Source organism: Schistocerca nitens, chromosome 5 (genome assembly GCF_023898315.1).
Source record: "Schistocerca nitens isolate TAMUIC-IGC-003100 chromosome 5, iqSchNite1.1, whole genome shotgun sequence".
Lineage (NCBI taxonomy): Eukaryota > Metazoa > Arthropoda > Insecta > Orthoptera > Acrididae > Schistocerca > Schistocerca nitens.
The window spans coordinates 614,395,946-614,661,750 of record NC_064618.1 but is presented as its reverse complement, the minus strand read 5'-3'; the positions used below and the strand labels follow the sequence as shown (position 1 = coordinate 614,661,750).

Sequence of the window (265,805 nt, the reverse complement as noted above, 5' to 3'; positions counted from 1 at the left end):
TGTATCCATGCTGACCAGCATAGAGTACGCAACGCTGTACCTGCAACGTACCACGAACATCCGACGGCCGACGAAGGCTCCTACCAGCTGGCGACTGTCGACCAGCAGCAGCGTCATACAACTGTCAAATTATCTAAACAGAGAAAGATGGATAGTCTGTTTTGCTCCGTCCAGGTTTTCTGCGGTTTCCCTTAGGGCCCTCGGTCGAAGGGAGAGCGATAATAAGTAAACGTCCTCAGCTTCAGTTAATAAGACTCTCTCTGATAAAATATATGAATATGAACCAAAGATGTTGAAATTTTGTAACCTTATTGAACGATGTAAAGTGTATTGATGTGAAATCAAGGTATCAGTCATAGAAATCTGACTGGAATTATGTTAAATATTGCAATGCGAAGTGAAAACTTTAGTGAAAGTGCTTCATGTGATGTAACGTGGAATGCCATGCCCGGACATCAGAATATGTGACCATGGCATTCCAGGGGCCTTATGACGTCCCTTGCCCCAGATTAGGTAAACTATATATCCTTAAATATTTTTTCATGATATTGAGCAATTATATTTGTCATATGTAAAAGAAACTATACTGAAATTCAAGGAATAATGCGATTACAAAGATAAACTATTATCTGTAACGTAAGTATTATCTTTTTTGTTGGTATCGACGTGAAACAAAAAGCGCCACACACTCTTGCTTCTTCTTGTTCGTATAGGACGCCATTGTGCGCAATCTCAATGAGGTGTGTACTTATTTTATTATTTGAGCAGTGAGCTCCAATATACACATAAAATATTGCACCACATATTCCGTTTGTTCGTTCCATCGTTTTTAAAAGAATTTCAGAGGTCGCGCCAGCAGCAAATTGAACATCACTGGACGGCGACAATTGGCAGCCATTAAGAGGCAGTTTCAATTTATCGTAATTATCTCGTTCTTTCCACAAGCGACGCTAGAGATCGGCGATTTTATTTCGTTCATGATATATAGGAAACTGACACATCGGAGTACTTATTGAATAATTCAGACTATTTTTGTTACGTTCAGTAGGACACAGATAGGCCTGCACTAAGACTTAGATAAATCACAAGTAGGTCCATATGTATTGAAAATGGTGAAATACACACAAAAAAGTATATAGCCTATAATTAACTGTTTTTGGGCATGGATTTGTCAAAGTAATTTCAATAATTGTACAGGATCCAACGCTACATTTTTGTCAGTAAAATCTAAGAACAATCCGTGCCTTGCATATCTTTGCAGTGGAACTAAAATCAAATTAATAATAAAATATAAATTAAATCACAATAATAAAACATACATTAATAGGTTATATAGATACGCTACAAGAGCTCTCTGATTTGGAGTGGGAAGTAGCATAGCCCACTACACAGTGTGGGGTGAAACTCGTATAAGGACTTCCGGTAACACAACGTTGATTTGCTGCCAGGCCACTTGGCAGTGCAAGTTTAGCAATCAATCATCTCGCTTTCTTATTGGCTGAGTTTTCAGCCTTGGCCCGCATCTCGTGGTCGTGCGGTAGCGTTCTCGCTTCCCACGCCCGGGTTCCCGGGTTCGATTCCCGGCGGGGTCAGGGATTTTCTCTGCCTCGTGATGGCTGGGTGTTGTGTGCTGTCCTTAGGTTAGTTAGGTTTAAGTAGTTCTAAGTTCTAGGAGACTTATGACCACAGCAGTTGAGTCCCATAGTGCTCAGAGCCATTTGAACCATTTTTTTCAGCCTTGAATGTTTGTTTTCTCTCGTAGTTAACGTTGGTGCTATCACACTGTGCTTCCGATTATTTCTCGTATATATTTCACCCTTTAAATTGTGTTGTATAGGCGTTGTTCGTATTCTGGTTGTTCTGCTCACATATGTAATATTGGGTGGGGTAAATAATTCCATATTTGCTTTTTCCCCCATATAAAACAGAAGCTGCTTTCATTGTGTGGTGTTCTGTGGACTTACGTATATTTGTTGTTGCTTACGAATGTGTCTGTGAACTGCTCAGTGTAAACGCATTGAAAATATATTGCCTTTATTCTACTTTATTTTTGTATGCACCTGTTTTCCATAGTTCTTCGCATTTAAGGGAGAATTGCACATCAGCAGGTTTTGTCAGTATTGCTATTCTATCTGATTACCTCTTTTCATGGAATGAGTATTGTAACGTCTATTAGCAAAAGACATATTATGTAATAAAGAGAAAACATTGTGTATCATGTTTTGGTATTGTATGGAATTATGTACTCTTTTTTTATTATTTATTTTAGATAATATCTGTGTCGGCGAGTACTGAAACCGCCACAGACGATAAATATCAAACAAAGATGAGAATATGCAACTAGTATAAATAATACAGAACGAACATTAATTTCTCTGTCTTCTTCTTGGAGTTAAGCGAGTAGGATAGCCAGTGACGTTGTGTTGTACGCTATCGTAGCCTTCTTTTGTCAAGACTGAGAGATGTACGCCATTACGTACTCATTTTAAAGGTGTGTAATAGTTAACATATTTAAATGTTTTGAATAGTTATTTAATGGAACCTTGCATTATTATTTGTAGTAGCTTGCTAGGCATATTATCCCATCCTTTTGAGACATTTTTCAGTTATTTAAATATTATCCGTGGTGCAGAGCTGCTCTACGAACGAACGAGCCGCTGCCGCGGCGTATTCAAACTGCATTAAATGAAATCTATCATACCGCAAAGAAGCGGGAAGGTAATAGTGAAATAAAATTATTTCTTTCAGCTTCCGGACTTGCAGAGCAGAGCAGCAGATTTTATGATGTGTTTTGCAGGTTGACGCGGGCTGCTGATAATATATTACTAACAGTACAAAAAAGATAATTTACCTTCGTAATATAATAGGAATCTTGCTGTGCTTAGTTCTGGTCTGGCAAACCTTATAGTAAAAACGTATTTTTCTCCTATGATAGTCTCATGTTCTTGTGCTAGTCGTGGTGCTTATTGGTGTTTTACTGATAACAAAAAATCCACTGCAAAATTTTGATGTTGAACAATCATTTCGACCTGTAACATCAGTATTCATAACAAAGGAATTTTCATTAACCTTTCAATAACTATAAGTGGGGAAGATATGTTGAATTTTATAGTGAGTTACAGTAACGAAAAATGTTCCTTTAAGAGAAAGCCAGATACAGAACAATAACAATACGATACATTCTGTTTTGTTGAAAATTAATGATTATAAAGAAATTCACGACACAGCATTAATAAAAGGTATTTCGCGGCTCTTTTCGTATATGCGTTGTTACGCAAGTAATAATAATAATAATAATAATAAAACAAAATAAATAATAGAAAAGAGCTTACGAAGCGAAAGTATGTAATTCTGCTTTGAATAGTATTGCATCTTCCCACAGGCTTGGAGTACCATGCATTTGACAGTGGCTCGCAGAGTATGGATGTAGATCAGGAATCGAGCATAAAGATCTAAATGAGTATGCTTTGTACTTTTGGTGACTACAGTATTCTACCTTGCAATCCACCTGCGGGTCTGGGGTAAGAATAGGCCCGAGGTATTCCTGCCTGTCGTAAGAGGCGACTAAAAGGAGTTCCAACCATTTCGGCCTTCAATGTGATGGTCCCCATTGGGGTTTGACCTCCAATTTTCAAAATTTTACAGAAGTAAGAGACTTTTGGGGAAGGACACCTTACATGGTGTATCACCGGTCCTCAGTGCACTAAGACCTTGGCACTTATCGTAACGGCGTCGTAACTGCACCCACTGTTCATCAATTTGGGCCTAAACACCTGATGGGTTGCACAAGTTACACCCATAGTACGTCCCCACCTGCACCTACGATCGTGATGGACTTTCCATGGCACCCGGAATCCAGCACGGTAGCCAGCCCATTGTGGTGGAGTCGTCATGTACCCTCTAGGTTGTAGCCCCCTGGAAACACAGGGATTGTACTGCCGATACCTGAGCTGCACCCTCCCCATGTCAGCCAAGGAGTAGATGCCAGTCTACCTGGGGCATCAGGACTCCTGGCAACGGTCATCCTGCCAGGTGGCCCTTGCTGAGGCTGGGTGGCGCCCGTGGGGAGAGCCCCTGGTCGGAGTGGGTAGTATCGGGGCGGACGTTTCGCAGATGAAACAACAACATGCATCAGGTCACTCTGCGGCCTCGTCTTCTAAGAGGAAAGGTTCTGTCTCTGTCTGTGATTCTGGTACTTCTGCCTTTTCCCCCTTGGCCACTCCCTGGGAGGAACAACAGGCCCGCCGGCTTGGGGCGAAATACTTCCCCTGCTATTTAGTCTGTCCTCGGACCGATGGGGGGACGTTCGCCACCTCCAAGCCCATGTTCTTTGTACAGCATATCAAAGATATCTTCTGAGAAATCGAGGCTCTTGATAAAATGGGTCCAGGGTCCATTCTCATAAAGACCACCTCCACTACACAGTCGGCGGCGCTCCAGGCATGCGACCGACTAGGGGACATCCCAGTGTCCATTGTGCCTAATCTGCCGCTCAATAGGACGCAGTGGATTATTTTCCATCGGGACCTCCTGCTGCAATCTAATGAGGAGCTCAGGGCCAACCTGGAGCGCCATGGCGTGCATTTCGTCCGGCAAGTCCAGCGCGGCCCCAAAGACTGTCACGTCGACACTGGGGCCTTTATCCTCGCCTTCGAGGGGGATGTTCTCCCGGAGAAGGTAAAGGTGATGTGCTACCGGTGCGACATGCGACCTTACGTCCCATCTCCTATGCGATGCTTTCGATGTTTGCGCTTTGGGCACATGTCATCATGGTGTGAACCTGAGCCCCTTTGTGGCGATTGTGGACGTCCTCTTCGTGAGGGACATACATGAACCCCACCACCTCAGTGCGTCATTTGTCCTGGCCTCCACTCGCCTAGATCTTTCGACGGCCCCGCATATCAGAAGGAGAAGATACAAGAATTGAAAACCTTGGCCCTTCTGTCTTATTCTGAGGTCAGGAAGAAATATGACTGCCTCCATTCCGTGATGTTGACAACGTCGTTTGCTTCGGTTGTGTCCACTGCTTCCGCAGTATCCTCACCCCTATACTGTCCCCTCTCCACCTCCTCACCCCATCCGGGGTCTATGCCTCCGCCTCTCAAATCCCTCCCTTCCAAATCCTCCTCCCTCACGGCCCCTGTCCCCCTCTGCCCCAGGGGCCACTCCTCCTCCGCCGCTGCCGCCGAGAAGCGATCCTCTTCTCAGGCATCCATCGGGGAAACATTATGGACCCTGGCGTTCCAAAAACGACCCCGAGCGTGAGGACATTCTTAGAGTCCAGCCCCCACAGCCCACCATTCCTGTGACTCATCGGTCTACCAAGAAGGCCACAAAGAAGAAGTCTTTATCCTCCTCTCCACCCCGGCGCGTTTCGTCTGATGCTCCATCCGACAGTCGCTGCTCACGGCCGTCCTCAGTTTCGCCGGGACGCTCTGCTGCCAGGCGCTCAGCTGGCCTGTCGTCGTCGGACGATGCTGCCCCTCCTGCACAACCCAGGAATGTGGCCGCAGCTGGCGACGACTCGATGGAACAGGATCCGCCTCCCGACGGTTGTAGCGATGTTCCCTTGAAACCTGGCCCTCTGCGGCCGTCGAGGTGACCAGCTCTTCACCCGTTTCGTTCCCCCTTTCTCTGATTCGCGATGGCTCTGTTACAGTGGAACATAAGAGGTATTCGATCTAATCGGGAGGAATTACAACTGCTCCTCCGCCTGCACTGTCTGCTCGTCATTCGTCTCCAGGAAACGAAGTTACGCCCAACTGACCGTATTGCTTTTACCCACTATACCTCCAAACGATCTGATCTAACCCCTGTGGACGGTATTCCAGGTCATGGTGGGGTCATGTTGCTCGTTCGGGACGATGTCTATTACCATCCCATCCCAATTCTCACCCCACTCCAAGCAAAAGCTGTCCATATTACTCTTTCTGCCTTTACTTTTTCTGTTTGTACTGTCTACACTCCATCATCCGCAGTTAGTTGGGCTGACATGATGCACCTCATTGCTCAGCTTCCTCCGCCGTTTTTATTGTTTGGCGACTTCAATGCCCATCATCCCCTTTGGGGTTCTCCTGCATCCTGTCAGAGAGGCTGCCTCTTGGTGTATGTTTTCAACCATCTCTATCTTGTCTGCCTCAATACTGGCGCCCTGACTTTCCTCTTTGGACTCTACTCATACCTACTCCCACTTGGACCTCTCGATCTGTTCTACCACTCTTGCCCGTCAGTTCGAGTGGTATGTCCTTTTTGACACCTATTTGAGCGACCATTTCCCCTGTGTCATTCGTCTCCCGCACCACACCCCATCCCCATGTCCCTCGAGCTGAAACATACCGAAAGCTGACTGGGGACTTTACTCCTCCCTGGCGACCTTTCCGAACGAAGATTTTCTCAGCTGTAACAGTCAGGTCGAATACCTGACGTCTGTTATCATCAATGCTGCCGAACGTTCCATTCCTCGTACTACCTCTTCTTCGCGTCTCGTTTCAGTCCCCTGGTGGCTCTGAGCACTATGGGACTTAACGTCTATGGTCATCAGTCCCCTAGAACTTAGAACTACTTAAACCTAACTAACCTAAGGACATCACACAACACCAAGTCATCACGAGGCAGAGAAAATCCCTGACCCCGCCGGGAATTGAACCCGGGAACCCAGGCGTGGGAAGCGAGAACGCTACCGCATGACCACGAGCTGCGGACAGTCCCGTGGTGGAATGAGACTTGCACGCTATTCGTGCTCGACGACATGCTTTGCGCACCTTTCGCCGCCATCCTACGCTGGCGAATTGTATTGATTACAAACGACTCCGAGCGCAATGTCGTCGAGTCATCAAAGACAGCAAAAAAGCTTGTTGGGCCTCTTCCACAAGCTGGTTTAACAGTTTCACTCCCTCTTCTGTCGTCTGGGGTGGCCTGCGCCGGCTGTCGGGCATTAAGGCCCACTCCTCGATACCTGGCCTAACTTCAGGTAATGAGGTACTTGTGGACCCTGCGGATGTCTCCAACGCCTCGGCCGCTTTTTCACGGAGGTTTCAAGCTCTACCCATTACCACCCTGCCTTCTTTCCCAGAAAAGAAGCAGAAGAGGCTCAGCGACCTTACCTTCCACTCGCTGAATCTGGAGGATTATAATGCCCCCTTTACCATGTGGGAACTCGAACGTGCACTTGCACTGTCCCGGTCCTCTGCTCCGAGGCCAGATGCTGACACGCCTTTCTCCGGCAGGCAAATGCTTTCTTCTCCATACCTATAATCGCGTCTGGACCGAAGTTCAGGTCCCCATGTGTTGGCGTGGGGCCTTTGTTGTTCCCATACCCAAACCCGGGAAGGATAGACACCTTCCCCCTATTTACTGCCCCCTTTTCTCTTACAAGCTGTGTCTGTAAGGTGATGGAGTGCTTGGTTAACGCTCGGTTGGTTTGGATTCTTGAATCTCGACGGCTACTTACCAATGTTCAATGCGGCTTTCGTCGACGCCGCTCCGCTGTTGACGACCTTGTGACCTTGTCGACGTTCATCATGAACAACTTTTTGCGAAAGCGCCAAACGGTAGCTGTGTTCGTCGATTTGCAGAAGGTTTAAGATACCTGTTGGAGAGGAGGTATCCTCCGCAGTATGCACAGGTGGGGCCTACGTGGTCGCCTGACCCTTTTTATTGATTCATTTTTAAAAGATCGAATGTTTAGGGTACTTGTGGGTTCCGTATTGTCAGACGTCTTCCTCCAGGAGAACGGGGTGCCTCAGGGCTCCGTTTTGAGCGTAGCCCTTTTTGCCATAGCGATCAATCCAATTATGGATTGCATTCCACCTAACGTCTCAGGCTCTCTTTTCGTCGATGGCTTCGCGATCTACTGCAGTGCCCAGAGAACATGCCTCCTGGAGCGCTGCCTTCAGCGTTGTCTTGACTGCCTATACTCATGGAGTGTGGCTAATGGCTTCTGGTTCTCTGAAGAGAAGACGATTTGCATCAACTTTTGGCGATATAAAGCACTCCTTCCACCATCCTTACATCCTGGTCCCATTGTTCTCCCATTCGTGGAGACAACGAAGTTTTTAGGGCTCACACTGGAAAGGAAACTTTGTTGGCCTCCACATGTCTCTTATTTGGCTGCCCATTGTACATGTTCCCTTAATGTCCTCCATGTTCTTAGGGGTTCATCTTGGGGAGCGGATCGCACTGTCCTGCTTTGCTTATATCGGTCCATAGTCCGATAAAAGCTGGATTATGGGAGCCTCATCTGCTCGTCTGCTCAGCAATCCCTCTTACGCCATCTCAACTCCATCCATCATCGGGGGTTATGTCTTGCAACCGGAGCATTCTATACTAGTCCCGTCGAGAGCCTTTATGCTGAAGCTGCCGAATGACCACTGACCTACCGGCGTGACATACTGCTTTTTCGGTATGCCTGCTTGCTGTTGTCAATGCCCGACCACCCCTCTTATCAGTCCTTCGCCGATTCTCTCGATCGTCAGTATGGGTTGTGTTTCTGCCCTGCTGCCCCCTGGAGTCCGCTTTCGTCGCCTGCTTCGACAATTGGATTTTGACCTCCCTACCACTATCATAGAGGGTGAGAGCCCGACACCACCTTGGCTCCAGGCTCTGGTTCACATTCATCTTGACCTCAGCTCACTCCCGAAGGAGGGTACTCCGGATGCAGTGTATTGCTCACGGTTTGTGGAACTTCGTGCGCGACTCGCCAGTAACACCTTTATTTACACTGATGGCTCCAAAACTGACGATGGTGTCAGCTGTGCCTTTGTCGTTGTTCCAGCTTTACGTCCTAGCTTTTTGCTCTCCATCAGGCCGTTCAGTATGTCCGCCGCCACCGCCATTCTCCGTAGGTACTCTGCTCTGATTCACTCAGTGCTCTTCAGAGCCTTGGAGCTCCATATACGTCCATCCCTTGGTACAACGGATCCAGCAATCCCTCCATTCTCTTGCTGATGATGGCTCTCCTGTTAACTTCATGTGGGTTCTAGGCCATGTAGGAGTGCCTGGGAATGAGGCTGCCGATGCTGCAGCCAAGGCTGCAGTCCTCCTGCCTCGGCCAGCCTCCATTTGTGTCCCATCGTCTGACATTAGTGGGGTTGTTTGTAAGAGGCTTGTCATTATGGTGGGATACTTGGTCGTCACTTCAAGAAAAAGGCTCCTGGCTATAAAACCGTTCTTAACAGCTTGGACAACTTACTCCCCACCATCTCGGCGAGAAGAGGTCCTTTTGGTGAGGTTGCGGATTGGGCATTGCCGGTTTAGCCACCGCTACCTGCTATCCGGTGACCCTGCCCTGCAGTGCCCTTGTGGACATGCATTGACAGTGCGCCATGTTTTATTGTCGTGTTCCCGTTTTAATCAATCTCGTGTTGTCCTGTCTCTGCCATCTACTTTACAGGAAATTTTAGCTGATGACACTCGAGCAGCTGCTTGTTTTCTTCGTTTTATTACTTTGATGGACTTGTCCAAATACATCTAACTCTTTTAATTATTTTATCTGCGTCTTTGTAAGAACTTCCTGGCGTCCCCCCCCCCCTTGCGTTTTACCAAATTGAATGTGCACTTACATTTGTGACTGGGCGCTAATGACCTCAGTAGTTGAGGCCCTCAAACCCCAAAAAATAAATCTTCCTTGCAAATGCTAAAAAGACAGGAGTAGTTATGCAAATGTTTCCACACTTTATTAATAGGTACTACAAACAGTACGTTTTAGTAGAACTCAATGAAAAGTTTGGTTGCCTCCATTAAATGTGAGAGTAAGAAAAATGGATAGGAACAAAAGTAATGAAGAATATGAGCAATATACTTACAATGCAATTAAACATAGCATCTTGCACACAAATTGGTAACCAGTAACAGACATGAATCCACTGAATACCATGTGATGAAACCAGCTTCTGTTTCATAAGAAAAAAAAACAAATATGGAATCATCTACCCCACCCAATATTATGAATGAGAGCGACAATTCAGCAGAATATGAGCAATATATTTGCAAAAAAATTCAAAGAGTGTAATATACATAATAAGGTAATAACAGCCATATGGCTGAAATTGTAATATTGGGTTTCACAAATAAATAAACTTCATCAGACCACCCATAAACAATAAATGAAAAATATAATCCTCTAGTACCCATTTTGCACCATATTTTTCCAAATTTGAAGTTCACTGCCATGCCACTTGAAGCACCAATATTGCTCTGTTTTCATAGCGTAACATGAGACTTGCACTTGTATTATTTTGGTATTCTGTGTTACACACGCTGGAGTCATGAGATCTGGTACTTTTGTTAAACTACTTCTCTTGAATCCAAAGGTCACTAGCCTGTCTATAAATGTGAGTTTTCTGACTATGTTTTTATAGAAATGAAATGTAAATATTATGTAGAGTGTGAAGCCCTATGGTCAACTTGGTAGTGAAGAGTATTACAATTAATTTAATGACTTTTTTTCTCAAATGCCAGACAAGTTTTGTGTCCCAGGATGCTCAGACAGTTACCTTTCCAGTGGTGGTAAAAGCTACATCATGGTGTTCTAGTTCCCAGCAGATACTGATACACACCATAAATCATGAATGGTTGAGAGCCACCCCAAGAAAAGACTGCTCACCTTCAAGAAATATGTCATCAGTGATAAGCCTTTCAAAGAAGAGGATGTAGAGGCCTTGCATGATGCTATATGTAGCAAATTAATCAATCACATTACTGTACTACAATAACTTTATTATCTCTCTCAATAATATACAATTGTCAGAGTTGAACAAACAAAGAATAACCTCAGCTCCTAGGAGCTAACATAATGTAAAAACAGTCTCTGTTCCAAAACAAAAAAATCACTTCACAGATTACTTTTTGGTGGCAATTCCAACACAGCCACCTATGGTAGAACAGAGCTCCCAGAATGCCTAGGCATTTGAAACACACCCATTGCCATGCTCTGAAGTGAGTTAGTAGAGTCTTTGATGCTATCCGTTGGCTTGTCTGGAGCAGTGGTAGCTGTGTTACCACTGTTTGCTACTCTTCTTCAGCCTGTGGGCATAGTAGTGCTGGTTCTGTCTGGTCCTCTTGAACTATTTCATTGTCTCATGTTGGGATAAAAACAGGTTTTACTCATTCGATGGATACCATCTGCTGCTTGCCATTACGTTGTATGCACATGGTTTTTTTCATTCTGTTGTAACACTTTGTATGGTCCAGTGTACAGTGCTTGCAAAGGGGGACGTTATCACTTTGGCCCTTGACATTTTGTGTGAGCATGTTCAAGGTCTTGCGTATGAAAATATTGTGATCGCCATACCATCATGCTGGAGTTGGTCATAGCTTCACAACTCCCAACTGCTGAAGCAGTCTGGGTCATGCCAAATAGCTCTTATGGTAGGCATAAAGTGTGTCCATATACCACTTGTGCTATGAAAACCCTGATGTCTGGTTTGTAGATGGTTCAGAGGCCCAATAAAACCAACAGTATACTTCCAGGTCCAACTGTTTAAATGGCACATGAACATGGCCTCTAATGTTCTGTCCCAACACTTCACCATCCTTTTACATGATGGGTGGTAGCTAGTGGTATGCTGGGGTCGAAACCTGCACAGATTGGCAACTCAGGGAATGAGACTGAGACAAAATGCCAGCCTTGATCTGTGACGCTGAACGATGGGCAGTCGAACTATGCTATCAAAGTTGACAAAAAGGTTATTGTTGCTATTTCCGCTGATATGTCTGCAATCGGAGATGCCCCATCGAGTATGTCTGTTGGTGGCAGTTATTACAATATAAAAACTAAACAGTAACTCATACGACTCCATTAAAAAGCAACAGAAGATAACGTATATAAAAACAAGGAGAAAACGTAAGTCACTGATTGTACCAAAGGTAATAATTAAAAATGGTTCTAAGTTGCAAATAGCATTACACAACACATGACACTGCACTTCACCGCTACCCACTTATTGTCACATTATTTTCTGTTGAATCGGACTTGTCATGTGGACCAGGTACCAATGGATTGTGCACAGGCTGCTGATGACACATTGACACATTATAGGTTGCCTCCGATTTCGATTGTGGGCTTATCCGTAATCGGCAGCAGAATGGCTGGAGCATTTTTCGAGTTCTTGGTGTATGAAGGTGAGTCATACCAATATAGGGTGTGCAGAAAGCTGGTTTAAGCCAGTCGACAGTGAAGGTGATTAGCATATCCATCACATCAACTTTGAATGTCTCATCTTCCCTATTGATGGCACAGGAAGGTCAATCGTAGGATGGCTGCAGTGGCTTGCATATTGTGTCATGCCATATGAAGAAATGATGGTACTTCAATAGCTCATCAAAAATAAAACGGCAATGAGTCTACTGCTCACTTGGAGCAATGGCGCATGGTTACCGGATTTGTGATCATAACTTTTGCACAAAATCTGATGGGTCTGGCACATTGGCAAAGAACTTGTCAGGTAATCATATTGGCGGGCCATAAACAAATTCTGAAGTCATAGCTTTCAGGTCTTCTATCAGTGACACACAGACTCATCATGAGGCCGATGGGCAATGTGTCTGTCCACTGCTCCGAGTCGTGACATCAAAGCAACACTTCCAGTTGGAAGTGCATGCGTTCAACTAAATCATTCGCTGTCACGTGGTAAGCTGTAGTTATAATCCGCCTTGTGCGTACTATGATGGTGAGTGCTTTGAACAAATACGACTCACATTGTCTTTGCAGGTTCCTGGAAGAACGCAGTCACAACAGTTTCGGAGGTAATGTCTCCAATAGGGAACACCTCGTGCCAGCGTGTAAAATGATAATATGGCTATAAGGCGGTAGGTGTATCCTTCTGTTGGTGAGAGGTCGTACGGGGTCTAGGTGGACATGTTGAAATAGATGGTTTGGAGGAAGAAACATGCCAAGAGTGACCTAATGTGCCAGCTGCATTTATTTCGATGACAGGCCACACAGTGTCGCACGTATTGCTTGCAGTCTTTGCCCATGTGTAGCCAAACAAAAGCTCACTTAACCGTGTTGGTAGTGGTTCACACTCCTTGATGCGACATGTTGGCGAAAGTCACATTGTCGAAGTTTGTTAGTGGCAATATCACAATGCAGCAGTGTGGTTGACGTTGGCAGCGTAATAGAACGGAGTTGTAGGTTTGATGGTCGGGCTAACAAATCTCATCAACTCACTATCTGATTGTTGCTCCGTGGCGAGAACTTCAAACTCGACTGCACCAGTGATCGCTTCAATCAAAGAGAGAGCGTCAGTTGGCACATTTAGTTATCTAATAACGTGAACATTATGGGTAGTGAACTGTCTGATATAGTCGAGATGTCACATCTGACGAAGTGAAGCTTTCTTAGGATGCTGGCAGAAAGCATATGGTAGTGGCTTGTGATCTGTAGTCAGAGTGAATTGCTGTCCCTCCAACATGTGACGAAATTTCTTGATATCAGCATAGCAGCATGTTGTTCACAATCATATGTGGACTACTTCTGTTGAGATGGCAATAACATTTTACTGAAAAAGGCTAAGGGATGCCAGTGCTCATCTATTTGCTGTTGCAGTGCAGCACCAATTGCAGTGACAGACGCATCATCAATCTGGGCGAGATGTGCCTGTGGAACTGCGTGTGCTAACAGAGCAGCTGTTGCGATGGCAGTTTATAGCTTGGTAAATGCCATCTCGGCCTCGTTATTCCACTGGAGTTTGTCCTTTGGCTTTGATGAACGATACAAGAATTTATTCATTGGTGCATCTAGGAGGACATTATTGCGAACAAACGGACGGTAAAAATTAGTTACACCAAGAAATCGTCGTAATTCTTTAACTGTCATAAGCTGTGGAAATTAGTTATAGCTTCTATTTTCTATTGCGGTGGTTGTATTCCTTGCACATTCATAGTGTAGCCTAGGAATTGTACTTCAGCTGTCCCAAAGACACACTTCCATATGATGCTGAGCAGGTGAAATGCACATAGACGAGTGAATATCTGTTGTAAGTCTGACATGATTTGCCTCTGAGTTTGACATGATCAGGACGTTGTCGATATACACATAACAAATATCTAAGATAGATCTGACTTCATCCATGAACGTTGAAATGTTTGGGCAACATTACTAAGTCCGGAAGGTATTCTTGTAAACTCAAATAGTTTGAGCAGAGTGCAGATGGCGATTTTACCAACGACGTCCGGTGCCACAGGTATCTGGTAGTATGCACAAACTAAGTCCAACATAAAAAAGATATGCTTGCCATGGACATTGGACACAGAATCTTCGATAAGTGGTGCTGGATATTGATCTGGAATGGTTCTAGCATTGAGCTGTCTATAACCGCCACATGCACCCAATCCACTGTTCTTTTATGCGACCACGTGAAGTGAAGATGACCAACTACTGCTTGATGGCCAACAGATCCCTTGTGTAAGCATTGACGAGAATTCCTGTTTGACTGTCTTCAGTTTCTGGGTGTCAAGCGGCACGCTCGAGCATAAGGTGGTGGTCCAGGTGTAGTCAACATATATTGCACCGTCTGCCACACAGGTTCCAGTTTGGGAGTCTGGCATGTGATCTCCAGTCACTGTCTGAAAGCATCTATGACTGGAGAATCACCAATAATCATCTGTACAGCTGTGTGTTCCATACAACACTACCTTGGCTAAATAGGTTGGTAGTAGTGTCGAGAAGTCAGTGACGGAGGTGTAGCAGGAGTCCACTGAATGATAAAAAGTCCACTCCAAGTATGGTGTGCGTCACATCTGCTGCAACTAACTGTCGTTCAAACTTACTAAATGGTTCAAATGGCTCTGAGCACTATGGGACTCAACTGCTGAGGTCATTAGTCCCCTAGAACTTAGAACTAGTTAAACCTAACTAACCTAAGGACAGCACACACATCCATGCCCGAGGCAGGATTCGAACCTGCGACTGTAGCGGTCTCGCGGTTCCAGACTGCAGCGCCAGAACCGCGCGGCCACTTCGGCCGGCCTCAAACTTACTCCATGGGCCTAAGTTCAACACTAATCTGACACAACCCTGTGTTGCGATTGTAGAACCATTGGCGGTGAAAAGGCGGCAATCATCACAGCTGCGACGTGGTAGACAGTACTTTTAAGTTCCGGAATTTTGTATGTTTTGTTTTTCACTGTAACATAACCTTTGATTCTGGACCACACTAATTCGGTGGCGTTTAATTCACAGTGGTAAGGAGGAATTCTGAGAACAGTTTTCTTTGCATTCTTCGCAATTTCATCTATTGCGTATTCGCTGTGCGCTGTTCTGTGATTTTTTTACTGTATCTAAAAGTTCTTTCTTCAACATACCGTCTTCGAAATCGATGTTTTTAGATTTTAGCCACTCTGATATTTCGTGCTTATTGGAATTCGCAATGGGAACTATTTCTTTTCTCCGAGAATGCTGCGGCGCGTTATCAAGAACAATAACTGCATTTTCCTGAAGCCGAGAAAGAACATCTTGAAACCACTTCTCGAAGGTTTCGGCGCACATCTCCTCACGATAATCTCCACTTTTCTTGGATTCGAAAGTCCACAAATATCCTTCAATGAACCCTGCTTTGCTGCTAATGTGTGCAATGATCAGACGTTTCCCTTTACCTGATGGGCCCTTGATTCCGGTGGATAATCCGGACAGAAACGCTTGTTTTGAGGAATTTATAGTGTCATCTACCCAGACGTAACTTCAGGTATGTCCTGTGTTCACCCACGTCTCGTCCAAATAGTAAATGGGTCTGCCTTCATCTCTCAACCATTTAATGGTTCGAAGATAACGCTGCCTCCATAAAAGTCATCCCTGTCTATTAGCATGCTATCGCGCCCACGCCGGACATATATGAAATTCATTTCTTTCAATAACTTATAAAATGTAGTTCTCCGAAAACCGCCCAGATCTGCATCTTCATTCACGACTGTAAGCACTTTGTCAATTGTTGGCAATTCGATACGAAAAAAAATTCGTGTACTTTCCTTCGTATCGCATTTCTCTCGTAGTCATCAATACTTTCAGAAAGTTTGTCGTAATTTTTCTTTCTTGGGAGACTTCAAAGAGTGTGTGGCCTTGTACTCACTTACCACACGATACACTGAAGAACGTCTAACACCTGTAGCTGTAGCTGTTTTCGAAACAATGTCACTCATCGACTGCTCTGGATGTAACAGTTCCGTTTTATACATATTAAGCACCATGTGCTTCTCAGAAGAACTTAATGATTTCTTCTTTGCTCCCTTCTTTGGTGGACTCAGAACTGACACGTCGACCTCGCTCGCTGAATCCGTGGATGACATAATGAGGACAGCCGTATGTGATGCTAATGAAATAAGTGAATATATAAAATAAGAAACCATGCGATGCTATTGGATGCGCATATAAACAGTGAATGCTCAGCGTGACTACAAACACATATACTTACTCAAATAATCAACAACTAGTCTTTCAAGCGTCTTTACAGATGAACTTAAGATATCCTGAAATCGCCGCTATACAACACCCACTAACGAGCTCACACCTGCAACTGAGACGGCCACACTGCCTGAGCGCCGCGCCTGCGAACCGCACAATGCATCGCTCATAATGGACAAACGGTTGCACCCATCGCATTCGAACAAACTACAAAATTAAATTGAAACCTTTCTGAAACTTTTCTCGCTTACACGCCCACAAAAAAATTTTAAGGGGAAACATTTGTCTCTACTATATTTCGGATGATGATTTGGTAAAAGTTCTGCATCAGACGTGAGATTTTAATTTATTACTTCACTATTATGACTCTATTGGGCAGAAAATTTGCAGGCGTCAACGAAATATAGTACTGTAGGCAATTATAAAATTATTTTGCTGTGTGACACACAGTTTAGGAGATATGGCGTGATAAATATAGAGTAACGCGAAAAAACTTTTCCTGAAAGCTTAAACATTTCTCTTTTTCAGTGACAACAAATTTTAATGGAATGGAAAAAAAAGGTGTTGGAAGGTAGTTCACGGATCACTTTATCATGTTCAGGTGCCAAATTATAAAAAACATGACTTTCATTTTTTAATTTCTGACGCCCTTGCCTTGTACACCCCTCGACGGTAGAACTGTGGTCACGCGCCTTGCCGTGTTTACAGTACGTCTCTTGTTTCGGTGAGTGGAATATAGATCGCAGGCCCACACTGTCAATATCTTCCGCACATCGGGCGGCAGGCGCAGTAACCAAATATTCCGCAGAATGTCGTCATTGATTGTCTTACTCGCTAGCGTTCACAGTTGGCGTAATGTCTGAGATGGGGTGCAATCGCGTAGCTCTTTAGTCCGAAGTAGTTTCTCAAATCTCTTCGCCCTAGACGGCGAGAGCTGGATAACCAGGACGTTCTCGATGGTTAAGTAACGATCACTGCTCGGTGGTGGCGGCAGAAGGTCTTGCACATATGTGACCATATTGTCATTGAGCTCAGCAACTACATAACTGTACTGTGCTAGCACAAACTGACGTTCTAGTTGCGCAAACTGCAGTAAGGGATTCTTTTGCCAAAACAGTGGTGGATTTACTGTCACGTGATTAATAACTGCACCAGTAGACATGTGTACAGTTGGTAGTGGGTCTGACATAGTCGAGTTACGGTGAACTTGGCGGCAGAAGATGAGCGACGTGGGTGACGCAGATGTGGCAGGATGCGAAGCATTAGTGATTATCGAATCTCACGTCAGTGGCCGTCAGAGAACGGGTCACCAACTATTGCAGAAATGGTAATTAGCTTTATTGCAACATAAAAACTAAACCATAACTCATGTGACTCGTTAAAAAGCACACTCAACAACTGAACACGTACCAAACCAAGAGAAAATGTTAATCAATGACCACATCAAAAATGATCATTAAAAAATGATCACTACTCATGCATCGCATTACACAGAACATAGCGATGCCATTAAGATCCAAATGAAAGAAAACGAAAGCGATATCAAGATCTTGGTAAAAGAAATGGAGAGTGGCGTACAGAAGATTTTATTAAAAGTTTTACAGATTTGTGTGAAAACGAAATGTGTGAAGTGACATGTGGCGGTACACTGTAATCAACAATTTTCTGTGTTTCTATAGGATATTAGTGGAAGGCATTCCGAAAATTCAAGGTAGTGTAAAGATTGACAGTTATATGTGGTTGAAGTATGTGTTGGCAATAATATTGTTAAATACCCATAATATGCAATGGATAGAGCCTCTCAACTTGAAAATAACTCTGTTGTCACATCTAGAGAACATTCTGCAATGGAAGTTGTGCATTATTGTGTCACAAAACTAAAAATCTGTGTTGAATATTTGGAGGAAAATTTTACTGAATACAATGGAAATAGCACTTGTGTCAGTCTCTTGAATGAACAGATTCTGTTATGTAGAATGAAAAAAGAAAAGGTATTTCATGAATATGTTGCTATATTTTTTCTTAATATTTCAACAGTACAGTGCAGAATACACTGCTCTTCGTTCAAAGTGTCTTCTATATGTACCACAACCAAAGGAAATACAGAAACTTATTGCTTCCTTAAACATTTCAGTACAAAATAAGTCAAGTAAATGTCATTGTATTAATACTGTGGTAGCCACATTGTCTTAAGAGGAAAGAATATGTATTTTACACTAAGATGAGGTTTGTATTAATTCAAAATTTCAGTTCAAAGGAAGTGTTGGCGAGAATTCATTAAGAACTTAAGCCACAGCAGTTATAGCTTTTTCATATCATCTGTATTTGTCAGCCATGTAGGAAATTGTTTCATTACATCCAATGAAAAACATCCTGTTGCAGGAATTACATGAAAAAACACTTTAAGTTTTACAACTTACAATGTCTTGTGGACTTAAAGCCATAACTATAATTTGTGACAATCTTACAGTAAATAGAAACTTGTTTATAAAATTGACAGAAAACTGTGAAAGCAGTGATTACTTCTATTTTTCATGTAAAGGTAAAGATAATGTATATTCATGCATGACACTGTGCATCTGTTTAAGAATGTAAGAAACAATTGGATAAACTTAGCAGATGCAGACAAGACATTTATATTCCCTTCATTTGATAGGAATTGTGATCAGGTTTTAGAAACTGTTTTGTGATGTGGTGAAATTATACAGGGCAGAATGTAGATACACCCCTATTATAAAAGGAGCTCCCAAGCTCAATTACAAAAGTGTATATCCCATTGTCATTCAGCATCAAAATGTAAACTTGTCAAACAATGTTCTTCATAACAGCTGTTCCTGATCTGATATGTTTCAAAGTGCACTGTGAGATACATCTCAGCTTGTACAAATAATTACATGTTGGAGGAAGACAGTGAATTTGAGAAAAACAGTTCACACATCTGTTTGTAATGATTCTAGGCTACAGTTTTTGGAAAGTTCTAAATGTTTGTTAAACAGGTCGCAGTTTTTAAATGTAAAGAGTTATCCCATTTAAGAGAAATACACAAAGTTTTGTACAAACAGACCCCTCATGCAGCACATAAGCCATGCCAGCACACCAGCTGACACAGCTACAATAATGCAGTACACATAGTCGATATTGTAAAGTACACCTTAGCTCTAGCAGATTAGGGACTCTCAATGGTGTCTTCTTGTTCAGCCCTGGTCACGATTCATTTGATCCATAGACTTCTATGACAATTTTAATTTCATAATGCACATTTATTGTTGATTAGGAAGAGTAAACTCTAACATGAATGAGCAGTAAGAAAACCATTAGGTCACTCCATTCCTGTTCCCTTGCTTTAAAAACATTTGTCATCCAATTAAATTCACTTTTGTTCTTTAATAATAATTCTTCTGTATATTTATCATCAATCAGCAGTGCCACTGAAACTTGTTCAATGCACCCCTTTTTTGTTTGTTCAAAATAAATGAAATTCATTAAATATAGTACCTTTCCTTCAAGTAACTAATGCCAGCCATAATTTATATCTGTATGTGATTCTTAAGGGTGAGAGAGTCATTAATTCAATTTCATGTAATTATTTTGGTCAGTTGCATAATTTTTTAGTAAGTTTGAAGGAAGAGATTATTCATATCTCAAGATCCCCAACCGTCAGGGCTAATTTATTTCCCTTGTTACATAGTAGTGTGGTGTTTCCCATACACTCATAGAATTCGAAAAAAACTCGAATAAAGTACACTCATGGGGTCATGCATAAAAATGACGACTCAGTCAGGATTCGAAATCTCATAGATCTCCAGTAAAACTGTCTCCAAAATTAGCTTTGAATATGCATTCAGATTTGAAATATAAATCTTCAAAATTAACTTCAGTTTCACAACGTTAGTAATGGAGTAATTGCGCATTTGCTTATCTTTGTGTTCTTTTAAGCTTGGTTTAGTAGATTCTGTCCTAGATCCTCTTGTATATAATTCTTCGCTGTAAACTGTTGGTGACAAATACTTGTATAACATGTAGGATAGAAGCGATTTTGGTACAATATGAAATAGTCATAACAGTTTTTCTGTCAATGCAGAGTGAAATACTGAACAGCTATTTTTACATTTTTATGTTTGTCATAAATTGATTGTTAACTAGAAGTAAGACAAGGCTCCAGAAAGCTAAATGAGTTGATAGTTCAGAAAACGTCTTCGAACAATCGCTGGACAATGCAGAAATTTAAATGAGAGAGCAGAAATTACTTGTCCCAGTAGACCACCCAAATTCTAGGGCTTTAGAAATGGGAACATCTCATGTCAAAATGATGGAAGTTGAAAATGCGAATTGTCTGGACAGTTCTAAATCCACGAATACAATTCCACCACATGATGATGCGATAGTAACAATCCAAAATTTCAGGGGTGATGAAGATTAAAGGGTAGTCACAAAAATGTTCATAAAGGGTGACAATTATTGAACTATATGAGAAAAACATAAATTAGTTACAAACTATGGTGTGCACACACTTCATTCAACATATAAACAAATGCCACTACAGATATTTAGATTTATGTTATGAGATCTTCGATATGCCTGCCAACATTGGCGATGATGTAGCTCAGACGAATAGTGAAATTCTGCATGACACGGTGAAGTGTCAGAATGTCGATGCTGTCGATGACTTCCTGAATTGCTGTTTTCAGCTCATCAATGGTTTTGGGTTTATTGCTGTACACCTTGTCTTTGATATAGCCCCACAAAAAGGAGTCACATGTGTTCAGATGGGGAGAATATGGCGGCCAATCAAGGCTCATGTCAAACCTGCACGTGCCGTTTGGTAGTCACCGTGCCATCAAGGAATATTCCGTGACTCAACATTGCACACCGCCCAGTCACCCGTTAAGAGACTTCCCGATCGCGAAACACGGATTCTCAGTCCCCCAAAGGGCACCAATTTTTGCTTCTTGATGAACCCATTCAAACGAAAGTGGACTTCGTCGCTAAACCAAACCATAAATGTGCATACTAATTCCGATCGTGCTCTGCGGCCCAGCTTGCAGTTTGAACGTCCTAACGCAAACCGTTCGGAAGTTATGACGATTTTATTTCATATACGAGTAGTTCAATAATTGGCACCCTGTATGACCTCATATGGTTTGTCACCAGTCAAGAGGACTGGTAGTGCACTACATGAGAACAATATATTCCAAACGTTATTTGATTTCATGAAACACTCCATTAAGGACCTCAGTAAACAGAACAAATTTGTAACCAGTCAAATCGAATGCATAAACACGAAAATAGTAAAGGATCTAGGAGAGCAGATAAAAGATGTAAAGGAGAAATGCAATCAAGTTAAAGAAATTAGAGAAATGCAGGAAGGGGTGAAAAGTATTTCGATGAACAAAAAAGAAAAGCAGTAATAAATGTAGTACAAATAGTAAGATCATCAGACATTTAACCAACACGATGTCTGCAGTGGAATTACAGGCAGATTGGATTCCAGCAGTCAAGAAGGCCGGTAGTGAGTTACAGGAAGGGCAGCCATGTCACGAACAACACATTAACGCAAAGGAAAATAAAATTCACCAGACTGAAGAACACACTGAAACCAGAATATGTGAGGCAACAGAACAGTCAACATTAAACAATCGTTATATTTTGGAGCGAGAGTTTCACAAGGTGCCAGAAGGCTCAGATATCACTAATCCATTCCGGTAGTCGAAACAGTAGAAGACAAAGATCTGAGGGCATTTAAAATGTTACGGAGAGTGCATAGTAAATGACAAGAATTTATAAAATGTTTCGAGGAACGCATAGCAAACTTGCAGGCCAGGAGCCCTCAAGTGAGAGGCAAGAGTGTAGAAGAATGCATGGCAGGCAGTTGTCCACCATTGCAAAGGTCTGCTGGCGGAATATACACAGCTTTTGAATTAAATGAGTCATGGAGTTCTGATTCTGTAGTACGACTAGGCGCATATAATCAAAGACGCAGCACTGCAACGAAACAAACACGGGACTTCGACTTCAAACATTTTGTGTCAGTGCAAAACATCCAAAATTACAAAGGCTGTGGAAATGCATTGCATCCGAAGGTTTGTTATATAATGAACATACCAGGCTCAAAAAATGCCTTATTCAGATCCCCTGTTGGATTGATAGGTACAATGCTGGAAGATGTGGAAGAAAACAATTTCTTCTACCCGCGAGAGATGGGATTTGAAAACTTTATAACAGGCTCTGTTCGAGACGTAGCAAAGGAAAACCGACATCCAGTCTTATGCTCACACAAGCAAAAGTGGAATAACGGAAGTGAAGTGATGACTCAGCAATTTTTATCCTGTATGAAGAAAAATTTTATTTTGCAACAGGAATGCAGACGATTCTGTATGGGTCCTCTACCTCCATGAAGATCTGATAAACTCATATGATACATCAATTTGAGTTAGGCACATTTTGACCCACGAAAGCGTTTCTTAAAATAAAAACGTTATACCACTTTAAAAATATGTAAAGGCGCATCACGAACGTCCTTTCCATCTGCAAGACTTGCCAAAAGGCTAAACACAACAATCAAAACTATCACGGGCCTCTTTTCCGATCATCCCACGTAAATTGAAACAGCTACGAGGTCCCATTCCCAGGACAAGCAGAGGGTACAGCAATGTTCTCAAAGTTACAGAACAAACATCTAAATTCGTGACATCAACAACGTTGTGAAAAGATATAGCACTGTCAGTATCCATGCACCCTGCAAGGACTTTTTGGTGAAAGTAGAGCGCGTTGAGAGTATATTTGCTGACAATGGTCTGCAGTTCCTCTCTCAGAGATTGGTAGCTACTTTGAAGAGACCTAGGGTTAAACCTATCTTCGTTTCTTCAGTTAATCTTGCGTCGAATCCCGCAACATGGGCTATGAAGGACCTAGACAACTTACGCAGAGTGTATTGTGCAAAACAGCACTCTAACTGGGACATCTTTCTGTCTGATTTCCAGCAATCAATGAACGAGTTGTCACATGGCGCAACCAAGCTTCCACCAATTACAGTATTAAGAAATAGACCACCTAAGGATGAGATCAGGGGTGAATCACCATTCTTGACCAGAAATTCTTTAGGTATCATCTCTGCTCTTTTGCTTATATTGTCTTAATGAAATAATGTCCCTAAGCCCAAGTACTTCCTTTGATTTTGGATAGATTGGTTTGGTTGTTCGAGGGAGGAGACCAAACAGCGAGGTCATAGGTCTCATCGGATTAGGGAAGGAAGTCGGCTGTGCCCTTTCAAAGCAACCATCCCGGCATTTGCCTGGAGCGATTTACGGAAATCACGGAAGACCTAAATCAGGATGGTTGGATGCGGGATTGAACCGTCGCCCTCCCAAATGCGAGTCCAGTGTGCTAGCCACTGCGTCACCTCGCTCGGTTTTTGATAGACTAAGTGATATGCATTAGGATATTCCACAGTGTTGAAAGGACCGGAGAATATATCAAAGAAATTTTTTGGTTTACTAGATAATAGTTCTGACTTTTCATGCGATTTGATCAGTGTATACTCTCTGATTTTAAATTTTGCTGTTTTGAATTTAGTATTATGCCTCCTCTTCCTCAGTCCCCCTGTTTCTTCATCATATCTTTGACACTTGTTTCACATTCTTGTGCTAACTTTCCATAGTGGAAATTCTGCTGGTTCAGATATTAAATTTTCTGGTCTTTGGTGAAAACCAATCTCGAAAGGTGAAAACCCTGTAGGGTTGTGTTGCAGACTGTTCATCACGTCTTCAAAATTTTGTATCCTAACATGCCATGTAAGATGCTTATGACTAGAATACAGGGTGAGTCACCTAACGTTACCGCTGGATATATTTCGTAAACCACATCAAATACTGCCGAACCGATTCCACAGACCGAACGTGAGGAGAGGGGCTAGTGTAATTGGTTAATACAAACCATACAAAAATGCACGGAAGTATGTTTTTTAACACAAACCTACGTTTTTTTAAATAGAACCACGTTAGTTTTGTTAGCACATCTGAGCATATAAACAAATACGTAATCAGTGCCGTTTGTTGCATTGTAAAATGTTAATTACATCCGGAGACATTGTAACCTAAAGTTGACGCTTGAAACCTCCGACGTTCTGTTGCGTGTTGTAACAAACACGGGCCACGGTCGGCGAGCAGCATCTGCAGGGACATGTTTACGATGAGGACCGTGTTTACGAGTGTGGCTGTAGTGCACTGTTGTGGTTTGGTCTAGCTGTCGCATTGTCCGCATGTAGCGCTTGCTGCTATTGTTATTCTGCATTCATCTCCGCACGCAGACCAACTATAGTACACCGTGTTACCAGACGTCTGTGATAGTGTAGTGTTGTAGGAACTGTGACCATGCTGTATTCGAACTCTGAAAAGGCGGAGATGATACTCATCTATGGCGAGTGTCGACGAAGTTGAAGCCTGTAGGGTGTATGCAGAACGGTACCCGGACAGAGAGCATCCAACATGCCGCACATTGCAAAACATCTACCGCCAACTGTATGCAACAGGTATGGTCGTAGCACGTTAACGGGTCCGTAACAGGCCCGTCACAGGAGAAGCGGGTGCAGTTGGTGTGTTAGCTGCTGTTGTCATGAACCCACACATGAGTACATGGGACATTGCGAGAGCCGGTGGACTGACTCAAGGTGGTGTCACGCGCATACTGCATCTACTGCATCGTCACCGCTTTCACCCGTTTCATGTGTCGCTACATCAGCAATTACATGGTGACGACTTTAATCATCGAGTGCAATTCTGTCAATGGGCATTAACAGAGGATGCGTTGCAGTTCTACCTGTTTACCGATGAAGCGGGTTTCACAAACCACGGGGCAGTGAATCTACGGAACATGCATTACTGGTCCGTGGACAATCCTCGCTGGCTTAGACAGGTAGAGCGACAGCGACCGTGGACTGTAAATGTATGGTGCGGAATCATTGGCGACCACCTCATTGGTCCTCGCGTCATTGCAGGGGCCCAAACAGCTGCAACATACATCGCGTTTCTACAGAATGATCTGCCAACGTTGCTCGAAAATGTCCCACTGGAAACGCGTCGACGTATGTAGTATCGGCATGATGGTGCACCTGCACATTCCGCAATTAACACTAGGCTGACCCTTGACAGGATGTTCGACGGGCGTTTCATAGGACGTGGAGGACGCATAAATTGGCCAGCCCGTTCTCCTGATCTTACACCTCTGGACTTCTTTCTGTGGGGTACGTTAAAGGAGAATGTGTACCGTGATGTGCCTACAACCCCAGAGGATATGAAACAACGTATTGTGGCAGCCTGCGGCGACATGACACCAGATGTACTGCGGCGTGTACGACATTCATCACGCCAGAGATTGCAATTGTGTGCAGCAAATGATGGCCACCACATTGAACATCTATTGGCCTGACATGTCGGGACACACTGTATTCCACTCCGTAATTGAAAACGGAAACCATGTGTGTACGTGTACCTCACCCCTCATGGTAATGTACATGTGCGTCAGTGAAAAAGACCAATGAAAAGGTATTAGCATGTGGACGTAATGTGCTGTTCCAGTCTCTTCTGTACCTAAGGTCCATCACCGTTCCCTTTGGATCCCTACGTAATTCGGTGCTCTCCGATACACACGATCGAACAGCGGAGGAGTGGTACTCAAGCGTCAACTTTAGGTTACAATATCGCCGGATGTAATTAACATTTTACAATGCAACAAACGGCACTGATTACGTATTTGTTTATATGTTCAGATGTGCTAACAAAACTAATGGGGTTCCATTTAAAAAAACGTAGGGTGTGTTAAAAAACATATTTCCGTGCATTTTTGTATGGTTTGTATTAACCAATTACACTAGCCCCTCTCCTCACGTTCGGTCTGTGGAATCGATTCGTCAGTATTTGATGTGGTTTACGAAATATACCCAGCGGTAATGTTAGGTGACTCACTCTGTATATGTGACATAAACGACGAATTTCACGCAGTATCTTTGTGCCAGATTTGATAATGGATTGTATACAGATCTTTCTATGAATGATTTCCAGTTTTTAGACAAAAACTGTGAGCCATTGTCTGATAAGCTTTTGGTTTCCCAACATGCTTCAAATAATCCTTTTAAATTTTTGAAATAATTTCCTTACTTGTCGCTTTCCTGAGTGGATACAATTTAATCAATTATTTTTAAAGCAGTGTCCACCTCGACTTTTCGGCAAAGAACCACAAAAATCAACAGTGACCAAGTCCATAGGTTGCTCAAGAATAACGTTTTGCATTTCATCTTGATATGATCTGTTACTTACCTTGACTTTCTGACATTTATCATAGGCTGACAAATTTTTCTTACTTCCTTGGTCATATCGTAAAGATAGACATATTCCTGTAATTTAGAATGCTTTTTTGTATACAACAATGACCATAACTCTTGTGTATGTACGTGAAACGGAGCAAGTCATTTATACTTGATTTTGTTTCACTTTAAGATCATAGTCAGGTTATCGCATGCTATTATGAGATATGTTAATACAGTAATTAATTGTGCTACACCATTAAGTGCATATCTTAAACATTATCGACAATGGTTGATTTCTGGATTTGATTGTGAATGAAGATGAAATCGTTTGCTGGGGTTAGCAGTGGAACAAATATAGGTATTTTGCCTCACCAGGGCGAGAAAAGCATTTACAACCCCTAATGTCGCTACTGTAGCCAGGTTCCAGAACGCCACCGGTTGTACATTCTAAAAGCAACAGGGGTTCACTGGACAGAGTGGTGTAAGCAGGTGCTGCATCTAGCACATTATGAGGTCTGCAATAATGTGGCGCCTTTCAGGCAGGTAGTGCAATGCGAAGTTATTCTGTTGTGTTGGTCGGATTTTGTCAAACGTAGCCTGTGACACCGGTAGAGAGCCGCCAGCGAAATTTTAAGCGGTTAATACATGACGATCCGCTGCGAACGGTACTAGTCTAAGGCTGGTTCCCACTAGAGCGCGGCAGCGCGTTGTGCGGCAACGGCAGCGGCAAGCGTTTTCCGCTTTGACGCAGAGGCTCATGGAATTGGCTTTCCCATCTGGAAGCGGCAGACGCTAGCGGTAGCCAATGACGGACAGCCACAGAGGTACGGGGCGGGACCCACTGAAATGCCCAGTGCGTTTGATTAACTATATCTTACACCTACATGAAGGAAAGACTAAGTTGGGTGAAGACATACCAATTTTTCATTTTCTGTACAATGTACTGTTTCACATACTTAATTATTCACGTTTTCTCATTTCACCATAAACAGATTTCATGACAACCGTTCATGATTGTTCACTATCTCCAACCACATTGAAACAATGTACGATAAGAGAGATTATTAAGATAGTTAAGTGAGACAAAAATTTAAAATGTGGTACTGTAGCAGGTACACGCAATCAGTAAGAACACAAAGTGTGGTGTCACCGCTAGACACCACACTTGCTAGGTGGTAGATTAAATCGGCCGCGGTCCTGTAGTACATGTCGGACCCGCGTGTCGCCACTGTGTAATCGCAATCCTAGCGCCACCACATGGCAGGTCACAAGACACGGACTAGACCTCGCCCCAGTTGTACGGACGACATAGCTTGCGACCAGACGTACGAAGCTTTCCTCTCAATTGCCGAGAGACAGATCGAATAGCCTTCAGCTTAGTCCCTAGCTACTACCTAGCAAGGCGCCATTTGTATCAGTGCTTATAGCTTCCTAATATTCAAGAGAGATGTATTCCAACAAGAGAATAAAAGTTAAGTAACCAACATCTACGTACTTTTCTTCTTATTCATTAATAAGTCTCCTGTTCCAGTACTTCAAGCCCGTCTGCGTTAGTTTAGCGTGCACCTAGCTACCTCATTGTGTCTATGCTGTAGGAAATAGACACAACACAAAGACTAGGGGGAAGGGATGAAAGTGGAAGCCACCTGATAGAATTTCCCACAGAGCATAATGTAATCATCGCCAGCACCTTGCTTAAGAATCACGAAAGAATAATATATACTTGGAACAGAGTTTCCGAAACCAGATTTTAAATTATAAGATATTTCCCGGTGCAGACGCAAACCCACAATAATTTATTGGTTACGAGCTGCAGTTTACAACTGAAGAGACAGTAAATGGTAGCAAATGAAGGAGATGGAACTTGAATAAGTCTCTTCTTAAAGTTACCGTGATGCAACGACTGACTGAAACAGAGGATGGAATCCGGTAGGAAACGAATGGATATCTTTGAGAGAAGAAGTGATGAATGCAGCAGAGTATGTGAACGGGAAAAAGGTAGAGTAGAAATCGTTAGATAAAACGTGATATATTAAATTTGACAAGAGGAAAAAATATAAAAATGCAGCAAATAAAGTAGGCCATAGGAAATAGAAATGTCTAAACATGACGTTGACAGAAAGACCAAAATCGCAACGCGATTTTGCACTCGGAAAACATAGGAGAATGAAAATGAGAAAGAAGAAAGGAGACTTTGCTCAAAGGAGAAGCAACTGTCAAGAACTCATTTGGCAAGCCAGAACTAAGCAAATAAGAGAAGGCTAGAAAGTGCAAGGAATATGTAGAGAGGAGAGCGGCAGGAGTTGTACAAACTAACATAAGCACAATGATAGACTCCTATGAAATGTCTGAACACGCAAGGCAACACTGATCCTACCACTAAGCTAAGTAGACAGACTGAAGAACTGCGAAACTGTGTTTATAGCATTTGCTTGTTTAGAGAAAGGTTTTGACAACTTTAATTAAAACATTCTTTGAAGCTCTGGAGAAATCATCAATAAAACACAGGGGCACAAGATTACCTACAACTTTCACAGAAAGCAAACTGCATTTCTAAGACTTCAACGACTTGAAAGGGAAGCAGTAATTGAGAAGGCAGAAGCAGAGAGGATATAAAATGAAGACTGTCAGTAGCAAGAAAACGTTCTGAAAAAGAAAATTTGTTCACATCGAATATAAATTCTAATGGTTGGATACTATTTTACAAAGGTATTTATGTGGAGTGCAGCCTTGTATGTAAGTGAAATGTGGACGATGAACAGTTCTGTCAAGAAGACACTGGACGCTTTCAAAACGTGGTGATCAATAAGAAAGCTGAAGATTAGATTCGAGGATCGTGTGACTAGAGGTACGGAATTAAATAGAGGAGGAAGAGGAAATTACAGCAAAACTTTGACTACAAGAGGGGTTAGTTGAAGGACATATTATGAGGCGTCAGAGAGTGAGGACAAAGGGGTTGGGTGATAGTATTCTGATAATAATCATCTGTTGAAATGCTATTCTACTATTTTATCTATTAATGTAAGCAGTGAATTTACTCTTCCATGCACTTCTCTACAAAACATTTACTCCAAAACTGAAATCAGTTGAACACCAAATCTTTCCACCACTGTCTGACGACTACTGGATTCACTTTCAACTTTCTATAACTATCACTGGCTAGCCACACACACATACAGATACAAGGAGAACAAAAATAAACAAACATTAGTTTTCATCATGTAATTCTTTAGGTTGGCGACATGTACATAAACCAGACAGGAAAGGATATGAGGTGAACACACTGTAGTTACGACTTCAAATCAGAGTTTTCGGTAAAATAGCTACTGCTAGTGACAGAAGGAAAAAAGAGCGAATATGCAGATGTGCTTATGTTCCCTAATCTAAGTTTTAGTTCAACCACAGCATGTGACCAGGTGAGGGGAAACATATATGTCCGCCAAAAACTCGATTCACTGTAAGTAATCAGTTATTCACATAAAAAAATATGTGGACTGTTTTATAATCTGCAAGTATCACATATCAAAACAAAACTGAATCATTCTAGCTTCCACCGAAGATGTCTTTAAGTAAAAGGAGAAACGTGTCTTGAACCAATAAAGTACACTGGATCAAGAAAAAAACATTTGTTACTTACCAAAGGAAATAAACAATAGCTGTAGATACCTAATAGATTACATCTTATGACATACGAGCAAATTAGTTTCGGTTTAACTTCTCATTCAACATGCTATTAAATGCCGTTTAAAAAAATTCATCTATCCCTTCTGAAAAACTGTAGTTACTTTCATACCTCGGTAGATAAATAGATTTTGGATATTTATCATGCGACGAAATACATGACTTTTTACAAGTTATCGTTTGCAAAAAAAACACGTTTCGATTTCTTGAACCGTTTACGAAATTTGCGGCTGATACAACTGCATAGTTTACGACGAGCAGGACAAAGTATCGGTCGCATCGCGGGCGAGCCGCGTGCAGCCAACGTACAGCCCGACCGCCGACATATCATTCAGTATCTCGAGAACGGTGATAGCTATCGTTCTGCTCTCAGATTCAAAAACAATTTCGATATGTTGACTAAATTTCATACGCAATAATGTATTACCTAAAATGAACTGTACGCAAAGTCCACGCAATGCGTTTTTACCTCTGCACACACATTAAAATTTCGTGTAAAGGTTTACGTAAATGCGATACAGCAAGTAACCACGAAGAATAACGGAAAGAAATTCGGTCCTTTATCGAGAGAAGATATCAGGCTGTAACATGCCCAAGAATCAAATTTTTCTACCGAATCGTTTCCTTGGAATCGGATGATAAGTATTTCATAGCTGGCGTCGCGTCCGCGTCAGTCGTTCGGCGAAAGTTCGTGTGGCCCGGGGTTCCGTACCTGACGTCACACTCAGCGCGTTCTGTGATGGACGGCGCGGACCTGGAGCGCGGCACGCGGCAGCGGAAGCGGTTCGACATGCTCAAATCGCGACGCAGAGCCCGCCGCGCCGCGCCGCGCCGCGCCGCGCCGCTGACGGCGTTTCCATGGCAATCACGCCGCTGCCGCGCGGTTTTGACGCGCGGCAGTCCTAGTGGGAACCGGCCTTAAAGCGACAGCCATCTAGCGGTAGAACGGGTGAAACTACGAAAATTGGCTCTGAGCACTATGGGGCTTAACTTCTGAGGTCATCATTCCGCTAGAACTTAGAACTACTTAAACCTAACTAACCTAACATCCATGCCCGCGGCAGGAATCAAACCTGCGATCGTAGCGGTCGCGCGGTTCCATACTGTAGCGCCTAGAACAGCTCGGCCACCCCGGCCGGCGCACTACGAAAATTGGCAGAATAGAGCAGTTATAAACGGTCGTCAATCCACACATGCGCAATAGGCAGCGATAACTCGCGCATGCGCAGAAGGGTGTACTACAGTGCTTTTTGCTTGTTGTTTGGTTATTGTTAGACATTTAACCTAACCTAACCAGTGGCTTATTTCATATTTTCGTGTTGAGGATTTTTCGCGTTGGGGATCTTCTGCAATTTTTTTTTCAGTAAGCAGATTTCATAAATGCAGAAAAGAAACTTTTTTGTAGTAGACTCTTTTATACTAGCTGTTTGTGAAAGGATTTTTTTCTGTTGATAGCTTCATATTCTAGAAACGAAATGGAGCAATGAGGTGTCAAGCGTCTTAAGTCAGGCATAGAGCAAGGAAAGGCGTACATGTGACTCGCTGTATCATAATACGTTATGTCGGCAATCGTTTCTTTCTGAGTGATACGCATATAACGCCACACGGTGATTTTCAATATGTATCGTAATGCCTTAGCTTACGAAAGTTCATGTTTGTTTTGATTGCATCTCTTGTTTATTTCAGGATGCCAGAAAAGAGAAACTGGCAGTAATTGGCGTCAAAGTCTGTGCAGTTTAACCCACTGCGGAAGTGAATATACAAAACTTGGAGAAATAACACAACTACACCTTTAAGTATTGGTCCTTTCAAGTGCTGCAAATGGTAGTGCATACTTATACAACTTTTGAAATGGTGGGCTGTGCTATTCTGTGGCTAAAAGCCAGACTCTGAAAAATTTCCACATTTGCCAGGAAACGTAATGTTAACAACGAGCCTGCAACATAACAGGGCGTTTATCGGTATTTCATCAGTGATCTTGGCTGGTATGATCACAAAAAGTATTAACACACAATTCTTACTTTCGCGAAGGTTAGATAGCCTCCCTCATGACTGTGTCACACTTGCTGATTCCATCTTCTTATCATAGACAGCAGCTTCTCGAAACAGGCCATGTCCATCCTAACAAAGTTCCGAAATTCTTGCGGATCTACAGGCCTCAGTTCTTTCATTGACAGTGATTATATTCCTCTGCCTTCACCCCTTCTTTTCAGCCACAGTTGAACCCAACAACGTCCGACTTTTCGTTTTCGTCACCGTTCTGTCCTAATCCGAAGATGTACTGTCACTGCCAGGGTAATAGCTACAAAAACAAGTGGATCCTCCATGTGCAATATGCTGTGTAAATGTAAATTTCGATATACATATACCTGTGTAACCAAGTGTCGTAATACAAAATTGTTGAGTCTGTAATTCAGAGCAGTACTAACCTACCTACGAGAAAAACAGTTACTTAATAAATAATGGTAAAAAAACTATTTCTTATTAAATAGGAAACTTGAGCTCACAGAAAAAATTTGAAAGTTTCAGTATATCATACAGTCGCCCTTGAGTTGTGTACGGTAGAATGAACGACTTTACAAGACATCAGTTTTTGTTGTTGTTTTTTTTTCCGCGCGTATCGCCTGCTGCTGCGCATGTGCGATAGGTATATCCTGCGTGGGTGGTGTAATAGGTCGGAAGAGAACCAGTCTGCACGTTAGGGGCGCTGGTGCATAGGTGTACGGGCTTTATGATCTGAACACAGGGTGAACGTTCCTAAAGTGAAACGGCGACGCCACATTCTGTTCTCTTAGCTGGGCAACTGCTCACGACAAGAAACTCTGTTAAAAGAGAAGTGAGTGCAGGTTAGAGAGGTGTGAGGAGCTCTGTGGCGTCCGCCGCGCGAATTGTCGGCTAGAAGAATTTTTATGACAGTGTAGGCTCTCGCCAGCGTTCATCTCGGACTAGTCTATGTTGGAAGACTTGCTTCTGAATTGTACACTTGGGGATTTTCTGATGCTAGAACGCATGCAATTTGAGCAGAGACGCGGAACAACATTCGCATTGGTGTTCTAACATATTTTTCAGACTGCTCCACATGGAGTAATGTCGAAATTTTATGGAGCGAACCTAAAGTGAGGGGCACTTTGCGGCGAGGCGGGGTTTGTCGTCGTTACTCGGTCGTACACACTCTCTCATTCATTGTCCAACTACCTCAGTATGGCTTCCTTGACTCTGCAGTAGTAGATACTCACTAGGCCTTGTAAAGCAGCGCTGATGGAAACCACGACCTGACACCTACCACACTGAGGCCGCGTAACTCAGGTTGCGAATCAGTTCCTGTAAGTTCATTTTAACAAATTTCGGGTGGTGGGTAAATGCAGTTTACCTGCAGTAAGCCTTCGGAAATTCTAGTAAACTGGTTTTCATTCTTAAGGAAGCACATAAATTTGTTATAAAATCCGAATTTACTAGTTTTAACTGCTGTACTATTCTCATCTCACAGTCTGTACAAAATGTTCTCACACGAAAAAAAGCAGCCAGAATATCTACCAGTCCGACCCGATTAATGTTCGATCTGACAGTTACTGACCCACTACCATAGCGAGTTGAAACGTAAGTCGTATCAGTGGTCTTCAAAGTTAGAAATGCTCGCCCAAGTATTCCATAAAGTATACGGAATATGCCACGCGGAATTTCGCTAAGGCCGAAATATCACACGCTCATAAAACATCAATTAATCAATGAAATTGTCCTCACAATGTTCGTAACTTAAACTGCCTAAGTCACGACACTTCCTAACAGCAATGAACTGAACAGTTCTTCATTTTACAAGTTATTTTCTCGGCGACATTTAGCATGATGTTACACGTACGAAGATTGACTAGCGACTCTCTTGATGCCACCCCAATCTATGCCTATCTTAACTTTCTGCGCTCGGGAACAGCTTAATTCTGATTGGCTAATGGTCTGAATGACAAATCAGAATGATCCTTCTAGATCGTTCTCGCGGCAAAACTTGCCTAAGCCAATCACTAATCAGAAAATCATTTACGTCATTTACCCTTCCAATTTCTAATACAATATTTAATAAAGTAGACCGAAATGTAAAGTAATCTTTAAATTAATTTAGAAATTTATTCCACTTCCGACACCTATTCTGGCTGCTCTTACAAAAGCAAGCACACATCGACATACGTCATCAGCTTCGTGGTTGCAAATGGAAATTTGTGGAAAGGACTATGGGACCAAACTGCTGAGGTCATCGGTCCCACACTGCTTAATCTAACTTAAACTAACTTACGCTAAGGACAACACACACACCCATACACCCATGCCCGAGGGAGGACTCGAACCTCCGACGGGGGGAGCCACGCGAACCATTACGAGACGCCACAGACTGCACGGCTACCTCGCGCGGCTTTCGTAGTTGCACCACAATTTTCCCACGTTCAATTTCATAAGTTTTTACATAAAACAGTATTAAGTTTTTACGTATGTCCCCCAGACACTCTCTCATTCACTCCTATGTATACACACAACAAAATAATAAGCAAATAATAATTTTAAATGATTTTTACACTACGAAATTGCAGCGTAATTAAAATTTTGAAAAGACAATTCCAATTAAATGATTTTATACACTGAGAAATCTGTTCAGGACTTTAGATGATAATAAAAGACAAGCTGCTATTATTCCTAGCTGAGTTTTGAAACACAAGTGTCGGTTTTTGGACTAAGTAGTTCTCTCAGTCTCCGGAACTATATAAGATAAAAATCTGAAATTTTGACAGGATTCCTTTCTTAACAACAAAAGATGGTATACAAAGTTTGAGCAAAATCGGTAGATAATTACTATGGTTTATTTAGATTCGTAGGGTGCATGAATTTACGTTCCTACTAGATGGTACTTGAGACCCTTCTCACGGCTAGAAGCGTCAGCTGTGCTGTGAGTCATACCGAAGAGACAACCCTGCAGCCACCGGGTTACACGGTTGCATGCTTTACTGCAATGAACGTTATCCCATTATAACTTGCTACGTTAAAACTTCACTTGTTGACGACATGCAGTGAACATATTATGGCCATGGGAGCCGGAGAGTAAGGACTTCGCCTGTGGACGCTATAGAAAAGAAGACTTCAGCCAGTAGAGCTGCTCATCAAAGACACTGGCTATAGGAGCGTATTTTGACAAGTTCCAGAGCAGACGAGAATCCATTCAAGGCTACTTCTGAAACAACGCACTGTACATTGTATGTATCAACTACCTTACAGCTTGTGTTCGGTGCAGGTAAAAATGGTTCAAATGGCTCTGAGCACTATGGGACTTAACTTCTGAGGTCATCAGTCCCCTATAACTTAGAACTACTTAAACCTAACTAACCTAAGGACATCACACACGTCCATGCCCGAGACAGGATTCGAACCTGCGACCGTAGCGGTCGCGCGGTTCCAGACTGACGCGCCTAGAACCGGTCGGCCACCCCGTAATATCGTCACTCCGTAGGCAGAGTAATTTCACACAGGAGTTTGTTTACACATAAAGTTGAGCCGTTTTTAACAGCGAGAGTCATGGTACTTGCAAGTTTAGGGGGCCACCAACCAGTGAGGTTCAGCCATTTACTTTTGTATTGATTTGTTAGATTCCATTAATCTTTAATTTCATCAAGTGGAAAGTCGTGGATATCTTTCTTCCACTTCGCTAATCCTAATTAATTATACTCAGTGTATGCTAGTTAAGTTTATCAATCAATGTACTTATCAATATCCAAACTTGTCTTTGATTGGAAATAAACATTTTCATGGTCCTTAGTATGTTCTATAATTCAAGTAGATGATATCCTGACATCATTGTTTTTGAGATGTAATGTTACTGTGGGAAATAATTTGATTAATTTGATAATCAGACAGAGAGATGTGAAGAACTCCAATCAGTGAGCCTGGTCATATAACAATTTGCATGCACATAGATTATATGTCGTTGTTTGGTGGGTGTTTTTCTGTGCCTATGCAAATTTTGGGACAGAAATTTATGGTAGGCACTCCTCACGCCACTTCATAAACACCGCACTTCTATAAATTGACGACCCTACTACGATTTAGAGCCTTAGAATCTTTCAAGGCGACGCCAGACATTATTTTTAATCAATTCTAGAGTTTTGTGTCGCATTTCTTAACATGCGCAAATTTTTTTTCAGCTGTAGTAGAAAGTGTTTGGGTCTGTGGTTACTGTGACACTCTTGATTAATGTGTTCACTTCATTGCTAACAGCATTGATCATTTTGGTTGGGCTACTGATATTTTGTGCTGCGTTATTGATGTTTTAGAATATTTTGTGTAGATTAACAAGTTATTATTGTATGATTTTAGTTATTGCATGTATTTGAATGAATATTAACCGTAAGTGAGGCACGTTTAGAATGGGAACGGCGTGAGAATAGAGTCGTTCTCGAATAAATCATGATTCGATTAGCAAGTTTAACATGACTGACAACGAAATTAATTTCCGACGAGAACAGTCAAGGAGCCTGATTCAGAGGAAGAAGAACCAGCGAGGCAGATGGTTACGAGTACTGATGATAAGGCGCTAGCTTCCAAACATGTAGATGCTGTAGTTCACGTCAGAAATATTTCCGACGAAGACAGTGACAAGTTCCGCAACAGCAAAGATGCAGTATGCAAAGTTCTCGTGCTGGGGCACAGCTGGGGATACAATTAATAACAGAAGAATACATACAGGTTCGAAGTAGTAGTTGTTGGCTGGGGAGGAGAAAAGGGAGAAATAGGAAAAAAGGAATGCTAAATGTGAAAAAGAAAGGAAGAAATTTGAAGAATCGATAATAGAAAATATCAACAAGATTATGGATGAGATCGCAAGATGATTTCGTGCGACCCGGAAGTTGTAGTGAAAGAGGCGAGTAAAGAGGCAAGATTAGCTAGAAAGGAAGCGGTAGGTGCAATAAAGGAGGCACCTGTAGCGAAGAGGGAGGCTAAAATAGCCAGGTGTGCCGTGACACAAACGAAAAAGGTTTTAGTGACTCCATGAGCATGGAAAGAAGATCGTACTGGAAACAGAGAAAAAAAATTTCACGGAATTCAAAAAGGATAGAGCTTTTGGAAGAGGAACGGGAAAACCAGACACAATTAAAGGGAGAGCAGACGTGCACTACTGCTTAAAACTTAAGAGATTCTCAAAGATATCAGATCGCTAGAGGAACGTATCAGCAGCATTAAAATCCAATGCGGTAGACATCAGCAGGAAGAGGAAGTACAAACTAGAGGAGTATATTTGGACGTGATGGCGCCTTTAAGGACACATTTGTAAGATGGGTATTAATATATTACAAAAAACGTAGATATAAGTTGAGAATATAAATAAAGAATTACTTAAGATATTAATTAGTATAAGCGGTTTATCTATTGTGGTGTGCAACTACTGAAGCAATAGAATAATTACGAAGTTCAGTTGTCTTTCCGAGGAGACGGCACCTTTTTTTGTTCTTGTAGCGGCCCAGATCGGACGCATATCTGCCATCGCTGCAGATTATTGTTTGGCACACCGCCATTATTCTATTTTATTGAGACGCCGTCTCAATAGGCGTACTCATAGACACACACAGCAACGGAATTAATGTAAGTGTCTATGTAATTTAAATTAGTATAATATTTTGTGAATACAGTGATATTACTTAATCTTGTGTCTCATTTAAGTTGCAAGCTATTGTTCCGATTAAACGGAGTCTTGACGTGGCTAAAGGTTCCGTGTTACAAACGTATGAATGGTCCAGCACGAGCCAAAACTTTGGAATCATCCAATCTACCGATAAAGAAATATTTTCAGAGGAGCCACTCATGGTTAAATGTACAATGAACGGACATTACGCAAAAGTCCATTGGTAAGCGCCCAAAGTTTGTATTTATCTGTTGTCTGATATACACAAACCAGATCGGAAAAGCCGATAAATCAAACTGGCGACACGATAATGGAAACATGCCTGATGAGCCATTGCCATTGAATATTTGTAAAGACCAAACAAAAAGACGAACCATTGGAATTGTTGATGAAAGTTGGAATCTACACAGCATACTTGGATCCAAGGTAAGACATCGCATTTTTACATTAGCACTCTAGTCCAAACGCTTTCAGTAATTGTAGCTTGCTTCCTAGCTTTGTCAAAATTTTCCGTAACAGTAGCAGTCATTTTTGCGCAAGATCGCGTGTTACAAATTATTTTTCTCATACAGTTTATTAAAACGATAGTCATACCATTCTACAAAATGGCCGAATTGCGTCACGTGCAACGTAAAATGGCAAGCAGCCATTAATGTTAATTATTTCACCGTTAATTACAAATCTTGTTCAGTTAAGCCAATATTGTTGCCGTATGAAATGAATTTCATGAATTTATCCTCGAACAAGTTTAAAGATTAATCTTGCAATACACATTACATGTAGCATGCTGGTAACACGTAAACAATTAGCAAAAATGGAACACGACAGACAAAAAACGCAAACCGAAAAGACTTGGACATTGAACAAAACATTGACAATGACTCCAGAGTCAACTGCAATAGTAACGATCAATTAGCAGATAACATGCCTAGTGACGGAAATTTCGCAAGTAGGCCGATCACTAGTCAAATAGCTAAACCCAGCTCAGAGCCCATTCTTGTACATGACGTCTTGTCAAACGAAGTGGCGAGAGCAGAGCAGTTTTAGTTGGCAAATATTGCCAGTATATTTGACGCTATTACGAAGCAAATGACTGTAAACAAAAATCACATGACATCAATACAAAATCAGATGACTGAAAACAAAAAAGACATTGACGAACACATGACAGTTTTAAAAACGCGACATGACGAGATTAAGGACGAATTAAGACCACTAAAAACTTGTAATGACACTTTGTGTGAAAGAGTACATGAGATTAACACGAGACTGAGCGGCCAAGTGTCCAAACTTGACTCAAAATTTTCCGAATTGAACTTACAGCAGCAAAAAACCACAAAAGATGTAAAAGATATTCAAACTGAAGGCAAACATTTAAACGCCACACGCGAAGCTGTTGCCACTCAAGTCAAATATTATCCGTGAGTTCATGACTCAATAAAAACACGCATTACTGTAATTGAAGGCAAAGTTAACACAATGGATAAACAACTTACAGACAAACTGCAGTTACATACTGACAACCATTTTTCCAACGTAAGTAAAATATTTCATGGCTGGGTTGATCAGAAAATAAATTTTTTGACCAATGTATAGAGGAAAAATTACCGACGGTTATACACGACACCGTTGCCGAATTTGTCAAAAATATTTCATGACACCTCATTACAATTGTGACATTTATGAGCAGTACATATTAACTTACATGAACCAGGTGTGAACCGACAGCTGATCGAGATTACTGAAGTACGACCTCCAAACCCAACCGTAAAACACTGCATTGCTAGCTTGATACGAAATTGACTAGTTGTCACTGTGGATCCAGCTCATAACAGATTTATAGTCGTTGAGTGGATATGGTTGTAAATTTGAATATTACATAGGTTATAAGGTTTGGTCGACTAATTGCGAATCCCTTAGGTATTAAGAGAAATCATGTCACCTGATAGAGCGTATGATAATTCTGTGTCGTGATATTCGAAAGTAGACAAATGAAATTTACAAATGAGATCACTACTGTAATCGTTAAGTCACTGTTGGGATTGAAATCAGTGTACTGCTATAAACCTCATCTTAAAAAGAGCTTATTTTAGTTTGGAAGAGCTGTGTGTGGGTGAATTTCAAGTCTTGGTCATCCATTTCGCCAGAATAAGTACTGGTTATTCCAGTTTTGAGTCTCTTTCGTTGGAGTTGGTAGTGTGCACCGTATACGTACGTACGGCGCGCTATTGTGTCAGTAGTGGATCCCGTTTTTATTAGAGTAGCCCGGACGCCATAGTACGATCGTGGTGCATTTGATAGAGTCTTCGATAGTGTAGCCCCGACGATCGGATGACATTCGATTTGAGTCTTCTCTGGCATAGTCCCGACGTCATAGTACATCCATGACAAATATCAGTCAGGCTTTCGAAAGCACCATAGTACAGCAACTGCACTAATCAAAGTAACTGATGACATTAAACATGCTATGGACAGACGTGAAGCTACCATCCTAACACTGCTTGACTTTAGCAAGGCTTTTGATACAGTTGACTTTGATATATTACTAATTAAAATGAAGCAGCTGAATTTCTCAAACAGCGCAATACACTGGTTCGACAGCTACCTCAAAAACAGAAGTCAACAAGTCATTTGTGGGTCGGAAAAGTCATCATGGAAAAACGTGCGCTCTGGAGTTCCCCAAGGCTCCGTCCTTGGTCCATTACTCTTCTCACTGTACATTAATGATATTTCTTCAGTGATTCACTCCTGCAACTACCATCTATATGCCGACGACATCCAACTGTACATAAGTGCAAGCCCCAAGAACATTGCTGACGCAGTAGCGAGTATGAACGCGGATCTTTGCTCTGTTTCTCGATGGGCACAGAACCTAGGTCTGAAACTAAACCCCAAGAAATCCCAGGTCATACTTATATCTCATCCAAAGTTAATCAGTCGGCACTTTCACGAAACAGTCCCTCAAATACACCTCAATGGTACCCAACTACCATACCAAAAAACAGTAAAAGACCTTGGAATAATCTTGGATGAACACCTAAACTGGGAAGAACAAACAGTTACAGCTTGCCGGAAATCGCTCTCCTCCCTACATGCAATTCAGAAATTTAGAAAAATATTTCCAACCCATGTTAAACAAAAATTAGTCCAAACACTAGTCTTGCCTAATCTTTACCACTGTGATGTAGTTCAACACGGCACAAATAGTGAAAATTCGAGACGCCTCGAGCTAGTGATGAACGCTTGCGTTAGATACGTATGCAATATACGGTTGTATGATCATATCAGTCCTTCATACTCCCAGCTAGGTTGGATACGCCCACATAAGGCACGCGATCTCCACACGATGTGCTTACTTCATCGATTTCTTAGCCACTGGTGCCCCCAATACTTATCTTCTCACATTAAACACCTATCATCATTCCACAACCGCAATACCAGATCGGATACGTCTAGCATCTTGGCTGTACCTTTACATAACACAAAATCTTTCTCCATGTCATTCTCCATCTCAGCCATACGACTATGGAACGCGCTCCCCTGTGATCTGCGTCTTATCCGGAACCACTCAACATTCAAGAGTGAACTCAAGACTTACATACTAGGGACGGTATAGCCACCATTGTTGGGCCCCTCTCATCTCTTTCTTTCTCCTCTCCATCATAGCTTCGAATTTTACCATTCTATTTCTCTTCCTCTAACCTATCTACCTCTTCTATATCTCTTTCACCCCATTCTATCGTCTTATGTCTCTGCTTGATGAGAATAACTCACAAACTGCAAGAATATAACGAGAAAATTCCCAACTAGCAATAGGACTGACATTCATAAAAGAAAAATATGTTTACTTTCATATACATAGTCATTATTATTATTATTATTACTATTATTATTATTCTTGATTGTTATAATTAATTTCTGATTGTTATAATTATCATTGTACTACGTTTATAATCTCTATTTTTTTTTCTTAACATTAATACTGTATAACATGTAATATGTCCTTAATGTTCTGTAGAAACTGAAATTTGTTGAATCTGAGTATGCCTGGTTAGGTGTAAGAGAGGGCCTGAAGGCCCTAATCTTGCCAGGTAAAATAAATGCATAAATAAATAAAATAAATTTTGTGGCATTCAATTAGTCTTCGTTGGTGTAGCTCGAAGTCATCGGAACTGGAAGAAGCGTTCGATTTGCAATTACATTAGAAGGCTCACGTACATCGCACGCAGAGTGCACGTCGTGATCACATGGCGATCAGGTAAAGCAAAGGAGCCATTTGACCAAGCAGCAGATTTAAAAAAAAAACACATAGTTTCTCGAGATGGAAATTTATTAACATCAGGTAGAATATCACAAGGAAGTGCATAAAAAGGATCGTATACAGTTACTTTAAAGTTTACCCTTAAGTTTCAGCAAGAAGCAGACGTAAGGAAGACGATCAGTGCAGACGACCAAAATTACCAGAGGTAAGACAACCAGCCAGACAATGCGGCGACTGGGCAGCACATGTTAACTAAAGACGTAACGACCTGCGGCAGCAGTAAGATTGAAACAATATTTGAAAAGCGTCGAGCGCTAGGCCATTATTTTATAGCGTATTTTGTTTTCTCTTCGTTTTATTAAAAACAAAATGTATTTACAGGTGTTGTCATCGCTTTTCAGTAGCAGCGAGAGCCAAGCCATTCCTTTATAATTTACCTGTTTATGAGGGTGTTTTATTCAAAAAAATTTATTTACAGATATTTTCGTCCCAACCGCAGGCCGAACGAGTGTGGCTTAGGAATCGCTGTAGTTATTTTAATACCTGAATCCATTCCATGAGCGTGATTAAATATTAAAAGGTTTTATGAATCGATCAGGGTAATCATAATTGCAAAGCAGAGATAGATCATCAATGCATAAAACCTAATTTCCTTGCAGTAGTACTGAGAGGGACGTGTGTTTTATAAATACACAGTTTACTTATTCATTACTTATAGATATATGTTTACTGCTTACAATGAAATGCTCTTAAGTCTCGATGAGAGTGAAGCCCAATGATTCTATTTGTTTTTGGGTTCTGCAACAGGTATGCACCAGGACGCGGTATGTTGACAATTACATATGGACCATCGTACAGCAGACGCCACTTCGCGTTGCACCGCTTTACAGTCTGATTTAAAATAGTTGTCACTTGACGTTTGCGCTGCCTCAGCGCATCGCTACCCCGGCGATAGAAAACATCTATTCTTAATTTTAATTAGGACAAGAGCTCCGTTAATTTGTTTGAATCCATTTAAATTCTCTATTTCTCAAACAGCTTCTAACTTATCACTTCATTACTGAAAAACTATTGGTGTCACAGCAAAATATTTTTTCCATTCATTACCAAAATAATGCACTCGGCAAAGAATCCTTAAAAGTTTTCGTAGTGCATTACGTTTCGTATATAAATTTCTGAAAACAGCGTTTTTAAGCTACCCTATCAGTATTGAACTCGAAACAAGAACGACATTTAAAATCTCTATCTCCTATAAATATTATGTAAATATTTTGAAATTTACGTACAGTATCGGTCTCAGTGGTATCTACAGGTTGTTACAAAAAGGTACGGCCAAACTTTCAGGAAACATTCCTCGCACACAAAGAAAGAAAATATGTTATGTGGACATGTGTCCGGAAACGCTTACTTTCCATGTTAGAGCTCATTTTATTACTTCTCTTCAAATCACATTAATCATGGAATGGAAACACACAGGAACAGGACGTACCAGCGGGACTTCAAACACTTTCTTACAGGAAATGTTCAAAATGTCCTCCGTTAGCGAGGATACATGCATCCACCCGCTGTCGCATGGAATCCCTGATGCGCTGATGCTGCCCTGGAGAATGGCGTATTGTATCACAGCCGTCCACAATACGAGCACGAAGAGACTCTACATTTGGTATCGGGGTTGCGTAGACAACAGCTTTCAAATTCCCCCATAAATGAAAGTCAAGAGGGTTGAGGTCAGGAGAGCGTGGAGGCCATGGAATTGGTCCGCCTCTACCAATCCATCGGTCACTGAATCTGTTGTTGAGAAGCGTACAAACACTTCGACTGAAATGTGCAGGAGCTCCATCGTGTATGAACCACATATTGTGTCGTACTTGTACAGGCACATGTTCTAGCAGCACAAGTAGAGTATCCCGTATGAAATCATGATAACGTGCTCCATTGAGCGTAGGTGGACGAAACTAAAATGAGCTCTAACACGGAAATTAAGCGTGTCCGGACACATGTCCACATAACATCTTTTCTTTATTTGTGTGTGAGGAATGTTTCCTGAAAGTTTGGCCGTACCTTTTTGGAACACCCTGTATAAGCATATCAAATATCTTTTCTTAATTTTAATTAGGGCCGTTGTTACATTAACTATTGAAGTGTGAGAAATTTTCGCGTCCGGAAAAGTTTTCTTCTTTAGATTGCAAATCTCGAAAACTATTACACACATTGAATAACATCTTGGTGTATATACAAAATGAAATAGAATTAAAATTGTCTAACTTACCGTAAGGAGATGACGAGAGCCGGCAAAACAGTATTTCTTAGTCCCAAAACAAGAACAAGAATAAGAATTAATCGAAATAAATTCACAAACACACTATTTAATGGCAGTAAGTACACTACACACTAATCAGACAGTGCGAAAACACCGCTTAATTCAGAGTCAGAGTCAATGGAACTATCCGTGTCGCTGCTTGTATTGACAGATATAATCAAGTCTTCGACACTTTGTTGTAAGATACCTTCATTGTTCCATGCGTCCTGTATCACTCCTTTCACTTGATGCACTACCTTTACCAGTCTTCCGATGTCACAAATTCAACTACTTCTTCCAAAAGGCGTTCCACTTCGGTTAATATGAATTTCTTATTTTCTGCAGCAATATGCCATTTAACCTGAGCCCAAATCAGCTCTATTGCGTTGAAATGGCAATGGTAGGAGGCAATCTGAGCACTTTATGCCCTATTTTTTTGCTACTTCATCCACAATGCAAATCGGGTTCTTTGGCTTGTGTTGCGATACAAGTTTTAATAATTCTGCCCTTGTCAAATTACTGTCGAACTATACCTTATGTTTCTGTAACCAGCTAACAATGTCGTTTTTCCTCGTTGCTTTTGTGCGTGTAGTGGTGGGCAGGAAATCGCGTATCTGTTAGAAATCACAGTGACTGAGAAGTCACAGATATCACAGTAGCAACTTTGCAGAATCTAACTGCGATTTCAGTCACAGTTAGCAGTCGCAAGTAGTATTTCACATTCAAAGACATGAGCCATCTATTGGTCGAATTTAGCACTGCTTTCTGCGATTTCAGTGACAAGTCACAACTAAGAGTCGCAAGTAGCAACTAAAAAGCGCAGTTAACAGTGCCATCTGTTGGCCAAAGTTCGTACTACGTCCATCTCTGCGATACGGTATCGAGTCTAACTGCGATTTCCGTGACAAGTCGCAACTAAGAGTCGCAAGTAGCAACTAGAAAGCGCGGTTAACAGTGCCATCTGTGGGTCAAAGTTCGTACTACGCCCATCTCTGCGATACACTATTGAGTCCAACTGCTATTTCCGTGACAAGTCGCAACTAAGAGTCGCAAGTAGGAACTAAAAGGCGCAGTTAGCACTGCCACCTGTTGAGCAAAGTTCATACTACGCTATTCGCTACCGAGTCAAACTGCGATTTCTGTGACGAATCGCAACTAAGAGTCGCAAGTAGCAACTAAAAAGCGCAGTTAACATACTTTTCCTAGTGTCATCTGTTGACCGACGTACGTACTTCGTTATGAGAGCCCTGTGCCTCACGAGATCGATGTGCTGTGTGTGCATATGAAGGGCTTATTTCAATAGTGGTACAAGTCCATTTTTGTTCATTTTGAGATACAGAGTCATAAAGTTAAATGAGCGCTGAAAAATCTGCAGTTGAGATACCAGAAATATTCAAGCACATGGCTTCTTGCTAGAGATGAACCTTTATTTATGTTTGTTTGGATCACTAATTTCAGAAGCATTATAGATAGAAAAGTGGAGGTAATGGACTTGTACCACTATTGAAATAAGCCCTTCATATTATATGACGACATGCACATTCAGCATCAGTTATGGTTGGTAAAATACTGCTGTGACTCAATGTATTATATTAATAAGAAGCAACATTGCCTTTTTCTCCTGAAAATATCAAGTAACGTAACAAATGTGTTTGATTCTGCTTCCAATATGACAGTTTTGGTTAATACTCCACATGCCTACAGGACTTTGCAATGTTGACACAGAGGAACTCAGACATCTTGTATAAGTGTAGTGAAATGAAAACAGTATTATTGGGTCATATGAATGCCTCACTTTTGTTCAGACACAGTTCAAGACTCGGGATAAAAGTTTTACACCTGGTGTTCTACATGGCAACTTCACACACAAGAACTTTTTGCCGACACTACTACCACCTACATAAGTAAGCTTTTCCTGTGTTACTTTTAAGTAATGCACTTAACCTATTCCTGATTTAAATGGAAGATCTGTACTTCCCACTTTCATATCAACAGCCTCAAAATGCATATTGTAGACTTTGGGATATGTTACAGGTCAGTGTCACACCCAAGATTGTGGACACGGGGAGGGGGGGGGGGGGGCGGCATGTCACTCTCCAACTAGTGTTTACCAGTAAATAAGTGGCGGAAAATTACGGGTGGGATGGCTTAAACATGTGGAAAATGAGATTTTCATTATTCACTCACTGTATTTAACATTTATTATTCCTTTAAAATCGCACAACAACTTCAATAAAACACAGTTTAATCTCTCATCTGCACACTTATTTCACAATTATGTCACTTTCAAACTGCAAAATCTTCTATGAGCTGTCTTGAATCTTCACGAGTCTCTCTCAACAGCCTTGATGTGGATAGATACGTACAGCAACCAGTAATCAGAGTCAGAACTGTGTCTGCAAAATCACAAGGATTATTAAACAATTTTTGCTGTCACTAATTACAAGTAATATAATTGACAGAGTAGATTGCTAAAATTCGCTCTAATGAAAGCCACTCAATGGGGTATATTTCAGATTTGCAAGAACGATCTCACTGAAGTAATTAAGTCCATCGAAACACTTAGAAACTAACCTCTCATCTGACGAAAACGGTCTAAAGATGCAGTGGCAATTTCTCCAGATCTGTTGACAATGATATTTTGAGTTATCACTTTACTGAGTGACTAAAATGTAGTTCGCGTACCTGTGAACATAACAATTTGGTAGAATTCATTTTATAAACATGAACTATTACGCTACTGTATGGCTACTTACATATTAATTACACTATTAATATTTTCACAGTTGTTTCTTCAATACAAGATTAAAGCCAACGGAAGAACAAACATAAAACATACTTACCAATGACAGGTTTGTTGAGATGCAATTTTCTGTGTGGACAGATGTAACTTTTTCATACGGTGGTAAGTCGCAGAAATCGCAGGAGTCACAGAAATCGCAGAAGTAGCGGAAGTCGCGGAAGTCGCAGTGGCGGAGGGATACACGACCTAGGTTCCTTAACTGCGACTCTTAACTGCGACAAATCACAGTTAAGAATAACAGATACTGAAAAGTAGCATTCACAGAAATCACTGATATCGGAAAATCGCAGTTTAGCCCATCACTATGTGCGTGCTTTATTTTGTATTATTGAGTGATAAGGAGCGTTATCCATAACAATGAGTTTTTTGTTAAGTTCTGGAGCACACAGTCTTCAAACCATTTCACAAAAGTATTGTGGTTCATCTCTTCGTGGTAGTCGGAGGTCTTATTTGAACTGAATAGCAGCAGACAATTTGGAATGAAACCTTTTGAATTTGCGGCATGTGCTACGATTATCCTTTTTCCTCTGCCGATCGGAGCTGCCATACTGCCGCTGATGGTACCGTCTGTCCAACCATTTTTTAAACTGTGTCCTGCATTCACCCACGTTTCAACAAGCCAAACGGTATCATCAAAATTTGTTCCCACTAATTCTCTAAGCGTTCCATTAGTAACTTCCTGCCAGAGATGGATTTATAGCGGAATTCTAACATTTTCACAACTCGTAACAAAGACGATTTACTACCCTGAAACAGGTCAGCTGCCGTGAGGGTAGCATGTAGTTTTTTGAGTGTTGGATACTCCTTCCTCGAATAAAATGCGTATATTTGACGACGAATGGCATCTCCCTGAAAAGAGTCAAGTTTTGTGACCCTCTTCTGTAGTCGCCTCTTTTTCCCAGGTGTCTCCAATTTAGATGATTCACTTGAGCCTTCATTCGTGAATTTCTCCTTGCAGATTCTTATTACTGATCGTTCGCTAACTTGCAGAGCAGCTGCAGTTCGCTCCACCACCTTATCCAAAGGAACGAGAGGCCCTCCTGAACCCCCCCCCCTCTCTCTCTCTCTCTCTCTCTCTCTCTCTCTCTCTCTCTCCCTCTCCCCCCCTCTCTCAAAATACTCCCTTAAGGAACACACGTATTCACGCGCGTGACTACGTATAACGACGCCATATCCGCCACTTTTTGGAGGTTTCCGAGGAGTGTGCAGCCTTGGCCTCCCTCTCTTGCGACTCCTTTCATCAGACATTGTAAACACTCGAAGCTACAAGTCACTCAAATCTCTCACCCGCACGTCTACAACGGCTCGCTGAGGACTGGCTGGCACAATGCCTTGGTCAGCTCAGCAGAGCGAAGTGGCAACGCAGTGGCAGCCGACAGCGCCGGCTGCCATTGGTTTATTGGTGGCGGGAGCCCTGCAGCCCGTTGCCTGTCAAGTGACAACTAGTTTAAATAATAGTAATAGTGCAAAAGATTTGTGGTGAGTACGCAAAAGTACTTGCATGCCTACCTTGAATTCCTACTTTCCCTTAATAGTATTAGAGTAGTATCTGTTTCTTGCATTAGCATACTGCATCAGCATGATTAGTACTTCTCTTACTTTTTCATTATTCGACAGCTGCTAAGATAAAATCTTTGGCAACGGATCACTCCACTCATTTGATTCTTTGCAGTCGAACATTAGCTGATTAGGTGTATAGGATGTCATATATATTCGTTTAGTAGAATTAGATTACGGGCTAAACTTCGAGGGAAAGATGTTCTTAATGCTATTGTCCTTTAAGAATTTACGCCATTTGTACCCTGTGTAGTTTGTGGCGTTGTCAGATGTGAGTTGGGTTTTCCCATGTGAGGAATGTAGTTGCGTGTGAATCGTCTGGTGATTGCGTTAGCAATTGCAGATTTTATGGCGTACAGCTTAACATATTTAGAAAATGTGTCATAAAAAGCTAAAATATACTTCACACCACCACTACTTGTTGGATTTGAACCACTAGTGTCCGTATTTACAGTCTCCAGAGGTTTGCTGGGTAGTACGGAATGTAGATCTGTCTTTGAAAATAGGTTCTGAGGTTTAGATTTCTGACAAGAGATGCATGTTTTAAGTACATTGTGAATCTTTCGTCTCATATTAGCAAAATAATAATATGTTCTAAGTTTTCCAAGGCGCTTCTTCGTTCCATAATGTCCCCAAACTAAGTGTGTGTGCCAGATTAAGTTGTGTCCATAGTCCTTGGGAATACATACACACCAGTTAGAGCCATCAGGATGACACGATAGGATAACACATCCTTATATATCAGATAACGGCTAGATAGTGGATAGTCAGGTTGATGTATGACTAAAGTTGTTACCTTGCTCCAGTGCATATCAGATTTTTGTAAAGCTGCCATATTTCTACATCAATAGATGTAATATTGTTTATCCTGAACAAACATGCATGTTAACAAAAATGTCAGAGCTTGGTGATCTGTAAAAATTTTCGTGTGGTTACCATACAAATAATACACATATCAAAAAACGTTTTGCATCACCCTCGTTCTCAGACCTCCTGAAGAGAGAGATTGACTGTGGATATTGTATCACAGACGCAGTCCCTTTGATTGTTCAGAGATGTCACTAAACCCACCCAAAGATTTAAGCAACCATGTATGAGCAGCGCCTATTAGACGGAGGGGGTCCGACAGCCAGTCAGTTCCAGTCATTCCACCAGGAAGGAGATACATTGGTCGTGTTGTCTGTAGTTCAACCATGCCTAGACGGTCAATACCGCAGTTCGATCGTGTCCGCATTTTTACTTTGTGCCAGGAAGGGCTCTCAACAAGGGTAGTGTACAGGCGTCGTGGAGTGAACCAAAGTGATGTTGTTTGGAACGGAGGAGATACAGAGAGAGACAGGAACTGTCGATGACATGCGTTCCTCATGCCGCCCAAGAGATAGTACTGCAGTTGGTGACCGCTACCTACGGATTATGGCTCGCAGGGACCCTGATAGCAACGCCACCATGTTGAATAATGCTTTTCGTACAGCCACAGATGGACCCAACAACATGCGCGTGGACTTTGACTCCGCCGCCGCGTCGGCGGTCAGCCAGCTCGGCAGCGTGCACGGCCCTTAAAATTACTAGGGCCGTGCCGCGGAGTTAACACAGGCCGTTTAACATGGGAGCTGATAAGGAAGCACGCTGCGCGTCTCCACTGCCGCGGAGTTTGCAGTGGAACGTCGTTACGTAAGTGAGCGATAAGCGCTGTGCGCGTCATTCGCGCTGCTGCTGTCGCACAGGCAACTGCATTGAAATTGAACGCTGCCGAGATGAGATATAGAAGGCTACGACGTCGCGCAAGACAAATGGCTCTGAGCACTATGCGACTTAACTTCTGAGGTCATCAGTCGCCTAGAACTTAGAACTAATTAAACCTAAGGACATCACACACATCCATGCCCGAGGCAGGATTCGAACCTGCGACCGTAGCGGTCACGCGGTTCCAGACTGAAGCGCCTTTAACCGCACGGCCACACCGGCCGGCCGCGCAAGACAGACAATATATAAGACCATTGAAGATGTGGAAATGACTACATCAGCTGCAGACAAGAAGAAGAATACAGTAAAATCCGTTGCTGCACACTCACTTCTAGATGGACCCGCTGTTTTTTGTGGATGTAAACTCAACTTTAGTATTGACATTAGCGATACATTTACGCATGGTAATGGATGGTTGACAGTTGCTATTGTACGAGGTGGTACCGGTGTTCCAAACGTGTCTGGATTGGAGAGCTTCGTTGACACACGTGTATACACCAAGACATTTATCAGCAACTGTCAACCATCCATTACCATGCGTAAATGTATCGTTAATGTCAATACTAAAGTTGAGTTTACGTCCACAAAAAACAGCGGGTCCATCTAGAAGTGAGTGTGCAGCAACGGATTTTACTGTATTCTTCTTCTTGTCTGCAGCTGATGTAGTCATTTCCACATCTTCAATGGTCTTATATATTGTCTGTGCTCTTCACTGATGAGTGCTGCATATGTCTTCAACCAGACATGTGTTTGGAGGCAACCCAGTCAGGCTGCACGCCTTAGACACACTGTCCATCCAGCGAGTGCAGCAAGGTGGAGGTTCCCTGCTGTTTTGGGGTGGCATTATGTGGGGCCTCGTAAACCACTGGTGGTCACTGAAGGCGCTCTGACGGCTGTATGATTCGTGAATGCCATCCTTCGACCGATAGTGCAACCATATCAGCAGCATATTGGCGAGGCATTCATCCTTATGGACGTCAATTCGCGCCCCCGTAGTGCACATCTTGTGAATGACTTCCTTCAGGATAACGACATCGCTCGACTAGAGGGCCCAGCATGTTCTCCGGACATGAAAACTATCGAGCATGCCTGGGATACATTGAAAACGGCTGTTTATGGACGACGTGACTCACCAACCACTCTGATGGATCTACGCTGAATCGCAGTTGAGGAGTGGGACAATCTGGACCAACAGTGCCTTGATGAACTTGTGGATAATATGCCATGACAAATACAAGCATGCAGTAATGCAAGAGGACGTGCTACTGGGTATTAGGGGTACTGGTGTGTACAGCAATCTGGACCACCACTTCTGAAAGTTTCTTTGTATGGTGGTACAACATGCTATGTGTGGTTTTCATGAGCAGTAAAAAGGGCGGAAATGATGTTTATCTTGAACTCTGTTCTAATTTTCGGCACAGATTCCGGAACTCTCGGAACCGAGGTGATGCAAAACTTTTTGGGTGTGTCTAATTAAACTTTTTGAAAGCCCAGACAATAGAAACAGTTTTAAGTTCAGTGGTTGAATAAGTGCATTCACTTAAAGTACAGCTTGCAAATCCAATGATTTTTACCTGTTCCTCTTCTCCGTTCTTAACTACTTGAAATAGGCAACAACCCAAGCCACTGCTTGACGAGTCACACATCATACAAATGTCTAAGCTAAAGTCTGGATGGTCTAAAATGTTTGCATTCACCAATGTGTGCTTAATGTTATCAAAATCTTGCTGGCACTGCTCAGACTAGATCCGTACTTCATTCTTCTTAAGTAAATCTAGGAGATGCTTACTGCTCAATAGTTTTTGGTGACAGGAAACGTCGATAGAAAGAACAGAGTCCTTGAAATGACTTCAGTTGTTTTTTAGTCTGAGGAAAAGGAAAATTCCTAATAGCGTCCCACTTGCCTGGATCATGGCGTATACCTTGTACATTAACTGTGTGGCCAAGATACCTAATCTTAGTACAAGAAAATTTTGACTTCCTTAGGTTAGCTGCTAGCCCAGATTGTGAAAATTTACCCAGAATCTTTTCAAGGGTGTCAAGATGTTCATTCCAAGTCTTAGTGGCTATCAAAAGATCATTGACTTAATATGTAACAGTCTCAACTAACTTGTCACCAAGTACAGTATCCAAACCAGTAATAAATACACTTGAATTGACGCTCAGTTCGGAAGGAATAACGCACTATTGATGAGTTGGCCCCCCAAATATGAAATATTCTCTAGAATCAGTAGTCACTGCCACTTGCCAAAATGAATTTGTCAAGTCGGTCGTACCTAGCATCTAAAAATTTCTGTAATTGTTCCTCTAAATTTTCTGGTTTAGTGCGTCCAACACCACTCTAATATTTCTGTTAGGTTTCTTGACAACAAGTAATGGACTACAGTAGTGAAATGTGGAAGGTTCGATGATCTTCCACTGTAACATATGGTTAAGCTCTTGCCACACTGCAAATCGTTGAGATAGTCGTACATTATAGGTTTTGTGATTTAAGTTTGGTGAGGCTTGAACCTAGTTTTATAAACATATGTCTTAATAACATTTGGTCGTTTATTAAAGACCTGCATACACTTAGATAGTACTTGATAAAGCTCGTTGCATTCATCACCAGTAATAGCAGTAGTTTCACCTACTTATGGATAATTTACCTTTTCAAATCATCATATTTTCTTGTGGTGCGAGTGTCTGTGTTTTTCCTCGCTCTCTTGCAAAAATTGAATTTTGTAGCCAGTTCAATACTTGTCATGTTTGAGAGTCCTGGTATCCAAGTCAATCGTGATTTCACTGCCCTGATGTCTAAGGAAACATTTACATTTCGAGAAGTCAGTAATACTCTCCTTCTTACATAACATATCTAAACTTATAATGCAATTAGTAACTAGATTCTGGACCACGAGGAATGGCCATTGTAGCCGGCCAGAGTGGCCGAGCGGTTCTAGACGCTACAGTCTGGAACCGCGCGACTGCTTCGGTCGCAGGTTCGAATCCTGCCTCGGGCATGGATGTGTGTGATGTCCTTAGGTTAGTTAGGTTTAAGTAGTTCTAAGTTCTAGGAGACTGATGACCTCAGAAGTTAAGTCCCATAGTGCTCAGAGCCATTTGAACCATTTGAATGGCCATTGTATTGTTCCATTGCCTATCTTAATGGTCGCAAAACCTGTTTCGTAACTCTAGTAGACTTATTACCTATGGCAGTTAAAATCTTATACTTTTGGACAGGAAACTCTGGTGCAGGTTTAATTTGGTCACTTTCTTACAGAAATTATACGACAAAACACTAACAGTCACTCCTGTGTCCAAACCAATACTGGTTGGAATACCTCCTACAGCAGCAATAGTTGTAGCTAACGCTATTTCATTGCTAGATGAACGAAAATGTGTATTTGCCTGCAATAGTTCATTAAGTAAGCTCTCATCACGATTGTAGCGTATAAATAACAGTAGCTGCTGCTTAAAACTATTAGCTACATAATCATTGTATTGTTTATCAGTGGGTGTATGAAAGAGTGATTTGTTATTGAAGTCGCCCCACGAACCTCCTTCAGCCACGACCTTGGGCATGCTAGTGTCTGTCTTTAGTATGACATCGCTTTAATTGGTACAGGTGTTGACACAGGCGGAGGCGGAGTTTCACTTGACACTTCTAATATGTTTACATTAGGGTATTGTGTATTCCACTCTCCAATACGTTGTGGCTTTTGTGGTTGAGCACCTAGATTTACCTGCTGATTGGTGGGTAAAGTCCAATTGTGATTTTGTACAAGCTGTGGCGGCATTTGCCTCGGACCTGTGCTGATGCTGTACCGAGGTGGTGGACCAGTATTTTGGTACGCAGTACCGTAGTTATTGTTCCAGTTTTGCTGTTGATTTTGTACTGGCTGATAATTGTTCCTGTTTTTGTTCCAGTTCTAGTTGTTTCTGTTTCTGTTATTTTCATTATTGTTGTTGCGGCGCTTCTTGTGTGGGTTTCTGCGTGTTTTGTATGATATGTTATGATTATTATTCATACTGGGGTGTGTCTGTTAATTTTGGTACGTGTATTGGTTCGCCGAAGGAGGCTATTGATTCTGCTGCACTTTGTAACCCACAGCACAGCGGCCTGCGCGCCAGGATTAAGTTGGCTAGCCTGCACGTTTTGCATGCCACTGACGTAAACATTGTGGCAGCTGTTTTGCCGCGTGGAACATTGATCCTCATATAACATATCAACAGAATCAAGCACAGTCAGAAAATATTCTGCATCACTGTCTGGAATGTATAGTAACTTCCTTTAATATTAAAAGGCAACCTGGCTTTCAGTGCGCAGAGTATATCGCGCTTTGCTACAGGTTCGTCAAGAAAGTCTCCCATACCAGTATTCAAATTTTTCTCAGAATATCGGCGCAAATTGTCATGTTTAGCACTGAAAGGTTCTGGTCCACAACTTGTTTCCTAAAAAGTCTTTGTACTGACTGCGAACAAAATTTGTCCACAAAAGCTCTTTCAAATTGCTCATATGTCACGCACCTGTCGACTTCATTGTATGCCCAGACAGCTGCGTCACCCTGGATGTAACCTACAATATACGAAATTCTCTTCCGGTCACTCCGTGCTCTTGGGAACGCATTTCTAAACGCTTTCAGAAAAATCACAGGATGTACAGTACGTTTTTCTGGGACGAAAGGTTGAAACTGCCGTCGTTTAATCAGACTTCCTTCTTCTTTGGCACTGTAATGTCGATTGCTTTCACTGTAATTATTGTAGTGATCGGCTGGTGAATGGAAAGGAAAGTATTGCCCAAAATGGCACGATTGTAATGAGGTGTCATGTGTATGCGTGTGTAGTGTTGTTGTGAGATGCGTGTTGTGTATTGAGGATACGCGTCATGAATGTATCTGTTTTCATTACCAAAGCGAGCATTTTGATTATTAGCATTACTACACTTCAGTCGTATGCCATTGTTTATGTTGTGCTGTGTTGGATTGAGCTGCCTCAATTGTGACACGTTTATTATTTTTGACAAATTTGGCTACGGTGTCGTGCGTAACCGTCGGTATGTTTTCCTCTATACATTGGTCAAAAAATTTTTTTTTTCTGATGAACCCTGTAAGTTGTTTATCGATAGTGTTAACTTTGCCTTCAATTACAGTAATGCCTGTTTTTATTGAGTCATGAACTGACAGATAAGATTTGACTTGAGTGGCAAAAGTTTCGCGTGTGGCGTTTAAATGTTTGCCTTCAGTTTGAATATCTTTTACATCTTTTGTGGTTTTTTCCTGCTGTAAGTTCAATTTGGAAAATTTTGAGTCAAGTCTGGACACTTGGCCGCTGAGTCTCGCGTTAATCTCGTCTACTCTTTCACACAAAGTGTCATTACAAGTTTTTAGTGCTCTTAATTCATCCTTAATTTCGTCATCTCGCGTTTTTGAAACTGTCATGTGTTCGTCAATGTCTTTTTTGTTTTCAGTCATCTGAATATGTATTGATGTCATGTGATTTTTGTTTTCAGTCGTCTGATTTTGTAGTGATGACATGTGATTTTTCTTTTCAGTCATCTGATTTTTGTACTGATGTCATGTAATTTTTGTTTTCAGTCATTTGCTTCATAACAGCGTCAAATATACTGGCAGTATTTGCCAACTGCTCTGCCTCTGCCACGTCGTTGGACATGACATCATGAACAAGAATAGGCTGTGAGCTGGATTTAGCTATTTGACTAGTGATCAGCCTATTTACGAAATTTCCGTCACTAGGCATGTTAACTGCTGACTGACCGTTACTATTGGAGTCAACTCTGGAGTCGGTGTCAATGTTTTGTTCAATGTCCAAGTCAGATTCGGTTTGCATTTGTTGTCTGTCATGGTCCATTTGTTTACGTGTTACCACCATGCTACATGTAATGTGTATTGTAAGAAAATTCTTTAAATTTGTCTGAGAATGAATTCATGAAATTGATGTTGGCTTAACTGAGCAAGAATTGCAATTACTGGTGAAATAATTAACATTAATGGCTGCTTGCCAGTTTACGTTGCACATGACGCAATTTGGCCATTTTGTGGAATGGTATGACTGTAGGTGTAATAAACTGTATGATATAAACAATTTGGAACATGCGATCTTGCGCAAAAATGACTGCTACAGTTACGGAAAATTTTGACAAAGCTAGGAAGCAAGCTAAAATTACAGAAAGCGCTTGGACAAGCGTACTAATGTAAAAATGCGATGTCTTACCTTGGATCCAAGTATGCTGTGTAGATTCCAGCTTTCATCAACAATTCCAATGGTTCGTCTTTTTGTTTGGTCTTTACAAATATTCAATGGCAATGGCTCATCAGACATGATCCCATTGTCCGTGCAACAAAGAAAAACAATGTAGGAAACAAAATAAAAGGTACAGACATGAAGTCGCCAGTTTGATTTATCGGCTTTTCCGATCTGGTCTGAGTATATCAGACAACAAACAAATAATAATAAACAATTATAATAGTATGTGATCAGAGTATCGATTTTTGATGGTGGGTAATACAAACTTTGGGCGCTTGACAATGGATTTTTGTGTAAGGTCTGTTCATTGCGGTCGGAGGAAGGCAATGGCAAACCACCTCCGCTAGGACCTATCCTAGTCAGTGATGCGGTTCTCCCGCATCGTTCCCAACGCTCCTCGCAGTATGGGACTCATCATCAGCTTACTAACCAGGTAGAAGAGGTTGAAAATAAGTTGGATGAGCATAGCAGTAGATTATGCCAAGTTGAAACTAACCTCAGACATGGAACTATTTGTAGCAGAATCATCTGACTTATCATATCTAACCAACAGGCAGTTTTAATGTTTTGATCCAGCAGGAAATGTAGATCCAAAAGGATTTTGGTGTGACTCTGAAGGTGTTCTACCTATTTAGTGATCAGACAGACAAAAACTAGGGTTTATTATGTTATAACAGTACAGCCTCCCCCAAGATTCATATGTAATGTGTGATACCACCTTTTTTTATGCATCCGAATAGTTATCAGACAATTCAGTGCTTCCTAAGGCCTTGTATGTGTGTCTTTATATATGTCATTCTGTCCAATTTGCTAAAACACTTGATATTCATTGTGAAAGCATATAGAATATTCTGGAAGGATGTGCGTTTTTGTGATTGTCAATAGATTTTTGTCATTAATAAAATTATGTACATAAGCTAAATTAAATATCTGATCAAGAAATTGAAGTAATATTCAACAACAGATAATAAGAGACTGTGGAAATGTTGGCATAAATAACTAACGCCTCTGATTACCATAATTGGAATTGAGTAACGAGTAAACACAGAAAACCTCATTATCTTGAGAAACAGCTTATAAGTTATTACCAAATGATGTATTTTCATTCGTTATCTATTTTTAGGTCCTCCTCTGTAATTCATATTCTTTGTAATTACATTTCTAATTAACTCTCCAACTGTTTACATCACACAACTTTCCGATTTCCAGAATTTGAGATCTTTTTTGTAAATTTTATGTATGTAATTGGATAAAGCTCGAGTTTTGTACTACCATTGAATGTTAGTAACCAAATCCAAACTGTAATTAATTATGTAACTAAAATAATACAAGAGACTTTATTGTAACTAAAGTTCAGATTGATTTTCTTATGGAAAACTAAAGATATTACTACAAAAGATTACATTGTATTTTATACCTTATTTGGCTGTAACATCAGTTTCTTTACGTTTTATAAATTTCATTTGTAACATAGAAATTGTACAAAATTAATAATGGGTTATTTTGAAATTTATTGTTAAAATCCTATATAAAGCAACACAGCGATTCTGCAAAGAGTCAGTTTTGAAGTTAGTTTTGGAAGTCAAAGAGATCAGTGAAGAGTGAAGTCTGTCTGTGTTTTGTTTTGGTGACGAGTGTGCACTCGGTTGTCAATTAATGTAAATAAATTTTGTGAATCATGAAAATTTCGTATTCATTCACCAATGGACCAGGCAGAAAAAATTTAAGTTAAGTGTAACGATCGAAGAAGAACGTTACAGCGTCTAAATTCGAAGGAGAGGCTAGAATTTGGTGGTTTATTGTTACTGAGCAGTATGACCCTGCAGATAAATTTTAAGAGGCGTTTTTAAAGAATATTGGGGCAAGCACAAACAGATAGTTGCCAAATAGCTTCTGGAAGGCTAGAATTTGGTGGTTTATTGTTACTGAGCAGTATGACCCTGCAGATAAATTTTAAGAGGCATTTTTAAAGAATATTGGGGCAAGCACAAACAGATAGTTGCCAAATAGCTTCTGGAATGGGGAAAAGTTTAAACCCAGAAAGGAAAGAGTAAGAAAGTTTGCATGAAAGTGGATAACAAATATGTCATATTTAAACAATAAAGTTGAGCCAGAACAAATTGTTATGGGCGTGGAATATAAACTTCCCATGAAACGGCGAAACAAAATTATTGCAGCTCCGAGGGATGATGTTCATAAATTCATTAGTTATTTGGAGAGAGTTGGGGAGTTCTTGCATGGGGAGGAGCATGCGAATTGTAATGTTAGAACACCAAAGAATGCAGAACCGTGCAGAATTTAAACATTAACAGAATTGGTGTGTACCTTGGAAACAGCAGGAGTAGAGGTGCCGGGAGGTGAAGCTATCCAACCAATGACAGGTGAAATAGTGGCGAGCAGGTACACAATTCAGTCGTATTCTCTGGTGTGAGAGGATGATGTTGCGCCAAGGCGACAGCCAATGGGGGCAAATGTAATAAATGGTACAGAATCCATTGAACTAAATGCCATCTCCGAAAGGGCTAGCGTTTACAAGACGGGAAGTAGTAATTTGAAACCACTAGCAAAATCCTTCGTACGCATTATAACTAAACAGACAGGGATTATAAGTGAGGAGCAGAAGAAGGTAGTAACAACAGACAAAACAAGCCTCATAAAAATCTGTACATTTAATAGAGGTTTAGGGGAGTTTATGGACAGACATAAACAAAATAAGCACTATATTGCAGACATAATGGGTGATGTATTAGCAGAAAATGTGACAAGAATCTGATTGCCAAAAAGTCTTTAGCAACCAAGTTTAAGTGGAGTTACGTTCTGGGGAAGGAGAAAGTACAGACGCTGCAGATGACATTTGTGGGGTTATAAGGGAGAGACAGAAAAATGGTGACCAAAATTGGGGTCAGCCAACTAATTGTGGAAAAAAGGAAGAGAGAGAGGAAAGGGAGAATGGCGAAATGACAGAAAAAAATTTTGAGTTGTCATTAGTGGACAGAACAGTTAGTATGGGGAAGAAAAGTGATGAGGGTAATTCTGCAAAAATCTGTGTAATTTCTGGAAACATGAAAGGTTTCGATAGAAGAGAGGTTGTGAAAAATTGTTGGAGGAGGGTTCTGACACTAGCAATGAAAGGAAGGTGTTGAGTCTGCCAGTAATTAGTCTGCAAGTGTGTAACGAAGAAGTACAGTGTTTAGCAGATAGTGGCAGTGATTTATGTGCTGTGAGTATAAGTTGCTTAGAATCATTGCCAAATAGAAATGAACTTGTAATAATGCTAGCAATGGGGGGCCATATGATTGTAGCTACAGGAAAAGTTAGAAAACCTGTTAAACACAAAGTTCTGTAGCCAGTGAAAATAAATGGTGTGAAAGTACCCCATAACTTACTTATATTCCCTGATGTATGTATTCTAATTGGTGTAGATTTCTTTAACCACTACAAAGGGTTTAATGAAAATGTGGTAATTATAGAAATAAATGGGAAAGTTATGATTGTATCACTTTTTTGAAAAAATAATTTGACCTAAGAAGAAGTAGCCAGTATACTAATTACATTGTAGAAGGATGGAAGATTTATGAGTATGGGGATGGTGTGGGGATGGACCCTTAGGAAATGAAGGTGGTACAAGAAATTGTAGAGAGGCCTCAGAGGACTTGCAAGCTATGCAGTGCTAGGTGTTTCACGAACACCAGGTGCTCAAGCTATTGACAATCCTATTTAAATTTCATTTCGAATTGTCAATGTTCCTCTTCTGTCATTCTGAACTGAATCTATGATCTTTAATTTTCCCCTCTATCAGTGAAGGTAAAGTGTTTGAGAGCATCAGAGGGCGTTATGGTGCCTTAGGATGAATAAGTTTTACGGTGAGAGAAATGGGGCTCAAATTGTAATGAAGTGAAGTGACGATATAAGTATGTTAATGTAGGGAAATGAAAGTAACTGGATGTGACAAGTGCAGTTAATAAAGGAAATTTTGATGATGAACACTAAAGTGTAGTGGTCACGAAAAGGTGTGTTGTACTGATGAAAAGGGATATACAGTGGTCAAATAGGTAAAGAACTTTAACAAATATGACGAAAAATATACTTGGATAAAGCCGAAGAACATTTATTATGAAGGGAATATGAATAAATGTGGAGATATTGTAAATAAAAATTTTTTATTTCTGTTCGATAGTGGTAAAAAAATATGAAGAAGAAGTCATGCAAAGAGACACTACGTAAAATTAGTAACTATTTATTATAAAATGTTTGTAAATAATTGCTTGGTGTGAAATGTGGTTTCTGCAATTAAATTTTCTCCAGTTGAGTTAAAGTAAAGAAAAAGTTTAAGTTTTGCTTTCAACAGAAAAAAAAGAAAAGAAAAGAAAAAAAAACTTCGTTATGTCTTGTAAAGGAAATAAATTCTTGAAAAAAATTTCTAGTAGATTTGGTATTGCTAATTAAAAAGAAACAATACTCTGTTAATTTACTTTCGTTTGAAATCAAGGTTGACGAAATATAATATTTGTAAATAATTTCTTGTAATAACAAGCGATTGTGTGTTAAGATATATGTAAAGAAAGTATGGTTTCAGGGACAATGTTGTGACGACTACAGTAATGTGCTTGTGCTATGGTAGGATAAAATACTATTATTAAATGGAAGGACACAGATCACAATGCCTTTAAATAAAAAAGCAAAAAAATGGTAACTTCAAAAGACTTTCATGAAAAAGTTATTATAATGTTGAAAATTTGTATCATTTTTTTAGTAAGAAATTATTTTTCATCAAGAAATTGAAAGAATAGGCTAGGTTAGTTGTAGACTGCCAAGTCTGGAGTCAGAAATTTGTAATTTTAGTCTATAAGAATGATAATTTTTTGAAAGATTTAAAATTTGAAGCCAGGATCGATAATTTTGTATAATTCTAAAATTTTTGGAAAAAAACTGTGTAACTGTAGGGGATGCCTTTACATCACTCCTGTCTGGAGGCTGTATATCAGGAGAATGACTCATGCATGCACAGTGACAGATGGTCTGAAGCTCCATCCACCAGATGTACAGTAGCAGACAGACATTCAAGAAACAGGTCAAAAGAAAGTTTTTGTGAATTGTTCTGTTTATTTGTTGAAGGCTTTCTTGTTTATTTATGTTTGTACAGTTTTGTATATGTTTTTAGTAGTATGAATGATGTGTGAATGTGGTCTGAAGTAAATACGTAGATCATTGTTATAATTACAAATGCCGTACGAACTAGTTTGAGAAATTTTTAAAACAGTGTGAATGCAGACGACAGGGATTTTGTATCATAATATGTTAAGCATGTTTATGGTAAAAGGAAAGCTAATTTGAGTACAAATGAAAATAGTTAATAATGTAAAGAATAAATAAAATAGAACGTTAAATATTTATTTCGGGAAAAAGTACAATTGAAAAGTGTGTTATTTGTTGATTGGTTAGTCATGAAAAGTGCGGACTAGCGCAGCAGAATAATATGTTTCTATTGGCCGTAAAGAAAACTGACCAATTAGAACGGAGTATTCTTCGCACGTCTTTTCTCTTGGAGATAGAGAGTGCTTATAGTTGTCTAAAAGAGCTGGAGCCCAGCCTTTCGATGGTACGGTCATGTGTAGTATGAGCTCCAGAGGAAATTACAGTTTGCCGGTTTTGGTTGTGCTACATGCCTCAGAGGCGCTTTAAAATATAGGCATATTTATTCCAGTGTTTTTTTAGAAAGTACGGATTTTTAAGTAATTTTGTTTATGAGAGAAGGCAGTACTTCTGCGTGGCATAGTGAGCAGACCCATGAGTGCATTGGACACCGATAAACTTAGTAGTGTAGCGAGGATTTTCATTTAAGAACAATCCATGTTTAGTAGCTGTTCAGATTTCAGGAAGTACGTTACCATGAACTTGCTAACATGAATGAAATGGTTTTTGTATCACTGTGTTAGGATTAGCATGGGCTTGGTAGTGAACATGTAGTTCTCAACTTCAGAATATACCAAAATTTTGCCAGTATTTTCTCCTTTCATTCAAAATTAAGACCTTTACCCAATTTTTAGAATAGTTACGTTGTATGCAGCATGGTGGGAGTCGCAGTATGGTAGGTTTCTACTCGACTTTCCAACAGGCGATCTGTTGGGACTAGTTCCCAGGCAGGTGCTGGTTGAAACCCAAAAAGGAACTGTGCCACAGCAACATTCTTGCAGGTTTTTCCACTTAGAGGGTAAACGTCCTGTGGGGAGACCGAGGCGTAGATGGGAGGACAATGTGAAGGCTGATTTGAGGAGCCTAGGTATTGAAGGTGAAAGGAAGGAAATAGCCCAAGACAGGGACGGATGGCAAAAATACGTTGCTGCGGTAATGGACTCTCGAGTCCGGTATGACCAGTGAGTGAGTGAGTGTACAGCTAGATCCTTAGCAGAAAATAAGGAAATGGACAAGACGCAGTGTTTTATACATCATAGTTTATCGTACATGCAGGAGGTTGGCAGAAGCTGGGTATCGTCTGTCAGAATGGACAATTTTGGTTTAAAGGAAGTAGAGTTATCACAGGGCGCACTGATGGTCAACCTAGATATACTGGAGGAAGAACAGTTAGCCAGGATTTCAATATAGAATACTCCAAGCAAGGACAGTCTATCAATTTAGTAGCACTGTGGATAAAAGCATCATATTTGCAAAGAAGCCATATGAAGGGGATGGAAAAGTTGTTAAAGGAATGTGCAGAATTTTTTGAACCACCTGGCACACCAACAGCTACGCTAGTAATGCAGCATAGGTTCCACATTGGAAATGAACTGCCATTATACAGAAAATCAAAGTGAGTTCCATGTCACCTCCAACAAGCGATGAATTAACAGCTCCATGGTGGGATTATAAAGAAGAGTACCAACCCCTGCGGGGCAAGGGGGGGGGGGGGGGGGGGAAGAGAGAGTGAGTCCCAGTAGTAGGAATAATGCTTATAATTGTTATGATTATTGGAATTCAGATCAATGTTTGGCCATGGATGTGCACCCATTGCCAAATGTCACAGAAACTTTACATAATTTGAGGCAATGCCTTTGTTTTACAACCATTTTGTTTCAAAGTCGGTACCATCAGTTAGAGGTAGTGCCAAAGGATTGAGCCAAGACAATATTTACGGCTATATCTGGTCATTGCCAATACAGCCCAATGCCATTGTGATCGAAGAATGTGCCAGCAATGTATGAACACCTCCTAGACAGAGTGCTAGAGGGTCTAAAACCAAACCAATGTATGGTACACCTGGATAAGACTATAATGTCTTCTAATGGCACCCCAGAGAATGTGTATGTTTAAATGACGTCTTTAACTGATTATGAGCGCACAGCTGACGCAAAGTTTGGAACGTGTCATTTTGTCTTATTTTAAGTTTGCTACTTGGGCCATATTATCTGACTGGATGGTGTGTGATCATACCACCAGCTCATACAAGCCACGTAGTAATTTCTCATTTCCAGTACAGAAAACGAGTTGCAGTCCGTTTTAGGTTTGGCTAATTATTACAGGAAGTTTGTTCCAAAATTTGCATAAGATGTGAGGTCTTTCATACGTTGTTCGAGAAGGAATAAAGTTTCACTGGACCCTGCACTGAGAAGAAGCCTTTGTGGCGTTAAAGGACTTATTGACCATTAGTTCCACCCTCACTTTCCTGGACTATCAGAAATAATTTAGATTATCTCACGATACCAACAGTCATGTCTAAGGATGTGTATTAAATCAGGAACTAGACTGAGCAGAGCACCCTGTAGCCTACACTTCCAGAGGACTAAATAAGGTAGAGAATTACACAACCACAAAAAGGAGATGTTTAGCCTGATTTACAATACCACATATTTTCGTTGTTACTTTTACAACAGGTGCTTTAAAGTTATAATGGATCACATGTCATTAAATGGCTTATGATTCTTATAAATCTAATTAGCCATTGACCTAATGTGTTTTATGGCTTAGTGAATCTGACTTTGAAGTCATTCACCACCCCAGGAAATGCACAGTAATGTCAACGGCCCAAGTCGTAAGGTGCTATTGATGGAACATGTTGGCACTCCTACAGATGAATGCTGCTGACCAAGACTGTGAGAAATTTGTAAGAAGCTCAGTTCTTTGATGACAATGGGATTTTGTATGAGGGTCATTCAGAAAGTAAAGAACTTTTTTTACTACAAATTTTTTTATTTGATAACTATATTTTACATACAATTTGATACCCAAGCTACTTTTCTACATAGTCACTGTTCAAATTTAGGCACTTGTTTTACCGTTTTACCAGCTTTGCTATGCCTTCAGCATACTCAGTCACCATCAAGTTATTGAACCACTGATTAACAGCTCCTTTAAGTTTGTCATCACTTCTGCAGAGTTGTCCACTCAAAAAACAAAAAAAAAAAATCAATTTGTTGTAATAAGTGATAATCACTTGGAGCTAAGACTGCACTGTATGGTGGTTATTGAAACATTTTCTACTGAAACTGCTCCAACAAGTCTTGTGTCGAGCCCACTGCTTGTAGCATGTGTTATCATGTAGGAAGAGGACTCCACTGGTTAGCATTCCATGTTGCTTGTTTGTAATGGTGCAGTGAAGTCATTGAGGCATCTGACAATAGGCTGCTGCATTTATTGTCTCACTTCCATGCATATTATCTATAAGCAGGATACCCTTATCAGACGTGCCAACTCTCCCGATTTTTCCTTCTTCCTCCCGATCTCCCGACAGTGAAGACCGATCTCCCGATTTTCAGAGCAGTTTCAGTACTTTCCTTTCTATTTGAAAATCCTGCTACTTGTCTATGTTAACTTGGTAGATTGGTGCGGTGGCTGTCGGGAGCGGCAGTAGGCGTAGCTCGCGCTTCGTATCTACAAGGAAGTAAGGAACTTATCGTTGGCAGCGTTCGGAGACAAATGAATATCTTTCAGCTAGTACCAATTTCCTCCGCTTCTGGTAGCACCAGCGCAATCGTAAAGTTATCGTGGACAAGGAGTAGTCGATAGTTGTTCCAAGCGAAGTGATTAGCATTGTTGTGTCTAAAAGGCAGTGTTGCCAAGTTAGGGGATTTCCCCGAAATTTAGTAATGCGAAATGTGAGAGAGTTTTTAGCACAGTTAAAAAGACCAAAACTCAGTTCAGGTCCATGCTTTCAGAAACGTCTTTGGAGAAATTTTTGATTTTAAAATCAGTTCAAAAAGGCAAGTGCTTTGAGCAGAAATTTAGTTCAGAGTTTTTGAAGAAGGCTAAGTCAGCTACAGGTGTGCTGAATAAGTAACTACCGTAATCAGACAAATTCAGACTGATAAACTATTCAGATTATTTGCTAAGCCTAACATGTACATCCTGTATAAAATTGATTTAAATTTGGGAAAGATGTCTTACGGATGTAAGATGCCTTGCAAATATGAGTTGCATTATGAAATGAAAACATGTAATCATTTAACAGTGATTTATTCATGCAAAAACTGTGCTAATGTCAAAACAGAAATCTAATACACATTAATTTGTTTCCTCGGATCATAATTTTGAACTGTAGTTCTCTCGAGAGTGCTTCATTTGAATGTGTGTGAATCCAAAGAAACCTGCAGAGCTCATCATTCATATTGTTCAGCATGTTGAATGATAAATTATACAGTGCAAAGGCTCAGGTATGTCCATTATTTAGTATTTACATGTAAATAATAAAGCAATTGTAATTGAATTGTTACAGTTATTGAATTATTGCAATTTTAATCGTCAGGGATGTGTTGTAATTCACAATAGTACACCGCTGAAATTCTCCTGATTTTTCACTTTTGAAAGTTGGGCATGTCTGCCTTATGATCAAAAAATAGTAATCATTTTTCTGTTGCTCAAAATTTGTTTTGCTTTATTCATTTTTGTTGGGGATTGTGAATGATGCCATTCCACTGAGTGGCACTTTGTGTCTGGTGTGAAACATGATATCCATGTCTCATCACTAGTAACAATGTGATTCAAAAATTCATCACCATCGTAGCGACTGAGAAAAGCCAATCCAGCTACCATTCATTTGGTTTTGTGTTCATCTGACAAAATGCAAGAAACCCACCTGGGACACACTTTTTTTATAGGCCAGATCTGCACTATTAATTTCATACAACACAGTTCTTGAAATGTCTGGAAAGAATAAGTGCAGTCCATTAATGTGAAACACCTGTCTTCTTGGATTTTTGTTTTAGTCTTTGTTCTGAGTCCATCAACTACCACTGAGGGCCAGCCCGAGCGATCTTCATTGTGTATATTCTTCCAACTGCTATTAAACATGATACCCCACCTCCCAACTGATACTTTGTTCACCACATAACCATAATCCTGAGTTATCTGTCTATAAATTTCAATGGGTCAGACGTTTCACATATTTAAAAAATGGATTACCCTGCGCACCTCACACTTAGTGGGACTGTCAGTTTTGTCACACATTTTAAAGTTGCACAGCTAAGCAGTAAACAGCAGTATTGGATTGTATCTGCCATCAAACTGAAGCGGATGAGTACCAAGGTCAATGGTTGGTCAGTAGTGGTGGTGGTGGTGGTGGGGGGGGGGGGGATGCAGTCATGTGTCAAAACGACATTTTCTTCATTTTCCAAATGACCCTCATATAAACAAACAAAGTGTGGCTGGCATATAGTCATGCCAGCAATGATGAGGTGTTGAAGCAGGCCCAAGATTCTACCTTACCAGGGCATGGATGTCGTTGAATTACTGAGCAACACACCGCAGAAAATTATTAGTGGAAATCACTCAACCAGGACAAGGAACAAACAGCATACCCTGTTTACTAAGAGTAGAGCTTAGTCATCAGTGAATTCCTTTGCAGAGATTCCACAGACCAATAGACCATTCCAAATGGTTAGTACAGATATTCTTACAACCTTTAGACATACATTGGTGGAGAATCAATATATTCTGACCATAACTGTTTACTTTTGCATTATTTATCTATGATTGATGTGCCCAGTCAGCAAGCAAAAATAGTAGATCAGGCAATGGTTAACCATTTGGTGTAGAAGATCGGGATATCTGGTGTCATGATAACTGACCAGAATAACAATATCACGCCTGAGCTGATGAAGCTGTTATGTCGATACTTATGGATTCAAAAGTTCCAGAAAGGTGCACTCCGTCTGCAAGCAAATAGGAGGACAGTTTGAGTGCATAGGACCATAGGAGAAATGTTGTTAAGTAAATAGTCACCATAGTGACTAGGGACACTACTACCAAATGTGGTAGCAGCATACAACTCAAAGGTGCATCAGAGCACAGGATTATCACCATGTGTGGTAGTTTGTGGGCAGATGATGCTTTTGAATTATACAGACTAACCAACAGGGAGCATGTGTCTGCCATCCATAATTTTGCTAAAAGGGTAAGCGGTATATTGTGCTAGACATAGAAGATAAATATGAAAGCCCTAGAATGACAATAACGCACACACACAGAGCAAGGGCAATGTGCCCAGTTACCTCACTTGGCAGTGGCAGATGTTGACCAACTCGTATGCTCCAAAAGAGAAGACAAAGAGATTCATTACACAATACCGGGAGATCTATCAAGTGATTGAAGTGGCATCCCCAATCAATGTTAAATCACAGTTCCCAACTCGAAGCACTGTGACGGAAATATGGTGAGTTCATCCATTTATGAGTGCTCCTGAAGTCCTGCCTCAATTACTGGCAGCTTGCTCAATAGAAGGAAGGAAAATTGTAGAGGGAAGAGATAAAGCCCAAAGAAATGGGCAAATTATCCCTGCAGTTACTCATATCTCTTCGTATGCACTGTCACAGGGTGACCTAGCAAACTGACTGAAGGTTACGTCTTCCTCTAGAGTATGGGCCAGACACAACGCAGGCCAAGAATGATAGATGGCAGCACCACTTGAGGAAAGGGGATTTGGGAGACCAAGAGGCATTAACATAGTGACAGTGATGGGGGGCCTTAAGGTACATCACATGTACATTGGTTAGCAGTGTACTGCTCATCCAGCTTTCAGATGTTCTGGCTGTAGAGAAGCATTATCACACGCGCTTGTTCAGAGAAGCTGTAGAAATACAAAAACACGCGAACAGTTTGAACAAGAAAGAGGAAAGCCTTAAGGTAAACGGATCCTGGCTCCCCGTACTGTAGCTAACGACCATCGCAGGTAGCAAGAGGATAACCGCACCGGAAATGACCGCAGAGAAGCCCTTGGACGTTGCCGCGCCAGGTACATATAGTCTGCGCCCGCGAGCTCGGCTCCAGTTCACCACCGGCAATGGAGGGTGAAGCTTTGACAATGCCAGCCACTCGTGTTGGCGAAACATCAGAAAAATCATTAGATGAACGTCGGCCGAAGAACCCGAGACAGAAGCCAATAGGCAGTTTGTGATCATTACTAGGCTCCTTAGAACACTCACAAATAGAACCACTGGTGCTCACATTGAGGCTGCTTCAATGCAGGAAGCACTCAGTCAAGCTACCTGTCAGCACCTAACCCCAGCACTCTTACCACTGGGATGGTTTCTCAAGGGACTATAGAGAGTTCAGAAAGGGTTACTGGCACCTCTGGAATGGTTAGCAATACTAGTGGATTCCTTACCCTTGTATTACCATACTTCTGATATTGACATAACCCAGGGTGCAGCCCCATCACATGTTCCAATATAAATACTGTTGACTTGTAAAGTACTTTGTAATCCATTCCTACCCAGTGGCATGAGGAACTCTACGGAAGTTCATATGATTGAAAGTGCATGACATACCACTAATTACACCTGACAGCAGCTCCCACGCACTACTTTCTGCATCAGATTTACAACAGTGTTGGGCCAACCAGTCACATTATGTCCCACAAGGCTAATACATACTGTTCCAGGATTTCGTGACCTCACCCTGTTCCATACTGAAAAGCCCATGTATGGGTGTCCTCAGGAAGTGATACTGCTACATTCAGAGGGTGAGTTCATGCTGGTTCTTTTTGGTGGAAGAACTTGTAATTATCATCCGCAAGTTATGAGCAGGGTCGCTTAAGTAACGCACAAGCTACAGGGTCAAGGTATGATAATCAACAGCACTCGTTATAACACATCTCATCCCTCTTTTTGGTTATCTGCAATTATTACTGTAATTACATGTCTGCACACTGTATATTCACTACTCTATCTACCTGACCTCCATTTCGAAATTCTTCACAAAGAAACTCTGACCTATATGAATGTTACCTCAGACATGAGATTTCTCATCCCACTTGACCAAATGCTAACCAACCAGAATGGTCGGATTTCAATGGAGCCTCTAAGGCAGTGCCATAAAGAACACCAGAAAATGCTAATGATATCAGGAACATTTGTGTCAGTCAAATTCCCAATTCTGATCATTGTTGTCTTAAGGGTAAAAGTCACACAGATCCAAAACCTACCATTCTTCCACCTGCAGACTTATACCAATAGTGCCAGTGCTCATGAGGAAGCAGCTTAGCTACTGAGAAGTTGCAAGTGAAAGCCTGTAAATAGTATGAGCCAAAGGCTCAGTAGGACATGTACTTTACAAACTAAGTAAAAGGTTACTGGTTCGACCACAGCAAGAAATTTGGAGAGCAGATTATTCTAAGAGGGGAAGAGTGCAGCAGTGCGAGCTGAGGCACAGGCTCATTTCCATAATCACATTGCTTACCTAACCAGCTGGTGCGGCATTTCTCCATCCCGCCTATCTCAGTACAACTGTTCAGTCAATGACCAGTGGTGTTACCGTAAATGGGATACTTTAGCAGTGTTGTGGCAAGTGGTGCACATGACACTTGGGGTGCCCACTCAACAAGAAGCCCATTCTTGTACGTATGAATACTGGCTGCCTAGCCAGGATGGGGCATCAAATCGGTAAGTCACCAAGTCAATGTCAACTGTAGTGTGGTGGACTTAACACCAATGTTGCACGACCCTCATTCTGACATGACAAACTGCTTGAGCATCCAGCTGCACCACTTATGAGTCAAGGGTCAAACTGAAATCCTTCCAGCCATTGGTTCACCGGGTGTCTACCATACACTGGGACAGTCTGCCAGTCTGCATTGCCTACATCCAGCCAGGCTGAGCTGCCTCACCAGCAGCTGACCCAGCACAGCATCGCTGCCCAGGAATGCTAGCCATGCAAAGTTGCCTCACTGTTAGGCTGAGCTGATTTTAGTGTCAGCTGGTCACACCTCATCTACATATCAAGGACTGTTGATTTGACATTCAGCCCTCACCTGATGTGAACATGAGTCTTCTGTAATACTCTGTTAGGAAATAAATAAAGGCTTCAACTGAATTCAAGCTGTCTGTGCCTTGTGCTACCCACCTACCTCTACCAGAGACCCCAGCACCAACACACATCAACGACAAACCTGTCATTGTCAGTTGAATAAACTATTTACTTTTGGTGCACTGATGCAGAAGATAATCACTGTCTGCTTTCTGATGTGAAAGTAAAGTTTCCTCACATATAATAGGAAAGCAATTACTGCACTAACACTGTAGTTTGCCAAGTAGGATTTTTTGGCATACATAATCCAAGGCTTTCACATAGTCATAAAATACACCAACAGGACATTTTTTAATTGCTTAGCTCTGTCAGGATTTTATTTGTAAGATCTTGTACTGCTTTCTATGTGGTAAACTGTTTATCAAAACCAAACTGAGGGACAGTTAATAAGACATCCTATTTAGTTAAGTAAGTCAGTAACTATGCTATCACTTTCTCAAACAAGAAGGCTAACAGGAGTGGAATAGGTCTGTAAGTAGAGGCTGTTTGCTTACGTTCAGTTTTATAAATGGGCATTGCTGTGGTCTTCAACCCTAAGAATGGTTTCATGCAACTCTCCACACTTGTTTATCCTGTGCAACCATCATCTCTGTATAACAATTGCAATATAAATCTGCTTAAACTTGCTTATTGCAGTCAAATCTCAGTCTCCATCTACAATTATTCCTCCTACTGCTCACCCCCCCCCCCCCCCTGCCCCATGCACACACATGCACATGTACCATCATCACCAAATTGAGTTTTTCTTGATTTCTCGCTGTGCAATAAAACACTTTTCTCCCTAATTTGATTCAGTAACTATTCATTAGTTATTCAATACATCCATCAAACTTTCAGCACTTTCCTATACAACTTCAATTAAAATATTTCTATTTTCATCTTATCTATAATGCTTATCATCCACATTTCATTTACAAGTAAGGCTACACTCAAAGCTAAGACTATCAGAAAAGCCTAACTAAGACTTAAATTTTTTATTAGATTTTATCAAACTTTTTGTTTCTTAATACTGGTCGACTGCATTTTTAACCATTCTACTTTGTACATCTTCAGTTATCATGCTGCCCAAGAAGCAAAACTCATCTACTGCTTCAGTGACTGATTTCATAAAGTCCATCAGCATCAGTTGACAATTCAGACAACCTCCATTACTCTTGTTTTATTTTTTTTTATTTTTTTGTGGATGTTCATTTCATAACCTCTTTTCAAGATATTTACCTTTTCTGTTGATGTTCAAACTCCTTGATTGATACCAACAGAATTCCTAAGACACCAGGTAATCATTTACATCTACACTCAATAAGCCACATTACAATTTGCGGCTGAGGATATTTTGTGTACCACTGTCATTCTCCCCCTTTCCTGTTTCAGTCATGGATGTTCTGCAGGTAAAACAACTGTTGTAAGCCCCTTTCTCAGCTCTAATCTCTCCAGTTTTCCCTTCATGACATATACACAAGAGGAAGCAATATATCCATTGACTCTCTATAAACATACATTCACAGAATTTCAACAGTAAACTACACATCAGTGAATGATACTTCTCTTATAACTTCTGCGACTAGAGCTAAGTACCTCCTTGATACTTTCATTCGTTCTAAATGAACTGGTAACATACAGTGATGGTACTTTCTGCCTTAAGATTTTTATTTTTTCTCCCTGACTAGCTCCCTCTCCAACTTTCTCCTTGGTTTTATTTAATGCCTGCTCATTGTACAGACCAAACAACACTAGGGATGGCTACAACTTTGTCTCACACCCTACTCAACCTAGGTTTTTCTTTAGTGACCTTTAATTCATACAACTGCAGTCTGGTATCTGCACAAGTGGTAGATACCTCTTTGCTTCCTACATTTTATCCCTTCTACCTGCAAAATTTCAATGAGTGTATTCCAGTCAAGATTGTCAAAAATTTCAAAAATTCCAGTCCCTCCACCAGTCATCAACCCTCTACAGTGCTAGACTTCTGACATTACAGTTTTCCTATAGCGAACACCATTGTCCATGAACAACCTCACAGAGCATCAGGTATGACCCACAACATCAGTTGTATATATTGTAAACTGTAACTGCACCATAGCACTCCCAAAGCCACTATAGCATATATGCATTTCATGCCGTTGAGTTCTATTTGCGAGGAATTCCTAAATCCAATCACAAGTCTGGTCCGATAAATTTGATTTTGTATTTGGTTCACTGCATAACAGTGTGGAACTGCACTGAATGCCTTCATAAGGTTTGTAGGTAAACTGAAAATGGCAACCACATCCTATCAATGCCTTACCTCAACCATCAAAGCAGCAGAATTCTACAAAGAAAAGCTGGAAACTAGCAATAGCTTTGCCACAACAGTACAAGAGGTTGATTGCCCACTAAATGATTACGAGATGCACATATTTGATACTGAGTGTAGAGATATAAATTAGTGAAAATAGCACCAAATATTTTTCTGGGACTTACTTGAGCAAAAAACCTACGTGCAAAGGTAATAATATAGCAACATACTAATTTTTGAAACTTTTCAACACAATTTAATGTTGATTAAGTAATAAGAGATCACATTTACCTGCAGCATGAAGTTCGGAAATTAACCCTAGTGTTGTACACCTCTGAAATGGTTATGCAAACTGTGTAAGAGGATCACAGTGACCCTCAATTATTTTCTGGAGAAATTTCCTGAATATAGACTATTCTGTAATGAAATTGGATTCCCATATACTAAATTCATTTTTTCACCTCTGTCATGTACTTTCTCAAACAATATTATTATTAATACATCTGAAATTCGAGACTAAGTAAAAACAGCCATGGAAGCTTATCAGTGATGCAACTTCATAGTGATTTGGATTTAAAGACTTTATTTGCAGGTTAATTGGATGAAGATGCTATTCATTTAATAAAATGCATATATTACATAAGTGCTTTGTGGTGTTCTCCATTATTCTAAATCAATTCATTCATTATTTTCACACACTTAGAATATGGACTACAATGTTGTAGGAACTGTAGGTCTATTCTATTAGGGGACAATGGTGTTCCACGATGACCATTCTTACCTTGGACAATTGTATTTTGTTCATCACTGTCTGAAATTTGGCAGGCTGACCAGTTTTGCCATTGTTCATAACTGCTGCCAGAGCATCAGCTTCAGAACCACTCTTATAACCAAAGTCACTTATGTCACTTCCACAATTGACAATGTAGGAAAAAATGGATTGCTACTTACCACAAAGAAGACACTTTAAGTCACAGACAGTCAGAATTAAAAGGCACTTGCATAAAGCATCTGACCACAGCCTTCATAAAAAAAGAGGCCCACACCATGCATACACACAAGCAAGAACACCTCATTCACAAATGACTGCCAACTCCAGCATCTCGGATCGGAATGTCGCTGCGTCTTCCGGCAGTGAGCATCTTACCGGTCAGCCATCACTCCAGGGTGAATGGCGGACAGTGGTGGGCTCGCGCGTGCCTGGCCGAAAGGCGAAGGTGGGATCTGGCCGCGTGGCAGCTGCCTTACCCCTTTCCAACAGGTACGGGGTGCTTCCTAGTGGTGATGACATCGTTTCCGAGCCACCACAGGATGCCTCGCCTGTTGGGCCAGTGGCCGATTCTCCGGCAAGGTCCCGACAGTCACAGAGGGCGGGCCTATTAGTTATAGGGAGCTCCAACGTTAGGCGGGTTATGGAGCCCCTCAGGAAAATAGCGGGTAGGTCGGGGAAGAATGCCAGTGTGCACTCGGTGTGCTTGCCGGGGGGTCTCGTCCGTAATGTGGAGGAGGCCCTTCCGGCAGCTATTGAACGCACTGGGTGTGACCGGCTGCAGATAGTAGCACATGTCGGAACGAATGACGCCTGCCGCTTGGGTTCTGAGGTCATCCTTGGTTCCTTCCGGCGGCTGGCTGATTTGGTGAAGACAACCAGCATCGCACGTGGAGTGCAAGCTGAGCTTAATATCTGCAGCATAGTGCCCAGAGTCGATCGCGGTCCTCTGGTTTGGAGCCGTGTGGAGGGTCTAAACCAGAGGCTCAGACGACTCTGCGACTATAATGGTTGCAAATTCATCGACCTCCGTTATTGGGTGGAGAACTGTAGGGCCCCCCTAGACAGGTCAGGCGTGCACTACACACCGGAAGCAGCTACTAGGGTAGCAGAGTACGTGTGGCATGCACACGGGGGTTTTTTAGGTTAGAGGGACCCCCCCTTGGGCGAAACGATAAAATACCTGACGGCTTACCAGAGAGAACATCATCATCGTTGATAAAGAACGTCCGTCCTCAGAGACCAAAAACAGGAAAAGTTAACGTAATATTGGTAAACTGCAGGAGTATCCAGGGCAAGGTTCCTGAATTAGTATCTCTTATTGAAGGAAATAGTGCGCATATAGTATTAGGAACGGAAAGTTGGTTAAAACCGGAAGTGAACAGTAACGAAATCCAAGACACAGAATGGAATATATACCGCAAGGATAGGATAAACGCCAATGGTGGAGGAGTATTTATAGCAGTAAAGAATTCAATAATATCCAGTGAAGTTATTAGCGAATGCGAATGTGAAATAATCTGGGTTAAGTTAAGTATCAAAGGTGGGTCAGATATGATAGTCGGATGCTTCTATAGACCACTTGCATCAGCAACCGTAGTAGTTGAGCGCCTCAGAGAGAACCTGCAGAACGTCGTGAAGAAGTTTCGTGATCATGCTATTGTAATAGGGGGAGACTTCAATCTACCAGGTATAGAATGGGATAGTCACACAATGAGAACTGGAGCTAAGGACAGAGACTCTTGTGACATTATCCTGACTGCCTTGTCCGAGAATTACTTCGAGCAGATAGTTAGAGAACCAACTCGTGAAGCTAACGTTTTAGACCTCATAGCAACAAATAGACCGGAACTTTTCGACTCCGTGAATGTAGAAGAGGGTATCAGTGATCATAAGTCAGTGGTTGCATCAATGACTACAAGTGTAATAAGAAATGCCAAGAAAGGAAGGAAAATATATTTGCTTAACAAGAGTGATAGGGCACAAATCGCAGAATATCTGAGTGACCACCATCAAACGTTCATTTCTGAGGAAGAGGATGTGGAACAAAAATGGAAAAAATTCAGAAACATCGTCCAGTACGCCTTAGATAAGTTCGTACCGACTAAGGTCCAAAGCGAGGGGAAAGATCCACCGTGGTATAACAATCATGTACGAAAGGTACTACGGAAACAAAGAATGCTTCATCATAGGTTTAAGAGTAGTCGAATCATAGCTGATAAGGAAAAGCTGAACGAAGCGAAAAAGAGCGTAAAGAGAGCAATGAGAGAAGCATTCAACGAATTCGAACATAAAACATTGGCAAACAATCTAAACAAGAACCCTAAAAAGTTTTGGTCATATGTAAAATCGGTAAGCGGATCTAAATCCCCTATTCAGTCACTCGTTGACCACGATGGCACCGAAACAGAGGACGACCGAAGAAAGGCAGAAATACTGAATTCAGTGTTCCGAAACTGTTTCACTGCGGAGAATCGTAACACGGTCCCTGACTTCAGCCGTCGCACGGACGCCAAAATGGAAAATATTGAAATAAACGATATCGGAATTGAAAAACAACTGCTATCACTTAGTAGCGGAAAAGCATCCGGACCAGACGAGATACCCTTAAGATTCTACAGTGATTATGCTAAAGAACTTGCCCCCTTTCTATCAGCAATTTATCGTAGATCTCTGGAAGAACGTAAAGTACCTAGCGACTGGAAGAAAGCGCAGGTCGTTCCCATTTTCAAGAAGGGTCATAAATCAGATGCGAATAATTATAGGCCTATTTCGCTTACGTCAATCTGTTGTAGAATAATGGAACATGTTTTATGTTCTCGTATTATGACGTTCTTAGATAATACAAATCTCCTTCATCATAACCAACATGGATTCCGCAAACAGAGATCATGTGAAACTCAGCTCGCCCTATTTGTCCAAGAAATTCACAGTGCCGTAGACACTGGCGAGCAGATTGATGCCGTATTCCTGGACTTCAGGAAGGCATTTGATACGGTTCCGCACTTACGTTTAGTGAAAAAGATACGAGCTTACGGAATACCGGACCAGGTTTGTGATTGGATTCAGGATTTCCTAGAAGAAAGAACACAACATGTCATTCTTAACGGTTCAAAATCTGCAGATGTAGAGGTAATTTCGGGAGTACCGCAAGGAAGCGTGATAGGACCTTTATTGTTTACAATATACATAAATGACTTAGTTGACAACATCGGTAGCTCCGTGAGGCTATTTGCAGATGACACGGTTGTCTACAAGAAAGTAGCAACATCAGAACACTCGTACGTACTCCAGGAAGACCTGCAGAGGATTAATGAATGGTGCGACAGCTGGCAGCTTTCCCTAAACGTGGATAAATGTAATATAATGCGCATACATAGGGGCAGAAATCCATTCCAGTACGATTATGCCATAGGTGGTAAATCATTGGAAGCGGTAACGACCGTAAAATACTTAGGAGTTACTATCCGGAGCGATCTGAAGTGGAATGATCACATAAAACAAATAGTGGGAAAAGCAGGCGCCAGGTTGAGATTCATAGGAAGAATTCTAAGAAAATGTGACTCATCGACGAAAGAAGTAGCTTACAAAACGCTTGTTCGTCCGATTATTGAGTATTGCTCATCAGTATGGGACCCTTACCAGGTTGGATTAATAGAAGAGATAGACATGATCCAGCGAAAAGCAGCGCGATTCGTCATGGGGACATTTAGTCAGCGCGAGAGCGTTACGGAGATGCTGAACAAGCTCCAGTGGCGGACACTTCAAGAAAGGCGTTACGCAATACGGAGAGGTTTATTATCGAAATTACGAGAGAGCACATTCCGGGAAGAGATGGGCAACATATTGCTACCGCCCACATATATCTCGCGTAATGATCACAACGAAAAGATCCGAGAAATTAGAGCAAATACGGAGACTTACAAGCAGTCGTTCTTCCCACGCACAATTCGTGAATGGAACAGGGAAGGGGGGATCAGATAGTGGTACAATAAGTACCCTCCGCCACACACCGTAAGGTGGCTCGCGGAGTATAGATGTAGATGTAGATGTAGCAACTATCATGTGGGATGCAAGCAGCAATCTGGAGGGGGCAGGGAAGGGAAAGGGATAGTAGTGTACAGGTGGGGAGAGAGGGAGACAAATGCTGTTTGCTAGAATGTACAGGGACCAGAAAGCCAACAGGTGCAGCATCAGGAGATTGTCAGGCAAGGAGGTGGGGAAAAAAGGAACGAAAAAGGAGAGGAGTAGGGAAAGATTCATTGGCAGAGGATGAATATAAACAGGGTGGAAGATGAGAAAGCAGAGAAGATGATAGGCAGAAGGAACGAAAACTCTTGGGTGGAGAGTGTGGAGACATTAGTTACCACAGGTAGAAGCTGGGATAATTACAGGAGCAGAGAATGTGTTGTAAGGATAAGCTGATAGTGGAGGAAAGGACCCAGATGACTCAGGTAGTGAAGCAGCCATTGAAATCAAGTGTGTTATGTTCAGCTGTGTGTTGTGCCACAGGGTGGTCTACTTTGCTGGTGGCCACAGTTTGGCTGTGGCCGTCCATCCTGGTGGACAGCTGGTTGGTTGTCATACCAATATAAAAATCTGTGTAGTGATTGCAGCAGAGCTGGAAAATGACATGGCTGCTTTCACAGGTAACCCAGCTCCTGATGGGGTAGGATAAACCTGTAGCAGGAGTAGAATAGGAAGTGCTAGGTAGGTGGATTGGGTAGGCTTTGCACCTGGGTCTTCTGCAGGGATATGATCCTTGTGGCAAGGGTTTGGGATTGGAAGTGGCATGGAGATGGACTAGGATGTCAGTGGAGCTTGGGTGGGTGACAGAAAAACACAAGGAGCAATGGGGAGTATCTCAGCTAGGATGTCCCTCATTTCAGGGCATGATGATAGTTAATCAAAGTCCTGACAGAATGAAGATAGGGTGTCTTGGCCCTGAGTCCAGATCGTGAAGATGTTCATCAAGGAACCTGAACCAGACTATGGGTTTGGTGTTTCAGGAGGCTAGGAAGGTCTCCTCTAGATAGCCCATAAAAAGGTTGGCATAGGAGGGCAGAAGAAATAGTTGTGGGTTAGGATTATATTAGTATAAGGAATGAGGTAGTGAGTATGGAGTCTGAAGGTCATTGGGAAAGGTAGTGTTCAATAGTCATAAGAACATGGGCATGAGGGATACTGGTGTATAGGGTGATGGCGTCAACAGTGGAGAGTAGAGATCCAGGAGGTAAAGGGGTGGGGTTGGTGGAGGGTTGGTGAAGGAAGTGGTTGGTGTCTTTGATGTGGGAGGGTAGATTACAGGTAACCGATTGGAGGTGTCATTCAATGAGAGCTGAAATGCTTTCAGTGGGAGCACAATAACCAGCCACAATGGGACATACATGATTGTTAGGTTTGGAAAAATGGATTCAGGGGAGATGTTCTGGGATGGGCCTAAGACTTTAAGCATGGATTGGAGGTTGTGTTGGACTTTTGGGATGGGATCATTCTGGCAGAGTTTATAGGTTGCTGAGTCAGATAATTGACAGAGGCCTTCCACCACAAATCATAACAACAGTAGTGGAAGCTTTGTCTGCAGATAGAATTGTTAGATCAGGATTTGTTTTGAAGTTGTGTGTGGCTGTTCTTGCTTCTGCTGAAAGGTTGGTGTTCTGAGGAAGGGACCTGGGGAAGGATGATAAGGCTAAATTGAAGGTAAGGAATTCCTGAAAGGAGACCAGTGGGTGGTGAGGTGGGAGGGGAAGGGGAGAGGACCATGGTTGGATGGTGGTACAAACTGGAAGAGGCAGGATTTAATGTTGGAATTAGGGTGGTTCTGGGTGGAGGGATTTGCAGCAAAGAAATGCTTCCATTGCAGGTTGGTTGGTTAGTTGGTTGGTTGGCTGGTTTGGGGTATAAAGGGACCAAACTAAAGGGTCATCAGTCCCTTTTTCTTCAAGCAAACAACTCTCAAGGTAACACAATTAAAAACAAAGGAGTTGGGGGAAGTAAAGGTGGTAAAACTAACGGGGAACTACAACAAAACAAAAAACGAAAGAGGTGAAGCAAAGGGGGAAACATACGCTACAAGGAAAGGTAGAGGTAGGTATTAATATCATACAGCAGATGGCTTGGGCTGGCTGATCACAAAGATAAAAAAGGATGAGCCATTCACTCTGCAACATACTAAAATCGCCAGCCTAAAAGACAAGGTGAGAAAAACACACATAGGGAAAAGACGAACAACAAGGCAAACAAAATGCAAAGCAAGAGTGAGGAAGAGGTAAAAGGGAGGGAGAGCATAGGCCTGGGAGAGGCCAGACACCCAACTTTAGACGGTATGATGAAAAAAACCTCATGAATAAAACGTAAAACTAAATCAGCCATTGAGGCATTGTCTCCCAACACCATAGGTAGGGTGCTGGGAAGGTTAAAAGTCTGATGCAGAGTGGCTAAAATTGGGCAGTCCAACAGGAGGTGGTGACAGTTATATGTAAGCCACAGTGACACTGAGGTGGGTCCTTGCGACAGAGGAGGTAATCATGTGTTAGCCAAGTATGGCCAATGCAGAGCCGGCAAAGGACAACAGAGTCCCTGCCAGAGTCTCACATAGTTGACTGCTACACATTCGTTGTCACCTTGATAACACAGAGTTTGTTTGTGGTGCTGAGGATGCGCCACTCAGTATCCCAAATTGCAATAACTTTGCAGTGGAGGACCGATTGGAAATCAGTCTCTGGCAGGCCGATCTCCAGAGTTGGTTCACCTGTAGTCTGTTTGGCCAGGCTGTCAGCAAGTTCATTGCCCAACACCCTGACATATCCTTGGATCCAAATGAAGGTCACTGAACTTCCACTCTTCCCAAGGGCATAAAGAGACTCCTTGATAGTCAGTACCGAACGATGTCGAAGGAAACACTGGTTGAGAGCCTGGAGGCTGCTTACGGAGCCACAACAGATGACAAAAGGACTCACTGGCGCAAGACCAGATATGCTCAAGATCGCGGCAGATGGCTACCAACTCTGCAGTGAAAATACTGCAGCCATCAGACAAGGACTTGAGCGTAAGAGAAGCCAACAAGACTGCCAACCATTTATCCATTCACGTAGACTATTTCTGAGCCCTCAAACACGCTGAGAAGGGAAAAAAATTGCCAGAAGAGGTGGAGCAGAGCCTTTTGGGCCTTGCGATAAGTCCAGCCAAATCTGTGGTCGAGGTATGGACCATGGAGGTATACGTAAGTGGTCCCACAGGAAAGGTGGTAGAGGGGAAGCATCGAGTTCATTAAGAAGTGACCAGACACAGAGGGAAAGGGTATTCCCAGTTCTGGGCCACCGTTGTGGGAAATAGACAACTGTGTTATGGAAAAGAAGACAGTAATTTGGAAGATGAGGCAAACTATGAATGTGAACAGTATCATTTACAAGCAGTAGTTTCTGCCAGAGTTGCAGTGGAGGAATGCCAGCTTCCACAAGGAGGCTGTTCACAGGACTCGTTTGGAAGGCTCTCATTGCGAGCTGAACTCCGCAATGGTGTATAGGGTCCAGCAGACGCAGTGCGGAGGGCGATGCTGAACCGGACACTGGCTCCCATAGTTAATTCAGGACGGGCTTTGTACAGTTGCAGCAGTGTAGGATGATCAGCACCCCAGTTAGTGTGGCTCAGGCATCGAATAACATTAAGATGCTGCCAGCACTTGTCCTTAAGCTGACGAAGGTGGGCCAAGTTAAGCTGGTATCAAAGACCAGTCCCAAAAAGCGGTAAGTCTTCACTACATCTAGTAGTTGATCATCGAGGTAAAGTTCTGGACGGGGGGTGGACAGTATGATGACAACAGAAGCGCATGATGCAAGTCTTGGCAGCTAAAAACTGAAAGCCGTGAGTGAGGGTCCACAACTGCACCTTCCATATAGCTCCCTGCAGCTGGTGTTCAGCCACACCAATAGAACAGGAGCAGAAGAAAATACAAAAATCATCAGCATATACGAGGGTTGTTTTTTAAGTAAGGGCCGTTCGCGCGTATAGTCCTGTAGTTCGTGCGGACGCCGCAACAAGCCACCGTGCCACTTGCCGGCATCCTTCCCGTTCACACTGATGCAAGTTGCAGCTCTGTAGCTGACGTGTACGCATCGCTGTGCTATTTTATAATGTTTACAATTATTGAATCACCCGCCGCGTGTGAGATATGGTCAGTGATACGTTTTTTGACCGTGAGAAGCCTATCAGCTGCAGAAATTCATCGTCAGTTAACAGAAGTTTATGGATTGAATGCAATGAGTGAAGGTAAAGTGCGTCAATGGGTTAGAGAGTTTAAAAATGGCCGTCAAAACGTCCATGACGAAGAACGCTCAGCCGGCCCTCTGTGATCACTTATGATTTGGTGGCTGCAGTCGAAACAAAGATTCGTGAGGACAGAAGATTCACAATTTCCACTCTTTCTTTGGAATTTCCACAAGTTTCAAGATCGGTTTTGTACAAAATTGTCTGAAAACCTAAACTTTAAGAAACTGTGTTCTCGGTGGGTACCCAGACTCCTCACAGAGGGCCACAAAGGGAAGAGATTTGCCACTTCATTGGACTTTTTGATTCGTTATGAGGAAGAAGAGGATGACATGTTGAGTCAAATTGTCACTGGAGATGAAACATGGGTATCCCATATCACTCCCAAAAGCAAGCGACAATCGATGGAATGGCGACACACAACCTCACCCGTCAAGGTCAAAGCCAAACAGACGCTGTCAAAGCGCAAGATTATGGCAACTGTGTTCTGGGACCGGTGCGGTGTTTTGCTAGTGGACTTTATGCCACGAGGAACGACAATCAACTCAGATGCCTACTGTGCAACTCTAAAGAAGCTCCGCAGAGCAATTCAAAACAAAAGGCGCGGCATGCTGACAAAAGGAGTTTTGCTCCTACATGATAACGCTAGGCCTCACACCTCTCAAAAGACTCGGGATTTGATTGATTCTTTTGGCTGGGAAGTTTTGGACCATGCACCATACAGCCCCGATGTTGCTCCTAGTGATTTTCACCTTTTCCGGTACCTGAAACACCATCTTGGCGGGCAGCGCTTCAATGACGACGATGAAGTGAAAGCGGCCATGAACTCTTGGCTGTCGGAGCAGGCGGCCGAATTCTTTGAAGAGGGAATTAAAAACTTAGTTGTACGGTATGACAAATGCTTAAATAAACAAGGCAACTATGTAGAAAAATAGGTAAAAGTGTGTAGAATCAGAAAATAAAAGTTTTTTTTACAAAAGTATTTGTATCTTTTTTTAAAAATAAAAATGGCCCTTACTTAAAAAACAACCCTCGTAGGAGAGAAGAGACTGACAACTCTATGGCTAATGTGAGACCGTTGAGGGCAATGAAAATGTGGGACACTCAGGACAGAGCCCTGTGAGATCGCATTCTCTTGTATATGGGGTGCACTGTGGGAACCACTGACACAAACTCTGAAAGTGCGGAGCGACAAAAAATTCTGACTAAAAATAGGGAGTGGGCCCCAGAGACACCACTCATACAGAGTAGCGAGGATGTTGTGTCACCAAGTTGTATCATAGGCCTTCGTCAGGTTGAAAAAGACGACAATAAGATGTTGTCACTGGGAAAAGGCCGATCAGATGGAAGACTCCAGGTGGACCAAGTTATCAATGGTGGAGTGTCTAAGGTGAAAATAGCCCTGGGATGGAGCCAGAAGGCCACGAGACTCAAGGAGCAAACACAAATCCCTGCTCACCATATGTTCAAGCAATTTGCACAGGACGTTGATGAGGCTGATGAGACAATAGTTCTCAACATCTAGCGGGTTCTTACCAGGCCTTAGCACTGGGATGATGATACTTTCCCACCATTGTGATAGGAATTCGTCGTCACTCCAGATGATGTTGAAGACAGGAAGGAGGTGGTGCTGAGAATCCACTGACATATGTTGAATCATTTGGGAATGGATGCGGTCTGTGCCAGGGCATGTGTCAGGACAGTCGGCAATGGCACTGAGAAATTCCCACTCACTGAAGGGAGTACTGTGTGGTCCAGGTTGGTATGGAGCAAAAGAGAGGTGTTGTCATTCCACATGCTGTTTGAGGAGAGGAAATGCAGGATGGTAATTCTCAAATTCAGAGGTGTGATTCATCATAGGTTTAAGAGTAGTCGAATCATAGCTGATAAGGAAAAGCTGAACGAAGCGAAAAAGAGTGTAAAGAGAGCAATGAGAGAAGCATTCAACGAATTCGAACATAAAACATTGGCAAACAATCTAAACAAGAACCCTAAAAAGTTTTGGTCATATGTAAAATCGGTAAGCGGATCTAAATCCCCTATTCAGTCACTCGTTGACCACGATGGCACCGAAACAGAGGACGACCGAAGAAAGGCAGAAATACTGAATTCAGTGTTCCGAAACTGTTTCACTGCGGAAAATCGTAACACGGTCCCTGACTTCAGCCGTCGCACGGACGCCAAAATGGAAAATATTGAAATAAACGATATCGGAATTGAAAAACAACTGCTATCACTTAGTAGCGGAAAAGCATCCGGACCAGACGAGATACCCGTAAGATTCTACAGTGATTATGCTAAAGAACTTGCCCCCTTTCTATCAGCAATTTATCGTAGATCTCTGAAAGAACGTAAAGTACCTAGCGACTGGAAGAAAGCGCAGGTCGTTCCCATTTTCAAGAAGGGGCATAAATCAGATGCGAATAATTATAGGCCTATTTCGCTTACGTCAATCTGTTGTAGAATAATGGAACATGTTTTATGTTCTCGTATTATGACGTTCTTAGATAATACAAATCTCCTTCATCATAACCAACATGGATTCCGCAAACAGAGATCATGTGAAACTCAGCTCGCCCTATTTGTCCAAGAAATTCACAGTGCCGTAGACACTGGCGAGCAGATTGATGCCGTATTCCTGGACTTCAGGAAGGCATTTGATACGGTTCCGCACTTACGTTTAGTGAAAAAAATACGAGCTTACGGAATATCGGACCAGGTTTGTGATTGGATTCAGGATTTCCTAGAAGAAAGAACACAACATGTCATTCTTAACGGTTCAAAATCTGCAGATGTAGAGGTAATTTCGGGAGTACCGCAAGGAAGCGTGATAGGACCTTTATTGTTTACAATATACATAAATGACTTAGTTGACAACATCGGTAGCTCCGTGAGGCTATTTGCAGATGACACGGTTGTCTACAAGAAAGTAGCAACATCAGAACACTCGTACGTACTCCAGGAAGACCTGCAGAGGATTAATGAATGGTGCGACAGCTGGCAGCTTTCCCTAAACGTAGATAAATGTAATATAATGCGCATACATAGGGGCAGAAATCCATTCCAGTACGATTATGCCATAGGTGGTAAATCATTGGAAGCGGTAACGACCGTAAAATACTTAGGAGTTACTATCCGGAGCAATCTGAAGTGGAATGATCACATAAAACAAATAGTGGGAAAAGCAGGCGCCAGGTTGAGATTCATAGGAAGAATTCTAAGAAAATGTGACTCATCGACGAAAGAAGTAGCTTACAAAACGCTTGTTCGTCCGATTATTGAGTATTGCTCATCAGTATGGGACCCTTACCAGGTTGGATTAATAGAAGAGATAGACATGATCCAGCGAAAAGCAGCGCGATTCGTCATGGGGACATTTAGTCAGCGCGAGAGCGTTACGGAGATGCTGAACAAGCTCCAATGGCGGACACTTCAAGAAAGGCGTTACGCAATACGGAGAGGTTTATTATCGAAATTACGAGAGAGCACATTCCGGGAAGAGATGGGCAACATATTACTACCGCCCACATATATCTCGCGTAATGATCACAACGAAAAGATCCGAGAAATTAGAGCAAATACGGAGACTTACAAGCAGTCGTTCTTCCCACGCACAATTCGTGAATGGAACAGGGAAGGGGGGATCAGATAGTGGTACAATAAGTACCCTCCGCCACACACCGTAAGGTGGCTCGCGGAGTATAGATGTAGATGTAGATGTAGATGTAGATGTCTGGATCAGCAGATACAGCTCCATTTGTGGAAATTCCAGGTACACCTACAGGTGTCTGATAGCCATGAAGTCAGCGGAGCTTGGTCAAAATCAAGGATAGGGCGGTTCATGTTCCAGTGGTGGAGACACAGCATTCCCAACACTCCTCCTCCCATCATTTGATGAGTTGGTGAACCTAGGTATGGAGCTGTTTGAAGACAGTGAGGTTCTCCAGGGAGGGGTGGCACTTACGATGTTAGAGAGCCCGTCTGTGGTCTCTAATGGTCGCAACAATTTCCAGTGACCACCAAGGCAGTGACTCCTGCCAGGGGCAACCAGAGGTACAAAGGATTACTATTTCAGCTGCAGCAATAATGGTGTTATTGATGGTGAGGGTCACCTCATCGATGGTGGCATGCAACGGAGATTCAAAGGTGGTAGCAGAGGTGAAAGTGTCCCAGTCAGCCTTGAGAAGAGCCCACTGAGGCAAGTGTCGAGATGAGGGACGCTGGGGTAGGGACAGGAAGAGCAGGAAGTGGTCACTACCTCATGAGCTCTCCAGTGGATAGATGGGAGAAGGTGAGGACTGCAGACCAAGAGATCAATGGCTGAGTATGTGTCATGTGCCAGACTGAAATATGTGAAAGCACCTGTATTTAGGAGGCAAAGATTGGGTTGAGTTGAGTTTGTAGGTTCTTGACATCTTTGCTAAGGCCAACAACATTGGTTCCACCCCACAAAGGGTTATGGACATTAAAATCACCCAGAAGGAGAAAAGGTGGGGGGGGGGGGGGGGAGTTGCAAAATGAGTGCAGCCAATACCTGGGGCAATGCGTCACCATCTGGAGGGAGGTAGATATTGCAGGTGGTAATTTCCTGTGTTGTCCTGACAGCCACCGCTTCTAAAGATGTTTGAACCGGCACAGGTTCGCTACAGACAGAGATAAGGACAAAGATACAAACTACACCTGACGGTCTGTCACAGGCAGGACAGTTTTTATAGTACCCCGATAGCCACGAAGAGTTGGGATCTGCATTGCGGAAAACCAGGTTTCCTGAAGGACAATGTAAAATGCAGGTGTAATGCTTAAAAGTTGACATAACTCAGCCAGGTGGGAGAAAAGCACTGCAGTTCCACAGAAAATGACACTTTCTGTCATCTGGGATGGCATGAAGTGACAAAGGAAGTACATTACACCTCAGCATTACCTGCCACCACTGGTTGAGAGTTGGCATCCAGTACCATTGCATCCAAAGCATCAGCTAGATCTAGGTCCTCAGGAGTCGCCAGAATCACCACCTTATCCTCAGATGCAGGGCCGTGGGTAAGTGGTGGTCTGGGGGCCACTGGAGGCTCCTGTTCCTTAGCAGACCACTTCTTTAATGTTTTGCATAGGGGGAGGGACGTAAGTTTTGACATCACATTGGTATACCATAACCTTGATCTTTTCAGGTAATGAATCACCCTCAAAGTCCAAGAGGAAGGCACCGGTAGCAACCCTATTGTCTTTACAGTCCCTGTAAATGTGTCATATGAAATGAACACCCCACCATTCTAAATTGGCGTGTAGCTTGTTGTCAGATTGCAATATGAAGTCGCAATGAAAAATTGTTCCCCAGACCATGTTGAGGCTTTTATGGAGAGTGGCCAAAACAGGACTATCACCCAGCTTGTCACAGGTGAGTAACGCCTGGGACTCAGTTGGGGATGCTGTCTGAATCACAACCGACCCATTGCACATTTTGGACAGTGCTGTCACTTCCCCAAAATTATCCTAAAGGTACTAAACAAAAAACAGAGGCTTCATATCCAGAAAGGAGTTCCCATCAGTTCTGTTGCACACTAAGTAATGAGGCAAATACAGATGTCATCCTTCTGTAGCCCTACATTCCTCCCATTGTGCTGCTAGAAATGGGAATGATTTAGGGTCATACCTATCAGAAATATAACCAACCTTCCCTTTCTTAGAGACTGCGGGGGATATTCGGTCCCCAGCAAAAGAGGACTTGGCCCGCTTCATTGTGGGTCATCTGCCTTGATGTCATCCACTCCGACCAGGGGCTCTCCCCATGGGCACCACCCAGCTTCTGCAAAGACCACCTGGCACAATGGTCGTTGCCAGGAGTCCTAATGCCCCTAGAAGATGGGCATCTACTCCTTGGCAGATGTGGGGAGGTTGCAGCTCTGGCATCGGCAGTGCAGTCCTTGTGTTGTCAGGCGGCTACTACCAAATCGGTAAATGACGGCCTCGCCACAGTAGACTGGCAACCGTACTGGTTGTTGGGTCCCAAGGAACCCAATATTGTCTTAGGCGAAAGAGGGCAGCACAATATGGAAGTAGATGATGTACCCTGTAATGCGTCCTTGCCCAGATAACTGGATTGCAGGTGGAGGTGCAGACCCAGGACAATATCAGGTGTTAAAGATCTAACCGCACACAGGATATACAGTGCACAATGTAAGGCATCCATCCCCAAATGGCCCACACTTCAGATAGTTTTGAATGAGGTGCAGGTCAAACCCTGAAAGGGGACCATAACTGAGTTGGCCGAAAAGTGTGAGACTCCTTTTAGTCACCTCTTGTGACAGACAGGAATGCCTCGGGCATATTGTAACCCCTAACCCGCAGGGGATTTCCATTGCATGGATCGGGAGAAGGAGAATAGGTCTTTGACAAGTCCAACATGGTTAAATTTGGTTGCAGGGCTAAAGGTGAGGCTTTTAAATAGGACTGAGACTTCTGTGGAGCTGAGAGTTTAGTTGGAAAGGTTAACAACAATGTTACAGGAATGTGTTGGTTCTTGATAGGTGGAGAGTTGGTTAGGAGTTTTGGGGAATGTGGCAATTTAAAAGGCCAGATAGGCAGGGTTTAGCTGCTATGAGGGGTGGCTGAGGAGGAACACTTTGGGTGCAATAGTGTTTTCTGCTCCATTTTTTCCCCCACCTCCATGCCCCACAACCTCCTTTTGCTGCCCCTGTTGGCATTCTAGTCCCTGCACATTCCACCAGACAGTGTTCCTCTCTCTCTCCACCCATACATTACTATCTCTTCCTTGCCTTCTCCAGGTTGCTACTTGCATCCCACGTGATAGCTGCATTATGGCCTGAGATGCTGGAGTTGGCAGTCGTGTGTGCATGAAGTCCGCTTGCTTTTATGTGTGAATGGTTTGTGTGTGTCTCTTTTACTAATGACGGCTGTGGCCAGAAGCTTTATGTAAGCGTCTTTTAATTGAGCCTGTCTGCAACTTAATGTGTCTTCTTTATGGTAAGTAGCAATCTATCTTTTCCTACATTGCTGATATTTCTGCCTGGAGTTTCCATTGTTTGACTTCCACAATTGAGTTGTTCTAACAATGCTTCCCATGTAACATCTTCTGTAAGTAATCCTACATGCCATTTTCACATAAATATACTTCTCACTCAGCAACCAAATAGTTACACAAAGTGTACTCCACAGTCACAGTGACCCTTCAAAAAATATTCCTTTCAATGTCACACAATTTTGAATGTCTGTCCTCTACTAGGTCTCACTCAAGTGCTGAATTTACATTGGTGGCAGCACAATGTGTATGTGCAGTGGTGCATGCGCAGTAACAAATGAAAAACTCCAGGGTCAAACTAACGTATACTTCTAAAGTTAAGGAAATAGAAGGAATACTAAAAAGAAAATTTACCTCTTTTCCAGCAAATGTGACAAACAAACTTATCTGTCTCAAAAAAGAGGAATAAATATGTGCAGGGCCCATGATAGAAATTCACATTATTGCAGGGCATTCTGTAGAAGAAAAGAAGATTAATTTTAGTGTCTCATCCGTGATGTCATTTGAGACGAGTATCAAACTGAGCAAACATGAGGAAAGAACCTGGCCATTCAAAGGAACCATCCTGGCATTCACCTTCACTGATCTGAGAAAACTATCACTTCAAAACTGTGTCCAGTGTCTTCTACAATGAACCCCATCCCCACTTCACCCCACCCCATCCCACTCCCACTCAGTGTACGTACTTATACTAACAACAAGATAGTGAGGGATTGGAAAAATATAAATGATTTGCGTAACATAACTGATCTGTTTTATACATTTTTATCTATTTATTTTCTCTTACAGATCTCTGCTTTTCGTACATATATTTGGATGGAATTTGCATTGACAATAAAACAATTTTAGGGTTCTACAACAACAAAAACAAACAATTTTTCACGACATAATGTAATTGGAAATCCTTTGGAGCCACTGGCTCCTTCTTCTGGCAGTAGGGTTGAAGGGGAAGGAAGCGGGATGGAGGGAAAGAAATTGGAGAGGTTTAGGACAAGGATTAGAGTTTAGAAAAGTCACCCAGAACCCCAGTTCACGAGAGACTTACTGGCAAGTCTCCCCTGACCTAGGGTTCTGGGTCACTTTTCTGAACTCTATCCCTTGTCCTAAACCTCTCCAATTCCTTTCCCTTCAAGCCTCTTCCTTCCCCTTCAACCTTTTTGCCAGAAGAAGGAGCCACAGGCTGCGAAAGCTTGCTTACATAAAACCTTTTTTATAAGTGTGTTCTCCTGCCACCGCTTGGCGAGTAGATTTCTAATCTGTCCAATTACATTAAATTTTATAGTTCTGTAATAAGTGCTCTCAACGAAGATCAAAAAAGGTCAAGTAGGGGGAAAAATTTGTGTAGTAGGAAATTTTTGTACTATGGTATGAGGGAGTGTCATGAAAACCTACTCAAATCGCAACCCCCCCCCCCCCCCCCCCCATCATTGCAGTTGGGTATGAACATTGGTGTAGGTGTGTTTAAAGGTCACTTTTTAATGTTTTTCTTGAATAAATTTAGATAACAGCCTCTAGCAAAAATGACACAACTGCTGAATAGCTGTGATAATGACTTAAGTGTACATTATCTTTTCCTGATGTTTGAATAACTTTTGAATCATAATTGTTCTTAGTGTCATTCTTTCCTCAATGTGTAAATAACTTTTGTGTCATAATTGTTCTTAGCATCAATGCTGATATGAGCAACATAGCTATATCACATTTACAAGGTCTGTTCAAAAACTCCAGAACTTCATCCACAAAATTTTTCTATGCTTTCCTTTTAGTTATTGTGCATGGTCTCCTTCAAAATATGCTCACTGACGATTGATGCACTGCTCCCATCACCATTTGCAGTTCTGGAAACAATCCTGGTATGCCTCTTGCTGGATCACATGTCCACAAATTTTCCTTTACCTCACCTATCATTGAAATCTTCACCCTTTCCATGGGATTTTCAACTCTGGAAATAAAAAACAAGTCTGCTGGGGCCAAGTGAGTAGCATACTGAGGATAAGGCAGCACAGTGATTTCGTTTTTTGTGCAATTTGTTTCCTTCTCGCAGGCAATGCAACACATCCTGATAGCACCATTGACTAACAATTTGTTCCTGTGGCATGAATTCATGATGAACTAATCCTTCAAAGTCATGGAAAACTATCAGCATGGCTTTGACACTTGTCCTAACCTAGTGAGCTTTTTCGGTTGTGGAGAACCTTTCCCGACCCATTGTCAATTGTCTAGACTAAACCTTGGTCTCAACATCGTAACCGTAGACCTACATCTCATCATCAGTTATGTTTCTGTTAAGGAACATATTATTCTCATTTGTGCAATCCAAAAGCTCTTCACAGATTGTGAGGCAAAGGTCTTTCTGGTCTTGACTCGTGAGCAGTGGGATGAACTTGGCAGCAACACGATGCATTCCAGGGTGCTGTGTCGGGATTTCATGACATGATCCAACTGAAATTTTACATTCTTCTGTAATCTCTCAGTCAGTCAGTCTTCAATTGGAACACACAATTTTGTTGATGTTCCTGACATGAATGTCATTGGTAGATGTTGAAGGGCACCCTGAATGAGGGTCATCTTTAACTTTCATCTGGCCATTTTTAAACTGTGTGAACCATTTGTAAAACTGAGATGGCTTAAGCACTCATCACCGTAGGCTTGCTGCATGATTTGGTGTCTCTCTGTAAAGGTTTTCTTAAGTTTCACGCAAAATTTAGACACGTTGCTCCTCTAACTCTGTCATCTTGGAATTCGCAAACAGTGCGACACAACGTTCTACTCAATAAAACACTGAACAATCACTAACAGACATACAACAATGAAACTTCCAGTAGTTACACATTAAATGCAGGTGTGTGCAGGGATACCAACCACATTTCTCTCCAACACACCATTGGTGTGAAATTACAAATGCTCCAGAATTTTTTGAACAGATCTTGTATTTGCAGTTGTTAAGTGAGCTACTGTGTTCAAAAGTTCAACAGCTGGAACTTTCAACTGCCTGCCACACTGAAGAGCCTGTCCCCTGTGTAACATGCTGTCAACGCGTATTTGACAATGCCTATTTCATTGTCTTCACAGTCACTGCCTGCAATTTTTTTCACAGCATTAGGGGTATCAGATTTATCGCTAAATATCTGAGCTAAACATCTGAACAGGCCACAATTGCCTGGCTTTACAATATCCTGTCAATGATTGACAGCAGCAAGGTGCCACATTTACCAATACAGTCTCTTTCCCCCAACACTACAAAGGTCACTGACAACATCACACTTACAAATTATGCGCCTCTCAACACTGCTTATAGGAACATATTTTACATTAAAGTTCACTTAACAACTGCAAATAAGTACTCATTTAATATGCTGAAAATAATTCCACTATATAAACCCGAGCTTGGTGAAGCCATTTTGTCTACTCACACAAGAGAACTGAACAGGAAATGATGCAGAGGTATGGTCCATCTCCAAAATAAAACATGAGCAGTATCAAAGATACCTTTTCCAAATTGCTACAGCTCCCATACAGGATGACTGAGATTCAGTTTCCCCTCTAGCAGTGTAGAACAGTGTGCACAGATTTAAACAGTTCCTATATGTATGTGTTTCTTGTGTTAGTATAGCTATATTCCATATAGTGTTAATGCACTTTGTGGAAAGCTAACATCCCCCGGGAATGTCTGCACACTGTGTCACCAGTGGTTCATAAGGTGTACTGCAGAGGGTCAGCGTAACTTTGTGATGCACCCTGTATTTGGTCCTTCTGACATAGTAGGGTAGACAGAGTTGGGAATCACCTTCTTGCCCTTCAGTTTGCAGACTTAAAAAAGAGGGAAGCTCATGGCCAGAACCCAGTGAGCTACCTTTCCTTGTGGTTCTACCCTGCACCCCTGCCCCCTTTCACAATGCCAGAACACAATTTATCCTTTAATGTGCCTCTACTGCACCTAGATGTGGTACACTCATGTAATACTTGTATTTAACATGCTTAATTTAACAGTAAACAGTAATTTTACACCATTAAAACACTATTTCTAATAGTCTGTGATTTTTGCATCCCCTGCCACATGGAAATTGTTGGTTCAACAGAAAAAATGAATAGGACCTTTTTTGTAGGAAATTTAACGCAGTTTTATTTTGTACTGGGAGATATTTTGAGCAGAAGCCGCAGTTTTTGAGTTAAAGAAAACCATAAAAAGAAAGACCTTTAAATGCTCTCCTCACCCCACTGGTGGGAATTTTTAGTATGTTGTTCACGACACTCCTTCCTATCACTCTACAAACATTTGCAACGACACTAATTTTTTCCTTCATTCACTTGACTGCTTTATAAAATCCAGAATCATGTAGTGTACAAAACAATTACAATGAAAATCGTGCCTATGAGTATCACTGTAGGATCTCTAATAAAATAATTTGAGTTTCTGGACCCAGTTTACCACCATTTTCACTTTATAATACAACACAAGTAGTTCTATGTATCAAATTCACTTTGTCAAATTCATGGCACCAAGGCTTGACATCATCTTATCCCTGCCTACATTAGTAGCCTCTGCACCACCATATGGTGCTACTTCCTAGTGTAACTATATCACTGTTTCCTCATATTCTGTAAATGAATAGTAAGAATGGCTGTCCCCATTTTCTCATGCAAGTCCAGATTCCTCTCATTTTAATATTGCTGTCATTACTTGGCACATACACTAGTGTAAGTAATACAGACCTTGAGAAGGCAGACACCTTGAACGAGTCAACTCTGTTTTGTCTTCCACTGGAAGACATCGATCATATATAACACACACTGATTAAGCAAATATCTCGTAATGATGCAACTATTATTTGAGCCCTTAGCACCTTCTTGTTAAATGTTTTTGGTGTGGATTCCAGCCCATGGAGCATTACTCAATAACTACTAAAGTTGGAATTCAGTTGTGACCCTCCTACATTTTTTGATAATCTTGTAATAAACTGGGCTTGTCATTCGCTTTATGAAAAATTGGTTTTTTGTGGTTGTTGCACAGAAATCACCAAGGGTGGTAATGCCTCACTTTCTTTTTTGTGACTGATCAATAGCATAATCAAACACGAGAATATTTATTTATTCATCCAGGAATCACATCTCGATGATATGCAGAGGTGTGCAGAAAAATTTAGACATTCTTTGATAGTCAATATTAAAGTAACCAGATGATATACCATTACAATTCTTGCAAGGGGGGGGGGGGGGGGGAGGTTATTTTGTATGTTCAAAGTTAACAGCCAAATGATGCCAATGCTGCTGAACTATTGGCCAAACTACAGTTGTCAATGTTGCCGGTGTGATAGCCACACAGGATGCCTCAATGGTCTCTCATAGCTCGTTCAGTGTAGCTGGCTTCTGTCGACAAACTTCATTTTTCAAGGTCTGCCATAGGTAGAAGTCAAGAGGTGTAAGGTCTGGAGACTCTGGTGGGTACTCAGTACCTCCTCTTCAACCTATCCATCATCCAGGTAAATTTCCAACCAAGTAGGCTCTGACATGTCAGTGCTAGTGCAGTGGAGCATCATCTTGGTGTAGGTAAAATCTTTCATTTTCAATCATGAAATCAGGAAAAATTGATGTTTCCACCATAGGAAGTACACCTCACCAGTTGCAGTACCTTCAAAGAAGACTGAGATGATCGAACCGCATGATGACACAGCACACATTAACACCTGATAGATTAACATGTTTGTCCATGTGAAGGCAGGGATTTTCTGGAGCCCAGTATGCACACTTGAGGTGGTTTACAGTACAGTTATGTTCAAATTGCGCCTCGTCACACCAGATGACCATCCCTGCAAACTGTTCATCCTTGCAAAGCATGCCTTCAAACCACTTACAGTACTCTATCCTCCGATCCAGATCACCCTCATTCACAGCGTGCAGTGATCTCAGAACATACTCTTTCCACTTTGCGGCCTTCAGATTTCGATGCACGCTTGGCTTATCCTGCTTTCACATCTACCGTGCTTCACAGGTTTTTGAGGTGACTTAGTAACATGTTGCAACACAGCAGTGCAGGAAGCTGGAGCTACTGATGTTCTTGGTCGGTCAGATCTTTCGTTATGCACATCCTGAGAAGTACCGTCAGCTTCAAATTGATCCTGATTATGATAAATTGTTGTATGCATTGGTAGCTGAATTTAATACACATTACACCATTGCCGTTGTACCTCCATCATGTTTTTGTACTTCCAGTACCACTTCAATACAGCCTTGCATTGCTCAAATGACAATCTTACTTCGTTCATTGCTGCACTGTCATCTGCTGGAAAATGCATGCCAAGATCTTTTGAGAAAACAATGGACTACACCACTACACTACCACGTAAAATTGTGACAATATGTCATTTTGTTTCAAAGATATTGATTGTCAAAGAGCGTCTTCATTTTTCTGGACCCCTCTGGGTCACACCATTTCATATGATCATAGACCTCCCGCCCCTTGTGCTTCAGTTTCCCTGAAATTTGCCGTGGGTGTAGATCAGTTCTAAAAATGAATCCATGCAAAATTTTAAAGTAGAAGCTTAAGTATGTGAGAAACTGTGGCCTTCTATTTGATGGCTTTCGATGAATGTGGGTGAAAATGAACAAAACCAATTTTTGAAGCTCTTTTATTACAAGACAAAAGCAAGCAGGAAACTCTTACTTTAAGATCCTGGACAACTTTTGGCTGTGAATCAGATAAATACAGCGTGGCACAATTTAAAGGATTTTGTGAGCCAACATAATGCATTAAAGTGACTCAGAAAACCTGCAAATAAAAGTGCATAGACTCTATTATCACATCTTCCTGCTTAGCCAACTGTTTTCAGTTATACTCAATCACAAATATGGCATCTAATTTAAAATTACAATAAATAAGCCAAGTTCAGACATAAATATGTAAAAGTGTCATTTCAGAATTTTTTCTTTCTGGCCCCATTGTAAAGAACACAATTTTCTGCACTAGCAACATCCTGTTGGATCTTAGAGCCAGTTCACCAAAGGGACCAAATATGAGGTTGAACTTCAACAAAAGATGTGTAATATGTTACAACTGCAACACGATACAGGTCGCTGAACAAATAACTTCAAGACAACAAGAATGACAACTAGTAAATTAATGCTAGTGTTCCAATTGGCCATGAAAACTTGTTGACTCAACCAGTTCAAAACCATTAGTTGAGTCAGTTTCTGTCCAAATCCTGGTAGTGACCATGTATGATTGCAAAGGCAAGATTGGCATCATCACGTTAGCAGACATTGCTTATCCTGTTACATATAGATGACTGTGTTTGCTAACTTCATCATCAAGGTTCCAAAGCCTCAGTTGAGTTTCTAGCCTTGGTTCTGAAGCTGTGTTAGATGGTTTCTTCATCGAGGTTCCAAAGCCTCAATTGGGTTTCTTGGCATGGCTCTCAATACAATATATGGGTCTCTTCATGTTAGTTCCCAAGCCAGTGCAATTTAAAATACTTCTTCGTGGAATTAAATTTTTCTTCAATAGTTCTCAATATGGCTCATGGAAAATTATACTCTCGTCCTGTTCAACTTGCTGAAGTTGCTACAATGTTCATAATGATGTGCTGTTCAGGAATCCAACATTTATCTTCTTTTTCAGGCAAACAGAACAAACAAGCTGGACCAAAAGGGTGCATGAATTTTACCTGAGCATAATATTCTTCATGTTGCCAGTCACACATATGAGGGTTGGAACTTTAATAGTGCAACTGTTTATTTACAGTTCGTACAAAATAAATGTGTGTTTCAAAGTTTTACTGACCTTCAAAGTAGTCACCAGCATTGTGTATAACCCATTGCCAGTGATGTGGAAGTCGTAGGATACTCTTAGCAGTGCCGGTTGTGTTGACAGTTCAAGCGGTGCGGTCTATTGCCCGACAAATTTGTAGCAGTTCTGAAGCGAATGCCGTGAAGTGTTCCCTTCAGTTTAGAAACTAAGCTGAACTCAATCTGTTCATTTTTGGAACACAACCTACGACCAGCTAAGAGACAGAAGTGATGACACTTTCTGCAGGACCTAACCATCATTTTGCACGACAATGCACAAGCACATACAGTGCAAGCTATTACTGATTTGATTGACTGATGGGGCTGCTAAGTGCTATACCACCCACTGCACTTCCTTGACTTAAGCCCTCATGAGTTCAACTTGATTTCTAAACTGAAGAAAACACTTCATGGCATTCGCTTCAGAACTGCTACAATTAGTCAGGCAAGAGACCGTGGCGCTCGAAACTGTCAACACAATTGACACTGCTAACAGTATCCTACGACTTCCACATCACTGGCAACAGGTTATATACAATGCTGGTGACTACTTTGAAGCTCAGTAAAACTTTGAAACACATACCTTTTTTGTGTGAGCTGTAAATAAATAGTTGCCACTATTGAAGTTCCAACCCTTGTATGTTGCCAATCCACCAGCGACTGCAGTAGATGCAGGCTGTGTATCGTCCAGGAATAAGGCTTAAAACTGACAAAGCCACATTAATGTCAGTTTACTGATAAACAGAGGCCACCAAAGACGTTGTATCACTTGAAACCCAACCAACTTGAATGTGGTTCAAATCCATTACCAAAAATTGATGTTTTCACGAGTTCCAACTGAAGTATGGGTGTTTGAAAATCATTGTTCTTGTAGTTTTCTTTTGTCTTCTATTTCTTTACATCAGTTTACCAATCACCACTGTCACTTGACCTATCACTGTGCATTTAACAAGCTGTACAATCTTGTGATGGTATCATGCTGCACATAATTTTTGGTGAAACTCTACCATACTTTCCATCCCTTTGCTGAATCGACTCTTAAGAGACAAAAAGATGTTTCTAGTGCATAAAAGTGTGTTCTTTCCAGTGGTGCTGGAAAGGACAACTTCTGAAGCGACCTGTTTGCAATACTTGCACCTTAAGTTGGCTCACTTTCTGCAGTTTTATATTTGGCATATGATGTAGCTGATTGAGTACAATCCACAAAAGTCTAAGGCAGGAAGACATACTGAGAACAGTCTTGCCCCAGGTGCTGTTAATGTATGTGCCTAATTTTATGTCTTTTGGATTTTTTTCCTTCCAGACACATCTGACTCCAAAGAAGGCCAAAAAATTCGAATGCTTTCCTCTGCAGGTTTCTTGGGGTACTCTGAATCATGCTGGCTCAGAAAGTGTTTCACACACTGCCACACACTGTTTTTCCGATTCAGACAAAAAGTTGTGTACGATCTGAAAACAAGAAGTTCCTGTTCCTCTGTATTAAGAAAGGTTCAAACATTGGGGTTTGCTCACCTTTGCCAAAGAGCTTCCCAAATGTAGGATCACAGTTTCCAACATAGAGGGTATTACGAGCTCAAATTTTGTGTAAGTTCAGTTCTATAGTATATCTTTATCCACAGTAAATTTAAACAAAAATCAGATAGGGAAGAGTGGGAAACTTTTGAAAAATGGGATAGAATGACGCCTCTATAGAATGTGTCATCATAAAACGTTCAATGAACATAAATAGCTCGCTTCCTTAATCTACAAATACAGAGACATTTTACAATACAGTACTGTTAATGTCATCCCTCTGCACGACAGTCAAGGCACAATGATACTAGAGTTATTTACACAGTCTCTACTGCTTTACATAGCATCAGTCCAATTACTCTTCCATGGACGTAGCCCATCTCCACTGTGGACAACAATTTCTTTCTGATGCTTACGTACTTAGTTCAGCATCCTGTAAGCGAATATTTTGTAATCGACTGGCAGCGCTGGAATGATGCAAAGACTTAGCCAAAGTCAACAAAGACAGCTGTATCTACATAATTCTGGATTTTATGAAGAAATAAGAACAGTCAAGTTTTTCACTGCAATAGTCTGCAGAAGTACATTGGTACACAAATAAAAAAATGGGGAGACTCCAGAAACATCAGGTACAAGGTGTGTTGTGTAATTTTTCTACAACAAAATGTTATCAATGTGGTTTATATGCTGCAAACCCATTGTGAAAGATTTATGCAAATCTGTTATCACCTATGCTATTCTCCAGTCTTATGGAACACTGATCTATTTAGCATAATCCATAATAGTTGTCGAATTTAGCTTCTAGTGTGTAAACAAAAGTCTAACATGTCAAGGTTTCATTTCACCATATAGACTACTGTTAACTAAAAGGTTTATTCTGAAAAACTCCCTACATTGCAGCTAAGACATTCTGCAACATATCTAGGCTTTTCCAAATAAACTTACTGACTAGCTTGCACTAAACATGTCATGAGTAGCAAAAACTTAACTGGCAACGCCACAGTACAACACATAAACTAAAAGTACTGTTATGTCCAATTTGTGAACACACTCACATGAAAAAGAGTTGCACTGTCAACATGTTCAGGTAATAGATTCAAATTATACTGATGGTATCCATGTCATATAGCATTCCAGTACTGCATAAAGATGCTCTATGTAACACTGTTGCCTCCCGATCTGCTGTAAAGACAGCTCTGACAATGGAATGTCAGCAGTGTAGATCGCAAATGATGGAATCTGCTGGAAGCTATCTACTGTGAATGGGCATTGAATTAAAGGCCTATAAGAAATTGGCTTTTCTTTTAGTGCATTGCACAATACATGAATTTTGCAAGTTGTGACCAATGTCCAATTCTGCAAGTAGCACATAGGAAAGAGCACATATAACCACTGGGAAACATCTGGATTCCCAAATATTTTACTGCATACTGCTTCATGACTAAGAACCCTTCTGAAGCCATCTTTTATTTGTCAATGAAAATGAATTACCCGGCATGATATCACGGTGAATTTCAATTTTCACTTATGAGATTTAAACAAACAAAAGATAAGAACTTAATTTTAAGCATATTTTGCCACTTTTAAATTCAGTGTAGCTACTGTAATGACAATGTCAATATAGAACAAAAGCAGAATATATAATGTTATTTCCATCATACCAATTACTTTAATTCTTGGTGTGATTCTATACAAAACAAACAGAAGCAAATTTGTTAATTTGTTTTCATTTAATTGTGCCTAACTAGGTTTTATAAAGGTGATCAACCATACATGAACACTGACTTAACATTGTTTAACTAGGAGTGCCTTCAGAAAATTGAAGAGTGCAGTTACATTGTGTCGATTGTAGTAAGGAAGAAAATGTTCTTCCATGGAAGTGTTGGAGTTTCCTCTCATGGACACGACCACTGTGCTGCTGTACATAGGGGCGGAACTTGCCTGAAAAAATGACATGGTGTGCAGTGTTGTCATTTTTTCAGGCAAGTTCCGCCCCTATGTACAGCAGCACAATGGTCGTGTCCATGAGAGGAAACTCCATGGTAAAATGCTGCCCGACTGCATTTGTCATCCTCATTTCAAACCCAGCACCTGATGTGATGACATATTGTGCCACTGAGCACACAATTATCCCTTCCGCTTTGTGTATCACATAATTTGAACAGCAGCAATTACATATATGACATGTTAAGGTCAGTAAGTGTGTCCTATCTTTGAGGTCTCCCTGCCATCTTCCAACATGGTGGCCTAAGACTGAAACAGAAAGTGTTACTTTATAGGCAGCATGTTTTCCAGATCTCTCACCCATTGCAATCCTCTGAAACTTCACCACTTGCCACGAACTATGACCATCAACTCTGTCGTAGAACTGACGTCACCCAAGCTCAATTCGACAGAGTGCCAAGTTGGGTCACATCCATTGTTGCTGCCTAAGATGGCAGCTCTGAGCACTATTTCACACCCTGTATACCCCTGAAGTATCTAAGAAATTAATCACCAAGTATTGTTCCTGCTACACAGCATACATACAATAAGTAATGCTTCATTATTTGCTACCCTATCTGGTGTCACAGTTTTTAATGACCAATGGTGTACACACTAGCACAGTGAAGGTCTGTTTAACGCAAGCAGAGTCAGTGAAATTTACATACCTAAGTCTAAATATTCCGATAAACTCTCAAAGTGAATGTATTATGTTCGTTTCCACAACTGTACATATTTTATTTCGTCAACTTATCCAATACACTCTTAAAACTATACATACATACACAAAAGAACTTTCCACTATCTGCTTTCCAGGCACCAGGATTTTAGGAGGTTCTGAAACTGTCATAATGAAAGTGATGTAACTGATACAGTACTTCATTATACCAGACAATTAATCCAATGGAGTTACAGCATCAGTTTATTTCCTTTCTTGTTACCATATGCTATGGTTCTCTACATTTTTCTTACACAGTTTGTCTTTTTTTGTTTCCTCATAATCTTCATCATGAAAAACTGCAATTTTGCAAAACACAAAACCACAGCATGTGATAAAAAAAATAAACACTTGTGCTGTTACTTCAGAGACCCATGTCCAGATAAAAGAAGAAAAATTTGTTTTTCCACAAGATGCATCAAATCTAAGAGCAAATTCACTTGACAGTAAGATTATCCTAAGGCACATATTCATCACATGAAACGTCATTTTTCCATTTATTTGGTTATTCTATTATCAGAACATCCTTTTAGACTCTTTTTGGATTCTCTGTGAAGGAATAACGTGAAAAAAGTCAGCATTATGCAACAAACAATTGTGTCTATATATTTTTATTTCAGTCTCATTACATGCAACTTCTTGACACTAATATAAAGCAAAGCAGACAACTTCAAAATAAAAATCACATATACTCAAACTCACTAAAAGCTGTAAGCTGCTTATTAACAAGTATGTCCAATGAAATTTGAATAAGTATATGTTCAAGATCTATCAGCTTGTAGGCTAGGCCTACTTTAACAGCCTCATATCAAAGCCAACTTAAAGTACAGAGACCATCACACATGTTGTGGATATTTCACCTCTCCCATCCATTAACATATAGTATTGCAATTATGCTTCTCTACTTATGGAACTGTCTTCATCAGGTTGCACTGGAACAAACATGGAAACATTTTCGTGCACGCTGTATGTCGCACTCACAATCAACTTTTCGATTACACATGAAAGACAACAAGGCCTGGAATTACTTATATACCTCTACAGAAATTGCATTATCACCACACTGTTAACCGTAATTGATGTCATTTCATAAATAAAAAGACATCCCAAATAAAGCACCTGAGGTAGAAGCAATTACTGAGGTATCGGAAACAAATTTTAATTTTTGAACATCTCGATACATTGCTTGCAGCTGTGTGTGCACAAATTCGGAACTGATAACAACGAAATGTACCAAAATTCTGTTTTATTTACTTCCAGCGTTTCGTGTGTCAGGATTTTCTTCATCGTAGCTGACTCCCAGCGTTTCGTGTGTCAGGATTTTCTTCATCATAGCTGACACTTCTGATGGAGGCTTGAATATAACTGCAAACAGTCCTGTTAAGTTCCAGAAATTCTTTATATTCCCTCTTAACTCTCAATAAATTTGCATCCATTTCTTCTGTAAGAGATTTAGAAATTTTGTTACGTATCTCAAATTTGCCTACTGACACATGTTACTTTCGAAGTACTTGAGGTTACTCACCAAGCTTATCTGTTAAGGCTTTCAGTCTATTCGTTACCATTTCATCATTACCACCGATGGCGCTCATGACGAACGTGTAAATAACAGAATCGAGAAACAACTTTGAGCTAAAACGGATAAATTAATTAATTTACAAAAGAACTCCCTAAAGATAAACTTTTTATGCGACATTGTAGGCAAAAGAAAAAGAACCCTTCCTATAAACGCAGTTATACAATCGGAACCCACCTTTCAAGTTGCAGATATGCGGCACGAAACCACACTGACACTACCGAAACACAGATGTACTGAAACGCCTTCCCAGTTCCCACTTCGCTATTTCCGAAAACTATGTTCAATGATCAATCGATAACTTCGCGGTTGTTCACACATGCAGACACACAGCACACACAAATTCAACGGCAAAGACGTTAAGGTTGATTTCCATATATATATATGATCTATGAACGTGATGCAGTTGCCACATTGTAACAGGGCAGTAGTACCTATTGTCATTCTTCTGCTTATGACTTTAAAGTGATAATGTTTCTTTTTCTTTTTAATAAACATGGTCAACAGTTTTGTTGCACACGGATACACAACAGGAAGTGATACTCAATTCCACCTGTAATTTACATATGCTTTAATATATGTCAAAGGAAATAGTGTTTGGGAAATTCAGATTCTGTAAAAAGACATGTAAAATATTTTCAGTTTTCCTCACTCACGTCCAGAAATTTTAATGGATGGATTTACGCATTACGAAGGCATTACTGGACTCTGTAACCGGCGCATGTCAACAGGGTTCGCGCGCTGACTGGCAGCAGCACTGTGCGACGCTTTCTCCAGGCTGCAGCGTGCGCTCCATGAGTTAATAATTTGCTTTGACTTTTTTAGTAGTCCTGTTACTGTTTTCCTCATTTAGTTACCAAAAATTGGTAATATTCAGTGCACTGGAAATGTTTCATAATGTTTTTCCTACTGTTATGTGAGCTTAAAAAAACTTCAAGTCTAAATAAAGTGTTGAACAGAATTATACGCCCTCGCTGCGGACAAGAACACGATAACGAGAACGCAAGTACAACACACATAACTTGCGACAACATCATCGAAACGTAGCATCATTTGTAGCTCTCATTTTACAAAAGACAGCTACATGTTTCCACCAGGAGCTGATGGATGGCTGCTGAAGTATTACGCTATCCCAAGTTCATTCAGTTTTCCAGGCCATTTTCAAGTGAAATTCAATTGGAAAGGCAGTTGTTCGGAATAAACTATCCGTTTCTGAGGTAAAAACCATGTATTTAACTAGCAACAAGAGTACATCTTGCTGTTAATATATCGTTCTGAATTTGTAGCAGCTCATAATTGTTGCTGATTCTTTTAATTTTGTTTCAGGAAATGAATAAGATCCAAACGACAATTACGTTGTGTAAAACCGATGGCAATCATGAGAAGTGTGATGCAAGTATTAAGACTGATGTCTCTCATAGAACTGTGACCCTTAGAAAAAAGTGGGACATTTGCAGATGAAACTTGAGTGGCGTGAAAAGAAGGGTGGGAACAATGGCATAATTGATTACAGTGCTGAAAAAAGGAAACTGTGCAAATGACAACCGGGAAAGTGTTCTTAGAGAACGTTTTAGTGGTTTCCTTTAGACTTTACAGTTACTGAGTTGAAAAACAGTGGTGCAAAGCAGCAATCCAGGCGGTACCCTGAACTAACCAAATAATTTGCCCTCATTCTATATTTCTGTTCTCCTAGGGCATATAGATTTGTACATCCTATGTTTATTTTGCCCCTCTCCAGCATTCTTCGTGGTTTGATGTCGTCAGTAAATTATGAACCTGGTTGTCTACAAAAGGTTTTCAACTATCTCAGACATAATACCAGTGACAAACGGTATCTTAAAGTGTGTGCACTTTTGATATAATGTCTATTAGGAAACAGCTTGTGTGGGACAAGAACAAAACAATGTATGCAGGCTGTATTGATCTGGGAAACATTGTGAATACAGACGCAGAAGAACTGCCTACTGACAGATTGTGTCATATACTGAAAAGTTTAAGTGCCCAATTGAATATTGCTTTGTGAATAAACTGTCATAAGATGTAATGTATGTATGTATACATTAAACGGGGGACCTAGAAACGACGGTGAGGCTTTGTCTCACCATAGCCATCAGTGGTTCACAACCCCACAGCAGTCCACCCACCCCACTGCCGCCGCACACCAAACGCAGTGTTATTGTGCGGTTCGGCGCCCAGTCGTCCTCCCAGGAACGTCTCATACCAGACAAGTGTAGCCCCGAATGTTTATGTAGTAGATAATTATGGTGAACATGTACATGGAAATTGTGTGTGCGCAGCAATCCCCGACACAGTGCAAATGAGGCAGAATAAGGGGAACCAGCCGGCATTCACCAAGGTAGATGGATAATCATATTAAAAACCATCCTCAGGCTAGCTGGTACACCGGGCCTCGACACTAATCTGCTGGGTGGATTCGTGCCAGGAACCAGCATACCTTAACGCTCAGGAAGCAGCACATTAGACCGCACGGCTAGAGGGGCGGGCTGTCAGATGTAACGAATGAAATTGTGAGAGTTTGTATACTGAAACTGTTGTCTTTATGAGGTCAGTGACATGTGATGGTGCTGCTGTCAATATTCAGACACTGAAAAATCTTGAATACTTACTGAAGCTTGAAAATTTTGCCCTTTACTTCAATAATCTTACCAGTGACAGTAATGTTAATGCAATCCTTAATTCATGCCATATGCAGAAATTAGTTCGTAATACTTTATGTGAAAAGAAAATTATTAACTGTATAGCTGGAGATGTGAAGTGGGACTTTATTTTAAAGTTACATTACCTGCAAGAGTGAATTTTTAAAATTTGCCAATTCACTCTCTGGTTCATAAATGAATTTCTATAATAAGAAAATGAATGTCTTTTTAGCAGCCCAGACAATGAACTCCAATGCTGCTGATGCCATTGAATTTGTAGAGAGTTCCCAGCACCCAGATATTCAGGACGCCTCTGCAACTGTAGAGTTCGTCAGAATTATTGATGAACTGCAACTGTAGGAGTCTTTACGCTAAGGGCGTAAACAGCCATTGTGACCTGAAAATGTAAATTATTGGACAGAATTTCTTTCTTGTGAAGGAATCTTCCTTCAGACATTTAGGATTGATGGTGTATGTACATTAGTACATCCACAAAAACATTTGTGCTGGGATTTTTTATGTGCATACAAGGTGTTAGAAACCTCTATCAGGAGTTTCTGTTTTGGGATAACGAACTTCTAAAGTATTTTTTGAGATACAACCTCTCACAAGATCATCTAGAACTCCTTTTTTCCCTGCATCAGTTCTAGGTTTGGGAAACAATAATACCACCACATTACAGTTTCAGCCTGCACTGAGAACAATGCTGCTGAAGAACAATGTTACTGCAAGTGTCAAGAGTAATGTAGATGACAGTGAAAAAGTGAGCTTTTTCAGTGTTCTTGAAATGAAATGCCATAAGAAGGAAAATCATAAGTTCACTGATGATAGTGAAAATATTAGTTACTTTGAGGCTCTTGATTCAGCATTACTTAGTGAATACCAGGATGATATTTATTACATATCAAGATAAGTTGTGAAAAAGATTATGCAAATGTTAACATGTGCTGAGTACAAAGAACTTACTGCTTTTCCATACATGACCAAATGATCACACTTACTGCAAGTCTCTTGTGTCAGATTCACCTGCCTTTACTATGCAGGTTGACACAGGTAGTTTTCTTCACCCATCTGTGTTAACATTAAAGTTTTTTCATCCTGTTTACAGCTGAAATTAGTAACAAAGCAAAGGTTCAGCAGTTTCGTTTGCTAATGAGGTGTACAGAACTTTTCTCGTTATGTGTAGAGAAAAATGCACTTTGCGTCATATGTTGTTGTGTGGAAGTTCGCCACGTATTTGATGAAGTATTTATAAGACTTTTTTCCTGTCAATGTTTCGGTCACTTCGTATTGCTGTATAGTTTCGTTATTCAAGAAATAAAATGTGAAAAGTGACAGCAAAACATCTTTTGCAGAGAGGTAAGATTTTTGAGAAGAATAATGTATCGGCAGCTTTAGCGGCACAACAGAAATTATATATGCAAATACAGCAGAATAACTGCGAAATTGATTTTGCAGGGAAAGGTTGGAAGGTACAAGACATTAGCTAACTGTCAACTATAAACTAAACACACCCAGCATCAGTAATGTACGTAAGTGGCAATTACATTTTTCTTATGTAGCAGAACCGTTTGACACCATGCACCAGTTTAACATTGCTTTTGTTAGGTCACACCTCATTGTATTGTTTCGTGTAGTAGTCTCTCCAGTTTAGTATTGAGCTCACTGCCCTATTCTCAGCAGTAGCCAACTTTTCTGAGGGAGCGCCCTCCTGTCTCGCTGTAAAATCATAGAGCAGCAATTTTTCCTCAATGTGTAATACCATCTGGCATGAGAGTCATATCTTTGTCAAATATCTTTTATAAACGACGCTTCATAAAATTTTTGACGATGTATTGGGGTATTACCATCACACATTAAATAACATTGTCAAATCGATAATACATTGGGCGGGGATTGATATATTTTCAGTCCTAGATATATTGACGACCAGTATCTGTGGTTCCAGATATTGTCACTTTTGTCAATACATACTGAACATGTGAAGTCGAGTAGGCCCATCGACAGATGGACAATATTCAACACTAAGATACTGATAGAACTTCATGAAAGCCAAATGCTGCTAGTGTGTACTGTTTACGTTTTCAGGACTTTCATTGTGCATATCATACACTAGATTCAAGTTTCAAGTACTCTTTAAGACCAATTCACACTTCCCATCATGTCACATCAAAACATATTTCAAATGGTGAGACTCACACAGGTCGTCAACGTCACGTCACTGTTTCTTAGGAAGCCAGTTTCCACGGTGCGGTTTGTGGAGGGAATGGCATTGTCGTCTGCTAACATGGGAACTAATTTATTTTTCCTGCACTCAGTCATGGTGTGGTAGTGGATTCTATGCTTCTGTTTCTTCTTAATCTTCCATGACGATTTGAATACTTTTCCATTAAGTGTTATTCCATAAACGAGCCAGATATTTGGAAGTGAAGAATGATTTTTGTTTTACAATAACAAAACAGAGCTGATGCCTACACTGTGTGTATAAGGACACAAGTCGATGAAGCCATTTTCATTGTTTGTGACATTATTTGATATTTAGGTATAAAACGCAATGGATAAGGTAAAGAGGCTCTATATATTCCCTTAGAAATATTTTTTGATGTGTTTGATGCAAGTATTCTCCTAGCAAATAAATATCTGAAGCGTTGTTTCACTACTCAGCAATTTACCATAGAAAACTTGTGAAAACCTTTATGAAGAGTAATTTCGCCATTAATAAACTTTATCCCGGTTAGTTCCTCAATTCAGATACTACACTCCAACTTTTTATATCATGAATAAGAGCACAACATGATAGTTCATTACAATGATTAATTGAGGTTGTAGGACCGTTGACAGTGTCCATACCTACTACATTTTCTTTGCACAGGGATGACGTAGAGATCAAAGAGTTTACATATGAAATATGTAGCCACTGATTCACTATTCGCATCATTCCATCCCAAATTTCAACAGTGCTTGGGACTGAAATGTATGCAGTACCCAAAACGAGTTGTGACTTGCTGTTGTTGAAGGGATGGGCTGTGGTGCTGGACACTAGGTATGTCCAGTGTTCTCATAGAGTTACACATAGGTGGCATCTTGTTATTAGCTGTGGTGGAGGCTGCCTTCAATCTGTTGATGGATATTGTGATAGGAGGGTCATTGATATTGACATAAAATGTTTTGTTGCGGTGTGCCAGAACTGTGTATGGACTATCATATGGTGGTTGTAGACGTTTTCGAATAGCATTGTGTCAGATGAAAACCTGTTTGCACGACATTAAATCCCAGAAAACAAATGGTAGCTGGACAGAAGTTCTTGTGAAGTTGCAGACTGGGGCTCGTAGATCTGCAAGCAAAGTCGTTGCGCAAAGTCCAAGGCTTCGGTACTGTTAGAAGTGTCAGTAAAGAACTCTTCCGGCAGTTTAAGAGTCTGCCTATACACTAATTCAATTATTGTTGCACTGAGCTATTTGAAAATTGTCCACTGGCCCAACAGAACAATAGTTAGGCTATTAGTCGAATGCTCTATGGCAAGGCATCCGAGAGAGGCCTGTAACTGCCGATGAAGCCAATCAAAAGGACCATTAGCAAAAGGGTTGTAGGTGCAGGCTCGAATATGGGTCATGTTGAACAATGCTGAAAATGTTTTAAAGTGATGTGGCACGCATTGCTTGCCCTGACCAGCAATTACACGAACAGGAATGCCGAAGTGTGGGATCCACTCTTGGGATAAGGTCATGCTTACATTTTCTGGCATTATGTCTGTCATGGGATACGTTTTAGGCCAAGGAGAGAAACAGTCAGTTGGTGCAAGGCAGTAGTGGTTCCCTTCGGGTGGTGCCAAAGGACCAGTGACATCGATATGGACTTGTTCAAAGTGTTGACTCGGTGGGGCAAAGGTACCATGCAGCGCCAGTATGTGCTGAGTTACTTTGTTGTGCTGACAAGCATTGCACTGGTGAATACGTCCACTACAATCTTTCTCGATGCTTGGCGAAATAAGTGATGAAATTACTTTAAAGCAATATGACTCGAATTCCTTGTTCCCATCAGTAGTGACATGAAAAGGAATGCCAAAGAGTGGGAAGCACTCAAGGAAGGGCCTTGACTACAGCTGCTGCCATTGTGTGTTTCATGGAATAGACTCCAAGCCAATGAGAGAAACGGTCAGTTACTGCAGGCAATATTGATACCCTTTCGATGGTGCTAAAGTTCTGATGATGTTAATGCACACATGTTGAAACTGTTCACTTGGTGAGGCGAAGGTACCAAGTGGACCATTGTGTGCCGAGATACTATTTTGTGCTGACAAGCATAGCGTTCCACTGATGAACAAATGCCTTACAATCTTTCTTGATATTTTGCGAAATAAAGGCCTTCTTCACCAGTCTTACAGTAGCTCTCACTTCTGGATGAGAGATCCGGCAAAGAGATAATGTTGTTTGTTTGCAAGGGCCTGCCGTAACGAATGGTCGCGCTTGTGGAGCTGATATGTCGCATTATAGAGCTACATTCGAGCTAAGTATCCAGATGCATCGTAATTCTAACTTTAAAGATGCTTCAAGGCATATATTCATTCACTGTCTCCTTCTTAGGCAATGACAAGTGCTATGAATTCAAGGTGCTTCAATACGGCATCAGTGCAAGATAGTAAATCTGCTGCTAAATTCTATACACCTTCAACATGCTACAAGTCCATAGTAAATTGTGCAATGAGGTGCACACAGATACTGTAGCTGATGCGGTGATGCCTTGTCTGGCTTCTGGGGGAAAGCAACCTAAATTGGCTTATGATTCATGAAAATTGTAAAATGCCTGCCTTCAAACATCTGCCTGAACATTTTGATTGAGGCGCAGGTTGCATGAGGTAGCAGACATATGTTGACCAATATGCTTGTGAAGGTGATAGTTTCTTGTTGAAGAGAATTAGAGCTTTCCAGTCGTTTCACACACATTGTTGTTTCACAGCTCCTATTGCAACTTGACGCATCTACTATAACGACAAGAAGTGCATCAGGAAGATGCTGACCTAGCAAAGCAGCCTCGGCAAAAGCAGCTTTTACTTTGCCCAAGGATGCTTTCTTTTTATCAAACCACAGTAGTGTGGCTCCACCCTTTAGCTTTTAGCATTTCATTGAGAGGTGGTGCCAACAATGCAAGACGGTGCTCAAAATTGTGGTAAAAATTTGTCAAGTGCAAGTAAGGCAATTGTTATACTGTAGTGGACTGGGGAAACTGAGATAAAGCTTGAAGTGGCGGAATTCCTTGTGCATTGATACATTAGCCTAAAAATGTTACTTCTGCCACTTCAAAGTACCATGTTCTTGTAGTGTAGTGAATAGATTGTAGATGCATTAGATGTTCAGCCTCTCTACATGACATTAGAAACAGGTCATCAATTTAGATTTAACAGAAGTCTACGTCCACAGTTACTTCATCCCTTATGTGCTTTAAAGTCCGGGTGGCATTGCATAGCCCAAATGTCATTCACACAAATTCCTTAAGTCTGAATGGAATGCAAACAGCAGTTCTGGGTATAATTCCAGTGCAACTGACATATGATAAAAAGTAAGCACAATGTCGAACCTGAAGAAAATAGTCTTACAGTGAATGTGCAAGCAAAGTCTTCGACATGTGGGATGGGATGTACTGTTCTGGCAGTAATCTGAGGTTAGTCACCACTTGGGCGCTGCCCATTGTTATTTTTGTGAACTATTTGGTGTGGAAAGGCCCAGCTACTATTTGTAAGAGAGGTATGATCTTGCAATGGTGAGTGTTGGAAGCTGCTTGACAGTCATTGTAATGCTGATGCGCTAACAGTAGTTTCTCTGCAGTCATGACACACTCTGTGAGAGTGCAAAATCGTCGTCCTGCAGCTTGAATGGACAGTTGCTGTGTTAAGTAGAAATGAGGTAGACAGGGCAAATAGCCCTGGGATGTGGCGGCCCATATTTTGGTGCAGGAGTGAAGCATGTAGTATGTCTGAAGAAAGATGGAAGCAACACAGGAAGTCGATTTCTATTACCAGATCAATGATGTCTCTTATGTAAAAGGTCCATCTGAGTTGGTGATGAGGCATCAGTTGTAAGATGCATGTGATTCTTGAATTGTCAGTTAAGTGAAGTTGTAGTACTGACGTTTTGGCGAATGTCGATGTGCTGTCCAGTGATATTGAGCTAATGTCAGATCCAGTGTCTATTAAAAAGAGCTTTCTTGAATTGAGGTTGGCCTCCCATGCATGTGGTCGAGAGCGGTGGGTAGTTTGAGTCGACAACAGTGACTGTCTGTGACTTGACAGTATGATGCAAGCCAGTGCATCTATGGCAGTTCATGTCTAGAGTTTGCAATCGTGCAAGGTGCGTGACAGTTATTTGAAATGGCCCCAAAGTGACAATGCTACCAGCATAACTGCTGCCTTGAGCTGTCTGTGGTGCCTGCAGCTCCATAGCCAGGTAACACTGACATGATGCATAGGCAGCTTGTTGGTCGTTTCGGGAGAAGGGGTAGGGGGTGCGTTGTCCTCTTTATGTGTAATCATGGAAGATCAGGCGGTCAGGTCAGCCAGGGAGTTGTCCAGGGATTGTTTCATGCAGTCAGCCAGATTCATCTGTTTCTCCAGGGGTTCACGTTTGTGTGATATCACTGCCAGTAGTAGTTGTGAAAATTTAACATTCCAGAGATTCCAGAGGGCAGCATCTAGCATGAGGTTATTGTCAAGTGCAACCAAAGGTGAGGTGGCATCCTACCAGTCAATTGTTTGTCATAGATAGCTTGTTTTAGCTGTTGCTTGGGTTTCTGTGAGAACCGTTGCAACAGAGTGGATTTAGCTGCATCACACTTATTGTGGGTAGGCGTGTGTCATCGTCTGAAATGCCTAATGAACTAAATACATACTCAGGTGAATAAGACAGTCAACCAGTTGCAATAAATAGCGGTATACAATTAACTTTAACCATGGTTTCAACGGGTTTCAACCCGTTTTCTTCAGACTGAAAAAATAAAAACTTTGCATTAGCAAACAGCCAAGTAAAGCAATCTAACATCCCTACATGAAATGTGTTGGTAACGATCTGTACATACATTTGTATAGGTTTAGGCCTCTAAAATCAAGGGCTTGTCACATCAGAAAAATCCATCACATAAAAGTCAGACCGTGTTAAGTGGTACATGCTGATTCGTGATGGATGTGACGATCGTTGTTGACATATTTCATGTGGGGATGTTAGATTGCTTTACTAACTGACTGTTTGCTAATGTGAAGTTTCCGTCTTGTCCTTCTGAAGAAGATTGGTTTAAATCCGTTGGTACCATGCTTAATGTTAACTGAATACCACCATTTATTGTAACTGGCTGGCTGTCTTATTAACCTGCTATTCTGAAACAGTTGCTGGATTGCAGCCATGTTCGAAACACACACTCCACACTGGCGAACAAGAAAGTGAGTTTTTCTGGTCGAGACGGTGACAGTTTGTATTGGGAGCTTAGCCTGTAAGGTAGGTAGTGGCTGCAATGTGGCTCAGTTGTAGGATGAGACGATATCGGCAATGAGAGATGTTGCTGAGATCAGTGTGGTAGGAAACGTGGCTCCTGAGATGTCATAATACCCGACCAACTGCGTAACCACACGCAAATTGGGCAAATCTCTTTTCACATTACTTGGTACAGATGTTGTGGTTGATACATGAAGCATATCACAGTTTGAAATAAGATCTGCTTGCAGATTTTTGCACACTATTGTGAATTTGCGGTAGATTCCTGTTCAAAGTCCAACAACAAGTTGTCTGTCGGCTGCCGTTGTCGTAGCATAGTAGGAGTCATGGTGGTTGGTAATGTTGCAGTTGTAGCTATGGTAAACCTGTGTTCTATCACAGGTCGATGATCCACACAATGACTGCACTGTCGGTATACTTCACCCACATTATTACCATATGCAATGTTCCATGGAACTGGCAGAGCTGTATTCACAGCAATAGATGGCTTTATTGTTAATGCACGTTAAAACGATTCATATGAAAGCTTGCATTACGTGTTTCTTTGTTGATGTGGGATCAAAACTACAGAAGTATTTCCATACTGGATTACAGGAAACAAATAGTGGAGTTGAGATGGTTGATAGTTAACATACTTTATTACCAAAGTGTGACACTTCAGCATGTCTAGATCGTATAATGACTCAGAATGGAGCGCTGTCTTTGACTCACGCACAGGTATTCTTCTGCTCTCTGGACAGCGAAGAGTGTCACCTTCGATATCCCCAGACATCGAAGGATTAGTTAGATAACACAGAATTTGGGTTTGTCAAAAAATATAATACATGCCATATATAATAGTAATGATAATGAAAATATCTATCAGCCCATATAACACTTTCAAAACATATTTTTCATCCTTTTTTTCTTTTTCTGGAAAAACTTACTCCCACACCTAAGCCATATGTAACACTAATACCTCACCCTCATTCTGGGCTCAACAAATCACTTGTTATTGAGGAATCCTGCCTTAGTTTCCCAGGCTGGCTAATGGGGTGTTGCAGTACCCAAATATGGTCCTAACTGTTAAGAATATTTATTTAGTGAAAGGTAAATACAAATGGCTCTGTGTTTACAAAGTGAACACATTCGTGGCACAGAACTAACTGATGAACTGTTGTGCAGTAAATGTATAATATAATGATTATAAAGAATCTGCCTCGATTGCACAGATGAAATTGAGTCCTCTACGAGGTCCTTAAATTATTTAGATCTCACTTTGACTGTAGTGAACAGCCACATTGCTTTATATACGAAAAAATACATATTCTGATAACATTATTCTTGCTGACTCTGCACATCCGCAAGCCCAAAAAATGGCCTTCTTTCATTCAGGTCTACATTGTGCCATGGCTACCCCCCATTCCCCAGAGGCGCTAGAAACGGAATTAGTTACGCTGGAAACTATCGCTAAAATAGTGGTTACAATTCACACTTTGTAAGACGATTGTACAGTAAAAAAATAAATAAAAATAATAATACGGCTTCCACATTAGGTGATGCAGTAGATGACGAACCAATGGCAATTATATCTGTTCCTTTTATTGGTAAAATAAGTTACAAATTAGGACATTTACTTAAAACCTATGGATTTAGAGTAGCCTTCTCCACTAACAATAGTTTGAAAAAGAACCGAATCCACTCTTTACAATTCGCTGGCGATAAACTTTCTGTCTGGGGTTTACAAAATTACCTGTGGTGACTGTCCGAAATTGAAATATTATATCGGTCAAACAGATCGAGCTCTAGCTACTAGATATAAGGAACTTATTCCCACCAGAAGTGGTGATGGTACGCGAGGTTCCACCTTCGCTGAACATATTGTACAAATGGCTCACGCACCCCAGTCAGTACCGAGCTGCTTCATTCTGAAGTATGAAATTAGACATATTAGAAGAAATAGAGATTTTTAAACATCTGTGGTGTGACAAAGACCGCATCCTTAACAACCAACTCCAGTTAAAAAACAAAAATTTTTTCAAAGGTTTTATCCCTTGCTCAGTGCTTCACAATATACCATACAACACAGAAGATAGCTGATGCATTCATGCGGTCGCTTGGTGTCACGGATGGTCAGTTCATTCTGTCACACTCTCGGTTTCCTTAAATTTAGTTATGACGGCTGCCCTTACAAACATGGGCACACTGATACAATACACATGTTTTTTTTCTTTCATTTAATGCCTTATAATGAGTGATTCTTGTACATGTTCACAGTATTCTCACTTCTTACAAGCTCCAATATTTCTAATATGGTCCAAATAGCCATTCACACTTAGTTATAATGATCCACATTGAATATGGTGATGCAAGGATGTTTATCGTCATTCCAAGTCCGAGCTGTGGTCTTAAATTAGGAAATAAATCCTTAACCTTTTTTTAAAAACGTTGAAGTGATGTTGCACGTCTCTTCATGCCTATACACATAAGTTTGCACATCAATTTGGTAACACCTGATAGCACTGATAACTTTGACCTCTGTTGGTCAATAGATAATAAGGGCGATGAAAGCGACGTTGTACGTCCTTTCACGCACGTATATTAGGCCCATTACGTTATCTGACCTTTGACGTCAACAGCTATTAGAACATAAAGGTAGTTTGTCTGTTCCACACTATATGCGTTCACAGACCTCACTTGAATAAACTTGTTGGTTCAGTACCACAAACACCTGATTTTAAGAAACTAGTTTAGCTTTAGGTTCTTTTTACACTATTTTGGTCATATCTGATAGCACTATTGAAAATGACCTCTGTCGGTCATTAGATATTTAGGGCGATGAAGGCGACGTTGTACGTCCTTTCACGCAGTTACATTAAGCCTGTCATACTAATTTGAGCCTTTCTGGTCAATAGCGGTTAGAATTTAATATAGTAACTTTACACACTTATACAAGCGTGATCATCAAATACTATCACTGACCCCAATTAATTGAAAAATGGGTTATTCATCCCCATATTTTTAGCCTGCTTCTAGATGATGGTATTTTGACCATCCATGGAATGTGCTATCCCACATATATAGTTTCTGCCTATCCACGTTCTATTGTTCTATAAAATCTTCCTCGAGCTAGGACATTATACAAACACACGCATTAACTTCCTGTGCCTTTGAACTGGTCATCGGATTACTTTCATAACACATTTTCTGCCAATCACATGGTAGAAGACGATTTCTCAATTTGCACATGCACGTTCCTTTCCAACATTCTCACAGGCCAGCTGCTGGCGCTACCCCAGTTTACCTGAGAGCCCGCGGTCGACCGAACGTTGGCTGTGGTGAGGAAGCACGCTTCTGACGTTTGAGCTAAGTACAGCTACTAATATGGTACACACGTACCATCTATTTTACATTTTATGCGAGTCTTTTGCCGTTTTGGGCGTTCTGTATTAATGCTGGACCTTGCTTCTTTAGACAGTTTGTAGTTTTAGTGTGTTCCGAAGAAGGCGTGGTTATCCGCGCCGAAATCTAGGTCAACATCTTGTTTCTATTTCCAATTGAGGCGGATACCTTGTAATCATAAAATTATGCACGATTGCTGATGTGCTGCAGTGTTAAAAGTTCTCAAATGTATAATACTCATTGTTGGGATCACTATGGACACAGTCAATGCATCGATATAAATTTTTCCAAATTCCAATGTGCCTCCTTATACACTCCTGGAAATTGAAATAAGAACGCCGTGAATTCATTGTCCCAGGAAGGGGAAACTTTATTGACACATTCCTGGGGTCAGATACATCACATGATCACACTGACAGAACCACAGGCACATAGACACAGGCAACAGAGCATGCACAATGTCGGCACTAGTACAGTGTATATCCACCTTTCGCAGCAATGCAGGCTGCTATTCTCCCATGGAGACGATCGTAGAGATGCTGGATGTAGTCCTGTGGAACGGCTTGCCATGCCATTTCCACCTGGCGCCTCAGCTGGACCAGCGTTCGTGCTGGACGTGCAGACCGCGTGAGACGACGCTTCATCCAGTCCCAAACATGCTCAATGGGGGACAGATCCGGAGATCTTGCTGGCCAGGGTAGTTGACTTACACCTTCTAGAGCACGTTGGGTGGCACGGGATACATGCGGACGTGCATTGTCCTGTTGGAACAGCAAGTTCCCTTGCCGGTCTAGGAATGGTAGAACGATGGGTTCGATGACGGTTTGGATGTACCGTGCACTATTCAGTGTCCCCTCGACGATCACCAGTGGTGTACGGCCAGTGTAGGAGATCGCTCCCCACACCATGATGCCGGGTGTTGGCCCTGTGTGCCTCGGTCGTATGCAGTCCTGATTGTGGCGCTCACCTGCACGGCGCCAAACACGCATACGACCATCATTGGCACCAAGGCAGAAGCGACTCTCATCGCTGAAGACGACACGTCTCCATTCGTCCCTCCATTCACGCCTGTCGCGACACCACTGGAGGCGGGCTGCACGATGTTGGGGCGTGAGCGGAAGACGGCCTAACGGTGTGCGGGACCGTAGCCCAGCTTCATGGAGACGGTTGCGAATGGTCCTCGCCGATACCCCAGGAGCAACAGTGTCCCTAATTTGCTGGGAAGTGGCGGTGCGGTCCCCTACGGCACTGCGTAGGATCCTACGGTCTTGGCGTGCATCCGTGCGTCGCTGCGGTCCGGTCCCAGGTCGACGGGCACGTGCACCTTCCGCCGACCACTGGCGACAACATCGATGTACTGTGGAGACCTCACGCCCCACGTGTTGAGCAATTCGGCGGTACGTCCACCCGGCCTCCCGCATGCCCACTATACGCCCTCGCTCAAAGTCCGTCAACTGCACATACGGTTCACGTCCACGCTGTCGCGGCATGCTACCAGTGTTAAAGACTGCGATGGAGCTCCGTATGCCACGGCAAACTGGCTGACACTGACGGCGGCGGTGCACAAATGCTGCGCAGCTAGCGCCATTCGACGGCCAACGCCGCGGTTCCTGGTGTGTCCGCTGTGCCGTGCGTGTGATCATTGCTTGTACAGCCCTCTCGCAGTGTCCGGAGCAAGTATGGTGGGTCTGACACACCGGTGTCAATGTGTTCTTTTTTCCATTTCCAGGAGTGTATTTAAATCACACTCAAGTTGCATTCAACATTTACTAAAATTTTAAAAATTTATCCTTGCTCAAAGATTTGGAAAAAATGTTTGCTGCAATGCTTTCTGAATCTACTTTATGATGTCTACAATTCCATTCATATAGCATTCATTCACCAAATGGTTTCAATTTGTAGATAGGTTACAAAATCTAGCAATACTGAATTCCTCCAAGTTGTCTTGATATACTTAAAGGCTTAACAGACTTTGCATCAAAAATATTCAAAATATATTGAATTAACTGAATTTCAGTGATAGCTTTTGACAGTGCTACATACTCAGCAAGTAGAAGGTTTTGTAATGCTTCCTTAGTTCTTAGGTTTCCAAAATATTACATTTCCAAATAATCTAATTTCATGGCCTGATGTGGACTTACGATCTTCAGAATCGCCTGCACGATACATGTCCACGAAATAATCTAAAAAAATTAATATTTTCAGCCTTTTTATACATTAATTTAAAACCTTTTGTTTGATACAAATATTTCAGTACTTGCAAAGCATACTTAAAGTGAGATTCATTGTAACAGTTTTGAAATCTACTCAAATAGTTTGTACTTTAACTTGTGTATTCCTGAGCTAATGTACAGGAGAGCACCTGCTTACTTCCTGTGTTTAGTAGCATGACTCTCATCTTGTGCTATTTCTAGTTTCAAATTTGCTTCCATTGGAGTACTGTACAACACTGAATGTTCAATCTGGTATTTCTTAGCTAGGGATTCAATACAGCTTCCCTGACTCAGAATCCTTGCATTATTATAATTAACTTTTATCCCAATATAATTCTTTTCTTCACCTAAGTCTTTCATCTAAAATCGCTTGGGTTACTGATTTTTTGTGTCTTGCATTTTTCCTTTTATTTTACAGCAAATTAACAATTTTTCAACAAACACAGTTTTATAGATCATATAATTTGTAGTCATCAGTACATGTAGGCAGTAATCATACATACTTCTTTTAAAACATTGAACTTTTAAGAGATCATCCAAACTATCATACCATATTGTATGACTTTCCCTCAAGCCATATAATGCCTTAAATAACTCACAAGCTCTTTGTGTTTCAACCTTGTATCAAGGAGGATGTTTCACATAAAGTTCTGAGAAAATTTAACCATTACGAAATGCAGTACAATTAAACCCTTTTGACAACAGAATGCCAACAAAACTTTCAATGTTTCTGTTATAGCAACTTCCAAATAAATAACTATTTCTTTTTGATGAAATTACCATACAGCAAATCTTGTTTTACAGTTGTTATCTGATTTTATTATAGAAACTCACTTTACATCAAGAATATTTACATTCAGTGCTTAAGGTACAAGTTAACAGGTTTTATTTGGATTTAAACTTTCGATTTCTTTTTACTTTTTCACTTCCAAATTTCTTACTCATTACATTTCATCGCCTCCTCAAAATTTTCTAGACTTCAACACTACAGAAGTTTACATGAATGAAGTTACTCATGACATAATCAAAAACTCTCTCGAGGATTCTATGTTATCTATTGGACCTCCTCACATCTTGTTCCTGTGTTTTTTTTTGTGTTTGCTTGGACACAATTTGGTACTCCTTTCTTCCATCTGCTCATTTATTGATTCATCATCTGTGCTTTTTCGCTCAGAATCACTAAAATGGTCATTTCATGCTCCACAGTCCTCAAAACCATTACATCTGACGTCATATTCCGCAATATCAACTTGACTGAAATTATTACTTTGTTGTTAATCAATACTCTGAGTCCAACTGTACTACACCCTGTTGAAATCCCTCTTCTTTACTATCCAACTTCGACTTTCTTAGCGGTTCTGGTACAGATACAAAAATGACGGTTTCACAACCGGATGTTTCAGCTGCCGAGAATTCTCCTGGGTTGTATGGCTGTGGTACATGGAACACTTCTATCCCTGACTTTTGATCCAAAGCTACGTTGGACATCTTCATAGGTGCTCCCGGTTGTGCTGAGTCTTGCTGACTGAGGAGTCTGACGTCTAAGAGCGGCCTAAATACCGTGGAAAGTGGCGCGGTCCGGATTTCACGTGATAGCAGATGTGGACTCTGACCACAATCTATTGGTTATGAACTGTAGATTAAAACTGAAGAAACTGCAAAAAGGTGGGAATTTAAGGAGATGGGACCTGGATAAACTGACTAAACCAGAAGTTGTACAGAGTTTCAGGGAGAGCATAAGAGAACAATTGACAGGAATGAGGGAAAGAAATACAGTAGAGGAAGAATGGATAGCTTTGAGAGATGAAGTAGTGAAGGCAGCAGAGGACCTAGTAGGTAAAAAGACGAGGGCTAGTAGAAATCCTTGGGTAACAGAAGAAATACTGAATTTAATTGATGAAAAGAGAAAATATAAAAATGCAGTACATGAAGCAGGCAAAAAGGAATACAAACGTCTAAAAAATGAGATCGACAGGAAGTGCAAAATGGCTAAGCAGGGATGGCTAGAGGACAAATGTAAGGATGTAGAGGCTTATCTCACTAGGGGTAAGATAGATACTGCCTACAGGAAAATTGAAGAGACCTTTGGAGAAAAGAGAACCACTTGTATGAATATCAAGAGCTCAGATGGAAATCCAGTTCTAAGCAAAGAAGGGAAAGCAGAAAGGTGGTGGAAGCATATAGAGGGCCTATACAGGGGCAATGTACTTGAGGACAATATTATGGAAATGGAAGAGGATGTAGATGAAGATGAAATGGGAGATATGATACTCCGTGAAGAGTTTGACAGAGCACTGAAAGACCTAAGTCGAAACAAGGCCCCCGGAGTAGACAACATTCCATTAGAACTACTGACAGCCTTGGGAGAGCCAGTCCTGACAAAACTCTACCATCTGGTAACCAAAATGTATGAGACAGGCAAAATACCCTCAGACTTCAAGAAGAATATAATAATTCCAATCCCAAAGAAAGCAGGCGTTGACAGATGTGAAAATTACCGAACTATCAGTTTAATAAGTTACAGCTGCAAAATACTAATGCGAATTCTTTACAGATTAATGAAAACACTAATAGAAGCCGATCTTGGGGAAGATCAGTTTGGATTCCGTAGAAATGTAGGAACACGTGAGGCAATACTGACCCTACGACTTCTCTTAGAAGGTCGATTAGGAAAAGGCAAACCTACATTTCTAGCATTTGTAGACTTGGAGAAAGCTTTTGACAATGTTGACTGGAATACTCTCTTTCAAATTCTGAAGGTGGCAGGGGTGAAATACACGGAGCGAAAGGCTATTTACAATTTGTACAGAAAGCAAATGGCAGTTATAAGAGTCGAGGGGTATGATAGGGAAACAGTGGTTGGGAAGGGAGTGAGACAGGGTTGTAGCCCATCCCCGATGTTATTCAATCTGTATATTGAGCAAGCAGTGAAGGAAACAAAAGAAAAGTTCGGAGTAGGTATTAAAATCCATGGAGAAGAAATAAAAACTTTGAGGTTCGCCAATGACATTGTAATTCTGTCAGAGACAGCAAAGGACTTGGAAGAGCAGTTGAACGGAATGGACAGTGTCATGAAAGGAGGATATAGGACAAGAAGAGAATAGAAGCTTTCGAACTGTGGTGCTACAGAAGAATACTAAAGATTAGATTGGTAGATCATATAACTAATGAGGAGGTATGGAATAGGATTGGGGAGAAGAGAAGTTGTGGCACAACTTGACTAGAAGAAGGGATCGGTTGGTAGGACATGTTCTGAGGCATCAAGGGATCACCAATTTAGTATTGGAGTGCAGCGTGGAGGGTAAAAATCGTAGAGGGAGACCAAGAGATGAATACACTAAACAGATTCAGAAGGATGTAGGTTGCAGTAGGTACTGGGAGATGAAGAAGCTTGCACAGGATAGAGTAGCATGGAGAGCTGCATCAAACCAGTCTCAGGACTGAAGACCACAACAACAACAACAACAGACATAAACCTTGTTAAAGATAAAATGTAACTATCGATCATAAGACGTCAAAGATAAAAACTTCTCATTGATTCTGTAGCGCCACTGCCCATATATAGCTGAGTTTCATGGCTTCTTCTTTTCTGTTAAAATTATCCCCATGTTTATATATTTCGATGACTTCTCTCTATAGCTGTGGATAATAGTTCGTCATAGTACATAAAACTTCAGTTTACTACGTGATCACTCGACTGAAGGGAAAGCAGACAAGTCAGCTGTGGCGGAACATGCTCTTTAGTCGGGTGATCTCGACGATGTGCCTCATGTGTCTATGAATCTTTGCCTGTTTCTGACTGGCGACAGTCAATCTTGTGGTTTGCCACATTTGTAATGCAGCCGCTCCTGGTAGTTTGAACTACTTTTCTCTTCAGTGTGAAATCCATTGGGTTTTACGGTTTTGCATCCATCCCTGGCTTTTAAATCCATCGTCTGAAGTTTATTTTTAACATAGTCGACTGCTTGTTCGCCTTCTTTCAAAACATCGATCAAGTCCCCAATACAGTTTACGAATCCTGGTAACGTTTTCAACATGTAGTTCAGCTTCTTCTTTTCTGTCCCTCTTGAATCTGCTGATTGTAATTTATTCACTTTTTCCAAAAATAATGAAGAATGTTGCTGTGACCCTATAGTCTTTGAACCTGTTTGTCCAAGTTCTTTCTGTAAACAATTTGTAGTGCTGTTGACTCTTTGGAGTATAATTTGTCTATCTTTTTCATTACCTCAAATACAGTTTCCTTATCATCTACGAATTCTTGGGCTTTTCCGAAATTATCCCATATATATGAAGCGTCAAAATGCAAATTGCTGTAAATCCACCTTTTCTCGAAAATGAGTTTATCCCTCCATTTTTTTCTCTGTGCTGCCATCTATCGATTACGCTCTTAAAACACTAACAAAGCAGTTTTTTCTGCCCTCAAATGTACCTCGAAAACCGTCTACAGATGTAAAACTCTGTCTTTCCACTTCTAGTTGCAGAGCAATACTCAGTGAATCCATTGTATGATAAAGAAGAACTTGGTGTATCCTAAGCGTGCGCCATTATTAATAAGGTTTGAAGATGCAAAACTCGCTTTGTACACATTACGAATTTTGTCTGAATAATATAGCCTTCCGTGCTTATCACTTCATACACTTTACTTTTGAGCCTACGGGTGGCAATTTGTCAAGTTGTCCCTACTGCAAACTAATGTGAAACAAAAAACAGTAGCAAGTCATCTGTTACCTACCCATATTGGCGCGTTTTTCTTGGCTTGGCTTGTTTGTGAGTGCATGGAGAGCGTTTGTGGTATTGTTGTTGGATAAAATACGAAGAGTACTTTATCATTTCCTCCATAATCATGGATGTTACTGATGGAAGATATGTACCATCAGTTCCAAAAGGAAAAGGCCATAAAAATGGGCCAATCCTTGTGACTGGAAGAGGAACAAAGCAAAACGCATGAGGTAAGATTGAGTCCTCAACCCTAGTATTTTGTGCGATTTCACTGCATGGAAATAATAAGAACTTCATTAACAACATTTCTGTAAACAGTAAGTAAAACTGTGATGTTTTAGGTTTATGTTAATATAAATTGTGTTCATTTCATATGGCTGCAGTCAGAAACGATTTCCGTGAATGAACAGTGCATCATTGACTTTATAATCATTTGTTTAGGAAAACGTAGTACAGAATACGATTTTCTTAGTGCATTATCCTAGCTTTCTCCTTATTAGTACTGTTCTTTGGTAGATATTCCACAAGTGGGTTTCCAGTTCGTCTCAACTGCAAGCCTGCAGCTTCATTAGTATATCAGTGTGCAAGAGTATCAATGCAGGATATAAGGAGGTCACATCAGGCCTTTTATAAAGTTGGAGATAAAATTAAACAGGACTTGTTTATAATTATACACACATCTCCGAGGAGGCATCGGATTGAAGCGGCAGATTCCAGGAAAAATTTCAGATACTATTTGCCCCATCTGAAACAGGTAAACCAAACTCAGCAATTGCGTGTGGGCCAAAAGATGTTTACTAGTGTTTCTTGGCATATCAACAGCGAGAATACAAAGAGTCTGTTGATGGTACTTACAGACAGGAGAAGCTCCAATTGAAACACGAGGTGGAGACCTAATGCCGAATATTTATCAAGGAAAACGAGTGCGGTTAAGGAGTTTATTGAGAAGCTGAAACCAGTGCAATCACACTACTGCCACGGAAAAAAAACATCAGTAGACTCTTTATGTCCATTGAAAAATCGATTGCAAAGCTTTGGAAAATGTTTAATTTGGATCCAGAGAAAACTGTGGATAAAGGTACATACGAGTTCTTCAGATCTATTTTTGTATCTGATTATAATATCAGTTTCGCTTCCCCAGCAACCGACTGTTGCTCAGTGTGCATCAGTTTAGAACAACAAATAAAGCAAATAACCCGAAATACTGGAGATGAGGTGAAGAAACAAGAATTGACAACACCACTTGCTTTACACAAAGCTACAGCAAATGCTTTTTATGATGTATTGAATGTTGAAGACAATGATAAAATAACCCTGGCATTTTACTGCCAGAAAAACCCTCCATTGCCTAAACTGCAAGATCAAAGTGCTTATTATGCATGTCAAATGTACATGTATAATTTTACAATCTGTCAAGGACCATGTGGTTCACGGCAAAACAAAGAGAACACATTTATATACGCATGGAAAGATACAGGCTTTGGAAAGGGATCCAATTAAATTGTTTCTTGTGTACAGCACAGGTTACCATCTACAGACATAACTGACATCAGTACCATCCAATTGATGTCAGACAGTTGTGGAGGGCAAAACAAAAACCAGACGATGTTGGGTATGCTGTGCTATTGCTCAACGCAAGAAGCTCCTGTCAATGTGAAACGAGCAGTTGGACATTCGTTTCTACCGCCCGAGAGAATTTTTGGCCGAATAGAAAAGGTCCTCAGGTCTAAAGTCACAATTACCTCACTGAGCGTGTATAATGAAGTGTTTGAGGATCACAGGATAGTCTTGCAATTAGGAGTAGATGTCAACAATCTGTGTTGGAAGGATGCAGTTGCTGATGTCATTAAGCCACCTTGTCAATGGCACTTCAGATTTGCCCCTGTAAAACGGGTTGTGACCACCAGAAGTAAACAAAGAAACGCACTAGTAAAGCTGAACTGGCTTATAGAATGGACGCTGGTGAAGGAAGAGGGATATGCAGACGAGGCAGAGCGTACTCATCCATGGAGCCAAACGTTATCAGAATTGGAAGAGCCTTAAAGGAAGCTAAATTGAGGGATATTTATTTCCTGCTCAAAAAGCATTTCGTGCACACTTGGGAAGAAAACGAAAATCTTGCTTTCTACAAGAACATAATCCATTGTCAGACACCTGGGAACAATGCAGATGAAGATTTAGACTTTGAAATTCATCCAGAGGACAACGAGTTGCCAGTGTAATTTAGAGGGGACGGGACAGGACTTGAAAGCTTGTGGCGTATTAACTACTTTCCAACTATTGTTTAATGTCACATGATTTGTAATCACATTCAGGTTTAGTCATTAAATCTTTTGTAACTGTATTAAGGTGTCTTTTTATTTTTATATTATTTTAATATATGCACATCGATCTCTACAGCAGCATAACTCGGTAGATCCCTGGGAACAGCGGCAAAACTCGGTGAATCCAAATTATTTTAGGTAACAACTAGCAAAATAAAAGCCGAATATTTCAGGGATTGTCAGAATATACTCCTTAGGTAAGCATAAATCTATGATGAAAAAGAATTTCGAATATCTGCCATATGAATTAAGTAAGAAGTTTTTTGCGTTTCCTAAAAAAAAATGTTCTAGTGCAATCACTGCATTTTACTTCTGGACGCCTCATATAGTTGACTGCAGTAAGATTTTCTCCATCCCAAGTATCCGCTTTGTCATGTTCGTTTTCGGTGTTGAAGCCACTATATAGCATTTATTCCTTTTCAGATACGTTTCCATTCGCCTTTTCCAATTCCCAGAGTCTTCTCCATCAAAAATCGGTATGTTTATGTCAGCCACGTTCCATTTCACACTTTTCGAACAACGATCTTCCTTTTAGTTCGCAACCGATCACTATTTTCCCGAATAACATTCTCCTTTTTTAGTTTACAACAGTAGACTGCTACCATGTTAAGAATATTTATTTGGAAAAAGGTAAATACAGATACATCGGTATTTACACAGTGAACGATTCATAGCACATGCAGCTGACTGGCTAAAGTATGTACAGTAAATATATAATGCTCATTGTTGATTTCCCTATCGATATAATGTACCATATTCCAGCACTGACATCGTCAGATAGTGTGTGTAGTGCTATGAAAGAGTGTGTGTACTTTATGCTGTGTGTGCAGTGACTGGGAATTAGACATTAATGAACAGTGTAGCATTAGGCTTTCATCATTATTTAATAACTTATTTGTACCCTGGGGCAACCCTAATGAGGTAACACTGTTCTAAACGGTCTCCTTGTATTCATGAGGATGGTTGCTCCAGTCTTCATCCAGCCATCCTGATTTAGGTTTTCCACTGTTTCCCTAAATTAGTTCAGGCAAATGTCGAGATGGTTCATATTATAAGGCCACAGTGAACTACCTGTCTATCCTTATCATTCTACACCTAAACCTCTGTATATGGGAATTACTTTATGTTTGTTGTTTTTAAAGTTTAACTCCAAGACGTGTCTAATAGCCTTGTAAAGCAAACCTATGGATAAATAAAGCTACTACTAATAATACTACTGCAGTACTTTAACATGTGACAAGTCGCTTCTTTACAGTAATTCTCAGACCCATTTCCTCTTTTTCTTCTTTTGTTTTCCAGCTGTAGCTAATAAAATTTCGTTACACTTTTTCTTTTGTGTATCATTCTTAACCTTCCCAAACCACCGTGCCTTTGATGTCTACAATACTGGAAATACTATTGATGATGTGAGAGTCTCTTCAATATATCAAAGGGTTGACAGACTAGTATCACAGTCTAATAAATACAGTCACGACGCTCTCTGGTGTCAAAGTTGTTACCGTTTGATTGCTGGAGCGACACTAGCGCTTCAAGCGACTAGAGACTGGTCAGTCACATGCGTCGTAAGGATAATGTTCGTTTTTAATTATTTTCTACTTAATTAACGAAATATTTATAATAACTGTGCATTCCATGCGTTTGTAAATTACCAAGAGGCATGAATTATCGTGAAATACATGTAAAACCAGTATAATCACACTGAATCAATAACATAAAGGCCCGTCCACACGCAACGATCTGTCTGCGCAAATGTCTGCGCACATCACATCTGCGCAGACAGATCGTTGCGTGTGGACAGAAGATTTGCACCAACCTGAGGTGTGTGCAAACCTGGAAGTTGGAGTTGGAGGTTTGAGCGAAACCTCTCAAATCTGTTGGTTCAAACCACATCTGCGCAGACAAGTTGGAGCGTGTGGACAGGAGATCGTCGCAAATCTGGCGCGAAACAGCTGTTTGCTCAGTCTAGTGTTTGTATTTGTGTGCACAGGGCATTAAAATGGCTGATACTCGTCAGTGTTCTCGAGAGTTTGTAAGTGAATTCATTGAAATATACAGAAACCACCCATGTTTATGGAAGATTAAAAGTAAAGAATATAGTGACCGAGACAAAAAGACAGCAGCATACAATGCTCTAATTGAAAAATTGCGGGCAGTTGGCGCCTCGGCAAACAGAGAAACGGTAATAAAAAAATAATTTCGTTGCGAACTGGCGAAATTATTTGCGGATGGGTGTCGAAACTTATAATTATCTCTTAAAGCATGTAACCCCTCATATTATGAGAAAAAGTACTTGTATGAGAAGGGCAATTTCTCCTCATGAACGCCTGGCAGTAACATTAAGATTCCTAGCAACAGGTAGGAGCTACAATGATTTGGAATTTTCATCTGCAATATCGAAACAAGCATTCAGTGAAATAATACCCAACACATGTGAAGCTATTTACGCTTTCCTGAAGGATGAGTTCATGAAGGCAAGTCAAGTAAATTAGTCTGTCAGCGAACTGTTTACCGAAAAGAGTTATCCAAAGTTCAGAAATCTAGAACATCTGGTGTAGGAGTAGATCAAGTATACCAGCCAGCATTATGGTATTTTGATCTACTTGGCTTTCTTAGTGATCAAGAAACGCCAAGACCAAGCAGGAGTACAATTGAAGATGCGATTGGAGTGCCAATGTGCGAGGAAATGGAACACGAGGTTATGTAAAACAAAACAGGTTCGCCCTGCAACTCTCGCAGTAAATTTACGTGCCAAATTGTTTTCGCTTTAGCAGCCACTGTCTGCACCATTTTGACCGCTTTCTCTGTTTCCTGCAGTTGGTCTGCATGTTTTTTGCAACACAAGTTGCGGACACAGACCACAACAGAACTTCCTCCATTTCTATTTTTCAAAATAACTGAATTAAATTTTGACGTTTTCGGGGAGCGTAGTCGCTTGCCACTGATATTTCTTTTTTACACCGACAGATGGCGGGCGAATAGTAGATTGGGGTTTGTGTCGTGTGAACACACCACATTTGCAGCGATCTTTTGCATGTACAGACATCTGCGCCGATGTCTGCGCAGACAGATCGTTGCGTGTGGACCGGGCTTAAGCTACAACTTAATCATGAAAAAATACTTTCCAATATATGTGTATTTGCACCTTACTCCACTGAAAGCAAGAGAATATTAACATTTATTTCATTCATGTGAAGCCTATATTTCTGTTGTTGACTATTGTTATTATCACAGACGCTCTGCTTGACACTTTAAATGTATTTTGTGAATTCTAATGAGTCACCCGTTCTTACACTTCACTCGACTTTCCAATACATGAATAATTTTGTAAATGTAATTACGATGGCTATCCACAAAGTACATTACGTTTTGGAATTAAAAATAAATAAAGTATTGAAAATTGTTTTTATTATATACAGATGAAAGGCACACTTAAATACTGTTGCTGCAGGTAACAAAATCGAGAGGAGAGTCGCGACTGTTATAGTCGTGCTAGTATTGTCAAAGAACTTCTTCAGCGTGACTCTGAAATGCAAAAAGTCGTTTAACCGGCATGAATTATTTTCGAATGTGCATGCCCGCACCACTACATCCATGATAACACGCCAAAGTTGAAAGTGATAAAATATGAAATTCTCTCACTATACACATAAATCGATATCTATCGAATTACAATTATTGACATATGTTGTGGTTATAGAAAAAAAAAAGCAAAGGTGTTTGTAAACAGTGTACAGGTGATTTGTTTTAGCCGGTTTTAGCTTGAGGGTGTGTAATACAGTTGTGTGTGTGTAGCATATAATTTGGTTTATATTGTGAATGATTAGTGTTTCCTTTTTGCAGGTTTATGACTAAAAGTTGGAGAAGGGAAGGATAGTAAACCGACGAAATAATTCGTTTCTAAACACAAGGAAATGCCTCTAAGTGTCCGTGCAGCCGGTTTTGTAATTTTTAGGTACATCAGCAGTAAAATTGAGTACCTGTTACTACAGGCGTCATATGGGGAGCATCATTGGACACCTCCAAAAGGTAAGAGTGATTTTTTTTTTATCTAGCCGATAACGGTAATTTTACTACAGGTGACATGACATCACGCTCCACCTCTCTCCTCAGATAGAAATTATGTACGTATGTCGTACACGACAATGGAAAATTTAAAGGAGGAGGTCCACTTAGTAGCGTTCACACGATCATCCAGCGGTGGAAACGTGCATAGTACCCATGAAAATCGGAATAGGCAATCGTTATTAGCTATGTAGCTCTATTGTTTTGCATATTTGTCACAACGTATGGGAGAATTCGGGTCGACAGAAGCGTCCGATCCCACGCGTTGGCTTTGACCCGTGACGTAAGGGTGTTGTCGTGTGTGACGTCATGACGGCGCGGAGTTTGGTTTGAGCGTGGCTGTTTCCAGTTCTGTTTTATCTTATTTTATTTACTTTTCTGATCTATCCGTTCTATCTCGTGAGATTTTTTTTTTTTTAAATTTAAAAACACATTACGTATTTTAATTATCTGTTTCCTCCAATTTCTGTTTTAGTTTACTATATTTATCTTTCTGATCTGTTCGTTCTATCCCGTGAGATTTTTTTTAAAAAAGACAAAAAACACTAATCAGCTACTGAAGCATCTTTATCTTCTATGGGTTGCAGGGGTTACGACCCCTGGGGAGGTGGGTGGGTATTCATGCATGGCTTTCAGTTGCACGTTGTAGCTACGCAAGGCGTCTAAATTTGTTTATATTTACTTTGTCCCCCACCCAAAACACCCCATTTCCCGCGCTTGTCCCGTTAGTGTCATTAGGCTTCTTGTGGAAAGTGTGTGTGTGTGTGTGTGTGTGTGTGTGTGTGTTTGTTTGTTTTTGTTTCCGCCATATTTGTGACGTCATGGGTCAAAGCAGACGGGTGGGATCGGACGCTTCCTTATTTCCAATTCTTCACATGCTACTAGTCATTTCCTTTCCTGTGCCACTTTCAAATAGTGAAGGAAAATGACACCCTGTCAGCCTTGCTATGAGCCCTAACTTCTCCCTTATTATCTTTGCAACCGTCATGTTAAATGTTTGCTGGTGGCAGTATAATCATTTTGCAGCTGGCCTCAAATGCCGGTTCTCTAAATTTTTCTCAGCTGGACCTCGTGAAAAAATGTTCATCTTCCCTCCAGGGATTCCATTTTGAGTTCCCATAGCATCTCTATAATAATTGCTTGCAGACGGAACCAACTTCTAACACATCTAGCAGCATGCCTCTGAATTGCACAGACCTTCATCAACAGTCTGCATGGGGCACTGTGTTAAATGATTACCAGAAATCTAGGAATGTGGAATTTGCGTGTGCTCTCATTCGTGGTCCACAGGATATCATATAAGAAAATGAAATGTAATACGTTAGCATTTGAAATGTTTTCAAGGATTCTGCAACCAACCGATGTTAAGGACTGGTATGTGACTATGTGCATCCGTGCTTTTTCCTTTGTTGTGCACTGGAGTCACCTGCAGTTTTTTCCAGCTGCTTGGGACTTTGCAAAGGGCAAGAGATTTGTGATAAATGCAATCTAAGTAAGGGGTGAAAGCCGCAGAGTAATCTCTGTAACACCAAATTGGAATTCTGTCTGGACCTGGCAACTTACTTTTTTTCAACTCTTTCAGTTGCTTCTTTAACCCAGGGATGCCTATTTCTATGTCCTCTATTCAGCAGTCTGTGTGTCAGTATGTCTCTATGATTATTCTGTGTGAATAATTTCTTAAACGTGAAATTTAAAGCCTCAGCTTTCTGTTTACTGTCTTCTACTGCCACCCCAGACTGGTTGACAAATGATGGGATAGAAGCCTTTGACCTACCTAGTGATTTTACACACAAGCAAAGTTTTCACTTCTTGATAAGATCTTTTGCTAAGATTAATGGTGGAAGCTGATGTGCACTTCTTGCATTGATCTTCTTACTGATGCATGATTTTCTATTAACTTTTGCCTGTCACCATTTACACTTGCTATCAGTCTGTTGGTAGGGAGGAGGGGGGTGAAAAAAAAGGCAAACAGAAAATAGCAGCATCAAATGTTCTTATGACCTGTAATCTATGCAAGTATTGCCTGCTATCATGAATTTAAATTTAAGCATTCCTTACAGGTTTATGGGCTAACCAGAGGCAAGTGTTGCATTAATTTATTGCTGAATGCTGATAATACTTTGCTGTGTCAAAGAGTATTGTAGAAAATACTGCCTTAACCAACCTAACCATTTGTTTTAGGCACTTAATTTATACGTGATAGTGTTTGTTGTTCGTAACATAAGTTAATCTAGGGACCAATGACCTCAGCAATTTGGTCCCTTAGGAATTCACACACATTTGAACATTCTTTCATCTAATGTTGTGGTCATATAAGTGTCAGTTGGAAATGACTGAGCAATGTAGGTTGAAAACTCTTAAGCTGAAAAAGACATTTTTGGCTATAAATGTATTGGACAGCCAAAATAATCTCATCACCAATTATATAGAGAATTATAACTATTCTTTCCCCCATAAAATTACGAAATTATCGTATCTGCTGGCAGCAGGTTGAACATTACTTCAACCTCACTAATTGAAATTGTACACTCAAGACTACAGTATACTGGAATATAAATGTAAAACAAATTAAGAAACGGACAAATTCATTGTGAAATGAGATTCCCAAGGAAGAAGGGTGCCACTAATTCTTTCACCAGAAATGTTGCTAATCAGTGGAAAAAAGTCAAGCTAGATGAACGAGTAACATTTATTAGGTAATTACTTTTGAGAAAACAAACATGTCGTAGTACTGTTAAGTTGCCATTGTTAGCACTTCATTAGATATGCTACAAAAATAATGCCAGTCATTGAGGATGGAAGGCACCTGCATTGTGTCAAAATTTGTAATGGATGATACCCTGCTGCTGAGCGCACACATCAACAGCTGCTCATCTGCTGAGTTTGTGCCTCCATGTGAATACCAAAGCATCCATTACCACCAGTCAGCTTTGACCTGTGATGTCATCAAAATGGTGGGCACTGCCATTTCACACTTACACAGTGTGTCATCCAAGACATCACACACTAAGCACATGAAGAAAAACATTATTATGACATCACCTATAATCCAATTAATTCAAGGAAGAGCATCAGTCTAGCAGGACACCCACAGGAATTTGGGGTTTTGGACAGGACAAAGTGAACAACATACCTGCTAACAATACACAGAAAAAAAAGGAGCAAAAATTCACAAAAATCTGGTATCGAAAAAGTTACTTGTTCAGCTCAAACGAACCCCACAATACCATGAAAGTGAAAATCACTCCAAAGGCTGGTATCAAAAAGTTCACTTGACCTGTATCCTGTATAGCTGAACCAAAGCCCACAATGCCAACAAACCAAAACTCCCATGTCTAAACTATTATCAAAAACCCAACCTGAGCAAAATAACTGCAAAACACACCATGATACCCGCATATCAACTAATAGCTACGGACTTCAGTCAACAACTCAGCACACAATATCATAAAAATTTGCCCCAAAATCAGTTTCCACTCCAACATATCAAAGAAAATTATGCACATAAACACCCCTCCCCCTCCTCCTTCCCTCTTCAAACCACTAGATTTAACTTACAAACTTAGGGCTGTATATTTTACCAACAAATTTCAACACTGCAATTGACAATAGTTTTCAGGCAAACTCTTCCTTCAGCAGAGCTCATAAACTTGATACTCTATAGTATTAGCACCAGCCTCCATTACATAATTTTAAAATTCTGCACACTTGATTCATCACTTAATGTTGAGAACCCCTGCTCCCTAAAGAAAATTAATCTAAAATAATAGTAGAGCCCTCTACATTGTATTGCTCAATTAATCCAACCAAAACCCATTTTGTCTGCCTACCTGCCAAACTGAAAAATCACATCAGTAAATGTAGCCAGCGGGGGGGGGGGGGGGGGGGGGGGAGGATGCCGCTTACAACCAGACTCCAATAACACAACTACCACTCTACTTAGCTTTCCCAAACACAGACTTGTCAGTTTCCGCACCTAATCCTGCACCCAACACCCCTCAAAACAATCCTCTATACTTCATAAACTCAGAATGAACATCCAGACATATTGCTAAAGTCCGTCTCATGGGTACAAAACCCTGTCAAAGATAATAAGTCAGCAGAACACTATACTACTTATCCCTTGTTAGACTCAGCCACTTCAATTAATTTCATTACTTCACCCCACTGTTGATCCTTCATACATTCCACCACAAGGCCAAATAACTGCTGAGATTTAAATGTCGTATCCATGTTGTCGCCCATGGTGGCATCTTATGTACGACTGGCAAATTTTGTTGTTTAGGTACATAACTAGTAACAAATGATAAACAAAAATTAAATTTCCAACCATTAACAACACGGTAACATACCATTTCCAAAGCTAAAAACAAATCAGTAGTCAACAACATTAAAATGACTCTGACAAGCCAGCAAAAATAGACTTCTAGAATAGGGAGTAATATAACAGCACCTTAGTCTGTGAGCTTCACTAACATCACTGAAGTACAACTCCTAAAGATAGACATTCAGCAATGGTGTGCCACCACAGAAAACAAAATGCCATCTCCAAACATGATGGATTTCAGATACATGGTTTAAACATAGCATAGCTATGTCACAGAGCAGAGTCGTGCCATATTATGTTCTCCGTGCATTTACTTTTATTTAGTTATTGTATACTCTTTCTTCCTAGAATTTCTTTTTGATGATTGCTTCCTACGATCTTTGTGTCATATTTACTTCACTTGTGCTTCTCTTGTTTGTCACTTCTCAAACGCTCTTCTAAATTGTTAAATTTCCAGATATCGTGTGTTACATGCGTGTAATTGCTAACATTCAGCTCATTCTGTCTGTATATATATCCTTAGGCATGGGCTCCTGAATACCATTCCTGTGCAACCCTCTCTATATATTATGTTAAGGTGCTCAAACTTGTATTTTTTGTGTGTCTGTGAACCTACTATCATCCAGTTAACTCATTAGATTTTTATTGTATCTGTCTGCAGATAGGCAGCTGCTGCTGTTCCATTTATAAATTTTAGAAGTACATATTAGTGGTTGCAAGTGAAATGAAATTTTCTTGTTTAAATATCGTATCACTGATTCCAAATAGATAGTAAGTAATAATGGAAACAACATGTAGATAATCATATCAGAAAAGTGGATTTGGGTCACTGTCCCCATGATGTATGATGTGGATGATATCCACTAAACTTTGAAGCTAGAAATTGTTGTTGTTGTTGTGGTCTTCAGTCCAGAGACTGGTTTGATGCAGCTCTCCATGCTACTCTATCCTGTGCAAGCTTCTTCATCTCCCAGTACCTATTGCAACCTACATCCTTCTGAATCTGTTTAGTGTATTCATCTCTTGGTCTCCCTCTACGATTTTTACCCTCTACGTTGCCCTCCATTACTAAATTGGTGATCCCTTGATGCCTCAGAATATGCCCTACCAAACAACCCCTTCTTCTAGTCAAGTTGTGCCACAAATTTCTCTTCTCTCAAATTCTGTTCAATACCTCCTCATTTGTTATGTGATCTACCCAACTAATCTTCATCATTCTTCTGTAGCACCACATTTCGAAAGCTTCTATTCTCTTCTTCTCTAAACTATTTATCGTCCATGTTTCACTTCCATACATGGCTACACTCCATACAAATACTTTCAGAAATGACTTCCTGACACTTAAATCTATACTTGATGTTAACAAACTTCTCTTCTTCAGAAACACTTTCCTTGCCATTGCCAGTCTACATTTCATATCCTCTCTACTTCGACCATCATCAGTTATTTTGCTCCCCAAATAGCAAAACTCATTTACTACTTTAAGCGTCTCATTTCCTAATCTAATTCCCGCAGCATCACCCGATTTAATTCGACTACATTCCATTATCCTTGTTTTGCTTTTGTTGATGTTCATCTTGTTTCCTCCTCTCAAGACACTGTTCATTCCTTTCAGCTGCTCTTCCAGGTCCTTTGCTGTCTCTGACAGAATTACAATGTCATTGGCGAACCTCAGAGTTTTTATTTCTTCTTCATGGATTTTAATTCCTACTCTGAATTTTTCTTTTGTTTCCTTTATTGCTTGCTCAATATACAGATTGAATAACATCGGGGAGAGGCTGCAACCCTGTCTCACTCCCTTCCCAACCACTACTTCTCTTTCATGCCCCTCGACTCTTATAACTGCCATGTGGTTTCTGTACAAATTGTAAATAACCTTTCGCTCCCTGTATTTTACCCCTGCCACCTTCAGAATTTGAAACAAAGTATTCCAGTCAATATTGTCAAAAGCTTTCTCTAAGTCTACAAATGCTAGAAACATAGGTTTGCCTTTCTGTAATCTATTTTCTAAGATAAGTAGTAGGGTCAGTATTGCCTCACGTGTTCCAACATTTCTATGGAATCCAAACTGATCTTCCCCAAGGTCAGCTTCTACCAGTTTTTCCATTTGTCTGTAAAGAATTCATGTTAGTATTTTGCAGCCATGACTTATTAAACTGAAAGTTCGGTAATTTTCACATCTGTCAACACCTGCTTTCTTTGGGATTGGAATTATTATATTCTTCTTGAAGTCTGAGGGTATTTCACCTGTCTCATACATCTTGCTCACTAGATGGTAGAGTTTTGTTAGGTCTCGCTCTCCCAAGGCTGTCAGTAGTTCTAATGGAATGTTGTCTACTCCCAGGGCCTTATTTCGTCTTAGGTCTTTCAGTGCTCTGTCAGAATATTCACGCAGTGTCATATCTCCTATTTCATCTTCATCTACATTCTCTTCCATTTCTATAATATTGTCCTCAAGAACGTCGCCCTTGTATAGACCCTCTATATACTCATTCCACCTTTCCGCTTTCCCTTCTTTGCTTAATTCCTACTCTGAATTTTTCTTTTGTTTCCTTTATTGCTTGCTCAATATACAGATTGAATAACATCGGGGAGCTCTTGATATTCATGTAAGTTGTTCTCTTTTCTCCAAAGGTCTCTTTAATTTACCTGTAGGCAGTGTCTATCTTACCCCTAGTTATGTGCGCCTCTACATCCGTACATTTGTCCTCTAGCCATCCCCACTTAGCCATTTTGCACTTCCTGTCGATCTCATTTTTGAGACGTTTGTATTCCTTTTTGCCTGCTTCATTTACTGCATTTTTGTATTTTCTCCTTTCATCAATTAAATTCAATATCTCTTTTGTTACCCAAGGATTTCTATTAGCCCTCCTGTTTTTACCTACTTGATCCTCTGCTGCCTTCACTATTTCGTCTTTCCAAGCTACACATTCTCCTTCTACAGTATTTCTTTCCCCTATTCTTGTCAATCGTTCCCTAATGCTCTCCCTGAAACTCTCTACAACCTCTGGTTCTTTCAGTTTATCAGGTCCCATCTCCTCAACTTCCCACCATTTTGCAGTTTCTTCAGTTTTAATCTACAGTTCATAACCAATAGATTGTGGTCAGAGTCCACATCTGCCTCTGGAATCTCTGTCTTACCGTTATATAATATATCTGAGACCTTCCAGTATCTCCAGGCTTCTTCCATGTATACAACCTTCTTTCATGATTCTTGAACTAAGTGTTAGTTATGATTAAGTTATGCTCTGTGCAAAATTCTACCAGGCGGCTTCTTCTTTCATTCCTTACTCCCATTCCATATTCACCCACTACATTTCCTTCTCTTCATTTTCCTACCATAGAGTTCCAATCACCCATGACTATTAAATTTTTGATTCCCTTCTCTATCTGAATAATTTCTTTTATCTTATCATACATCAGTCTCTTCGTCATCTGGGAGCTAGTTGGCATTTAAACTTTTACTACTGTGGTAGGCGTGGGCTTCCTATCTATCTTGGCCACAGTAATGCGTTCACTATGCTGTTTGTAGTAGCTTACCTGCATTCCTATTTTCCTTAAACCTACTCCTGCATTACCCCTGTTTGATTTTGTATTTATAACCCTGTATTCACCCAACCAGAAGTCTTGTTCCTTCTGCCACCAAACTTCACTAATTCCCACTATATCTAACTTTAACATAACTATTTCCTTTTTAAAATTTTCTAACCTGCCTGCCCGATTAAGGGATCTGACATTCTACACTCCAGTCCGTAGAACGCCACTTTTCTTTCTCCTGATAACAACGTCCTTCCGGAGATTCGAATGGGGGACTATTTTACCTCCGGAATATTTTACCCAAGAGGACACCATCATCATTTAACCATACAATAAAGCTGCCCCTTTTCAGGATCCACATGTTTGTCTGGCCTCTCAACAGATACCCCTCCATTGTGGTTTGACCTATGGTACGGCTATCTGTATCGCTGAGACACGCAAGCCTCCCCGCCAACGGCAATGTCCATGGTTCATGGGGTATGCTGGAAATAATTATATTACGTAAGGTGTGAAAGTATTTTAAGTATTTTCTGCCTTGTTATACTTAAAAATTCTATACTACTGCAAAAAATGTTAGCTAAGAAAGGATTAGCAATATTAGTGCCATATATAAACAATAACACAATGATATTATTGCCATAATCCACAGCATTTATAATGCACTTGGTTGTAGCAAAATGTTTCCTGTCTTATAACATGACATTACTAGTTTTTGTATGTACCGCTGTGCTTGTATGAAGAAGTTATTCAGGATGCCATTATTGTCACACGTTTTGACATTTAACTGGCTGCGGGAAGTATCTGAGTGAACTCCAGTCCTTTATTATATTTTCCAGCAATTATGTTCCCGTGCCTGCTGTTATAATAACTGATAGTGTTTTCGTTTCATCAAGGGTATACATACAGACCAGAAGCCCCGAAGCCGCGTTTGCATTGAGGAGGAGGAGTAGCATTCAGATTCCCATCCTGCCTCCATGTTTATGTCTCTGGTTTCCCTAAATAGTTTAAACTGTGGCTTACCTTGAAAACAAAAACAAGTGGGTAATTAGTCTCTTGAGAGCGTCATCCAGATCTTGTCATTGATTGTCACAGTTTTCCGGTGGCTGGCAGCACTCAGGTACAATTGGTTGAGGTGGTTTTCTAAAGTATTTACAGTACCTTTTTCTGTCTAAGAACCACATTGTAACACCAAGCAAGACTGGATATAGAGGAGTGGAAATGGTGCTAGGTAGTGTTATAATTAACATATTTTTTTACTGCTGACTATCAGTGTGTGTAAAAGAGTGATCCAGACTGATATGTTCTTTTTCATGGCGAACTGTCATGGCAGCGCACCTACAGAGGTAAGTAGAGTGAATACAGCACAAATGGTTTCAAATAAACATTGAATTTGTTTTCCAACTGTGTGGACAGTTTAAAAGACCATTATAATATCACACTGGGAGCAATCCACTACCAGCTAAAGATACGCAATAAGTTTGAGGGACCGGGGTATAGTCATAGCAGACTAAGGTAATAATCGATAGCATAGGCATGGGCTACAGTCTGCTATTACCAACCGGAAGGAATACAGGTGACTGTAATGCAATCACAGTGCGTGGACACGAGGGTTTAATGAACTCGCGTAGCATGACGGCTATCTCACATTCAGACCCATTTGTTTGAACCATTAAGTCTGAGCACAAATAAATCTTCTACATCTACGTTTAAACTCCGCAAGCCACCCAACGGTGTGTGGCGGAGGGCGCTTTACATGCCACTGTCATTACCTCCCTTTCCTGTTCCAGTTGCGTATGGTTTGCGGGAAGAACGACTGCCGGAAAGCCTCCGTGCATGCTTGAATCTCTCTAATTTTACATTTGTGACCTCCTCGGGAGGTATAAGTAGGGGGAAGAACTATATTCAATACCTCATCCAGAAACGCACCCTCTCGAAACCTGGACAGCAAGCTACACCATGATGCAGAGCGCCTCTCTTGCAGAGTCTGTCACTTAAGTTTGCTAAACATCTCCGTAACGCTATCACGCTTACCAAATAACCCTGTGACAAAATACGCTGCTCTTCTTTGGATCTTCTCTATCTCCTCTGCCAACCCGACCTGGTATGGATCCCACACTGATGAGCAATACTCAACTATAGGTCGAATGAGTGATTTGTAAACCACCTCCTTTGTTGATGGACTACATTTTCTAAGGACTCTCCCAATGAATCTCAACCTGGCACCCACCTTACCAACAATTAATTTTATATGCTCATTCCACTTCAAATCGTTCCATACGCATACTCCCAGATATTTTACAGAAGTAACTGCTCCCAGTGTTTGTTCTGCTATCATATAATCATACAATAAAGGATCCTTCTTTCTATGTATTCGCAATACATTACATTTGTCTATGTCAAGGGTCAGTTGCCACTCCCTGCACCAAGTGCCTATTCGCTGCAGATCTTCCTGCATTTCGCTGCAATTTTGTAATGCTGCAACTTCTCTGTATACTATCATACTCATCTGCGAAGAGCTGCATGGAACTTCTGCCACTATCTACTAGGTCATTTATATATATTGTGAAAAGCAGTGGTCCCATAACACTCCCCTGTGGCACGCCAGAGGTTACTTTAACGTCTGTAGACGTCTCTCCATTGAGAACAACATGCTGTGTTCTGTTTGCTAAAAACTATTCAATCCAGCCACACAGCTGGTCTGATATTCCGTAGGCTCTTACTTTATCAGGCGACAGTGCGGAACTGTATCGAACGCCTTCCAGAAGTAAAGGAAAATGGCATCTACCTGGGAGCCTGCATCTAATATTTTCTGGGTCTCATGAACAAATAAAGCGAGTTGGGTCTCACATGATCGCAGTTTCCTTTGGACACAGCATTGTAACTCGGAAACCGTTAGAGTGGCATGTGTTTTCCTATCTTTACAAACAGTCAGAAAATCTTGCATCTGTCAAGTGATATACTTTCACACGGGTTCCCACATAACAGGAAAAGAATGTAACCGATAACATTCGAGCTCACAGTTTTTTCATGTGATTTGTAGTTTTACATGCACAGTAAGACTGTCATAAAGCGTAGCTGTCAAAATGTGGGTGGCAATGTAATAGTTAGACAGGTAACGTAGGGTTACTGGATAAAACGTGCGAGGGTACCATACGACAAGTGGAAGCATTAGTTAACACATGCGTGAACAAGTTGACAGGTAAGAGGGCAGGACTAAGTTTGTGCTGTAAACCCAACTGGAGAGTAGTATGTAAGATGCAGTTGAGCTGCATGGGTGTTGTAGGGAAGAATCTTTATAACTCCTGTTACCTCTGATGTAGCAGTGAGGTTGTCCATGTTCTCATCTACTGACTGTAAGTTCTGGACAATGGTGTTTTTATTAGTGAGCAGACTGTCTTCCAAATGCAGAAGGCAAATGTGTTGGTGGACGAAAGTGCTGTGATAGCTACCTTCAAGGGAAGTGGCATGATGGATAGCTGCATTCCTGTGTTTGGTATCTGCCTGGTCAGATGTTCTGAATACAGTTCTAAGTATTGATCCTCCTTCACTGAACCATGCTGTCTTGAGATGATCTGGTGGGATGACACCACAATGCCAAGTAACTATTTGTGGGCATTATTAATCATTTTGATTACGTCTCGTAAGGAACAGAGGTCTTTAGGTTGTTTCATGTTAATCGAAGTACGTTCACTTCTCTTGTCCTCCAATTACATGCTGCAGTTTAGCTTCTTCATTGTGAAACAGTGACAATTCAATTTCTGCAAGAGTTACAGCCTGGAGCAGTGTATGCAGTAGGTTGTTCACTCATTCAAATAGCACACCTGATTGAGAAGGCTGTATGTGGAATGGCAGTAGCCCAGTGATAATGGCTAGAAAAATTAACATGATGCCACAATGTATTTTGATGCATTGTGTAGAATGCGGAAATTCACATGACAGACAGTGGTAATGTAGCAGTCAACTTGGCTTGCAAGCCGACAGGCAGGTGGTGCAGCCACAATGATGTTGATAGGCACAACTACCTAGAAGACCAAATTTTGCATCTTAAGATGGAGTTGAAAATGCATATCATATAGTATGATGACAAGAACAGTGTAAGTAATTATCTGTGCTTGGTGACAGAGGTGTCAACATTTGGTGTTTAATAGACATATAGTGGAACCAACATGTAGTCGCATAGTGATCACCAGCTGTGGACTCTCGAAAGTTTAAAAAATGAGTCTTTGGTGTCCAGGGATTGTTATCTGGTATTGCTTGTGAGTGTTGACTCTTGGCTTTTTCTGTGGTGTGGCAGCTACAAGAAGGCACTTGTCTACCACAAGACTGAAATAAGGCATTGGCAACACATTCTGGATCTCGCAGGAAACCAGGATCAGCATTTGTAATCTGAGATGTTTATGGGGTAGAGTTGAGTTTCCAATTCAATATTATTGCCTGCCATGGATGGAAGGCAGCTGTCGTTGTTGTGGTCTTTAGTCCTAAGGCTGGTTTGATCCAGCTCTCCACACTACTGTACCCTGTGCAAGCTTCTTCATCTCCAAAAAACTACTGCAACGTACATCCTGAATCTGCTTACTGTTTTCATCTCTTGTCTCCCCCCCCCCCCCCTCTCCACACACACACACACACTTTCTTCCAGTACAAAAGTGGTAATCCGTTGATGTCTAGAGTGTGTCCTATCAATTGATCCCTTCTTTTGGTAAGGTTGTGCCACAAACTTCTTGTCTCCCCAATTCTATTCAGTACTGCCTCATTAGTTACATGATGTACCCATCTAATCTTCAACATTCTTCTGTAGCACACATTTCAAAAGTGTCTATTCTCTTTTTGTTTGAACTGTTTGTTGTCCATGTTTCACTTCCACACAGGCCTACACTTCAGACAGATACCTCCAGAAAAGACTTCCTAACACTTAAATCTATATTCAGTGTTAATAAATGTCTCCTCTTCAGAAATGCTTTTCTTGCCATTGCCAGCCTACATTTTGCATCCTCTCTTCTTCAGCCATCATCAGTTATTTTGCTGCCCAAATAGCAAAACTCGTCTTCAACTTTAAGTGTCTCATTTTCTGATCTAATTCCCTTAGCATCACCTGATTTAATTTGATTAGATTCCATTATCCTTGTTTTGCTTCTGTTGATGTTCATCTTATATCCTCCTTTCAAGACACTGTCCATTCTGTTCTACTGCTCTTCCAAGTCCTTTGGTGTGTCTGATGGAATTGCAACATCATCAGAAAACCTCAAGGTTTTTATTTCTCTTCCCTGAACATTATTTCCTTCTGAAATTTTTCTTTGTTTTCCTTTACTGCTTGTTCAGTGTGCAGATTGAATAACATTGGGGACAGACCACAACCCTGTCTCACTCCCATCTCAACCACTGCCTCCCTTTCATGCTCCTCGACTCATATAGCTCCCATTTGGTTTCTGTACAAGTTGTAAATAGCCTTTCACTCCTTGTATTGTACCCCTGCTACCTTCAGAATTTCAAAGAGTATTCCACTCAACATTGTCAAAAGCTTTCTCTAAGTCTGCAAATACCATAAATGTAGGTTTGCCTTTCCATAATGTATCTTCTAAGATAAGTCATAGGGTCAGTATTGCTTTATGTGTGCCTATATTTATCCAGAAACCAAACTGATTTTCCCCAAAATTGGCTTCTACCAGTTTTTCCATTCTTCTCTAAGGAATTCATGGAAGTATTTTGCAACCTTGACTTATTAAACTGATGCTGGGTAATTTTCACACCTGTCAGCAACTGCTTTCTTTGGAATTAGAATTATTACCTTCTTCTTAAAGACTGGGGGCACTTCATCTGTCTCATATATCTTGCACACCAGATGGAAGAGGTTTTCATGGCTGGCTCTCCCAAGGCTATCAGTAGTTCTGACAGAATGTTGTCTACTCCCGGACCCCTGTTTCGACTTAGGTCTTTCAGAACTCTGTCAAATTCTTCTCGCAGTCTCATATTTCCCACCTCATCTTCATCTCTGTCCACTTCCCTTTCTATAATCTTGTTTTCTAATTTATCTCCCTTGTATAGACTCCCTACACCACCTTTCACTTTCCCTTCTTTTGTTAGCATTGGTTTCCTATCTGAGTTCTTGATATTTATACTGCTGGGTCGTTCTATGTCAAGTATCCTAGTTTAGAACTTGCTCCCAGCTCAGCCAGCTTCAATTTGGATGAAATTTGTATAGTCTGTACCTGAGGGATGTGCATGAACTTCTGCGAAGTTTCAGGTTCACTTGTAACTTGGTTAAGGTACTAGAGCCATTTTTGTGAATATCAATTTTTCAGAGACTGTAAAATCACAAAGAAATCTTCAAGTTTGGCGTGCCACTGTTGCTAATCTAAAAGAGCTAGCCCCTTACTTCTGGGCATAGTGGTACAATGTTTTATGCTCAATGCATAAATGATGCCAGTAAAGATCAGAAAGTAATGCTTTGGCATAATCTCAGTTCAAAGTGGGTAACAAATCATTTTACAACTAGTAGGTAGTGAGGAAAGTGCACTTGGTTTTTTTTGCCAAACTATTGTTTGTTTGGCTTGTAGATATTTCACAAACCAGGGCCTAGCTCATGTGTTTAATTACTGTGCTACCATTCTGTAAATTTGCTAAAAACTGAATGTACCAAACTATGCCCATGTTCAAAGTCTCATATCTCAGAATGGACACCTACCACACTACATTCATTAACATGTCAGTAGAGCACAATTTCGTTCTAATACAAATATTTATTTCCATTTTGGTGTCTCTTTGGGTAATGTGCAAAAATTTTGCCTAAAATATGAAATTTTGTAGCTTAAGTATTCATTTTTTATTTTTTGATTAATGAAAATTTAAACCTCTTGTGATAGGTTCATTGCTTCATTTCACTGCAGTGAAACTGCTACATAACTCTTTTCTGAATACTAATTGCCTGCTTATTGTTTTTATTTCTTTTCTTTAGTTAGGACTCAACAATTTGATGTTAGTGCCTGAAGCTTATCAAGTTGTTGTTAAAATGGAGAAACAAGATCAAGTCAGTGCATGCAGTTATAGAAATGCTGATTCCCCATGCCAGTTAACGACGTACAGTGCCTTAGAGGGACTGAAAGCTGTAAAGGAACTTTCATTAGGACAACAAGAATTGCTTACTTGACAGAGCACTTTACACACTACTGAAAATGCTCAACTATGCTTCCATCGTGAAGCTTTACTCTTACAAAGGTTTGAATTTTTGCAAAGATGATGCCGCAACCCTTTTGGTAAGAAAAACCATACTGCACAGAAATGTTTTGTGTTCAGTCTACATGGAAGCAGCTGACCAGTTAAAAAGGATAGACGACATCTGATATTAAACCTGCCCAAAAAAATGTGCCATCCTGTAGAAAAGAATTTGATACAATGAAATATTCACAAATGGAGGTTACACCTCAGTCAGATGAAGATGACAAGACTAACGTTTACCACAATTTGAATGGAAGCTTAACAACTGTTGGAATATCACCATTAAAATTTTAATAAATTGGTGCAAGGATACAAAAGGCTATGCAAAGTGAAAAATACATCAACTTGAAGGTGGAGTTACTAAGAAAACTGCAGCAATTGTAGGATTTGATCCCAGTGAACTGGAGCAGCCATGCACAAGCAAGCAATGCTTGACTTGTTTAGATTACAGTCAGCTGATCGAAAAATTGAGAGAAAAATTAAGTACATCAAATAATAATGAGAAAATTCAAATGTCGACCTTAGTTCTCCATAGCTGGTCTATCAAAAAGACTATGGAAGGATTCAGTGTTTCAGAAAGAATGGTAAGAAAGACTAGAAAGTTAAAAGCTGAACAGGGAATACTGGCACAGTCATAAGGTAAATTTGGGGGAAAAAGCTTCCTGAGGCTGTGAAGGCAGAGTCGCAGAGTATTTTTATGATAAAGAATTTGGCCAGATATATCCAGGTAAAAAGGACTGTATTACTGTTCAGATAGATGGAGAAAATGTTTAAAAACAAAAGTATTTGTTACTGAGAAGCTTAAAAGAAGTGTTTGTTGCTTACTGCAATAAAAATGGACTGGAAACTGGAGTTTCCAAATTTTGTAAATTAAGGCCAAATTGGTGTGTGACTGTTGGTGCAGCTGGTTCACATTCAGTTTGCATCTGCACAGTACATTGGAATGTGAAACTAACATTGGCACACTGTCCAATAAAAGAAGACTGTAATATTTTCTTGAGTAAAATTGTGTGTAATTTGGAAAAGAAAGGTTGTACACTTAATCACTGTTAAGTGTGCCCAGCAACAGAAGCTCTGAAGGACTATTTGTAAAGTGTTTTCACAGAAATTGATCCTGAGGATACAATTCAGTTTAAGCAATGTTTTGACACTGACAGAAATACAACTGAAACCAGAGATATGACAGTGGAGGAATTCATTGAAGAACTAGTTACAACACTTTTGGCCCTTTGTTCTCACTACTACATTGCAAAGCATCAGGGCAAGCATTTGTAATTGACTAAAGAAGGTCTCAAACCAGGAGAATAGATTAAATTAATGGATGTTGCTGAAAATTATTCCGGTATTGTCCAGCAAACAGTTCAAGGATTTCATTGGGAAAATAGCCAAGCTATGTTACATCCATTTCTTATGTACTACAATGATAATGAAGAACTTAAAAGGATCAGCTACTGCCTAATCAAGACGTTCAGCAGCAAGAGCTATCCGCCAGCATCCAATTGAAAACCAAATCTTAGCACCAACTGATCTGTTTCAATATTGCAAAGCAAATGTGCAAGGCACTGACTTTATTTATATCAAAAAAGAAATTCTTGAAGATGCAAATATTGATCAAGAAAAGTGTTTTGAGGATGGATGTACCATTTCTGGTACAAGAGAGCATTGCCATTTTTTGCCAGTTGATGAAAAGCGACTTCAGATTTGTGAAGTATCAAATAATATGTTGTGCTTTATAGCAAATGTTGACCGAAATGCTAAGTTACTTCTAAACGCGTAGCCATTACTGAACTATAATCTAGCAAGTACAATGCTTGTATTTATGACGGAAAGTGGCAGATAAGAAATATCTGAAGTTTCATACAAGGAAAAAGATGCCTTGAGTAATTTTGTGTTTTCTCAAGGAGCTGCTCAATCATTTCATTGGCCTGCTAGAGGAGATGTATGCTGGATTCGAGAACAACAGATAATTGCAGCCATTCCAATTCCAGCCGCATCAATGATGTGGTGGTGATATCATTTGCCACAAGCAGTAGTTTCAGACATCATCAATCAATTTAAAGCATTCAACAACAAAAGACTCCCACTTTCAGGCTTGGGAACCTCCAGTAAAGAAATCCACCTGTGGCTGACCGTGCCTGTCTATAAGGGGTGGCCCCTTGGCAGTGGGGTTACCAATCACTGGGATTGGTAATGACTTAGCCACCGTGGGCCATTGCAAGGATTTTTCTCGAATTACAAAAAAATGTTAATAGTTCAGGTGAAATTTTTGCACCTTACCCAAAGACACACCAAAATGGAAGTAAGTATTTCTAATACAATGAAATGTGCTCCATTGACTGGTGTTAATGAATGTAATGTGGTAGGTGTCCATTTTGAGACACGTGATTTAGAAGGCAGGTATAATTTGGTACATTCACATTGTTTAGCAAATTTACAAGATGGTAGCACAGTAATTAAACACACAAACTAGATCCTGATTTGTGAAACATCTGACAGCCAGACAGACAGACAATAGTTTGGCAAAAGACAAGGTCCATAATGCCCTTTCCTCACTACTTATGGCTTGTTAAACTACAGAGCAAATTTGTTGCAAGATGCAAATTTGTTGCAAGATGATTTGTTGCCCACTTTGAACTGAGATTATGCCAAAAGCATTGTTTTCTGACCTTTATTAGCACCATTTATGTGTTGAGTACAAAACGTTGTACCACTGTGCACAGAAGCAAGGAACAGTGGCATGCCAAACATGAAGATTTCTTTGTGACTTTTCGGTCTCTGAAAAAATGGTATTCACAAAAATGGCTCTAGTACCTCAACCAAGTTACAGTTGAACCTGAAACTTTGCAGAAGTTCATGCAGGTCCCTCAGGTACAGACTGTATAAATTTCTTTAAAGTTGTGGATGGTCAAGCTGGGAGCCCTAGGACACCTGACCCAGCTGCTTCTTTTTTCCTCAAACGCCTCTTTAATATTCATGTAGGCAGTATGTGCCTTTCGCCTGGAGAAATATCCTTGTAAATCCTTACATTTGTCCTCTAGCCATTCCTACTTAGCCATTTTACATTTTCTGTATTCATTCCCTTTCGCCTGCTTCATTTGGTACATTTTTATGTTTTCTCTTTCCATCAAGTGAATTCAAAATCTCTTGTGTTATCTAAGGGTTTCTACTAGATCTTATCTTTTTAAATATTCGATCCTCTGCTGCCTTCACTGTTTCATCTGTTAAAGCTACCCATTCTTCTTCTACTGCAGTCCTTTCCCCTATTCTAGTCCACAATTGCTTAATGCTCAACAACCTCTGGCCATTTCAACTTAACCACACCCCATCTTTGTGATTTCCTACCTTTTTCCAATTTCTTGTTTTAATCTACAGTTCATAGCCAACAAACTGTGGTTAGAATCCACATCTGTCCCTGACATTTTAAAATCTCTGTCTTACCATTCTATAATCAATCTGAAACCTTTGAGTGTCTCCAGGACTCTTCCACATATAAAGCCTTCTTTTATGATTATTAAACCAAATGTTAGTGATGATTAAATTATGCCCTGTGCAAAATTCTACTAGGCAGCTTTCTCTTTCATTCCTTTCCCCCAAGTCTGTATTCACTTGCTATTTGCCTTCTCTTCCTTTCCCTACTGTCAAGTTCCAGTCCCACTTAATTTTTTGTCTCCATAAACTAAATTTCTTTTATCTCATCACACATTTCTTCAGTCTTGTCATAATTGGCAGAGCTAGTTGGTATGTAAACTTGTACTACAGTGGTAGGTTTGGGCTTAATGTCTATCATGGCTATGATAATGTGTTCACTATGCTGTTCATAGCCTCTTACCTGCTTTCCTATTTCCTTGTTCATTATTAAACCCATCCCTGCAGTACCCCTATTTGATTTTGTATTTATAACTGTGAATTCACCTGACCAGAGGCCCTGTTCCTCTTGTCACCAAATTTCATTAATTCCCACTGTATCTAACTTCAACCTATCCATTTCCCTTTTTAAATTTTCTAACCTACCTGCCTGATTGAGGGATCTAATATTCCATGCTCCAATCCATTAGACCACCAGTTCTGTTTCTCCAGATGACAGCCTCCCGAGTAGTACCTGCCCAGAGATCCAAATGTGGGACTATTTTACCTCAGAAATATTTTACTCAAGAGGATACCATCATCATTTAACCAGACAGTAGAGCTGCATGCCCTCAGGAAAAATTATGGCTGTAGTTTCCTTTTGCTTTCAGCAGTTGGAAGCACCAGCACAGCAAGGCCATTTTGGTTGATGTTACGAGGCCAATTCTGTCAATCATTCAGACTGTTTCCAGGCTGCTGCCCTCTTCAGGAATCATACATTTGTCTGGCCTCTCAACAGATACCCCTCAGTTGTGGTAGCACCTACAGTACGGCTATCTGCATCACTGAGGCACGCAAACCACCCCACCAACAGCGACATCCGTATTTCATGGAGGGCAGTACAATACAAAATGAGGACTGCCACATACTTGACTGGGGTTAAGCTAACAGAGTTGGCAGTATGCTTAGAACAAGGCCAGACTAGAAATTTTGACTGTGGAGGAAAGGTACAGGTAACTGAAAGGGATCATTTGCTGTATAGGATTAGGATAGAGTTTTTCCATCCAAACCACAGCTTTCCAATCAATCTACACATTGTGCACTTTGTGAAATTTTCACACCGGCATTGGATTGGAGATAGGGGTTTACAGAATAGGTTTTGGAGGTATGTATTTATGGTTTATCTATCGGCCGGGTCTGATACCCAATAGGTGGGCACTTAGTAAGGTATCAAAGCTTTCATACAGTCAGTTGAAAGCAGCAATGGCAGCCTTTAGTATTTTTCCAGGGATGAATGCACTAGACGGTAGCTGGAAAGATTGTTTTTAGAAACAAGTACATAAACTAATGATGATGACACAAGTGTGTATAGTGAAACAAATACCAGGATATTCTATTTCCATGGAAACTGTTGTGGAGGTATACAAGTGTTTAATAACAAGGCAGCTATGGGAATGCAATGCTGGAGGCGAGATAATTTTAGTCATTATGAAGATTCAGAGTCAGGTTCCAGCTCTCAGCTGATATATAGATACAGAGTGACAAGTTAAGTGTTTATATTTTTCTGTCTCTTCCTTGAGTATATTTATTAAATTTTGTGCTTGTTTCTCTGTTTGCTATGTTTACTCCTGCGTTTTTGTAAGTATACATTCATTTGGTCCTTAGAGCAATAGTTGCTCAGTGAACAGGCAGCTATGTAGCTCATTAACACTTTAGTGTCCATCAGGAGGGTAGCGAGTTGCATATCTAGAATTGTGTGCTTTTATAGTTCACTTCTTCAGTTAGTCCTGCTAGGATGACTAGGATGTGTTCAGGCTGTGTGCAGATGCAGGAGGAGCTGGCCGCAGTTCGCAAACAGCTGAATGTGGTATTGGCTACGGTCAGTCACCTTCAGGCTGCTGCCCGGGAAGTAGCGGTGGCTGATAATCTGGCACATAGCATGGGACACTTCAGGTGTCACTTATTTTGATCACAGGCTTTCGAGGCACTGCCTAGTGCACACGACACATTGGATCTGCCCTCACAGCAGGGTGAGTGGGAGGTGGTAACACCATGGTGTCGATCGAGGCAGAGGGCTAATATGTAGACTGACCACCTGGCCTCACCTCTCAGCCATTGACCCTGTGAGTGGACAGGTGGATGTTCCTCTAGGAGGGTCCAAGCAGGCACAACGGGGAGGGGAGGGGGGGCGGGTTACTAGTTATTGGGAGCTCCAATGTTAGGCATGTTATATAACCCCTTAGGAAGATAGCATTCTGTTCTGGAAAGAAAGCCAATGTGCACTGGGTATGTCTGTGGGGGGGGGGGGGGGCGGGGGGGGGGTGTCTCATCAGAGATGTGGAGGCCTTACCTGTGGCTGTCGAATGTGCAGTGTGCAGGTATCCGCATGTTGTGCTCACATCGGCACCAACGATATGATGCCTATTGCTTGGGTTCTTAGGCTATCTTCAGTTCGTACAGGCAGCTGATGGAGGTGGCTGACCTCACATGCGGGGAGCAAACAGAGCTCGCAATTTGCAGCATAGTTCCCAGAGTTGACTGGGGTCCTTTAGTTTGGACCGAGTGGATGTTCTCAACCAAAGGCTTCGTCGATTTCGTGATGCTCTTGGCTGCAGATTTCTAGACCTGCATTATCATGTGGGGATTTGTAGGACTCCCCTTAATAGGTCATTGGTGCACTACACAAAGGGAGCTGCTACTCCAGTAGCAGAGTACTTCTGGAATGCACATGAGGTTTGTTTAGGCTAGGCAGTAGTTTGAGGTGTTCTGATGAACACTCGCTGGTTGATATGCAGCAAGGGAAGTCAGACAACATTCAGAATAAAGACACTTCGACTGTCACAATTTTATAAGTAAACTGTCAAAGTATTCTTAATAAGGTTCCCAAATTTACTGCCCTTCAGGAAAGTTCTCTAGCTCAAATTATTCTTGGGACTGAGAGCTGGTTGAAATCTGAAGTGGAGAGCTCAGAGGTATTTAGTGGGTCATGTGGAATGCATATCGGAAAGACAGTTTAGAGGCCACAGGAGGGGGAGTGTTTATTGCAGTTGACAAAAATATTGTCTCTTTTGGGGTCGAAGCTGAATGTGTCAGTGAAGACACCTGAACACTTAACTTGGTTTTACGTACACCTGTTATGTTTTTACTGTCCAACTGATTTGCTGTGACAGTTCTAGAGTCATTAAAAGAGAGTCTATGTCAGTAGTGCGTAAAAACCCAGATCATACAATACTAATTGGATGTTACTTTAAACTGCGATTATAGATTGGGATGTCTATGGATTCTTTGCGGGGGATATGGGTAGACAGTCATGCGAAATACTTTTGAACTCATGTTCGGAAAATTGTCTTGAGCAGCTTGCTCAGCAGCCCACACACAATGGAAGTATCTTGGACCTTGTAGCTACATATAGGCTGGACCTTATCGACAATGTCAGTATAGCGATGGGGATTAGTGATCATGTCATTGTAGCAACTATGATTACGAAAGTTAATAAATCAGTCAAGGAAGCTAGGAGAGTGTTTCTGCTAGATACAGCAAATCATCAGTTATTAGTATCTCTCTTAGACAGTGAATTGGAATCACTTTGTTCCAGTAAGAAGGATATAGAGAAATTACGGGCAAAGTTTAAGCAGATTGTAAATCATGGTCTGGAGAGTTATGTGCCTTGTAAGTGGATAAAAGAAAGGTTAGTAGGGATTCGTGGGTCTGTCAAAAAATGTATACGCAAAGCGTACAACTACTACCACCATCACACCTTAGCAAAAAGATCTGATAGAGAACCTGAGAAATTTTTGGTATTACATAAAATCACTAAGCAGTCTAAGGCTTCCATTCAGTCCCTTGTTGACCAGTTTTGTTTGGCAGTTGAAGATAGCAAACTAAAGCCAAAGTTTTAAATTTCAGACTGAAGAAATCGTTCACATACAAGAATCATGCAAACATATCGTCCTTTGACCATCGGACAGACTCCCTTAAGGATGACATAGTAATAAGCATACCTGATGTAGAGAAACAACTGAAAGATATGAAAGCAGGTAAATCACCAGGTCCGGATGGAATCCCAATTCGATTTTACAAAGAGAGCTTTATGGCAATGGCACCTTACCTAGCTTGCATTTATTGAGAATCTCTTGCACAGCACAAAGTACCAAGCGAATGGAAAAAAGCATAGGTGACCCCAGTCTATAAGAAGGATAAAAGATCAGACCCGCAAAATTACAGACCAATATCCCTAACTTCTATTTACTGCCAAACCCTTCAATGTATTCTTACTTACAATATAATAAACTTTTTTGAGACTGAGTTTTAGAAAGCATCGCTCATGCGAAACTTAGCTTGCCATTTTCTCTCATGATATACTGAGAACTGTGGATGAAGGGCAACAGGCAGGCTCCATATTTTCAGATTTCTGGAAAGCATTTGACATGGTGCCCCATTGCAGGCTGTTACCAAAGGTACGAGGATATGGATTAAGTCCACAGATATGTGAGTGGCTTGAAGACTTCTTAAATAATAGAAAACAGTATGTAGTCCTTGATGGCGACTGTTCATCACAGATGAGTGTATTGTCAGGAGTGCCTCAGGGAAGTGTGATAGGACTGCTGTTGTTTTCTATATACATAAATGATTTGGCGAACAGGGCAGGCAGCAATCTGTGGTTGTTTGCTTATGATGCTGTGGTGTACGGTAAGGTGTCAAAGTTGAGTGACTGTAGGAAGTTGGTGAGATGAATGGCAGCTAGCCCTAAATGTGGAAAAATGTAAGTTAATGCAGATGACCAGGAACATCAAACTTGTAATGCTCGGATACAGTATTACTAGTGTCCTGCTTGACACAGTTAAGTCGTTTAAATATTTGAGCATAACATTGAAAAGTGATACGAGGTGGAACGAGCATGTGAGAACTGTGGTAGGGAAGGAAAATGGTCAACTTTGGTTTATTGGGAGAATTTATAGGAATGAGCAGCCCGTCTGTGGAGGAGACCATTTATAGAACACCGCTTCTTGAGTACTGCTCGAATGCTTAAGATCTGTATGAGGTTGGATTGAAGGAAGACATCAAAGCAATTCAGAGGTGGGCTGCTAGATTTGTTACTGGTAGGCTCGAACAACACATGAGTGTTAAAGAAATGTTTGGGAACTCAAATGGGAATCCCTGGAGGGAAGACAATGTTCTTTTTGAGATACACTTATTGAGAAAATTTAGAGAACCAGCATCTGAAGCTGACTTCCGAATGATTCTACTGCTGCCAATATACATTGTGTGCAAGAACCACAAAGATAAGATACGAGAAATTAGGTGTATAGGCAGTTGTTTTTCCCTTGCTCTATTTGCGAGTGGAACAGGAAAGGTACTGACAAGTAGTGGTATAGAGTACCCTCTGCTACTCACTGTACAGTGGCTTGCGGAATATCTATGTAGGTTCAATAGACATTGTTTAGGAGTGATCACTTTTTACACTAAGGTACTCACTTCATTGGGAGAAGGTGAAGTGTACGTATTCCAGGAACTCGTAGTAAGGCTTACACATCCAGTGGAACCACTTGTGTGTCAAATATACATATAGTCTTACCTGTCTTAAAGTTATGAAACCATTTTAGTGGAAAAGGCAGGTAGAAATAGTTGCATACGGACACCAGGAAGGACGCTCAGTCGAGTGCGGACTGGGCTAAATTCTTGTACTAGTGGAGCACTGCACTATGCTGGGCGCATGGGTGTAGAAAACAGAGGGGCAGATGAACCCTCTTGAGATACACGAGATCAGAGCCATAGATTACTAGCTAAGAACCACTGTATACACTCGTATCTGCAAACAGCAAAGAATTCCACTGCAGTATTATGGCGTGATGATACAGCCTGATTCAAGCCTGATTCATAGCATGGAGTATTCAGAAGAGGCTTTTACAGCACATGCCAGTATCACAAGAAATAAATGATCATACAGTACATACAAAATAATAAACACATCATATAATAATCATAACACTTAATTCATAAACTAGTTACCATGTAGTGCCAAGTCATTGTGGATTATATTGCCATCATCTCATAAGCATTACAGGAAGTTTGAGTAATGGTCCCTTTTGGGTACTAAAAATGGCTTGCTGACATATGCCAGCGTGTCTGTAAAAGAAATCTACGGGAAGAGATAAAGTTCATATTGCCGCACCCCCCGCCCCCCCTCCCCCAATTTCAACTATGTGAAAATTCAGTTAAGCATACTTCAGTCTGTAACCAAGGCAGTAATAGCTTTGGCCAATCAGCAGTCCACATAATTAAACGTTCCCACCGAAATGATAGACCGCAGTCCATACAAACAGAAGGTCATAAATAGTGTTTGTTTACAAGTTCAGCTACAAGAAGTGGCAACTCAGATGTGGTGGAATCAAAATGGCATTTGATTATGGTGGATAATTTTATCTATGGTTGTTCCTCATTTCACCATGAGATTATCAACATAATAATTAACAATGTGGGAAAAGACAGATTGCTGCTTACCGTAAAGAAGACACATGAGGTACACCCACACACACACACACACACACACACACACACACACACACACAGTCTGTCTGTAACTTGATGTATTTTCTTTATGGTAAGTAGCAATTGACATAATTATTGTGTGTTATATATGTAAAGTTGTCGTAATAAGATTGTGCAGGATCAAGAGTCTGCAGGGCAGTGTCAATAATTTTTCCAAGCTATGACTGTGGAGCGGTGGTAATGGCACAGTTGAGCATGCACAGCTTAGTGGGCTCAGCAGGTGACACTGTGGATTCCAAGCCGTGGCATGAAGTCCGACTGGCATGATCATCTTGGCCACAGGTGAGCATATAGAGCCCCAGTTTGTAACAGCAATTCACCGTAGGCTGGAGAGGAGGTGGCCGATGGAGATAAAAGCATACAGTGTGGTGTGTGTTATTGTAGTGTGTGTGTGTGTGTGTGTGTATCGTGTATGAGGGTGATCGATTCAATAGATGTGAGATAGGTACTAGCTGATATTAATTAAAAGCCCATAAAATGTTATAAACCTTATTGTATTGTCTGGCCACTGAACCGAGTTGCAGATCTTGTGGTTGAAGAACAAAATACACATCATGAAACCATAACGAATGATGCAGTTAGTACTGTTTAGTGTTTTATAATTTCTTGATATCTGTGTGACTATGCAAATTTATAGCATGCAAGTAAAAAACAACTGAGTTTCATGTGCAATTACTTTTTCTTCCAAATGAGCATCTGATGGAGAGGGTGGCAAGTTGGTATTGCATAGAGTAGGGGGAGTGTGTCACATTAAACATTCTTAACTTGGCCGAGATAGCTGGAACATCTTTAATACTGAGAATGAAAGTGAAAATAAGACTGAGAGGATTGAGGACACACATACTTATGACTTGCCTAAGTTTGTTAGGTATCAAGATTGCCAAGTGCTTGTACCAAAATGCAATCACTTGTGCTGGCTGTGTTGGTAAAAGAGGCATAAGAACAGTGTGCTGCAAGAAGATTCTGTTCCTCTATTTTCATACTGTCTCAGCCGTGGCTCTGTTGGCTTTTACCTGTCTAGTTATACACACCTCTGCACAGTTAATAAATTTTTACGTGGGTAGCACTTTTAATGAGTTTGTTATCAGTACAGTCCCGATGTAGATACAGCAAGGCTGTGTCAGAACCTGGCTTGATTTGTGCTGATCCAGCCAGGTGAATGCAGTATTGTCATGGCAAGGCATGCCTGCACCACTAGTGGGCCATGCAGTTGATAGTAGGGGCCAAGGTGATAACACAACCACCATCTGCTGAGAAGTGGCAGGGAGAGGGGTGATGCCTTGTGGTGACAAAGTGCAACAGGTTAATGGGCAAGGCTCCTCTTGCAGTGGCATATTGCACACTGCGCCTTTAAACAACAGGCATGTGATCTAGCTCTGACAACTAGGCTGCGATTGAGAAAGGTGAGTAACACATGCTTATCTATTGTCAGTACTCACAGCAATCCCTATCATTTGTATTATTTACCATGAACAATCCCGTTGCACAAGAATGATGCATCTGACAATGTCAGAGTTTACCAGAAGCAAATAACCCACAGTGAGGGGAATAGCCAAGTGATTTGTGCTCTGTTACTCATGCACAACCTGTTAACTAGCAACACTGTGAGAGAAACTGCAAAACACATGAAGAGATAGAAGAAGATGTATTCGACATTCTATGAGTACATGTGAGGCAGAGCTCATCCTTTAACAGACAGCATAATGTCCCAGGTCATCTGGCTACTTGTTTCAATGCCAACACCATAAAAGAGGAAGATATACTACCGATCAAAAGTTTTCGTTCGTGCATGACAATTATGGATTTGTGGTTAAAACAGGGATTTCATTTTGAATATTCTATCATAACCATGTTATGATAATAAAAGAAGTATAAATGTATAAAGACTAAGCATCTCTTTTGTTTATTTGAAGTGTTATTCGCATAGAGAGGCACTGATGAGTATCTACAACAGCACTGACATGCTTTTGCCTGAGACAGTCCCATTTGAATAGGCCTCATTCCTTCAGCTGTCTGGGTAGAATCAGTTCGCATTAGTTTACAGTACACTGTACGCATCTAGCCATTTGTTTGCATACCTGATCAGTTTCACATCTGATTACCTCCTAATGGGACAGAAACAGGCAATTGGAATTGAAAAAGTGCTGTAATTCTAGCTCTGCATCGGGATGGCTATTCTAGTAATACAATAGCCACAAAAAATGGCAAAGTCCAATCTTCAGTATAGTATATATTGCAAAGCAAATTGTTGCCAGTGCAAGTGTTTCACTGTTTGGAAGCCCTTTAACAACATCATACATGGAAGATCAGTTAATATGTGTACAGAGCAAATTTCAGAGGACACCTGAAATTCGTGAGGAAGTAAATAGTATGCAAGCAGCTTCAATCTCGTGAACAAGGTTTAAAGAGGTGCATAGCGGCTAAAAAACCTTTATTACACACATAAAATAAGGTGAACAGATTGCAATGGTCACATCAAAATAAAAACTAGAGCATGCAATTGTTAAAGATGTTGATCATGGATGAATCCAAATTTGAAGTATTTGAAAGGTATTGTCGAATATTGTTCATTTGCTTCAAGGAGAACCTTTGAAAAGTTGGTGTGTGATGCCAACGATGAAGCATAGTAGATGATCAGTCATGGTATGAGAGTGTTTTGTAGGTGATAAAGTCAGTGACTTAATGAGAATTAATGGAATATCTAACAATAAAGGGTGTCACAGGATACTGATAAACAATGCAGTTCCATCTAGCAAGAGAGTTACTCACTGTGGGTTTGCTCTGCAGCAGGAAAAGGATCCAGACATGCTTCTAAATTGTGCAGAGGCTAATGCATTTTACTGACTATAAAATGCAACCTTTTTGAAAGATTGCCTTCAAAATTCATGTGTGTCTTATACTCGAAATTAATTTAAAAATATGCAGTGTTTGATTTAAAATTCCTGCCATTCTTAAAAATGGCCATATATTTGATGCCATGGGGAATCTATCTGTCAACATTGGATTTAGCTAGCAGCAGCAGTGCACTGATGTGACAAACAAGAGTTGCGGGGATTCACAAGCTTGCTAACACTGTCTGCCTCCCTCCCCACCATCACAAACCCAGAACACTGTCAAGCCTACAATTCATCATTGCAGTCTCTGGTGCCAGTGAACTTGAATTGAAAGTTATTTATGTTATTGGTAACAGTACAGTAGTTTTGTCAGTAGCTAGTTTTGTAATAAAAAAGAATAAAAGGTGTTCATATGATGTGAGCTATAAATTGAAAGTAATAGCATGTCCAGAAGAACATGGAAACAGAGCAGCTGAACAGCATTTCAGCCCTCCACCAACAGAAAAAACCATTCACCATTGGCAGGCTAGTAAAGAAGAGCTGGAAAAAATGAGGAAGACTAAATGTTCAAATAGAGGACTGAATGCAAAGTGGCCAAAACTAGATGACAACATACTGAAATTCTTTCAAGGAAGCCATCAAAATGCATTGGAATTAATACAAAAATGATTCAAATACATGCTAGTAAGCTAGCACCACAGTGGAACTTAACGGACTTTAAGGGTAGAATTGGTTGGTGCTACAGGTCTATGAACCGCCATGGACTTTGCATGCGAAACTGAAACCAAAATATCTTAGAAAATGCCACAAGAATATGAAGAGAAAATGTTATCTTTCCATGGCTTTATTGTTCAACATCGAAAGAAAACAAGTGTGGAGCTAACCCATATAGCAAATATGGATGAAACTCCTTTGATATTTGATGTGCTGAGTAACAGAAATGTTGCCATGAAAGGTGCTAAACCTGTAACAATAAAAACAAGTGGACATAGAAAAATACACTACATATTATTGTTTCATGTTATGCTAACGGTACTAAATGTAAAAGCAATGATCATTTTTAAGCGCACAACAATGCAAAAACATTCTGAAATACAGCCAGGTGTTATTGTTCACGTACATGCCAAGGGCTAAATGGACGAGACTGGTATGAAATTATGGATTAACGAAGTGTGGTAGAGAAGGAAAAGTGCTTTACTGGAGGAGAGTTTTCTTCTTGTGGTAGATCAGTCTAGTAGTCAGTTGAAAAATACTGTGAAAGAGAAATTGAGACAGGGAAATATGGAGCTTGCTGTTGTTCTGGGAGGATTTACTTCACAGTTGCAACCTCTTGATATGTGTATGAATAAACCATTTAAGGTGAATATGATAGATGAATAGAACAAATGGATGATGGATGAAACCCAGCATGAATTTATACTGAAGGGAGCTTTAAAACAATATAAAATCAAACAAGTGTGTCAGTGGAAAAACAGTTATGGTCTAGAGCAGTATTTTCCAATCTTTTTGAATACATTACCCCTTTCCAAGTAAAAATATTCTGGCGACCCCCAGAACCATAATAAAAGTATGTCAATGATTTCAAAGTCAACATATGAAATTTTCTTTGTGTGATACTATACTGATTGAAAAGTCAAGTGCTATGTGAAAAGAGGTCGCAGTGCTCTGTGGGCAGAGATATAATTATATTCTTTGTCACGGTAGAGGCGTGGGGGTGAGAAGGGGTCAGCGGGGACACAGTCGCGCATTTTCAGACTCTACAATCAGTTGTCCAAATACTCCAGCAATTAAGGACATGATTATTGTCTTCACTCTGAGTGAGTGTAAAATGGACAAATTTCTTGCGACTGTGACCCCCTGAGCAAGGCTTTACGAACACTCAGGGGGGTCTTGACCCACAGGATAAAAAACACTGATCTAGAGTGAGAGAAGACTTTATTGTCAAATCTTTCAGGAAGTGCGGGATAAGCAATGCTCTCGATAGCAGTAAAGACCATCTTATATATGAGGAGGGCAATGATGATGAAGAAGGGGAAGAGGAAGAAGAAGAAGGGGAACAAGAAAGTTCAGACGATTTCCAGGGATTTTAAAGGTCAGTTTGGTTTTATAAACTAAGAAGTTTTTTTTATAAACTAAGACTAGAAATGGTAAAAATTTTATTTAAAAATGTTTAAAATTAAGGTGCGTCTTACAGGCTGTAATGTCTTATAATCTGTAAAATACAGCATGCCAATAGAAAAAGAAATGTGCGCAACTGACAAATATGAAACGGTGAGTCAATCACCTGACTTAAATCCTATTGAGTTCTAATAGGATGACGTCAGAAAAATGAGGTCGTCTAATGTTGCAAAATCTGTGGAATAATTTGCAGATGTATTGGATTGCAATATGTGCAAAAACACTAGAAAATCTTATTTCCAGAATTCCAAGACTTTGTGCAGTTGTTTTGAGGGTTGTGTTTGTACATTGAAATAAAATATATAGTTTTTATCATGGGTGATTGAAACATTTTGCCCAGTAGTGTATATTATCATGAACAGTGTCTCAGCTGTGACACACAGCTTGAGATGTGATTATTTTTATAAGTATCCCAAGCACTGTTAGTGTGGTCATCACCTGTGTGAAGCTGTCATAAATTTAACTTCCGCATCATAACACTTCACATAAGGAAGTACATGATCCTGGAAACTGCATGTGGATGAGAATAATTAACCTACGATCATATTGTCATAGGCCTTATATTCAGCCGGCCACTGTGGTCGAGCGGTTCTAGGCGCTTCAGTCCGGAACCGTGCTGCTGCTACGGTCACAGGTTTAAATCCTGCCTCGGGCATGGATGTGCGTGATGTCCTTAGGTTGGTTAGGTTTAAGTAGTTCTAAGTCTAGGGACTGATGACCTCAGATGTTAAGTCTCAGTGCTTAGAGCCATTTGAACCTTATACTCACTAAACACCAAAATCAAGACGAGAGTACAATGGTTTGACCCAATTGGGGTACCCTCCACTCTCACTTCCAATGTATATGCAATACCCACATGAAATTACATGAAGACTGGAACTAAAATTATACATGATCTTAAGCACTGTGTTCCACAAGTGAACAGCACGATGCAGCACAGCAGGACAAAACATTTGATTGAATAACGTTGCCCTATTCTGGGGAGGAGAAAGTCAGGAAATAGGGTCAGGAGGACATAGTTCTTGCAGCCCAACAATAAACATGTATAATTAGTAACACTTCACTAAAGCACCAGAACCACTTTAAAGGATGCACAAAGATTGTTTGTTCTGAGCCAGCTGAGGATGTTGCCCAGCTGTCAAAAATATAAACATGTATATATAGCTAATAAAACAGCTGCCACTAGAGAGTAGTGGAAAGTGATTTGCCCTACATCCTCAACAAAAAGGAAATCATTTCCCTGGAACGGAGACGTCTGAATAACCCTGCCGTTGTGTTCTGGGCTTAAGATAACACCTGCAGCAAAGCTCAAGGCATCACAGGAGAGAGTAGACAGTTTTTCAATGTCAGCATAGACCAATAAAGGCAAACTTATCAATACTTCTTTACAAATATGTTAAAGAAGTTTCACATTCTGCAGTCCATTCAAAAGTTGCTCCTTTTTTTAACAACCTGGTTAAGGGTTCAATCACACTAGCATAATCCTTTACAGCCTGAGGAAGCTTTGTAATTCCTTTACTCTGAAACTATCTATGGCTTCTGTCAGCTGCAGGTCTAACTTTATGTCATTGCAGCTAATAACGTTCCCCAAGTACTGAACTTGGAACTCTGTAAAGGAGCAGGTTTCCAACTTCAAACTTAAATGGCCATTGTGTAACCTTATCAGTACTTTTGTTAATTATTGTGTGTGCTCTTCAGTGGTTGAAGAGAACACTGTAACATCATCTAAATAGACCAAACAGGTAGTGGTTTTCAAGCCTCATAATAGCAAATCAGTGAAATGTGGCGAGTGCATTTCTTAAACCAAAAGGCATCCCCAAAAACTAGTACAAACCATGTGCTACAATGAAAGCTGCATTTGGCAAATCTTGATGAGGTGGTTAGTATCTGTGGTAGCCTGAGTGAATATCAGAAGTAGTGAAAAATGTACAGTTCTCTAATCTATCCACAATTTGTGAGTACATAGCAAGAGATAGCTTCAGGGGTCGTAACCTTGTCAGCATCTCTCTCATCTTTATGTAGGTGATAGGTCTTCCCACCATTAATTGATTTCTTTGGTACAATTACAAACGGACTTGACTGATGGTTGGCAGATGGATGAATAATTCATGCATCAAGTTGTTGCTGGATTGTTTCTTTCACAACAGACTGTAATTGATATGGATTCATTACAGTTTCTGAGCAACTGGCCTTGCATTTCTGGTAGGAATTTCATGGCATTCAAGATCAGTAGCCAGCAAGTATTGCCTCTCTCCAAATAACTGCAAAAACTCCTCTGAAGTCGAATTTAGCAAACTCTGCTCGGAGTCAATCAAATGTGACAACTTACTCTACAATTGCTGCTTAAGTGATGGCACGACTGTATACAATTCTTGTACTGGTAATAATTTCCTTCTTTTCTTAATTGTCTCTTCAGAGAAGGATTCTTCACCCTCAGTTATTTTGCGCATACTGGCCGCTATGCTTTCTCATGATGTAACTAAGTCTCTTACTCTAAAATTGTTGAAATACACCAGAATTCTTACTTTTTCTCCCACTGTTTCTGCCCTACACAGTCCCCATCCCACATGCATCTGTACTTTGTCAAAAATGTCATTTTGGTTGAGCAAATTAACCAAAGAGACAGTTCCTTTAAATTCTTCCATTTTGACTGTCACCCAGAGAATTCATCTGTTGCTGCTGTTTGCTATTACAGTGATGGCTGCCTTTCACGCCAGATATGCGGTGTATCAGAATATCCGGGCTTAGTGCCCTTCCCCAGATTTCCTCAGGTTTGTAAGATGCTGTTGCCACCAAAACGGTGAATTGCTTCATGAATTTGACAATGAGTGACCAGAAATCAGTTACACCTTGAAACTGGTGCAGAAAATCATGTCCTAGTATGACATCAAAATTAGGCCTTCCATCTCAGTCGTAAGAGGTGCCAATAATTTTTAACTTAACTGAACATGCCTCTGTGGATTTTATCACTTCAGTACCCAAACCACTAATATGGCAATTGGGCAGTTTTATCAGCCACATGTTGCCAGGAGAAAGAAAAGTGAGACATATCTGAGCAACCGTAACCACTAAAATTCACCTTCACAATCACATTCGCCACCTCCTTGAAATCTCCATAGTTTATGGGGTTGACTGATCTTATGGGGTCCTGCATTGGGTGGCCGTGTCTCCTTGCCCCTCTGCTGTTTCACTAATTCAAGCAAGTATTTCCTCAGCGACAGGAACGATTGCTGCAACCACGGGTCAACCTGTTAAGATTCCGTGGGCACTTAGTGCCCAAAATCAGGCAATTAGGGCAGTAAGAAGCCAAGCATTTATTGGCCATATGACCAGCTTGCCTACATCGTCCGCAAACTGACTCACTGGTAAACACACAGAGCAACTCACTGTTATGTGCCAGGGCAGTAACAGAGCCTGCTGCTTCTTCATGTAATAACGTCAAATGAATTTTCACATAAAGTGTGTATTTTAACCTCTCCTTCAATTTATGGGTTGATACCAAAGATAAAAACAAATTGTGTGTGCTTCTGCTTGTTCTAGAAGCATGTCGTCATGGATGGTATCACAACCAGGGGTATACCGTACTGCCCTGATAATAAGCTTCCACCACATATAAGCCACACCACTACATTTCAAGGAAGAAATAAAAAAAATTGCACAAAATAAGCTGCACACTGATTGAGAGGAGAAAAATTATATCAGTGTTCACCCCATCACTCTCACTTTCACTCGCATCATTTTCTTCATTCTCTTCCCACAGTAAGTCCTCCTCACTGCTATGCAGTGCATTCGATACACAGAATTTCTTCAACCCCCTTGATAACGGACTCTGATGATATGGAGGACCATGAAGCAAGAATACACTCTTGCTGATGGCTTCTTAACCTTACCAGATGATGTAAGAACATGGGTTTCTTCCAGGGACCAATCAAAACGCATTTTTTGGAGGTTGTCCTTGAAAGGCTTGTTACTGCCCACCCAAAAGCTTTGAAGTCATTCATCCAGGTATTGTGACAAGGTCAGTCTTTTAGTGCAGCAAGTTTAGGTTTTACTTCAGCAGCTAAATGTCCCTTAAACACATCCAAAACTAACATGCCTCTCTCAGCAAGCCCTGCACCAGGTCTGCAATTCCAAGCAGTAGATAGCCAAGCAAAAATGAGTTATGTTGTCATCCAACCCTTTTCTCGGCTGTGAGCGACTAAGTCCCTGGGAAAGTTTTCTTTGGATGTAGATTTTCTCTTCAGAATAACAGGGTAACAACTAACATCACAGTTAAATTTTTTTCATTCCTGATTCCTCTTAATGGGCTACATTTTGCTCCTTTCATGTCTGCTGTGGTATTTCTTGCCGTGTCAGAAAATACTGGCATTTCATCAGTATTGCCAAACTGATGTAAAAGGTATGAGGACACTTTTGTAAGTGAATGACATATCACTGGGAGTTAACTAATCTAATCTAATCTCTCCTTAACATCTGGTGACATTCTCTGTGCCGTAGTAATACTTCATTGGAGAGCAACATTATTTCTCCGCATAAACCGATGACACCAACCAGTACTTGCACAGTATTCTCCTTTTGACATGTTTAAGACTGTTGCGATGTCGAAGGCCTTCAGTTGGATTATATCTCTTGAGACAAGTGTCCTATCTTTCCTCTGATCTTGCATATAGGAAAGGACCTTAGCCTCAAGTTCCAGATATTTGCCACATTTCAGTCCCATGAATGGTTGTCTTGTTGGAAATTGCCTTCTTCCATTTTTCTTCTGAAGCAACCCAAAGTCGCACTTTAGATTCATCCGGTCCATACTCTCCTCCAGCCTCTGTGTTGATTGTGAGTTTGGCATAATGTGTAACTGTAAGTATGAAGCTTGCAACATAACTGCACCGATTTCCTTAGCTTGGTGAAGCTTTCTGCCCCATATTGTTGTTCATATTGACATAAATCAGGCTTTCTGCCCCATATTGTCATTTATATTGACATAAATCAGGCTTTCTTACCATTATAAAACTGAAACTGAATTACAAGCTAACATTGGTAGACCTACACTATGTTAACTCCAATAAAGTACTGTTAAAAGTTTGCATTGTTATGTATTAAAATGCCCTGCCGACAGTTTTGGTTACAGGTGTTAGTTGCAGTGTTGCAAATGAGCATATTTTTTGGACAACAATGGTATGTAAAAAGACAAGGTAGCGGATATAAGCTGCACCCTGACTTTTCAAGTCTGAAATTTGAATAAAAATTGCAGGGTATTTAAAGTCCGGCATGTTATGTCTTGTGTGAGATAGTTCTTGTGCCATCTGAAAAATTGTTCAAAATCTTCCTTTGTTATTTGTCTAATAGTAGGCAATTTGTTCCCCTAATTTTTGTGTAAATGTAGACAATTTCTCACAGTAGTAACTAATGTGCCACGTATCAGAATACTTCTCTTCTAAACCTTTTATCGGGAATTCAAATCTTTTGGCATTTTTCAAAGTGTTGACCGACTCTATGTATATGCGTGCATCCCTGATCAACTTCAGCCGTGCCACATTCAACAGGAAATTGTCCAGCTGTGTGCAAATACAGTCCAGACTGTAGACATTTTGCAAAAATGTATTGAAATTTTCTGCAGAGTCTTCCGAGAATCGAGGACTAAATTAAATAAAGGAAAGCTACTTGCTTTGGCAGACAGGGGTAAAGCTGAGCTGGTTTTCAATCTTCTGGCTTCACTGAGGGCAGCTTGAACATTTTAGATGGGCTGTGCGGTGGTATCAACATATGGAACCTCATGGCGATGGCAGGAACAAGCTGCAGCAACACTGGATGCAGCATGGCATCTGGCCATGGAGTGGCAGCAACAGGCAGCAGTGCAATTAGCAGATCCTGACTGGCAGTGGTGTCACAGCCGAGCCTAGCAGACTGGAGGCAGACCACTTGCGTGTGCATGTGCGTGTGTTCAGAGGGGATGCATTGTGTAGCAAGGGCAGAGTTTGCATGCTCTGGCTAATACAAACCAGAGGTGGCTACAGGATGCACAAGCAGTTGTATGTGGCCCCTGGCCGTGATGACACAAGATAATAGCAGCAACCTACAAAAAGATTAATAGGTGAGAACATAACGTACTCATGTGACACCAGATTTGTGCAGGATGGTGGGAGAGGGTTCGATATGAGCGTCTGGGTGAGTATGGTTCATTTAAATAATATTATGACTGGTTTGGAAAGGAAGCCCGGAGGGTTTATTCATAATAAAAGGGTATACAATTGAGGCAGTTGCTGAAGCTTGGAATGGTGGCCACTGTGACCAGAGTCCAGAGCCCATGTCCAGATTACCACTTGATCTTTTGTGCCCCCATTGACCATGGCTTGAGAATGGGGCCAAAGGTGTCACTCAGTCAGCAATACTTACTGTGTGAATCTTGTCTGGTGAATGAGCTTTCCAGAATTCAGTGTTCCCAAGACAGAAAAACAGAAATAATTGTTATATTTATTGATTTATTGTATTTAATTTGCAGTCTTAGTCTTAGTATTGTAAGTAACTACGGTCTGGTCCCTAAAGCTAGTTACAGAAATGGCAATAAACCTCAAAGACATACACTTCAGGTATTCTGACCCTCAACAGCCATATCTTTGAGACGTAAGTTTTAATCACTTCTGAGCCCTCTCAAGGCATACATCGGGTGGTATTTTTCCTGCTGGTAGTATGAATGAATATTAGCAACATTGCAAAATAAGTTTGGCAACTTTGTGATCGACAAGTTACCTTCTGCGTGGGACTGAATTGTCCTGCTACATTCGCTCGATTTTCCATAGTACCTTTTTCCTTTGAATAATGTGTGGTTTCATTTAAGGTGTGTGGTAAGGATACGAGTTTGTAGTTTCAAGTCTAGGAAATTCATTCCATTTGTAAATTGCAACTAATCTCATATTGCATATTGCAATTTATCTGTCTTACCCATCATTGGGGTGATAAGTGAGACACTGATACTTCAGCTGTTTGACAGCTCAGAGGTAATGTGATGGTCTGTCAAATGAAGGCTGTGTTGGCTCGCAGTTCCAGTCTCACTAAAGGCAATATTTTTAGCCATTCTGTTACAAAGCTACTAGCAGTCACATCAGAAATCAGTGAGGAAATTTTAAGAAAACTTCTCCATCAAATATCTTCTCACTACTTCCGGCACCTCATACTCCTAAGGGCGAAAGACTTAAGATATTGCGCAGTTGATAATGCCTCTGAAATTCCTCATTTTTATACCATTTGAGTGTAACACAGGACATCAAGTGTAAACAGACCGTTTTGAATCCCAAAGTGAATAATACCTTACTAATTCATGCTGATATATGCACGCTTGTGGTACAAATACTTTGTTTTATTAAAATAGATTTTCATCGTAAGGTTATTGTTGTAAATTGTATTTACTTTGTATTACTGAAGTGGATATTTTACAGCAATGTAAAATATTTAATTTATTTTAATTTATTGTAAACAATCGTAAAAATTAACCCGTCACCAAACATATATTCTCCAACATTGTCTAAAACAGTCTGAAAATGCTCAGGTAGTTTACCGATCCCATGCCTGTAGAAACCTAATGTATCTGAGTTAAAGATGTTGCCAAACTAGGTGTAAGTGCATTTTAGTCTGGAAACAAATTTTGTTGGCAGTTGTTCAATAAGTAGTGGAAAATTTAAACATTTGAGGGCATCAGGTAAGAATAATAAGTGCAAGAAGGACGATTTCCCAAAAATCATCTTGGATAGTTTTGTTTTTGAAGTCAGCAGGGTGTGTTATCACTTAGCTGCAAGGTGTAATTTATTTTGTCTGTCTTTTTCTTACACTGAGACCGAACAGTGTCTCAGTTGTTCGCAACAAATGCCAATTGCAAAGGACACATCTGTGGGGAGGAGCTCCTAGTGCACAGTGATCTTCTTCAATCAATGAATGCAAAATATGTTCGCAGTGACCTTTGCTCAAGCATGTGTCTTCTGTCACAACTCGGGACATTAATTTCTTCTTAAGTACCCCTCAGGGGCTCATCATTCGTTTGCTGAGTACGGGCTGGACGACCCCAGGGTTCCGAAACTGGGGACTTGTAAGTGTCGCCAGCCCTCTGTCACTGTAAACTCTGGGCCTGCTTCAGAAGCCACTATGCAGTACAGCAGTGGAATGTTGTGCGTTTTGGAGAACAAGTGTCTTTGCTTCACCTATTGGACAATGAGGGAGGTACACACATCTCTAAAAATCCTCTCAACCTCTAGGTGTGCTTCTTGCTGATGAGGTGAATGGCTGTTGAGCTAAAACAGTCTGTAGCAGGCAACCTCTGGGGCACTTGCTGCTCCACTGTTGTATTAGGCTTACTTAGGCATGCAGGGCTCTGCCTGGGTCGACGGTTGTTTCCTTATCATCTTGTGGGATTGCTGTGGAACGGTCTCATCAAACTACTGCTCCTGATTGGCTAGGTCTCTAAAAAGTGTTAAATGACTTTGTAATGGAATACTTGTAGTTGAAACTGCTGATTCAACCCAAATATCTAAGCTCCTGGGGTGTAAGGCCTTAGGTGACTATCCAGTCGAGTCTGCGTTGCATAACACCCTTAACATTAGTAAGGGTGTGGTTACCTGCTCCAATATAGTGGAGGTGGACCCCTTGAAGTTATGTGAATAATGGAAAAAAATAGGTGTCACGGATGTGCAGAACTATGTGAGGAGAGTCAGTGGCAAATTGGAAAAATCGGCAATGTTTAGTACTCTGGAATTACCTGAACATATCCTTGCTGGCTGTATCCATCTTAAGGTTTGCCTGTTTATTGCTGATGCTACAAATCTAAGGTTTGGCCATACCATTATGGGATGCAATGGAAGGGCTACATGTGGCAATTGTGGAGGCTCAGCTCTTGAATCAGGCAATTCTTGTACACTCCCTCCAAAATGTGTAAACTGCTCTGGGGATCCCAATGTGGAGCAGAAAGTGTGCGGTTTACAACAAGGAGAGGAAAATTCAGGAGTTGAAAGTCAAGAGACGTATACCCTATGGTGAAGCTAAAAAAGCTTTCAAAGCTTTGCAACCTCTGGTTTTTGCTACTTCTTTTGTATCAGTCCTTAAGATGCCAATCGCTAAGTGTGATAGCTCCATACAAACTCAGACCACAGATTCAAGTAAGAGCACATGCACTTGTCAGTGTACCTGCGAAGCAAAACTCTCCACTTGAAGCAGCAATCATTGAGAAGCCGTCGGCAATAGGCTTACCACCTAAGGCACAAAACACAGCCCACCAGCAGAAGCCAACTAAGCTGCCTCCACAACCCAAGCAACCACCACCTCCCATCAGTAAAGAAAAACGTCCTTCAAAAAATAGGTCAAAGTCCAAGAAAGTGGTAGTTAAACCTGTGGATCAGAGAGCTCTCTCCCTCTCTGATGGGAACTATGCTCTGGAAGATATGGACTTACAGTCAGAAAAACTGGAGAGCTGGAAACCGGCTAACGTTCTCCCTGACCTCCCTGATAAATCACCACCTCTGACCAAATTGGTTGCAGTACAGTTGACAGCCTGTTTTTAAACAAAAGGATTGTGCACAGGAGACGGTGGCCCATATCTACATCTACATTTATACTCCGCAAGCCACTCAACGGTGTGTGGCGGAGGGCACTGTCATTACCTCCCTTCTGTTCCAGTCGCGTATGGTTCGCGGGAAGAATGACTGACTGAAAGCCTCCATGCGCGCTCGAATCTCTTTAATTTTACATTCATGATCTCCTCTGGAGGTATAAATAGGGGGAAGCAATATATTCGATGCCTCATCCAGAAACGCACCCTCTTGAAACCTGGCGAGCAAGCTACACCACGATGCAGAGCGCCTCTTGCAGAGTCTGCCACTTGAGTTTATTAAACATCTCCGTAACGCTACCACAGTTACCAAATAACCCTGTGACGAAACGCGCCGCTCTTCTTTGGATCTTCTCTATCTCCTCCGTCAACCCGATCTGGTACGGATCCCACACTGTTGAGCAATACTCAAGTATAGGTCGAACGAGTGTTTTGTAAGCCACCTCCTTTGTTGATGGACTACATTTTCTAAGGACTCTCCCAATGAATCTCAACCTGGTACCCGCCTTACCAACAATTAATTTTATGTGATCATTCCACTTCAAATCGTTCCGCATGCATACTCCCAGATATTTTACAGAAGTAACTGCTACCAGTGTTTGCTCCGCTATCATACAATCATACAATAAAGGATCCTTCTTTCTATGTATTCGCAATACATTACATTTGTGTATGCTAAGGGTCAGTTGCCACTCCCTGCACCAAGTGCCTATCTGCTGCAGATCTTCCTGCATTTCGCTACAATTTTCTAATGCTGCAACTTCTCTGTATACTACAGCATCATCCGCGAAAAGCCGCATGGAACTTCCGACACTATCTACTAGGTCATTTATATATATTGTGAAAAGCAATGGTCCCATAACACTCCCCTGTGGCACGCCAGAGGCTACTTTAACGTCTGTAGACGTCTCTCCATTGAGAACAACATGCTGTTTTCTGTTCGCTAAAAACTCTTCAATCCAGCCACACAGCTGGTCTGATATTCCGTAGGCTCTTACTTTGTTTATCGGGCGACAGTGCGGAACTGTATCGAATGCCTTCCGGAAGTTAAGGAAAATAGCATCTACCTGGGAGCCTGTATCTAATATTTTCTGGGTCTCATGAACAAATAAAGCGAGTTGGGTCTCACACGATCACTGTTTCTGGAATCCATGTTGATTCCTACAGAGTAGATTCTGGGTTTCCAAAAATGACATGATATTCGAGCAAAAAATGTGTTCTAAAATTCTACAACAGATCGATGTCAGAGATATAGGCCTATAGTTTTGCGCATCTGCTCGACAACCCTTCTTGAAGACTGGGACTATCTGTGCTCTTTTCCAATCATTTGGAACCTTCCGTTCCTCTAGAGACTTGCGGTACACGGCTGTCAGAAGGGGGGCAAGTTCTTTCGCGTACTCTGTGTAGAAACGAATTGGTATCCCGTCATTTCCAGTGGACTTTCCTATGTTGAGTGATTCCAGTTGCTTTTCTATTCCTTGGACACTTATTTCGATGTCAGCCATTTTTTCGTTTGTGCGAGGATTTAGATAAGGAACTGCAGTGCGGTCTTCCTCTGTGAAACAGCTTTGGAAAACCGAGCGAGGTGGCGCAGTGGTTAGCACACTGGACTCGCATTCGGGAGGACGACGGTTCAATCCTGTCTCCGGCCATCCTGATTTAGGTTTTCTGTGATTTCCCTAAATCGTTTCAGGTAAATGCCGGGATGGTTCCTTTGAAAGGGCACGGCCGATTTCCTTCCCAATCCTTCCCTAACCCGAGCTAGCACTCCGTCTCTAATGACCTCGTTGTCGACGGGACGTTAAACACTAACCACCACCACCACCACCACCACAGCTTTGGAAAAAGGTGTTTAGTATTTCAGCTTTACGCGTGTCATCCTCTGTTTCAATGCCATCATCATCCCGGAGTGTCTGGATATGCTGTTTCGAGCCACTTACTGATTTAACGTAAGACCAGAACTTCCTAGGATTTTCTGTTAAGTCGGTACATAGAATTTTACTTTCGAATTCACTGAACGCTTCACGCATAGCCCTCCTTACACTAACTTTCACATCGTTTAGGTTCTGTTTGTCTGTGAGGTTTTGGCTGCGTTTAAACTTGGAGTGAAGCTCTCTTTGCTTTCGCAGTAGCTTCCTAACTTTGTTGTTGAACCACGGTGGGTTTTTTCCGTCCCTCACAGTTTTATTCGGCACGTACCTGTCTAAAATGCATTTTACAATTGCCTTAAACTTTTTCCATAAACACTCAACATTGTCAGTGTCGGAGCAGAAATTTTCATTTTGATCTGTTAGGTAGTCTGAAATCTGCCTTCTATTACTCTTGCTAAACAGATAAACCTTCCTCCCTTTTTTTATATTCCTATTAACTTCCATATTCAGGGATGCTGCAACGGCCTTATGATCAACTGATTCCCTGTTCTGCACTTGCAGAGTCGAAAAGTTCGGGTCTGTTTGTTATCAGTAGGTCCAAGATGTTATCTCCACGAGTCGGTTCTCTGTTTAATTGCTGGAGGTAATTTTCGGATAGTGCACTCAGTGTAATGTCACTCGATGCTCTGTCCCTACCACCCGTCCTAAACATCTGAGTGTCCCAGTCTATATCTGGTAAATTGAAATCTCCACCTAAGACTATAATATGCTGAGAAAATGTATGTGCAATGTATTCCAAATTTTCTCTCAGTTGTTCTGCAACTAATGCTGCTGAGTCGGGAGGTCGGTAAAAGGAGCCAATTATTAACCTAGCTCGGTTGTTGAGTGTAACCTCCACCCATAATATTTCACAGGAACTATCCACTTTTACTACACTACAGGATAAACTACTACTAACAGTGACAAACACGCCACCACCGGTTGCATGCAATCTATCCTTTCTAAACACCGTCTGTGCCTTTGTAAAAATTTCGGCTGAATTTATCTCTGGCTTCAGCCAGCTTTCTGTACCTATAATGATTTCAGCTTCGGTGCTTTCTATCAAGTTCCGGTACTTTACCAATGCAGCTTCGACAGTTTACAATTACAATACCGATTGCTGCTTGGTCCCCGCATGTCCTGACTTTGCCCCGCACCCTTTGAGGCTGTTGCCCTTTCTGTACTTGCCCGAGGCCATCTAACCTAAAAAACCGCCCAGTCCACGCCACACAACCCCTGCTACCCATGTAGCCGCTTGCTGCATGTAGTGGACTCCTGACCTATCCAGCGGAATCCGAAACCCGACCACCCTATGGCGCAAGTCGAGGAATCTGCAGCCCACACGTTCCCAGAACCATCTCAGCCTCTGATTCAGACCCTCCACTCGGCTCTGTACCAAAGGTCCGCAGTCAGTCCTGTCGACGATGCTGCAGATGGTGAACTCTGCTTTCATCCCGCTAGCGAGACTGGCAGTCTTCACCAAATCAGATAGCCGCCGGAAGCCAGAGAGGATTTCCTCCGATCATAGCGACACACATCATTGGTGCCGACATGAGCGACTACCTGCAGATGGGTGCACCCTGTACCCTTCATGGCATCCGGAAGGACCCTTTCCACATCTGGAATGACTCCCCCCGGTATGCACACGGAGTGCACATTGGTTTTCTTCCCCTCTCTTGCTGCTATTTCTCTAAGGGCCCCCATTACGCGCCTGACGTTGGAGCTCCCAACTACCAGTAAGCCCACCCTCTGCGACCGCCCGGATCTTGCAGACTGAGGGGCAACCTCTGGAACAGGACAAGCAGCCATGTCAGGCCGAAGATCAGTATCAGCCTGAGACAGAACCTGAAACCGGTTCGTCAGACAAACTGGAGAGGCCTTCCGTTCAGCCCTCCGGAATGTCTTTCGCCCCCTGCCACACCTTGAGACTACCTCCCACTCTACCACAGGTGAGGGATCAGCCTCAGTGTAGGCAGTATCCCGGGCAGCCACAGTCATAGTCCGATCGGGGGATGCGTGGGACGAGCTGGCCGTCCCCGACAAACCCCCATCCGGACCCCCACAGTGGATGCCCATTGGCATCAGCCTCAAGCTGTGTGACCGAAGCCAACACTGCCTGAAGCTGGGAGCGAAGGGATGCCAACTCAGCCTGCATCCGAACACAGCAGTTGCAGTCCCTATCCATGCTAAAAACTGTTGTGCAAAGAATGTCTGAACTAATCTACAGAGAGCACAAACAAATCGACACAAAATTTAAACGGTTATTAAAATACAAGATTGCCTAGTAAATGCAGTAATGCTGCTACTTGCGCACTGCTGACACACTGCTTGGCGGCGGAAGGAGACTATGCGATTTTGCACTATTCAGGTACTAAAACGTGATGCTACAACTCTCAAATACTATAATACGCCCGAAATTTATGAATTTGAACAATGCAAGTACCAAAAACACGCAAAGAAATTAAGAATTAAACTATGTAACAAATGAGTGAGCTAGGAGTATACGACTTTCTGCTGGCAGCTGCTTATCTAACGGCGGCAGGGAGCACACTGGCTGTGACCAACCGACAACAATATCACTTGTGAGATCTAAAGGGCTGCCACAGAGTCCATCCCTTTGGTCTAGTAACCACCTCAGATGACGGCCTGTACCTTGGTGGAAAGACAACTGTCTATTGGCACTCAGAGCCAAATGAACAGCTTTGCAGAACTTCAGACACTGTCCAACTGCAGAAAATCTTTAGGACTTTACATCTGTGGGAGAGCTCGTCTGAGGCCAGTGATAAACGAATGGAAGAGGGCTTCCTGAAGGGAATTCAAGACTTCCATTAATGGGTCCACTTCCACGGCACAAGTTTGGGAATCGATAAGACGGATTTCAGACAAGGGCAGCACACGTCCCCTTACGACCTTGTTAAATAGTGGGGTCTTGGTGGACACGCCAGAAGACTTGGTTCAGGTTTTAGCTGAACACTTCTTTACTGTTACTACGTCATCCAGACACGCTCCTACTTTCCAGGTTTTCCATGGGACTTCAGAGATGAGGGAGCTCAATTTCTTCTCGCATAATGAGGAAGTCTACAACCTTTCATTCACCGTGTGGGGACTGGAATAAGCTTTGTCTGCAGCCAGAAACACTGCTCTAGGTCCTGATGAGATTCATTATGCCATGCTTCGTCACCTGTGCCCTGAATCAAAAAGACAGCTCCTCTCTCGTTTCACACATTGCCACAATATGCTGAACTGAAAGTGATACACCACAAACTTTACAGAGTGGTGGATCCTCCCACTGGAGGAGGAAGCCAAGTGTTAAATGGCTATTTCCAATGCATAGTCTGTTAAGTAGAACCTCCTTCCAGCGGTGAGACTGACATGAAGTCTGCCATGCCATTGTGGTCGATTTGAGTGACTGCAGTTTGTTTTCTGTCACCTGCAACCATTCAGTCTCCCACTGATGCATGATGAATCGGTCAGAAAATGAGATGTTGGTGTGCAACGGGATGGGACATTGGTGGACAGCACCATCCCGACATGCTTTCTCGGTTTGTTGTTGCCCTGTATTCTAATGTGACTGGGTACCCAACAAAAGAGCAGAACAACTGACAACATTCTCTTGCTGCGATCCACTTGTATAAACAACGTTAACACTGTGGTACGTACTTAAAATGGACAGTACCCCACGACTCGAAAGGAGACCATATTAATTCCATTCTGGAAATCAGGCAAGGACCATAGTGCCCCTAACAGTTACCAGAGTGTAGCGCTTTATTATTTGTATTGGTAAGACTCTTGAACGCATGGTTTACTGCCGCCTCAACTGGCTACTCGAATTCCGAGGTCACCTGAATCACTCCCAGTGTGGTTTCAGGTGCTACCATTCCACCCTTGACAACTTAATGCTACTGGAGATGGCAATACAGGAGTCCTCCTTATGGCAGAACCATTTGGTTTGTGTGTTTTTTGACCTAAGAAAGTATGACATTCCTTGGAGTTAAAACATTCTTCGACAACTTCGTGCATGGGAACTATGTGGACACCTGCCACTTATTATCCAATTCTTTCTCGAGGAACGGCGTTGTCGATATCGTGTTGTCGATGCCTTGTCTGACTGCTATGTTAAAGAGAATTGGGTCCGCCAAGGCAGTGTCCTCAGTGTCACATTGTTACCATCGTTATAGTGGCATTTCCCATTTCCTCTGGAGTCAGGAGCCTTTGTTTGTGAATGGTTTTGCAGTCTTCTTCTCTTCCCCTGATCTTATAAAGACGATGAGGCAGCTACAGCTGACCATTAGGAGCTGGAGACCTGGGCCAGGACAACTGGTTTTCACTTCTCATGCGAGAAGACTGTGTGTCATTTTTAACCATTCTTGTCGAAGTTTTAACCAACCTGTGGTCACAGTGAGGGACAACATTTTACGGTTTCAAGAAACTGTGAGCATTGTGGGTTTATTATTTGACTTGAAATTAACTTGGCTCCCACACCTGAAATACATACAAACAAAGGGCTTCCAGTCTTTGAATATTTTGAAATGCCTTAGCGGAAAAACATGGGAAGCTATCAGGTCCCATCTCCTGCAGTTTATAGGGTATTTGTTTGATCATGTTTAGATTATGGCAGCGTGGTCTATGGATCAGCCCATCCTTCCTACCTCAAGATGTTAGATGCTGTCCACCATGAGGGCATTCGAATACCGACTGGAGCCTTTCGAACTAGCCCAGTTCAGAGTGTGTGTGCAGAGTCTGGTGTATCACCACTCTAGTTTCCATATCGTATCCTTTTGGCTTGACAGGCGCTGAAAATCTCAACATCACCTCAGTCAGTGACATTTAGTTCAGCTGTTTGAACAGCTGTTCAGGAATCGGCCCCATGAGAAAACTTGTACTCCAGGTTATGTTTTTACAACTTTGTGTTCGTCCATTTTAAGTACGTACCACAGTGTTAACGTTGTTTATACAAGTGGATCGCAGCAAGAGAATGTTGTCAGTTGTTCTGCTCTTTTGTTGGGTACCCAGTCACATTAGGATACAGGGCAACAACAAACCAAGAAAGCATGTCGGGATGGTGCTGTCCACCAATGTCCCATCCCGTTGCACACCAACATCTCATTTTCTGACCGATTCATCATGCATCAGTGGGAGACTGAATGGTTGCAGGTGACAGAAAACAAACTGCAGTCACTCAAATCGACCACAATGGCATGGCAGACTTCATGTCAGTCTCACCGCTGGAAGGAGGTTCTACTTAACAGACTATGCATTGGAAATAGCCATTTAACACTTGGCTTCCTCCTCCAGCGGGAGGATCCACCACTCTGTAAAGTTTGTGGTGTATCACTTTCAGTTCAGCATATTGTGGCAATGTGTGTCCTATAAAATGACATTAGGGCAGCCCACAGTCTCGATGGAGATATGCCCACCATCCTCACAGATACTGATTTCAGTATTACGAGGGTGGTGAAGTTTTGTGAACTGCCAAATTTACAAAATTAACTGAGTGTTAGGTCTCTAAATATGATGACGGTGCTGAAACATGTACAGTTCTAGACTTAAAACCTGGCTACTGCTGCAGAGACTAAGTCTGCAAGGTCGCTAAATATGGTGACTGTACTGAAACATATACCGTCCTAGATTTAAAACCCGGCTGCTGCTGCAGAGACTAACTCAAAGTCATCCACGTAAGGTGGTCAATATCACCGGTGTCTCTCAAATTTCTAAGCCAGGCCAAATGCATGGTCTGGTAACACTGTAGGATGCCCTAAATTGGTGGGGAAGGGAAGCACATTTTAATACATTATAAACTGCTCCGCGTGTGGGGACAGCCTTTGTCCCCACCCATGAGATTAGCATGCTGAATTTTTGGTCAGGGCGCTGATGACCATGATGTTGAGCACCGATCACCTCTATTAATAATAATAATAATAATAATAATAATAATAATAATAACCTACTTAAGTAGTTTATGTATCATAACTAGTCATCAGTAATAATATTGCATAGGAATGCTCGGTGTATGAACTGATGGTGTTCACGTAGAAATGCAGTAATAATTGCTGTTTGATTTTTATTGCTTGGAATGACAGCTTAGAGTACTCCTGCACTTGACTTTTGAATCTTGCCTGTAGACTCCAAATGTCACATCGCACTTAAATGGTCGCAGTTAACCACATGTGTCTGCTGCTGAGTCTTCCTGAATGTGGAAAATCATTTATACCAGAATGATCTGTCTTTAAACAATAAAATCCTTTTCCAACATTTTTTGCCCAAAGGCATTCATTTCACATATAAAAAGATTCTTAGCCACTTCTGCTGCCTTCACCTCTTTTAAATCCAGAGCGAATAATATGTCGCAAATGTTTGACCTTTTCCCACTTGAAAGTATATTTTACAACTCTTGTACAATGTTCTTAAGTTTCAAGCATGCCACATCTAATACATAGCTGTAAGATAAATACTAGAACTCAGGGTGCGATTTGTGCTTTTACCAGTGGGGGGGATGTCTTAGGTGGTTAGTAGAATTAAATATATTACTAGCTTGGACCGTGGTGTTACGCATGGTTAAACAGCTATTTATAAATAGATGTTAATGCCGAAACTCACTATTGACGCGTATGCACTACCAGAAAAGCCATCCCTTGTTAAATCTTTAAAAGTACATTATAGGTAAAGCTTATTTACAAAATCATCTACATACAGGTACAGATATACGAGGGGAATTCAAAAAGTAGAGGCACATTTGTGAAAAGTTGTACTTATTCTGATGATAGAAAACTGAAACATATTAATAATATTAATAGTAAGACTTATTAAAAACTTTCAGTGTTCGGCTCCACAAATTTAAATTATATGTAAAGTGCTTGGGAAATAAACATAAACTAAAACCAGAGGAGGGGATGGTCTGATGCAGAGGGGAGGAAATCCCCCCCATCCCCCCCTGCAAATCGCACACTGCTAGAACTCCAGGGAAGACAATGTCAGTTGATAAATACACTCATAACCCTGTGCAGCATTCATTTGGCGTGTGGCTGGTGGCTGGTGGCCACTGCAAGGTAAGGAAACGCAATCATAAACTGATCTCATCTTGATGCAGCCCAGAGCTGTTCAGTGGAATTGTTTCTGGAAGTTTTTGCAGTTACAGGTGGGTTAGAAACTGATGAAATGAAGTGCCGTGTGGCTAGAACCTCCCATCAGGTAGACTAGTCACTTGGTGCAAGTCGTCTTAGTTGACACCACTTCGGTGAATTGCGTGTCAATGGGTATGATATGATGAACACAATACAACACCCAGTTTGTGAGTGGAGAAAATTTCCATCCCAGCGGGGAATCGAACCCAGGCTCCTGCTGCACTGACCTCTCAGCTATTAAGGCGGATATGAAACAGATGACTTTAGCAATCTCCTAAAGTGTTACCAGATGATGCATTTGGCCTGGCTTAGAAATCTGAGAGACAGTCGATTACATTGGCCACCTTAAGTGAATTACTTCTACTCAGTCTCTGCAGCAGCAGCAGCCTTGTTTTAAGTCTAGGACCGTACATGTTTCAGCACAGTCACCATATTTAGAGATTTTGGTCACAGTTAACTACAGGGGGCATTAGATGGCAACAGGAGCCTTCAGGACAGGCACTATATCCATTCTCTGTGCTGAGATTAGGTAACCACCTCTAACCATCTGGCAAAAGTTCCTCACAGTGCGTATAAAATCTGGTCAATTCCCCCAGTCTCTGATCTTTACTCTTCTTGTCCAGTGAAGAACAGAATGACTGAATCTATTTTAATAACATAAGAAGATGGGACTGGAGTCGCGGAGCAACTTGCAGAGCTAGGTGTAATGGACCTGAACGTTTTAACACAGATTTGGTGCAAGTATTTCTGTTGGTTAGTAGTGAGACCAAGGCTGTTTTTAAATTAGGAAACGTACAAGAAATCTTGTGTGCCAGGTTTTAAACAAGCTTTGTACAAATTTTTAAGATGTGCCCTTTAATTTAAAAGTTAGTTACACTGTTTGGTCTATGCCAGGCTATACTGTTCACTGCTCAGTAGTTTCTCCAGACAGTATCTTTATGGTTAGACTTCCAGACAAATTTACAGTATTTCATGCAGAGCTCTGTGGAATGCTAAAGACACAAGAGCAGACGAGGTGCAGTCGGCGCAATAAATTTCTCATTTTCTCTGTTTCCTTAAGTGCCCTACAGGCCGTTCAGCAGATGTGCCCAGCCGACACAGCAGCCCCAAACATATAAAATGCACTTCACTGTGTCATGGAACAGAAGTATCAGGCCACATGCATACTCTGGGAAATAAGCAGTCTGACATGGGAGTAAGTGAGGCACGTGAGGCAAGGAATGTACTGCCTCCTGCTATCCCATTGTTTGTTGTTACCCAGTAATTGAGCAGGAGATTTATATGTCACTGGGAGAATGTAGGGCTGGAAGTACAAAAATAACGAATTAAGGCTGGTGAATGGTGAAGCTGACAATTTTGCCATGGTGAACATTGCTCCACTCACACAAATGGAAAGAACTGCTGTTCACATAACTGAGCATAGGGCGCTGGCCTCAGATACAGTGGCACCTCCTTCAGCAGGTGGACCCACCACTATGCAGTGCTTGTCATATCACAATGTGCCACACCAAAGTGCAGACAACAGGATGGCAATCTTTTATGACAATTTTTCCACTGTATTAAATAACATTGAGACAAATATGAAAATATTTGAAGATTTTGCGTGTTGTCTGGACCCCTGCCAAAAATTATTGGGTAGGTTATTGTGATGTAACTCATAGTGGCTGGTTCATTCTTTTTCGGTCAGTGACCAAGCCAGCCATGATTATCTGGATCATAATATGACAATTCTGTATGTTTTTCCATTTCATTATTAATCACTATTTTGAAACAGAGACTCAGGTTTTTATGTAATCACTTTTGTCATCCATTTCATAAACTGTTAACCAGCATTCACTTTCCCTGTTTTTATTTTTATTAGACTTTCACAAGTACAAGGAAATAACTTTTAGCACCTTTTTAGCTTTTTTAGCTAATTCTTGTTTTTTTTTTTGTAAATTTTGCCATGAGTATATTATAATTTTATTGAAACAATGGAAAATCCTGGTTATAATAATTACAATTTATGGAAAGGATGAGCTGCTACTCACCATTTAGAGGAGATGCTGAGATGCAGACAGGCACACACAAAAAGACTGCTGTACATGTGACCTTTTGGCCGAAAGGCCATCATCTGTTGTTGAAAACACAAATTCACACAAGCACAACTCACACCCACATATGACCACTGTCTCTAGCCCAGAGGCTGGACTGTGAGCAACTGTGCTTGTTGGGAGAAATAATCTGTTGTGGGGCAGAAGGGATAGCAGAGTAGTGATGGGCAGGGTGTAGTGGTGGTTGTAGGAGCATGCAGGGACGTTGTGGGGGCAGGATGGGGCTGCTAGGTGCAGTCGTAAGGTTTGAGGGTGAGGAAGGGGAGGAGGAAGGGGAGCAGAAAAGGAGAGAAGTTGAGGAAGGAAAAAGAGAGATACCATTCAGTGTGATTGTAGAATAGAAGGCTGTGTAGTGCTGGAATGGCACAAGGGAAGAGGATAGCTGGGAGGAGGACAGAGTCTAGTGACGTTTGAGACCATGGAAGGTACAGGAAGGTAGGATATATTGCAGGGAGAGTTCACATCTGCACATTTCAGCAAAGCTGCAGTTGGTATGAAAAATCCAAATGGCTCGGGCTCTCAAGCAGTCATTGAAGTGAATCATGTTGTGTTGGGCAGCATGCTCAACAACTGGGTGGTCCAGCTCTCTCTTGGCCACAGTTTGTCAGGTACTGTTCATGTGGACAGACAGCTTGTTGGTTGTCACACCCACATAGAACACAGCACAGTGGTTGCAGCTTAGTTTGTAGATCACGTGATTGCTTTCAGAGGTAGCCCTGCATATGATTGGATGGTGCTTGTGACTGGACTGGAATAGGTGATGGTAGGAGGATGTATGAGATAGGTTTTACATACAGGTCTACTAAGGTGTATGTGCCATGAGGCAAGGGGTTAGGAGCAGGGGTGGAGTAGGGATGGACAAGGGTATTGCATAGATTTGATGGGCATCGGGATACTACTGTGGGAGAGGTGAGGAAGATGGTGGGTAGGGAATTCCTCATTTCAGGACATGGTGAGAGATATATAAATACGATATTACAGTGTCTGTGTTATTCTGCATGCATGCTCAAAGGAACTTTGCATCATAATCAGAATAAAACAAGCATTGTAATATCATATTTAACTGTTGATATTGGGTATGCGACTTGCGAGTACAACGTCTAACCTGCATGGGAATATACATAATGTATGCATGAGTACAAGTTGAAGACACATGGTTGACAACATGGGGAAGCTTGGTTCTGGCCGTCGGTCATGCACGAAAAGACAAATGGTAGGGCGACTGCTCGTGATAAGGTAATGTTCAATTGCAGCAAGGCCATTGGTATTAAGAATGTTAGTGTAGAGGTAATTGACATCAATAGTGACAAGCCAGGTATCCTGCAGTAAAGGAACAAGAACTGTGGAGAGTCGGTGGAGAAAATGGTTGGTGTCTTTGACATGTGAGGGTAGATTCTGGGTAATAGGCTAAAGGTGTTGGTCCACAAGAGAAGATAGCCTCTGGGTGGGGGCACAGTAACCAGCCACATTGGGGTATCCAGTGTGGTTGGGTTTATAGACTTTGGGAAGCCTGTGGGAGATGGAAGTGTATGGGGAGTGGTAGGGGTGAGAGAGAGAGAGACTCAGAGGAGAGGTTCTTGGATGGGCTTAAGGATTTGAGGAGAGGCTGGATATCCTGTAGTATTTCCAGAATGAGGTCACTGTGGCAGGATTTGTAGGTGGATGAATCTGATAGGTGATAGAATCCTTCTGCCAGGTAATCCTTGCAGTTCAAAACCACAGTGGTGAAGCCTTGGTCGGGTGGTAAGACTATAAGATAATCAGTTTCTGGGTGGTGGTTTATGGTTCTTTCTGCAGATTTATTAGCGTCCATGTCGAGGGTTTAGGGAACGATGGCGAGGCAAGATTTGATGTTAAGAAATTCTGGAACATTAATAGGGAATGTGCTTGGGACAGCAGAGGTGGATCAGGATTGGAGTGAATGGAGTTAGGCAGGGTCCAACATTGGTTCAAACTCAATTCAAAGCCAATGTTGAACCCTGCCTGACTCAGTTCTCTCCTCCATCCAGCCGTGATCCACCGCCGCTGCCCCCAAATTACTCTCTATTAACATTCCAGAATTTCTTATTCTCAATCCTTGCTCAAAATCATTTCCCAAATCCCTCAACATAGAAGCTTGACAATGAACAAGTTATCTGTCCTCGTGAATGGTCCCCGACAAACTATGGCCAAGAGATAGCTGGACCATCCAGTAGCTAAGCATGCTGCACAACACAACATGCTTTGCTATATTGACTGCTTGAGAGTTTGAGCCATCTGGATCCTTCCTGCCAATCACAGCTTTTGTGAATCGTGCAGGTGGGAAGTCTCCCTGCAATATATCCTACCTTCCCATTCCTGCTCTGGCTGCAGATTTCACTAGTCCTTAGCCTACAGCCACCTATGCCCTTCCCTGGTACCCCTCCAGCACAACACAGCCTTCTATTTCACAATCACTGTGAAAGGTCTTTCTCTTTTTCCCTCCTCAGCTTCTCTCCTTTTCTGCCCGCGCCTAGCAGCCTCGTGCTGTCCCCACAACGTCCCTGTATGCTCTTTCACCAAGCACTACACTCTACCCACCCCTATTCTGCTATCCCTCCACCTCCCCAACCCATCCACCTCCTGACCCCTACTGCCCAGATTGCTTCTACATCAGGCTAAGTTGCCTGCAATCAGACGTCTGTGGCCAGACAGTGGTCACGGGTGTACAGCTTGCATGACTCTCTCTCTCTCTCTCTGTCTGTCTGTGCGTGTGGGGGGGTTAGAAGAAGATGTTTAGGCCAGGGAAAATCCTGCAACACCATACTGGAGAAACATACCTACAAGATAAGAAAAAAGTTGTATCATACAGTTGTATATTCTGATGACAGGATGCGAGTACGTCAAAAGCCACATCAGCTGTCGCATCCTGTTTGCCAACAGACTGCCATCAGGCTGGTGGAAGATATGTTCATATGTGGGAAATGTTTTTTATATGGGATGCAAACACACTCCAGTTAACCTGTACTTACAGGTGAACAATTCCTCCTGAATTGTGTCAGTAGTGTTTCATAAATATTCCACAGACATGACGGTTCCTGTGCGGTTCCTCAGGTCACTTGACCTCATTTCTGTTGAGCTCATTTGGGAAGGCACTGAATGAGATGTTGCTGTCATTATCAGGATGGGGGTTGCTTTATGTTAATAGATAGATGTGTCTAATTCAACTGCTCATAAGTGTATTACAACACACACATGCCTAGTTTGTGTGTAGGGTATAATGTCATCATCAACAAGATAATAAAATTTAAATAAAAAAATATGCAGGCTAAGAAAACATTTTCATATTTAATTTTGCAGCAGATTGAAAGTATATTCCAAATTGTTACTTAGCTGTAATAATAGTCAGTTACTGTTTAGCCTCTCTGTGTTCTCTAACACATTAATATGAAACAATGCCTACATCAATCTGGATGCCCACTGACTTTTCCGTCCATGTTACAGGTCATGTAGATCCGGGAGAATCTGATATTACCACTGCATACAGAGAAACTGAAGAGGAAGCTGGATTGAAGAAAGATGATTTGAAAATTTTTGAAGATTTTGAAAAGACTCTACAGGTAGTGATTATTATTCCATCTGAAATAATTTGTTTTTCTTTTGATCTTCTTCCAGACTATTTTTTATTGTATATGTTGACAAGTGGGCTTATCAGTAGCTTTATTCCTAACAACATCTGTTGTTATCAGGCAATAACTATTTGAGAGGAGGATGAGAATTTTCCTCACAATTGTGAAAATCTTAGTAAGATCACGTTTTACATATTTAGTGTACTGACTACCATAAATAATGATTGACAATATTTGAATTAAAATGAAATAACAATTTTCAGATTTCAAGATGTTCCAGGGTATTTCTGAAGTCCATAAGTGCTGGTTATAGGTATTATTGTAGACTGTACAATATCAGAGATATTTTATTTCTGAGTCTAACATGGAAATTAGTTTAGCAAATATGTTAGGGTAGCTCACACATATACAGTAACATGCAAAGATTTTTCAGGTTTTGAGAAAGTACTGGTAATTCATGGAAAGAACTAAAACTAAATATTGGTACACTTTTGGTTGCATTTTTAAAAGTAACATCAGAAGGCAAGCAATCCACTTGTTTGTGTTTGAGGACAATGTTTGGGGATGAGCAGGTAAGTAGTTTTGGGGCAAGGAAATTACATCAACTCAATGTATAAACATTGGTTAGAATATAAGGAAGTATATAACAATGTAACATGAAAGTGTCACGTTACTGAAAGGCAGAGGAAAGTACAAAATACGATGCACAAGAAACTTCCTTTATCGCTGATGGAAAGAAGAACTGAAGTGATGACCAAGGAAGTGAAATGTAGCAGTGAGAAGCCACAATACAGAAGAATGTGAAGGAAGGAAACATTTACAGATCAATGATAAAAGCAGTTACACAGAAAGAAAGCTCTTCAGAATAGAGACAGTGCAGATCAGTTGTGAATAGTAATGAAATTTGAAATACTGACTGAAAGTAATTTTGATAATCTACTATTTTCTTGATTTCATATAAATACCGCAAGACAAAAAGAAAATTGGATGAGATGGGCTATTTAAATTTTTGCCAAGATCAAAACAAGAATAACTGACAGAATTGCTTGCTCTCACAACACTCATAAAAAATTCTTTCTCAAGTTACATTAACAACATTTTAGGTTCAGGTTTAAGTATACTGTGTATTGCACTACACTCTTACAAACAAATGTGAGTATTACAGTTGTCAGAATTGATGATTCTACATTTGAAATAAAAACAAGAAAGCAAAGGAAGGGGTGGAAATAAAAGATGAAATCTTGATTGTCATGCGCATAAGAGGAGTTTGTGGAACTTGCAGGGTACAATACTGCATTTTGTTCTTGTACTTGCATACAAATTACACTCCTGGAAATGGAAAAAAGAACACATTGACACCGGTGTGTCAGACCCACCATACTTGCTCCGGACACTGCGAGAGGGCTGTACAAGCAATGATCACACGCACGGCACAGCGGACACACCAGGAACCGCGGTGTTGGCCGTTGAATGGCGCTAGCTGCGCAGCATTTGTGCACCGCCGCCGTCAGTGTCAGCCAGTTTGCCGTGGCATACGGAGCTCCATCGCAGTCTTTAACACTGGTAGCATGCCGCGACAGCGTGGACGTGAACCGTATGTGCAGTTGACGGACTTTGAGCGAGGGCGTATAGTGGGCATGCGGGAGGCCGGGTGGACGTACCGCCGACTTGCTCAACACGTGGGGCGTGAGGTCTCCACAGTACATCGATGTTGTCGCCAGTGGTCGGCAGAAGGTGCACGTGCCCGTCAACCTGTGACCGGACCACAGCGACGCACGGATGCACGCCAAGACCGTAGGATCCTACGCAGTGCCGTAGGGGACCGCACCGCCACTTCCCAGCAAATTAGGGACACTGTTGCTCCTGGGGTATCGGCGAGGACCATTCACAACCGTCTCCATGAAGCTGGGCTACGGTCCCGCACACCGTTAGGCCGTCTTCCGCTCACGCCCCAACATCGTGCAGCCCGCCTCCAGTGGTGTCGCGACAGGCGTGAATGGAGGGACGAATGGAGACGTGTCGTCTTCAGCGATGAGAGTCGCTTCTGCCTTGGTGCCAATGATGGTCGTATGCGTGTTTGGCGTCGTGCAGGTGAGCGCCACAATCAGGACTGCATACGACCGAGGCATACAGGGCCAACACCCGGCATCATGGTGTGGGGAGCGATCTCCTACACTGGCCGTACACCACTGGTGATCATCGAGGGGACACTGAATAGTGCACGGTACATCCAAACCGTCATCGAACCCATCGTTCTACCATTCCTAGACCGGCAAGGGAACTTGCTGTTCCAACAGGACAATGCACGTCCGCATGTATCCCGTGCCACCCAACGTGCTCTAGAAGGTGTAAGTCAACTACCCTGGCCAGCAAGATCTCCGGATCTGTCCCCCATTGAGCATGTTTGGGACTGGATGAAGCGTCGTCTCACGCGGTCTGCACGTCCAGCACGAACGCTGGTCCAACTGAGGCGCCAGGTGGAAATGGCATGGCAAGCCGTTCCACAGGACTACATCCAGCATCTCTACGATCGTCTCCATGGGAGAATAGCAGCCCGCATTGCTGCGAAAGGTGGATATACACTGTACTAGTGCCGACATTGTGCATGCTCTGTTGCCTGTGTCTATGTGCCTGTGGTTCTGTCAGTGTGATCATGTGATGTATCTGACCCCAGGAATGTGTCAGTAAAGTTTTCCCTTCCTGGGACAATGAATTCACGGTGTTCTTATTTCAATTTCCAGGAGTGTATATGTTTCACTTGACTTCTGGCCTCAGATATTCACCAATTTGTCTTTTGAAACTATCAACTTACATGTTAATTAGCTTGTGTCATGTCAATCTGATGTGCAGTCTAGCAGTCGTTGTAAGTTATTAAAATATAGACAATAGCTGTCAGTAATTTCAAAGCTCCATTTCAAAATACACTGAAGAGCCAAAGAAACTTGTACATCTGCCTAATATCATGTAGCTCCACTGCGAGCATGCAGAATTGCTGCTACATGACTTGTAATGGGCTTGACTAATGTCTGAAGTAGTGATGGAGGGAACTGACACCACATATCCTGTAGGGCTCTTCATAAATCCATAAGATTACAAGAGGGTGGAGATTTATTCTGAACAGCATATTGCGAGGCATCCCAGATATGCTCAAAAATGTGCATGTCTGGGGAATTTGGTGGCCAGCAGAAGGGTTTAAACTCAGAAGAGTGTTCCTGGAGCCACTTTGTAGCAATTCTGAATGTGTGGGGTGCCGCATTGTCCTGCTGCAATTGCCCAAGCTGTCAGAATGCACAACGGGCATGAATGGATGCAGGTGATCAGGCAGGATCCTTATGTATGTGTCGCCTGTCAGAGCCATATCTAGATGTAAATGGGGTCCCATACACTCCAACTACACATGTCCCACACCGTTACAGAGACTCCACCAGCTTGAACAGTCCCCTGCTGACATGCAGAATTCATGGATTCATGAGGTTTTCTCCGTGCCCATACTCGTCCATCTGCTCGATACAATTTGAAATGAGACTTGTCTGACCAGGCAACATGTTTCCAGTCATCAACAGTCCACTGGCAGTTTTGACGGGCCCAGGCATGGCGTAAAGCTTTTCGTCAGGCAGTCATCAAGGGTGCACGAGTAGACCTGTTCTGAAAGCACATATTGATGAAGTTTCATTGAATGGTTCATACACTGGCACTTGTTGATGGCGCAGCATTGAAATCTGCAGCAGTTTGCGGAAGGGTAGCATTTCTGTCATGTTGAACGATTATCTTCAGTTGTCATTGGTTCTGTTCTTGCAGGGTCGTTTTTTGGCCACAGTGATGTTGAAGATTTGATGTTTTACCGGATTCCTGATATTCATGGTCATACGGGAAAATCCCCATTTCATCGCTACCTCGGAGATGCTGTGTCCCATTGCTCGTACACTGACTATAACAGCATGTTCAACTCACTTAAATCTTGATAACCTCCCATTGTAGCAGCAGTAACCGATCAAACAAATGCACCAGAGTCTTGTTGTCTTTTATAGGTGTTGCCGACAGCAGTGTAGTATTCTACCTGTTTAAATATCTCTGTATTTGAATACACTTGCCTATACCAGTTTCTTCGGTGCTTCAGTGTAGTATGTATTGCAACCTGCAAATACAATTCATTTATAAAATTTTATAATCTGTGCACTGCAATCAGTTTAATAAGCCACAGCTGCAAAATACTAACACGAATTCTTTACAGACGAATGGGAAAACTAGTAGAAGCCGACCTCGGGGAAGATCAGTTTGGATTCCGTAGAAATACTGGAACACGTGAGGCAATACTGACCTTACGACTTATCTTAGAAGAAAGATTAAGGAAAGGCAAACCTACGTTTCTAGCATTTGTAGACTTAGAGAAAGCTTTTGACAATGTTGACTGGAATACTCTCTTTCAAATTCTAAAGGTGGCAGGGGTAAAATACAGGGAGCGAAAGGCTATTTACAATTTGTACAAACCAGATTGCCGTTATAAGAGTCGAGGGACATGGAAGGGAAGCAGTGGTTGGGAAGGGAGTAAGACAGGGTTGTAGCCTCTCCCCGATGTTATTCAATCTGTATATTGAGCAAGTAGTAAAGGAAACAAAAGAAAAATTCGGAGTAGGTATTAAAATCCATGGAGAAGAAATAAAAACTTTGAGGTTCGCCGATGACATTGTAATTCTGTCAGAGACAGCAAAGGACTTGGAAGAGCAGTTGAACGGAATGGATGGTGTCTTGAAAGGAGGATATAAGATGAACATCAACAAAAGCAAAACGAGGATAATTGAATGTAGTCGAATTAAGTCGGGTGATGCTGAGGGTATTAGACTAGGAAATGAGACACTTAAAGTAGTAAAGGAGTTTTGCTATTTGGGGAGCAAAATAACCGATACACTAAGCAGATTCAGAAGGATGTAGGTTGCAGTAGGACTGGGAGATGAAGAAGCTTGCACAGGATAGAGTAGCATGGAGAACTGCATCAAACCAGTCTCAGGACTGAAGACCACAACAACAACAGCACTGCATTTTTCATTACTAAGATAACCATGTATTGGAGCATTTTAAATTTTCTGTGTTCATAATGTTGCACTTCACTCTCAGCTCTACATTGTCACAAACACAGGAACTTAGCTTTCAAATTAGGAATTTGTGAACCTTTTTAGTATGTTACTGAAGTTTTAAACTAACCAAGAAAGTTTTGAAACAAGCTCAATTACTGTTTATTAACTGCAGTATGTGTGACAGCAGTGCAGATTCATTTGCACATTTGTAAATTGTAGGGTCTCCAGGCAGTGATAAATGACAAAGCTCATAACTGCATGAGAGTGCTTAACGAAAGTCAAGAGACTGTACTAAATGGAGTGTGGCTTGGTCTATCCACAGATGATACTGAATATGTAGTAGGAACTGAAATTTCTCCCAATAAATAATTCACAGAATTAGCAGTCCACTCTGCAATGGAGAACTTGCTATTGTGAAACATGAAGTTTACATCTGTTTGCCAGAATCCAGGCTCGTGTATTTTATGGATTGTGTATTGTATGGGCTGTGCTCTGAGCATGAGAATTGCAATTTGTTCTGTATCTCAGGATTAATTGCATGCCCACATGCTGCTCCAACAGCCATCACACCTTGGCAGCAACTGATGTGGTTGGGCCTGATGTGAACAGCTCTGAATATGGTGTGACTGAAAGAACTTGATGACCTCTATAGTCAGTGTACACTTCAAAATGCCTAATATCTTGTGAATATGTTACTATACAATCCCTGTTAAATTTACAGAGGTTAACCGGTTGTCTCCCAGAACAGTTTGTTAGCAACATTATCTTACATGGAAATCCGTGCCTGTCAGGACACGAAGAAGAAGAAGAAGCTTTGTCACCACGATGGCGGAGTTCCGCAAGCAGCTGTAGCCGCAGAAGGACTGCGGCCCATGATCTGTCGCGGGGCGCCGTGCTTCCCCCACCACCCAGCGCCGCCCTTCCCCCACCAGCAGCCACGGACCGCTCGGAAGTGCCCAGACAGAGGCTGCGGGACAGGGGTGGAGATTATATAAAGTCGGGTTCCATCAGAGATCAATCAGACACAAAGAATGCCTGAAGATGGCAAGAAGTTGGCTTGCCGAAATATCGCGCCTTTTGGACGACATTACCTCACTGAATACCCGAGAAATTTTCAAGATTTCTGTACGCCGGGAAAACCTCAGATCACACATCAAGTACCTCTACGGGGAGGAGATGAACAGCAAAATCAAGAAGCTGGACAAGCTTTGGAACAAGAAGGAGCGCCTCTTGGCCTCCCTTGTCTTTCTACTGAGATGCCAAGAGGACTGAATCATACCATCTTTTGTGAAGGTCACTCATCATATCAGAACTGCAGCCACCACCTAGATCACCAGAAGAGCTAGCCTGGCCCTGGTCAAGGAGAGGATCCAGTACACTTGACGCAGACTCGGCGAGACCTCTAGGGATCTATTCTCACTCCACTTGCAGCTTGCCTTGACACTCTCCCCTGACTCATGGGAGTGGGTAGATGCAGTTAGTTGGTCTCAAGCCAACAATGCTTGGCAATCGGCCACCTGCAGACAAACTGCAAAATACGAATGCCTTGCAGCCAAACCACCGCAAGAAGAACCCCAGAGAACTGCCATTAACTGTACAGGGAAAGTAATTGATGATGCTTTTGATGCTGCAGAGGAAAAACGATGGGAAACATGCCATGTACTCACCAGGGCGGATCCGCCGATGCCAAACATCTCCAAGGAAGAGAGGAAAGCACTGAAATTGCTCCGAGAAGATGCCGAGACTGTCATCCTCCCAGCAGATAAAGGGAATTGCACGGTCCTACTACCATGTAATGTATACTAACAAAAATTGTACTACCTATTAGAAGACGAAACCTACCAGAGAATCGAAGATGATCCTACCAACAGAGTGGAAAGGAAGACTTTGAGCTTCTCCAGCACACCTTCGAAGATAAGAAGACGGTGAAGAAACTTCATCCATGAGCAGCTGCACCTCCTAGACTTTACGGACTACCTAAATTTCATAAGGATGGATTGCCTCTCCGCCTGATTGTTAGCAACATTGGAGCATCAACATACGAATTAGCAAAACATCTGACATCGATGCTCAGTCCCTTTGTGGGCAAATTTCAGCACCACATCAGAAATTCCGCACATTTCGTCCAGCAGCTCCAGAACTTCCGATTGGGCCAAGAAGACATCATAGTGAGCTTTGATGTGGTATACCTGTTAACTAGGGTACCTCTAAGAGACTCCCTAAGCCTCATGGGAGAAAAATTCGGACCAACAGTAACGAAAGTTTTTGAATTTGTACTTACGCCAACATACTTTCTGTTCGATGGAAACTACTACGAACAAACTGATGGAGTAGCGATGGGCTGTCCGCTATCACCGGTAGTGGCCAATATTTTTATGGAAGCTTCTGAAGAAGCAGCTCTCGAGTCGGCAGCCTACAAGCCCTCTTGCTTTTTTCGATATGTAGACGATACATTCGTCATCTGACCGCATGGACGACAACATCTCCAAGACTTTCTGCAGCATCTGCACTCGCTACACCAGAATATCAAGTTCACGATGGAGGTAGAAGAAAACAACCAGCTTCCATTTCTGGATGTGTTTGTCAAGCTAAGACCAGATGGCACACTAGGACACAGCATCTACCGTAAGCCAACACATACAGATTTGTACCTGCATGCCTCCAGCTGTCATGCTCCTTTACAGCGAGAGGGTGTTCTAAGCACACTGGTGCACAGAGCATGTGAAATCTCGGACTGTGACAGCCTAGCAGCTGAATTGCAGCACTTTCAGGCCATGTTCCACACAAATGGTTACAACAACCGAGGATGAAGACAAGCCGGTTGCGACAGCGATCATACCATATCTCAGGAACACATCGGCAAAGATTGGCAGAATACTCAAAAAATATAAAGTCAAGTGCGTGTTTCGCCCTCCATCCAAGACGAAAACATTATTAGGATGAGTCAAGGATGACTTAGGACTCCGGAAACCAGGATTTTACAGCATCCCTTGCCAGTGCGGGAAAATGTATATAGGCCAGACCATCTGGATGGTACAGGAGAGATGTAGTGAACATAAACGCCACACAGACAATGCACAGCCGACCAAGTCCGCCGTGGCAGAGCACTGCATCTCACATGAACATGACATGAACTACGATGGCACAAAGGTGTTAAGGCAGTTGAACACCTTCTGGGATTGTCTCGTCAAACAGGCAGTGAAGATTCTGCTGCATGATGAACTAATAAATAAAGACAGCGGTTTCCAGGTAAGCAAAGCCTCGGATCCAACTTTAAGCCTGATTAAAACACAGTGACAGTCTACACGGAAATCTGCTGCTGTCAGGACACCTGAAGAAGAAGCATCCTCACCATGACGGTAGAGTTCAACAAGCGGCCGTAGCCGCAGAAGGACTGCGGCCCATGATCTGTCGCGGGGCGCCGCACTTCCCCCACCCACCCAGTGCCGCCCTTCCCCCACCACCGGCCACGGACCGCTCAGAAGCACCCAGACAGAGGCTGCAGGAGAGGGGTGGAGATTATATAAAGTCGGCATCCATCAGAGGTCAACCAGACACCAAGAACGCCTGAAGACAGCAAGAAGTCGGCTTGCCGAAATATCGCACCTTTTGGATGACGCTACCTGGCTGAATACCCGAGAAATTTTCAAGATTATCTTTCTCCTATGAAAGAAGCGAACCATTTACATTCAGTTGTTTCCAATACAATTACAATTACTCTGGTAGCTGACACATGTTTGACACCATCATGATATCCACCACACCGTATCATTCTATATTATGAAAACCCAGTAGCCTGAATATTTGCTAGTCCAACACCTTTTCTTCTTTCTTTACCTCTTGTCTTCTACCTTTTCTCTGTTCTGAAAATAAGCTTACACAAAGATGAAATACTAATCAACGTATCTCACAAACATGGAAATACTGAAGCACTAGTTTGGTACTGTTTGGTCAGTCTAAAATTCGCGCTGTGCTACTTTCCAGATTATCAAACATTTCCAGTTGGAATACTTGAATTAAATATGTGAATTGTGTTTCCTGCAGTATGCAGGCGATAACTATATGCTTGTTTAATGGATTTCATAGTGTCAGGGAGAACTTTTAACAAACAGATCTGTCGTGATAGATTTTCAGTTACAGTGATTCTACAGTTCAGCTCTTCTCTTAATTGAGTTGCATCTACATTAGGATTTGTAGATACACACTGATGCAAAACACTTTGCCTTTCTCAAACTGCTTGTCAGCAGGATTTTAACTCATTGTTTGTCATTTTTCATCTTTCTTGATTTTTGAGACTTGTACAAGATGTATTTAATACTACAGTATGTCATGTGGTTCAGGATTGATCACCAGATTGTAACAGAGTGAGAGTGAAAGTTCTACTGTATTTTTATAAGAGTGGCACCCTTTCTGATCACAAATGTTGAATAACACCTCACTGTTTTTGCACAGCATGTAAGCAGTAACACAGCCATTTGTAAGATCTACTGCACAGTCGCACACTACTCAATCACTGTGACAACATTGGAGCATACTTTCCAGAAACCACTGTTGTTGTACCCAACATCTTTTTTTGTCCTGACAGCATCTTTATTGTTTCTGATTATGTGTTTTGCTCTCCACGATCTTCACAGCTGTAACAAGACAAAAAGTATAAACGTGGGATACACATTATTTTACAATTTACAAGAAAGATGTGTTTTAAGAGAAAAATAGATGAACATGGAATAAATGTTATTTCAACATATGTGCTCACAAACTGATGAAGGACAAATAGTCTTGTTTCTCCTTAATTTGTAACCAGTAGGTGCTTATTTTTGAAATGTACCTCATATGGGGCATACAATGACATGTTAAATGGGCAGATCTAAAACTTAAAGAATCAGTACAGTGAATTTCATCAAACAGTACATGATCAGACCAAGTATAAGTGTGTACAGCCATTAATACAGCCACAGGTGAGAAAGCAAAACCAAAATGCCTAATCAGAAATAATAAATACCAAGAGAGAAAAAAACTTTTTCTTTTTAAGTGCATAAACGTGGTTGCTGGCCTCTACAAAGATGTCCTGTCGTACATTATCATTGCTGTTATTTTGTTTACATTTTCATGATAGCATTACTAAAGTTCCTGTATTTGATGACCTATCCTTGTACATAATGTGATGTACTAGCAAACACATCTTGTAAAAGTTCGACAAAAACCAAAAAATATGATTTGCAAGAAAAGGAACATATTAAAAACTCCCTGGTGTCAAAAATTTGCCAAAGGTAATTTGGTTTGTGTTTTATAAGCAGGCAGAGCTACAAATCCTACATTACTTACAGTTACTTTTTATTGTATCCAGAAGGTATTTTAGTGATCATGCTATCATTTTAGTTGTATTTCTATGTTCTCTATGTATTTATCCATCTGAATCAGATGTAAAGTTTGGCAAAAGTCAGTTATTTCCAAAAGGTTATGCACAGTTTTTCTTATGAATAAAAATTTAGCACTTGTTGCTTATTATCATAGCACCCAACATTCAAAGCAATGATAAAGTTATTAATTGACTTCCATCTGTTCATGTGATTAAAATATTGACGTATATTTCAATGATTTGCGAAAAACTAGAGGAATTAAAACTCAACAAAAAGTAATTGAGCTCCTTAGTGCTTAATAGTGGATTTTGAAGAGAAGCAGCAATCTGGAGGGATTGGGGGAAGGGAAAGGGGAAGGGTAGTGGGACAGTTCAGGTGGTTGTGGGGCAGGGAGGTGGGGGGAAAAAAGAAACAAAATATGAGAGGAGCGGAGAAAAATGGATGGCTGTAAGCACAAATCAGTTACTGAGAAAAGCAGAATGTACTTATTGAAGCACATAGTTTTTGGGTATTTGATGTTCCTTTACCTCTTGTTTATTTGATTTTTTTACAGTACAACGTTCGTGGACGACCAAAAGAAGTTGTTTACTGGCTTGCCCAGTTAAAGAATATAGATACTCCAGTGCAACTGTCAAAGGAACACCAAGAGTACAAATGGCTTGAACTTCAAGCAGCATGTGAGCTGGCAAAGTATCCTGAGATGCAGAAGCTGCTACAGGAATGTGATAGTTTTTTAATGTCAAGAAGTTCTTTATGAATTTTTGTCTCGTGGAAGACATTGCTGTGTAAATGTGTTGATATATCTAATACCTTTGTAAATTGCAAAGCTATCATATGTTTGGTGTAGGGAAACTAGAAAAATTATAAGCCTGATTCTTGTTTACCACTGCAAGCAGGTTCAAAGATAACTTGATCTTCATGGCTGTATTTTACTTCCTGTGACCCTAGATACAGTTTACATATATATTGCCAAATAATCATATTTGCAGATATGTATTCCTCAGTGATGTTTTGTAATGGATAGAGCACAATAGGTGGAGATGAGTAGGAGAACATAAAGTTGAATAAGAGAGCCAGAAAACTTAAAATGCAGTATTTGGTCAGACAAAAACATTGTATTTCTGATGGTGAAATGCAAATAAGCAAATCAGATATTATATAAAATTTAAATAATTATTTCTTTGTATTGTTATTTAGCTTCATGTGTTTGGAATTTTCTTCATATTGTATTTAGCTATTTATCTCCTGAATTATACTAGATGTTAGAATGAAATAAAGCTGGACTGGGGGGGGGGAGATCCCAATTTATCTCAAGTTAATACACTGTTCTTGTGTAACAGGTTTTAGAAAATACTCATCTTCGTGTTGACCGTGGTCTGGACAATTCTCCTGACATTGCACGAGTCTAGCACCGCCATGGGCACATACCCCATGGTCACTCACAGTGATAGCAACCTTGTCAATAACAGCCATCAGGATAGGACGCCTTTCTCTTGAAGGTGCCACACCAAGCTCACTCGTGTTTTAGAATTTCATTGGCATCTTTTTTAAACTGGTTCCCTCCTCATAATTTTCAGTTTGGGATACTTTCTCAATGCATCACTGTAATTGCTGCCGTTCCCGTGCAACACTTTCACTAACAGTGTATGGTCTCTCTTCTCGTTAAACGTACTGTTCAGTCACTTTCATTCTGGCTTGTCCAATGACTGCATGAATGTCATATCTTCATACAAAAGGTGTACAGCGCCATATTTGCACCTGGTGGCCAAAATAGGAACTAAATTTTTTCCAACACAGATATGCTTCGAATTAATGCATTAGCAAATCTACCAAGTTTAGGTGCCACATGATAATTACAACCCACACGGGATCTCCGTGAGCAGTTGTACTTAATTATAACCACCCAGTATTAACACCAAGAAAATGTTTGGGACTATTTGGAACAATAAGCGAAATGTAGCAACCAACATCCTCTCAGTTTGGTAGCTCTACGAGAGCTCATCACCAATATGTAACTTCAGCTGTTCGTGGTGTGCATGAGGAAACTTATGAACTGTCTTCCTCACTGAACTGAGACCATTACCAAGGATAGAGGCAGTGTTGCACAATGTTAATGAGATGTCTCCTGAAGGGGTCTGACTTTCTGTCTGCTGTGCTTGCTTAAGCATGTACACAGTTTTTTGGAGACAATCAGTAAACAATTCCACTGGTATAACTGGAGGAAGACCCAGTAGAAGACAAGAATGAAAAACATTCTTCCTTAATTTTTTACTTATTGTGATTCATTTAGTTAAAAGTTCTTGGAACTCTCATGTTCTTGCCTCAAAACATTGTAGCCTGATAGACCTTAGTGAAAAGTAAAGTCTCTGGCACTCAAGCTGCGAACAGGCTTCTGCCTTGATTGCAGGTAGAATGCAGCCCTTCGTTCGCTGTGACGCTAGGAGGGGGAGGGTTGCTAGCCCATCACCCTGGTCACCTTTTACCCCCAGGAGTGATGCTTGCTACTCAGCTGTGTTTTTGAAAGCTGTTATGGAGTACTGATGATTGTAAATGAGTCTCAGGTTGATATCCTAGAGCCGTTGTGGTCTTCCTTATGACTGTGCACTTGTGGAGTGAAATGGTTCCTAGTAGAGACATCAAGAAGACGATCTGTCAGCAGGCTCGTGATGGTCGTAAAGATACTGGAGGATTATTTTCTCTCACTACGGAATTATTTAGTAGTAGCTCCTGGAAAAAAAGGGGGGGAGAGGGAGATTCGCTCCAGTGTATTAGCCCAAGTGTACACTGGGCAGTGTGTGACACAGATATGACAGTGCAGCATAGGGAAAGCTATGAAACACAAGAGGAGCACATGCTGGGAGGCTGTTTCTTAGCCAGTTTTGCAAGTATTTTCTTGGGAACAAATGGCTGAATTCACGGCTCTTAGTTCAGAGTCGGATTTTGACTGTAATATGGTCATCTGTTTTTATGTGACCCCTTAAAATAGAACATATGAGACTGGAAAACCGGATTCATGACTAACGGGAAAACTCACTGTGAATTGGTGCTATGTCTGAGCTTTCTGGTTAATGATTAATTAACTATTGCCCTTTAGATAGGAGTTAATGCCGCGAGGTTCACGAGCTTGTGCTGAACTGTACCTATTCCTAGGATAATAATGTCCAAATCCCAGCTGGAACTGAAAAAGCTGGGTATCTTCTTCAGGTACGTTTTATGTAAATTTCCTACAAAACTAGCCTGAAAGTAAATGATTAGTCTTTTGTTAAAAGGCAGATGTCTACCTGAATGACTTTCCAGGTACGGATAAAAAAACCAGCATTACTACATTTTGGGAGTTTTCTCTGAATTTTCCATTACAGAACACAAAACTACTACTCTCAATGAAGGTAGATGATCTGAAATCTCTTGAATTGAGAAGAATGATAATATTATTACATTTTTAAAACTCTGAAATTGTGCCCTTTTAACAAATTTTGAAAAATGACAAACATATAAATTAAAAAATAACTATTTTATTGACTTTTTCATGCTTGTACATGACCCCGCTTTTTTGTTATGCTTGGAAAGAAAATTAAAAAGAAAAACATGTTCATACTAGTAATTTAATTCGGTATTTTCTTTCACCAAAGCGTCCTTCAGAATGCCCACATAAAATTCACTCCAACTATCTTCCACATAATGATTTTGTGAAGGTCCATATGTTGCTATTATGGGCACTTTACCAGAAGGATAGTACACTCATGTTCATAAATTAAGGATAACTGCAGAATGTGGTGCCACACAACTTGGCACTATACAAAACTGGCACTAATAGCATAGGCACATAGGGAACACACTCGACGCAGATCTATAAGTCCACAGTATTTGTAATAAGTTGAGAAAACTGTCCCAAAAGACATGTGCTACAAAATGCCACTGCTTTCTGCACATGTATCCTGACACCAGTATGGGATATGATCACCATGCACATGTACACAGGCTGCACAACAGATCAGGTGGTCGAGCAGCTGCTGGGGTATAGCCTTCCATTCTTGCACCAGTGCCTGTCGGATCTCCTGAAGTGTCGTAGGGGTTTGAAGACGTGCAGCGATATGTCGGCCAAGAGCATCCTAGACGTGCTCGATGGGGTTTAAGTCTGGAGAACAGGCAGGCCAATCTATTCGCTGATATCTTCTGTTTCAAGGTACTCCTCCATGATGGCAGCTCGGTGGAACAGTGCGTTATCATCCATCAGGAGGAAGGTGTGACCGACTGCACCCCTGAAAAGTTGGACATACTGGTGCAAAATTACGTCCTGATACACCTGACATGTTACAGTTCCTCTGTCAAAGACATGCAGGGGTGTACGTGCACCAATCATAATCCCACCCCACACCATGAAACCACGACCTCCATACAGGTCCCTTTCGAGGACATTAAGGGTTGGTAACTGGTTCCTGGTTCACGCCAGATGAAAACCCGGTGAGAATTACTGTTCAGACTATACCTGGACTCGTCCGTGAACATAACCTGGGACCACTGTTCCAATGACCATGTACTGTGTTCTTGACACCAGGCTTTACAGGCTCTCCTGTGACCAGGTGTTAGTGGAATGCACCTTGCAGGTCTCCGGGTGAATAAACAATGTCTGTTCAGTCGTCTGTAGACTGTGTGTCTGGAGACAACTGTTCCAGTGGCTGCGGTAAGGTCCTGAGCAAGGCTACCTGCAGTACTCCGTGGCCATCTGCAGGCACTGATGGTAGGATATCAGTCTTATTGTGGTGTTGTACACTGTGGACGTCCCGTACTGCAGCACCGGACACGTTTCCTGTCTGCTGGAATCATTGCCATAATCTTGAGATCACACTTTGTTGCACACGGAGGGCTCGTGCTATGAACTGCTGTGTTCGACCAGCCTCCAGTCGCCCTAGTATTCTAGCCCTAGTAATGTCATCAATATGTGCTCTTTGAGCCATTTTCAACCCACAGTCACCATTAGCACGTCTGCACACTTACTCGTTGTGTCGTACTCTGACATGCACCAACACACCTCTGCATACGTGGACTGCTGCCAGCGTCACCATGCGACGACCGCAGGTCAAATGCACCGCATGGTCATACCCCGAGGTGATTTAAACCCGCAAACCGCCCACCAGAGCGTTGTTTCACCATGTATTACCATTAGCTTTAATTTATGAGCATGAGTGTATATATTTCTTTGTTGTTCAACATGCTTGCTTAGGCCAACATTAAAGGTATGTTTGACTAGACCACTGATGAATGGCAATCCCACAATATAGCCAGTGTTGGTGGAATCATAAATGAAGTGATGTAGAGAACTTACACAAAATGAATTACCCCGTTCCTCTGTTTGATTGACCTCTCTGAGAAAATGGCTGTCCTCTTGTAGAAATGATTTAGCTTAAGGGACAAAAATACTAAATAATATGAAAGTACCATCATTCTCTACCATTTTGGCATTCATTCTTTCTTGGGTTGTTAGGATAAGATGCTCCTCTCAGTCTTGCTTCTTTATTATATTTATCTTATAGTTTTGGGGTTTGATTTATTTTCCCTCCAGTAACACATTCACTTTCATCTGTGGAAATCTTGGTGCTTAATGTGCTTTCAAACAATAGTTAAAATCATTACACAATGATATCAACTACAGTGCATTGTTGTATTCTCCCCTAAAAGGTGACAAAATACATTGTCAACTCAATAACAAAGTAATATGAATTATTTTCTTGAAAACTCAAATGTTCAGGACATTTGTCCTTCTCATACAATACGAAGGAAATAACAGCATTTTAAACATACTTGCAATTAAGACATTGCTGCCCTTTTAATACAGAATTTATATCCACCTTCAGGTTTTATAATCAATGAAAAAGTAAAAAATCATAAATACTATGATGTCTGCCCTTTTAACAAATGGCTATTCATTAATTTCCTTATTCTCATTCCTTCGCATCTGGGAATAATTAGAATTATAGAAGTAGTTTTAGAAAAATTAATTAATAAAAAATTGTTAGCATGAGATCCATTAGATGAACTTGAAGGCACGGCAATGGGCTAATTAAGGAATGTTAAAGACGAACTGACGCATATTCTTGAGCTGAATGCCAAGGAAAGAGGCTTCCACTTCCGAAATTACATTGTACATGTACAGTACACTGTTCTAGAACATTGTGTGGGGCAGGCAAAAGCACGTGCACTACTGTGTTGTCCTGCTTTGTGCCTCAACTTCTGCTGGGAAACAGAACCACGTGCTGACCCACCCTGCATCGACTGAGTCTAACAGTGTGACTGGCCTTAATCTGCGTCCTACGTTACCGACTGAAGTGACTGAGAGCATTCGACACTGAATTCGGGCCATTGCAGTTACAAACAGCAGCGCTGGACGACATATCAAATATTGTATCTCGAGAGTAAGGCAATGAAATTAGCTTTACTGAAGAAAATGAGGTTACAAGGGAGTGCTGTGCATAATACTTGCAGGAGGAGGAATCTTCTTGCAGAATATCATAATTTAGAACATTGACTACGAAGATCACCAGATTAATTCTTCAAATAAACGTGGACGAGCAGAGATATATTCCACTGTATAATCAATGAAATTAAGATGAGTGTATCTTATGTGACTACGAACTTTCAACAGCCGATGAGTGTTTGAGAATGGCTGACTAATGTAAGTATGGAAAAATGAGTGACATTCCTCATGAGTTGTGTGAGGTAATTAAACTACCAAACCGCTGGTCTGTGTTCGATTCTTGGTCGATGCTTTTCTTCAACCGATATTTTTGATGTGTAAAGTCCTAACAACTGATTTATGTACCAAGTTTTATCTATACTCAGAACCCTGCATGTCAAAGTATATTTTTAAGGTCTTGCAAAAGTATTTGATTTTTAAATGTGTACGCACCTATCCCAGGATAAAATTCAAAATAAAACACATTGAACAATCATGAAATTTTACTGATTTTTGATTGTTGGGGACGTAATTCACCAGCAATCAATGTTAATGCCAATTGTTTCAATTAATCTAAATAGTCTCCATAAATAAAGCATACAAAATTTTTGAAGAAAAAGGTCAAATTGTATTTTTTAAAATTATTTGTCTAAAAACAAATAGGAATTCAACCTTTTAATCCTACACAAATTCCATTACTTAATACAGTTATTCTTTTAGATCAGAGAAACATTTAATGCACCTCATTTGCTGTACATGATTTCGAGCATCATTCAGAGGTATGTCAAATGATTCCTTAATCTATTTTATTTCTTTTACACGAAGCATTTCACAAACCATCTCAACCATTTATTTTTCATTTTTATTATTTTCAAGTTTTACTCAAACAGCATGATCTTACTGGCACCTCATTTGCGTTCCTAGTGTCTCCTGTTCTCGAAATGTCCCAAATTTAGTACTTTTTTCCGAAAGAATCCTTTTCGATAGTTAAATACCTTTTTATGCACAAATTATCTAGGCTGTGAAGAGAAGAACTTTTTGACACTTCATTTACATAGCCAGCAGCAGCTGTTCGTGAAATATTTCAATTTTTCCTCAGATCACTAAGTTTATGTTAATTACCGTAATTACTTTTAACCAATTAATTTTTTTTTTCAAAACTAGACCTCACACTGGTCACTTCGATACCCCAAACACATCTGCAAATAGCCCTCTTTATGCGGTGTCATTTGCAAAAAAAAAAAAAACCTTGTTTCGATATCTTGAACGATTTACGAAATTGAGAATTTTTATGACCACGCTTTTTTGAAGTGCGGGGATAGAATTGGGTGTGCCACGTGCGGCCCATCTGCCACATATACAATCCAAAATCTCGGGAAGTGAGAGAAATATCACTCTGTTCTCAAATCTAAATATAGTTTATATATGCTACATTTCATATGGAGATATGTAAGACCTAAAATGAATTGTTGTTGTTGTTGTTGTTGTTGTGGTCGTCAGTCCTGAGACTGGTCTGATGCAGCTCTCCATGCTACTCCTGTGCAAGCTTCTTCATCTCCCAGTATCTACTGCAACTTACATCCTTTTGAATCTGCTTAGTGTATTCATCTCTTGGTCTCCCTCTACGATTTTTACCCTCCACACTGCCCTCCAATACTAATTTGGTGATCCCTTGATGCCTCAGAATATGGCCTACCAACCGATCCCTTCTTCTAGTCAAGTTGTGCCACAAGCCGCTCTTCTCCCCAATTCTATTCAATACCTCCTCATTAGTTATGTGATCTACCCATCTAATCTTCAGCATTCTTCTGTAGCACCACATTTCAAAAGCTTCTATTCTCTTCTTGTCCAAACTAGTTATCGTCCATGTTTCACTTCCATACATGGCCACACTCCATACAAATACTTTCAGAAATGACTTCCTGACACTTAAATCTATATTCGATGTTAACAAATTTCTCTTCTTCAGAAACGCTTTCCTTCCCATTGCCAGTCTACATTTTATATCCTCTCTACTTCGACCATCGTCAGTTATTTTGCTCTCCAAATAGCAAAACTCCTTTACTACTTTAAGTGTCTCATTTCCTAATCTAATTCCCTCAGCATCACCCGACTTAATTCGACTACATTCCATTATTCTCGTTTTGCTTCTGTTGATGTTCATCTTATATCCTCCTTTCAAGGCACTATCCATTCCGTTCAACTGCTCTTCCAAGTCCTTTGCTGTCTCTGACAGAATTACAATGTCATCGGCAAACCTCAAAGTTTTTATTACTTCTCCGTGGATTTTAATACCTACACCAAATTTTTCTTTAGTTTCTTTCACTGCTTGCTCAATATAAAGATTAAATAACATTGGAGATAGGCTACAACCCTGTCTCACTCCCTTCCCAACCATTGCTTCCCTTTCATGCCCCTCGACTCTTATAACTGCCATCTGGTTTCTGTACAAATTGTAAATAGCCTTTCGCTTCCTGTATTTTACCCTTACCACCTTCAGAATTTGAAAGAGAGTATTCCAGTCAACATTGTCAAAAGCTTTCTCTAAGTCTAAAAATGCTAGAAACGTAGGTTTGCCTTTCCTTAATCTAGCTTCTAAGATAAGTCGTAGGGTCAGTATTGCGTCACGTGTTCCAATATTTCTACGGAATCCAAACTGATCTCCCCGAGGTCAGCTTCTACTAGTTTTTCCATTCGTCTGTAAGAAATTCGCGTTAGTATTTTGCAGCTGTGGCTTATTAAACTGATTGTTCGGTAATTTTCACATCTGTCAACACCTGCTTTCTTTGGGATTGGAATTATTATATTCTTCTTGAAGTCTGAAGGTATTTCACCTGTCTCATACATCTTGCTCACCAGATGGTAGAGTTTCATCAGGACTGGCTCTCCCAAGGCCGTCAGTAGTTCTAATGGAATGTTGTCTACTCCTGGGGCCTTGTTTCGACTCAGATCTTTCAGTGCTCTGTCAAACTCTTCACGCAGTATCATATCTCCCATTTCATCTTCATCTACATCCTCTTCCATTTCCATAATATTGTCCTCAAGTACATTGCACTTGTATAGACCCTCTATATAATCCTTCCACCATTCTGCTTTCCCTTCTTTGCTTAGAACAGGGTTTCCATCTGAGCTTTTGATATTCATACAAGTGGTTCTATTTTCTCCAAAGGTCTCTTTAATTTTCCTGTAGGCAGTATCTAGCTTAACCCTAGTGAGATAAGCCTCTACATCCTTACATTTGTCCTCTAGCCATTCCTGCTTAGCCATTTTGCACTTCCTGTCAATCTCATTTTTGAGGCGTTTGTATTCCTTTTTGCCTGCTTCATTTACTGCATTTTTATATTTCCTCCTTTCATCAATTAAATTCAATATTTCTTCTGTTGCCCAAGGATATCTGCTAGCCCTCGTCTTTTTACCTACTTGATCCTCTGCTGCCTTCACTACTTCATCCCTCAAAGCTACCCATTCTTGCAAATTTTATGCAGTGCGTTTTTAGCTGTGCGAACTCTTGGAAATTTCATGCAGTCATTTACTTAGTTTTGTGTAGCAAAGTAACTACAACGAATAACGAAAAGAAAATCAGTCCTTTATCCAGTGAAGTGTCAAGCTGTAAGCCAAGAAAAAATCAAATGTTTTCATGAAATAGTTTTCAGAAAATTGTATGATGTATTTCACAGCAGCTGGTGCTTCCGTTCCAGCGCTTTGCAGAGAAAATTATAGTAACCTGACCGAGTTGGTTTGGAAACAGCGAAGTTGAAATGTCATAGACACCATTTCCATAAATAATTTTAGTTCGAGACAGTGCTATACTGTTGACTCTGACGGTAAATATCAGGTAGCGAAGGCTCTGTTACTACAAACTTATATTGTATTTGCTACGGTCGCAGGTTCGAATCCTGCCTGGGGCATGGATGTGTGTGATGTCTTTAGGTTGGTTAGGTTTAAGTAGTTCTAAGTTCTAGGGGACTGATGACCACAGCAGTTGAGTCCCATAGTGCTCAGAGCCATTTGAACCATTTTTATATTGTATTACCCCGAGGTACTTTTTTGGGATCATTTTGTCATTCCTTCAAAAACGCCACTGATTATACAGAAAGAGTTTATCCGTTTTACCGTTGATAATGCTAAGTAGTGAAGGAATGAATCCATTGCATCCCAACTCACCAGCAAAAACAGTGATTTTTTTCCGTTTTCCGTCGTTCCTTAATTGCTTCAAAATTAGTGGAGGTATATTCTATCTCTGCAACTAAATAACGGTAGTTTGTTTTTTGCATACGCGTTTAGCTTCTTTTATTTATGAAGTGGCCTGTAATATATAAATATATAGTTACGAGTATGTTATATGTTACGTTTTCTCATGTTATTTTCTTCTTTTTCAGGCTAGAAACAAGTTTTGCATCATAAATTTCGTGAGGTTAAATTATAGTTTGGTATTACGATTTCCAGTGTTGCCAGTCCATTTGTGTGCTCCTGGAGATTTGTTTACTCAGTCCCCATATTCGAAAGGCCGATTTCTGGCGTCTTTTTCAACCAAACTTATGATTAACACTTGACTTGCCACTCTCATTGTTTGTTGAACGTGCGTGTGTTCACTGTGTCGTACTGTTCCCAACTGACACGTTTTCTTTATCTTTCATCTTTTGTTTGTGTTGTGAGGCCTGGTATTTGTTGATTTGTTGTGTGTGTGTTTTGTACGTGTGAATGCCTTATTCTTCATGTGATTGGATTTGTGTGTGTGTGTGTGTGTGTGTGTGTGTGTGTAACAGAGAGAGAGAGAGTATTAATTACGAGGGCTATCCACAAAGTACATTACGTTTTGGAATTAAAAATCAATAAAGTATTGGAATTTTTTTTCATTATATACAGATGAAAGGCACACTTAAATACTACTTTTCTACATAGTTGCCATTTAAATTAAGGCACTTATCGTAGCGATGGACGAGCTTGGAAATTCCTTCGTCGTAAAATTCGGCCGCCTGCGCCTTCAACCACGTGGTTACCTCTTCTTGAAGCTGTGCGTCGTCATCAAAACGCTGCATAGCCAATCACTTCTTCATTGCTGGGAATAAGTAGAAGTCGCTCGGTGCTAGGTCGGGACTGTACGGCGGATGAGGAAACAACTCCCACTTACAAGATTCGAGAACTTTACGAGTGGCATTTGCCGTGTGGGCTCGGGCGTTGTCTTGAATCAGCAAGATTTTTGAGCCCCTACTTTCCCCTGCGCTTGTTTGGTATTGCCCTTCTGAGGTTGTGCAGAGTTTGGCAATACCTTTGAGAGTTTATTGTAGTGCCTCTTTCCATGAAATCCACAAAGATCACACCTTTTCTCTCCCAAAAGACATTCGCTATCACCTTCCTTGCCGACATTGTCTGCATGCATTTCTTGTGTTTTGGGGGGGAATTTGTGTGACCCCACTGCATTGACTGCAATTTTGTCTCGCAGTTAACATGCTTAACCCATGTTTCGTCACCAGTAACGATGCGATCGAGTAATGAGTCGCCATCTTTCTCGTAAGCGTCCAAAAACGTTAACGCTGCAGCCATTCGCTGATTTTTGTGAATCTCTGTCAAGATTTTTGGTATCCATCTTGCACAAAACTTCTGGTAACCAAGCTTTTCGGTAATGATTTCGTGCAACAAACTTCGCGAAATTTGTGGAAAACTCATAGAGAGTTCCGTCATTGTGAAATTACGGTTTTCACGGACTGCGGCATCGACTTTTTCGACAAGTTCGGCAGTCGCTATGCTGGGTCTTCCACTTCGCTCTTCGTCGTGAACGTTAGTTCAGCCATTTTTAAATTTTATGACCCATTGACGCACTCCACCTTCAGTGATTATGTTGTCCCCATACACTTCACAAAGCTGCCGATAGATTTCTATCGGTGTACAGTTTTTTGCAGTCAGAAACCTTATTACAGCACACACTTCGCGGCATTTTCAATTAACGCTGACATTTCAAACTGCCACAGTAACTCAACGGAGTACAGCATGAACCTCTCACTAGCACGGCAGGATGCCGACTGAGCGGCGGAATGCCATGACACCAAGATGGCCGCGCTAGCCCCGCCCCTAACGGACACAAACGAAAACGTAATGTACTTTGTGGATAGCCCTTGTAATTATTTAATGTGATTATATTTCACATTTCTGTTTGTTATTGTTTAGATATTATCATCATGTTCCGGTGCAGTTCGTTATTGTTTAGATATTGTTATCATGTTCCGGTGCAGTTCTTTCCTAGGTCTTCGTATCCACCTCTCTCCACCTCTTTTGGGACCTAGTATGTTTCTCAGTATTTTTCTCTCTTCTTTCTCTAGTTGTTCTGCCCCATTTTTTCTTCCTAGTGTCATCGTCTCAGCAGCATATAATACTGCATTCCTCACTGTTGCCTTGTAGTGGCTTATCTTTACCTCTGTGGACATATTCTTTTTATTGTATATCTCTCTCATCACGCAGAAGGCCGACCTCATCTTCTTTATCCTCTCTGTTATTCCCTCCTTGCTCCTGTTCCTTTCTGTTATAAATTCTCCCAGGTATTTAAATTTGTCCACCATTTGTACAGTGCCTTGCAGTGTTTCCCAGTCTACAGTGGTTTTTAATGTCTTTGTCTTGTTATAGGCGATCCTCAGTCCCACCTTTCTGGCTACCTTACTTAAGTTGTCGAGTTGTGTCTTTGCGTCTTCTTCCGTCTCACTTACTATTGCTATGTCATCAGCAAAGGCTAAGCAGTCCACTTGAGCCCTGTTGTCCTTTCTGTCCCCCACATGGGTCTTTGGTATTCCCATTTCCTCGTTTATTGCTCTCCACTGCCTGATCAGTTCGTCCAGTGCTATATTGAACAACAATGGTGACAATCCATCTCCCTGTTTAACACCAGTCTTGATCTCAAATTCTTCTGACAGTGCTCCTCTGAATCTCACCCTTGATTTTGTGTCTGTCAGAATTTCTTTTATGAGTTCTTGTGTAGTTCCATCAAGTCCTCTGTTCTTCAGGATCCTAACAAGAGTCTGTCTGTCGATGCAGTCATATGCCTTTGTGAAGCCCACGAAGGTTATTACTGTCGTTTCGTTTTTTAAGGCCCTATGTTCTACCAGTTGCTTCAGGATAAATATCTGTTCTACACAACCTCTTCCCTACCTGAATCCCGCTTGGTAGTCGCCAGCTGTACTTTCTACCTGTTCTTCTACTCTCTTGAGCAATAGTTTTGACAGCACCTTGTATCCGACCTCTAGTAACAACATTCCTCTGTAGTTGTTTCTATCTCTCTTGTCTCCCTTCTTGTGTATTGGCACTACAATTGCATTCTTCCATTTAATATAATCCATTATGGAGTCGAGGTGGCAGTTGTCGTTATACTGGTTATCACTGTTAGCATTCAACCGCGATTCTTATACATATATTTTTTTTTAACAACGCATTTCAAGAGACCCTGCTCTCGTCATCAGGTTGTAAAGTCTATGTCATGAAATTAAACGGACTAAAAAGACATTTGTGATGGTATTGTGTCTTTTTAGTCCGTTTAATTTCATGACATAGACTTTACAACCTGATGATGAGAGCATTGTCTCTTGAAACGCGTTGTTAAAATATATGTATAAGAATCACGGTTGAATGCACTCTTCCATCCTTCTGGCAACTTCTTTGTTTTCCAGATCTGGTGAATTATGTTGGTCATGTTGTCTATTGCTTTCTTGCCTCCCCACTTTATCATCTCGGCTGCTATACCATCTTCTCCAGTTGCCTTATTATTCTTCAGATCGCTTATGGCACATGCGACTTCATCCCTGGTTGGAGGGAGTGGCTCTCTCTCTTCTGTCAGTCCCCAGTTCCAGCTCTTCTTCAGGTGGTTCACAGTTCAGCAGGTCGTGAAAGTGCTCTGCAAAAATCCGACAGTTCTCCTTCGCACTGACAGCCAGCTCCCCTTTCTTATCTCTTACAAACAATTCTCTACCCATGTATCCAATCAGACTCTCTTTGAATTTCCCGAAAAAGTGTCTGCTGTTGTTTTTCCTGAAGTTGGTCTCAATCTCGTCCAGTTCCTGCAACATCTTCTGTCTTTTGGTCCATCTTTTTGTTCGGGCAGCTTCCTTTCTTGCTCCTAAGAAAACTTCCCATTTTTCTGGGTCCTTCTTGCTGCTCCAGTCTCTCCAGGCTTTCTTGCGAATCTCTACCGCTTCCTCACATTCCTCCGCAATATTTCGTTTCATGTCGTCCCATTCATTGAATGATTCAATTCCTTCCTCATATCTGGATCGGTTGTGTCTTAATTTCTCTCTGTCTACCTTTATGTTTTCTGTTCTTCTGTGGCAGTTTGTCCCTATTTGGCATCCAAAGGCACTTAACTTCTGTAAGATAGTGATCCGATTCTATTCTTGTGTTCTTCCTGACCTCTGTGTTCATGATCTCTTTAGCATTTGTCCGGCTGATTGCTATGTGGTCCATTTGGAATTCCTCAAGGTGGGTGCATGGGTTTGCCCATGTCTTTTTCTTACACGGTTTGGCCCTGAAGTGTGTTGTCATCAGTCTCATTTTGTGTTCTCGACACAGTTCAATTTGTCTTTCTCCATTTTTGTTTGTCCGCTGGTGGGCAGACTACTGGCCCACTACTCCTTTATGTTGCTTCTCTCTTCCAATCTGTGCATTATAATGTCCTACTAGTGTCTTTACATGTCTATATGGTATGTTTTTCATTGTATCATCTAGCTCTTCCCAGAAACTATCAGCAACTTACTTGCCTTTCCTGTTGTTGTCATTTGTAGGTGCATGTCCATTTATTATTGTATACTTTTTGTTCCCTGCTTGAAAAGTCAGTGTTGATATCCTTTCTGACCTGCTCTTCATTTCAGTTATGCCATCCTCGTATCTCTTGTATGCTATGAACCCTATACCAAAGCATCTAGGTGCATGTCTTTCCTTTCCCACTTTAACTCCTGGTTCCCCCTTCAGTATTATGAAGCCTTCTGACTCCACTATGTCTTCGTCAGTGTATCTTGTTTCTTGCATTGCTAATATTCCAATGCTTCTCTCTTTCATCTCATCTATTACCTGTTTAAGTTTACCGGTATTAATCATTGTCTGTACATTTATGGTTCCAATTCTGAAAGTCTTTTTAGTTTTAATCTTCTTTGAGGTTCTTGGGAGCTCCGACTCTTCCCTTATGCACTTTTTGGCAGGTCCCCCAGAATCCGAATTTCTGCTTGCGTTGACCTTTGATTGTCCCCCTGGGGTAATCTCGATTCCATAGTGCGATCCATTCCATGAGCTAAAAATTTTTTTTGATGGGATGGCTCATGTCCGTCCAGTTATACGACTGAAGTTGTTAGCCCCAGAAGATGTGTTCAGGCCGCCCCTGACATGGGGACACAGACGCCTTGAAGCTTTCATTGCATGCAATGTTTCTCTTCACAAACTTACAAACCCTACCCTCAAAGGCTTCCTGCGCAAATATTTCTTAAATTAAAATATACCAGATGATTAACGTTGCTTAAAAATTACATACCGAAAATTTACGTAAATGTTCTGGAAGGAATAGGTAACGAACGCAAGGACAGCATTATCTGGATTTCAGTTAACGAAACTACAGACATTGTGGCCGTTGCATTGAAAATTTAATTGTTGGTGCTTTAAAAGAAGAGCAGCCTTCTTCCTATTTAGCGGCCTGCAAAGGACTTGAAAAAATAAACCATTCTATGATCAAAGCAGGAAAAGTCCTCCAAGTATTTTATCTCAATTTGATTCATGAGACGTGCTTTGCTAATGTAGAACGTCGCCTTGCTGAAGAAGAAGGTTCCACGTTTGTGAATGTAAATAAACTGATTTCATCCACAAAGGAAATGTTTCTAAAGTCTCCCGCTAGCATCAAGACCTACGGAAAAAAACTACCAAATGTGCCTTTACCTCCTGAACCAGTGGTAACTCATTGCATTATGTGGGTCGAAGCTGTGTTGTTTTACAATTAACATTTCGAGGCCATTAGAGGGGTAGTAAACTATTTCGATAGTACATAGGCTTTGGCTGTTTGCCAGTGCAAGGAAGCTTTTAATGATTCCGGTATTAAAAAAGACATTGCTGTGATTAGCACGCATTTTTCCCATATACCTGCAATTGTGAAAAAACTTGAAACTCAAGGTTTGGTGTTGAATGAATCTATTCAGTTAATGAATACATTTATTCCATTGAACTCCTCATTGTCGGAGGTATTCCCAAGAAAAGTTTGAAAACATTTTAAACAATAACCAAGGCTTTGAGCCCTTGTGCCAAATTGATAGTTTTGTTAATGGGACAGGTGAACTTCTACCAGAAACAATAAGTGCCAACATAGCACTCAAATTCAAATACTGCCCGTCACCGTAGTTGATGTAGAACGGTCCTTTTCTGCTTATAAAAATTTTTTGAGTGATCGAAGACACAATCTTACTACCGAACATCTGGAACAGCACTTGGTGGTTTATGTTTACATTGGTAAAAAAATGTGAAATAAATTGTAAATGACGCTTCGGTCCTATGGTATTAATTAAAAGCTAATGCTGTTCAGAAAAATTCATGATTGTATGTAGATTTTTAAATAAAATATTACGTAGACATAAAAGTTTTCTGGGTATGGTACCGCGTCATAATGTAAAAACTACTACTTCGACCCAGAAGAAGGCCGGTGCAATCGTGGCCGAAACGTTGGTTTTTCTCCAGCAGTAGTTTTTACATTATGACGAGGTACCATACCCAGAAAACTTTTATGTCGACTGACTGGCCGCGGAAGCCTACGCAATTATAAAATATTACGTAGTTTTGGGCTTGCTCCCCTCTGCGTGCGACAGATCTCGAATTTGGTCCGGCACATATCGATTGGTACGCCGAGACGCACTCGCATCGCATCCGCTTGTTAACGACAACAATAGCAAAGAAGGAACAATTCTTGAAACACGTTGTGCGTCCCCATTTTACAAATTCTTAGAAAACAAACCCAGAAAGGACCTCTTCCAAACGTCTACCAGAAAGTGTTCAGAAAATGATATCAGATCTAAATGTGCCGATTTTTCGCGTGACCAGCACTCTTCATTGTTACTGAGATTCACAGGTTCGACTTTGCGATATAATGCACGCAGTAACTAGCATGTTTTTTTTTTTTTAATTTGATGTTGCATATTTCGACACTTTTCTTGCATTTTAAGCATTTTTCATGCATATTTTAAGGTTTTAATCACATATATAATGCGGTATTTATTAATTACTTTCTTTTTCATTACAAGGGCTCTTTGTATATGAAAGTTTTTTTTTTGTAATGTCAGGTTTTTTTTTGTAATGGTTCAATCCAATAATTTTCCTGTCTTGTTCCATGTTTGGGTGGTACGCGTCCATTTTTCATTAGGTCTTCAGTACAGATAGAAAGGCTGTTTTTACGCTTCCAGCTTCTTATATGTTCTTTATACTTAGTTTTGAAATTTCTGTCATTTCCAGATATACTTATTCACACTCTTGACACTCCAACTGGTATACACCTGCTCGTTGGTATTTACCTGGTTTGTCTCCTGCAGTTTGTAAATGAGAGTGAGGTGTGTTTCTTCTTCTGTAAGCAATGTGTAATCCTTGTTTCTTCGTTATATATGCTATTATGCGTGTTGATTTGTGTTTGTATGTTAAAGGGGTCCATTTCTTTCCGTTAGACATGTCATGAGTGTTACTGTGCGTGTTTAGTGCCTACATTGTTTGTGGGCTTCTTTGGTGCTTTTTTCTCTGCTTATTTTAATTTTTGTTTAGTTGTTATTTTGCTTTTGTGGTAGCGTCTTTGTACTACACTGATGTTACAGCCATTGTTTGTGGCCATAAATTGTATTGTTTTTAAATATGGAGTTCCTGCATGGGTTGCCCATCCACATTACGATGGTGTATTAAGTTCGTTGCCTTTTTGTTTTGCATGTTGGTATTACGGTTGCTGTGGGTTTATTGATCTATTATAATTTTCTGTTTGTAGTTCACTGTTGCTATTTGAGTTTTTGGAGATAGTAAGTGGAGCTGTGGACGGTAGAAAATGGAGTGCCAATTGGAGAAATCGGGACGTTTCCGAAATATTCTTCTGTTTTAGTTCAATAGAGGGGTGACAGCAACAAAGGCAGCCAGAAACATGTGCGCTATGTATGAGGGTAATGCCATTGGGCAGAGCGCGGCAAGGAAATGGTTTTGTCGTTTCATGGAGGATCTGTTTGACATTAGGGACTCTCCATGTTCAGGAAGAACTTAGAGATTTGATGATCGTTTAAAGGCATTAATCCGCGGTGATCTACGTCGCTGTATTCGAGAATTGGCAAATGTGGTGAACTATGAACATTCCACCCTCATGTGACATTTAGATTCAGTGGAGAAGCTTCAAAAATCGGGTGTACGTGTACTACAGGCTCTAAGCCAGAACCACGAAAATCAGCAGATGGTCGCATGTGCTTCTTAGCATACTTTTCATCAATTGGCTCGCGAACAACACAGACCATTCCAGTCCTGGACCGTTGCTGGTGATGAGAAATCGTGTATTTATGCTAACTTAAGCGAAAGAAAGGAGTGGTTGAACGACCCCAAACAATGCAGCAGCTCCCTATACAAAACCTGTGTGGATCCACATAAGATGATACGCGTCTGATGGAACAGCGACGGCGTGGTCTACTACGAATTACTTCCGCGTGGTATAATAATCACTGTTGACAATGTCATCTTGCAGACGGAATCAAAGAACAACGACCAGGAGGATTGCTTGAAGTGATGCTACTCCACAATAACGCCCTCCCACATTCTGCTAGAATGATAGAAAACACTATATAGAAATTGGGATGGGAAGTCATTCCACACCCACCTCATTCACCTGATTTTGTGCCCTCAGATTTTCACCCTTTCCGCTCTCTATCGAACAACCTTCAAGAAACTTCCTTCTAGGATAAAAATGCGTTCCGAACATGACTCTAAGAGTTTTTCGCCTCAAAACTACGTGATTTCTACAATCGCAGAATTGGAAAGTTACCCCACTGTTGGCAGGCTGTTGTAAGTAGTGAAGAGGAGTATAATATTCGTGACTAAAGTCTCTGTTATGTATATCTGTTATGTGTATTACGGAAAAACGCTATGACCTTACGAACTAGCCATTATAATCGTGAAGATGCGTCTATACTGACGTCAAATTGGTAGTTGCGAACAAAGCATCTTCATACAGCTATGTTGCTTTTGGAAACGCCTCATCATTCTTGACTTTTTAAATTGTTAAAATTTTTATGATAATTTGAACGAGTATTGAGTGCTGAATGTTTTTTGTTGTTATTCACAATATGTCTGAGCAGTAGTTGCCCTCTTCAGAAAGTTGTTTGTAGCAATTAAAAAGCTATCATTGGCGGACATGAAGATGCGCAAAACGTGCAATGTTAGGAACTCACATAGTTTGACATACCAGTTCGCTAATCGGCACTTCACACTATTATTTTCCTGTAAACAGAGTGGATCACGACACAAACGATCTTAATACAGCCTCGATCACATACAACGTCAACTTTTACTAGGTACAGAGAACCTCTTATATCAGACATAATATTTCAGCTCAATAGTTTTCAAATCTACATAGAGCGAGAAACGAAAAGATACAAAACAAAGTTTTTCTTTCAATGTGAGAACACAATTTACCACTATTATGCGATGTGTAAATTACATGAAGAAAGAATGTGCTCGTGTTTTTTTTTAAGTAGAATGTCCACAGACCCGCTGCTAGCCATCCTTCATGCCATCGAGTTACACAGTCCTTTTTGGAGGCGTGTAATAAGGGAAGTATGCATTCTTACAGACTGCTGTCAGTACGAAGTAATATAGGAAAAAATTTATTTTAAATTTTGGAATTTCTGTTATGTGTGTTTCAGTTAGCACATGTACAGTGGCTAAAATAACCGAAGATCCTATTACTTACTTACTGTTTTACAGAAACCCCCTGTAGGAAACGTCAATTCTGTGGCCAAATGGCTGTTTTTTGGAATCCGTCGTCACGAAGTAGCCAAATTCCGTACACTTTTGGTATAACCACTGCCTTCCTCTTTCTGTGAACAAACATCAGTAATATCTATGTTACTACTTATAGCCATTCACTCTACGATCATATATACCACTGATTAATTTGCAAAATTATAAATACAGAATGCATTACAGATACTTCTACCATCGTCAGGGACGGTCGTTCAGTCTAAATCATAGGTAAAATTTCTCATAAATATACGTCCAGAAGCCACTGTTTTTGTGCTTTAAGAACAGGATATTTCACAAAGTACCAATGTCACAAACCATACGAAATATTCGAAATAAGCTCACCAGAGAAATTGTTTGTCACCCCTTTTAAAGAGCAGGCTATTCTCTTTTGGAGGGTTGTGATTGGTATGGCGGAGGTCAGCGAACTGCCACCATTGTCTGGAGTCATAGCAGTGGCCGTTGATTATATGGAATCAACACAGTAATACCGTTCGACGAGCTGATGTGACAGAATGACAAAAAAAGAGCTACAATTTCGTGTATGCACGTATCCATGACCACACAATGAATAAAAGTATCCTATTTTTTGAAGTTTCAACGTGGACTTTCCAATGTGTCCACAAAGAAAGGTGTATCACTCGCCTCCATAAAATACAGCGTCAACCCTTTTGTGGTAAAAATACCCTAACCAACGAACAACTTATAGAAGAAAGGCAGAAAAATTAAAACCGTACAGCAGAGAACCGTGGCTGCCTGATACGAAAATAAAAGGATGAGAGTGGCTGGCTCAGCCAACCATGGTTCTCTGCTGTACAGTTTTAATTCTTTCTGCCTTTCTTATATATGTTGTTTTTGTCGCTGTGCTCCATTTCATTTTCCATTTTACCTTACCGTTGACCTTGGGGCTTTTCTTCCCCCCGAATATTATTATTATTATCATTTTTTTAATTTAATTTAATTTTATTTTTTTGCTCAGCCTGACTGGTGATGGTTTAAATATGCTCTGTGTGTTTATGAAACAAGGGACCGATGACCTTTGCAGTTTGGTCCCTTTAATCTTTAAACCAACCAACGAGGGCCTGAGACGAGTGCCATGCCTTGTCTTTGTCAGTCAGTTCCAAACTCCACAGCGATTTCTGCTTTGAATGAATACACGTCCCTATCAACCAGCATCTCAGTGCGTTTTGCATGTGCATACGTTGAACATATAGAGTGGGATTCCTTATTAAACGCCATTACTCACAACAGCATATAAGGCTGCATATGTTCAATAGGCCACACAACACAGAAGCTGGACAGTAGCTGACTATTCAGAAAGAAGAAATTCCGAACTCTATCGCATTTGGGATGGGACGGAATTCCCTGGCGACAAATGAAGATTTGCGCTAAGGCTGGAATTCTAAACCTAGTCTCTTGTTTACTAGGCAGTTGGTTTAACCAACTACGCCATCCTGGCACAATGGTTACATATAACTGCACGAACTACCCAAGCATGCCTCTCCTCTCCATCCAAATTCCCATTTACCACACACTGCAAAAGTAGCGTCCTCTAGCCCTTTATCCTCATTTTGTTCGTCGCATCACACAGTCCCCCTCAAGGTCAAGCAAAGAGGGCTGAATGATCAAAAAGGGTGACAATTATTGAACTACATGAAATAAAATCATCATAACTTCTGAATGGTTTACAGTTAGGATGTTCAATCTGCATGGTTGGCTATGGGGCGTGATGGGAATTATATCCGCTGTATGGTATGATTTAGCAACGAAGCCCACTTTTATTTTGATGGGTTCATCAATAAGCAAAATTGGTGAATTTGGGGCACTGAGAATCCGCATTTCGCGATCGAGAAGTCTCTTCACCCCCAACAGGTGACTCTGTGGTGTGTAATGTAAGTCACGGAATAATTGGTGCGATATTCCTTGATGGCATTGTGACTACCAAATGGTACGTGAAGGTTTTGGAAGATGATTTCGTCCCCATTAAGTACGCTGGTTCCGACAACATGTGGCTCATGCAAGACGGACCTCGATCCCATCTAAGCAGGAGAGTGTTTGATGTTTTGGAGGATCAGTTTGAGGGCCGCATTCTGACTCTGGGGTACCCAGAGGCCACTGGCATGGGCCTCGATAGGCTGCCATTTTCTCTGGATCTGAACATATGCGACTCCCTTTTGTGGGGCTACATTAAAGAAAAGGTGTATTGCAATAACACAAACACCACAACCGAGCTGAAAACAGCCATTCAGGAGGTCATCGATATAATTGATGTTTCGACACTTCAGCGGATCAAGCACAATTTCGCTATTCGTCTGCAGCACGTCATCGCCAATGATGGCAGGCATGTCGAACACATCGTAACGTAAATCCGAATATCTGTAGTGACATTTACATGTTGAATAAAGTGTATACACCATGTGGTTTCTAACTAATTTCCTTTTTTTAAATATAGGTCAATAACAGTTACCCTGTATTAGCCTTCATGGCGCATTGAGTGGTGCAGAGCACTCTCAGCCCGACTTCGTGCAGGACAGCGCGTGATGTGACGAACAAAATGAGGACAAAGGGCTAGGGGACGCTACTTTTGTAGTGTCTGTCATTAGGAATCTGAACTGAGGGGGAAGGCGTACCTGGGTAGTCCGTTCAGTTGTATCTGCCTAGTAAGCAGGAGACCTGGGTTCGAATTCTGGTCTTGGCACAAATCTTCATTTGTCGCCAGTGAATTCTTTCATTGTCCAAATGTGACAGAGATCGAAGTTTCTCCTTTTTGAATGTGTGCTATGTCCGGCCTCTGGGTCAAACAGAGAAATGGTGTCTGTTCTTTCAGAAATGTCCAAAATAACAGAAACCACTCATACAGATATAAGTAGCTGCCTGTGCTGTTTGACGAGTCACGATTTAGCCTCTTTCAAAATAATGCAAGGTGCAAATGCATCAGCAGATCAATGAGACGTTTAACTCGCAGTGTATGGAGGATGTAGTTCAGATCTGATGTGGCACTGTGGTGTTTTGGTTGTGTTGTTCATACCTTGACTTGATCCCACACATTCAATTTACAGTGAATATGAACCAGGACGGGTTTTTCAACGTTGTCTGTACTCAAGTGTTGCCCTATCTCCTAAATTTTCATGGTGAGTATACTGTCTTCCAAGATGGCATCAGCCATAATCACACAGCTATGCAGTTACATTCCTGGTCTGAAGAACACTCAGGCACCCTATTGTACTACGTTAATCTTTAAATAAACAGTGAACAGCAAGAACATTATGACCACCTACCTAATAGCCTACCTGTCAGCCTTTTGGCACGAATAACAGTGGTAAAGCGTCATGGTGTGGAAGGAATGAGGCATTGGTAGGTCGCTGGAGGGAGCTGGCATCACATCTGCAAACATAAGTCACTTAATACGCGTAAATTCCGGTGAGGGGGCGATGAGTTTTGACGCACCCTGTACTGTTCGATCGGGCTCAGATCTGGCGAGTTGGGGGGGCCACTACATCAGTTAGAACTAGCAACTGTGTTCCTTGAACCACTTCATGACATTCCTGGTCTTGTGACATCTCGCACTATCTAGCTGAAAAGTACCACTGCCGTCGGGAAAAATGATCGTTACGAAGGGGTGTACGTAATCTGCAACCAGTGTATGATATTCCTTGATCATCAGTGTGCCTTGCACGAGCTCCACTGGACCCATGGATGCCCAAGTGAGTGTTCTCCAGAGCATAATGGAGCTGCTGCCAGCTTATCTCTGCACTGCAGTACAGGTGTCCCCTGGAAGACGACATTCGCACCCTCCCATTGGCATGATGATGAAGGTATCGAGATTCATCATGCCATGCAGCGCCTTGCCACTGTGCCAACATCCACTGCCGATGGTCACGTGCCCATTTCAGTCACAGTTGCTGATGTTGTGGTGTTACCACCGCCACGTGAATGAATCGTCGGCTGTGGAGGCTCATTGTTAGCAGTTTGGAGGGTGTATTCAGGCAAACTTATACTCTGCCAGCATTAAAGTCTAACATTAGTTCACCACCTGTCCTGTTTTACCAGACTGCCCAGCGTACAGCATGCGACATCTGTAGTAAGGGATTGCTGTCCAAATCTAAAACGTCTGGGCGTAGTTCATCCTTGGTTTTGCCACTTGTTGAAGACACCACAGCACTCATCAAACACCCAATAAGACGTGCCATTTCTGAAATGCCAAGCTTCCAGGCCATCACAATCTGCCCTCTGTCAACCCAGATAGATCGCGTACCTTCACCATTCTCCACACGGACAGCACACTCATTGGTACTATTGTATGCACTGTGCGTGTGTCTGATTAGCAGTCATTCCTTTCTGATTTCCACTGCTATCGCCTAGATGTGTTTATATCGATAGCAGGTCGGTGATCATAATGTTCTGCATGATCAGTGTGTACATGAAATGTACTTGCAATTGCGAATACGAAAAACCATCAACTGAACAAGGTAATATGACAATGAAAATTTGGTCAGATGGGGACATGAACCCGGTTTTCCCGCTTTGTGCAAGTTGTCGCTTTCACCACTTTGGCTACCAATGCACGACTCATGGCCAGACGTAAACTTACATATGTCGTCGTTCATGTGTCACAACCTGTGCTTGTACACACATTATATAGTTCTCTTACAGTGAGGACATTTTAATTGAAACTCACTGCCTGGTACTGACGGATAAATACGATATTGCAGTGCCTGTGCTGTTAAGAAGAACGAGGCAATATTCCTGCCTGCATGCGTGTCTGGAGGAACAGCACATCATTCTTCTTGACAACACAGGCACCACAATATCGTATATATCCACCAGCACTAGGCAGTGACTTTAAATTGAAAATGTCATCCCCTGTAGGATTATTACATAACATATGTAGGAGTACAGGTTGTGATGCAATAACGATGACATCTGGAGGTTTGTCTCTGGTTGTGAATCGTGCGCTGTTAGCCAGTTAAGGTGACTGCTCATGTAAAGTGGGAAATCTAGGTTCAAGTCCCGGTCTCGCAAAATTTTTACTGTCATCATTCTCTTGTACAGCTGATGGCTGTAGATGCACAATGGCTGTAGATGCTGCAGTGCTTGTTCCTTGAGACATGTTCTTCTTAACAACACAGGCACTGCAATATCGACTTTAAATATATTTCTTTCCTAAAATCAGGTGTTCTAAATAATGCACGCACCTCTAGAACATAACTGATATCGCTTGCTCAAACACACCACTACTAATAAATATTACACATTAACAAATCATGAACTTGTTTAATGTAAACTGATATTAAAAAGTGAGATGGCATCTTCATCTCATTCTAAAGCGAAATACATTTTTAGCTTCATATTTGGTATCTGAACTGATGCATTACTTCCTATAATCTACAATGCCAGTCAATATTATAGGGACATGTAAGACAATCATAAAAATAGATTTCTTTTAACAGGCATTCAAATATAGGGATTTCAGGAAAATTATCTTCTGTTATAGACGTTACATGTGGTCTATTCTGACAACATATTTGACAGATTTCGAGAAAGATGTTATAAATTCTTGTTAATTTCTGACAGGATTTACACCTTAAAGATTCAAAGCTCATGATATATTTCTGAAGCACTAAATTTTATGTTACCATTTGCAGCAACAAAACAATGGGACAGACTAAGATTCATAGTATATGTGAAGGGAGCAATTATCCTGGTTATGACCACCTCTGCTAATGAAGTACAGCAGTCCTGTGCTGTCCTCAGTATTCCCTGTTTCAGTTACCATTATAATCAATTAAAAAATAAGGGTTATAATCTCAAATGGTAAATAATTCTTAATCACTTACAAGCTGACAAAAACCTTTTGCCTAACTACAACATACCAGGTTATGCAAAGCACAGCTTAATTCCCAAAGTGGTACAAGTACAGAATCAGCCATATTAGAATTCACAAAGGTGGTATTTAATGCTCTTGAGAAATACGAGGTGTTATAGGCATTTTTAGATCTTTCTAAGGTTTTTGATATTATTTGGCATAAGATTTCAATGACAAAACTAGAATTATTAGGAATAATAGCTAGTGACTGGTTCCATTCATCCCACCAGATAGGGTACAAAGAGTGGAAAAAAACATATATCTCAATTACGGTTAAACGTTTAGTGGAACACTTATCAGAACTAAAATACAATTGTTAAGTTCCTCAGGGTACCATATTAGGACCAATGCTGTTCTTGATACACGTCTCTGACTTGTCCAGTAGTGTTAGTCATGGTGAAAAAATTCTCTTTGCTGATGATATCAATATTAGTATCTGAAAATACGAGAGAACTCGTTCTAGAGAAGCAAGTGAAACCGCTAGGGCAGTTTAGAAGTGATCAATAAACAATAAAATGACATTGAGCATAAAGAAAACAAATGCCATGGATTTCATTTTGAAAGTGAAAATGACATTGTTAAATGTACATACCACCTCTATAGACCATACAACAAACATAAAATTGCTAGGATGGGATACTGATTCTCAGCTGAAGTTATATGAACACACAAAAATACTTGCAAGCAGAATGTCATCAACTTGTTATGTGTTTAAGAGTTCTGTCATCAATGTTTAATAACCATCGTCTTTTAGTTACATACCATTCAGTTATACCCTCAATTAGCTATAAAACTCTTTTCTGGAGAACAAATGCACAAAATATGAACACAGTTTTCAGATTTCATGAAAGTACCATAATGATAATAACAAAAAATAGTAGTTGAGCTCGTTGTATAGATATGTTCAAAGCAACAAGAAATTTAACGACACCATATGAATACACTTACTAATCAGTTGATAAATTTAAGATATTGTAAAACAGATTAGACATGTGCATTCCTGAGAACAAGACAGTTCAAAATGTTGTGCCACATGATCCCCTTCCCCTATGAGACATGTAACCCAAACCCAAGATGGCTGTGGACCTCTGAGCTCAGAGACCAGAGTTCTATATCCAGGCTGCACTGCGAATTGTACAAGGGTCTGTGACACAAATGAATGGGCCAGCCAGATGAAATGTAAACCACGTTTTAGAGAGAGTTCAGAAACAGCAGTTGTGGAAGGGATACTTTTAATGAAGATAAGATGGGCAGTTTGTTTGAATATATTCATTTTTTAAAAGTAAGGATATTGATATTTTGAGTGATGGGTGGAAGAAGCTCTCGATTAGTCTAAGAAACGAAAGGAAGTGCTATAATATTAAGTGCACAACGGTCAACTACAAGAAAAGAACCATACTATAGTATTCCTAAAATAAAGCTTGATCGAAGGAACAGTCAGTCACTGTTGACAATTAACAGTCATATTCACTGAGGTGACAAAAGTCATGGGATAACTATATGAACATATACAGATGGCGGTATTATCATGTACACAAAGTATTTGCAGAACTTTCATTTGTATTCAGGTGATTCACGTGAAAAGGTTTCCGACGTGATTACGGCCGTACAAAGGAAATTAACAGACTTTGAAAGTGGAGCGGTAGTTGTACTTAGATGCATAGTACATTTCATTTCGTAAAACGTTAGGGAATTCAATATTTCGCAATACACAGAGTCAAGAGTGTTTCGAGAATACCAAATTTTACACATGACCTCTCACCACGGTCATCGTATTGGCCGATGGCCGTCAATTAACGACCGAGAGCAGCGGCCTTTGCATAGAGTTGTCACTGCTAACAGACAAGCAACTGTTCGTGAAACAGCAGCAGAAATCAATTTGGGACGAACGACGAACGTATTCGTTAGGACAGTGCGGCGGAATCAGGCTTTAATGGGCTATAGCAGCGCCTCTCCTTAACTTGAGACCATATCGGTTGGTCCCTCTACGACTGAGAAACCCTGCTCTGGACAGATGAGTCCAAATTTCTGTTGATAAGGCCGCATGAAGCCATGGACTGAAGCTGTCAACAAGGCATTGTGCCAGCTGGTGGTGGCTTCGTAATGGTATGGGCTGTGTTTATGTGAAATGGGCTGGGGCTCTGGTCCAACTGAACTAATCATTGACTGGAAATAGTTATGTTCGACTACTTGTAGAACATTTTCAGACATTCATGGACTTCACGTCCCCAAACAATGATGGAATTTCTCTGGACATCAACACACCATGTCACTGGGCCACAATTGTTCGTGATTCATTTGAAGAACATTCTGGACAGTTGCAGTGAATGATTTGGCCACCCAGATCGCCAGACAAGAATCCAGTCCAACATTTATGGGACATAATTACGAGGTCTGTTCGTGTACAAAATCCTGCAGTGGCAAAACTTTCGCAATTATGTAAGGCTACAGAGGTTGCAATGTCTCAGTACCTCTGCATGGGCCTTCCAACGACGTGTTTAGTCCATACCACGCTGAGCTGCTGCACTATGCCGGGCAAAAGGAGGTCCGACACGATATTAGCAGGTATCCCGTGACTTTTGTCACTCCAGTGTATGTTACGAGATACAGTTTTACAGTGGCTATACGATTCACTAGGCACATATGAAAATTTGTGCTGGACTGAGGCTCGAACCTAGATTTCCAGTTTTATGCGAGTGCTCGCCCTTAACCATCTTGGCCATCGAAGCACAGCTTCAGAATCAACCCAATCTTCCATCATCCTAGTGTCTACATTCCATAGTGCTCGCATGCAATTTTATGTTTCCCACACAGGAAGAGAAATTGTTCTGCTCGTCAGACTGCCTTGAATTAGCATGAAATATAGCAGGGTAGTGGCTGTATAGTATGGTGTCTGCATAGTTCGATGCATGCTCGATCAATGGAACAGCCACTGCTGACGATTGACTGCCCTATTAAATTACGAAATACATTGGCAAAATTGAGCATACCATTGTACAATGGGAAAACTATTTACAAGCGACATATGAAAATTTGTACCGGACCAAGATTCTATCCCACATTTCCTGCTTTACAGGAAGGCTTCCGGGAAAGATACGATTTGTATCCGAGCTCTATGGGATGTAGACACTAAGGCATATAGAAGTTTTGGTTGGTCCTGGACGCGTCTTTCAATGGACGAGGCAGTTAAGGTGACCACTATCGTAAAGCGGGAAATCCAGGTTAGAATCCTGGTCCAACACAAATTTTCATATGCTATTAGTGAATCGTATAGCCGTTGCACAGTTGTATTTGCAATTTACCAATGCACTTCATAAGTTAATACGGATGTCAATCCTCAGCAGTGTCTGTTCCTTCGGACATGCATGCATGTCCAGAGGAACATTGCATCGAACTGTACAGACATTGTAAAATACAGACACTGCCCTACTGTATTTGGTACCAAAGTTAGGCAATCTGACGAGCGAAAGAATGTCTCCCATGCGGGAATCATACGATTTGCATGTGAGGACTATCGGACGTAGACACTAGGACATAGAGAATTTTGGGTCGATCTGGGCACGTGCCTGAATGGTTGAGGCAGTTAAGACGATCGCTATCGCAAAGCGGGAAATTCGGGTTCAAGTCCCGGTCTGGCACAAATTTTCGTATTTTACTAGTAAATTGTATTTGCAATTTTCGATTGCATTTCATAATTACAAATAAATGGCAATGAGTAATTAATGCACTGCCTGATGATAAAAGGGAAGCACCAAGTACCAGAGAAGGAAACAAAACGAAACTTCTCGGGGTTGAAAGGGTATGTGATATTATTTTATTGACTATAAAATCGAGTCAAATTTGCAAAGAACTTGGCAGCATGAACCCACTGTGACAGAGCACTCCATCTGCCTGGGTACAAGCATTGATTCGGTTGGGAAAGCTGTCATAAAAAAAATTGTTCAAATGGCTCTGAGCACTATGGGACTTAACTGCTGTGGTCATCAGTCCCCTAGAACTTAGAACTACTTAAACCTAACTAACCTAACGACATCACACACATCCATGCCCGAAGCAGGATTCGAACCTGCGACCGTAGCGGTTGCGCGGTTCCAGACTGTAGCGCCTAGAACCGCTCGGCCATTCCGGCCGGCAAAGCTGTCATAAAGCCATTGTATCGTCTCCTGGGACAGTCTCGCCAATAACTGCTGTAACTCGTTCTTTATAACCTAGATACTGGCAGTGGTACAGAGTTGACGTCCAAGCTGTTTACACCCATGTTCTATTGGGGACAGATCGACAGATTTTGATGGCCACAGAAGTACATAAACGTCAGGCAACAATACATGGACTCACTTTTCTTGTGTTGACGAGGAGTGCCCTGTCGAAAAATAGCGCCATGATACTATTTCATCCCACTCCACAGGATGTATTCCTGACCTATCGAACATTCTGTAGTTTGGCTATTGGGTAGCACAGCAACAGCAGGAACTTGTGTTTGAGCTAAGTGCTAGCAGAATGCTGCTATTCGCCAATACGCACAATTTGACTGCAAATATATCTAAATGTGTGAATCTAGACCTGTCAGAACAGAGTGACTTTGCTGAAGTGACTGAAATAGAGAATGTTCAGGATCTTGGTACCAGAGTGCAGTATGTGTGGTACAAATAGGACTGTCTGCAATGTATGGTAGAGATGATAGAGAGAAATATGAGAACTGAATACAACCCACCACATACTCAGTATTTTAAAAGGCGAGGCGTCAGTAGTTGAGTTAAAATCTGAGGGTGCGGTCACGTACATTAAGCAGTCAAGTATGGTGAATCTGAACAAGGAGTACAATGCTTTTCTGATTGCGATGGACAGACTGAGCCACTGGCGTCCTTATATTAAAGGCACACACTGTGAGTCTGTTGACTGCATGAGCACGGTGTGAATGTGTCAACTGGAACAGTGCATAAATGGTTATATTCATTCAATACAAAAATATGCAACTGAAAACCCTGCAAGCATAAAATCTGGGGAGGCCAAATTTACTGAAGGAATGCTTATGTAAGTCATTGCACCTGTAAGTCTGAGTATGAATCTGGCTGTATTCAAGGTACATAACAACAATTATTGGGATAATACTGTAAAACTGAATACGTGAATAAAAATGTTATTTTTTCCACCCCATAATAACTTCCATGGTGAAAAGATAGGATCTTTTATAAATAATATCATTGATAGAACGAATTAACTTATAGTTTATTATCATTAACAATACTTTTTTCAAAGTTATTTACAATATTTCTAAATAACTTTTTAAAAAAATACTGCTTATATTTAGAGATACATCACACTAATACTTAAAGAGAAAGAAAGGAGAAGGCTTTAGTATATAGTTCATTGTTTTACATAATATTTACATGACTAACAACATTTGATTGCTGATGTGCAGAGATACACCACACTAACGCAGTTCATTGTTTTATATAATATTTACATGACTAACAGCAGATGCTTGCTTATTTCTGCTGAGATACATCATACTAGCACTACTACTATGGATTTTTATATACAAAATTTACACTGTATCGGTACTATCAGACACTGGTGAAGAAGAAAGAACCATATATACACACACTCACACACACATGTAAAATATGTGGAAGCATACATAGTGTGAAAATATGAGCACATGGTTCACATAATAATAACAACAATATATGCAATTTGCAAGTATACTTGAATAGTGAGAAGTTATTCACCCCCCCCCCCTACACACACACACACACACACATGCATATATATGCACATATTGTGTGCAGTCTCAGTCATTCTCAGGTGAGCAGTTCTAAGAATGGGAGAATCCCAATCTCATCCACACAGATGAAGTGTTTGTTGTCATGACACAACAGATTGATTTCAGTTGCAGTGTACCTTATGGCGTTCATTATTCACAGGCCGAAAAACCAGTAGGCACACCATATGTGGGGATGCAGCTCCACTGTGTAGGTACTCCTTGCAAGTCCTCAATTGTGAGAGCCTTTGAGGCTGCACGATTCATGCCCTTAGCCCACCTGTGTGTGCACCTGTGTCTGTATGTTACCTATACATTTGAATCTGAGCCCCACAAACTCGAAAATCTGCACACCATTTGCCTTGTGTTTCATGAGGTCTATAACCTTCTTGTTCTGAGATGTTATCCTGTAAGGATTATGGGTCACATACCCAGACATGTCAGTTTCTTGGGATTGTATGTAATTATTTCACATGGCTTACAGTCTTTTACCACTAGATGAACCTGACTATATCCACATAAAATAACCTGGGATCAATGAAGTTAGGTTTGCAAACATGTAGTGGAATCGGTTAAATGTGGAGTTTGGAGATGTCCAGAATACACATACCGATATAGACAGGTTTCATTAACTCCACTGGAACCTTAGCCATATCCACAGTAACTAGACCTTCATGAAAATTGTGGCCTGCTTCAAATTTCGCCTGTAATTTTAATCTCTTGCGCCATAACGTCTATCCCAGCAGTAAATATCGCAGTGGGTTTTAACATTCTGCAAGGGTTGGCGAAAACTGCATTATTCATTAATTTATAAAAAAAACCACACTTTGTGAGTGTTCTCTTTTTGGTATCAACTTCAATATACTACTTCAAGCAGGGTAGCTTGGGTGATTCTAATTAGTCCCAACCCCAGCCTGGAACACTGCTGGAAGCTGTTGTGTACAATGCTGACATCAGCTTGGGGATGGAAGAATTTGACAGAACGAGGCGCTCTGGACATAGTAGCAAGTCGTGTGCGTTATGCAAATTGGTGGGATATCCCATGTCTGCCTCCATGACATAACTCACACTAGCATCTAAGCCACATATTGAATCTCAGTTTCCAATCTGCGATTTGATCTTCAAGCAGCCATTGCAACGCTTCACACGACAGAAATGATTAAATGGTGTGCCTGTAGTGATTGATTACAACCAAGTAAAGGGTGCGACTCAAATCATCGGATGATCTTTACTCTTTCTTACTTATTTGAGGATTTTTCGCATAGGCATATCTGTGCATACACTGGAAAAGTCCCCAGTGAATCCTGCATTCGAAAAGAAGCAATGTACTAACATCAGTCAACAGTTACATGTTGATACATGTCTTTTACTAACAGTTTCCCGCGGAAGTTGTGCATTGGCGAAGCTGTAGTTGTACTCAGGCGATTCATGTGAAAAGATTTCCTACTTTGTTATGGACGCACGATGGAAATTAACAGACTTTGAACGTGGAATGGTACTTGCAGCTAGATGCATGGGACATTCCATTCTAAATCATTACGGAATTCAATATTCCGAGATTCACAATATCAAGAGTGTGCCAAGAATACTAAATTTCAGTGCTGACAACACAGTGGCTGAAGGCCATTACTTAATGACCGAGGGCAGTGGCGTTTGCATGGAGTTTTCAGTGGTAGCAGATGAACAACTCTGCGTGAAATAACCGCAGAAACCAATGTGGGACATAAGACGAACGTATCCACTAAAAAACTGCGGCGAAATTTGGCATTGGGGCTATAGCTACAGACGACCAACGCGAGTGCCATTGCTAACAGCATGTGATTGCCAGCAGCACCTCTTCTGGGCTTGTGACCATATCAGTTGGACACTATATGATTGTAAAACCGCGTCCTGGTCAGATGAGTCACGATGTCAGTTGGTAAAAGATGATGGTAAGGTTTGAGTCTGTAGCAGACTCCATAAAAAGTGGACCAAAGTTGTCAACAAGGCACTGTGCGAGCTGGTGTGGCTCCATAATGGTGTGGGCTGTGTTTATTTGCTCAGCCTGAGTCCTTTGGTCCAACTGAACCGACCATTGACTGGAAATGGTGATGTTGGCTACCAGGAGGCCATTTGCAGTTATTCATGGACATCATGTTCCCAAACAATGATGGGATTTTTATGGACGAGAATGCGCCATGTCACTGGTCCACAACTATTCGCCATTAGTCTGAAGAACATCCAGGACAGTTAGGAATGATCTGCCCACGTAAGTCTCCCGACATGAATCGCGTTGAACATTTGTGGGACATAATCGGGAGGTAATTTCGTCCACAAAATCCTGTGCTGGCAACACTTTTGCAGTTATGGGTGGCTATAGAGGCAACAATGGCTCCATATTTCTGCAGTGGGCTTCCAATAACTTATTGAATCCATGTCAAGCTGCTGCACTACAATGGACAAAAGGTGATCCGACATGATATAGGAGATATTATATGACTTTTGTCATGTCAGCATACAAGGCAGGATCCAGAGTCTATGTGCCGAGGCATACATTCACTGTGCGCCTATACTCTGCATCCATTATGCTGATGAATGCGGTTATATCAGGCAATGTAGTTTTGTCGAGTACCTCTTTACAGAATCCAGGCATTCATATGAAAAATTTCCTTCATCACAAGCTGAAACTTTGCATCATCAAGGTATGCAGGTCTAGTGATATGCGTACTATCCTGGCACTTGTCTCATCAAATTTCTAATGAGGCACGTGCCTCAATCAAAATGAATCCAGGAGGCGGAGCGCTATTCTCGACGTGGTTTGCTTAGAGAATGAAGTTTATCTTATTACTCTTCAGCCCAAAATTAGCCAAGGTTCAACAAGAAAGTGAGCATCAAACCAACACAAATTATGGAAGCAGACGCTTATGTGTCATGGCAGTTTGTATTTCAAGTTGTATGCATTGTGAGTTGCACCACAGAATTTCTCCGTTAGATGACAGTGGCCTCTATATCGAATTTCTGCTTTTCAATCCAGCAGCAGCCCACAAATACAACATTCACTGACTGCTTGTATAAGGCATCACCTCCTGCGTTTTGCTCATAGGAATGTTGTTGCTATAAACATCAAGATTCAGTGCTAGTTTTTCGAGCTCAGAGAGCAACCATCACACTGGATTATTGCTCATGTATGAATCTAATTTGTTGAGACTGGAGTCAAGTGAGCATACAGCCTGATACACTGCCACATATGGTACATGTCATTCTGTGAAAGTGGTACGAGAGGCTGTAAGATCAGCTTCACAATGCACCACAGGAACTAAAAGCATTCAAAGTCAGTGTATACGATGAAGGGATAGCCTTCCTGTTGGTGGGAATTCTTCAACTGTATGAACTTCTTATCCTCAGTGGACATTTCCACTCGTATTGGTCCCCTGCTCCAGTAGTCAATTAAATGATGCCTTTCTAAGTACTAATGCTTATTGGAAGAGTTGAAGCATCTGAGGCAAAAATGCCTTGTCCCCTCTACTTTTATTCAGTTATGAGTAATGTGGGCAGACATGTTGTAAGATCGAGATGTAGGGATGCTTCCTACCTTCGGAGATTATTAGTAAGTATACACGTTTGGGACACTGACCAGCTGCTTTGTAAATGTAGATGAGTCCAACTACTTTATGCTTTACATTTTCAGTTTTGCTTTTTTTCTCATTCATGGCGAAGCTTTTAACATGAACCGCTCAGTTCTCGAATCTTGGTAGTGGCGAGATTGTGGCAGCGAATGAGATGCCTTAGAAGTTATAAAGCTCGACAATGTTTCATATGTATCCACATGATTTGCATGTTTCAGGTAATTTCCATCGCAAACCAGAAGCGATCAGAGAAAGCAGCCCCCTTTTTGGTATTCTGGATATTAATACATGCTTTTTTAGCAGCAATATCTTCCACAAGAGGTATAAAACTGAATCCCCCCATTAACTGGATCAGAAATATGCAAGTACACATCAAGGTAGAATATATCGTTGTGCGTCTTATTAGACCCTCATTCCCGCATATCGGCATAATGGCTCATTATGGCGCTCTCGGTAAAAGTTCCATACCAATTTGGCACAGACTTGCCACACAATATCACGCCATCCTTGCCTCAAATTTTGATAGTGTTTTTGTCTGCAGCATTACTGTCTACTCTTGGATCAACGTAGCATGTGTACCCAAGTACATGAATGAACTGGGAGCCATTAACGGATACAACCTTATCAACATGCCCTACTTCTTTTAGGAATATTTTTAAGAAAGCTGCAGCAACTGTCCTCGCGATGGCTTTTCTCAAGGGAGTAAGAGAAATGTATTTTGATGTCAATTCAACTGCTACAAAAATGCAAGCTCACCAATTTTCCGACCTTACAAGAGGTCGTAATAAATAAACTGCTGCAAAATGCCTCAGTTTTACAGGGGTAATAGGAGACAGTGGGGCTTGAAGTGACACAGTGGGTGGCTTTGCTTTCTGACAAAGCTTCAGGGAACTTCCAAATGCAGACACCACTAATGATGAGATTGTCTTTCCAGAACATTCCCAGCCTTCAGAGACTGAAGCGGTAAATGTTTGCACAGATAATCCGATACAAGTTTCTACTATCTCACTACAATAGTCAAACAATGTAATGGATGACCTCAGCGGCAATGCAGAACGCACTGCCGAATTAACAAATAGTGAAGTATCACAGTGTCATAGCGGTCCTTATTGTTAGAGGGCCCACACAACCGACACACGAGACCTCCTTTCAGGAGTGTGCAGAGAAACATAGCGAGCAGACTGAAACAATAATAGACTTTCCAAGTAAACATGGAACTACTTCGCCAGACAACATGTAACAGCTTTCCACCAATCGGAACTCATATGATTCATGTAGCACTCTGCCGACCAGGCTTTATAAGCACGCCTAGAATGTCAGACCAGCAGTGTTTACCAATCGCTAGTTGGACAGCTCCGGCCAGTACTTACGCTGGCCCTAGCATTGTATTCGCTAGCTGTAGTATTGTAGTAGCACGTTGTGTTTTGTATTCTGTAGATTAGATTTTGATCAGTATTTTCTTCCATTTCCTTGTTTTCTTATCTGGTTTGCCACCACAAGAGTTGTGGGTTTTTTTCTGTTTGTTCTTGCGTGTAACACTTAGTGTATGCCAAGAAGGCGTTTTCCTTTAATTATAATATAAGTGTATTCAAACTGACTATTAATTCTTTCCTGCCGACCGCAGGACGCTACCTTCGTATTAGCAGCTGCCGTTGGACGAGGAATTGCAGCAAATCCTAGTCATCAATGCCCCGTGTGGCCTTTTCCAGTTCAAACGCCTCCCGTTTGGCATTGCCAGCATCCCCGCCATTTTCCAACGTTATTTGGAACACCTCACAAGCCATGTACCCGGGCAGCCAATTATCTGGACGATGTCATCGTCGGTGGCTCGTCCGCAGTGGCCCCGCCGACAAGCTGGATCGGATGTTTCAGGTTTTCTCGTGCGTTGCCGGAAAGAAGAGTGTGACTTTTTTGAGCGAGAGGTCACCTGTCTCGGGTTCACGAATGAATCCCATGGCCTGCACACCTCTAAGGAGTATGTCGAGGTGATTCAAAACCTGCCTCCTCCCACCAACATGAAGCAACTGCAATCCATCCTCGGTCAAATCAACTATTATTGTCGTTTTGTATCCCACCCTGCCGAGATTTTGCCCCCCCCCCCCCCCCCCCCGACCAGGTTATTGCGCAAGGTGCACTTTGAGTTTGGGACATGGCGTGTGAGCAGGCTTTCCCACATCTCAAGTCAGCTCCCTCCCGCTCTCCTTATCTGGCCACTTAAGATCCATCCATACCCCTCATCATCGCCGCCGATGTCTCGGACTATGGTCTGGGTGCGATCCTCTCACAAGTGGTCGACAGCATTGAGAGGCCGGTGGCTTTCACATCCAAGAAATTGTCCAACGATCAAACCAAATACAGTGAAACTGAAAAGGAAGCTTTTGTACTGGTTTTCGTCCTGACAAAATTCTACGATTTCGTGTATGGTCGCCACTTCACGCTGCAGACCGACCACAAACCTTTGGTTTCTTTGTTTCACCCACGTGCTACTGTGACCACCCAGATAGCATGACACCTCCAACGTTGGGCGCTCTTCCTGGTGATGTACGACTTTGATATTGTCTACCATACCTCTGAACAGTACGCAAACGCCAATTTTCTATCCTGGCTGCCTACTGGGCGAATCGTTAGCTTGACGCCTCCTCCTTGGTTTGTTTCCCTGTGGAACCAAACGTGGATACGCTCTGGACACGCTTCCGTTGGACGCCAATGCTGTCCGGCGGGACACTGTTCAGGATCAGACGCTACAAGCTCTCCACTGCAAAATCGCTGCAGGTTGGCCAACCAGCCACTGTAGCATCTGTGATGCATAGGTCCAGCATTTTCGAGATCATCGGCACAGTCTCTTTTTCCACAGTGGCACCGTCCTTTTGCATACTGATTCCAACATTCCCCAGGTGGTCATACCATGCGTTGCGCTGGCGTTTCCTCGACCTTCTCCACACAGGCCATTGGGGCATCGTTCTCACCAAACAGTTGGCCTGCCGACACCTTTATTGGTGCAGTTTGGATAAAGACATTTCCTCCCTCGTGCCAGCCTGCACCATGTGCCACACACGTCGGGCAGCACCACGCCAGTATTTTTTGTAGTCAGATGCAGCTGCTCCATGTGATCATCTCCATTTGGATTTCGCATGGCCGTTTCATGGTTCCCAGTGGCTCATACTAATTGACTTGGGATGGGATACCCTTATGTCTCCTGCAAGATGAGCGCCACTTCCACTGAGACTATCAAAATTCTCCAGTGCTTCTTTGCTACCTCCCAAAACGATTGTTATGGATAACAGTCCGCATTTTACTTCGACCGAGCTTAAACATTTCTGTACTGCCAATGGAATTTCCCTCGTTCATACCACCCCCTTTCTCCCTCCGTTAAACGGCTGGACAGACCATTTTGTGCCAACGTTCAAGACCCAGCTCAATAAGCTGCTAAGCTGTCATGCACTGGAGGAGACTGTGCTTCTTTTTTTGCCTACACACTGCGCCGCCACCTAAGCTGGTAAAAGTCCAGCAGAGATACTTCACGGTCGACCTTTCCCCTCTCCCTTGTCTGTCCTGGTTCCTGATGCTTCTCACCCTCCTGCCTATATGCTGGCTCACTCCTTTCGTGTCAGGCAGGAGGTCTGGGTGCAGACCTTCTCTCATCCATGGGCACGTTGGGCGCCTGCAGTCATCACTGGGCTCTGTGGCTAGGGGATGGCGTCCCTCCAATGGGCCAACGATTCCGCCGCCCACCGGCACCTCAATCAGATCTGATGGACCACGACGCCCCAGAGGTCAGTGCCTATCGCCGACCGCCCTGTGGCGGAACCTCAGCCACTGTTTCCGCCACCAGCTGCCTGTGCTGCATCGCCGCCGCCTGCCACTGCTGGCCACGAACCCATGGACATCGACCAGGACGCCCCTACTCCTAGGGAAGTTTATGGTGCTGCGCATTTTTTCCCAGGGGGAGAAATGTTTTAGTGGCCATTATCGTTAGAGGGTCCACACAACCGACACACAAGATGGGTTGCCGACCCCCTTTCAGGAGTGTGGAGAAAAAAAAGGGGGCAGACTGAAACAATAACAGACTTTCCAAATAAACATGGAACTACGTCGCCAGATAACATGTAATAGCGTTCTACCCATCGGAACTCATATGACTCATGTAGCACTCTGCCGACCTGGCTTTATAAGCACGCCTAAACCGTCAGACCAGCAGTGTTTACCAGCCGTTAGGAACAGCTCCGGCCAGTACTTACCCCGGCTCTAGCATTTTATTCACACCCCATAGCATTGTAGTAGCATGTTGTGTTTTGTATACTATAGATTAGATTTTGGTCATTATTTTCTTCCATTGTCTCGTTTCCTTATCTGCTTTGCCACCACAAGAGTTGTTGGGTTTTGTCTGTTTGTTCTTGCGTTTAACACTTAGTGTATGCCAAGAAGGCGTTTTTCTTTAATTATAATAAAGTGTATTCAAATTGACTGTTATCACACTGACACATCACGACAAATCTTTTCAGAGACAGTAAATACAGATTCCGTAAGTCATTCTGAGGCAGAAGCAGCACCTCAGACGGATTCACATAACAGCAATGTTCCATTTGGTGCGAATAACTCATTGCAAACATTGTTAGAAGCCATGTTTAACAAGTTCCTACAAGATATACGAATGTCCCAACAAATCATGGTTACAAAATTCCAACAAGACACAAAAACCATGCTTACCGAGTCCAAACAGGACACACAAACAATGATAGAAGGCTTGCAAACTCGAATCTCGCAGATTAATACGTCGCAAACAGAAAATAAAACAATTCTGAATGAACTGACCAAATCACTGCATGAACAATTATTCCCTAACGTGCAGACTTTAGAAACTAAAATTAACACCATTGAGACTGTGCAAGCTCAACAAACACAACGAATCTCAAGGATTGAGACATGTTTCCAAAAGCACAAACAGGATGTGTTAACTGCCGTTAAAGCAGCAATACCCAGCACTTTGATCACAGATCTCAAACGTCATTGCGATCAAAATTCATATAAAATTGCAGAAATTAGCACCAAAACAAACTCTGTAGAAGAAACAGTGCAGTCTATTGGAGAGCAGTTAGGCACAATTTCTCAGAAAACTGCGACCTAAAGAGTTAAAGATTTGTCCAAAAATGTAGACGCAAGCTGTAACGTCACTGCCCCTGTACACCTCTCCCAAACGGAAGAGTATTTAAAAATGAAACGTGTACCAGAAGGGCAAGTGCTCATTAACCCTTTCGTGGTTGATGGGTCATATATGTCCCACTAACTTTGAGCGCCAGTTGTGAGTGTCGGGATGTATGTTACCCGGCTCTGCACGGTGCTGCCAACTAGGGACGACTGTACTGAACCTGAGAAAAAATCGGGACTGCACTGCAAAGGCAGGAGTGCTAGTTCTGCAAGGTTCGCAGAAGAGCTTCTGTAAAGTTTGGAAGGTAGGAGACGAGATACTGGCAGAAGTAACGCTGTGGGGATGGGGCGTGAGTCGTGCTTGGGTAGCTCACTTGTTGAGCCGGCACGGTAGCTCAGCATGTTCGGTCAGAGGGCTTGCTGCCCTTTGTAATAAAAAAAACTGAGTTAATGGATCATCAACGAACTGAAACGGGTGTCATTCGACGTCCGCCCAGAGCAGATACAACGAACGAAAACGAACAAAATGAGATTAGGAAAAAAAAAAAAAAAAGTTGGTTAGAGCACTTGCCCGCGAAAGGCAAAGGTCCCGAGTTCGAGTCTCGCTTCGGCACACAGTTTTAATCTACCAGGAAGTTTCATATCAGCGCACACTCCGCTGCAGAGTGAAAATCTCATTCTGAGAACAAAAGTTGTTTGCACTGCTTGTGGTGTTCCACTTTGTGCCACACCATGTTTTTCCAAGTTTCGTGGAATGTAAAGTTTTGTAAGGATTGGTCATGTATCATGAAAACTGAAATGTAATGAATATTTTTTACACTGGCTCTACACAAATAAAAAGATTACATGCATGTATAATTTGTAGTTATTTTATTCTCCACAAACTCCAGTTTATGGCTAAAAAAATAAAATTACAAAATCAATCAGTCAGCGGAAAAGGTATCTCGCGTTGGTTCATGGGACATATGTGTCCCACTTCCTGTTGTGAAAAAATGGAGAACTTAAAAAATATTTTGGTGGTGAAAATATAATAATGGGACTGAAAAAAAAACGTTATCACCTTAATATTTTAAAAATCTGTAAAAAATGAATTTTATCCATGAAAGGGTTAACGCGAAAGTAAAAGATAGATTCAAGTTTTTAGGACGAAAAATTCTCAACGCTGAAAAAATACCAGCCCCTACTGAAGCGCAAACAGACAGTGAAATTACACAGCAATCGGATTGCGTCAGTGGTGGTGGCGACACCTACAACGTCCTGACATGAGGAAAGTTTCCGACCGATTTCTCATACACAAACAGCAGTTGACCGGCGTCGCCGGGTGAAACGTTGTTGTTATGCTTTGTGTAAGGAGGTGAAATGTGTACCATCACGTTTCCGACTTTGATAAAGGTCGGATTATAGCCTATCGCGATTGCGGTTTATCATATCGCGACATTGCTGCTCGCGTTGGTCGAGATCCAATGACTGTAAGCAGAATATGGAATCAGTGGGTTCAGGAGAGCAATACGGAACGCCGTGCTGGATCCCAACGGCCTCGTATCAGTAGCAGTCGAGATGACAGGCATCTTATCCGCATGGCTGTAACGGATCGTGCAGACATGTCTCGATCCTAGAGTCAACAGATGGGGACGTTTGGAGGACAACAAGCATCTGCACGAACAGTTCGACGACGTTTGCAGCAGCATGGACTATCAGCCCGGAGACCATGGCTGCGGTTACCCTTGACGCTGCATCACAGACAGGAGCGCCTGCGATGGTGTACTCAACGACGAACCTGGGTGCACGAATGGCAAAACGTCATTTTTTCGGATGAATCCAGGTTCTGTTTACAGCATGATGATGGTCGCATCCGTGTTCGGCGACATCGGTGAACGCACATTGGAAGCGTGTATTCGTCATCGCCATACTGGCGTATCACCCGGTGCGGTGGTATGGTTACAAGTCTCGGTCACCTCTTGTTCGCATTGGCGGCACTTTGAACAGTGGAAGTTACATTTCAGATGTATTACGACCCGTGGCTCTACCCGTAATTCGATCCATGCGAAACCCTACATTTCAGCAGGATAATGCACGACCACATGTTGCAGGTCCTGTACGGGCCTTTCTGGATACAGAAAATGTTCGGCTGCTGCCCTGGCCAGCACATTCTCCTGATCTCTCACCAATTGAAAACGTCTGGTCAATAGTGGCCGAGCAACTGGCTCGTCACAATACACCAGTCACTACACTTGATGAACTGTGGTATCGTGTTGAAGCTGCATGGGCAGCTGTACCTGTACACGCCATCCAAGCTCTGATTGACTCAATGCCCAGGCGTATCAAGGCCGTTATTACGGCCAGAGGTGGTTGTTCTGGGTACTGATTTCTCAGGATCTATGCACCCAAATTGCGTGAGAATGTAATCACATGTCAGTTCTAGTATAATATATTTGTCCAATGAATACCCGTTTATCATCTGCATTTCTTCTTGGTGTAGCAATTTTAATGGCCAGTAGTGTACGACAGTCAACAACCAGAACAATCGATGAGATTCTATCCCCACAATTTTGAATCAAGAAGGGACGATAGGATCGATTACAAACAGTTCCTTCAGTTATGAAAATTTAAAAAATTTCATAATGCTAGTAAAGAAATACACGCAAGCGCCTGGCTTGATCAGTTAAAGTATTCTTTATCCCCTGAGTGGCCGACTGCAAACAAGTTGGCATTCGTGTGCTCTTATTTGGAAAATGAGCCGGCTTCTAGAATGCGTTCAATAGCGCAACAATGCCGATTATTGACTGAATTTCAGCACGCATTTTTGACGGCATACTGGTCTCCCACAACGCAGTCGCGCGTAAAAACCAGCATATTAAACCAGAAACCGTTCGAAAGATCGGAATTTACCACTCCAACATTATACTTTGAGGACATGGTGCGTAGAAACCAGTATTTTGACAATCCGCACAGTCCAGCAGAACTTATCGGTATTTGCATAACAGAACTTCCCATTTACGCAAAACATGCCATTGTAGCTAGTAGATGCAAAGACAATACTGACGAGTTCACAGGTCTTTTGCAAGAACTAGTAGATGATGACCTCAATACGCAGGGCTGTAATAATAACAAAAGTAGAAATAATAGGCAAATGCAAGCTTCTGTGAAACACTACGGTAATAATGGCCAATAATTACGAAAAACATGTATACCAACATGACTATTCGCAACACTTGCAAAGAACCCACAGTTTGCGCAGAACAATCAGCCTACGCAGGATATTAATAGTAGTCCTAACAACTGCAACAATTACGACCAACAAAACCATCAGCAAACACATTATGATCAAGGTACTGAGACCAATCAACAATTCAGTGGCAACTCTGGTAATTTTCAAAGAAACAGACACAATGGAAATTTCCAGAATGGGCACTTTAATGGTAAGAAAAATTTTAGGAACAAGGGTAACAGAAGAAACAATTACTATAACAGTGACAGTTTCCAGGGAAACAATCCTCCCCAGAACATGCATTGTGATAATGCAGATCAGTATAGTTTTGAAAATGTTGGTAACCATCCATCCGACAGCTACAACAATCAATGTGATTTGCCATCTAATAGTCATGGCAACGCAAATCAAGGTCGGGCATTGTCTGCTCTAACAAGGGAACCTCCCCATCGCACCCTCCTCAGATTTAGTTATAAGTTGGCACAGTGGATAAGCCTTGAAAAACTGAACACAGATCAATCGAGAAAACAGGAAGAAGCTGTGTGGAACTATGAGAAAAATAAGCAAAGTATACAAACTGAGTAGTCCATGCGCAAGATAGGCAACATCAAGGAGAGTGTAAGTTCAGGGGTGCAGTGGTCCCGTGGTTAGCATGAGTAGCCGCGGAACGAAAGGTCCTTGGTTCAAATCTTCCCTCGAGTGAAAAGTTTCATTTTTTATTTTCAGACAATTATTATCTGTCAGTCCGTCTGTCCGATGCGAGGAGTCTTCCCTCTAGTGAAAAGTTTAATTTTTCATTTTCAGACAATTATTATCTGTCAGTCCGTCCGTCCGATGCGAGGTAACTGCACCGCAGTATGGGGACGCTCCACCTAAACAAACATCGAAATATTTTCCTGTCGTGTGACGCACATGCCGTCACCAGTGTCGTATAGAATATATCAGACGTGTTTTCCTGTGGAGAAGTGTTTTCGGTTCCCATTGGAGAGGCACGTCCTTTCGTCTACTAATCGCACGGTTTTGCGGTGCGGTCGCAAAACACAGACACTAAACTTATTATAGTGAACGTCAATGAACGAACGGAGCCGGCCGGAGTGGCCGAGCGGTTCTAGGCGCTTCAGTCTGGAACCGGCCGACCGCAACGGTCGCAGGTTCGAATCCTGTCTCAGGCATGGATGTGTGTGACGTCCTTAGGTTAGTTAGGCTTAAGTAGTTCTAAGTTCTAGGGGCCTCATGACCTCAGATGTTAAGTCCCATAGTGCTCAGAGCCATTTGACTCATTTGAACGAACGGACAGATCATGACTTTGCGAAAATAAAGAAGGTAAACGTTTTACTCGAGAGAAGACGTGAACCAAGAGCCTGCCGTTCCGCAGCTGCTCACGCGAACCACGGGACCACGGCGCTCCTGAGCTCACATTATCCTTAATGTTGCCTATCTTGCGCATGGACTACTCAGTTTGTATATTGTGCTTATTTTTTTCACAGTTCCATACAACTTCTTCCTGTTTTCTCGATTGATCTGTGTTCAGTTTTTCAAGGCCTATCCACTGTGCCAACTTATAACTAAATCTGAGGGGGGGTGCGATGGGGAGGTTCCCTTGTAAGTAATAGTCATTTCGGCTCCCAATTTTCACAGAAGACTACAACCAATTTCGTAGCAACAGCGACTAATGTAACGTATATGCAACAAATATGTAACGTAGCTACAGCCAATATTGCCTATGTTCGTCTGTGAAACTGGACTCGATAAGCAACCCAAGTTATCAGTAAATGGAATCTAACCTGCATAACACTGTGTACTTGCTGCATGAGTGTCAGTTTCACTGTCATTTAAGCCCTCAACTGATCGTTACATGAAAAACTTGATAATTTCCAAGAAAGATTGCCTATCGAAGTCGCAAAAGATGCAAATCGAACGTGCGATTGTAAATCGATCATGCGACTCTGCGACGGGCGTTATGAGTATGTTAACGGTGGTCACTACAGCAACGACAAAAGAAGAGCGTTACAAAAATACTTGTCGTTACAAAGGAGGCGACTTACCTTACTCGAAGTCGGTGTTGTCGTCATGTGAAAGTCCATGTGATGTGTACGCTACGGGAACAATTCCCTTTTTGCCGTAGCCTGGGTAAACTCTGCCAATATCAGGTAAGAATATGGGTAGACTGCCACTTGCATAACTTTTCCCTGCAAACGCAACTTGTGGAAATAGAGGTACTGAAACAAGTTCGTCTCTTTGTCCTGGACGCCCTTCTCTTTTAATGGAAGTCTTCACATATTTCCATAGCCGCTCGATGTTCTGCGTGTGCGCACACTGGGGTCATCCGAAGACACGAACTTCACAGAGTGGTTAACGAACTCGTGCTTGAATCCTTCTGCTTTGATTGTTTTGCAGGACTGAAACCCGTCTGTAATGACTTTACTAACAGGCAGTAGGAAGTGCTTATCAGACGCACTAAAGTGACCTTGTCTGTGGACAATACTGTGATAATGAAACACTTCCGGGATTATTACGGTATATTAATAATTTTTACTTATGGACCGTCTGACAGCAACTGAATAAAACACAATTTTAGTGCCATACGCGTTTCGCCTTTATTTTCTGCAAGGCATCATCAGTGGCCTGGAATATGTACATATGTTAGCTATTTTATTTACATTTTTGTCATTGTGCCTATAGGTTATAAACAGTTCTGGTGGTTGGTATTTCCTATTAAGTAGTAATGTTTTGAACTGTACTTACAGGTTGCGTGGACAATTTCCTACATATTACGCTTCTGTTGCATTTTTGGTGTTGTTCTTCCTCTTATGAACGCCAATTTGTGGTTTCTTCCCCCATTCCACAACACTATGCACTGAACGCTTGTTTTAAAGCAATGTTTCGGTTTCTGCTGCCGACTGTCAAATGTTTTTGCCAAAGATCGAATGTTATTGCCAAACTTATGAGTGTAACTATTGACGTATCTGTGGTCTGTTCGTGTATGAATTTGTGTGTGCGTTTGCGTATGTGTGTGTGTTTTTTGGTGTGATATATATTTTTTTGTGTTGTGTGTGTATTTTGGTGTTTATATATATATATATATATATATATATATATATATATATATATATATATATATATATATATATGTTTTTTGCTGTGTGTGTGTGTGTGTGTGTGTGTGTCCAGATGATGTGGGGAAGAGTTTTTTTATATTTTTCATTTTTTATTTTTTTAAATTTTTTTTAAAATTTTATTTTATGTTATCATTTCCTTTACTAAGTGTAGTAGGGAGCCTGTGCTGATCTGTGTTTGTTCATTTATCACATGTTTGTTTTCTGCTATGGCTTTCTGGATGTGGAAGTTTTCTTGCATTTGTATAAGATGTTTGTCATGGTTGCTTATTCTCATTATTTTCATTTCCTGTTCCATGTTTGTAGGATGATGGTTGTAGTGTTTTAAATGCTCTGCAAATGTGGAATGGTTTGTTTGAGGAAGACAGGACTATAAATGTTGAAGATGTCTTCTGGGATTAGTTCTATTACATCGAATACCCAAATATGATCGATTTCACTCTTTGAAGGTCGTCCTCTCTGCTTCTTGCTCTGTGAGATTCGTCCACTTCAACAATTTTACTCGGTCCACCAATAGGTACACTGTCGTTCGTCACCACCACATAACACACTTCTCTGCAAAACCCGAAAAAGTCGCACACGGTAATAGCAGACAAGTCAGTTTCCGATGCTGTTACTTGCAAGGTGCAGTCTCGAATGCAGCATTCCAGAATCCGCAATGAAATTTTAACGGTATTTCAGGATCAAAACTCTTCTTACAAAGTTTTACACACTTCGCAACACCTCAGTCTACGCGGTCCCTCCTTTCCTCGTCCTGTAATACTCCATATTTGCGACAAAAAGTGAAACAATTTTCTACGCTGGATAAGCATGTGAGAGGATCCGCCGAAGAAACGTCAAGAACACCAGACATCCCACTCACTACCGACATAAATCGTCTGGGTTTCCCTAGCGACTCACAAATAATTCGTGGAAGTATGTAACTTAGAGCAACTAAGGGAACGACGAAAACCAGATAAAAATGACGATCACAAATAATTGATCATATCGCCCGCCATCAGTCGCGTGATCGGTTTACAATTGCACCTTCGATATGTATTGTTTGGACCCCGCGACTTCGATAGGCAATCATTCTTGGAAATTACCAAAAACTTAAACCTAACATTTGGATATGCTATCTGACTGCATTTTGGAACAAGAATTTACAAGTGATACAGAATCTGACTTGTGCAATGGCATTTACTGGACTAGAGTACATGACATGTTGTGGAGTGTCAGTGTCTCTGTTTTGGCACTAAGTTTTTCACTCACCTCTTTAGATGACTGGCTTTTTCCAAATGGTTTACAGTAATGTGCAGCAGCTGCTGAGTGCTTACACAATTCAAAGAATAGCGTTACGCTGGATATATTGTTTTATGTAATGGAGATTTCTGACACACTTCTCACAACTTTAATACTCTGTATTTTCTATTGTGTGAGTGTCTGCGTCGCGTAACAGTATGATCATTGACAGCTGTATATAACCACTGGTTGTACTACCTATGACCGAGCGAGATGGCGCACATGACTCGCAATCGGGAGGACGACAGTTCAAACCCGCGTCCGGCCATCCTGATTTAGGTTTTCCGTGATTTCCCTAAATCGTTCCACGCATATGCTGAGATGGTTCCTTTGAAAGGGAACGGCCGACTTCCTTCTCCTTCCTTCCCTAATACGATGGGTCCGATGGCCGAATCAACCAACCAGCCAACTCCCTATGAAGCTTCCGTGTTTGAAGCACCAAACACGCATAAGTACTTACATTATACGCAATCGTTACGAACAACACCCATCTGGCCTCCAGATGTGAATATTGTGTTAGTGTATAAACTTTATACGAAATCTAAATATTTGGATCTCCAATGCAAAACACTTACACAGCCATTGAATTAAATAAATAAATATTAGAATGTATTTAAAACCAATGTTTATTTCACTGAATGTAATCTGAATACCCTATCATTGTTCCTCGGGTGCACAAAAATGTTTAACTCTCGTGATTACTAAAGATGGACGGCAAATTCGGCAAGGAACCTGTGTAAAAGTGTGTTTTTTTTTTTTTTTTTTTGTTAAGTGAAGTGTGTTGCCGCTTAGTACGCGTGTGCAAACCTACAATTTTTTTTACTAAACTACACTTAACTCTGAATAAATGGATAAGTGTTTCATAAGGAACTTACCTTATCGCTGGACGTGGATCGACGGATTTCCTATCCGCTAAATAAGCGCGCTACGACGGGTAAACAATGGGTCCCGGGACGTAAAATTTGGTCTTCTGTCACAGCATCGAAATTGCCACGAGCTCGCACACCGTTTCCAAGAAATGAACAACTATGTGTGGAGGAATCCACGGTGCAACACGACGACTTCATGTTTCATTCCGCGTGAAATGGACACGCGGAGTTAGAAGCATTCAGGGAGAACGCAACCGCTTCCAGAGCCTGGCCGCCAACTACTTGCCATGCGCGCTGGCGCAATACTGGAAGAGACTTGACCAAGCGTTTTGAGTACGCACAGTATTTGATATTTGTACCCTTTTGTATAACTTGTGTCACTTTTGATTATTTGTGTTAATATACACATAGATATAATAAGATAAAGCTGACATCTCCACTTAACATATCTAAAAGACCCTCTCACATAGGTAATACGAGGTGTGATTGAAAAGTTTTAAGAATGGACTTGTAATTGTATAATACTGTGATGAATCTCCTTGAAAATAGGCCTCTTCTGATTGAACACACCAACTCCAACGGTATTTCCACTTTTCGAAACATTCCTGGAATTTTTTTTCCTGAAGTGTGTTACGGACGCTCTCCGAATTTGCCTGCATGTCTTCAATCGAGTCAAATCGCTTCCCTTTCAGTGAAAATTTCGGTTTAGGAAACAGGCAGATATCCGCAGGGGCCAAATCAGGGGAATACGACGGTTTGGGAAGTACAGGAATTTTGTATTTGGTCAAAAATTCAACAATGGAGAAAGCACGATGAGCCGGAGCATTGTCATGGTGTGGCACCCAACTCCTGACTTTCCACAATGCAGGCCTTTTCTTCCGCACCTTTTCGCTCAAACGCTCAGGGACACATCTGTAATATTCCCGGTTGTCTGTCCAGGGGTAAAGTCATGATGCATAATACCAGTAGAATCGAAAAAAATCGCTAACATTGTCTTCACCTTCGACCGACTTTGCCATGGTGAACCTGGAGTCTTCCACTGCGAAGACTGCTCTTTGATTTCAGGATCATATCCATGATTCGTCACCTGCAATTACCCTATTTAACAAATCTGGGTCATTTTTAGTCCGATTAATCAGCTCTTGGCACACTTCAAGTCGGTATTGTCTCTGGTCACTTGACAATACTTTCGGAATGAATTTGGCGGACACTCGATTCATGTTCAGATCTTTGACTGAACTGCATAGAAATTGAAATTAAGTTCATCAGCCATCTCCCTGATTGTAAGTCTACGACCACAGCACACTAAATCGCCAACTTTCACAACATTTTCATTCATTTTTGAGATGGAAGGACGGCAGGACCATGGTTCATCTTCAAATGATTTGCTGCCATTTTTAAATCTGTTGAACCAGTAAAAAACATTTGACTGGCTCATACAGTTATCTCCAAAAGCTGTTTTTAATGGTTCGTGAGCCTCAGAAGTTGATTTCCCGGTTTTAAAACAAAATTTCACACAAACTCGTTGCTCCGTTTTTACGTCCATTTTCACGCAGATAGAATCCGGCAACAAGCCCTAACAGCCCCGCACTCAACCACCTGCCATAACAAACTGAATGAAGGAAACGCAGTTTCCTGTCAGAGGGCGTTCAAGGACAAGGCAATGACTCACTCCGCACCCTCTGTGTACCTGCCTGCCAAACCAATAAGCAGTAGCAGATCCATTCTAAAAACTTTCCAGTCACACCTTGTAGATAGCAACCGATTAATCAAAATGGCTCTGAGCACTATGCGACTTAACTTCTGAGGTCATCAGTCGCCTAGAACTTCGAACTAATTAAACCTAACTAACCTAAGGACATTACACACATCCATGCCCGAGGCAGGATTCGAACCTGGGACTGGAGCGGTCGCTCGGCTCCAGACTGTAGTGACTAGAACCGCATGGCCACTCCGGCCGGCCCGATTAATCATATGAGACTGCCTAACACTGAACATCTCCAAACAATGTCAGTGTACATTGGGGGGAAATTGTGTAATACCTTCTTTTATTGTTTCTTGCAATATCAATTTCTATTAATGTTTTATTTTTCTCATTAGTAATAAGAAATTTGTACATTGCTACAGAAGATGGCAAAGACAGGCTTTTAACATTATCTTTGTAACAAAAGAACAATGTCTGGAGAACATTCAATGTTTTTAACAACTTTTGTTTCAATCTCGCTTGAGAGTACCTATGTTTTAGATCTCACACCAGAAGGACGCGTAATTTTTACTCGTGCGTCAACACTGTAGCAGTAAATGCTATGTGTGATAAAAATGGAAAAATATACATATATTAAGAGTTATCATAGACGCAAAAATATTTTATTTATTACGCCAACATTCTCTACAAGCATGACTTTTACCTGCAGTCATAAGAAGAGGCAGCAATTTCTTCCATCCTGCAAGACATCTTAAAATATATATGTGCTAATCATCAAGATATAATGGGATGGACTGTATTATCGGCAACCACAGAACATTATAGGTAAAATAAAGTCAGCGTAACTTAAAAGTGACTTCTATTAAATGTATATCTGCGTAATAATCGAACAACTGACTTTTTTTTAAGCACCAAGTTTGTTACAAAATACAGTCTGCGTGAATTCCGTATTGGTACGTTGCATTGTATTTTTCCTACGCTGCGAGGAAGATTGTTCATGACACCAATTTAGTTACAACAAGCATTTGTGCTTTAATTCCAGTACTGCAAGTAGCAATTATTTCTCATAACATAAATTTCATGCCGATTCATACTCTTTGTATTAGCTGTTGGGTTACCTCTCAGCACGGTTATTCCAAAACCGACCAACAGAGCTAACACACGTATCAAAATCCAAACCGTATTTGGCGCCAAAATTAGCGGCATATTTTTCAAGACAAGTTTACAAAGCATTCGTGTAAGAAGTTTGGTAACAGAAAACTGAAGTCACATGAAAGGGGGTGATCCGTTTGACATCGGTTTTCATCCACTTATTGTTCTATCAATACTTTGAAGCCCTCTGGTGCATTCTCGCTCTAGTCAGTCGGCAAAAATCATGTCTTCTGTCAAGTGGAATGTTTGTTGCTGCACTTCCTTGCCCTACTTTTCAGACACTTTAATACCGTAGTGAAGTAGCAGCAGAACTCTGTTGTTGAATATGAACGAGTTGTGAAGGCGCAGACTACGTGAACAAAGCGCATTGTTGTCACATAAACTATGTTAGCAACAGAACCGGCTGGTCGGTATTCGGCCTTTCTTTATTATGCTAATCGGACGAAACGACACTGTAGAAATGAAACTGTTGATGTGTACATTAACAGCCACGGAACTACCAAAGGTCTTCTTCTGGTAGGCACAGATAGGAACAGGAAGACGGAAGAAATCACGTAGCTCTCCTGTAGGCGCAGTCCAGGCAGAGAAGATTCGACATGCGATACGATACTCGACGCGACGCGCTATATGACGCAGAAACAACTCGTAGCGGAGGAGCGCATCGAATCATAGTGGAAGCGACTTATGGGATGACAGCGATACAACCCCGATACACGTGTCTCTGTCGCGTTGCCTGGCTAAACAGAGCGCGTTGGTGGCTCCACGCATCTGGTATCGCACGATTCACGGGCAGGGATATGTCAAGTCATCCGATTTGCTAAACTTCTTTTATGTACTTGAAGCAAAGCTACATCCGTCTCTGTAGTTATTTTCTCAGTGAAACTTTTACTTCTTGTAAAAAAAAAAAAAAAACAATGAAAATCATTGTTTTGGGATTTGCTCGGTTCTACGCTATGCAGTCTTTCACATTCGAATTTTGAGGACTCTATTCGAAAACAAAATAGTTTCGTGCATTTTATAACTACACATCACAGCCAGATAATGACCTGGTTTTCTTTTCCTTATTGCTCATAGTTATTGCGATGTTTCAAAGTGAAGTACCACAGCGCACATATTTTGAAAAGTTTACTGTGGAAAAGGTAGTCGCTGGACAATTTTCGTTTGGTGCGTTTATTGCCGCACTTTACTGCATACGCAGCACAGCTAATATATCAAAATTGGTTTTAACGGCGGAAGGAGACCGGTACCTCTTTCCACTATCGAGAAAATCCGTGCAGTGTAATCGAGACTGTCCGCTATTAGGCTGACAGCTACGCGCCGTCCTCGCGCCTATTGCCGCCTGCTGTGCAGAGTGCTTAGCTATCTCGTGCCTCCGAAATGAAAAGAGACGGCAATCATCAGCTTATGATGCCATTTTTTCAGTCATGCTCCATGGTTTCAGGAAACTTTGTGACACCCATAAAATAGATCTGAATGAGTAGCCGGACGAAGCCGGCAAGGACACGCCGGGATTTTCCTTATTGTCATGGGCTTGTCTCATTTCTTTATATTGTTTACTGCTTCGCAGATTTCACCACCCGTTGCTAGATCATTGATTGTAACTGATCTATTTTCAAACCCAACAACGTTTCTTGTCAATAAAGCAAAAAAATGAAAAAAAAGAAACGGAGGAAAGAAGAGAAATTTATTAAATATTTATAATTCTTTGTTACGCCTTCAGTTGAAATGAAAAACGTGTCTATCACCTAAATGGAATAACAGTAACAAGAAAAGACAATGAAGATAACAACATAACTTCATATTTGATTATAAATCCTTTTCACAGCTTCCAGAATACTCAAAAACCTCCTTTTCCATTTGTATTCAAATAAAAATGAACCGTAAGTGTCCTTGCTTTTTCTGGGACTCGAAATGGCCGTTTTATGGCAAACCAGGTGCCCCCAGTGCTGTTGGTACCGGCACCTATTTGTGGGACTTTGAAATATAGATAATGAACTTTCATCACTGAGGCAGTTGTACGTAGTGAAACAGTCTGCAATAACTGTACTTATAGGCAGAACGTACCTTTTCAGACCTTCCGTGCACCAGACACCCACCAGCCAACTATAGACTTCCGCCAGTGAAATTTTGCATTTGCTCAATTTAGATTGCTCTATCACAGCTACTTTTCGTACGCCACGCAGTAGATCACCACTATGAACAGAATGCAAGACACAAACTTCTCGGCAGAACCTCCTCCATTTCACGAAGGTGTGCCTCGCCAAATATAATTCTGATGAGACGAAAATATTATAACATTTATTGACCAACAGAAATTTCAATGTCAACATGTCACAATTAGATTGCTGAAACGACGTATATGAGACCCATCTTTTCTGTAACACCACTGGAATCCGTTTGTATGCTCCCTTGTCGCTGTAAGGACCATTTGCGTGGAACATTTTGTACACGTTCGTTTGTTCCAAACACTCTCTGCTTAAAATACAGCTTTACGTCTTCTCTGTGCAAATTAAATCGACACGATATAAGTTACCATCAGTCACGAAAATTTCTAAAATATTCCCAAGAATAAAGAAAACACTGACAAATACATAAATAACTAACCAGCCTTAAAATGCACAATGAACAAGTTAGCGCACGTATTCTTGATACCTTTCATCTCTAATAAATAAAGCAAAACTCTAACAAACTACGAGATTACGCCAAAGAAATTGCATTCAGCGATTATCATTAGCTACTGAAGACTCACGGCAACAGAATAGATCACGGAATATGTGATCACCTAAAAAAATTTCGCTAGTATGAAACCTTACAACCTGAGTCAAGTGCTGCATTAATTTACTCCTGAATGCTGACCGCACTTTGATATTCTGTGTGTTGTGTCGAAGCGTATTATAAAAAGTACAGCATTCACCAACTGGATTTTATTCATTTGTTTTAGGCGCTTAATTTCCTCGTGGTAAACATTCCTTCCTCTAGTGTTACAATCATTTATGTCTCAACGTAGGTTTAAAACTCTAAAGCTGCAGAAAGAATTGTTGGTTACAGATGTACTGCGCAGCCAAAATAATCTTCTCACCAATTATATCCAGAATTATAACTATTCTTTTCCCATAAAATTATGAAATTATCGTAGCTGCTGGCAACACACTTGACATTATTTTACCCCAATAATTGGAACTGTACTTTCACACTTTGCAGTATATTGGAATATAAATGTGAAACAAATTAAGAAACAGATGCAGTCATTGTGGAATGAAATTACCAAGAAAAAAGGGTGCAGAAAATTCTTCCAGCAGAAATTTTGGTAACCAGGGGAAAAAGTTGTGCTGATATTCTTTAGTGAATATCGCACTTTTTTTTTTGCCTATTAGCACTGCCTTCCTTCATAACGCTGTTCGATGTGTGACCTTGCGGTAATGATCCTATAATGTATGAAGTAGCACGTAATTAACGAGTTTCAGGGTTAATATTCATAAATGTAATAGGTTAAAATTGTGTAAAAGGTGTACTATGTGTGGTGTTTTTTTGTGTTCTAGTGTTCCATGTATTCGAGGACATTGTATTGTATTGTATGTTAACCGGGGAACTAGAAACGACGGAGAGGCTCCGTCCACGGCGCAGCCGCAGTGGTCCACAAACCCATGGCGACTACCACATTCCACTTCACCCCTCCGCCGCCCCACACCGAACCCAGGGTTATTGTGCGGTTCGGCCACCGGTGGACCCCCCCCCCCCCCCAGGGAACGTCTCACACCAGACGAGTGTAGCCCCTATGTTTGCGTGGTAGAGTAATGGTGGTGTACGCGTACGTGGAGAACCTGTTTGCGCAGCAATCGCCGACATAGTGTAACTGAGGAGGAATAAGGGGAACCAGCCCGCATTCGCCGAGGCAGATGGAAAACCGCCTAAAAACCATCCACAGAGTGGCCGGTTCACCGGACCTCGACACAAATCCGCCGGGCGGATTCGTGCTGGGGACCGGGCGCTCCTTCCCGCCCGGATTCGAGGACATTAAAACAGCAGCTTCGGAAGTTAGTCGCTGTACGCGCTAAACCGACAGCCATGCCACGCCAGAGGACGACGTCGCTGGGCCAGGAGATTCGACACACAATAGATTACAATACTGTTAATACACACGAGCGTCTCTAGTTGTCTTGACAACAGATACAAACTTCGATATATCTTAATAGGAAACGTAGCTTGAAATTGATATTTCCAGCATGAATCTTTACGAGAGTAAAATATTTAGCGTCGTTTGTCCTTTTTGAAAATACGCGCTTGCAAAATATAGAGAATAATTCTTCGGAAGAGACGACGTTAAATATTGGCCCATTCAATATAACTGATACCTCGGTCGGGATGATCTGTGGATATATTTCTGTGGCCAGTACGTGTCCAGGTGTCTGTGCGTTGTATGTGGCGACCTAGATCGCAGGACCTGGTCGGAAGAATACTGGATAATTGACGATGATATGTGGTAACAGCATCGCCAGAGAGGACTAGAAACGATAAAAGTACGGGCACGAAAATTTTAAGGGTAAACGAAATTAACTAACAACCCAAACTTATAATTTGGAACTAAGAAGGAAGAAGACGATGGAGAAGAGAGAAGGTGCAAGAAAGAAGAATAAGACCGAAGGCGAAGAAAAAGTAAGAAGACGAAAACACAAGAAAAAACGAGAAGTTTCTTACAGGTTCTGGTGTTGGTGAGCATAGGTTTCTACGAGCCACCTAACCATCAGCCTAGCAGCGTCACGGAATCGTCTGCAGAGTAGCTGGTACGTGTTGTAGCGGATCCTTCGGGGAGGGGGGGCGGGGAGGGGTACAGCGGCCTGCCAGCACAAATATACGACGTGAAGCCACCGCTGGCCAGCTGCATTCGACGAGTCGTCTCACCGCTAGGATATCCAACATTATTAACTGAAAGAAATCCGGTGAGTTTAGCGAACAACAACTAATAGTGTTTTTCATTGGTGATCTCAGTTTGAGTGTTAGGCGGTTTGTAGCTTCTAGATGACAAGTTAAAGAGTTAACTGCTTAAGTAATTATGCTAAATACACAGAATAAACGTAAAGTCAGGATATAACTAAGCAGATAACCCCTAATATTTAATGTAATTATTCAAAGAAAAGGGATTTTATGATCAGTACTTAATTAATACGATAAGAAAATTGTTGAAATGCAGAGATGGGCATGCACTACTTAGGCAGCTTTGCCCGCCATGAATGATAAGATTAAAAATGCTTTGGCCGATCAAAGGGTCGTCATTAAAAACTCTCTGACCGCTCAAAGTGATGCTATGGAAGATAAGATTAAAAAAAAGTGCCGTAGAGAACACTTTGACCGCCCAGAGTAATTCCACACATGATACGATTAAGAATGCTTTGAGCGATCATAGTGTTGTTCTTAGGGATGCTTTGGCCGTTCAAAGTGACTTTGTGGTTGATAAAATGAAGAATGCTTTGACTGATTATAGTGCTGTCTTGGAGAATGCTATGACCGATAAGATGATAGAAGTGTTCAAGAACGAGCTTCAGGAAGTAAAGATAGGAATCATAAGTTTGGGAACCGAGATAGAAGCGGTGAATAGACGAAAAGAAAAACATATTAGTTATTCTAGGGATGAAAAGGATAATATGCAGACCCAAATAAATCAGACAATTGAAGAACTTCGTAATTTTAAGATTACTGTCAACATGTTATTGAAATTGACATGGCTTGAAAACCGAGAAGATTTTATCCATTCATGTCCCACTAAAGACTCAGAGGATACAAGAACGCGTTGTTGGTACTGAAGAGATTAAAAATAATGTAGCTAATAAACCTGACCAAGCAGTAGATCATGTAGATGAATCAGTTAATAAACTGAGAAAGGACAGTGAAGACTGTTTTGGTGAAGTTAAAAATTAGTTTAATAATTTAAAACTGCAACATGATGGTGATAAATTAGATTTATAAAAAGTAAGAGGTGAAATCGCCAAGCTATCTCTTTCTCAGGAGAGAGAGACAGAGAGATGTAACTAAACTATCTGACACTGACAAACGGGGATTGTTATGTTCTGTTAACAATAGGAATACTGATGCTACGTTATTAAGGTTATGTGAAGTCATTAAACCAGCTGTAGTAGCGACATGGGTCACACTAATGTAATAGAAGACTATAGGATAATCAAGGGCGATAATCTGGAGAATATTATATCCGATCAGCTGGAGAATGCTGGGAAGAATTTCAGTTTCAAAGCAACAGCAGACTCTTGCGAAAGTTGTCGAAATTTGAACCAGGAAATGGGTTACACCCTATAACTTTTTTTTGAAAGGGTTTGAAGATGTAGTGCCAGATTCATGAAATGAAGAGCAGAAAGTACAATGGGCGTTAGTATACCTGAAAAGAGAAGCCACGAACTGGGTACATTGCATTGTGGTGAATTTACTTACTAGGTACAACTTTGTAAAAGGTTTAAAGAAAATATTGGACTACAGCTGAGCAACATAAGTTGTCATTAGATCTTATGATGCTCAGCCCATATGAGAGAAGATGAGGAGGGGGGGGAGGTTTCAAACAATATTTCGAGTGGCATCTAGACAAGGCACAATTGTTAGATGTTAAGTTGAATAAAACGCAATTAATAAAATCTCTGGTTAGTCAACTACCAACATATGTCAGGGAGAACATTAAAGGTAAACATTACACCAAAACAGGATGAAATTTTACAATACTTGGGCGAGCTAGATATGTTAAGTAAAGTGAGGAAGACAAATGGGCTCGAAAAAATAGGAATGGTTTTTCAGGTCACAATTGTGATGTAAGCGGAAAGAGGGAAGGTGATAAAAAATATTGTGTTACGAAACTACGAGAGAAAAGTATAATAATAATAACTGTGGTAATGACCAGGGAAATCGGTGGGTTAAAAAATGTCCGAATAAAAGTTCTTATCAAAGACAGTACATGAGAGATGAGAATGACTCAGGATATCCGATAGGAACAGTCGTGATCGTATCAGTGGAAAATGAAGAAGGTCCTTCGGTAGGGGCCATGCTGTAGGACCTAGGTATAGAAATAGGGTGCCCCAGTTGCTTTGTGTGCAAACTTCGAACCAAGACCGATTGTTAAGAGAAGAATTGTTTGAGGAAAGAAAATCTGAGAGACAGGAAGAGGTGATAAACCCGTTATATCCGGAAAAATAGGCTCGATAACAATCCAATTCATTTTAGACATGGGTAGCGATATTAGTGTTATAAACAGAAGTATTTACAACCACTTAAGAAAAGTGCACATTATCCCACTTTACCAGTGGAAGGAATACGAGTAATACGTATTTGTGGGAACCGAGGGAAAGAATTAAACAAGAGATGTTATTGACAGTTTATTTTGGGAAACGTGAAGTTCATCCATAATTTCTTAGTAATGTCAAACTTAAATGTTCCTATATTACTAGGTGTAGACTGGATTGGTGGAAATCAAATCATAATGGATTTCGAAAATAGGAAGATAAAATTTCCCACACCACAACCAATACAGGAAATTAGTTTTGGTAAAAGGGGAAGCATAGGAAGACCAGAGAGTAAATCAGACGAAGTTTGGGCAAATTATAACGTCTGTGAGATGTCGTGAACTAAAGAAAATAAAGGGGAAGCAGATGTAAACCTGTCGGAGGCCATGCGTAGTATTAACGATGAAATAAGAGAAGCCAGGCACTGAATGAAAAAGAAAAGGAAGAGCTGAGTAAATACCAAGACGTAATTTTGGACAAGCCCAGTATAATTAAAAGATATGAATGTAAGTTAAAAGTTCCTTTAAAAAAGCATACCCAATACCTCTAGCATTTAAGGAAGCCGCTACTAGGGAGATCAATAAAATGAGTGATCAAAGTATAATTGAGAGATCTATTGGCACATCTAATAATCCCTTGTTGGTGGTAAAGAAACCATGTGGAAACGTGAGATTGGTTCTGGATGCCTGGACATTAAATCAGTATACTGAAATGGAAAGGGACCGACCAGTACCGGCAGAAGAAATTTTATCAAAATTGAAAGGCATTAAGTATATGACTTCTATGGATCTCACGCTTGGTATTGACAGGTCGCACTACATCCTAGCTCACGACCTGCAACAGCCTTCATATTTGCAGGGATGTGATACCAATTTAAAGTGCTACCTTTCGGCTTCAATGTGTCAGTGAGTTCATGAGAGCATTGGATCAAGCTCTAGGACATGAACAAGTCCAGAAAATATTGTTGTATGTAGATGATATGCTAATAGTAACAAAATTCTGGACTGAACACTTCAAACTGTTACAACAAGTGTTACAAAGGTTTTTTTGATGTGAGAATTACTATAAAATTGAGTAAGTCTGTATTTGTGGCAAAGTAAGTAAAATACTTAGGGTACATCTTTGATAGTAAAGGGGTAGGACAAGATCCAGAGAAACTGGAAGCTATAATGAAATGTCCGTATCCTAGAACAACAAAACAATTAAAGTCATTTCTAGGAATGGTGGGATATTATCGTAGATATTTACCACAAATGAGTATTGTACATCCGGGTATTGTTACCTTACTTAAACGAAATATTAAATGGGAATGAGGTCAAAAGGAATGAGAAAGGCTTGACCAGATAAAACAGGATTTCCTTACGCCTGGTTTATTGAACCATCCACAGACGGACGAGGATTTTAAAATGTCCATTGATGCACCTTGCTATGGGATAGCTTGCAAGGTTCTTCAAGGGGAGTTCTCTAATGTAAATAGTGAACATAGAGGCATTACATTTCCAAGGCGAGTGTTAAATTCCCATGAAATGAATTACACGGTTTCTGAAAAGGAAGCATTATCAGTTGTGTGGAAGCTATTATCAGGTAGGAAGACCATAGTTTATACAGACCATCATGCACTCATATTCCTAATGAAAAGAAAGTCATTACATCCAAGATAATGCGTTGGATTTTACTTTTGCAGGAATTTGATTTTGAAATAAGATATGTAAGGGAAAGTGAGAATATCATTACAGACTCCATGTTACCCATAGGATAGAAAGCTTACCAATGTTATAAGATGGAGGTAAGGAAACACATATTTGCTTTTTTAAATCACAGAGTACAAAATGATATGAAAAGGAGTTAGCTGACAGTATTATGGGGTGACAGAATAAAGATAACTATCTAGCAGGGATAGTAGATCTACTGGAAAAGGATAAGCAAGATCACTGACTGCTATTCAAGGGAATATTGTATTGGCACAGCCAACTTGGAGACAAGAGGTGGGGAATTTGTGTTCCTGAGGATGCACTAGATGAGCTACTTACTTATATACATTAAGGATAGGGTCATTTTGGTATAAAAAAGTGCCTACAACATATTAAAAATTCTACTATTTACACTTTACCCGATAATATGTAGAGCAATAATGGATCTCACTGCCGTCGATTTTTGTGGTCCACTAGTGGAGAAAAAGTGGAGTGTCTTATATTTTCGTAGTGTTAGACTGCTGGTCAAAATTTGTAAAACTGTATCCCTTAAAGTCGGCTATGGCTCTAGGAATAATTCGATGTCTTAAGAATGATTACTTCGTTAGGTATCAGGTACCAAAGAAGCTATTATCTGATAATGGTAGTCAGTTTGTAGAGAATTATTTAAAAAACTCTTAAACAATCATAATGTAAAAATGTGAAAATTTCGGTGTACCACCCATCCAGTAACGCAGAAAAGAGAATTATGAAAGAAATCGGACGCCTTTGTAGAACATGTTGTAACAAACAACACAACAAATGGTCCAAAATGATTAGCGAATTAGAAACCATACTGAACGAACTACAACACCTAAGCACAGGTTTAGCGCCTTATCAACTCGTGGACCAAAAGATAATGTTATAAGCTAAGTCATTATGGCCCCGTGGACACCAAACACAGGAACATATACTAAGGAAACAAGTTAAGCAAAACCGTATTTCATATAGGAAGAGTCGAGTAAAGAGACATAATGTAAATGCCAGAATACCCAAGTTCTGTAAAGGGAATCTAATATTAGTTAAGGCTCATGGACACAGTAAAAAACTCAAAAGGAAAATCGGTAATTTTTGTTTAAGAAACGATGGTCCATGGGAAGTAATTGGCAAGCCACACTCGAAAGCAATGAAACTTAGAGATCCTAAGGCAGGAAAGATTAAAGGTTTGTACAATATAGATAGAGCGTCGGAAAATACAAGGTGACTTGGTTAAACACACTGGAAGTTACTAACTACTTGAGACTTCTCGCTGTCAAAAAAAAAAAAAAAAAAAACAGGAAGATAGATCAGAGTATAAAGCGTTTCTCAATCGAAAGGGTAAAGAGGAAAAATAATTAGAATGCGGGGAAAACCTAAGGACACAAGACCTAATAGAACACACTGTGTAAAACTGCATACTAAGATTCTCTAAAGCAAGAACTAACTTAATCATAGTTGTGAAGAATATTCAGGAAAAGATACATGAAGTATTCCAGGTGACGATCATGCCAACAAATATAACCTTCTTGGGTGTAGGAAATTTCGAATAGCAGTTTATATTATGGTGAGTGCTGGGGTATAAAATAAGAGGTTATGACTAAAAGGATAATCAATACGAAGGCGTTACTGTGCATACACATTCACTAAGTGGTGCTGAAGGAAAGCATATGCAGTGATGCATATCCTAGGTATTATAAATGTCAGTGCACAAGTAGCAAATGGTGGGGATAATGAAATTAGTCTTGTGAGATTCAATTTGCTGATGAAAGGTGTATGCAATGATGATTATTATTTTAAAATACAAGTAAATGAAAGGATAATTAGGATAAGAGAACTTAAGGCATGAATGGCCTAAACTTAGGAAAAAAGTACTGTGGGAGAATCATGATTTCAGCGAGTAAGAATGTTTTGCGTGCTACTCTCCCATTGGATAACGATGGGGGAATGTCTACCACTGAGTATGCAACTTCTGGTCAAAAAAATGGGACTTGAGGTCATCAGTCCCCTAGAATTTAAAACTACTTAAACCTAACTAACCTAAGTACACTACGCACATCCATGCCCAAAACAGGATTCAAACCTGCGACCGTAGCAGTCGCGTGGTTCTGGACTGAAGTGCCTAGAAACGCTCGGCCACCGTGGCCAGCCCAACTTCTGGTCACATTATGGTAAAATAGTGATATAGGAACAGTATCTTAGTTTTAAAAACAATATAGGAAGAGTTAATATAATTATTATTAAGTGTAAAAGAAAACCAGGGCAGTCTAGAATTTGTAGCCAGTAGTAGTCTGGTATACAAGTTACTGTACTACGAAATTTCCTGGAAGATGGTAGATGCTATTTTGTATGCCTAGCCATAATAATATAGTAAGAGAATAACATGATTTTTACTTATCAAAGTGTAAGCGAGATTCCCTTATAATTAATATATATGTAGCACTAGCTGAAACGGCCTAAGAAAGTTAGATAATCTGAGTAATTACAAATGCTTCACGGTTACATTAGTTGCCAACTGAAACAATGATCTCGAGTAAAGAAACAAAACATAACATTATTAGTTGATAAGGTACCACAGTGACTGTAAGCTTAAAAATATGAAACTGTCTGTATTAGCGATTCATTTAGACAAAGACAATTACATGCCTACAATCGATCAGAAAAAGATTCATAGATAATGGTACATGGTATGTATGAAAAGGCTTAATGAACTCTACATAAGGGGGAGCAAATTAGTTAGACAAAAAATAGCTATTGAATGCGCCATAATATCTACAATACTTCATTGAAAATGTACAATAATGATGTTGCTTAAGTACTCAGTGTGTGGTAGTGAAGACTGAATTATGACTGCAATCATATGTTGAACCGCTGGAGGGGGGGGGGTGTGCTTATATTCATGAGTGAATATCACACTCTTTTTGCCGATCAGCACCGCCTTGCTTCATAGATCTGTTCGATGTATGATCTTGGGGTAAGAATACTATAATATATGAAGTAGCATGTAGTTAATGAGTTTCAGGGTTAATATTCATAAATGTAATAGGTTAAAATTATGTAAAAGATGTTCTATGTTTTTTGTGTTCTTATGTTTCCATGTCTTTGAGGATGCTGAAACAAAGCTGGCGGACTGGCAGCAGCATAGTAATGGCAGCTTCTGAAGTTGGTCGCTGTACATGCTAAGCCGACAGCCATGCCAGGCCAGAGGACGGTGCCGTTGGGTCAGGAGACTCGACACAGAATAACTTATAATGCTATTAATATGTGCGAGCTTCTCTGGTTGTCTTGACAATAGAAGCAAACTGCAGTATATTTGAATAGGGAAAGTAGCATGAAATTCTTGTCATAAAGTTAGATGAATCAGTAGCATTTATTAGGTAGTTATTTATTGATAAAACAAACAAGTCTTGGTACTGTTAAGTTGTCATTGTTAGCACTACATTAGATGTGCTATAACAGTAATGCCTGTCATTGATGATGGAAAGACGCATCCATTGTGTCAATATTGGTTACCAACGATACCCTGTTGCTGAGCACACACATCAACAACTGCTCAGCTGCTGAGTTCCTGCTTCACACAGTAAGCAAATGAAGAAACACAGTATTACTATGTAACCTATAATCCAATTAATTAAAGAAAGAGTGTCATTCTAACAGGACACCTGCAGGAACTTTGGGTGGGACAAACTGAACAACATACCTACTAACAATACACAGCAAAACAAATTTACACAAAGAATACAAGTAGCGAAATCCACAAAAATCTGGTATCGAAAACTTTGCTTGCATAGCTCAAACGAAACCCACGATAATAACAAAAGCACAAATTGCTTCGGAAGCTGATATCAACACCTTCACTTGACCTGTATCCTGTGTAGCTGAAACGAAGCCCACGATGAAAACAAACCAAAACTCAAATGTCTTAACTGTTACCAAAAACCTAACCTGAGCAAAATAACTACAAAACACACCACAATACCCACAAATATCAACTAACAACTATGACAGTGGTCATCAAACTTTTTTGCTAAAGGGCGTCCATCATTCAGGTAGATTTTCATCCAAGTCGGCTCTGACATCTCTGTGGTAGTGAAGTGAAGTGCCATCATTTTGTACGCAAAATTTTTCATTCCCAAAGACCTCTCAGATGGCATGTAAAATTGATGTTGTAGCACATGAAGGTACATCTTACTGGCTCTAGTACCTTCAAAGAAGAATGACCAATCAAACTATGCGATGACAGACCACACCACACATTAACATCTGGCAGACTAACACGTTTGACCGCATCAACTTGAGGATTTTCAGGAACCCAGTACATGCAGCTGTGGTGGTTTGCAGTACCATTTAGTTTGAATTGCGCCTCGTCAGACCTGATAACCATCCCTACAAACTGTTCATCAGCGCTAAGCATGCCTTCAAACCGCTCACAGTCACCGATCCCGGCACCCTCATGCATAGCTTGCAGCGATCTTGAAATATACACTTTCCACTTTCCAGCCATCAGAATTCATCATATGCTTGATTGGCTTATCTTGCTTTCACGTGCATCCTGCTTCACAGATTTTTGAGGTGATATAAAACGTTGCAACACAGCAACGCTGGACGTGTTGATGTTTCTGGTCGGCCAGACTTTTACTTACACACACCCAGAACACTACTGTCGGCTTCAAATTTATCCAGAGCACAATTAATCAATGTACATACGCTATTTTGTCGAAAGACGACATGTTGAGAAACGTGGCTGTTGTACTTAAGGTTTATAATTTATATAAAAAACAGCTACCAGCCACATGTATGGTTTAAAAAGTTTTATTATCTTCAGACCATGACCGGTTTCGGATTTTCCTTTACAAATCCATCTTCAGATGGCAGATTACACGCATTCTTAGTTGGACCTAGTTTTGTTTGTGTTATTCGTTTGCTGCACTGGGAAAGAAAAGAAAAATTTTTGTTGTCATATCGGTAATGGTATTTTTACGAAAGATTTACTTCTTTTACAAGATCTAATTGCTCATGAGATGGTTTTTATAAACATTAGTAAACTTGCAGGTTAGTGTACTTACGAGCTGTGTAGTTCTGCCTGACGAAATATTCGTGCGTTTATGTTTTCGAACGCAAGCTTCATACACTTTTCAATATGCACTATGTGGGTGCTATTCCAGTCAATGGGCGTCACTTTTAACCTCATCATTTTAATTTCACACGCAGCACACACGAATAACGTTTACAAAACGTGGCCCAGCTTCACATTACAACCAAGAAACAACGTTTGTAAAGAGCTTACAGTCATAACAATGTTAACTTACAGATGCTGTATGGTCGATATGGGTACAGTAAAATATCTCTTTGCTATTGTATGAAATTAATCTAAAATGGAATAAATAAAATTATATAGAAATAAGATTACAAACATTATATGTAGTACAGAATTACTGTGTGTTACTAATTAGTTGTTACAATAGTAGGAGATAAATTCACTATATGACATAATATGCAATGCACATGTTTTCATTATGCAATTTTTTTTTCCAATGACATATAAGAAGTTGTTTTTTTTTTTGGGGGGGCCTGTATACTGAATGTTTTTGATGGAATATTAGGCTTAAGTTATTTTAAAAAAAGTGAAAGCTTCTTCAAAGTTATTTAGGAAGGGGGTGTTAACTGACTCTGTCTGTTCATTCAAAATGAGATCGGGGAACCTGTTTTTATGTGTATGAATCTCAATCTCCTCTAGGAGATTTAATGTGAAACCTTTGTCTTTGAGGTGTAATATCTGCAGATTGTTTTCTATATTCTCAACTGTATGATTGTTTTCTGCAAGATGGGTGGCAAATGCAGATTTGCTTAGGTTTTTCAGACGTAGGGCATCAAGGTGTTCCTTGAATCTTGTTTCAAAAGCTCTACCTGTTTGGCCAATGTAGAATTTAGGACAGTTGTTACACTTGAGTTTATAAATTCCAGATCAATAAGTCTTTGCAACAAGCAACAGCCACAATAACTATGAAAGACAAAAAATCATTAAAATATGTAGCCCTACCATATATAGGCCCACTTTCATATAAAATTTCCAACTTATTCAAGAAAAAGAATGTCAAAATCAGTTTCTCTACCAACAACAAACTCCAACAAAGAGTCATACACTCACTCCCACACAATTGCATACCCCATAAAAGATCTGGAATTTATAAACTCAAGTGTAACAACTGTCCTAAATTCTACATTGGCCAAACAGGTAGAGCTTTTGAAACAAGATTCAAGGAACACCTTGATGCCCTACGTCTGAAAAACCTAAGCAAATCTGCATTTGCCACCCATCTTGCAGAAAACAATCATACAGTTGAGAATATAGAAAACAATCTGCAGATATTACACCTCAAAGACAAAGGTTTCACATTAAATCTCCTAGAGGAGATTGAGATTCATACACATAAAAACAGGTTCCCCGATCTCATTTTGAATGAACAGACAGAGTCAGTTAACACCCCCTTCCTAAATAACTTTGAAGAAGCTTTCACTTTTTTTAAAATAACTTAAGCCTAATATTCCATCAAAAACATTCAGTATACAGGCCCCCCCCCAAAAAAAAACAACTTCTTATATGTCATTGGAAAAAAAATTGCATAATGAAAACATGTGCATTGCATATTATGTCATATAGTGAATTTATCTCCTACTATTGTAACAACTAATTAGTAACACACAGTAATTCTGTACTACATATAATGTTTGTAATCTTATTTCTATATAATTTTATTTATTCCATTTTAGATTAATTTCATACAATAGCAAAGAGATATTTTACTGTACCCATATCGACCATACAGCATCTGTAAGTTAACATTGTTATGACTGTAAGCTCTTTACAAACGTTGTTTCTTGGTTGTAATGTGAAGCTGGGCCACGTTTTGTAAACGTTATTCGTGTGTGCTGCGTGTGAAATTAAAATGATGAGGTTAAAAGTGACGCCCATTGACTGGAATAGCACCCACATAGTGCATATTGAAAAGTGTATGAAGCTTGCGTTCGAAAACATAAACGCACGAATATTTCGTCAGGCAGAACTACACAGCTCGTAAGTACACTAACCTGCAAGTTTACTAATGTTTATAAAAACCATCTCATGAGCAATTAGATCTTGTAAAAGAAGTAAATCTTTCGTAAAAATACCATTACCGATATGACAACAAAAATTTTTCTTTTCTTTCCCAGTGCAGCAAACGAATAACACAAACAAAACTAGGTCCAACTAAGAATGCGTGTAATCTGCCATCTGAAGATGGATTTGAAAAGGAAAATCCGAAACCGGTCATGGTCTGAAGATAATAAAACTTTTTAAACCATACATGTGGCTGGTAGCTGTTTTTTATATAAATTATAAACCTTAATCAATGTACATGTTGGTGGCTGAGTTCCGTATACGTTAAGCCATTGCCGTTGTACCTCCATCACATTTTCGTACTTCCATTACCACTTCAATAAGGCCTTGCGTTGCTCAAACGGCAGTCTTACTTCATTCATTGCTGCACGCGCACCAAGAGCTGTTGAGAAAACAATGAACTACGCTGCCGCGAAAAACTGCAACGATACGTCATTTTGTTCCAAAGATATTGACTAGCAAAGAGTGTCTACAATTTTAAGTACCCCTCTGTGTAACATTCATAAAAACGTGGAATGACCGCGTGCATTGGCAAGGTGTAACAACATGCCAGCGCTCCTAGCGGCCAGTAACTCAGTTGACATATCGTAAGCGATCAGCTGATCGCGGTTTGACAGCTCCGCGTACGCCTGTCGCCACAAACGTACTTTTCACGGGGTGTTATGGCAGCTTGTAACTCCATGTTTCTATTAATATTTCTGGGTGCAGTTTGTCGTAACGAATAAGAAAATTGGTGCTTCAACTTTATAAAATATTTATAAAATGCAGATTCCTCTTCCCCGAGCTATTGTAGAGTATGAAATTCCCCTTCTGTACCATGTAATAGCATTTTTCGGGCCCACGCACTTTTTTTGCGTTTCCTCGCTCTTCTGTCTTCCTTCTCTAACATGCATGCAAATTGCAAACCATTTGATTAGTTAGTTGCTTTCATGTTCCATGGATCATTTTGCACGATACATCGGCATGATGTGGAACGAGTCATTTGACATTCATATTGCTAATTAATTTGTACATCTATTTTGAATCCAGTAAGTGTCATTTTCGCACAAATGTGGGCTGCAGTATCGACGTATAAGCTTTATCATGTATGTGACTATATGCACGTCTTGCATAAAAAGAGTTGAGATTAAGAATTATCTTGTGAAGACCACAATTCCCGCGAATAAACAGTTGAGTACAGCCATGCGAGCTGAGAGTACGTGACTTGAATCATAGAGTAAATATCTCTGGAGTGAGCATACACATGCGCAGAACAGATTGTGTGTTGTTAACATAACATACATTGCCGGCCTGGTCACGTGTTTTCGGGACGTCGTGTCTCGTGTGTTTGACGGTATAACACCCTGTATATGTAGAATGTCACTACATCCCTAATACAGACGGGTTCTTTTCGTACGTGTCGTGGATTATTTATGTATGTTGCGCAGACATTCTAACAGTATCCATTTGATACCGGGAATAAACCAGTTGCGTAACTTTTGAGGGCAAGTGATATTTCATCCTGCTTCTATGCAATAGGTGTCACAGTTCAGATGCACTCGATTTTTGGTAGTTTTCGGTATGATACGGTACTTTATAGTGTTACAGAGCCTGACGTATGTTTTTGCAGTGATAGTCTCGCAAAACGACTTGACAGTACACTAGTATTTTTGCAAGTGTCCGAAAAACACCGAATTTGCCACACATTAGCGATTATATTCCTGTTAATTTGTCCTTTTTTCTGCTATTTCTGCGTATTTATTTTCTAGTTTTTGCGACCTAAAGCACAATTATTATTACTGGTGACACTTGGCAGTATTTATTTAATGCATTTTACGTACTTGCTCCCAGTTTATTAAATAAATAGTAGACTGAGTAATCTATATACATAATCGACAAGTCACTGATAAATGCATGGGGGATGGTACTTGCTGAAACAACTAACCATTCCCTTTCCTGTTCCACTAGCAAATTTACGAGAGGAAGCGATTGTTTGTACACTTTTGTACGATCCGTAATATGTATTATATAGTCATAAAATCGTAGAAAAATAGGTTTACAGAATCAAGCCTTAATTATAATGGGACCCGAAATTTTTAAACATATACAGTGTCTCTTACTAATATGATAATTATAATTAGAGCTACATGGTATGTACCCATGAGAAGTTACTATCCCTCCTTTGCATCCATAGCAACAACAGTAATTCACCATCGCTATTACACTATCAACGATGAACTACAACAAAAACTCTTTATATTATAAACTTCAAACTCTGCAGAACGCGCACACGCTAGTGGTGGGCAGGAAATCGCGTATCTGTTAGAAATCGCAGTGACTGAGAAGTCACAGATATCACAGTAGCAACTTTACAAAATCTAACTGCGATTTCAGTCACAGTTAGCAGTCGCAAGTAGTATTTCACATTCAAAGACGTGAGCCATCTATTGGTCGAATTTAGCACTGCTTTCTGCGATTTCAGTGACAAGTCGCAACTAAGAGTCACAAGTAGCAACTAAAAAGCGCGGTTAACAGTGGCATCTGTTGGCCGAAGTTCGTACTACGTCCATCTCTGCAGTACGCTATGGAGTCTAACTGCGATTTCCGTGACAAGTCGCAACTAAGAGTCGCAAGTAGCAGCTAAG

The 265,805-nt window shown here is 41.1% G+C and overlaps 1 protein-coding gene and 2 long non-coding RNA genes across 5 annotated transcripts; 1 reads left to right on the top strand and 2 right to left on the bottom strand.

Annotated features, from left to right (window-relative positions):
* Window positions 1–102,161: 102,161 nt before the first annotated feature.
* On the bottom strand, window positions 102,162–103,501 carry LOC126259585 (uncharacterized). The gene is made up of 3 exons (XR_007546532.1): window positions 103,320–103,501; window positions 103,092–103,198; window positions 102,162–103,007 (listed from the first exon to the last, which is right to left on the bottom strand). It is a non-coding gene; the product is annotated as an uncharacterized LOC126259585 (long non-coding RNA).
* Window positions 103,502–129,423: 25,922 nt separating this feature from the next.
* Window positions 129,424–196,082, top strand: LOC126260944 (bis(5'-nucleosyl)-tetraphosphatase [asymmetrical]). 2 transcript variants are annotated; one of them, XM_049958453.1, is made up of 4 exons: window positions 129,424–129,648; window positions 129,755–129,940; window positions 184,350–184,465; window positions 195,460–196,082. In XM_049958453.1, exons 2-4 carry the CDS (start codon window positions 129,826–129,828, stop codon window positions 195,661–195,663), a joined length of 435 nt encoding a protein of 144 aa, XP_049814410.1. In that variant the 5' UTR covers window positions 129,424–129,648; window positions 129,755–129,825; the 3' UTR covers window positions 195,664–196,082. The 2 variants fall into 2 exon arrangements, with proteins under 2 accessions (XP_049814410.1, XP_049814409.1); XM_049958452.1 differs by having other exon boundaries at window positions 129,424–129,679.
* On the bottom strand, window positions 193,912–265,448 carry LOC126260945 (uncharacterized). 2 transcript variants are annotated; one of them, XR_007546671.1, is made up of 4 exons: window positions 265,319–265,448; window positions 260,043–260,226; window positions 215,289–215,411; window positions 193,912–194,180 (listed from the first exon to the last, which is right to left on the bottom strand). It is a non-coding gene; the product is annotated as an uncharacterized LOC126260945 (long non-coding RNA). The 2 variants fall into 2 exon arrangements; XR_007546670.1 differs by lacking the exon at window positions 265,319–265,448 and having other exon boundaries at window positions 260,043–260,508.
* Window positions 265,449–265,805: the final 357 nt, after the last annotated feature.

Coding starts and splice junctions, on each gene's coding strand:
- LOC126260944 (XM_049958453.1), top strand. CDS start 129,826: ATGCCTCTAAGTGTCCGTGCAGCCGGTTTTGTAATTTTTAGGTACATC. Junction 129,941..184,349: donor TCATTGGACACCTCCAAAAG/GTAAGAGTGATT, acceptor TCCATGTTACAG/GTCATGTAGATCCGGGAGAA. Junction 184,466..195,459: donor ATTTTGAAAAGACTCTACAG/GTAGTGATTATT, acceptor ATTTTTTTACAG/TACAACGTTCGTGGACGACC.